The sequence below is a fragment of the Heterocephalus glaber genome, unplaced genomic scaffold, assembly GCF_053883595.1.
Source record: "Heterocephalus glaber isolate CG9 unplaced genomic scaffold, H.glaber_assembly_v1.0 deba00001111, whole genome shotgun sequence".
In the NCBI taxonomy this organism is placed as follows: Eukaryota; Metazoa; Chordata; class Mammalia; order Rodentia; family Bathyergidae; genus Heterocephalus; species Heterocephalus glaber.
The window spans coordinates 670,504-949,117 of NW_028258194.1; the positions used below are offsets into that span (position 1 = coordinate 670,504).

At 47.1% G+C, this 278,614-nt stretch overlaps 6 protein-coding genes, 3 long non-coding RNA genes and 2 pseudogenes across 28 annotated transcripts; 5 read left to right on the forward strand and 6 right to left on the reverse strand.

The window, feature by feature from the left end:
* Positions 1–1,306: 1,306 nt before the first annotated feature.
* On the forward strand, positions 1,307–30,474 carry Nipa2 (NIPA magnesium transporter 2). 2 transcript variants are annotated; one of them, XM_004872191.3, is made up of 7 exons: positions 1,307–1,490; positions 7,236–7,334; positions 20,713–20,947; positions 22,322–22,378; positions 25,656–25,746; positions 27,139–27,299; positions 29,408–30,474. In XM_004872191.3, the coding sequence occupies exons 3-7, from the start codon at positions 20,809–20,811 to the stop codon at positions 30,040–30,042; spliced, it is 1,083 nt and encodes a 360-aa protein (XP_004872248.1). In that variant the 5' UTR covers positions 1,307–1,490; positions 7,236–7,334; positions 20,713–20,808; the 3' UTR covers positions 30,043–30,474. The 2 variants fall into 2 exon arrangements, with proteins under 2 accessions (XP_004872248.1, XP_004872249.1); XM_004872192.3 differs by lacking the exon at positions 7,236–7,334.
* A 655-nt stretch (positions 30,475–31,129) lies between these two features.
* Positions 31,130–106,339, reverse strand: Cyfip1 (cytoplasmic FMR1 interacting protein 1). Of its 5 annotated transcripts, none has more exons than XM_021250149.2 (31): positions 106,230–106,339; positions 80,719–80,836; positions 80,543–80,632; positions 79,582–79,659; positions 79,404–79,505; positions 78,326–78,507; positions 76,483–76,579; positions 76,280–76,408; positions 74,110–74,214; positions 72,232–72,323; positions 71,113–71,230; positions 68,488–68,610; positions 67,127–67,252; positions 63,038–63,204; positions 61,093–61,240; positions 59,814–59,967; positions 57,831–57,987; positions 56,495–56,591; positions 55,385–55,461; positions 55,168–55,276; positions 53,697–53,816; positions 50,054–50,253; positions 44,978–45,065; positions 41,052–41,195; positions 39,925–40,015; positions 38,127–38,257; positions 37,375–37,447; positions 36,716–36,810; positions 35,839–36,077; positions 35,230–35,377; positions 32,780–33,479 (listed from the first exon to the last, which is right to left on the reverse strand). In XM_021250149.2, the coding sequence occupies exons 2-31, from the start codon at positions 80,833–80,835 to the stop codon at positions 33,315–33,317; spliced, it is 3,762 nt and encodes a 1,253-aa protein (XP_021105808.1). In that variant the 5' UTR covers position 80,836; positions 106,230–106,339; the 3' UTR covers positions 32,780–33,314. The 5 variants fall into 5 exon arrangements, with proteins under 5 accessions (XP_087066230.1, XP_087066229.1, XP_021105808.1 ...); XM_021250151.2 differs by lacking the exon at positions 59,814–59,967 and adding an exon at positions 60,251–60,398; XM_087210105.1 differs by having other exon boundaries at positions 80,719–80,863; positions 106,230–106,307.
* Positions 101,603–102,341, reverse strand: LOC101715467 (vesicle-associated membrane protein 4 pseudogene; annotated as a pseudogene).
* Positions 106,340–119,734: 13,395 nt separating the features above from the next.
* On the reverse strand, positions 119,735–148,488 carry Tubgcp5 (tubulin gamma complex component 5). 5 transcript variants are annotated; one of them, XM_087210107.1, is made up of 23 exons: positions 148,294–148,488; positions 147,492–147,545; positions 147,271–147,379; positions 145,668–145,764; positions 145,069–145,148; positions 144,504–144,639; positions 142,474–142,588; positions 141,845–141,934; positions 140,929–141,022; positions 140,016–140,262; positions 138,094–138,296; positions 136,379–136,494; positions 133,315–133,583; positions 132,034–132,229; positions 131,330–131,518; positions 129,664–129,846; positions 127,182–127,266; positions 126,960–127,080; positions 126,335–126,513; positions 125,558–125,683; positions 124,919–125,007; positions 121,442–121,542; positions 119,735–120,192 (listed from the first exon to the last, which is right to left on the reverse strand). In XM_087210107.1, the coding sequence occupies exons 1-23, from the start codon at positions 148,437–148,439 to the stop codon at positions 120,146–120,148; spliced, it is 3,072 nt and encodes a 1,023-aa protein (XP_087066233.1). In that variant the 5' UTR covers positions 148,440–148,488; the 3' UTR covers positions 119,735–120,145. The 5 variants fall into 5 exon arrangements, with proteins under 5 accessions (XP_087066233.1, XP_087066232.1, XP_087066236.1 ...); XM_087210106.1 differs by having other exon boundaries at positions 142,474–142,591; XM_087210110.1 differs by lacking the exon at positions 148,294–148,488 and adding an exon at positions 147,692–147,873 and having other exon boundaries at positions 142,474–142,591.
* A 24,779-nt stretch (positions 148,489–173,267) lies between these two features.
* On the reverse strand, positions 173,268–174,201 carry LOC101716399 (uncharacterized). The gene is made up of 2 exons (XR_002391584.2): positions 173,475–174,201; positions 173,268–173,382 (listed from the first exon to the last, which is right to left on the reverse strand). It is a non-coding gene; the product is annotated as an uncharacterized LOC101716399 (long non-coding RNA).
* Positions 174,202–174,477: 276 nt separating this feature from the next.
* Positions 174,478–228,519, forward strand: Nt5c3a (5'-nucleotidase, cytosolic IIIA). Of its 6 annotated transcripts, XM_087210114.1 has the most exons (11): positions 201,749–201,782; positions 202,715–202,939; positions 205,642–205,696; positions 216,494–216,592; positions 218,027–218,096; positions 221,810–221,856; positions 222,956–223,041; positions 224,465–224,554; positions 225,667–225,829; positions 227,076–227,276; positions 227,718–228,519. In XM_087210114.1, exons 3-11 carry the CDS (start codon positions 205,661–205,663, stop codon positions 227,817–227,819), a joined length of 894 nt encoding a protein of 297 aa, XP_087066240.1. In that variant the 5' UTR covers positions 201,749–201,782; positions 202,715–202,939; positions 205,642–205,660; the 3' UTR covers positions 227,820–228,519. The 6 variants fall into 6 exon arrangements, with proteins under 6 accessions (XP_004872256.1, XP_004872252.1, XP_087066241.1 ...); XM_004872199.4 differs by lacking the exons at positions 201,749–201,782; positions 202,715–202,939 and adding an exon at positions 174,478–174,651; XM_087210115.1 differs by lacking the exons at positions 201,749–201,782; positions 202,715–202,939 and adding an exon at positions 184,476–184,563.
* Positions 174,741–190,795, forward strand: LOC147828380 (aldehyde dehydrogenase family 3 member A2 pseudogene; annotated as a pseudogene). Its single transcript, XR_015450891.1, has 3 exons — positions 174,741–174,776; positions 177,383–184,563; positions 187,171–190,795. The product of XR_015450891.1 is annotated as an aldehyde dehydrogenase family 3 member A2 pseudogene (transcript).
* On the reverse strand, positions 207,848–209,681 carry LOC147828381 (uncharacterized). The gene is made up of 2 exons (XR_015450893.1): positions 208,961–209,681; positions 207,848–208,346 (listed from the first exon to the last, which is right to left on the reverse strand). It is a non-coding gene; the product is annotated as an uncharacterized LOC147828381 (long non-coding RNA).
* A 4,993-nt stretch (positions 228,520–233,512) lies between the features above and the next one.
* On the reverse strand, positions 233,513–261,000 carry Fkbp9 (FKBP prolyl isomerase 9). Of its 5 annotated transcripts, none has more exons than XM_087210113.1 (11): positions 260,427–261,000; positions 250,074–250,219; positions 249,547–249,736; positions 248,823–248,968; positions 245,830–246,019; positions 244,407–244,552; positions 238,399–238,585; positions 237,065–237,210; positions 236,603–236,732; positions 235,357–235,517; positions 233,513–233,995 (listed from the first exon to the last, which is right to left on the reverse strand). In XM_087210113.1, the coding sequence occupies exons 2-11, from the start codon at positions 250,159–250,161 to the stop codon at positions 233,934–233,936; spliced, it is 1,446 nt and encodes a 481-aa protein (XP_087066239.1). In that variant the 5' UTR covers positions 250,162–250,219; positions 260,427–261,000; the 3' UTR covers positions 233,513–233,933. The 5 variants fall into 5 exon arrangements, with proteins under 5 accessions (XP_087066239.1, XP_087066238.1, XP_021105812.1 ...); XM_087210112.1 differs by lacking the exon at positions 260,427–261,000 and adding an exon at positions 257,522–257,547; XM_021250153.2 differs by lacking the exon at positions 260,427–261,000 and adding an exon at positions 256,422–256,700.
* LOC110347151 (uncharacterized) lies at positions 254,908–257,642 on the forward strand. Its single transcript, XR_002391585.2, has 2 exons — positions 254,908–255,899; positions 257,300–257,642. It is a non-coding gene; the product is annotated as an uncharacterized LOC110347151 (long non-coding RNA).
* A 504-nt stretch (positions 261,001–261,504) lies between the features above and the next one.
* Positions 261,505–274,646, forward strand: Rp9 (RP9 pre-mRNA splicing factor). The gene is made up of 6 exons (XM_004872214.1): positions 261,505–261,653; positions 263,555–263,585; positions 264,996–265,125; positions 270,447–270,538; positions 273,196–273,257; positions 274,097–274,646. The coding sequence occupies exons 1-6, from the start codon at positions 261,505–261,507 to the stop codon at positions 274,293–274,295; spliced, it is 663 nt and encodes a 220-aa protein (XP_004872271.1). The 3' UTR covers positions 274,296–274,646.
* Positions 274,647–278,614: the final 3,968 nt, after the last annotated feature.

The following is a 278,614-nucleotide window of genomic DNA, read 5'->3' on the forward strand; positions in this document are numbered from 1 at the left end:
CTGCATAGTGACTTGTACTAAAACTATAGGGGCTGTATATATACTCTGAAACACAACCGGCAGGAGTCTGAACAGGGAAACCACATTTCCTGCCTACTTTCCTCTCTGTCCTGGGGTACTGGGGGTAGAACCCAGGGCCTTGTGGTAAAACAAGTGCTTTACCATTGCATTACATCTTTAGATCTTTACAAAAATTAAAAAAAAATATTTTGAGACTGGGCCTCATTAAATTGCCATGGTTGGACTCAAATTTGCAATTTTCTCTTTCTTTTTTTTGCAGTTCTGGGTTCCCAATTACCCCTCTCCCCGAATTTTAGGCAGGGTCTAAGTCGCACGTTGGGCAGGCAGTGTTCAAACTTGGGATCCTCCTGCCTCAGCCTTTCGGAACGATGCTAGGATTACAGGCCTGAGCTACCACTAGTGAATTTGCTATGCCCTAGCCACGGGCTCCCAAGTGCCGCTGAAATTACAGGAAGCTAGGATTACAGGTGCATGCCACCACGCCCAGGTACTTTGTTTCAGCAAGCATGGAGTTCAGGTTCGGGAGAGTGTCACCCTAGATGATTTGTTGTTTTGTGTCGAGTCACGTGGCCAATACCATATCCAAGAGACCTAACGAAGGCATCATTGATTTTCAGCAGACCTCACTCCTAGCGAACTGCTCTTCCCCACTTCTTATGAATAAGGTTGTCTTTCTTGGAGGAAACGGGGTGTGTGTGTGTCCCAGGGAATTTCTCCATCGCAGAAGGCGGCTAGGAGGGATAGCCTAACAATGGTTTCCATTCGCATCTCGTGAAAATAATTCTGCTATATTAAGAGTCGGGCTTTTACCAAATTACTGACTCGAGCACAATTTTGTTTTCAGTACTGGAGGTCGCACCCAGAGCTGACTCTACCACTGAGCTACACGCCTATTCCTTTAGAGACAGAGTCTCGCTAACTGCCCAGGCTGGTCGCTAGCGCTGTCTCAGCCTCCCCGGAAGCTGGGATCACAGGTGTGCGCTGGCCTGGCCGACCCACGGACTCCACCAAACCATGAACTTGCATCCAGGGCTTGGGTGTGCAGAGCCCCTGCATCTAGCCTACTCTCCTGGTTAAACCCATCCCATGCGGGCTCACAGGGCCAGCACCCCGAGGAATTCGCATTTTAAATAGGCACCAACTAAGACTTGATTCTGATCCTTCAGTGGGCAATTGGCAGGGAGCAACATACCGCGCGCCACTGCTCGCTTCAGTGCCCAGACCCCGCAGGAAAGAAACCGGAAGTAGGCGGGGCGCTCCGGGGCGGGGCCTGGCAGGCCGCACTGCGCGCGCGCGGCCTTGCGTCATCCGGCCGCGCCCGCTCCTCGCGTCCGGCCGGCCGGGCTGCGGCGGGCAGGGTTCGTCCGGCAGGCTGGTTTCGGCGCGCAATGGCGGTGCGCCCGGCCACATCCCCGAATGCTGGCATTTCCCGCGGGACAGCGAAGCAGGCGGGCGCGGCCTGCGTGGGGGTGAGGCCCGGCTCTTCCTTCCCGGTCGGGAGGGTCCCGGCGCGGCGGCGCGGGGGAGCGGGCGGAGGAGGTCGCGGAGGGCGGCGGGCGGCGTGCGACGCGCGGGCCGGGCGTGCTCGGTGGGTGCCTGGGACAGTTTCCTTTGCCCTGGGTACTTGCAAGGTGCTTTCAGTCGGCTGTAACGTTGTGAACGTGTCTGTTTTCTCTAACTTTTGTAAAATCACAGAGTTTTAGCTCCCTCTTCGTACGGTTGCGCAAAACTCAGTTTAGTTTAGTTTGTGCTTCTACTTTTTTTCCTAGAATGTTAATTCATTTAATATACGGACTACGCCTGAAGTTCTTCTCCAAGTTCATGTGCCCATTACCGCTTTCCCCCACTTCCCTCCATCTCATGTTCCCCTTGCCGTTTGAAGAAAGATCTCCTTGCTTCCTGTTACATATCTTTTATTTTGATCTTTATTTCTATTTTGGGTTTCTCATATAAGAGGAACCATGCGACATTTAAACTTGTGTGTCTGATTTATTTCATTTAACTTTTTTTTTTTTGGTACCGGGGGATCCTTCTGCTTGCAAGGCAGGCGGCGGAACCACTGAGCTAAATCCCCGGCCCAGATTTATTTCATTTCACATAATAGTCTCAAGGTGCATCCATTTACCAACAAATGACTTGTTTATCCTTTATCGCAGAGTAGTATTGCCTTGTATATAAATACCGCGCTTTCTTTATCATTCATCTGTTGGGTATGTAGGCTGTTTCCAGGATTTCGCAATTAAGAGTTTATACGTCTATAAACATGGGTATGCAAGTATCACAGTAATTTGATGCCTTTAACTCTTTGGGAAGTAGCTAGAAAGGGAATAGCTGGGTCAAATGGAATTTCTGTTTTGACTTTTTTGTGGAGTCTCCTTTGTACTAGGTTTACATTCTCACCAATATAGAACGCCCCGTCCCCCCAGCCTCTCTAGCATTTGTTATTGATTTCTTGATGGTGGCCTTTCTTTCTGGAGTAGGATGGTATCAGTATTGTTTTAATTTGCATTTCTCTGACAGCCAGCGATGATTAACCTTTTTTTCCATTTTTGGTCATCGGTGCTTCCTCTGAGAAGTACCTGTTCATTTCAGTTGCCCATTTTTTGATGGGGTCTTTTATTTTGGGGTGCCTTAATTCAGCTAGTGCCTTTTTCAGTAATAAGTGGAAGTATGAGAGAGTCGAGATCTTTCATCCTAGTAAGCTGTCTGTGGAAACACCGTGTTGTGCTGGATTGAGTAGGTTTGATGTTGCAAAGTAAAATGAGAATGGAGGCTAGTAACTGTAATCTGAAAAGTATTGCGTAACTTAGTCCTGTTGCCCACTTCTGTATTTTCTACTTTCCAGGCTGGAGGCACTCTGCCAGAGTTTAAAACTTTAAATGGGAATGGGAATAAAGGGTAGTTTTTACGAGGGAATGAGAATGCATAAATCATCTGTTTTTCAAGAGAGACCACATTAAATTTACATGTAAGTTAAAATTTTAATTTAATGTAAAGCTAGGGTTGGAGAATAGGTTATGTCATATTTATAAGTACAGGTTTTGAAGTAACTAGCCAAATCACAGGTTGAAAAAAATTAAACCTAATTTTAGATAGCAGTGAAAATCAAGCAGAGCTCTTAAGGTTTGTCGTTGTGTGCCTGTGCTTTTGCATGTGTGGGTGGCCGTGGGTGTGTGTGTATTGGTACTGGGGATTGAACCCAGGACCGTTGCACTGAGCTACATCCCAGTCCCTTTTTAACTTTTTTTTTTTTGGAGTCAAGGTTTTACTAAGTCTCTGAATTGCCCAGCTGAAACTTGCGATTCTCTTGCCTCAGCCTTCCAGAGTGCTGGGAATGCCAGGTGTAGTCTATCCACTCACTTTCTGTGTGGCCCTCTGCACCTGACCTTACCACTGGGAGATTTGTAAGTGGGAAAAATACCTTCTGGTTATTGTGTAGAGTAAAAATGATGTATGAAAATTATTGGAACTGAGATGGAAAGAAGGGACTTGAACTCAACAATCCAAGCAGGATTTTTTGTTAAACCTGAGATGGACGTCTTTATGAGAGCAGAACAGAAAAGATGTCTTTTACAAGGTAAAAGGCTTTTTGTTGTTGTTTTTTTGGTACCGGGGATCGAACTCAGGACCTTGTGCTAGTAAGGCAGGCAGGGGAACCACTGAGCTAAATCCCTGGCCCTACAAGGCTTTTTTTATAGTGTTTTTTTTTGGCGGGCTTTTGAGGATGTGTGTCAGAGAAACGGCAGGCTCCTGGCTTTCTGATGTGTTCTCTGTGACCTGCTGATGTGTCCTCTGGGACTGTTCTGGACCTAAGTAAATGAAACCTACGTTTCTCTAAGTTCGTGGGTGGGCTCACTCGAACTGGCTGTGTCCCTGTCTGGGCTCTATCAGGTACAGTGCCTAAGAAGATGCTCAGTAAGTGGTAGCCATTATTACTGGGGGGAAATAATAAAATTTCATTTTTTCCTGTTATATAGAAATGATTCATTCATATTTAAAACACCTGAATAAAAAAAAACACCTGACTTGATTACATTATTTTTCCATAGACGATATGATAAGTTTTCATTTGGGCTTATTTGATTGTCATGTGATACTGAACACAGACTTCTCTAGAGAATGAATGAAATGTGGTGATAGTGAGAAAATGGGAGATGTAAGTCAAAGGCTACAAAGTAGCAGGTATGTAGGATGAGTAAGTCTAGAGATCTAATGTATAACATGAGGGCTATAGTTGATAAAATTGTATTAGGGTTTTTTGTTAAGTAGATTTTAGATGTTCTTGTCATAAAGCACCAATGTGAGATGAGAGAGATATGTTAATTTGCTTCACTGTAGGAGCAATTCTTATTTTGTTATTTTTTGTTTGTTTGTATTTTAATTTTTTGGTGCTGAGGACCAAACCCATGACCTCACGCTTGCTAAGCAAGCACCCTACCACTGAGCTAAATCTCCAACCCTGTAGTAGCGATTCTGTCTGTATAAATATATCATAGCATAATATTGCAAACCTCAACATTCCAAAATAACATTTTTTTTAAAAAGTCCCTACTTGACAAACTGGGGGATAAAATTCTATGATGTATCTTTGTATTGTAGAACTAAGAGCATCACTCAGATGAGAACGTGCTCAGCCTTTTCTGCATATCTAATTATACTTGTTTTGTTTTGTTTTGTTTTTGGTACGAGGGGTTGAATGGGACCTTGTGCTTTCGAGGCCAGCACCAGAACCACTGAGCTAAATCCCCCGCCTGTTTATTTTGTTCTTTTTGGTACCAGGGATTGAATTTAGGACTTTGTGCTTGCAAGGCAAGCATCAGAACCACTGAGCTAAATCCCTGGCCCTAATTATGCTTGTTTTATGTGGATAAACTTGAAAGAAAATACAGACACTCCTCGGTTAACAACCTAGTTATTGGTTGTTAAATGAATTAATTGCTAAAGGAGGAATTGTATATCATATGTACATTACAGTATTCAGAACAAAGAAATGGTCAAAGGAAACTCCAGCTTGATGACTTATTTGCATAACTCTTACAAGTAGTACTGTGATGTATTACAACAACATATATTTTTATTATTATTTTTTGGTACCGGGCATCGAACTTGGGACCTTGCGCTTTCGAGGCAGGCAGCAGAACCACTGAGCCAAATCCCTGGCCCTGTGATGTATTACAACATAAAACTACAGTAGTGTACTTTATAGTACAATCAGCAAAAGTTACAGTACTGTGCAAACAAGGTGTACTGTGCCAAAAAGACATTGAGGCTCTATCAACAAGGTATACAGAACTGTACAGAAATAAAAGACTGCTGGTAAGACCAAGTGGTGGGTCAGCCCAAACAGTGCACCTCGGTGGTCCTAAGTCCGAATGGTCATAAAGTCTGAACGGCCATCAGACAGGTTGTTTATCGAGGAATACTTGTGTAAAGTTCTGTGATGGCAGTGGATGAAAAGTTATAACCTGGCAAAATAAATGGGTTATAGGGTCCGGGGATTTAGCTCAGTGGTTTCGCTGCCTGCTTTGCAAGTGCAAGGGCCGGAGTTTGATCCCTGGTACCAAAAATAAATAAATAAAATAAATAAATAAATGGGTTATGAATGTGTTGCATGTCTTTTGGATCTGTGTAGCCCCTAGGGCCCTTCAGGTGCCCTGATAGTCACTTTCTTACTCTGCTGCGGCGTTCTGTGTAACTGCTCACACAGGGTCAGCCACAGTGGCATCTCTTTTTCCTAGAAAAATGCAACCCTTGTACATCCTAGAGCCTTAGCACTTGTGTCTCTTGCTGCTTTGTTCTCTCATCTCTCTCAGGTCTTTGCTCAGCTTTACCTCCCCAGCAAGCCTCCTCCCTTAACTTCCCAGCATCCTTAACATTCATGCCTTATTTTTCAGCATGGCATCTGTCAGTGAAGTCCTCGAGGGCAGGGTTTTGCTGTCATTCACTGCTGTGCCCCTGTTCCCTAGAAGATGGCACACAGCACCTCTGTTGGTTGGGTAAATGAGATAGGTCAGCCATTTCATCGTAGGGAGCCGCATGAAAGGGGAGGAGCTGTGTGTGAAAAGGCCATAATGCAGGTTAGAAGACCAATGTCTTCTCGAGGTACAGGTTGAAGAGTGGGGAATGCAGAAAAGATGATGATGACTGTGGCTCAAGCAGGGCTTGCTTGCAGGGGGTGCCTTTGGAACTGGGCCCTTTACAATGAGAGAGGTAAAGAAACATGGAGGGGCGTGGAGGTAAGTTAGGGTGGCAGTGTGATGACCTTGGGAAGAGTACGATGTGTAGGAAATATGGTGTTGAGAAATGAGGTGAGAGGTTAAGTGTGGAGCAAACAGAAGGGACTTACGGGTTGCAAAGTTTGGGTTCCTTGCTGCAGACTGTGAGTAGTCATCCTAAAATTTTGTTTGTTTTTTGGTGCTAAGGGTTAAACCCAGGGCCTAGCCCATGCTAACCATGTACTGTCCTACTGAGCTACACTCCCAGCCCCTAAATTTTTAAGTGGAACAATGAAATTGTCAGAGGTGTGTTTTCTTTCTTTTTAAAAAAATGTATTATTGTTATTACTTTTGGTTTTTTGAGATAGGGTCTCAGTATGTAGTTGGGCTATCCTTGAACTCACTGTGTAGCCCAGTTTGACCGCAAACTCACAGTGATCCTCCTGTCTCAGCTTCGTAAGTGCTGGGATTACAGGTGTGCACCACCATGCTTGGCTTTTTTTTTTTTTTAATAGCCAGTGGTTTTATTGCAAGATAGGTTATTAGTGGTTTAATACATTAACACATTTAATATTCACACCAGTGCTATGAGGTAGATATTAGTACTTGTATTAAGGTTCTCAGAGATGTGGGTCACACCCTAGACTGGCAGCATCTTGTGTTCAAGCTGGACTAGGGTCAGGAGAAACCTGGAGGTGCAGGATCTGGTCACAGAGAGAAATGGGAGGCTGTGCTGTAAGCGAATCCACCTGGCACTGTTGGCGCTTGTGTTCACTTGGGCGATGGGGACATGTAGCCTTTGTTAGGGCAGGTGGGGCAGAAAAGGCCGCCAAACTCAAGGCCTGCTTTGAGCTGCGGGTGACTCTTGGTTCCGCCTCAGGGACTAGGAGGAGACTCCAGTGGGGGAGGAGAGCCCAGTCGTGGGTTCTGTGTCCTGTCACGACAGGACAAGTTTCATCTTGTCTCTGCTCCCGTTTTCTCATCATGGGCCCTTTCCAGGTATTCTTCTCAAGCCTTGTGAAAGTGAAATATCAAAAGTGCTGTGCTCCCTGAGTGCTGACCTCCCTGGAGTAGACAGCTGTTCAGACCAGGACTGAGGTGAGCTGTTTCAACTTAGAACCATCTTTCTTATTTTGTACAGTTCTGTACATCTTGTTTACAGAGCCTCAATGATTTGTACAGTGCACCTTGTTTATACAGTACTGTGATTTTTGCTGATTGTACTGAACAGTATAGTGCCACAGTTTTATGTTCTGTTATACATTACAGTACTGCATGTGAGAGTTATGCAGATAAAAGCAAAGTTGTCATAAGTTGGAATTTCCTCTGACCATTTCTTTGTTCTGAATCTTGTAATACAATTAATTGCTCAGTGTGACCAGTTCAGTTAACGACCTGGTTAAAGGAACGTAATGTGGTCCTTAAGGAATATCTGTATATGCACCAAGGCATGGTGGTGCATGCCTGCGATCCCAGCACCCTGGAAGATTAAGGCAGGATTGTAAATTGAACCCCAGCCTCGGCAACTTAATGACTTAGCGAGATCCACTTAAAAAATAAACTCCAGGGCTGGGTATTTAGCTCAGTGGTGCTGCTGCCTGCCTCACAAGTGCAAGTTTGATCCCTGGTACTGAAAAAAAAAAAAAAATTAACTCCAAGGATATTTCTCATGGCATCAGCTTGCCTTAGGAACAGCACAGGGAGGACTAGGAACGCTTCTCCAAAATCTGTGTGAGAGAACAGTTCTGGAAAGGTTTCTAGTAAAAAGCGAATCTCACGTACTTTTCTAACATAGTTTATCTTTTCTCTGTGTTTGGTGTTACCTTGACCTAGATGTGAAGAGTCTTGCTTCTGGGACTTGCTACCAATTTCTGTCCTGAGATCTCTTCAATTCTTCAACGCTGAAGGATGTGTTTTAAAACTTTAATGAAGGTTGGGTGTGGCAGCGCATGCCCGTACTCCCAGCAGTCTGGGAGGCTGAGGCAGGAGGGTCACAAGTTTGAACCCAGCCTGGGCAGCTGAGTGAGATCCTCTCCCAGTACAAATTTTAAAAAGGTTTGGGGATGTAGCTCAGTGCAAAGGCTTCAGTAGTTCAGTTGGTATAATTTTTTTTTTTTTTTTTTGTACCAGGGATCTAACTCAGGACCTTGGGCTTTCGAGGCAGGTGTCATAGTTGGTACAGTTTTTTAAAATTTGCTAACCTTGCTGTTGTGTTGTTCACTATTAGTCATTTTGCAATGCAAGTCTGAATGTAGGTTTTCCTTTTAGATGTCAGAATACTCCATTTTAAAACTTCTTTAAAACACTTGTTCTCCATGTTACAGAAGAATGTGAGTCAAGTTCATACATTTATATTCTCAGTCTTTAAAACTGTCTAAGATTTGAAGGGGTTATTTGAGAATTTCTTTTTTTGGGGTACCGGGGATTGAACTCGGGTCTTTGCGCTTGTGAGGCAGGCGGCAAAACCACTGAGCTAAATCCCTGCCCAGTTAGTTGAGAATTTCTAGTCCTCCTCTGTGGACTCCTTGAGGACAAGGAATGTTGCTTGTCTTAGAACTCCAATGCCTGGGACTCGATATAGCTGCTCAGTATGTTTATTATGCCAATGACAACATGCACATAGCAGTAACAGGAGTAATAATTACTCCTCAGGCCCTCTAAGAAGTAAGATGGGCAGGTTAGCAGTTGAACCTGTCACCTTTGATTTGGGAACTAAGGTGAAGTGAAGTTTAGCACATTTTCCCGTTCAGCTATCTTTGCCTTATGGATAACCCTTAAGAATAAAAAATATTTCTGTGCAGGCTCTCCCAGCTGTGATCGACCTCCACTTCCAGAGTGGAAGCAGAACATTACAGATCTCAGAATAGCAAAGCAGCACATTCTTTTCAGAGCACTCACACTGACGTCCTATTTTCAAACTGTAAATCCAAATGGATAATTCATTTTCTTAGTGGCTGAAGGCTGCCTTAGAATTTGAAGGCTTACAAATTTGGCGCTGTCTGCATGCCACCAGGCCCCACCCCCCACCCCCCTCCACAGTTCTTTGCATGGACAAACTCAACAAGTAATGCTTTTATTTTTACTAGTACATATTTGCTGTACATACGTACACTCCTTGTGGGGAATTGGAATGTACATAACACATCTTTTTACTTTCCTGCCCTCCCACCATAAGCTTGACTTATATATCAAATTTGCTTCCTTAAATGAGTGTCTTTGTTGAGGGGAAGCCACTGTGAAGAACTAAAGTAACTGTAAGGATCTAATGAGTTGTTTTTGAAGATAGAACAGTAACTGAGAATGAAATGTTAGGAGAGCAGACTCCGGTGTGCTGTGTGGTTGGGAATCTGGCACGGCCTGCTCTGGGGCCTGTCCTGAGTGTAGAGGCCCTGGGTCGGGAGGCAGAGAAGGCGTGGCGTACGGCTGTGCGACCCTGATGTGATGGGTCTCGGGGCGCTTGTTGGGAAGTGAGGTGGGAGAGAGGTGGCCTGGCCATCAGGATTCTCCACGCCACATACGTTGTACATGGTTGGCTCAACCAATCCGAAAAAGGGCTTCTCTCTACTTTGTGTGTTTGAAATTTTCTATAGTAATAGATTTAAAAAAGAGGAAAGGGAAAAATAGATTTTAAGCATTATGAAAGTAATTGTGGAAGAAATTCATATATAAAGTGTAAACTTAGGAAGGAACAATTTTCATTGAACTTGGGATAAATTGATGTTAGGATAAAATTAATAGAAATCCATTATGTGCATTTGTTGTTCTTGTTTTGGGTTTTTGTTGTTGGTTGATTGTGTTTTTGTTTTGTTTTTTGGGGGGGGTTGGTACTGGGGATTGAACTCGGGTCCTTGCGCTTGCACAGCAGGTGGCAAAACCACTGAGCTACATCCCCGGCCCTTTTGGGGGTTTTTTGAGGCAGGGTCTCCCTTTGCAGTTCATGCTGGCCCTGAACTCACTGTGCAGCCCAGGCTGGCCTCGAACTCTAGGTCATCCTGCCTCAGCCTCCCCAGTCCCGGGATTACAGGCACGCACCACCACGCCCACCTTGGTTGATTGTGTTTTAAGATAGGTCTCACCATGTAATTTAGGCTGGTCTTGAACTCAGCATCCCAGGCTGGCCTCGAACTCACAGGGACCCTCCTGCCTCAGCTTCCTGAGTGCTGGGATTGCGGGCGTGCGTCTCCACACCCAGCCTGTATGCACTGTTTTAGTCACCCCTTCCTCTGGTTGTCCTCAGCAGCACTGTGCACCACGTGCCTGCAGGGCTGTGCTCAGCATGGAGTGAAGTGGGGCCTTGGGCACACCGTGTGGTTCTGAGAGGCCTGATGTGGTGACTGACTCCTCGGGCTGTGCTGCAGCAAGCCGCTGTGTGAGGAGCAGGGCCCTGGTGCTGGGGCCCTCGTCAGCCTGCCCTGGTCCAGCCGGCGCCGGGCAGCAGGTGACACGCGTGTGACTCGCGCTCGGCGAGTTAATTGTGTGGGAAGTATCCGTGGGTGAGACGGCCATTCTGTAAGTAGAGACTGAGTTTGGATTTGTGAGGCTGTTGTTATACATCATACTGGGACTAGACTTATACGTAAAACTAGCATTTTTACAGATGGTAATATTTTATTTTGTGGAATTCAGAATGCAGTGGTTTTCTGTTTTTCAACACTTTTTTATTAGTCTTGTTTGTAGTACATGATTACATTTCTTTGGGGAGTTGGTACACGTGCATAGCATAACATATCTTAATTCTTTTTGTCGTCTGTTCCGTTCCCTCCTACTCTTGGTCCCCTTCCCATTTGGAAAAGAGTTCCCTGCTTCCTATTATCTTTTTTTTTTTCTGTAGTAGTCATTTCACTAGTACGCATATCCTTTTTTTAAGGTTTTACTTTGTTGGTTTGTTTGGTTTGGTACTGGGATTTGAACTCAGGGCCTTGCACTTGCCAGGCAGGTGCTGTGCTGGTGAGATACATTCCCAGCCCCTATTTGTCTTAAAAAAAAATTTTTTTTTTGTACCAGAGGTTGAACTTGGGACCTTCCCTGTTTGTCTTTTATTTGCTCTTTATTCATATTTTGGGCTTCTTATGTAAGAGAAACCATGCCATGTTTAACATGTTCCTCAGCTTGAACAGTCGGTGGTACAGGACATGTGTGCCTGTTCCATTGGGTGGCTTTTTATTGTTTTATTACACAACCAGTGGTTCGAGACACGTGGCCCTGAGACACACAAACGTCTTCATTTTGGTTGCCTGTTTTTTGATTGGGTCTTTTATTTTGGGGGGATCTAATTTCTTTGAGTTCTTTGTATATTCTAGATATTAGTCCTCTGTGGTAGTAGTTTTGCAAAAATAATTTCCCATTCTGTAGGTGTCCCTTCGTTCTGTTGGTTGTTTCTTTTGCTGTGCAGCATCTTTTTAGTTTGATATGATCCTATTTGTTGGTTTTCGATATTATTTTTCGTGCTGGTGGGGTTCTGTTCCGAAAGCCCTTGCCTATTCCTATGTCTTTAAGAGTTTCACCTATTTTGTCTTGCAGATTAACTGTTTTAACATCTAGATCTTTGATTCATTTTGACTTTAGTACTTGGTGAGAGACATGGATCCAGACTCAGTCTTGTGCACGTGGACATCTGGTTTTCCAAGATGAAGTAGTTGAATACATCAGGAGTTGTTTCTGCTTCCTTTGTTCTTTCACTGATCCACATTTCTATTTCTGTGCCAGTACCTTGCTGTTTTTATTGCTGTAGCTTTGTAATACAACTTCAGTCTGGGGTTGTGATGCCTTCTGCTTTACTTTTTTTTGGTACTGGGGGTCGAACTTGGGACCTTTTGCCTGCAAGGCAGGCAGCGGAACCACTGAGCTAAATCGGTGGCCCTTGCTTTACTGTTGTTATCCAGAAGTGCTTTTGTTACTAATGGGCAACACTGTTATTAGTATTTCATTATTTGGGATTGAACCCAGGGCCCTCACACTGAGCTCTGCATCCCCGGATTTTTTCATTTTGTATTTTGGGACAGGATCTTGCTAAACTGCTCAAACTTGTGACCCTTTGCCTCGGCCTCCCAAAGTGCTGGGATTGCAGATGTGTGTCACCATCCCGTCTGGGGGCTTTATGTTTTAGGGTCACTTGTGCATCATTCCATTCATCTGTGTTCACCTAGCAAACAATCTTAAGATGTGTTTTGAGGCTGCCAGATAACCAGGTGCACAGACTAAAGAGGAGGGGTCACGTGCAAGAGCCCTGGAGCTTCTGGTCTGACAGGGAGGCTGGTGCTGGCGCACACAGGTCGGCTGCTCATGTGGGGTGTGCTGGGAAAGTGGAGGCTCACTTTCTGTTTTTGTTGGCCGTCCCCAGCCATCATGCTCATACATTCTCCCGCTTCCTCTGTCCCTGCCTGTGTTTCCATCTCTTCACCTCCTATCGAGAATTCCTTCTCAGGGATGCTGGAGTTAAGTTGTGGCTTGAGATGACTCCCACCTGGGAACTAAGATGGCAACACCTTAGATGACTTAGTGTGCCCCCCTTTCCCCTTTCCCCTTTCCCCTTTTCTTCTTCCTCCCTCCTCCCCTCTCTTCCCCTTTCCATGTGCTCGTCATCCACTTTTATTATAATTTGTTTTTGGTACCGGGGATCGAACTCGGGTCCTTGCGCTTGCGCAGCAGATGGCGAAACCACTGAGCTAAATCCCCAGCCCGCTGTCACCTTGTTAAAATTTTTACTGGGGGCCAAACACAGGGCCTTATGCATGCTAGGCAATCTCTGTACCACTAAACTACATCCCTAGCCAGAAAACACTGTTGCTGTTTTATTTTTTACTTTCATAGGAAATATTTATTGTTGTTGTTTTTGGTGGGGGTGTTTTTGTTTTGTTTTTTTGGGTTTTATTGGCAGTACTGGGGATTAAACTCAGGACCTTGCACTTTCAAGGCAGACACAGCGCCACTGAGCTAAATCCCCAGCCCGTGTTGATTGTGCTTAGCACAATACTTGGCCCATTTAATATGCATTTAGTAAATGCTGCTTATGTGAACAGAGAGGAGAGTGGATAGGAAGTTGCATTGCTTTGGTTAAAGGCCAGAGTCTCGGAACTTGAAGACTGGAAAATCTGGGCTAGTTAATGAGGGTTCGTGAGGAGCCTGATGACTGCAGCTTAGTTTTGGGACTCTGGTTACTGTGGGACTGAAAAATGCTAAGGTGTAGCCCGGTGTGGTGGTACACTCGGGTAATTCCAGCAGTCTTGGGGACTAAGGGAGGAAGGCAAGCTTGAGCTCAGTCTGGCCAACTTAGCACTTTACTGAGACTCTGTCTCAAATGAAAGCTTTTTTTTTTTGGTACTGGGGATCGAACTTGTCAAATGAAAACTTTTTAAAACCCCTTTTTGTTAAATATAAATCTTTCTTGGCTTAATTCACTTGTCCACAGAGTTCATGAGTTGCCCCATTTGGGGGAAGAAATGCACAGTCTATGGTAAACTTCTGCTTCCTGTTAATGTCTTGTGGTGCCATGGTCCTTATGTTCACAGAAGTCCAGTGGCACCACACTGTGTCCTGACAGATGTTTGCACTGGAGTTGGCATCCTTTTCCCACAAAGTATGTGAAATCTGTTTTCTCTTGGTGTGTCTCCAAATAGGCTTACCAAATAAATTACCTTAGGCTGTGTCCATATATAGTTCTAGTTAGAAAATATATGCATGGGAAATGTTTGAATTTCTCTATATAGATTATTCAGTATAGGTACTTTTTTTTTTTGCATTAAATTCTTTTATTGGTACATTGTAGGTATACAACACAATTACATTTCTCATTGGGAATTGTACCTTTACATAATGCATCTTGGTTCTTATTTTTTCCCCATTCCTAGCCCTCCCTTCACGCCCTCCACCCTTCCCTATTTGCAAAGATTTTATTTCCATTTTTTCCATTTCTCATCATTTTTTCCTTTCCCTTCTTTCCTTTCCCCTGCCCCTCCCACTACCCCTATCCCTTTGGACCTTTTCTTCCTATTTTACATTATCGATTATTCATTCTAATCATTGGTACATTTTAGTTATACAATATAATGACATTCATCATTGGAAATTTGCACCTTTACATAGTCTCTCTTGGTTCTTATTTTTCACCCTTGCCCAGCCCTCCCTTCAACCCCTCCAGTCCTCCCTATTTACAAAGATTTTGTTCCTATTTTTCCATTTTCTCATATTAATCCCATTCCCTTCTATCCTTTCCCCTAGCCCTCCCACTTCCTTCCCCTTTGCCCCTTTTCTTCCTATTTCACATTACCTATTATACATTTAGTCCTTATTTACACTTTCAGTTTCTCACGCCAGAGAAACTATTCAGTATTTACACATGTGTGTCCTATACACTTAAGAGTATTGCCTCAATGTGCATCCACTTAGCTATAAATGTCTCTAATTTCTCATTTTTGATGGCTGAGTAGTACTCCATTTTATAAAAAAAACACATTTTCTTTATCCAGTCTCCAGTTGATGGGCATTTGGGCTGTTTCCAAGTTTTAGCTATTACAAACTGTGCTGCTTTGAACATGGGCACACATATATCACTGTGGTATGATTCTTTTAATTCTTTGGGGAAGATCCCCAGCAGTGGAATAGCAGGGTCAAATGGGACTTCCAGTCCTAGTTCTTTGAGGTATCTCCATACTGATTTCCACAGTGGTTGCATCAGTCTATACTCCCACCAGCAGTGGAGCAGGGTTCCTCTTTCCCCACAGCCCCGCCAGCATTGGTTATTGGTTGATTTCATAATAGCAGCCATTCTTTCTGGAGTGAAGTGGAATCTCAGCGATGTTTTCATTTGCATCTCTCGAATGACCAGTGACGTTGAGCATTTTTTCATGTATTTATTTGCTATTTCTACTTCTTTGTGTGAGAAATGTCTGTTCATTTCAGATGCCCATTTTTGGATTGTGTCTTTAAATTTGGGAGGTCTGATCTTTTTAAGTTCTTTATAGATTCGAGATAGTAGACCTTTGTCTGAGGAAGAGCAGGTGAAGATTTTTTCCCATATTGTGGATTGTCTCTTCACACTGCTGGTGGTTTCTCTTGCTGTGCAGAAGCTTTTTAATAAGAAGAGATCCCATTTGTTGATTGTTTGTGCTAGTTCACGGGCAACTGAGGTTTTGTTCATAAAATCTTTTCCTACACCGATGTCTTCAAGGGTTCTACCTAACCTCTGTTCCAACTGGTTCAGAGTTTCTATTTTAATATTTAGATCTTTAATCCATTTTGATTTTAGTTTAGTGCATGGTGAGAGATATAGGTCTAGTTTTAATCTTTGGCAAGTTGGAGCCAAATTTTTCCAGCACCATTTATTAAAGAGGCTGTCTTTCCTCCAGTAAGGGTGTTTGGCTCCTTTGTCGAAGATGAGATGGCTGAGTGTGTCTGGCATTGTTTCTGCATCTTCTAATCTGTTCCACTGGTCCTCAGGTCTGTTTCTTTGCCAGTACCATGCTGTTTTTATCACAGTAGCTTTGTAGTAGAGTTGCAGGTTGGGGATTGTGATACCCCCTGCCGTGTCTCTTGTTACCTAGAATTGCTTTTGCTATTCTGGGTCTCTTCTTGCTCCAAATGAATTTTTGGATTGTTTTCTCGAGGTCTATGAAGTATGCTGCTGGGATCTCAATTGGAATTGCATTAACTCTATATAGCAGTTTTGGAAGTATGGCCATTTTCACTATATTAATCCTTCCTACCCAGGACCAGGGGATGTCTGTCCATTTTCTGATAGCATCTTCAATCTCTCTTTTCAGAGTGCCATAGTTTTCAGAGAAGAGGTCTTTGATTTCTTTCGTTAGGATGATTCCTAGGTATTTCAGTTTTTTGGATGCTATTGTGAAAGGAATTACTTGCCCTATTTCTCTCTCAGTGAGTCTGTCATTGGTGTAGAGGAAAGCTATTGATTTTTGTGTGTTGACCTTGTAACCAGCTACTTGACTGAATTTGGTTATTAAGTCTAGAAGACTTTTGGTGGAGTTCTTGGGGTCTTCTATATAGAGTATCATGTCATCTGCAAATAATGACAGTTTGACTTCTTCATTTCCGATCTTTCTTCCTTTTATTTCTTTCTCTTGTCTAATTGTCGTGGCTAATGTTTCCAGAACTGTATTGAACAAGAGTGGTGATAGTGGACATCCTTGTCTTGTTCCTGATTTTCGTGTGAAGGATTTCAGTTTTTGACCATTTAGTATGATATTGGCTCTTGGTTTTTCATAGATGGCTTCTATCAGTTTGAGGTAGAGACCATCTATTCCAATTTTTTGTATGGTTTTTATCATAAATGCATGTTGGATTTTATCAAATGCTTTTTCTGTGTCTATGGAGATAATCATATGGTTTTTGTCCTTGGCTCTATTGATATAGTGTATTACATTGATTGATTTGTGTATATTGAACCATCCCTGCATGCCTGGGATGAAGCCCACTTGATCAGGGTGTATGATCTTCTTGATGAGCTTCTGCATTCTGTTTGCCAGTCTCTTATTAAGGATTTTTGCATCTATGTTCATTAGTGAGATTGGCCTATAGTTCTCTTTTTCAGTTGGGTCTTTCTCTGCTTTGGGGATCAAGGTGATGCTTGCTTCTAGGAATGAATTTGGGAGTATTGCTTCCCTTTCAATTTCATTGAAGAGTTTAAACAGTAGTGGCAGCAGTTCCTCTCTAAATGTCTTGTAGAATTCAGCAGTGAAGCCATCAGGGCCCAGGGTTTTCTTAGTTGATAAGTTTTTAATTACATTTTCAGTTTCATTGGTTGATATTGGGTTGTTTAGAATTTTTAGGTCTTCTCTGTTCAACTTTGGTAATTCATATGTATCTAGGAATCTCCATTTCTTCTGTGTTGTCCATCTTATTGGTGTATAGGTTCTTGAAGTAGGTATTGATGATCCTCTGTATTTCTGCTGGGTCTGTTGTCATTTCACCCTTTTCATTCCTAATTGCATGGATTTGGGCCTTTTCTTTCCTTTTTCTGACAAGGTTGGCTAAAGGTTTGTCAATTTTGTTGATTCTTTCAAAGAACCAACTCTTGGCCTCACTGATTTTCTTGTATCGTTCTCTTAGTCTCCATTGCATTGATTTCTCCTCTCATCTTTATAATTTCCTCCCTTGTATGAGCTTTGGGGTTGTCCTGCTTTTCTTTTTCTGGAAGCTTGAGGTTCAGCATCAGGTTGTTTAATTGGGATCGTTCTGTTTTCCTAATATACGTATTCATTGCTATGAATTTCCCTCGTAAGACAATTTTCATTGTGTCCCATAGATTCCGATATGTTGTATTGTCATTGTCATTTAATTGAAGGAACTGTCTGATTTCTTCTTTAATTTCCTCTGTGACCTATTGGTTATTCAGAAGTGTGTTGTTCAATTTCCACATGTTTATGAAATTTTTTGAGTTTCTTTTGCTATGGATCTCCAATTTCATTGCACTGTGGTCTGATAATATACAGGGGATAACTTCAATTCCTTTGCATTTACTTAAACATGTTCTATGTGTGAATATGTGGTCTATTTTGGAGAATGACCCATGTGCAGCTGAGAAGAATGTGTATTCTGATTTTGTGGGCTGGAAGACTCTGTAAACATCTGTTAAGTTCATTTGTTCAAAAGTTTGATTGAGTTCCAGTATTTCATTACTTATTTTTAGTCTAGTTGATCTATTTGTGACAGTGGGGTGCTGAGGTCCCCCACTACAATTGTATTAGTGCATATATGACTTTTCATGTCCATTAGTATTTGTTTTATATAGTTGGGTGCACTAGTGTTTGGTGCATAGATATTTATGATTGTCATCTCTTCCTCTTGGATTCTTCCCTTTACAAGGATGTAGTGTCCTTCTTCATCTCTCTTAGTCAGTGTTGGTTTGAAATCTACTTGATCTGCCAAGAGGATAGCTACTCCTGCTTTTTTTCGGGTTCCTGTCTCATGCAGTATTGTTTTCCACCCTTTAACTTTCAGTCTGTGAGTTTCCTTTTGAATTAAATGTGTTTCCTGTATGCAGCATATTGTTGGATTTTGCTTCTTGACCCATTCTGCCAGTCTATTTCTTTTGATTGGTGAATTGAGACCATTAACGTTGATGGTTATAACTGAAACGTATTGACTTGTCATTGCCATGACTTTTTCTTTTTGTTGGGTTCTCCCCCTTTACATTTAATTTCTTGTCATGCCAGATGGGTTCATTCTGCTTTGCTTCCTGGGGTTGTGATCCTCAATGTCTGTTCCTAGGATATTGTGTAAAATTCTTTGGAGTGCTGGTTTGGTATTCACGAAGTTCCTAAGGTGCTCTTTGTCATGAAAGTATCTTATTTCTCCATCCATTTTGAAAGATAGTTTGGCAGGGTACATCAATCTGGGTTGGAGGCTGTTTTCTTTTAGGGCTTGGAATATGTCACTCCAAGCTCTTCTTGCCTTGCTGGTTTGTGTTGAGAAGTCAAGAAGTCTGCTGTGATTCTGATGGGCTTTCCTTTGTATGTGATTTGTTTCTTTTCTCTGACTGCTTGGAGAACTTTGTTCTTCTGTTGTGTTTCTGGAATCTTAACAATTATATGCCTATGTGTAGATTTTTTTTGATCAAGGCTATTTGGAGTCCTATATGCCTCACTTATCTGTATGTCAAGCTCTTTTCCCCTGCTTGGGAAGTTTTCTGCCATTATTTCTGTGAAGAGGTTTTTTTATGTCATCTGCACTCTCTCCTGTTTCTTCATTGACTCAAATCAGTCTTATGTTATTCTTCTTTGGATCATCTAGCAGCTGCTGGATTGATTTCTCATGTTCCCTTATAATTTTGAAGCAATTTTTCTTTTCCTGGTCACTAATTGCAGTCTTCTGTATCTGAAATTCTGTCCTCACATTGGCTCATTCTGCTGTATAGACTTTCAGTGGAGTTTTTCATGTCCTGGAAATCTATTTGCATCTGTTTTATGGATTCCATTTGTTTCTTATGTTGGGATTCCATCATGTTCCTGAGCTCCTCTCTAGATATATTAATCATGTCTTGCACTAGGGGCACAATTTCTCCTGTTATCTGAGAAATTATTTCTGATTTCATTTTTTCCAGATCCCCTTTTGTTGCCAGTTCAGTGGGTCCAGGTGGTTGAGTATCAGAGTGTTCCATCTCATTTCCCTTTGGGGTTGCTGTAGGTGATCTGGAAGTCTAGTTTTGAGACTTATTTATGTGTTTTCTCATTTTGACTGTGGTGGGGGCTGTTAGCGCCTGCACGGATTACCTCCTCTGAGCTGGTTGAGGTGGGACGGGCCACAAGCAGCGGTAGGGATGGTGACCCAAAAGCGCTTTCCTGTGGGCTGGGAACAGCGGGAGGGATGGTGACCGGGAAGCCCTTTCCTCTGGACCAGGAGCAGTGAGATGACGGCTCAGAAGCCCCTACCTCTGGGCCGGAAACAGTGGGACTCAGTACCTTGGTCTGGTGGTCTGGTGTCCTCTCCGTCTTTGTAGTGTGGAATTAGGTGGCTGCCTGTCTGCAGTGGGGTGATTCGGTGTCTTCCGTGCGACTCAGGACCTCGGTAGGGCGTGCACAGACCTGCCTGTCTGCAGTGGGCTGATTCGGCGTGTTCTGTGCGACTCAGGACCTCGGTAGGGCATGGGCAGACCTGCCTGTCTGCAGCCGGGTGATTAGGCATCTTCCGCGTGACTCCCAGTATAGGTACTTTTGTGCAGTTGATAAATGTATAATAAGCTAGATTTGTATATTCTGCCTAATTGTTCTGTAGAAATTTTTTTATCACCAAAATTATTTTATTATTTATTTTTGACAGTACTGGAGTTTGAACCCAGGGCCTTTTGCCCTAGGCTACATCCCTAGCCTTCTTTTAATTAATTAATTAATTTAGAGACAGGCTGTCTTTCTGTGTACTTCAGGCTGACCTGGAACTTGCTGTGTGGCCCAGTGAGGCCTGGAATTGAAATCCTCCTGCCGTAGCCTCCTGAGTTTGGGATTACAGGCATGTGGCATCACACCTGGCTGGCAATGTTTTATTACTATGGACTGTCAGACAAGATTGGAAACATTTAAACAAAAAATACAGAACCATTGTCTATCATATGCAAGGCCCTGGTTTGATCCTCAGCACCACAGAACAAAAACAGCCATAAATACAGAATCAGAATTTATAAAATCAATTTAAACATGGTTTCAAATCACAAACCAATCTTTGCTACATAATTAGATTGGTGCTAACTTTAAATAATAAATGAAAGCTGGATGTGGTGGTGCATGCCTGTAATCCCAGCACTTGGGCTGAGGCAGGAGGATCCCCATGAGTACGAGGTGAGCCTGGACTAAATAGTGAGTTCAACACTGGCCTGAACTCCAATAGTGAGACCTGGTTTCAAAAAAAAATTGTCAGTAACAGTAATGGTAATTTTCTTTATGAAAAGAGAAATGAAGTAAAATTTTGTATTGCATCTAAGCTGTGATGATCACTCTGTAAAGATCTCATTTCATTTTGTGTTGTTTAGATTTGAAGACTACATCAACCTGTCTACAGTTACCAGCAGTTTCTATGTTCTGTGATCATCAATGTGATTCCCAGGAAATTCTACATAACAAACGAAATGAGCCCAGGGCGTGGAAAATATGACTTTTATATTGGTTTGGGGTTGGCTATGACCTCCAGCATTTTCATTGGAGGGAGTTTCATTCTGAAGAAGAAAGGCCTTCTGCGGCTTGCCAGGAAAGGCTCCATGAGAGCAGGTAGGTTGGACCCTCTGTGACCTGAAAGGATGCCGGTGTATGCTTACATTCTTGGGGTCTTTACTAAGAAAGTCCGCATCTTCACTTCTTGTGAGTATATTCCCACCTTGGAACTGTTGAAGTTGTCAGTGTTTATTTCCAGGTAATTTTGTAATGAGAAAAATAAAAAGATGTCAGGATTAAGCGCCCACTCCTGAGGTTATTATCAAAGTGGGAGCAAGTACCAATGCCAAGTTAGCATTCAGATGTTCCTTTAAATTTTCTTCTGTGCACAGGAAGATAGGGTTCCTGAGCAGAACCAGAATCTTACTGAAGGCTCGGCTGTTCTGTCCATAATAGTAGAACTTCTGGCTTTTACATTAGATGTTTCCCCTCATGATCTCAGTTGGCAAGAAGGAAAGAGAGTCCCTTCCTGACTTGAAAAATACCCAGGTCATTGTTCCCAGAAGTTGCTAACAAGTTGCAAATCCCTTGGGGATGGTCCTTGTGACTGATCCCCACTCTGTTACAGGGGAGTAGCCAGAGTCCCTCATTCTAGGCCTGATTGGACCTCATGAGTAGACCTACTTTGGCAGTAAATATGACTTTTTCTCTCCTATGGCATCTTTGTGGCCAAACCTGATTCAGCAGTGTTAAAACACAAGACAGCAGATGCTGTTGGGGTTTAATGGACAGAGGAGAAAGTGTTAGCATCTGTGTGTTTGCCAGTCCCTCATCCTTGGCCCTGAGTCCTTCCCTCTTATCCTTACAGCATATGCTGGTAAAGGATCGTGCACTTTGGTTTTTTCTCCGGACAGTGGCTCAGGTTTAGGTTGCTTTCTTACTCATTCATGAGGTGGGCCAAAGACAAAGCAGGATGAGCACCTGGCAGCCTTAAATGATGAGCAGTGAGTGGTCCTCAGTCTCGTAAGCCACAGTCTCTTCTTAAATGGGCTGTGCATAACCAGGTGGCTTGGTGGACTATTCATTTAAATTGTGCTGCTACTTTTTTTTTTTTTTTTTCCTGCTGGGGATCAAACTCAGGACCTTGTACTCGCAAGGCAGATGTGGTGCCACTGTGCTAAATCCCCAGCCCTCATTCTCTTTATTTATTGAGCCTAAGTTCATAAAATAAAAGAAGAAAATATGAGCTGAATATAAGGATTGATTTGGTTGTTTTACTCAAGAATGTAATTCGTCTTTAACACTCAGGGTCCTTACATCCCTTTTCTAAGGTAATTGTAAAAATAATACCAAAAAATTCTATTATGTAGTGATGCAGAAATCTTTATAGTCAACAAATGAAATATTTTAAGATCTGTCATTGCTAATAGTGGTTATAATTTACATGAGTCTGATAATATTCCAAGAAGTGAAGTATGTTTTCATTCACAGGTCAAGGTGGCCATGCATATCTTAAAGAATGGTTGTGGTGGGCTGGACTGCTGTCAAGTACGTATGGAGAACATTTCAAGAAAATGTTAAAGCTGTATGTTAAAGTATTTGTAGATAATACTGCAGCCTCATAATACTAGAAGATTTTAAAACTTTTGTTTTAATGAATAAAACTCAGAATATCTTTAAACCTGTAAAAGTAACTCAGCAGTTATTAAACTAGATGGCAGGACTTTTTGTTTTACTCATCTGATGAAAGCATGTTTGATATACTTGTGCTTTTTGGCGGAGGGGGTACCGGGGATTGAACTTGAGACCTTGTGCTTGCGAGGCAGGTGGTGGAACCACTGAGGTAAATCCCCGGCCCACTTGTGCATCTTTTTAAAATTCTGCTTAATTTAAGAAGTTAGTTTTGGGCCTGGGGTTATAGTTCAGTGGTAGTGTTTACCTAGCATGTGCAAGGCCTTACATTTGATTTCCTAGAACTACAAAAAAGGAAAAGAAGAAAAAGATAATTTTTAAAGTGAAGGCTTAATAGAAAAATACGATTTTAAATTCTTTCTGTATATTTGATAAGATTGTCTGCTATTTGGATGACTACTTTAAAAACACGTGAAAAAAATGTTTTGACACACTGGATATTGACTGATCAATAAATGCTTATTGATCACCTCTTGTATACAAGGCATTTTTCTAGGGCCTGGAGGTATTCCTAGTTAGTGGAAAAACCTCAAAATCCTACCCATGCGAAGCTTACATTATAGGTAGGAGGCAAACAGTAAACAAGTTACTGTGGGCCGGGGATGTAGCTCAGTGGCGCCACACCTGCCTCAAAAGCGCAAGGTCCCGAGTTCGATCCCTGGTACCAGACAACAACAACACCCCAAAACAAATGAACAGATAAATAAACAAGTTACTGTGTGCGTGTTGTGTGTGGTGATAAGGGCTAAGCTGAAGGTGTGAAGATTGGAAGGGAGACATACAGTGAAGGCTAGAATGAAACTGTAGACAGGAGGCTAGGACAAGCCCTATTGAAAACATAACGTGGTAAGTCCCTGACTTATGAACATTCAAGTTACTCGTGTTCAAGGGCTTTCAGTTACAAACAGTTGTATTTTAATGGGATTATCATGTAGTTCTTCATTATAAAGTTGTCATGTTTTTCATACTGCCTTATAGGGTAGATGATCCCGTTCAGAACTACAGAATTTATGATACGTGATATGTTGACCTTTATGTAAAATGCACAAGTCCAAAATGAGCAGAGATGCTTAAGCGGTAGTGAAAGACCTGCTCTGCTGGCTAAGGGTTAAAAAGCAACACTAACTAACTCTGTATGTTACTGTGCCAAGATAGATAAAGTAAAAAATAGAATGGAGGGTGATGAAATAGTCTCAGTCAGTATATGACAAAGGAGGTGTCATGGCATAGAAATACACTCTTCAGTGTTACTCTAATTACCCATGTGGAAAAGAAGAAAAATCAGTTTCTATTACACTGCACATGCAGTCAGCTTCAGGTGGTCCATAGGCATAAATGTGAAAGGCAGGACACTATAGAGAATTTAGAAGGTAAAAAATTTAGAAAAATATTTTAAAAATACTTTCAGAAAACACGAGTTACAGAGGGGAATATTTTAAGATTCGACATTGAAATTAAGAATTTATGATCCTGGGTCAGGGATTTAGCTCAGTGGCACTACGCCTGCTTCGAAATCACAAGGTCCTGAGTTCAATCCCCAGTACCACAAAAAAAAAAAAAAAAAATTATGATCCCAGGACATGGTGCGACACACCTGTGATCCCAGCACTCGGGAGGCTGAGGCAGGAGGATGGCCTTGAGTTTGAGGCCAGCCTGGACTACATCATGAGACCCCATCTCATAAACAAAACACCCCCCCCCAAAAAAGAATTTATGATCCCATCTGGGCATAGTGGTACATGCTTGGGAAGCTGAGGCAGAATTGAGTTCAAGGCCAGCCTGAGGAACGAACATAGAACTTGTCTGAAAAAGAAAAAGGATTTATCTCCTCAGCATTGTGAAAGAAAAGGAAGAATTTAAAAATCCCCCAAACCTTATCTTTTTTTTTGGTACTGGGGATCGAACTTCAAACCTTATCTTAATCACAAGAATTTATTAAAAGACAAATGCAGTTGAAAAAAAGTAATTGAAATGTGTTTAATGAACAAAAGGTCATACCGAAGACATAGAATTACCTTAATAAGAGAAAATGAACTACCCAGTAGACCTGTAGGTGGTAATCCCTCCCCTTGTGAGACGGTCTTGCTATTGAGGTAAAATTCCCACCTGCATCTCAGCAAGATGTATTGCTGTGGCCTGGGCTCTGCCTCCCTGCTGCTGTCCCTGGTTGTTCCTGTTGGGGCCACCCTGGTGTCAGTGGGGCTTGGGTACTCCTCTGTGTGGATGGCTTGCCCCAGAGAGGCGTGCAGTGTAAATGCCTCACTTCCCTTTGCCCTGCAGGTTTCCTCCCATACACACTTCGAAGAAGGGCGCCTCCTTATTCAGCATGCTGATCTAACTGGCTTTAGTTTTCTTAATGGCACTTTAAACTGTTTGACACATGTATTTGGCCTTTCCTCACTAAAATGTAAATTGAAGAATAGTGTCATTGTTTCTCTCCCTGTCATAGTTTCTTTTTTTTTTTTAGTACTGGGGATCAAACTTGGGTCCTTGCACTTGCGCAGCAGGCGACAAAACCACTGAGCCAAATCCCCGGCCCCACCTGTCATAGTTTCTAATCCTCACACTGTGTGAGTTGGGTTTTAAGAAAGAAGAGCCAGGGAAAGGGGAGCAGGGGAATAGGAAAGAGGAGGGGATCAGATCAAGATATCAGTTTTCCCTGTAGTCTCAGGACTCGGGGAGGCTGAGGCAGGAGGAGCGCCGTGAGTTCGAGGCCAGCCTGAACTACAAAGGGAGACCCTGCCTCAGAAGACCAAAAAAAAAAAAAAAAAGATATCAGTTCCCTAAAACAAATGTAATGATTATGTATCGCACACATTAACACATGTTAAAAATAAAAGGAAGAGCCAGTGAAAAAGACTTAAGCACCTTTGTATCAGGTTTGGCTTTATAGATTTGTGTGCATTGTGTAGGATATAAATTTTTTTATGGAAACATCAAGTAAGCATAAATTTTTTCAGTCACGATTATATATTTGTGTTGATTCTGATTGACTTTGATACTCAGTGCTGATAATGTACAGAACCATAACCCTTAATAACAGGAGAAAATATGGAGGCTGATGCATAGAGCTGCATAGATGCAGACATTTCCAAATTGAATGCCTCCTGAGAGTCTGTTGTGTGTCTCGCAGTGGGAGCTGGCGAGGTGGCCAACTTCGCTGCGTACGCCTTCGCCCCAGCCACGCTGGTGACCCCCCTGGGAGCTCTCAGCGTCCTCGTGAGGTAAGGGCGCGTTCCGCGTGCAGGAGCGGTAGTGTCTCAGTATGTAAAACACTCGTGTCATCTAATTAAATGAAGGGACGTGATTTATATTCCAGCAGCCTTCGGGACTTTTTCCCCCACTGTTAGTAGTTTGCCTCCAGCAAGTTATCCTCTGGACAGGCAGGCTGTTGATGAGCGGGGGAATGATTTTTGCTTTGGCTATGCACGATTCTGAATTTTGCAAACCCCAAGGTGTCCTTGTCTGTTGACCATCCCCAGTCCGTGTGCGCTTTGGCACGGCCTGGCTGGTGAGGGTTACATCGCCACACCTGCCACATGATGTCATTGGCAACCATGTTGGGTGCCACCAGCGGCTGGTGGCCCAGGACTGGCCTGCTTGTGTGGTGTCAGTAATTAAAACAGTCTGCCTATTTTGAAATCTGATTTGCAGTACTATTCTGAAAGTTGATTGACTGTATTTACATGTTCTTATCCCTTTTTTCAAGGAACTATATATAAAATAAGGTTATGGTCTTTATCCTTAACTTTTCTTATATCATTACTTTATATATTGGTTTATTCTGTGTTTTCTTTTTGGGTTTGGATAAAACTAGCTATGTTGGGCTGGGGATTTAGCTCAGTGGTTCTGCTGCCTGCCTCGCAAGCTCAAGGATCCAAGTTCAATCCCCGGTACCAAAAACAAAACAAAACAAAAAAAACCTAGCTATGTTATTAAAACAGGTATAATTGGGCTGGGGATTTAGCTCAGTGGTTTGGCCGCCTGCTGCACAAGCGCAAGGACCCGAGTTTGATCCCCAGTACTGGGGGGTGGGGGTGGGGGGACAGGTATAATTAAGATATGATAATTTAGGCAAATTAATAATTCAGTGCCCTCTCAACGTGTAGTTTCTTTTGTTCTTAACTCTGAGTTTGTAAATAACATAGGATGAGAGACCAATTACATATAGTTAAATTAAATGGACATGTAAGTGGACTGTATCAAATTAACCAGTAGGGAAAAGCTGAACAATTTTTTTTCTTTTGGTACCGGGGATCGAATTTGAGACCTTCTGCTTGCAAGGCAGGCGGCAGAACCACTGAGCTAAATCCCCAGCCCCTGGCTATAGATTTTTAATTAGGACATAAATTTTACAAACTAAAATCTTCTGTAGTACTCTAAACAGTAAGTTTCTTGGAAAGGAGAGATGGTAAGTATGCAGGCTTGCTATATGGTGAAGCGAGTGATTCCGCTTATAGTCAGATGTACATTTTTACTTAGGCCGAAAGCTCGAGTCTTCATAATCGCACAGTGCTTTAGTGTGATTCAGTAATTTAAGCTGTGAGTCTGCTGATATTTACAAATGGGGAAAGTAGCCGATTAAAGTTCTCAACCCCCTTTGCCTCCCATTTTAGTGCCATCCTTTCCTCATACTTCCTAAATGAAAGACTCAATCTTCATGGGAAGATTGGGTGTTTGCTAAGTATTCTAGGGTCTACCGTGATGGTCATCCATGCTCCAAAGGAGGAGGAGATAGAGACTTTGGATGAAATGTCACACAAGTTAGGTGATCCAGGTAAGAAAAAGAAAAGCTTTATTGGTTGGATTTCATTTTACTTTTTCTGTTTTTGTTTTTTAAGACAGGGTCTTGCTGTGTAATCCAGCCTGGCCTTGAGCTCACTGTGTAACCTAGGCTGGTCTTGAACGTGCAGTGATTTTCCTGCCTCTGCCTCCCAAGTGCTGGGATTACAGGTGTGCACCACCACACCAGCTGTACTTTTACTTTTTAATTTAGTTTTTACTTTATTTTTTGGTTTGTTTTTAAGAGACAGAGTCTTGCTGTGTAGTCTGTGCTGGCCTTGAATTCATGGCACTTCTCTTGCCTCAGCCTCCTGAGTGCTGGGATTGTAGGTGTGTGCTGGTTTTTACTATAATCAAAATCTTATGTGAATATTGAAACAAACTGTTCTACATAGGCTATTATGGAAAATAAAAAGTAGCTGTGGTTCTCTCTCCAGGCCCTTGCTGCTTTTGTTCTTTAAACTCTGTATTTCTAAATAACATGCACGTGTTGCTGCTGCTTCCTTGGATTTAGTCATTATCTACTGTATCTTATTGCATCTACTCAGGTTTGTGTACTTGTGTACATTTTTTTGTCATATAGTTTGTATTCTCATCTTTTTGTTTGTTTGGGTTTTTTGGGTACCAGGGATCAAACTCGGGTCCTTGCACTTGTGCAGCAGGCGGCGAAACCACTGAGCTTTTAAAATCCCCGGCCCTGTATTCTCGTCTTAACCATACCGTGATTTCTTTTCCTACTATAACTTCCATTGTATCTTCACTTTGTGTTGCTATTAAGAGATCAAATGCAGGGCCGGGGATTTCGCTCAGTGGCACTGTGTCTGCCTCATAAGCACAAGGTACTGAGTTCAGTCCTCGGTACCAGAAAAAAAATAAATAAATAAATGCAGTTGATTGTTTTGTTATATGTGACCCATGTTTTAACTGTGGAAGCATTTGGGGATGTTTTCGGTCACTGGTATCTAGAATTTCCTACTGACATGCCTACATGTGCGTCCTTTTGTTGTTGTACTGGGTACTTGGTCAGTATTTTTATATCTTTTTTTGGTACTGGGAATCAAACTTGGGTCCTTGTGCTTGCAAGGCAGGCAGCGGAACCACTGAGCTACATCTCCGGCCCTACTTGTTCAGTATTTTAAACCTGCAAATTGATATCTTAACTCTGGGGAACAGAGTTGAATTTTTATTTTGTTCTGTTTTTGCTTGTGGTACTGGGCACTAAGCCCAGGCCAGGGCCTTGCTAAGTCGCGAAGTTGCTCGTGCTGGGCTGGAACTTGCGATCCTCCTGCCTTGGCCTCCCGGACTGCTGGGATGGCAGGCAGCACCCCTGTGCTGTGCCCGGCCTTACTGTGTGCGGTGGGCCTCCTGAACGGGACTGTCTTTTCTTTTTTGGTGTGGGCCTTGTGTATGCTGGGCAAGTACTCTTACCACTGAGCCATTTCTCCAGCCCATTTATTTTCTTGCTTTGTTTTCCTCTCATTTTCTCCATTTTGCGTTTTGACTCTGCCTTTTGGGAGCTTTCCTTGGTTATCTCCCAGCCTTCCGTTTGTTTTGTTCAGTGATAGTGGAGATCAGAAACAGGGCCATGTCCTTGGCAAGTGCTTTGCCACTGAGCTATAGTCACAGCTCTTTTTACCTTCAGATTGGGCCTTGCTGAGTTGCCTTGATTGGCTCCAGCGGAGATCTTCCTTCCTCACCCTCCCCAGCATTTCTTTCCTTCTTTTTTTGAGATAGGGTTTCGCTGTGTAGGCAGTTCAGGCTGGTCTCGAACTATGTAGCCCAGGCTGGCCTCAAGCTCACAGCAGTCCTCTTGCCTCCAGCTCCCAGGGACTGTGATTATATGCTTGTGCCATGATTCCTATGGCAGGAGAAGATGCTTTTTCTTTTCTTTTCTTTTTTGGTATCGGGGATTGAACTCAGGTCCTTGCACTTGCGCAGCAGGTGGTGAAACACCTGAGCTAAACTCCCAGCCCTAAGATGCTTTTTCTTTTACGGGCATACTTTTTCTACTTCCTGTCTAGTTCATTATATTTTGTTGTTTGATCATCTGTTTAAGGAGAACATCTGACCAAATGTTTGATGCAGGCAACTCCTTTCCTCCAGGCTTTGTGGTCTTTGCGACACTTGTGGTCATCGTGTCCTTGATACTGATCTTCGTGGTGGGGCCTCGCCACGGGCAGACCAACATCCTGGTGTACATTACCATCTGTTCTGTGATTGGTGCGTTCTCAGTCTCCTGCGTGAAGGGCCTGGGCATCGCCATCAAGGAGCTGCTGGCGGGCAGGCCTGTGCTGCAGCTCCCACTGGCCTGGGTCCTGCTGCTGAGCCTGGTGGTCTGCGTGAGTATTCAGATCAACTACCTGAACCGGGCGCTGGACATATTCAACACGTCCATCGTGACGCCCATCTACTATGTGTTCTTCACGACCTCCGTTTTAACCTGCTCGGCTATTCTCTTTAAGGAGTGGCAGGGTATGCCTGTGGATGACGTCACTGGAACTCTGAGTGGCTTCTTCACAATCATTGTGGGGATATTTTTGTTGCATGCCTTTAAAGACGTCAGCTTTAGTCTAGCAAGTCTGCCCATATCTTTTCGAAAAGATGAAAAAGCAGTGAATGGCAGTCTCTCTAACATGTATGAAGTGCTGAATGATAATGAAGAAAGCTTACCTTGTGGAATTGAACAACACGCTGGTGAGAATGTCTCCCGGAGAAATGGAAGCCTGACAGCTTTTTAAGAAAGGTGTGATTAAAGGGTTAATCAGTAGCTCTGTTACAACACAGATTTTGAATATCAGAATGTGTCTGAAAAAGCATTATGTTCTCTAAAGACAATCTTTTTTAAGGTTTCACTAATTTTCACCAAGAAATTACTTTTCTTATATTTAAACAATGGTAGCTTACTAAAATGACCTTAGTACATGGCCAATTTCTATTAACATTGTATTATTGTAGAGGTATTTTACATTTTGATTCTTTCTCCAAAATCTAAATGCACTAATGGCAGTTTTAAGTCTATAAAATGCTTTATTTTTTCATTGGTGATGAAGGTCTGAAATGTACATTTGTCATCCCCATTCCATTGATCTCTGGCCACATAAGGCTTTTTGACTGTAAAAAAGAACAAAATTATCCCAATACATTATGATTGATTTACCTTACCTGTAAAATTGACTCCTGTTTGATGAATTATTTTAATTTTGAAGTATTAGCTTAAGGGAATTCTCAGTTTTTATTTATTTTTTTGAGACAGGGTCTCGCTCTACAGTTCAGGATGGCTTTGAACTCACTATGTGGCCCAGGCAGGCCTCAAACTAGTGGCAATCCTATCTCCTGGGCACTGGGATCACAGGCATGCATCACCACGCCTGGCTTAGGAATCCTCGATTTTAAAATGAAAGTCTTTTACAAAACAAAAGGTTAGAGGGCCAGGAATTTAGCTCAGTGGTTCCTCCACCTGCCCTGCAAACGCAAGGACCTGAAAGGCACAAGGGCCCTGAGTTTGATCTCTACCAGGTTAGGGAATCATGTGGAGGAAGCATTTCTCTGGCTGTGACTTGTTCCTGCGCATCTGGTTTCATGTTTCCTGTGTGCATCTGAGGCCTCCTTAGCAGCTCTCTAAACCAGTATGGTCTGCTCAGCAGTCTGGCCCCACCTTACTCTCAGGGTAAGTTTATTTTATTCCTTGATCAGGTGAATCCCATGGTGCCTAGAACCTTCATTGCCATTTTACATCAATTCTTGTCCTTTGGAGTATATTTTCATATGAATTACAGTGTCATTTAGACCTTTTAACAACTGGGAAATAAAATCAGGAGACTGGGGTGATTTCATAAATTTAACCGGTGTTATAATAAAGAGTTCAACAAATTTCTTTTAGACAGTCCGAATGCTAAAGTCTATAAAATATGGTCTCTGTGCCAGGTCCTTACTTAAGAGTTCATTGGGACATCATATATTTTGGACTTTTAGAAAATGTTCATGAAAACATGCTATGGGAAATTACAAACGTGTAACAAACCCTATCCCATCTTCAAAACCTATCTACTTATAGCTGCTGTTCATTGGCCTTTAAAATGTCCTGCCCCGGGTGGCAGCAAGAGCAGAGGCTTGGGCCTGTCACTGCCCCTGCTGCTCTCCCCCCAAGACTACAGTGGCTGGCCTGCCACTCGGTACTGGCCTCTGGGCGGGGGGCGGAGAGTGGACACGACACACTGGCCCAGATCTCATAAAATCTTTTTCCAGCTAGCATTGGTGCTCCAAGGAGTCTGTCAGACTTTCTCAGCCAGCACCCTGCAGTATAAGTTTTAAAAACTGATTTGGTGCTGAGGCTCAGTGTGCACCTTCCACGCGCCAGGTGAGCACACTGGCACTGAGTTCCACCCGGCCCTCTGTGCACTGCACACTGCAGGCGCACACTTCTCTGCTTAGGCTTAGGCACCATGTCTGCTCCGGCCTGTGTAGAAGACCAGGTTTCACTCCCTTGGGGATGGCAGTGCCCTCGCAGAGAATCCGTAACTGATGCTAACAGATTCTTTATTATCTACCATTTCACAGCACTAGGAATCCTGTACAGAACGACTTGCTACATTTTCATTAGTTAAAGAACTTTTGGCTGGGGATGTAGCTCGGTGGGGCTGTGCCTGCCTGGCAAGCACAAGGCCCCAGGTTTGCAAATAACTAACTTCTGCCCTGTACTGCATAGGGTAAGCAGGCGCCACTCCTCATCTGTAGCAGAACACTGGCCCCAGGGTTATTAGTTCCTGTCACCAGTCATCCTTAGGTTGCTTTTTATAAGTAATAGTTCTGTCTGTTAAAGGTCATGTAACTCGGGTTAGCAGTATGGCACAGCGGCTCGTTGCCCTGTTTTACGGTGCTTGGAGCTCCTGCACTTCAGTGTTCCCTAGCCCAGTAGTGCAGTTTCTTTCCTTTTTTTGAGACAGTCTCATGATGTCCTGGATGGCCTTGATCCTTCCATCTCAGCTTCCAGAGTAGCTGGGACTACACTATACCAACTGTACCTGGCTCAGTTCTTAGCCACTTTTATCCATTTCCATAATTCTGGTAAGTAGACCAAACTAGTCTTAGACTTGACATAGGGGCAATTCCAGCCACCTGCGACAGGTCACCTAGCAGTGGGGAGGGAGAGCCGGGGATGCCAGGACAGGACTCGCGGTCTCCTCCGTTCCTCGTGTGCAGTGCTTATTGTCCCAGGTCAGCCTTCCCACACTGCCAGCTTCCGGGTCAGAGGTGCTTAGCGTCTTTCACAGCCAACATGGAGCAGCCACACGCGTTTCTTCCATCTTGCTGATCTGCATGTAAGTCAGATGTTTGTGCTGGTGAGGCGGGTAGTGTTTCAAGGGTGTCATGGTCCTGTCCCTTGTCCACATCCTGGAGGTGGCCAGAAGCCGTTGGAACTAGGAGAGAGCACCTGCCCATGCCAGCTAGGACAGGCAGTAAATGAATGCACAGGAATAGATTTCATTAGTTTTATTTCTCTAAGCTGTACTCCTAGATTTCATATTTGGATTTAGTGGAAACTGAAGAATCGAGTTCACTATCTTTCAAAACACCAGCACAAAAAAAGGAGAATGACTTAGAAAAGATTGTTCATAAAAGAACACCAGAAAACTCCCTAAACTACAGCTAACTAGTCATGAAGTTTAATGGCAATTGGGGTAGGATTTGATACAATTAGCAATTACTAAGTTTATTAAGGGAAAAATGAATGAGCTCGGCAGTGTTACATTGCGTGGCCAGCTGCTGGGACACTCCAGCAAACCTGAAAGTGGTTCTGTAAGAGCATGATGGCGACTTCCTAATTACCAAAAGCATATACAATTTTAGTCTAGAAAAATAAGTCAATTTTATAAAATTAAGCTTTTAGATCAAAAGGTACCCCCCCCTTGAACAAGTGTAGAGGTACTGAAAAATAGTCCCTAAAAATCTCGCTAGGCACTTACAGCGAGAACTGCACTGGGAGCTGCCGTGTTGGCGGCCGCCCTGCACCTCAGCTGCTGGCCAGAGACTGGTGGATGGGTGGCTGGAAGCAGCGCACATGCTCCACCGGGGTGCTTTCCCCATCGCCCGACTTCAGGTACTTGTCCAGGATGGTGATGATCTCATCATTGAGGATCTGGAACTTGCGAATCCTCTCCACCATCTTCTTCAAAGGCTACAACAGTTGAGATCAAGCCATTTTATTATTAACCCTTGTAACGGGCACTTTTTTCTAACTCAATATTGGGATTGTCATATTTTCTCAGAAAAATTACAGCAAACTATACTGAAACACATACTATATTTTAAATGCCATTACTGCAACAATGAATATACTTTCAGTTTAAATGCATTTCTGTTGGTTTCATGCTGCCATGTGTAGCTCTGCAAAACTTCAGAAGTATATTGATTCAATATAAACATGTACTAAGAACCCACTGTATGGTAAAAGTTGGAACTATGAAGAGGAAGACGAGTTCTAGACTTCACCGACCTTCCTGTTATGATTGATCTGGACAGAGAATAACAACATTAAAACACAAACTTTTGGGCCGGGGATTTAGCTCAGTGGTTCCGCCGCCTGCCTAGAAAGCACAAGGTCCCAAGTTCAATCCCTAGTACCAAAAAAACCCAACAAAGTTGTACAGGCACTAGTGGTTGTACTCACAAAGGTGGTAAAGCAGGGCCTGGGGATTTAGCTCAGTGGCACCGTGCCTGCCTTGCAAGCGCAAGGTCTTGAGCTCGATCCCCAATACCAGAAAAAAAGGTGGTAAGGCAGAAAACAGCATCATTGGGGTGAGACAGCCTGGGCTGTGAGCAGACTGGAGCACCCCTGAAAGCACATGAAGCTAGCACCCTTTAATTAGGCTAATGTGGTCCCAGGTTGGCACCAGCCCCTGGGAATGAGCAGGAGCCAATGCAAATTTTAGGGAAATCAGATGAATTAAGTTCTTTTTATAGAATTAAAAGATTTATCAATTTCAACCAAGATTGGAAGAACTAAATTGAACTTGAGAAAAAGGAACATAGAACTTTTGGAGGTAGAAACTCAGCAGATCAGCTACAGCTCAAGTAAGTTACCTGAAAGACACATAAGAACTCAGCACTTGGCAGAGCCAAGAAAATGACGTGTGACTGCAGGAGCCCTTGGACACCCACACCTGTTCCTCTGCCTCACAAAACAGGCTTGGAACCTGTGCTGTGGTTATGGACCTGAAGACAAATGGAGCCTCCTGGTCAGCCAGCCAGACCCTATCCCATTACGTGAGCTAGAGGCAGAAAGGCCATGGCAACAGGGCATGCCGGAAGCTGAGATGGGCTGGCAGCCAGCAGATGGGGACCGTGTTCCTACAAGTACAAGGATCTGAAGTCAGCCACCTGCCTCGCAGAAAAAAAGGAGGTCCGACACCACACCAAATAGCTGTGTGAGGTGAGTGGAGGTCCGGGGACCATGCTGACCTGGGTGTGTTGAGATTAATGGTGACCTGCGCTGATGCTACGCTAGGAAGAGAGCTAACAGCAGGGTATGCAACAGTAAGGAGGGGTGACATGTCTACTCTCAGTCCCAGACAAAGAGAACAGAAGACAGGCTACAATATTTGAAAAGATCATTTCTAACTACAAGGAGCAATATTTTCTAGAATTCACCTGTAAGGAATTCCATAAAATGACAAAGGCAGTTAAAACAAATTTTGAGTTGTACAGAGAAGAGTGGATGCGTATACCAATAATCTGAAGGTGCAGATCCTGCGGATGAGAGAAGTCAGAGAAGGAAAATGGTAGTGTTTTGTTTTTTAAATCTGCCAAACTTTGTTGCATGCCACTTATATTTAGGTTCACTTTTGGAAAGAAAGTTTCAGTTGGTGAAACCTCATCCCAAAAAACTCAACAGAAAGGAGGCTTCTGGAAAGTCTTTGTCCACATACCACATTTTTGATAATCTCATCCTTTCCATCATGCTTCTGCACTTTGAGGAGGTGGTAGCAGAAATCCAGCACCGCAAAGCGCCGCTGCTGCCCAAGCAGCACAATGATCATGCAGCCGGCCCAGTGCAGCCCATCGCCAAAACACTGCCTAAGAGCAAGAGCAGAGCAGTCATTACCGAGAGACACGGAAACTAGGCCACAGGCACTCCAGGCCCTGCCCACTAGGCTGCCTGCATCTCACTGCTCAGTCACTGTCCACAGCCAGGAGCATGATCCTGAGCAGCTGGTGATTTCCGGGTTTCCATAAAGATAGTTTCTGAACTCTGGCATGCTGTTTCCTAACCTTTGCCAGACCCTCAAGGAGGAATGATGTTAAGGACCTGCCACCCAGAAATACACAGTCCGGTTTGTCTTCAGTTCCCATGTGTTCAGGGCCCATGGATGCTAGTCCTGGGTCCAGTCTCTGGCATCAAGAAAGAAGGCTCGCTTCAGTGGCACTGACGCAGCTCCGTGTATGTCTGATCCCTTTCCAGACCTCTCACTACTGCCTTCACCTCCCCCGCCAGCTCCCCACTGCCTCTGGAAGAGCACCACACAGAGCATACTTACTCTACCGTGAACTCATGTGTCCCCACGGGAATGCAGTAAACAAACTGCATGGCACTCCACAGCCTGTGGAACTCCACACACTCATCCACATGCATGACCCCATTGCTGGGCAGAGGCCCACGCCAGATGGGGTCATCCAGGAAGGTCCGGATCCGTGTCAAGATGACCTCGAACATAGACAGGCCACAGCAGAGGCGCTCTTTCGTCAGCAAGTCCCCTTCCCTTGCAATTGCAATTTGCTGCAGAAAGCACAACCACGAATGAATGGTATTGTTTATGAATGCCAAAATAATTAGCTGCTAGAAGAAGATGTTTGGAAGCAAGCAGCAACAAAACAAGCTTCAGTAATTTTATATATACATATTTATATATATGTTATTTACATATATATACATAAAATTACATATCCTGTGAGACTGACTGGTTCATAGTCAAGGGATATCGACAGCTGTGCTGAACTGCTAGTGACTTTGCCTCTGGGGCACATTTGGCAATGTGTGGAGACATTTTTGGTCTCCACAGTGTGGTTGGGTCTACTGGCATGTAACAGGCAGCAATTGGGGTACCACTAGACACCCTGCAGTGCACAGGATGCCCCAACAAAGAACCATCTGGCTCAAGATGGCAAGCATGCAGAGGTCGACTGACAGGGATGCAGTATAAGCAGGCACAGAATCAGACTGCCCCGAGGCCTCTGTCCACTTTCTTCTGTTGTAAAAGAAACCCTCTGAAAAAGCCTTTGCAAAGGGATGGACATTTATTGTGTGAGTCTGTACCGCTCATCTACAGTGTCCTGTGCATTCCCCAGAGGGCTGGGGACGGATGCCCATCTGACCCCTCACCACACTGCAGCTCTGGGTGGCCACACCCACTGTACCTGTGGGGTCCCCAGCCTCTCGATGAGTGGGACCAGATGCAGTGGGGCGTACTTGGCTTCCAGCCTCTTCATCTTGGCATCGAGCCTCTCCCCCTCTGCAGGGGAAAAATACTTTATTATATTTTCCTTCTTTGCAGGAAGAAATAGTCATAAAAGATTGTTAATGTGGATAAAGATTCTTTGGAAAGAAGTTCTGCAGTACTATCTCATTTGATATTTTAATTCAAACTGACAGATTTGCTTGTGGAATGTTTCCATTTAGGCTGTACTTTCAACTGGGACTGGTGTAATTCCCCCATGCAATAAACTGAAAAGAGCACAAACAACAAAGCCCAACAGAACTGATTTTGCTAAATATTCATTTTTTAAGCTTACTGAAAATTTCAAATATGAGCTGCAGCAGAAGAGTACAGTGAGGTTCTTAACCGCTCACCTGCTGGGACAACCATCAACTCACCTTCCACACTCCCCTGCCGTTCTGAAGCAGACCCTAGACATCATCTCCACATAGACGTTTCACTGTCGTTATCCATTTAACTACGTTACATCCACACATCCATCCACTTAGCCCCGCTGTGACGAGTGTCAAACACATACGCCCGCGCAAGCAGCACTGTGCAGTGGGCTGTCTGGACTCCAGGGCCGAGACCCAGGCTCACCTTTCACGTGGACTCGTGGCAGGATATTCTGGAAAGGGGCCGCATGCAGCAGGTCACATACTTCTTCTAAAGACTGCACGGAGAAAGGGAAGCCACATTACGAAGTGCTGAGAAACCCACTGCTGAAGACACTCTTGCCATTTAGTGAAAAATACCGAGTAGTCTGTCAACGGGCAGGGATGATGGCAGTGTGCTGTCGTGGGCAGGGTGGCACTTGGGGCCCCGGGTGAGCAGGTGACGAGGCCAAGGGGGAGTGTAAGGCCACTGCTGCAGTTTCCTTTTGCACTCACTATGTGGGAAACTCTAGGGGAACGGCAGGAAGGGGACGTCACGTCCCCTGGAGGCTGTTGACGCCCAGATATGTCTGCATCTGGCCTTGGACTCCCAGAGTGAGCACATCGTCTCTCACAGCAAGGACCCTAGCAGCCTGGCAGCCTTGCGGCTATGCTCTGAAGTGTGTTCCCAAGCACAGCTCTGCCCTGCCAAAGCCATCAAGGCCGAGAAGACAGATGCTTTAAGCAGCAACATAGCAACACTCTCACTGGGTAGGTGAGAAAAACCTTGAAACAATGCATATTACGTTTTTGTCTTTCAAATCCAAAGAACAAATTTCAAATAAGTAGCTGTGAAAAAAAGAACGGTGTTTTACAGCACTGCTCCTCGATGCCCCACAAAAACTTCCCCATCAAGATGCCTCCGGGGCCCTGGCGGGAGCCAGCCCAGCACGGCGGGGCAGTGGCCCAAGGACTCACCAGGCTCTGCTCGATCAGCAAACAGAAGAGCACTGCATTGCCCACCTCCCGCAGGTTCTGGAAGCACACAGTCTTCAGCTCCGCGTACTCCACGATGTCCTTCAGCTGGTGATGGAAGAATTCCAAGATGCCTGAGGGGCGGAAGCAGGTGGGGAGTCGGTGGAGGCTGGAGGGGCAGTACCCCAGCATCCTGGTTCCATGGCAGCTGTACATGGAGCGTCAACGGGAACGGCACAGCATCCAGTCTGCCGCTGACCGCATGGTCCTGTGCCCAGGCTTTGATGGGCACCCCTTTCCCTACCAACCCCGCCCCTTCAGAAGAGGCAATGATGACAGGAATTACCGCCACAATACAAGAGTACAGGAGAGAGCACGCCATCTCCTCCCCCAGAGGAGACAGGCGTCTGCCAGGTGCAGTACCCCTCACAAGGCACTGAAGCACGAACACTCATCTGCTCAAGGGTGGACTCCAAACTGCAGCTAACATCACCGTTGGGAAAGCTGCACTCTCCCTGGGTTCCAGAGCAAGGCCAGGGCTTTACTGAGATGCCTGGACAGTGGAACTCAGCACGCAACAATGCAGCCATGAAGACTGGAAAGAAATCAAGAGTCCTAATCTGATCTGTACATCCAGTGCGAACCCAGGCAGAAGGCACAGCCCGATTCTGAAATGCACATGGTAAGGCGGAAGACTCAGACCCCGATTACCCGGAGAGGAGGAAGTTGGACAGGAAACTCACTACAGTGAATCGCCTCATTCCCAGGTCAGGCCCTGAGGGCCACTCCACGAGGGCCTGCCAACCCAAGCGCCTGAGAAAGCCCCTTCCTCACCATGGCCTGGGCCCTGCTCCTGCTGCTTGGCACGTGCCAGTTGCCAGCAGCGCCACTGCCGGGTGATGACCCCTCACAGGCGGGGCAGCGTTTCCTGCGCTGTAGTGCACCCACATGGGTTCCTCTGCGGCATCCACAACTCCCATCTCCAGCTGTTTTAGGTTCCCAGCATTATTCATTTACTTTCTGACAAGCTGAGATCAGATTCTTCTACACAGGACTGGCCACAGGCACACTAATTTCTCTGCATGGTGGCAGAGTGGCCCCTCACTGCTCCCTCAGACAACAACAGCAGTTGTGAGCTGGGGCCGGTGCCCAGGCCTCCCACCGTCACGCACATGGAGGCTCAAGTCCCTCAGGACAAGGCGAGTGTCCACCTCTACGACACTCAGAGGACTGTCCTGCGAGAGACCAGACCCAGCCCTGACTGACAAAGCTTCCTCCCACTCGGTCTTATCGTGAAACAGTGCTTTCTGGAATCACTGAAGCCGCTTATCTAGATAGCCCAACAGCAGCAATTCGTGTGCGTGTTCACACAGCTGACGCATCTGCCTGAGAGCCTTCTGGCTGCAGGCCGAAGCCAGGGGGACATCTGTCTGACAGACAGGAGAAGGGGGCTGCCTCACAGGCTCAGGTCCCTACACCCCACCGGGCAGCAGGACCCAGTAGTCAGGCGCCCCATGCTCTTTGGCAGGGGTCTGTGGGAAGCAGTGTCCAGAGCCCTGACATCCTCGACGCCTAGCGCACAGCCTCCACCGGCAGCAGGGGCCTGTTGTGCCTTCGCGCCCACGTGCTTCTTGGTTGGAGAAGGGTGCATCTGCTGGGCGGTTACCTCCTCCCCAGGGAAGGCAAAGCAAGTTCTTCCCAATAATGTCCAGTGCAGGTCCTTCGCTGTGGCCTAAGGCCTGACCTCTCCTTCCCCTGTGCACACCGTTGTGCGCTCCGCAGCCCAAGCCCTCACACTCACCGGGAGAGCCGTACTCATGGCGGGGCAGGCGGCAGATCTTGGGCATCACCTCCATCAGCGTCTTCACGTACTGCAGGATCGTGCCCTGGAGCTGGGGAGACAGGCTGCATGGGCCACGGCCTCCATCCTCCTGGAGGCTGCAGCCAGCAGGTGCTGTGAAAACATTCTGTTAGCAGAATCCTGATAATGACCAGGCTACAGTGCTGCTCTGGCAGGGGAAGGAGACCCCACTGTGGAAAGGCCAGTGACCAAATTCACGCCATAAACCAGTGTCCCTCTGAGGCTCGGGGCCCTGAGGGGGGCAGGAAGCGGGCAGGAGTGCTGGGGGCCATGGTGCGCCTCCCCTGCTGATGGCTCTGCAGCCCCGGGACCACAGTCCTCAGGGCAGGCCGGTGCCTGGATCTTCTGATGGGTCTGTGGAGCTGCAGGGCTGCACTAGTCCCCTTCTGCTCGGCCATGGCACAGGAATCTCAGCCTCGTCCAGCCTGCACACACCGGGGAGCAGAACTTCCGCTGGGCCCTGGCAGGCCCCAGGATCGAGGCTGTGCAAGTGACCAAACTCATCTATGCTCTAATTAACTTTGACCTGACCTGTGCGGTTGTGGATTTATCAGCTTCTTAGAATTCTTTTAGCCTCTGTCTTCCTGTATGCGCACGGCCATCTCATTTCCTTGATAGATTCCTACTCAATTCAGATGGCCACACATTCAGTTTCAAGCTCTTTCTTGACTAGCGGTTGAATAGTGGGAGAGATGAAAATCTATACTCAGTGAAAAGAATAATACTCTCTCATAAGGAAGGTACTGTTTTGGTAATTTAAAACACCTTCTATGAATCAAGTTAAAATAACCTAGATTCATTTTCTTTTCTTTTTTTCCTTTTTTAAGGGACAGGGTCAGGCTGGCTCCAAACCCCTGGGCTCAGGGATTCCCCTGCCTCAGGTCAAGGTATGGTGGATCCACTTTCTTGAATTAGGAAAAATGGGGGAGAAATCGAAGTGTCAGAAGTGTTTAAAACTAAATGGAATCATTCATCTGTTGAAGATTCATAGTTCAGAGAAGAGCTTCTGGCGGTTCTGCCCTGGGAAATTCAGGCCATAGGAAGGAAGCTCCTTCAGGGAAACTCACCAGGCTCTTGACAACCTTCAGAAGCTCCTCCATGACCACGGCGATGCCCTGATAGCCGAGCAGCCGGCAGATGACTTGAAAGTGAGGTGGCCCCACGAAGTTCCGGTAGCTGCCATAGATGCTGGAGTAGGCCAGGTTCAGAGCCTGGAAGACAAGGTCAGAGTTTCACACAGAGCCTCCATGCACACATGCACACATGCACACAGGCACATGAAAGGCACTGGCAAGAGGCATGCAACACAACACCCTCCGCGAGAGAGAGCCACCGGCTTCTTTGTGAAATACGCTGCCCTTGCAAGCATGGAAGTCTCCAACCTGCTAGGAAGAGCAAACTTGCTGAAACAGATCCTGATGGGGCAATGGAACCCGGAGTAGAGCTGCATGCCCGGGGGCTGGGGAGAGCACCCCCCAGAGAAGGAGGCAGAGAAGGGTGATGCAAGCTTTTGGCGTGGGAGGGGACCACTGAGCTCTGCCACAGATGCAAGTACAGAGCACAGGGAGACACTGAAGTCAGCATTCAGGGTTGAGAATTTCCCTCTCCGTACTTCTTTAGCAACATCCCAAACGTTTTCATGTTATTTTGTATTTTCATTCAGTTGACTGAATTTTTAAATTCCCTTCAGACTGCCTCTTTGACCATGATTTAAGTAGAAGTGTGCTAATTTTCAAGTGTTTGGAGATTTTCTTTATCTTTCTTTTGTTAAGTGATTTCTAGTTTGAGTTCACCGTGGTTAGGCAACACACTGTATGATTTCAGTTCTGTTTTGCTAACGCCTCTTTTGTGGCCCAGGATATGGACCGTCTGGTGAATGTTCGTGGCCATCTGGAAACACTGTGTAGTTGCTGTGTCGGGGGTGCTGGCTGCATGTCAGTCAGACCCTCCTGGTAAATAACAGACAGTTCAGGTCTTCTCTCCTGGTGCTGACTCTGTTCCTGTCAGCTACTGAGAGGAGAGCCGAGTCCTCAGGTGGAAATGTTCGTTCATCCTCTTGTGTCTGTCAGGTTTTGTGTTCAGTGCAGAGAGTTTGATCCCCAGTACCAAAAAAAAAAAGAACTTAGAATTGCTGTGTTGTTGGTGGTTTGACTCTTTAATGTCCTTGGTAATAATATGAATTCTTACATAGTTTTTTCCATTCTTTCACTATTCACCTACCTGAATCATTAAATGAACTGAGTTTCTTGAACCATGTAGTTGAGTCATATTTTTAAATCCATTCTGCCATCCTCTGTCACTTAACTGTATTTAGATTCCATCTATCTGTCTGTCACAGTACTTCAGACTGACCTCAGAGTCTTCACACTGAGTTACATAACCAGCCCTTTTTTATTTTGAGTCAGGGTTTTACTAAGTCATTCACTCTGGTGTCACACTTGTGACCCCCCCTGCCTCAGCTTCCCAGAGTGCTGGGGTTACAGGTGTGCCACTACACTGGGCTTCGACTGTTTATTTCATACATTTATACATAGCACAATTATTGATATGCTAGGGCCTAAGCCTGTTTTCCTCTTTGTTTTCTCTCTGGCTCCCTGTCTTTTCTTCTGTTAGTACATGTTCAGTACTTAATGATCCAGTAAAGTCCCCAACTTACGAACGTCTGAGTTGCAAACTTTCACAGGTGTACTGTGTAAGAGTCACTTTGTCGGACATGAAGGAATTGAACTGATGAACATTCTCCCGGAACATAACTCATCCACAAGCCCAGAACGTCCTGTCCATGCACTGTGGGCAGCTGGTACATGTCCGCAGCACATCTTAGTTCCTCCACGTGCCCTTGCTCTCCCCGCCTGCTCCCTCCACCTCTGGTTTCATTCTTTCTGCCTTCCTGTGGGGTGACTGTCAGTTTCAGAACTCCCGGGGTAGAAGCACTCTGCACCTACGGCAGAAGCCCAAGTCGAGTCCTCCAGACTCCATCCAACGCATCCTCGTACCCCAAGGGACTCGGCTTGGTCCTTTTGCTCTAATAAAGCATAACTGGGCACAAGTGACTGAGTCCTGAGAGTCCTTCTAATACATGGCCAGATCTGTGGGAGTCACGGGGCCCAGAGCAGAGCCTGAGTGTAAGCTGCTCCTAAATGACGTCCACCAGCATCAGAGACCTGCGGTCTGCCACAGGGATGTACTCTTGTGCCAGCCCTGACACCCTTCTGACTCCAAACCGGACTGACCCTCCATCCTGTCCTCACAGCTCCACCTCTGAGCTCTAAATGTTGAGATTCGGGGTGAGATTTTTGTTGATAATGGGTTCAGTGCTTGAAAAACAAAACCACATGAAAATCACTGGTGAAATCTCGTGAGCACTCGTCTCAGGGAGAAGGTCCCCCAGCGCCGCCCTGGCTGGGCCTGCCTGTCAGACGCCCGCTCATCCGCACCGGTTCCTGGCTCCTGACCCCCACCCAGTGTATGGCTTCACCGTGGATGAGGCCAGCTGAAGGCAGGACGTGTGCCCGAGACGACACAGGGAAAGGAGGGCAAAGAGACAAACGCCACACTGAGAGCACCGAGGACTCTGAGGGGAGCACTTCGGGTATCCAGACTCAGCCCGGTAGCAGGGACCCTGGCCTTGCGGACAGCCCTGGGACGGGCTCCCTACTCCATGGCCAGTTAAATTCATGAGTGGTTGGGCTCTTTGGCTTCCAGTCCCCATCTGTGGGCGGGGGACAGTCTCACAGGCGTGACAAGTTCGCACCAGCAATGTAGCAGCGTGCCATGTGTTTGCACAGAGCAGGGAGAGACCGTGGAGTGTTTGTTTTTATTGTTTCCTTCCTGATCATAAGAGTGCTCTAAGTACAGCCACCCACAGATCGGCAGGACTGGTTCCAGGCCCCGAGGGGACCAGAATCTATAAACAGTGCAGTGTTTCCATGTTGCCTGCCCATGCCCTCCCATGGACTGGATCCTCCCTGGTGACTTGCAACTCTAGCACGTAACTTCGGGTATGTTGTTAGACTGTGTTGTTTAGGGAGTAATGACAGGCAGGAATGTCTGTATGTTCGGTCCAGATGGGTTTTTTCCTAACAATTTTTGGCCCCTGTTGGCTGAATCCACGAACACTAACCCTTAACGCACACCTGTGGGCATCCGTGTCCCCTCAGGCACAGAAGCAGGGCTCTGCCCCTCCCCAGGGAGGCTGCCGGCACCTCAGGAAGTCAGGGCCCTGCATGTGCCGCCCACAGCACCCTGGCCTTTGGGCACTGCTCCCAGGACTCTCGTGCATTTCTTAGCTTGATGTTTAAACCTTCCAGCCTCCCTGCAGGCTCGCGTATTTTAACGGCAGGAATGAGAGTGGACTCCAGGATCTACTACAGCCAGAGCTGCGCTCCCACCGTGAACCAGTTCCAGGTAATCATCATCTGAGTTGTCTCCCCCTCCTTCCCTTTCTCTCTTCGGTCTTTTCTTTTTGAGACCAGGCTCATTGTATGGCCCAGGCTGGCCTAAACTCCTGGGATGAAGCATCCTCCTGCCTCAGCTCCTCAGTAGCTGGGACTACAGGCACAAGTCACCATGCCCAGCTAGTTTCTATTTTAGATTACTGCCACCTTTCAGAAAACTGTTCATGAAGTGGAAGAAAAATATACCTTCTACATGGCACAATACTGACTTAAATTTCAAGCCAGCCCAATGGCACATGTATGTAATCCCAGCTACTGAGGAGGCAGAGGCAGGAGGACCACTTAAGATCAGGAGTTTGAGATCAGCATGGACGACACTGAGTTGCCCAAAATTTAAAAAATTAAATTTCAAAATATGTTTCAGGGGCTGGGGATTTAGCTCAATGGTTCTGCTGCCTGCCTCACAAACGCAAGGTCCTCAGTTTGATCCCTGGTACCCTCAAAAATATATATATATGTTTCATTATGAACTTAAAAATCATGATATAGAAGAATATTGAATATATACACAAAAAATCAAACACGAAAGAACCTACCTTGGATCCATGTAAATACTGGGGTTGTGCATTAGGTTGTTTATCTCTTTGGAATTCCTGGGAAAATGGCAATACTGTCCGAACAAACCTAAACAAGAAGAGAGAAGACTAACTTTAGTGTTGGCGCTTTAAATTCAGAATTTCCCTATCACCCACTGTTAAATCTTCCCCAGCTATCCGATATAATCATCAAACTGCCGTCAACCAAGAACCACGCATGGACTCCCCAGACTCTGAAACACGGAAACTGCACAGTTCAGGAGCCACAGCGAGAGCCCTGTGCCTCAACACACAGTCCCGGTCTCCCGCCAGCAGGAGGCCAAGCGAGCTGTGGGCACTGGGCCAGCTCGAGCCGAACAGTCCCACGATAGCTGGGAGCAACCGCTGCTCACTGCCCTGCTGGCTTCCACACCAGGGGGACAGCCCGACAGCCCTTCCTCTCCGACGGGACCAGGACATGCAGTGTTCTCATCACCGCTGTGGGCGGCAGGCAAGACGCAAACCACAGCATTATGACCAACTTTGTCCAGAACTTGCATCCTGATCACGGATCAAGGGCAGTTTAAATGGAATGATTACATTTTCAAGCAGAAACGGCAAAGTTGGCAAGCACTTTTTTTTTTTTTTTTGGTACCGGGGATTGAACTCCGGTCCTTGCGCTTGCACAACAGGCAACAAAACCACTGAGCTACATACCCGGCCCAGCAAGCACTTTTAGCTCAGAGGCTTTCTTTAAACATAAAGGCACGAAGGGCCGAGGATGTAGCTCAGTGGCACCGCGCCTGCCTCGAAAGTGCAAGGTCCTGAGTTCGATCCCCAGTACAAAAAAAAAAAAAAAAAGAGAAGAAATATAAAGGCAGGGAAGCCAGGTGTGCTGGTGCCAGGCTATGATCCTAGCACTTGGGAGGCTGAGGGAGGACTGTGAGTTCTACGCCACCCTGGGCAACTCGGTGCCTTACAGAAACCCTGCCAGGAGAGGAGAGGAGGGGACAGAGGGAGGAGGTTTGCACTTAGCACTTTAAATGTCATCCACCACAAGAGCCATGCGGAAATGACAGCTGGCAAGGACCGAGCGGGAAAAGTCCAAGATGAGCCTGGAACGTCTTGTGGTGCAGAAAGCAGGGCAGGGCTCACAGAGTGGAGCAGATGCCGAGGAGGACGTGGGAGCCATCTAAGGGCCCTGCTGCGCAGAGCGAGGCAGACGTGAATTACAGAACCTATGAAGGCGGTCCTGACCCTGAGCTGGAACCTGATCCTTACCGCCAATAAGCAGACAAAAGTGTAAACATGAACGGCAGATGCCGACAGGTATCTAGGGGGAATAAAGAGTTAGGGACTCGCTGCCATTCAAAATCAGACAGTGACAGGAAACAGGGAGATAGGTCTTTGCAAACGGGAAGAGGATCCGGAGATGGGAGAAGTGCAAATAAAGGGAAGGGGAGGTAAGAAGAATTAAATATGTTCATGTATCCACTCCCCACCAGATAATGGACTCATTATGTATTTCAAACATGGACTAAGAAAAAAATTACAAAAAAAAAAAGAGATCCAAGCATGGTGGTGTACACCTGTAATCCCAGCACACAGGAGGCTGAGGCAGGAGGATCACCATGAGTATGAGGTGAGCCTGGGCTACACAGTGAACTTAAGGCCAGTCTGGAATATACAGTGAGACCCTATCTCAAAAAACAAACTCACTGCTGTTCAATCACCAGTGACACTTGATTCAGGTAAGAATCACTCACAGATGCTAAAACCAGTCAGTCAGTTTCAACAAGCACACCTTCTTTATGGTCTCAGATTATTCCCTACAAATTACTTACAAAGCTCAAATGACAAATGGTACCTCAACAGTGAGCACACTAGAGCCAGCCCCTAGCCAGGGATCAGTATTGGGGCCTAACGCCTCCCCAGGGACACCCCTCCTGTGGCTGTCCACTAGCCAGAGCCTGGCTGACCCCCAAGCAAATCCCACTGTGCAGCTCTGCCACACGTCATCAGTGAGTCACAGGCCACCCCAGAGCCACAGGCACTGTGTGCTAATGGAAAGCAGAGGGTGCATGTGCCAAACAACAGCAAGGTTCTGTCTTGTCCCAAGAGGTTCTCAGAAAATTCACAGGCCTGGAGTCAATACACAGCTTAGAGCTATAAAATTCTGTTTTCCAAGGCCCTTTCCAGATAATGGAATTTTCTTCCTTTCTTCCCTTTCTTCCCTTCCTTCCCTTCCTTCTTTTCTTTTTCTTTCTTTCCAGGGATTGAACTCAGGACCTCGCACTTTCGAGGCAGGCGCAGTGCCACTGAGCTAAAACCCAGCCCCAGATAATGGAACTTTAAAGACCCTAGGGGAGGACTTGTAAAAAGTGTCAGCATGAATGTGGGTGAAAGCCACCCAGGTAAGCCAGAGCTCACCAGCAACAACCCAGGCCATCAGGAACCACAGCCGCTGCATGCTGACTGCCCAGCAGGACCAAGCCTGGCCACAGAGAGAGAGGACGCTGCTCCGGAGGCTCAGCACATGGGGACAACACTCAGACGCAGTGAGAGGTCACTGAGCCCCGGCAGCCCTTTGGGATGCTGTGATGGGTGTAGGTACAGACGTGAACGGAAGGGCTGAGGTCGGCTGCACCTCACCACAGGCTCAGGATGCCAAAGCAGGTGGCCACCCTCCAGGATGGCAGGGTGTGCCCCCACTGCTGAGCAGGGCTCTCAACCTGGGGCGCCTCTGCCACTGTCTAGAGATGGCCTCTGCACTGAGGGGGCCGAGGGCAGCAGTCCCGGCACTGGGCGGGCGGCAGGGACACTGCTCAGCACCTACGAAGCACAGCAGTCTTGCCACGCAGCTGCCTGCCCGTCTGTCTCCAGGCACGTCCAGGGTCACAGGGCCACCCCAGGACAGGGGCCTCACCTGCCCCCGTGGGAATGTGGAGGAGCCCACCAAGCGCCGCTGCTGATCAGGACATCAGTGGTGTCTCCGCCATGGGACACGGGAATATCCCAGCCTCTGGGGGAGCATGCTTGGGGACCATGGTGCCCTGGACACATCTCAGTCCCGTGTGGTGCCCAGGCAGCTGGACGTGGCTGGAGCCTGCTGCACGGGTCCCTCACACACGCAGTCAGAAGAGTCCCCAACCTCGAGACGCGCTGTCCCTCAGAGAGAGCGTCATGAGTGCAAGACAGGTGAGGAAAGGTCAGGACGCTGCGCTGAGGGCTGGGCGGTGTCCATTCTGCCACTGCACACGACAGCTCTGCCAAAGCCGCATGTGACAGCGGGGGACACCTGCAGAAGGAGACCTCCCTACAGAGGCCAGCTCTGCGCCCGGGAGAGGCCCCTGGCAGAAGGGGCTGCTGTCCTGGGAAGTGGCCACAGACTCGGAACAGCCACAGGGACAGCAGGAAGCACAGGGCCAAGGACAGGCCCTTTCTACGTCAGAACCAGGGACCAAAGCACCCCAGGGAGCAGCAAACGTTTTTCACCCAGAAGGCTCAGGAGCAACAGGAGCAGCAGACTGCTGCCTCCTCCCCCTCTGCCCTGGGGGACCACAGTGACAACCAAATGAAGGGCGACCTGAGAGCACTGGCCAGGGCACTGGAGTACCCTCAGAGCAGCAGAAGCAGTTCTGGACTGACCCTCACGTGACAGCAGCATGCCTGACAGCCTTCCTGTCGTGGCACACGTGCATCTGTGTGTCCAACTACACAGCCACCCTTGGCGTCCCTGCAGGTGCCAACTCCTGGGGCACTCAAGTTTCTTTCGTTAAATGATGTCATGCGTGCATAGAACCCAGGTAGGCACATCCTCCTGCAGACCGCAACTCCACCCGGGTGCTTTACAGTATCTCACACGTAAACGCAACATGTGGAGAACTGTACTTGCCCTTAGCAATGATGACAAGAACTGTCTGTGCACATTTGGTACAGATGTAATTTTTTTCAAATATCTTTGACCCATGACTGGTTGAATCTGTGGATACGGAAGGCGACCTGCATACTAAGAACTCTAGGAGAAAGACATTTTACCAGGGACACCTCTGGGGACTTAACTATGTATCTCTGATTTCTAATCTGACTATAATCATGCAGCATTATTTGAATAATACAAAGAATTTTCAACTAGTTCAGACTACATAACATCTTAGTACATTTCAGAAAAATAGGCGCCTTAAAGGAAAGTTAAGTAGGGACGAATCATCTCCACATCGGTTTCAGGGACTGTGCACAGCCAGGCCAGGCCCCAAAGCCTCCCGTGCTACGGAAGCTCATTGGCTCCTCAGCCTGCAGCTCCAGAGGACAGGCCTGTGCCCACTGCCTCTGCGCGGGACGGGCACCAGCCCTGGGGCTCTCAGGAGGGCTGTGTGGCAAAGGGCATTCAAAAGCTCACATACCACCCCAGACCCACTTCCCCATGTGAAGGCCAACAACCCCAGGGCGTGCACACGTACACGGGCAAACACAGGCAAACACGGCACTTCCACTCTGGGTGGGGTTCAGCCAGGAGGTGACCCTGTCCCCCGGGTGTTTCTACAGGAAAACCTGCTGTGGCTCACACATGGGCGTGCGCTGACAGCACTGAGCCCATCCTGGGGCACAGCGATGCACCCTTGGCCAGACAGCCCGCTCCATGGCACCCCAGTTGTGTCCCGCACTTGGGCCGCTGCTGCTGTCCACCATCCCGGCCCTCACTCTAGCCACTTCCTGTTTGACACAGCAGCAAAATGGCAGGGGGTGGGAGGCCGGCTAAGGGACCCCACCAACCTTTCCAGGCTGGAAACGCAAGCCCATTGTCCAGAAGTCAGTCCCAGGAGCCATTCCCAATGTGCACCCCACGGTGGAGTCAAAGCCACAGCCAAAGCCTGGGCCTGGCCCAGCCCCAGTGTCCACATGCAGAGCCAGGGCCACCGCCTGATGGTAGTCAGGGCTGCACTGGCAAGTGGGACGAATGGGGAGGGCGTGAGAAATACTGGGGAAGAAAGGGAGGCAGGGAGAAGGTGAGTGGAAGCCGGGTGAAGCAGCCCCAAGATGCCTGCCCAGGCTCTGGGTGCAGGGGTGCAGGTGCGTTGTGCAGCGCAGCACGCTCACCGGTTGGTGGAACCATTGTAGCAGTAGTTGGGCAGGAAGTCGTAGTTGAGCTCCCAGAAGACGTGGAGGGTGATTCTCCCATAGGGTGCCGACACGTTGTGGTTGGCTTCCCGAAACATGGCGTCGAAGCTGTCCAGCGTCAGGTACCTACTCAGCAGCTTGTGGGTCATACGGTTGATCTCCAAGAGGCCATCCAGCTCCTACGGGGTCACAGAGACGGTGTGAGAGGACCAGCACACAGCAAGGAGTGGCCAGTGGCCAAGAACACAGCAGGGCCCCCACAGCCCTGTCTGGAGGGTGCCCACAGGCTACGGCTACTACCTGCCCTCCGTGTGGTCACCTCCTACCCTCCAGGCGCGCCACAGAGCAGCATCCACAGGGCTGTGTCACCCCTCCTACCAGCACCACTTCATAACAGGCAAACCACTCCCTGTCCTCGTCCCACCCCGCCGCACGAGGGGGCTGGCACCGCACCTGCTCAGCTCAGGGGTCTGCCCTGAGTCACGTCGCAACAATGTGCCGGGAGCTGTTCAGAAGCACAGACCCGGCCTGGGTGTCGCTCAGCACCAGAGCACTTGCCGAGAATGCACAAGGCCCTGCTTCATTGCCCCCAAAAAGCACGGGCCGGGTGCCAGGGCCGACAGGCATGTGCACCATGGCCTCTGAACGCTCACGCTCACGTTTACAGCCGAGCGCACCACAGCTCACTTTCCAAGGTTTCAGCCACACGGTAATCACAGCCCAAAATAGTAAGTGGACATCCCAGAAATAAACGGTGCATGAGTTTCAAGCAACTTTTATTATAGAGCATTATTCTATTATTAATTGTTATTGCTCATCTTACTGTGCCTAATCAATAAATTATCATAGGTAAATAACACATCATTATAAATACTTTCTCCTAGTTCTCTTTCCTTTTCTATTGTAATTTTGAGTAAACTACGTATGTGGCTTGCATTACCTTTCTATTGTAATTGCTGGTCTGGGTCAAAGCTCGAACAGTAATTTTAATCAAAATCATACTTGGCTAATTATTAAAATACATGGTCCTGTTGCAAATTACACTTGTCAAGAGAAGGCTGGGCTCGGGACTTAGCTTCCTGGTGCCACTGCCTGCCTTGAAAGCACAAGGTCCTGAGTTCCATCCCTGGTACCAAAAAAAAGAGAGAGAGAAGGCTGTCGGGTTGAGTCTCAGCCTACTGAGTGGAACCTGAAGAGCACTTTCCCCTACACAGCCGCCTCGAGGCAGGCAGGTGCTGGTGCGTTCCTGTTCCTGACCAGGGCTCAGCTGTCCAAGGTCCCGAGCCACTGCCCTGGCGTTCTGGCGTGCTCATTCCCGGCTGCTGCGGCCTTATGCTTGGGAGGTCGATGTGGCTGGCCACAAAGTCTGTGATTCACACTGGGTTCCTTGAGTGCTGGCAAAGGTCTGAGGATAATTAGATTGCCCCTCCCTGATGCCTCTGCTCCGGCAAAGGATTTTTTCCTCTCCTTGAAGTCTAATACTTTACTGCAGCAGTTCTTGATGCTGGCCATGCGAGTCCGTTTGCCCAGGTGTGGGTTCAGGTGCGGGCACACTGTACGTAGATGAGGTCTAAGTGGAAAACCTGCGCTCACGACACCCAACCCCTCAAACCTCACGGTGCAGCCCAGCGGCCTGGAAGGCTCGGGTGCTCACAGCAGCCCACAGACAATGCAAAGCTGCTGCACCTCGCAGGGAGGGCGACCACCGCAGGAAACCTCTGCCCACTGCACTGCAGTGTGGGACAGAAAGGAGGCGTGAGCACATTTCTGCACCATCCTGAAGTCAGAAAACGGACGGCAAGTTAACTCACTCTAACTTGGGGACCGTCGTACTTTGAAGTGGTCTTCTATTTTATCAATGTTGTCTTGAAATAAAAGTTTTAATCTTTGTTCTGTTGAGATCCCTATGAAATGCACACTGGATCTTCATCATCTTCTACACCATTTCCTCTCAGATCCTTTTTCTTTGCCTTAGCAGTCTGACTTTTAAAAGTCTTCTTCTTGGGGCTGGGGATTTAGCTCAGTAGTTCTGGCGCCTCCTGCGCTAGCTCAAGGCCCCAAGTTTGATCCCCAGTACCAAAAAAAAAAAAATCTCTTCTTTCCTTCGTATCTCTAGAGTCATTATTCATTGTGTGCTTTCTGGTGCAATTTTCATTTCTGAAATGATTTGTTTTAAAATCTTTTATGAGTTCCATCATCTCTTTTCAAAACTTTGTCTCCACCTTATCTCTGGATTCTTAAAATTTTTGATTCGTGCTGTTCTTTCATAGCAACTACACTTCTTATCTTCAGTGCAGGGAATTGAACCTCACAAGCTCTTTGCCACTGAGCTACAAGCCTATCCCTTCTCCCTCTTTCATATTATTTTGAGACAAGATCTCGTGAAGGAGCACAGGCTGGCCTCAAACTTGCAGTCCTCCTGCCTCAGCTTCCCAAGTACCTGGGATCCCGAGTGTGACCACCAAGCCTGGCTGCAGCTGCCACTTTCTTAATCACTTTTAGCTCATTCTGAAAGATTAGGTTATGGCTTTCCTGAGTTTCCAGGCCACCGTCCAAACCCTCTTTGCTGGTCCACAGGGATGTCACTGTGCACTTCCATTCTCCCATCTTGTGGTACTGCACCATGACCCTTACCTGTGGCTGAACGGTTAAGTGAGAGGAGTTCATCTATGCTTCGAGGAAGAAGGTGGCCCCTGATATGGTCAATGTGATTTGTTCCCAGGAAGGCTGATGCTGAGGCTTCATTTTCACATGCAGTGGTACTGAGGCGGGGGCTCTTTAGAAGCATTTAGGGTCACGAAGGAGCCGTCCTTTCTTTAGATACATTTTATCAAGCTGGGCTCACTTCTGAACATTTGCATTGGACAGCTTGGATGTGAAGTGGTCCCCAAGGATCCTATGTCGAAGATGTGGTCCCCGTGCAGGGTGGGGTGCCGGGAAAGGGCCTGGGCAGGAGGGCTGCAGCTTCCTGAGTGGCTTCACCGCGGTCGCGCTTGTGGCTTGACGCATTGCCGGGGAGTGAAGGGGACGTGGGATAGGGCCTAGTAACAGGGAGTGGGAGTGGGTCAGGGGTGCGGGACCTGTTCTTGTCCCCGGCCCCTTCCTCCCCAGCTGTCTCTACTTCTGGCTGCCACAAGGTGATACTTTCCTCTGCCATGTCCTCGGCCAGGATGCCGTACCTCACCACGGCCCAGACACAACAAAGCCCAGCGGCCACAGGCGGAAGCCTCTGGGACCGGGAGCCGAAACAAACCTCTCCTCCAAACTGTTTTCTCAGGTATTTTGTTAGTGGTGAAAAGCTGACAAACGTCACGTATCTTTCTGTGATAATTATAATGAAGAGTTAAAAAACGTCGACTAGTTCATTATTACTAAGATATAAGCATGTTACTGAATTAAGTAGTGTGCTATCTTTCACCTTAGGTGCAACTCATTCGAGACTAGGATTATTTACTCTCTAAAGTCAGTCTAAGTTGCAAATCCTAAGAGAAGGTGCTAAAAAAGATACTCAAGATAGGGCAAGTTCAATTGGTGTCTGTTTTCTATTATCTGCACAAAAACTGGACCTACTATTAGTTCAATTTACCAATAAGATGAAAGTAAAATTACTTCAAGTACTTACAACTATTGATGTCAAGTCTTCACTTTCAAATCGTCCAATCGCCAGTTCCAGGGACTTATACATGGCTGCTGACACGCGCTGTGTGATCAGGCGGTTGAGGTCTATCGACCTGCCCAGGAGCTGGGGAAGCAGAGGGTGGGGACATCATGGAGAGCAATAAACGTGACGATCTTAGGAGCACAAAGCAAACATACAACCACCAAAATATTCCCCTAGCAACTGCTTCAAAAGATAGGACAAAATATAAACAAACAGGATTGTCCATTTATAGGAGGATGTTAGAAATATTTTATATGAAATTGTATACACAGGTGTCAAAACCAAACATCCTACTTTTCTGGAATTGAAATTCTGCAAGTCAAAGCCTTAAGAACGACTTCTGTAGAATCCTCTGCATTGAATTTAACCCCTGATCTCACAGGCAGAAACCCCAAGCCGCCAGAGCCCCCAGAAGGCCAGGCCTTCCAACTGTAACTTGTGTGACCTGTCTCGACCTGGCTCTTAGCACGAGGAGGCCCTAGGCATGTCTGCGCTTCATGGGTGTTATGCTCTAAGTGAGAGAAAACTCTCCCATCTCTTTCAGGTCCTAAGAATGCATGTAGCTCAATATCATTAAACAACATAAAAATACAGCAAAGCCCTTGTGAGAAATGTCCCAAAACGTCCACAGTGGTTCCCTGTCCATAGACAGTGGGATTAAGTGGAATTTTCCCTTCAGTTCTACATATTTTTCTATGTAAATAGAGTCACACATCACTTAAAAACAATGCACACTTAGCTGATTTTGCTGTTGTGCAACACCGAAGATACATGAGCTAGGATGGCTATGACACCACCGGGGACCCCCTCTCCTTTGCTTGTGATGTTGGGAATTGAACCCAGGGCCTCACAAATGCTAGCTAAGCAAACGCTCCACCACTGACCCACACCTGGGCTCAGGTGGGCCCTGTGGTAAAGACAGTCTGCAGTTGACCACAGTGCTGCTTTATGGTATACATTACCGTATGGTGTTTGTTTAGAAAACAACCCAAGCATGTCTGCCTTTAATTCTTCGATCTGGCCAGGAGGAGCTCATCCCTGACACTCTGGCTGCCAGTGTTTTTGCCCTTCATTCTGAGCTCCGGGTTTTGGGGTCCTGGAGAAAGCCCGACCCCTTCAGTATGCCTGCTTCCTGGAGCCCAGGCAGAGCCTGGACAGACAGCTGCAAGTCTGCCTCTGTATCTGAGTTATCCCATAGATACTGTCTTTAAAAGGTGAAGGTTTTCAGCAGGGTGCAGACGTGTATGCCCATCGTGAGGAGGCTGAGGCGGGAGGGTCACCGCAGCCAAGAGTTTGACACCCACCTGGACAACACTGCAAGGCTCCGGCTTATCAAAAAGCAAACAAAAAACTCTGGCTTCAGTCACCAGTACTGGAAAAAAAAGCCATAAGACAAACCCCGCATTGCCAGCACTGGCTGCAGCCAGCTCACCTGAATGTGCCTCTGCTTCAGCAGCGTCTCGTAGCGGTTGGACGGCGGCAGGTGGATGGTGGCTCCCTGGTTCTTGCATTCCGATCGTAACCGTTTATCAAGAAGCAAACTGGTACAGAGAGAAGACTGGATATTTTTCACACACTATGAACTTTAATGGAAACTTCAGACCAAATTACACAAGAGTTAGTATCGGAATCACAAAGCAGACACTCACCTTCCAGCCATAACCTTATAATATGCAAATATCTGGTCTGCAAGCTTATAAACAAACTGGTCAAAACACAGATTCACCTGAAGAGAAAGAAAGCACATGTAAGATTTCAATTCCCTAAAGCAATACCAAATAACACTCAAAAGGCAATTAATTGAGCCTCTTATTAGAAGAGAAAATACAATGAATTGTATTGTCAGACATTAGCACATTAAATAAACTGAAGTGTAGCCAGGAATGACACTGTCCACCATGAAAACTGTACTAGCACTGACCCCTGGCTGAGCGACCAGGGCACCCTGTCCTCACACATGCAGAGGGACATGAAGAAGTCTCCCTGCCAGCTGCTCTGAGGGGCTTTGGGTCCCCACTGGGGCGGCTGTCCGAGAGCATTGCCAGGCTTCCCTGGAGCAGGGCTGGGAGCACTAGGCCCAAGGTCACCCAGGAAAAGCCTCAGACCTGTACCTTTGCTTCAGAGGAGGCTAGCACCTTCCCCCGAAAGCATGCTGCAGCCCTGTGGGCCCAGCACCTGCAGCCTGGCTGGTGGAGCCACCTACTCACAAGAAATGTAGCCCTCAGCCACCCTGCACTAGTGGCGACCACTTCTCCTCCCTGAAGAAACTGCCCGTGGTCTCTGTGAGGAGGCAGAGGACGTCCCGACGCAGGAAGCAGTTTGTCTAGGCCGGGTGCCCTCGAATTTAAGCCAGAGAGCAAGACTGGCCTCCTGAGCGATGTGTCCCTGGGCCTGTAAGGCTCCTTGTGGGAATGTGTCCTCCAGAAATATCAGATGCAAGTAAAAAAGTACACGTTGTGAGTTCGGCAAAGTGCTATTTAAAATAACCAAGCACAAAAAAACTGAGGCAATGAAAGGGGGCTTGGCTGGAGGCGAAGAGCACACGTCTACCGGAGAGCCTCTGTGGGCAGGGGAGCTGCGCGTGCTGGGGAAGACACGCAGCCCACGTCGCGCCAACTGGGGCCGGGTGGAAGCAGCGTAGGGCAGGGCCTGCTCAGGGTCCGCACCGCCCACAGTGTTAAAGGCTTCATTCCCTAGCACTCAGAGAAAGGACTCTCAACGGGAGGAGATGCGGCGGGATGCAGCTGCCGAGCCCTCACCTCTGCCTCGATCTCATCGTAGAGAAACTGCTTGTTGAACCTGGTGAGCGCGTAGTGGGCGCTGTCGTTGTACAGGTCCAGGGAGTAGAGCACGTACCTGTGGAGGGGGCGCTGTCACTCGGAGCCCCTCGGCCCACCAGGCCTACCCAGGGCAGGGCACGCCCACCTCGACGCCCGCTCCCTGTCTGCAGCGGCATGGTGCATTTTACACAGCAGAAGTAAGTCTGGGGGATCTAGTCTGGCCTAGAATGCCCGAATTAACGACAGCGGAAGGGATGCTCCAGAACAGCTGGCGGGGCGGGTGTGCTCACTGAGGGTACATATTTCGCACACATCAGGCCCGGGATCTAATCCCCAGCACCGCAACAAAACAGAAAACCTACACAGCTGACAGAAACCCCTCACAGCCAGAAGAGGGGCCTTCTGACTGGTCTCACCACAGAGGATGAAAGGTGATGGATATGATGGCTGACCCTGATTCGATCACTGCCTAACATATACATGTGCTGAGACAGCCACAAACACGAACAACTATTATACACCCATTTTAAAAAGTGAACTTGAAAAAATGAGAAGTTACTTCTTTTTTGGTACTGGGGATCGAACTTAGGACCTCGTGCTTAAGAGGCAGGCGTGGCGCCACTGAGCTAAACCCCCAGCCCTGTTTTCTTATTTTAATGAACTATAGTTAAAAAGAAGATTGCGTGACAGTCTTTGTCGTACTGGGTCACGGCCAGGAGCCCACCCTCTCACTTATGTCTGGACCGGCAGCAGCCAGAGGCCACGGGAGAAGCCAGGGGAGCAGAGGGATGGCACCGCGGAGTGGAAGGCAAGCGTGCTGACCACACTCGGTTGCACCGGCATCCTCCGTGGGCTAACTTGTAAGGAACTGACCCACTGAGGGGTCCTCAGTTGTTCTCACAGCACCCGACGTCTGAACTTTGCTGCCCATGGAAGCCATCATTTAAAAGACAGATTCTACACCCCTGACTCAGAATCCTGACCCCCAAAACAAAGCTGATCCATAGATGCTTCTTTTCTCAATTTCTCTGCATCAGAGGCTGCGCCGCCCGAGGGACCAGGCCGAACGGGGTGTTGGATGGAGCACCTGCCTGATCCAGCCTCCAACCACAGCCTGCCCGGGTCGCCTGCCTGAGCGCCTGCTTTCAGTCGGAAGCCAAGAAACAGGTTCCCTGTGCTCATCCCTACAGTTCACTCCGGGGAGCGTGATTCCCAGTGAACGCTGAGAACAGTCCTGGCTCCTCCACCCCTGCGCCCACAGGCCTGAGGACCCGGGGTCACCACAGAGCCTGAGAGGCGGCCTCCCAACACGTACTCCATCATCGAGGCCTCCTTAGTCTCCAGGATGTGGTCGGTCAGGATCCAGGGCATGGACATCTCGATGGGAAACTGGATCCTCCTGCCCATGGTCAGTTCCAGGAAAAACTCCCGGAACCACAGCTGGGAAAGGTCACAGCACTGCTGCAGAGTTTCTTGAAGGATTCAAAGAACACCGTTTTATCTTCCATGTGTGGAAAAAGATTTAGCAGAGATGACACGAGAGGGCTGAGTGTGGGGTGCCAGCAGCTCCACACTCAGCCCAGACACACACAGCAGGGACATAAGCAGGAAGGACTACCGGGAGCCTCCCCGCACAGCCCAGCAGAGGTGCGGCGGCAGAGGCAGCAGCTGGCCCCGCGCACTCTGAGCAGGCAGCACCTCCTGCCACAGGGACCTGGCCAGCCTCGCTCGGGAGGATCAGGGAAGTGAAAACGGGACTACAGGTTGAGCATTCCTCATGTGAAAATCACAGTTCCAAAGCACGCCAAGACTTGAAGCCTCCTGCGCACCGACAGGATGCTGCGACTCGAGTATCACATGCCCGACCTCACAGGATGGTCGGCATCACAACGCAGGTGCTCCAGAAACCGGGTGCGCTGGACGACAGGCCCACACTCCAGGGAAGGCACCGTGAGGTGACTGCAGCTGCGCTTACACAAGCCAAGACCATTAGGACATCAACAGGTGACAATCTACGGGGGCACGGTCAGAATCACCTGTCACTGCCAGGTACGCTTAGGAGGCTGAGGCAGGAAGAACGCCACAAGTTCAAGGGCAGCCTGGGCTATACAGTGGGCTGAAGGCCAGCCTGAACTACACAGGGAGACCCTGTCTCAAAAAACAAAACAGAAAAGGAAACACTGACTGAAAGGCCATCACACGCCACACACAGCAGCCACCTCAGACCATGGTCACAGGTGCATGTAGAGCCCCTGAGGCTGTTCTGGAACACTCAGAAGCTAGGCTGTGGCGATGCTGCGGCAGCCAGTGGCTCATGTACAAGAAAAGCCACCGAGCTGCAAACTTTAAGTGGACTTAACACTGTAAAGTGTATCTCGGTAGAGCTGCAGAATGGATTTCCTTCTTACATTTGTATCCCATCCCAAGATCTTTCATTATGCTATGCAAATACTCCAAAACCCAAAGAAAAATATCTATAATGCAAAACATTTTTTCTCTAAGCATTTCAGATAAGGGATACTCAACCTGTACCTGCTTTTACTTAGGATAAAAAATAGTGTTCAAGCCAGGGATGCAGCTCAGTGGTGCCGTGCCTGCCTGGTAAGTGCGAGGACATGAGTTCAATCCCCGGGAAAAAATCAGCATTCAGGACTCAACGTTGCATGGACACTCAGGGGAGTTCTGATTAATGCAAAACTAGACAGATTAAAAAACAAATTTCTCCCCTTTCATGGGGCCAAGGGCAAATGCGTTTTATTCTGAGACCTTCAGGACCCCTGGGCCGAGTCAGAGAAGCCTCCTGCTCTGACAGAGAAGTGGGTGGGGATGGCTCAGAGGCCACAGGGGACCCCCAGAGCAGCCCCCCTCAACCCAAGCCAGACGGCTGGGCGTCACCAAGCAGGACCCGCCTGGCTCAGGCCACGCGCCTTTCCACATAGCTGCCCACAGGGCCACTTCTGCCGTTTGCCAAAGCCTGGCTCTCCGCCCAGGTGACAGGGTGCGCTTGCTGTGTTCCCGAAGCCCATGGGCTGGGAGACATTGTGTTGACACTGCTAGGCCAGCCCAGGCCCCACAGTCCTTGTCCTGGTGAAGGCCACATCCTCAGGGGCTGCGGCAGAGGCCAAGGACGGTGAGGACAGCAAGGGAGCCTCGGGACACCCAGCCACCACAACAGTTAGGACGTCACCGCCTGGTGCGAGGGACTGGGGCAGGGACGTGAGGCAGGCAGAAGCGTTCTGGATGGTGTTAGCAGTGTTAGAGCATGCCAGGCCGGACTCTGGTCAGCACTGTCTCTTACCACTGAAATTTATCAATTGAGTGTAGAAGAATGACTCTCGATGAAATTTTTCTATGTCCATTATGGTGGGCCCCTCAAGGCTACTTCTCAGGGTTTTCTTGGAACCACTTTTATCTGCAATGAGGGACTCTAGCATGGTTCTCACCATGTAAAGCTGCATTATCCAAGGAAACATTTGCAGAGGAGAAAATACACATGGTACATTAGTTATGCCAAACTCAGAAACCACAGGAGGAGGACTGCTCCGGGACCCCTGCGGGGGGCTAAGCCTCAGGCCCCACGGCCCAGCACAAGGCGGCCCTCGGCCGGTCCTAGGGTCTGGGGGGCCTGGGCGCTCATCTAAGTGGCCAAGCTGCTGCTGTTTGGGGGAAAGAACAACTTGCAGAGGAGCAGTTCACCTCCGTGCCATGAACAACAAGAAAAACAAAGTGTCTTACCACCAAAGGTTAAAAGAGGCGGATAGGTGTACGACTGCCTCAGAAACGCGTTTACCACATGCAAGAGCCTTTCCATGCCCAGAGACTTGAGCTGCCTCAGCAGCTCGGCAGAGCTCAAGGACTCGGCCATGGTGCGCACCAGGTAGAGCTAGACATGGACAGACAGGGAAGGAGAGGTAGGAAAAGCGTTAGTCACACTGCACATGCCTGGAAGGGGACGCGTGGACAGATGCACGGTGAGTCCAGGAGGGCGGACGCTCCTCACACGCCCCAGGGCCATCCCCCACGGAGGGCGGAGTGCCTTCTCCCCAGTGCCCAAGGTGCCCAGAGCCAGCCACGTGCTTTGCTGGTGACTTTTGAGAAGACGGAAAGAAGGGATTATAAAGCCTTCGTGGAGAGATGAGCAGGAAGCCTCAGGTCCCACAGAAAAGCAGAGAACACAGTACAGCAGGTATGAGGACCGAGAAGTACTTCAGAGTGGGCTGATACACGGACAGAGACCAGGAAGAGGAGCTAAGACCACGACACATGAAAGCAGTGTTTCGGCCTCTCCGCTTCATCTTAGGAAGGCTCATTTGTAGACTCACATAAAGTCACAATCACACATTTAAACACGCGTCCAGGAACAGTGAATATGCACACTTGGACATCCACTGCATGGGGGACGGAGTGGGAATGGGGTCACCCACGCCTGAGTCAAAGCCAGAGCAGACTTGGGGCTGTCACCATCCGGTCACGTGGCAGTCACGTGGGCAGCATGGCACGTGCCTGCGCTGGTGACTTCATGCCTAACGCCCCCCGCTCCCATGGACCTGGCCTTGCAAAGGGCAGGGGGTGAGGACCTGCGTGCTCGAGGGTCCCACGGCGCGGCGCGGCACTTTAATGTCGAAGCCACTCTTGGGGTCTTTCTCTCCCCGAAGAGCAGGGTCATTGAAGGGCTCGTGTCCAGTCTCCCAGTCACACACAGTCTTCCTGATGGCCTGCAGGACACTGAAGAGCACCGCCCAGTTACCACAGAGCCCTTCCACCCACCCAGCCGCCGCCTGGAGACAGCTCCTGGCAGGCAGCGAGCATGCCAGCAGCAATCACAGTACTTTGGAAACGTGGCTGCTCTCAGAAGACTTCACTTAGCTGCAGTTTGCTTCCGTTAGCCCTGAGGCAGTTCTCATTTCCAAAACAGTCTCCAGGCCGCCCCAAGTCATGAGGAGGGCAGAGAGACCTCAGTGCCCAGCCGGATGGATGGCAGGGCTTCTTCTTGAGGCTCGGAGCCCTGTGTTCCCAAGGGAAGGCCAAGCCCCCCACAGAATCAAGGAGCCCAGGCACGCCCAGACTGGCTGGGAACCACTCTGTCCCCAACAGGGTGGCACCGTGCGGAGACCCCTGGGTGGCGCCTGAGGGCCAGAGGTGCCTTGCTAGTCCTGTCACCTGAGGGAATCTCCCACTAAGACCCAAGGAGCTCTTAGGGCCCATGTTTCGCAGGCTCGAGGACTGGGGTCTGTTCTTTGTCCTCTATACCTGGTGTGCCCCAACAGATCCCCTCTGAAAGATCACCCCACCAAGGCCGGGCAGCCCCTCCGTGCATGCATCTGTGACTGTCCAGACCACACAGCTGCCTCGCCACGGGCACGACAGCAGCGATCCTCAACGGAGCCCGCAACCAATGGCAACCTAGGATCACAGTGCGGCTGAGCGTCCACATCTGAAATGTTCGGGGCCAGCGTGTTCTGGTTTTCAGCTTTTGGAGGTTTTGGAATATTTGCATATACATAGTTATCTTGGAATAGGTTTATGTCTGTACATGAAATTCATTTATGTTTCACATACACAGCGAGAAAGTAATATACAACACTTGAAATAATTTTGTGTGTTAAAATTGTATATAGCCGGGGATTTAGCTCAGTGGTTCCAGTGCCTGCCTTGCAAGCACAAGGTCCCGAGTTCAATCCCCAGTACCGAAAAAAAAGAAAGAAAGAAAAAAAAAAAATTGTATATAAATTTGCGGGATGGAATTTTCCATTGTGGCATCATGTCAGCCCTCAAAAAGTTTTGGATTTTGTAGCATTTCAGACATTAGGATTTGGGATTAGGATGCTAAACCTGTATAAAAGTTCATTAATGCTAATAATTTTACCCTGCTAGGTGTCAAATATGCAAACTATAAGGCTTAAATAAGTAAGTCACGTCCATATATCCACAAAGCTTCATTTTACAGGATGGCCTTGAAACACAGCCTCACATCAAGAGAAAAAAAAGATTTAGCTCAGTGGTTCCGCCTCCTGCCTCCCAAGCGTAAGGACCTGAGTTCGATCCCCGGTACCAAAAAAAAGAAGAAACAGAAGCTCAAGATCATGACTGAGTTTCTGCAGCATCCACGTTGGGGCTGGTTTTTGCTTTGCAGGGGCTGGCCTTAACGTTCCAATTCTCGGGCCTCAGCCCCCAAGGAGCTGGGATGATAAGCCTGCGTCCCTGCCCAGCTCTATGTCAGGTTTAGGGCAGGCGGGGAGAAAGAAAGCTGCGATTCTCAAGAGGATTCGAGGGAGAGGGGCGGCTCGAGTCTGCAGGTCAGGAGATCAGAAGCTGCCCTGCCCGCCCGCCCGCCCGCCCCAGCCTGAACTCTTCCATGCTGCCAAGTTGATTTAAGAGCAGCCGCCAGGTGCCTGGGCTCGGCACAGGTGTGCAGATGTAACCACCAGAGCAGGGCTCTCCTGCTGTCTGTACCCAGCACCCAGGGACCGACCGGGACAACCCGGACCAGCTGCGCGGGCGCAGGCGGGCGCAGTGGCTGACCTCTGGATGACGTTCTTCTTCTTCCTGATGGCCTGCCTCAGCGGCTCCCTGAGGGTCACCTGGGAGAAGTCCTGCAGGGCGGCGTAGACCGTGTGCCGGATGGCGTGGTTGAACACACTCTCCATCCTGCCCATCAGCACCTGCAGGCCTTTGATCATGGCGATCACCTGCGGGAGAGGGCTTTCAGTGGGGCAGGGGCGGGAGCTTTCAGTGCCTGGAGGCCATCTCTCAGTGCCTCAGCCCGTTCTCCCTGGCTTCCCCTTCCCACCTGGCACTGGCACCGGCACCGTTCTCTGAAGAGCAAGGGGCTCCATATTGTTCTAGGAGCACTTGAGGGCAGGACTGCTTTGACCCACACACACCCTCATCCACCGGGACACACCCTTCCCAGGACTCCAAAAGGAGAAAAAAAAGGAAAGAATTCTTCCAGCTCTCTGGGAGGCTGAGGCAGGAGGATCAAAGGGCAACCTACTTACTTACTGAGCCCCAGTCTCAAAATAGAAACGGGCTGGGATGTAGCTCAACGGGAAGGACCTGGGTTCAATCCCCAGTACACAACACAATCAACAAAAGGATCCAAGAGAGCAAATATCAGAGTAACTGGAAGACAAGAAGATATGGGAGTTTACACCCAAATCCCACTTGTTAAAACAAAAATGGTATGTTGGATTAACATGCGTGCAAAAGCCTGGAAGAAGATGCAGCGAACTGCTCAAAGTCCGTTCCACAAGGGATCTAGGCAGCCCGCTTCCCTAATACCACAGCTTGGTTTCCTTTTTCTTCCCCCTTTTTTTTTTCTGGCAGCACCAGGAATTGAACCGTTAGGTCTGCAGAATGAGGATCATTCCTCCTCCACCGCAGTGCTTCTATGAAGATAAACCACCTGTGCAGGGTCTCTCCTTTTGAGAAAGTTTTGGTTTGTTATTGGGCCTTAGGAGATCATAAATACGTCTACAGTGATACATGCACATCAGAAACCCTGGGCAAGGGCGTAGCTTTTTCTCTTTAGGAAACATTTCCAAACAAGTTGGTTCATTGGAATCTTCTAGTAATAACTGGGTTTTGTTGTTGTTGTTGTTTTTGTTTTTGGTACTGGGGATCGAATTCGGGACCTTACGCTTTCAAGGCAGGCGGCGGAACCACTGAGCTAAATCCCCGGCCCAATAACTGGTTTTTATACAAGCATGAACTCAAGATCCAAACAAGTCAAGCTTCTGCGATGCACTATACCTCCCAGCCTACAGTTTTGTTTTTTAATTTTGAAAAACGGTCTCACTAAGTTGCTAAATTGCCCGGGCTGGGCTTGATTGGTAACCCTCCTGCCTCAGCCACCCAGAGAGCTGGGATTACAGGCATCCACTACACACCTGGCTACAGTTAGGTTTTCTTTTTCTTTTTTTTTTTTTTTTGTACCAGGGAACAAACTGGAGACCTTGCACTTGCAGGGCAAGCAGCGGAACCATGGAGCTAAATCCCTGGCCCCTACAGTTAGGTTTTCAATGTGTTTACTTTGGAAACTGATGATTTTTTATTACTTATCTAATAAAAAAAGAAGAAAAAGGAAATTCCTGTTTAAAAAAAGCAAATGGGGAAAACCCACTTGAGTAACAATGAAAATACTCTATATTCAAATTTATGGAAAGCAAGAAATGACATGCTGAAGGTGAATTCAGAGCCTTAGATGCATAAATGAGAAAACAAAAAAGACTGAGAATTATCATTTGATATTCATCATGAATTTACAAAAACATCATCAAAATACATACCCTAAAAGTAGAAAGAAATATCTAAAAGAAAAAAAATTAGCAAAACAGACAGGTGTAATACTTGAGAGTGAATAACAAAGACAAAAGCTGCTAGGGCCGGGAATTTAGCTCAGTGGTTTCGCCGCCTGCTGCGCAAACGCAAGGACCCGAGTTCAATCCCCAGTACCAAAAAAAAAAAAGACAAAAGCTCCTAAATAAACACAGACAGGCAGGCAGGCAGACAAATGCCCAGCATGACTGACTTATCAAGAAAAAAGAAATAAGGCCGGGGATTTAGCTCAGTGGTTCTGCTGCCTGCCTGACAAGTGCAAGGTCCCGAGTTCGATCCCCAGTACAAAAAAAAAAAAAGAAAAAAAGAAAAAAAAAAAATCAATGTAAGAAAAAAGAAATAAGGCACGGATTGCCAGGTTTAGAATGAAAACAGCATCGCCACAGAGTTCACATATACTAGTGGATGCAAATACACTACCATAGCATAGCTGTAAGGCCACTGGTACAGAAGAGACCAGAAACAGCCTTACAGTTAGTTAGTGGTTCCCAGCAGAGTACCACAACAGCTCAATGGGGAAAGACAATCTTTTCAATAAACAGTACTAAGACAATTAGATGTCCACAGGCAAAGAGGCTCCTGTACTAAGGGTGAACTCAGGAGGTCCGAGGCCCCACAATCCCTGTGCTCCTAGGAAATGCCCATCTGTAGGCCTGGCCCCTGGCTTGTGACAAGGAACCAAGCTCTGAGCCGTGAAAATGTTCTGTCTGATAAGAGCATTCCTTATGTGCCTAAACCTACGGCAGTGGTGGGAACCTTCTAGAGCTTTCAATGATACCAACGGCCCGCTGAGGCCCATGTGCCACAGGTTTGCCACTGCTGACCTGGGGCCACTGCTGGCCGGGCTGATCCGACAGCTCCTGCTAGCAGTGTGGTTAGTGGAGACTGCTTGTTTGTTTTCTTTATTGGTACCGGGGATCGAACTCGGGACCTTGCGCTTGCGAGGCAGGCAGCAGAACCACTGAGCCACATCCCCGGCCCCTAAGACTGCTTGTTTCAGTGCTTGGGGCCTGAGTGTGAGTAGCTGCTGCTGGCCACCAGGGGATCCCCGACTCGAGGGCTCAGCGGGGCTTCTTTGCTTGGCAGCACCACCCACACTGTCATGCACCACTGCTGGGGGACAGAGGATACTCCAGTTGTACAAGCAGTAACACTAAGAATCAACGAATGGGATTACATCAAATTAAAAACCTTCTGGGCTGGGGATTTAGCTCAGTGGTTCTGCCACCTGCCTCGAAAGGGTAAGGACCCAAGTTTGATCCCCGGTACCAAAAAAAAAAAAAAAAACCTTCTGCACATCAAAGGAAACAACCAAGAGTGAAGAGACAGCCTACAGGATGGGAAGAAAGATTTTGCTAGCTATTCCTTGGACAGAGGACTGATATCTAGAATACAGAAAGAACTCAAACAAATCAAACACCCCAAACCAATCAAAAAATGGGCAAGTGCGATGAACAGACACTTCTCAGAAAAAAAAAATACAAATGGCCAATAAGTACATGAAAAAATGTTCAACATCACTGGCCATCAGAGAAATGCAAATTAAAATAACACTGAGATTCCATCTTTACTCTAGGAAGAACAGCTATCACCAAAAAATCGGATAACAACAAACGTTAGAGAAGCTGCAGAGAAAAAGGAACCCTTCTACATTATTGGTGGGAATATGAACTAATACAATCACTATGGAAATCAGTATAAAGATTCCAAAAAAACCTAAAAGTAGAAATTCCACTTGACCCAGCTAGTCCCCTTCTGGGAATCTTCCTGAAAGAGTTAAAAGATGTATTACAGTGATCCATGCATACTCATACTTACACCAGCACAATTTATAACAGCCAAATCTTAGAAGCAGCCTATATGTTCATCAACAGATGAAGAAAATGTGCCATTTATACACAATGGAGTACTACTCTGCCATAAAGAAAAAATAATAATGAAAAGATGGAAACGGTCCAAATGTTCATCCCTCTGATGGATAAATAAATGTAGTATGTCCAGAAACGGAATGCAGTATTATGCAGCAGCAAAAGGGACACAATACCCAATGCCTGTCTGAGCCCTGAAAACATTGCACTGTGTGAAAGAGGGAGATCACCAAGGCCCACGCACTGCATGGCCCATCTACATGAAGGGCCCAGAAGAGGCAAATCGATGGTCAGGAAGTGGACTGGGCAGAGCCGCAGGCTGTCCATGCTTTTCCTTTGCTTTTGGAAAGAAAAACAGAGCGAGGCCAGCGTCAGGTGTGCCCGAGGAAGCTGCCAAGGCACTCACCTCCACCAGGGCGAACTTCTCCTCACTGGTGTAGTTGTAGCGGGTGGCACGCTCATACTCCTCCGCGTTGTCAGGGCAGTCCTTGTTCGAGTACTTGTCGGTTGGGTGCACAAGCTTCCAGGAGTACTGGGTGGACAGAGAGGAGAAACGTCCCCACCGAGCAACAGGCCAGGCCCTGACAGGCTGGCCTCCTCGTATGTGCTACCGCCTGAAAGTGGACAGGAGCACAGGTCCACCTCCAGAAGGGCAGAACACTCTGCCATCTAACTGCAGGTGTAAGAAAAGCACCAGGTACAAGGCCTGGATATCGCATGCTGGATATTGAAGACTCTAGGCATCTCATCACCATTAACAAAAAGAATCTGCCTCTCAAACGCTCCTGTGATCTTCCCATTGGGTAATTTTTATCTGACCGAAAGGGAAAAACTTGTATGACACACAGCTATTCTGATCCTTAGATGGACCAGACACAATCTCACTAACATTAAAAGATACTGAGAGAGGGCCAAGGATTTAGCTCAGTGGCACCGTGCCTGCCTCGCAAGTACAAGGTCCTGATTTTGATCCCCGGTACTGGAGGAAAAGAAAAGATACTGAGAGGTGGAGCTGTTGTTTTTAAAATGGGAATTAGAAAATAAATAAAAATGAGAATTAAAGACCATCACAATGGCATAAATTTAGTTCTAGCAATGATTTTTTTTTTAGAAAACATTCATTGGTACGTCTTAGGGATACATAGTAACATGCACCGTAGGAAATTTGTATGAGCACATGAGATATCTTGCTGCTGTTTTTCTCCATTCCCTCCCCTCCCCTAGGTACAAAACCTTTGTTTCCATTTTCTCCTTCGATTTTCTTTTTTCCTTGTCCCTTCTTTCCTTTCTTCCTCCCCCTCCCTTGTTCCCCTTCTATCAGTGTTTTAAAAGAAGCAGACTTTTATGTATATCTCTGGAGTAAAAGGTAGTAAGGCACCTCAGCAACAGCAATATGGATGCACAATCTTTGTTTTGTTTTGTTTTGTTTTTGAGCTGCTACAGTTTAGGCTGGCCTTGAAGCCAGCAGTGATCTGCCTGCCCCAGCCTCCTGAGTGCTGGGTTTACAGGCATGCGCCACCATGCCCGGCTGGATGCATAATCTTATTTCTTGGGCCACAGATAAAAAATTGAATGATCCATTCTGGACCTAATGAGCTACATTAACACACACACATACACACACAATATATATATATATATATATATATATATATATATATATATATATATATATATCCCTAAGCCACGTTCTTGATGTGTATCCACCAGGGGTGGCTGTGCGTGAGGTTGCCTGAATTCCTGCACACAGCCAGAGCCCGCACCTACCACTTCCATCACGTGCGCGCTCCACTGGGACAGCAGCTGCAGGCCCTGCAGCGCCAGGTCGAACAGCTTCCTGTACTCCACGTCTGTCTTCTGAGCGTCCTGGCGCCCTGAGCCTGTCACCACCTGGGGACACAGGCAGGCCATCAGGAGGAAAGCCACGGACACGTTCACCCTTCCACCAGCAGACTTGGCTAGGGATCCAGCCAGCCACACGTGGGAGGAACACAACATGGGCAAACGATCTGGGTGGATGCTTCTGGAACAACGTGTAACTGACCCATGAGTGCCTGAAAAGAAAAGAGTCACAGGCAAACAGATCCACAACAGGACAGACGCCACTCAGGCCCGCCAGGACAGGTGAGAGCGAAAGGCAAGAGGAATGAACGCAGACAGTGACAAGTGTTGAAGATGTGGAGAAATCAGAGCTGTCACGCACTGCTGATCAGAATCAGTCACTCTGAAAACACCCTGGCAGTTCCTCAAAAAGAGACAGAGAGCTACGATCCTGACTCAGCAGTTCCTTCCCTGAACAGCCACCCAGAGGAACGAAAGGTGATTTTACTCGAAGCTCACACAGTGACGCCCACAGTAGCATGACCTAACCCAAGTGCACACCTGCTGTTCATCGGTGTGAAGCAAACTGCGGTTCAGCCCCTCAGCCACAAAGAGAAACACAGAAACTGATACGGGCTTTAAAAGCTAAAGAAACCTTGAGAACAGTATCGGAAGTCCAAGGAACCTGGCCAAAGGACCACCACTCATTTAGGGTCCTGTTTATGGGCGGCACCAGATCGGGCGAAGCCACCGACCCAGGGACACAGAGCAGACTGCCAGGTGGGCGCAAGGCGGGGCCGCTGCTCGTGGGGGTGACGGAAGTGTCCCGTGGGCGGCGGAGAAGTTGTTCAGCCCAGGGAATAAACACAGCAAAAACCCTTTTGAGGTAGGATTTCAACAGGTGAATTATACTGAATTATACCTGTTAAAAAATACCCCAAACAAGGGGTTCAAAGGTAGATTATTTTCCTTATTAAAATCATCTTAAAAAGAATTAAGATGTGTTATGAACATGTACCAACTCTCCACAAGGAATGCAATGATTATGTACTGCAAGCATGGACTAATGAAAATTAAAATTTAATTTAAAAAATTATGACCAAGGACCGGGATTTAGCTCAGTGGTGCCAGCGCCTGCCTTACAAGTGTAAAGTCCTGAGTTCGATCCCCACTACCAAAAAAAAAAATGACCATGAGTAAATAAAATCAGTCAGGAAGGCACACTGTAAAGTGGACTTACTGGAGGAGCATAACCCTGTGGTTTAAGACTTTCCCATCAGTGCAGCTTACAATCACACCCATCGGTCACGGGCGGGTGGGGATGGAGCCGTCCTGGTTCTGCTCGGGTCTGCACCAGAGTCAGCACAGGCCCGGCACGGGGTCTTTCCCGCCATTCTGTGTGCAGGAGGACGCATGCTTGGCCTGTGGGGCAGGGGCGCTCCTGTCTGTACAGCAGGCCTGGTGCCAGGGCTTTCTCCACTGGTGTTAATGGGCCTCTCACGCACCTACAGAGCCAAGTGGTTCCGAAAACCTGACGGAGACCCTGGCTGCTCCCGGCTGTCCCCACACACACAGCCGCCCTGCACCCCGCCTTCGCTGCCTGGCCTGAGGCGAGAGGAGCGACACCTGCTGCTCCCTCCTTGAGGCTGGCACTGCCCTCCTGGCCACCGCACCTGTCAGGGAGCCCGCCGAGCAGGTGAGACAGCGTGAGAGCCCGACGGTCCTGGCAAATCCGGCTGTGCAGGAAACGGATGACAAAGGCCTCCCCGCAGAGAACGCCCCTCCTCCCAGGAGCCACTCCAGGCCACCTCCTGGTCACAGGGACACACCCCCCTGAGGATGTTCCTTGCCGCCACCCCCCAAGCTCCTGCCACCTCCGGCTTCGGGACTTTCTTTCCTTCAAGACATGAAAGGGTTCACAGGTCAAAGTACCCTTTCTTGCCAGGCCTGGGGGTATACGCCTGTAATCTCAGCACTCAGGAGGCTGAGGCAGGAAGATCACTGTGAGTTTGAGGCCAGCCTGGACTGCATAGTGAGTCTCAAAAAAAAAAAAAAAAAACTCGACCAGGGATTTAGCTCAGTGGTTCTGCCGCCTGCCTCAAAAGCGCAAGATCCCAAGTTTGATCCCCAGTACAAAAAAAAAAAGAAAGAGAAACATGACCACATTTAAAAAACAGAAAAGTGCCTTTCTTTCCGCAGTGTCCTCCTTTTCCACCCCTAGCTACTTAAAACCATAGTAATGACCAGGAAATGCCACCTAATGGTTTTTTTCCTTCTTTGCTTAAAGAACTCTTTTTATATTTTTCTCGGTGATGCCAGGGACTGAACCCAGGGCCTTGTACATGCCAGACAAGCGCTCTACCACAGAGCTGCACCCCAAGGGTGTGGGTGCTTTTCCCCAAGAAAAGCTACATCTTGTGCAGCTGAACAGATACCAACAGTGCTAACTTCCCTGCCTCTCCCATTATAGCAGATGCTTTTTAGATTCAGCCCTCAATTATGCTTTCAAAACAACTGAAGTTAGCATTTAGGTGCACAAGGGTGCTGGAGGCTCAGGTGCACGGCTCTCACCTCGCTGTTGCTGTAGCGCGCCAGCTCCGAGATGAAGCGCATGTGGTCCTCTCGGATCTGGATCATCTGCTCACAGATGTTGTACTGCGGGCTGCTGCTGGAGGACGTGCAGGTCCACCTGGGTGGGAGAGGAACCCCGCCTCACAAAGCAGCACCGGCACAGCGCGGAGTGTCAAGACAGGGCAGTTGAGTGTGGCACACGGCACTGGGGCCGCACAAACGGATCACGTGTTTTTCAAGGTTTTGTTGAAGTAAAACAGAAGATTCTTCGACAGGGACCACCTGTAGCCCGTAATGCCGAAAGAATTTACTGAGTACTGTACCTCAGTTCACCAACCTAAAGCTTTCCACCATTCTGTCGCTGAATCTGTTTCATGAGTGTGGAAAGCATTAAGTTCATGAACCAGAATTGGGGAAATTGAGGAATGGTGACCGGATGTTAGCTGCAGGTGTAAACAACAGGAACGCGTACTATTGTGTGTTTCCAACCACATGTAACAGTGAGCTACAGACCTCTGACGGTGCGGGCCACCAGCTCTCCATATGGAGGCAGAGGATAAGTGTTTTGGGGTCTGTGGGCCATCCTGTCTCGTCACATGGTCACTGCCACCACCATCTTGTTTTTAAAGATATCCTTTAAAGTGTGAAGCCCACTCTGAGCTCTGCAGGTCTTGGGAACCACATCTGGGCTGGCTCAGGCCTTAGGTTACAGTTCCGTAACTCTGCTGTCAGAACAAATGTCACTCACTGCCTCTGTCACTGACACAAGCGCCCCACCCCTCGGTCCACAGAGTTATTTGTCTTCTCAACCATGGTTCCAGTCAAACCTTCTGGGAGGGTGAAAATGTTCTCAATATGTGCTGTCCAGTACAGCAGCCTCTGATTATATGAACATTTGAGATGTGACTGCTCTACTAAGAAAATTAAAACTCAAATTGTATTTTTTTAGTGCATTTAAATATAAATTGCCACATGTAGCGAGGGCTACCATAGTGGACATTCTGTTTCAGACTGGCAGGAATCTCAGAAGTGTGATCTCCAGATAGACCAGCAGGGCTCTAAAGCTGCCCGGTAAGGACACTGCAGAAACCTCTTCCCAGGCAGGTTCCCTCTTCCTACCGAGACTTATTTTCCTCGTAGTGGGCACTGGTCTTGATGTATCGTGCCAGTTCTATTTGCATGTCCCCAAAGAGCGGAACCACCTGCAGCTGCTGTATTCAAAGAACAACAAAAAACAGAGTCATTATTTATGTTCAAGCATCAAATACACAAGTACAAAGAAAATGACTAATGCTACTAAGTATCTTGGGCCAAGTGCTACCTTTGCAAATCATTTAGTACCAAAAAAAACTCTGAAAAGAACAAAATACAATTTAAGAACCAACATACATACAAACTATTTAGGGCTGGGGATTTAGCTCAGTGGTTCTGGCACCTGACTTGCAAGTGCAAGGTCCCGAGTTCGATCTCTGGTACCAAAACAAACAAACATACAAGCTATTAAAATGTGAGAATTAACCTATCTTGCTACATTCAGGGGCTCTAAAAAAATGGTTGCAACTTCTGTGTACTAGCAACAAATACAGTGGTACCTTGGTTCAGGAACTAAATTCTTTCCATGATTCTGGTCACAAACCGAATTGGACAAGAACCAAATCAAAGTTCTCCATAAGGTCAACATTGAGGGATGGGGATTTAGCTCAGTGGCACCGGGCCTGCCTCACAAGGGCAAGGTCCTGAGTTCAATCCCCAGTACCAAAAGAAAAAAGAATCTAAACATTGAATTTGATTTGGTTCTCATTCAATTTCGTTTGCAACCAGAATTGTGGAAAGAATTAAGTTTGTGAACCAAGGCACCATGGTAACCATAAAACGAAAACTTACAGAGAAACAATTTGCAATAGCACCAAAAAATAAAAGTACGCATGAATAAAGCTAACAAAGATGTGCAAGAGTTCAAAACAAAAATATCAGCCTGAAAATTCTAGAGCAAGTTCTCACCAAATGGAACAATACACGTTCCTGTGTTAGGTGGCTCGGTATTTTACATTATTTTCATTTATTTTCTTTTCTTAGGGTGATGGGAATTGAACCCAGGGTGACAACGTTTCCAATACTGCACTGCAGACGTGAAATTTACTGAGAGGATTTCTTCAATGTTCTCACTACAAAAATATGATAAACAAGGATGTAGCTCGGTAGTAGAGCACTTTCCTAGTATGTAAACCCCTAGGTTCACCCCCAGAACCACAAAAAAACAGTGAAACAGTGAGCCATACAGGGAAGCACACATGTATTTTACATGCTTCTGACAAAGAACGTATATCCAGAATACGCAAATAACTAAAAATCAGCAGGGAGGAAAGAGTGAAAGTCATGAAGTGGCACCTCACATAGGAACACAGAAAGGCTAATAACACGAAAAGCAACAGGGAAATGTCAATCAGCCACCAGGAAATGCTCGATAACTCAGCCAGCTCCCTCAAATCAGGACAGCCCGTGGGAAGGCCGCTGGGCCACTGCCACTAACATTGAAAACAAAGGTACCGAGGACCCAACTTATCTCCTGCGTCCATCAGAAGAGCACCACAACACAGCAGCAAGGCCTGCACTAGGCAAAAGCCACCAAACAAGCGATGCCCACCCAAAATGGAGTGGGTAAGTCACACAGAATCGTAAAATGCAAATCGACGCAACTACACTACAGCCCGGCTCCTGCATGGATGTGGTATCAAACCGTTTGGGTCCAAGTAGCCAGATCCAAAAGAGTACAAACAGCACAATTCCATTTCCATGAAGTTCAGCCCAGGCAAGAGCACACTGAGGGGCGGGAAAGAGAGCCAGTAGCCACTGGCAGATGGTAGGCTGAGCTCCAGGGTCCCTCTCACTCCGGCATTTCCTGATGGGCATCACGACCACCCAGGGGTTCTCCATGAAGCTTCAAGCTGCACACATCAATAAAAGCACTGATCTTAAAAAAGGAAAAAAGTGACCTACCTTGAAGTACTTGTCAATTTTGGATAAGTTGATTCTCTTCTTGGCATCTAGTTTATAGATGTTACTCACACTCCCGTCCATCAGGTAGAGACCAAATCCCATGACCTGGAAGCCACAAGGTGGTGCGTGAACATTCACCCTGACTGTTTCCCTCCCATGTAGATGCGCACCGCCAGTGTGAACCTGAAACCACAGGGCACGCCTCTCCCCCGGCACTTCTGACAGCTCCTAGGCAGGAAAGAGCTGCCCTTTCCGATGAAGTCATTCTTTTATGTATCCCAGCTCCTCTCGATGTTTCAGCCTCCTGTCAAGGCCCAAACACCAACACCAACTCGTGCTGAGCAGATTACAATACTCGACACGGACAGCTCCAACTGGGACTCAGGAGAGGGCCCCCAATCCTGCCATCAGTCCTAGCCTTTTAGGGTTCTCTCTACACCTACTAACATCAGGCGCCAGGACAAATAAAGCACCGTCCCTAGAGTTCCATTAACGAGGAGAGGCAACCACACATTGGTGTAGAGCATTCAACAACCAGCGTGGCAACACGAGTCAGCAGGTATCCAGTGCACAGTGGAAGGTGTGCATATTAAATTGTACATTTTTTTTTTAAAGTTTTGTTCTAACTTCATATCCCATCTCTCCAGACCGATCTGCAAAACAGCATCATAACAGTATCGAAATAGTATCACAAAGCTGTATTTTAAGGCTGCTTGTCAGAGCCAGTGCTAGCCTGGCCTGAGCGTGGGGCCACTGCACTGTGCAGTGTGGAGCCACACCTGACTGGTAAGTTTCAGCACAGGCACACACATCTCCACTGCTCCTATGGGGTTTTGGCTGGGGCCCCTGCACCCCACAGTGCAGATACAACTTTTCCACCACCACTGGGCACCCCATTTACAGGGCCACACTGGCCCTCAGCACCTCACAGCACCCTCCTGCAGGGTGGAGGCCTGAGGCCAGGTGGCAGGACACCCATCAAAGGGTCTCCTATGCTACTTGGGCTGCTCTTCGAGAGGTGGGTAGTGGGGCAAAGGGACAGGGGAGCTGCTGGCTCATCTGTCTGCTGAGAAACACAGTTGGAATACTGACTCGAAGCAGAATGTTGATAAAGAATGGGATGTGCTGGGGGTTTAGCTCAGTGGTTCTGCTGCCTGCCTCACAAGTGCAAGGACCCGAGTTCGATCCCTGGTACCAAAAAAAAAAATGGGGTGTGTTATGGTTATATCTAGCTGTCTCTCTGGAGCCTCAAGTGCTCAGAGGTGGGGCTTTGGGAGGTGACTGGATCAAGGGGGCATGACGCGATCAGTGGCTCAGTCCACAGATGAGTTTGCAGCGGAAGGTGCTGCTGGGAGGGGCCTGCTGGGAAGGGGGTGTGGCCTGAAGAGTTGGTCTCCCCCTTGTCGCCCACTCCACTTTGTTTCCCCACCTCCACATGACCGGCTTCTTCTCCATGCGGCCCCTGCCATGCTGTCCTGCTCAGGGCAAGCTGACCACGGACTGTAACATGAGCCAAAATGAACTCTCCTTTAAGTTGCAGGAGGTCAGGTGTTGTCCCTCAGCAACAACAAAAGTGAGGGCAGGCTGGGGATTTAGCTCAGTGGTTTCGCCACCTGCTGTAACCTAATACACGGTGGTCCTCCCTTATCACTGGGTCCTGCATCCTTGGATTTAACCATCCACAGACTGAACTGAAAATACCCCAAAAAGGTTTGCATCCCGAGTGAGTATGTACAGAATTTTCTGGTCATCGTTCCCTAGGCAATACAATGTAACCATTTACATAGCGTGATGATGTATTAGCATTCTAAATAAGCTAGACATGATTTAAAGCACACAGGAGGATGTGTACACCTCCCAGGCAAATATTCCGCCACTCGCCCCGAGGGGCTGGCGCAAGTGTGGGGTCGGAGCCCATGGGGCACCAGTCTTCCAAGGAAACTGAGGGCAGCTGTGTTCAGTTCCCAGCAATCTTATCTGTAAGCAGCAGAGCCTTACACGGCCTCTGCTAAAAGCTGCTCGATGCCGAGAAAGCCCAGACCAAGGCCCTCCCGGCCACCAGCACCTTGTGCCGGGGCACCCGCGGGTGTCTGCGGGCAAGGCCAGCGCAACCGTGAGCCCCGGGGACAGACCGCACAGCAGTGTGTGTCCTCCCACCTCCCGCACGTACTTTGAGCAGCATGTGCTTCTCGCTGGGCGTCAGGTACATCCTGTTCTCGTAGCAGTCCACGCACAGGTTCACGATGTCTGCCAAGAGCTCCTCGTAGCCAGAAATGACCTCGAGCTGCTGCTGCAGGGACTGCGAGACAGAGCGAGAGCCGTGTGCCACGCCGCCCGGCCCAGCGTGGCCTCGAGCCCGGGATCACACCTCACCTGCGTGATCTTGTTGTGGTTGGCCAGGAACATGGACAGGTTCTGCGACTCCTGGATGGACTGAGGATCTGCCATTTTACGTAGGAACTGAGCGGCCCTGAGAAGTAAAAGAAGTTAATGCCAAAGGCACCAACATGCCAATTTAAAAAAGAATTCCGAAGGCACAGGGATCTCCGCCGTTACGCATCTGTGGGAAAGCGGCTTGCAGAGGCCCTGGCTCAGGTGAGTCCTGCTCCACCCGGCCGCTCACTGCCTCTGCCCTTGCTGGGCCCCGCTCCACTGCCTCTCCCCTGCACCTGCTGATGCTCGTCCCACCCACGGCACAGGCGCCTGGACCCCCACAAGCCCTTCGAGGGAGACAGGTAGGCAGCACTGCGAGGCTGTCTGCTGAGGTCGCTGTGGCCACCAGGCCTCACACAAGGAGCCCCATCCTGGCCGCCATGCTGCCACCACTGCAGCCCCGCACGGCATGTGGAGCAGGCCGCAGAGGGAGCTGCAGCCACCCTGGCAGGAGCATGGGTCTGTGAGGCCTGTGGAGCAGGGCAGAGGGGGTGGGCTGTCTGTGCGTCCAGCCTACCCCTCAGAAAGGCAACAGGACCTGCCCATGTGTCTGCACCACCTAAAACTCCTGGGGTTTCGTTAAAGAAAAGTTTCCACTACAAAGACTGGTGACACCCCTCAAATTCATTTCCTCCCCTTCTTCCTTACAAACAAGTCTGAAACTTCTGTGAGGCAGCAATGTGCCTTACCTCCCTGTGGTTAGCTGTGGCCAGGTAAGCTAGGGCTAAGCCATGAGACAGGATCCCAAAAGCTGTAAGGCACTTGAAAGTTTACTCTCGGTGGAGTACAGCCCTTCTTTTCTCCTTCCTTCCTGCTCACTGGAATGCGCAAATGACAGCTGGAGCTCAGGCAGTCATTTTGGACCACGAGACAACACATGAAGATGGCAGAGTGGGACAACAGAAGCCATGGGTTTGCACACTGTGAGCTCGCTACTCAGCAGGGGACCCTAACGCCGGACTTTCCAGAGAGAGAGAAAAACTATGACCCTGTTTAAGCTGCTCCTTTTGTGGGTTTGAAAATTGATGCGCAGTGAAGCCGAGTATGAGTCAACATCCCTTGCCTGGCTAACAGAGTCCTCGCTGGGGTCCGGGGAGTGCAGGCCGAGGAAGCCGTGGAGGCCCCTCGTGACACAGACAGCTGTGGCAGCATCTGCCCCCAGAGGAGCTGTGCTGGCCACTCCGGCTGCAGCGGAGCCAGGGCTGTGCACACACGCACTGCTGAGAGTGGCTCGGGGCAGTGGGGCAGGAGAGGGGGTGAGAAGAGCAGCTGGAGGGGCCGGGCCCAGACAGCTCCGGGCTCCAGGGGTGCCAGGCCGCACCACGCCTCCCCTGCAGCCTTCCTCAGACCGTTACAGCCAGAGGCTCCCGCTGAAGGGAAGCAGTGCGGGGCACAAGGGTCACTGGCACCCAACAGCCGCTTCTGCTCAGTCCTGGGGGTCGGCAGGGCCCGGCGCTGCCCCACCTCCCCCCGATCCCGCCCAGGTGGCCCGGGCAGAGAGTGAGGCACGCGGACGGGGTCCTAGGCCACCTCCCCACCTCAGCCTGGGGCTCGTCCCTGCTCAGCGTGGCAACAGACAGCAGGCGCGTCTCCCGGGGGCACCCAGGGCACTGAGCCCCCGGAGGCCCCAGACACCTGAGGCCGACCACAGTGCCGCCGCTGGGAGCCTACAAAAACCACCAGACGCAGCTTCACACTGCCCTCGAACCCCACACCCGGGCACAGGCTTCCTCGGCCCAGATCGGATGGACCCAGCTGCGCGGAGTGCCTGGGGCCCGCCCACCTCTTGTACGCAGAGTGGTCATTCTTCACGCTGCACTTCATGTTCTTCAGCTCATCCAACACGGCGAACATGTTGATGAACTTGCCCAGCGTGATCAGGTAGGCTTCCGACACGAAGTCCTTCCTCCGCTCGGCGTGGCACAGGCGCCTCACCTCCCCACAGAAGCGCTCGATGGCGTTTCTCTGGGAGCGAAGCAAGGCAGAAGAGGCCAGTTTGGGGATGTCAACACTGCGCCTGGCTGCAGGCCCAGTCCTGTGCTCTGATGCTCACTGCCACAACACTCACCTGCAGCGGCTCTACGACCGCCTGTCTGAGAAGCAACCCCTGCCTGTACTCCTCGTGTGCCCAGAGGAAAGGACTTCCTGCTGGTATTCCAGTGCCCTAGGTACTCAGCCAAATGCTGTACTGAACCGTGCCTGAGTGCAGAGGTGGTGGACCTACAGCACGGGTGTTATTTGTTTTTCTTCTAAGACAAAAACTGTTCGTGTATGAGCTGTTTTTCTAGACGACGCTCTGGGCATTCAGGGTTAATCGCCGTGCTGGCACTCTGCAATAAGTAAGGGGCTGGGGCTGCCTTTTGGGCACTCGTCTCTAAAAGGATCGCCATCCCTAAGCTATAGTACCGATGCTGTGACTCAGAGGTGAGAAACTGGAGGGGATTTCTCCTCTTGGCAGTTTTTTATATCGAACAAAATTCATCTCTTAGTCACTTCCGTCGTCTTCCTTTACTAAAGGAAAACTGAAATTAAAACATCTTTTGCATTTCCAAAGGACTTCGTTAAAGAGCCAAAGGGCCCCAGGAGGACAAGGCCAGGCAGGGACCCCCAGAAACAGACAGTCGGGTGAGGCTGAGAGAAAAACACACCCAGAAAACCAGACAAACTCAAAGTGCAAACCGGCAGAAAGCTGGAGCTCAGTACTTCGCACTGCCAGAAAGCAGGCTTCCACAAGAGAAGCGAGTTCTCTGGAGGGAGAAGGGAGGTGGCAGCAACGGCCGATCCCGTTTCTGAGACTGCTGTGGTTGCTTCCACTGACACACACTCAACACGAAACCCCTGAGGTCTGCCTGCTGTTCTACCTGAAAGTACATGAAGTTCATCAGCTTTGTGACCTCAGGCTCCAGAACCTCCACAGTCTTCTCATAAATTTCCACTCTGTTGGGCTGCTCGTTACATTTCACCTGGGACAAAGAAGGGAGTGTGAAGGACAGGCTGCGGTCCAGCCCAAGGCCGGGGGAGGCGGGGCCGGGCGGGCACCTGCGGGATGGCTCGAGAACAGCTCCTCCAGGTGTACAGCATGACGGCGTACTCCTGGCCCTCCTCCAGCATCTCATTCTGCAAAGCACAGGGCAGTCAGAGGCCGGGCAAAGCACCACGGCCGAAACGTGGGCAAGTGCCCTGGACTATCCTGACACCTCCACACCGAGACAGCTGGCTGCTGAGACGCTGCCACAAACACCACTCGGCCTCTGGGGCCAGACAGCCACGGGGCCTGAGGCCAAGGCGCCCTGAGCAGCTGCCATGCAGGTGTGCGGCTCGGGCAGTCCAGGGACAGTAACCAGGACCTGGGCCTGCCACTGCTTTGAGAACTTCGCTCGCGTCCTGTTCTTTCCTTCATACTGTTTCCTTCCCAAAAAATGGTTTTAAAAAATCACACAGATGTTCTTTAAAATGTCACCTGCCTCTGGCAGTGTTTCTACACTGCTCTAAAAGAATCACAGCCTTTAACGCTGTAACTTCACATCTACTAGAAAGATGTTAATTACACAAAAGGAGAAACTAAGTGAAAGTGCAAGAACAGTCAACTGTAGACATTAACAAAATGGGCCACACTGCCACTACAGATTACTTTCTCTGGCTCACTTTCGTGACATGTGGCGATGTTGGCAAATTCATTAAAGTATGTAATTATGCCAACACTGCAACTCTCTTGGAAACCTACTCCCCTATGAGAATGCCACAGTGTGTGCAGGGGGCAGAGAGTGAGCCTACTGGGAGAGGCACCTCTCAGAACTCTGGCCTGTTTTCTCTGGGCCAAAAATATAGCACCAAATTTCAGAAAAAGCAAATATTCCTTCTATAGTAAGAAACCAATGACACAGGGAGCATGCCATTCGTTTTCTCCCTTTTCTGCTCTACACAACAGGATAATACCCAAAGCGGCGCCTGCATTCCTCTGTGCCCACCCCAGAGAGCACCAAGGCCCAGGCAGCGTTACCATGCTGGAGTGGACGGTCGCCTGTTCAATATAGCGTGCAATGCCCGTGACAAACGCATTTCTGTCTTCAAAGTTAGTGTTGAAGTTTGGCTGCATGGAAGAGAAATGCCAACACAGTGAGGTCTGAGCCACCAGCCGTGTGCTCCACCGCTGCTGCTGCCCCCCGGGGAACCCACCTGGTACAGCAGCGAGGATGGTGGAGGCTCGATACAGGGCTGCTGGTCGGGCAGGGGCAGCTCCTCCAGGAGGTCCACATTGGACAGCGCGTCCTCCAGCGTCACCTGGGCCGCCATCCTGGGCCAGGACAGGACACAAAGCCACCTGTTAGGTGAGGAAGCCCAGCAGGTTTTCTGAGGTGCGCCCCCACTCCTTCTCCCAAGGGCCCTGGGTGTCACTGATGCAATCACGGGCAGTCCTTGGGGCCAGATTAAAACCAGGACATACGGAAGTTAATCAGGGCACAGGTCCAGACTAGGTAACTCTGAGTAAACTAAGCCCCGAGTGAGTTAGCATACCAAAATGGACTAGGAGGCCTAAAGAAAAGCAAGAGGCAAAGAACAGGTCCCTAACAAAATGAGAGACCTTGAAGGAAGTAAAATGCAACTGAAGCAGTGCGCCCTCAGGACAGCCAAGGCCTGCCTGAGACGCAGGAGCATCCTGCCCCAGTCACACACCAAGAACTACAGACTCCCAAGTCTGAACTTCCAGAGTCTGGCTTACAGAATGCCCTTCTCCAACTAGCACAGAGCACTTCTTTTATTCTTGCTAATAAACAGAATTTGGCCCTGCTACTTGCTGTTTTGTCGGCTTCAACCTTCCTTGCCCCAAAACAAGGACCCAAAAGCTCTTAGAGGGATCAGTTATGAGGTGCCTCTCCAGGAGCCGGCGGGCCAGGCAGCGTCACAGTGCAGGAACACGGGCACTGCCTGTGCCGTCCGTCCGCTCCCTCGCTCACACCCCACCGCTCACAGCTGCTGTGCCCAGGGCTCCCGAGGGTCTGACAACGCCAGCCAGGCCCAAGGAGGGGCAGCACCTCCCCAGTGCCCGGAGATTCCAGGGAAAAGATGAGGGCTCGGCCCAGCTGACAGGCAGCCCTCAGGGAAGGCCTCACACACCGAGAGCAGAGCACTGTGTGGCCCAGTGGGTGCAGTCAGCCCTCCGCCCCTCCCACTGAGCCTGCTCTGACCCAGCTCGGGACTGGAGGAGCAGGCCGGCCGCAGATGGGGCGCTGGGGACAGCCTCAACCTGACTGCGCTAGGCAGGAGCCGGGGAAGGAGAGCAGCGAGGGGGCTGAGGGACACTGAAAGTAGAACCTCAAGTCAGACAGTGGCGGGCCTGGTCAGTGCACAGTGGCCACTGGCTAGAGATCTAGGAGGGAAGCCCCAAGGACCCGGAAAGCCCCAAGGGCTGTGTGAAGGGAACTTCCAGCCCGCCCCACACCATGTGATCCAATCCCCTTCACACCAGACCACACCCAGGCCTGGATGGCCGGGGTGGCACAGGGGGCAGATCCACCCGGCACTAACACTGACCATCGTGCAGAAGGCGGACTGCATCTGCCAGGTCCTCTGCCTGTTAGAACAGAAACACCAACGTTCCCTCTATCACCTAGCACAGGTCCCTGATGTCCAGCTGCAATCCTAACTGCTCGGCACACGATGATCCAGGAATATCGCAGATCCTCCAGGAAAAGACAACCCAGGAGCCCAAGGCCAATACAACACAGACACTGCAATTATCTACACAACCTAAAGGCAACACCATGAAACACCCTATAAATAAATAACTGTAACCCTCCCAGGCAGATGAAAAGGCTGGAAGTCAGCCACAGACAAACAAAAAACCAAGAAGACCCAAATGGAAATTTTAGAGCTAAAGATACAACAGAGAGGGCGGGGGATTTAGCTCAGTGGCACTGAGCCTGTCTCACAAGTGCAAGGTCCTGAGTTCGATCCCCATACCAAAAAAAAAAAAAAGATACAACAGAGAAAATCTAAAAACACCTCACCCGAGGTCAAGAGGAGAGCAGAGATTCAGTGAACTTGAAGCCAAAGCAACCCAAACTACCTCATCTGAACCCCAGAGAGAAAAAAGGGCAGAAACAAAAATAAAAAGAGCTTTAGGGACCTTTGGGACAAGAGAACAGGTCTAATGTCTGTGCAAGGCTGAAGAAGAGCAGAGGCAATTCCTGAAAACTCCAAACTGTGGAGACGTCCGTTTACACATACAAGAAACTCTCCTGATCCCAAGTAAAATAAACCCAAGGGAAAACAGTTGGAATAACTGGGCTTCTCCTCAGAAACCAGGCAGCCAGGCGTGGAACCCACACAGGGCACTGAGCTGCACCCCATCCCCGCCGGGACCGGCCCTGAACACGAGAGAAGGACCAGCTCGGTGGAAGCGACGGAGGCAGCACAGGCCAGAGGCCGAGGGCAGCTCTGGAACTCCGGAAGTGAAGCCAAGACCCGGGGAAGTGGCCAGGACTTCTCCTACGATCCTTTAGGGACACGCTCGGTAGAGGGATGCAAAGGTACAACACCAGCGCACAAAACAACTCCCGAGCGACACCCAGCTCCATACAAATACGGCCCTAAATATTTATACAGAAGTAAACTATATAAACCTAAGTCGGTGAGCACAAAGTGGGAGGCAAACCTGTATGGCGGTAAGATTTCTACATTCTACTAGAACTAGTGAAACTGTGCTTCTCACCAGACTGTGAAAAGCTAATAAGCATATTTTGTAATCCTCAGAGCAGCTACTAAAGCAAAGCTGTATGAAGCAAAATAGAAAGAAAGTTAAAATGTAATACCATGAAATGTTCAAATAACCTGGAAGAAGGTGGGAAGGGGCTGGAGAGCAGCTGGGGCAGAGCACACACTCGGCATGCAGGAACACAGACCTAAATCCAAACACGTCAACAAGATTAATTGGATAATCTAAAAACACCAATTAGGGCCAGGGATTTAGCTCAGTGGTTCCGGCACCTGCCTCACAAGCAAGGTCCTGAGTTCAATCCCCGGTATCAAAAAAAGGAAAAAAAAAACCCAAACAAACAAACAAAAACCAACTCTCCGGCGGGGATTTAGCTCAGTGGTGCTGCCTCCTGCCTCGAAAGCTCAAGGTCCTGAGTTCAATCCCCAGTGCCAAAAAATAAAAATAAAAACCAACTCTCCCAGGCATGACGGTACATACCCAAGTCCCAGCTACTCTGGGAGCTGAGACAGGAGGATTGGAGATTCAAGGCTCGCCTGTGCACCTTAGCAAGACCCTGTCTCAAAATAAAATATAAAAAGGGTTGAGGCGTATAGCTCAGCGGTACAAACCCTATAAGTTCAATCTTCAGCTACTACATATACACAAATAATAAAATTAAATTTAAATTTTACAAATGTCTTAGTGTTTAAATCCCAACCCATATATGGTGGAGATTCACCTCAAATAGAAGTAGGCAGACTGGAAGTGAAGGCGAAATGGTCACTAAGCCGGCAAGCACTAGGCAAAGGGACCCAGATGGCCGTCAGCACCCGCAGCGTTCAGGGCAGGGGACTATCCGGATGAAGGGGACCCAGGGAATGACGGGGCGGGCGGGGGCCCCAAGACGAGAACCCTGAATGCCAGCGACACGACGTAGGACAGACGCAGACACAATCCAAAGGAGAACCAGGCGCGTCCGCAGCCGCAGCTGGAGAAGCAAGCAGCTCCTCACGGTCACCGCGCGCAGAGCGGGACGTTTCCGCAGCACCCTAACAGCCCTCAGTTCGCATGCTTCCAACTTTAAACTGGGGCGCAGCAGAGACTAAGGGGGGAACCTGGCCGTTTCCCTTTCCAGCGTCACAAATGCCGGTCCCACGAGTCAAGAAAGCAGCACAGGACGGCTGGGCACAGAGCAGACGCCCGGCCCGATCGCTGTCCCGCAGCACTGGCCCGGGAGGCCCCGGTGCCCACGCGGCCGCCCGGCCACGGAAGGGGCCCCGGGAGCAGGCAAAGGGACCGGCCAGGCCCCACCATGCGCCTGCAGCTCAGCTGGAAGATCCACTCTCGCCCCCACCGAGACAGCGGAGAACCGCCAGGCCACAGCCCAGCAGCCCCCCGTCCCTCTGCCCGCCCCGCCCAGGAGAGGCCTGCGACCTCCCTGGAGGAGGAGAAAGGACCCTAGCAGGGAGAACTGCCAACTTACAGGCTGGGATTCATGGGACTGACACATTGTGTCACTCCCAAGGAAAACCCCAAATGCTCAACTTACTCCAAACCACGGTTGATGGATTTCCTTCTCTATATAAGAACAGAAGTCCTGGCAGGCGTGCTGGCTGGCGCATGCCTGTAATCCCAGCGCTCAGGATGCTGGGGCAGGAGGGTCGCTGTGAGTTTGTGGCCAGGCTGGGCTAGATTGTAAGTTTAAGGCCAGCCTGAAGTATATACCAAGATGCTGTCTCAAAAAACAAAAAATAAATAAAATAAAAATTTTAAAAATAAAGAATAGCAATATTGATATGGTCATTCAAACCATGGAATGCTACTCAGCCTTTAAAAGGAAGAAAATTCTGGCACACGCTGCAGCATGAGTCAGCCTCGAGGGCCTTATGATGCTAAGTGAACTAAGCCAGGCATAAAAAGGCAAATCCTGTATTTTCCTTTTCTTTGGTTTCTTTTGGAAACAAGGTCTTTCTATGTTGCTCAGGCCAGCCTAAAACTCCTAGGTTCAGGCGCTCTCCTGCCACAACCTCCCAGCAGCTGGGACTGTGTGGGCGTGCCATCGGCCAAAAGGGCAAATCCACGCGTGCCCCTTCTGAGGGTCCCGAGATGTCAAGCTCACAGGCCTGCGTGCAGGCTGGGGCGCTGCAAGCTGTGTTTAATGCGGTTTCCCTTTGGAAGACGAAGAGGGCTCTGGACAGGGCAGCGGGATGGTCGCCCAACAGTGCGAATGTACTGAGTGCCTCGGACCTGAACATCCAAAACTGGTTGAAAAGGTGAGCTGCAGCATTACACCACAATTCCAAGATGGCAGGCAAGAAGCAGCAGTCTTTACTGCAGGTAAACCCAGCACCGATCAGAGCTCGCGGACATGCAGACTCAGACTGCAGCAGGGACCTGCTCAGGGGTGCTGGCTTGGCCTGGCCTGGCCCCAGCCCCCAGGCATCCCACACAGGCCTGGTCCCCAGCCTGGCGCCATGGGGAGGTGGGGCACAGCAGAGGAAGCGACACCACCCGGACAGGGTATGGGGCCTGGGCCGCTTCCTGCCCCTGCCTCCAGGCTGCCCCATCACGCACTGCCCACCATGGCCTGCTGCCTCACACAGGTCCACAGGCCACGAGCCAAGTGGCCACAACGCCTCTGAGGCCCTGAGTCAGAACCAAGCTTCCCTCCTGATAAGGCGATTAACTCAGGGAATCTGTTACAGTCACGGCACCTAACACAAAGGGCTCAGCAAGCCACGCCTCTGCTACTCTGTCTTCTAAGCAGCTTGGACTTGAAATCCTGAGTAAATCAGATACTTAACCCTTTGGTCTCATCACAGTTTCACAAAATCTGACATGTTTACCAAGGTAAGTTAAGGTCTTAATTAAATAAATGACTGCTTGGGCCGGGGATATGGCTTAGTGGTGCCGCACCTGCCTGGCAAGCGCAAGGTCGAGTTCAATCCCTGGTACCGAAAAAACAAACCAACAAATTAATTAATAAATAAATCCCTGTTTGTGCAAACAGAAGTAAAGCAGTCATGTGTCCCACAGTCACATGTGGGTTGGCAGTGGGGAGCCCGAGAGATGATGACAGCGGAGATGACAGCGGAGCTGGCGCGTTCCTGTTCCCTGGTGGCACCACAGCCATGGTGACGGCACCACAGCCATGGTGATAGCACCATGGCCGTCTCCCACGCGCTTGTGTGACACTGGTCCAGAAAAGCCCACTGTGCTGCCAGCTGTGTAAAAGTACGGTGCACACAACTATGTACAGCACAGAATACTTGAAAAGAGAACTGATACTGGCATATGTATTTGATACACTGTTGCAATCCTTACTTTGAAATATACTTCTACTTACAAAACAAAAGTCTGCCGTGACAGACTGCCTCTATGCCATGGCCGCAGGCAGCTGTGCATCCATCCCTCGCGCACATCCAGAGGCCACGCTAACCTCTCCCATCTAGGCCTGCGTAAGCAACACCACCTCTCTGACACTGGTCTCAGAATCTGCTCCTGTCCGTAAGCAACGCACAGCTGTACTGGCACACCGGGTACAGGCCTGTTCATAAATACCGGCCTTCAGGGGCTGGAGCCAGGCAGAGGGGAAAGAACAGGCCTCGGAGGCCAGGATCTTTACAACGGCAGCAGCCAGCTGGCGCACGGCTTCCAGGCACAGGGCACCTGCTCTGAGGAAGCCCAGGGACCCACAGGCGGGAAGGGAAGACAGGTGAGACAGTGGGGAGCCAGGGGTGCTGGCCCAGCACAGACACACAGCAGGGGCCAGAGGAGTGGGCTTCAGGCTACATCTAAGAACGCTGAGCCAGGGCCAGGTGGAACGAGAGCAGTAGCCTTTGTATCTGTTAAGATGGAAACTGCCAGGGCAGCTCAACACCGAGACTGCAAAATGCGGTGAAGCCACACTCCGGAAAAGGCAGAACTGAAGGCACTGCTGCCTGGCGCGGCGCCTATTCCTCTGCGTGCACGGCCGGCCTGTACGTTGGAGGCTAAGCCAACATGGTCCTCTCCAAAGGAGTGCTTCCTCAGAAAGAGGGTCCCGTCATTTCCAAACTACTCATCCAAAGTCTGAACGTGGAAACAGTTCACCTAGCTGTATAACCAGGCAAGGACAAATACACAATGTTTCTGCTAACATGTGAAGGGGTGGGTTGATTTTCTTCCTCCTCTACATGCAAATAACAGCACTTCTCAGAAAAGCACTAACTTCCAGTTTTTTTGTGCAATCTGTTCACACATTAAAAAAAAAAAAAAAAAATCCTGTCTGGAAGAAAAGCATACTTTTTGACTCATGCCTTTCTCCCCATAGTTTAGATGGCCAAGCGTGGGAAGGAGCCAGATGAAGCAGGGCACACAGCTGCCTAATGGGGACAGCTGCCGTGACCAGCTGGGCAAAGGCTTATGATTGAAAACCAAATCATTCTCCAGCCCAGCGCTATGCTGAATAAATCCTTTCTCATGCACAAAAATTTCAAATTTCGTTTTCAGAAACAGCAACTCAAACTAAGCTAGCCTGAACGTCACGATACCGAAGCACTGAAGCTTGAAACGCAGTGTGCTGAGGACTTGGGGTCTGCGTCTGCCGCCACCCAACATGGCCTCACCCTCGGCCTGCAGCCCCTGCAGCTAGAAGCAGGGTCTCCCGAGGGGCGGCCTCTGCCTCCTGAGCCCTCCCAGGCTCCTGCCAAGGGCACCCCTCACTGACCCAGACCCCACTGGCCGAGCACCCGCTCCTGCCATCCTTCTTTTCTATGCTCGGATCACATCACTCTCCTGCGTCAGTGCTCGGTGGCTCACTGCCTATGGCCACGTTTTCCAAACCTTGTTCCATGGAACCCTGGGGTGCCTCGCAATGCCAAGCAAATGCAGCTCTGCCTTTACCTACTTATATATTGCGACTGCTTCCAAGGGTTTGCATGAAAAAAGTGTTCTGATAGTAAATAAATAATAAATAACACTACAAGGCAGGGAAGGGGTCTAGTTTGTACAGAATAAGGCCACTCCCTCATGTGACAGTGCAGCACTGTCCTCAGTAGGACTCTCCCTCACTGGGGACTCCATGGTGCCTGCAGTTCCCACTGCCCCAAGGGGGCCCCTCAGGAAAATGAAAATGCTAACAAAGCCCGGCCCTGGGCTGAACCTGCCACAGAGCCTGGCTGTGTCCTGGCCTGACAGAGCCTGGCTGGGCGGGGTCCTCCCTGGGGGGCTCCGTGTTCTTCTCCACAGTACAGGATTCAGACAGCCGCATGGTGTGATGTATCTTCTTAGTGATGGATTTCCAGGCACGGAGACCTGGCGCACTTTCAAAGACAGAGAGAAGACAATGGCATTCCCAGCTCAGTCCACTCTGCTGCGGCGGGGGCTGGTGTCAGGGGACAGACACTCAGGGAGGAGGTGGACCAACCTCCAGACAGTGTAGGGGCTCCCCAGTCACAGACGGGCTGACTCTGGAGGGCCGGGAGGTCACTGGCTGCCTCTGTGTGGCCACAGGCTCCCTAGCATGCATGGGCTCCATGCTCTGCAGCCACGACTCAAGGCTGTGGGCAGGTCAGCCTGAGCAGCCCCCTCTGAACGCAGTGAGGCAGCTGCTGCATGCAGGAGGCCAAGGAGATGGCCACGCATCAGGCACCAGCTCAGTGAGGTTCTTTTTTTTAAAAAACAGAAAACTACATGGGGCCACAGATTTAGCTCAGTAGTTCCACCACCTGCCTTGAAAGTGCAAGGTCCTGAGTTTGATCCCCAGTACCAAAAAACCCCCCAAAAAACCAGAAAACTACAGCCCAGTCTTTTTAATGAGCATAGGTACAAAAATCCTCATTAAGATTCTAGCAAATAGAATGCAACAAATCATGGAAAAGATCATACATTATGACCAAACAGGCCTCATCCTAGTGAAGAAATAATGGTTCGATGTATGCAAATCAGTCACTGTAATACATTCCATTGACAGATCCAAGGACAGAGACCACATAATTGGCTCAATAGACACAGAAAAATACTTCGACAAAATTCAGCATCCATTTATGACAACAACCCTGAAAAAACTAGGTAATGAAGAACTTTATCTCAATCTGATAAAAGCCCAATGGCAAAGTTACTGCCAGCATCACATGAAATGCAGAAAAGCTCAAAGTGTTCCTTCTGGAATCAGGAACCAGACGAGGGTGTCCAATATGGCACTACAACATTAGCCAGAGCAATCAGACGAGAAAACACAATAAAAGGGCTATGTATAGGAAAGAACAAAGTCAGTGGGGTTCTTAGCCAGCTCCAGTGCTGCTGCCTGGAGGGGAGAGAGCGGCCTGCCCACCCTGCTGTGACACCGAATGCCCCTGCAGCGAGCACTGAGGAACAGGTCCCCAGGCAACTGGGTTCTCCCTGGGTTCTCCTAGAACAGAGAAGTGGCAGGATGCCAGCCAGGCGGCACACACCACCCTCTGCGCCCTTCTTCCTGTCCTTCTCCTTACCCAGGAAGTGCCTACCTCCCACCCAGCAGCCCTGCTGCAATTCTTCCCCTGACCTAACCTCTGTCCTCTCTCAGCGGCTCCAAGGAACTCCACCACCCGCAGGCCTGGGCGGCTTCTACCCAGGGCCATCTGGGCTGCCAGTGGCTTCCTGAGGTCAAGTCCACATCAGCCACTCTGCTCACCCCACACCACCCCTCGGTCTCCAGCAGACATCCTGCCATCGGGTTTAAGAACATCGGCATCAACCCAATATCCTCCCTCACACTCACTGAGCTCCACATGCGAGGCGGCCTCGGAAACGCTGGGGCCTCACAGGAGACTCCCACAGAAGCCCAGCCTTTGTGCACGGGCCACGCCTCACCCCCACTCCAGGCATGAGCCGAAAGGCAGGACGAAGAGAAGGCATTTTTCTAGAGAACCAGAATTCCGATCTGGCGGCACAAGAGCTGTACTCAGGCCACTGAGCCTGCACAGCCGGGACAAAAGTAGAGAGCAGTTCTTCCACCAAGGCCAGGAGAATCTTCTGCAGCCTAAGGACTGGGAGCCCCTCTGGGTGTGGCCCACACTCCACAAAAGCCTACCCTTAGCGCCCACAGGCAGAAAAGCTCAGCACGAGTGTGTTCTGGGCTCTCTCCGGGCAGCACATCCCGGACGGTTTAGTCACAAGATGCTTGCAAGCTGCAGGTGGGTTCGGCCAGGTCCCTCCCACACAAGCCAGGTACTTCCTTCAGAACCCAGGCGCTGTTTCCATGCTTAAGTTTAATAAATGAAACAGCATCCACAGAATGGGAGAAAAGTCACAAACTATGCACCTGACAAGGTGTGATTATCCAAAAAGTATGAGGGACTCAAACAACTCAATAGTAGAAAAGCAAACAATCCAATTTAACAATGGGTAAAGGGCTTATTTCTCAAAAGAAGACATACAAATGGCCAATGGTAATGAAACAATGATTACTACCACCAGTCATCAGGGGAACACAAAGTAAAACTGCAAGGAGACTCGCAGGATCCCTCTGGGAATGACTATTATCTAACAGGAAAAACACACTGGCAAGGATGTGGAGAAAGGGAACTTCCATGCTGTGGGAGGGAAATAAACTGGTACAGTCATTAAGGAAAACAGTATGGAGGTGCCTCAAAACTAAAAATGGAACTACCACATGCTCCAGCAATTCTGGTAGAGGGTACAAATATAAATATCCAAACAAAATATCAAAGAGCACATCAAAGAGGCATCTAAACAATAATGTGCACTGTAGCAGTTCTTTCCATTTGCGTTTCTTTTATGACATTAAACACGCTCCTATCCAGTAACCAGCTTTTCTTCTGTGACTTGCCAGTTGGAGCTGTCCTCTGGAACCTGTTTGTTTGTTTGCTTGCTTCTTACCATTTCACAGGGCATCCGCATTACTAACGGTACTAGAGATATCGAAATGTTGGAAGAGTCGCTGAGAAACCTTTTCCAGGCCAAGTGACTTGCCTTTTCATTTCACCTTTTTCTTTGAAACAGTTTTAACTTTGCATTTTCGGGTGTTAGGGATTGAACCCAGGGCCTCCGAGGCAAGGTTTTAACTTTTTACGTACTGAACATCAGCCTTTCCCTCTGGAATTTCCGCTTTCGCTTCTAAATTTACCAAGCAGGGAGAACTCTGCCAGCCCAGGCCCAGGGGAGGAAGTGGTTTCTAATCATAGTCCCTGTCTCAGCAAAAGCCAAAGTACTGCCCATGTGAGAAACAGCATTAGGGTAACTCCAGAGAATTAATTTAGAAGCGCTACTGAGATCCATTCAAAGCTGAATGAACTGGTAGAATTTTCTTTTTTTTGGCAGTGTTGGGGAGGAACCCAGGGCCTCACCCATGCTAAGTACTTTTTCTACCAAGAATGTGTTTTGCTAGACCTCAGATACATAATAATTTTTAGGAGTCTGGTGTGCTCTCAAATTACTGTAATTGGTTACCTTTAGTAACATCAGACATACGAAGGCCTGTCTGCAGCAAAAGCTGGATACTGCTTGTAATCCAGTGAGCCCAACCTGTCCTCCACCGTGTCCTTCCCTGCCTTCTCTCGAGTAAGTTGCATTTCATCAATACATACTGTTTTCTTGTTTGTTTGTTCCTGAGCTCAAGCAATCCTCCTGCCTCAGCTTCCTGAGTAGCAGGAACCACACGCGTACATTACCATGCATGGCTGCTTACATATTCTTAAAAGGCACTTTAGAAATTAAGGCTTTAGGGCCGGGGATTTAGCTCAGTGGTTCTGCCGCTTGCCTTGCAAGCACAAGGACCGGAGTTTGATCCCCGGTACCAAAAAAAAAAAAAGGAAAAGAAATTAAGGCTTTATAAAGGAATACCAGGCGACGTAGAGTCATTCAACCTGCTTTTTTTCCACAGTCACAGGGCATCCAGAAATGACGCCTGCCAGGTGAATAGCACTCCACTGAACTGAGGAACCAGTCTACATGGTCGGGCTTCTACTGATCCACAAAGGCTTTCGACAGAGACCTGGCGGCTGTGCTGTGAAACCACTCCTGCACACCAATACATGCACAATACCTCGATCCCAGTGCTCCGCACACTTTTCTATAAAGGACCAGAAGGTAGTAACTGTCCAGTAGGTGTACAGGTTAACTATCCTTCATCCAAAATGCTTGGGACCAGAAGTGTTTTGGATTTTAGATATTTTCTTCCTTCTTTCTTTCTTGTTTTGTTTTTGAGGCTGGCCTTGAACTCACAGCCATCCTGCTGCCCCAACCTCTTGAGGGCTGGGGTTACAGGCGCACAACACCATGCCAGTTTTGGGTATTTCCTTTGATTTTGGAATATGTACCAATACATAATGAGAGATCTTGTGGATCAGACCCAAATCTAAACACAAATTTCAGTATGTTTCGTATTCTCCTTATACACATAGCCTGAAGGTAACTTTATACGATATTTCTAGTGTGCCTGTGTTGTTTTGGGGTGTGTGTATGTTACTGGACATTGAACTCAGGGCCTCCACACTGAGCTACATCACCAGCCCTTTTTAATTATTTATTTCTTCTTAAATTTTGAGACAGGGTCTCACCAACTCACTAAGTCGCCCAGGCTGGGCTTGGACTTGCAATCCTCCTGCCTCAGCCTCCTAGAGGAGTGCTAGGATTACAGGTATGCACCACCGCACCCATGTGTGCTGTGTTTTAAATGCAACCCTTCACATATGGTCAGGTATGAAATGTTTTGTTTGTAGTATCACATTGGCAGCCAAATGTTTTAGATTTTGAACCATTCTGTATTTTAGACTTTCAGGCTAGGCTTGTCAACCTGTGTGAGAGAATATCTTTATTCTTAGAAAACATCCACAGATGTGGCTGGGGAGTAAAAAGCCTCAAATCAACGGAGAAAAGATTTTTCTGTGTGTTCTTTGTAATACTGGGCTAGGGATCAAACCCAGTGCCTCATACATACAAGGCGAGCACTTAACCACTGAGCCACATCCATAGCCCTGTGCTGTTTATTTTTGCAATGATTTGTAAAATTGAAATTATTTTAAATTACTACAAATGGAACATTTCCCTGAAAAGCTTTGGTGACCATAAAGGAAAAAGAATAAAGCGTTCAAAACAGACTCTAATACCTCCTTGCCCTGAGCTGTGGAGTGGCCACACCTCACTGCTGGGCCCATCTGCACGCACTGCAGGTGAAAGGCCCCTTTCCAACCACAGCACCCACCTGGGGCTCCCTCGGGTCCCGGGGTCTCTCCGCTCGCTCTCCCTGGGAAGGGGTCCAGCAGTTCTCCCGAGGCACTGCACATGGGAACTGTGTGGGTCACAACTCCCCCAGCCTGTGTGCCAGGCCTGCCAGCACCAGTACCCAGGGCAGATCCCTGCTCCTGGTGGGGGCCTGGCACCATGGGCTCTGAGGTCAGCTGGCTCCAGAGGTGAGGACACCACCTCCTGGCCACATCCCCATGCTGCTAGCACTCAGCTGGCCTGTGGGAGGAGCAATCGTCTGGAGGGCAAATTATTAAAATACAAAATAAAAATTCCCCCCTACGATGGCTATGTGGCCACCTGGGAAGGCCAGGGTTCCTGGCCACGCATGGTCATGATACAGTTGGAAGGGGGCAACCTGCTGAACAGCACAAACACACACCAGGCTCAAAACCGCAACACAGGCAGAAAGGAACACCTCATCTCCCTCAGACCATCCTCTGAGGGGGCTTTAATGCACAGACATTGTACAAAGGCCAGTCTTTTCCTTGGAATGATACGGAGCCCTCCTATTAGAAAACCTGAAACCAAGCCAGAGCTGCTGTGATTAGGCCCTCACTTGTGGCCACCGGTTGTCCAGATAAGATATAAGAGAACAAACAGCACAATGGCAATATAAATCCTATTACATGACTATTTACATTAAATGTAAATGGACAAGACATTCATATAAAAAGGCAGAGATTCACAGAATGGATTAAAAAAGCACTGATCAACTATAAAATCAGCTGTATTCTGTCTAGAGACGTCCATTTTATTTTATTTTTTTCCAGTACCAGGGATCGAACTCAGGTCCTTGCGCTGGCGAGGCAGGCAGCGGAAACACTGAGCTAAATCCCCGGCCCTAGAGATGTCTATTTTAAATTTAAAGACACAAATGGGATGAAGCCAAAGAATGGAAAAAGATGCACCATGCAAAGAAACTCCAAGAGAGCAGCAGTGGTTATTAATAGCAGACAAATGCTAGATGCAACAGACTTGGAGAGAAAGTGGTACTGTCCAAATGGGGCTAGTCTTTCACAGAGTTGACCAATGAAATTACTAACAAAGAACGGCAAAAAGGATGCATATTGGGTGGGGGATGTAGCTCAGTGGTTCTGCCGCCTGCCTCGCAAGCTCCAGGTCCTGAGCTCGATCCCCGGATCCGAAAAAAAGAGTGCTTATTGGAAGAATAAGAGCAGAGAAAGCTCTCATTGCTCAGAAGAAGCCCAAAAAAGGGTTGCTGGAGTGGGCTCTTTGTCCAGGGGCCAGGTCTCTAAGGTGGGCTTAGCCTATAGGGTTTGGATATGGACTGTCTATGCTCTCTTTTGGCCTGCATTCTTTGGCTCTCAGGAGTCCTGCTGATAATTAAGAAAAACCAAATAAAAGAGAGAAGAGAGTCAGTTACAATGGTCCTTCTCATAGTTGCTTTTACTTTCCTGAGCTTAGCACTCTATACGGTTTGAGTTAACTCTTGACCCTGCGCATGTGTTATTTTTCCTCCTAAGGCTGACCAGCCCAACCCCATCCTAGGCCTTGTCCCTCAACAGCTGCCTGTTTATAAGCTAAGTAGCTAAGCCCCCTCTTACAGCAAGAGGGTAATTCAAAACTAACCTGAAGATGGTGAAATACAAACAGGAAGCAGATCAGAGCCGCTCTGGAATCAAGACAGTTGAAACAGCTACTCAGAACGAAACCTCCAGGAATCAAGAAAGAGCCACCAGGAAAGCTAAAAATCATAGAGAAACAGAAGACAATGTAGAGAAAAGAACACAGCAATCCGGAATCCCAAGCCCAGCTCCCAGGGGGAAAGGAACCCAACACACAAGCAAAGTAAGCCGAGGAGGGCCTGGCACCCCCAGTGATAAAAAAGAGACCAGTAGTGCCTCCCCAGGAAAAGCCCGTGGCTACCGTGAACTGCAGATCCAAAGACGGGTTGTACTTTGCACAGCAGGCTACCTAGAGAAGACATCAACTACAGCAGCAGCAGTTGTGTCTTGGACAGGGGCAACCAGGAGCCACTCTGAGGGGCTTATTACCTGAGACAACTCCTCTGAGGGTCAGAAGTCAGCGTTCCTGGGGCCATCCTACCGCAAGACTGGGCGGGGGACAGTCACGAGAGACACACCACAGAGAGGAGAGGCCAACTGCCCACCCCTGAGATGGCTAAGCAGCCCGGGGGGCACAGCGGTCAGCAGCACTGCCTCTGGGCTGAGGAGCCAGAGGAGCCTGTCACACCGAGGTTGGTTTTCTTAGGGGGCTGAGCCTGAACACAGCAGGACTGAGGAGCCCAGCAGATGGCTTGGCTCCTCGGGCTACTGTTTTTTAGCACGGAACTGGTCTGTTTGCTTGCCACCTGCCAGGGTGACCAGGGACCACGTCTGCCTGGGCATCTGAGCTCCTGGGTGCACTGACAGGTCTCCGGAGCCTCAGGGATCTGAGCAGCCCACCAGCTGCAGAGGTTGGGACAGCAGGGCTGGGAGCACCTGAGGTCACAAACAAACCCTAAAAGCCTGCAGATGAACACAGCTCAGGGGCAGACAACACACCACTGTCTGTTTCTGCCCGGAGGGAAGAGCAGAGCAAGGGAAGCTTTCAACAGCGAGTGACTGTTCAATAGGGAAGGAACACGAGCCCGGGTTGTGCCGGGTGCTGGGATTACAAACCTGAGCCACAGTGCCTGGGTCACCACCCCCATTTCTATTACTACTTTATTATTATTACTTTTAACCTTTATTAATTTTTAGGCTCAGTTCACCCCATATTATTATTCCTGCTTGCTGCTCTACTGTTACTGGTGGTATAGTTGTTGCTTTTAATTAGTTTTATTGTATGTCAGTATCTGGTTGGTCTCTGAGTGGGCCAAGTCCTCCAAAGAAGGCTGGACTCTAAAAAGACCCTCACGTCAAAGTGAAGAAGCCCGGGGACATAGCTCAGCAGCACTGCGCCTGCCTGGCAAGTGCGAGGTCCTGAGTTCGATCCCCAGTATCAGAAAAAGAAAGGAGAAGAGCCATCCATCCCAAAAGATGCACAAATGTTCACACAGAAACAGAAGGGTGAAAAAAACAAGCCCAGGGCTGGGAATGTAGCTCAGAGGCACACACCTGCCTCACAAGGACAAGGTCCCGAGTTCGATCCCCATGCCAAAAAAATGATGACTATAAACAACAAAGCTATCACTCAAAATTAAAGGAGAAATAAAGACCTTCCAAATAAGTATAAGCTAAAGAAATTCATTACCACTAAGCCAGCATTGCAGAAGACACTTAAAGGAATCTTATATACAAATGAGAAACAGGTAAATTATTGAGAATTAGAAAAGAATCAAATATTAGAAAAACAGAGCCGGGCGTGGTGGTGCATGCCTGTAATCCCAACACGTGGGAAGCTGAGGTAGCAAGACTGCCATGAGTTCAAGGCCAGCCTGGGCTACATAGTGAGTTCAAGGCCAGCCTGAACCGCATAGCGAGACTTTGTCTCAAAAAAACAAAAGCAGGGGCCAGGGATGTAGCTCAGTGGTGCCACCACCAGCTTTGCAAGTGCAAGGTCCAGAGCTCCATCCCCGGAACCAAAAAACAAAAAACAAAATACAGAAAAATCAGAAATCTCAAATAACCTAATGATGGGCCAGGGATTTAACTCAGTGGCACCACGCCTGCCTCGCAAGCACAAGGTCCTCAGTTCAATCCCTGGTACCTAAATAAATAAAAATAACATAATGATGCAACTTGAGGTCTTAGAAAAAATAAGGACAAAACAAACCTAAAAAAGGAAAGAAATAATAAATGTTAGAGCTGAAATTAATGAAATACACAGGATAATGAATAATACACAAGATCAATGAAACAAAGACTTGCTTCTTTGAAAAGATTTCAGAGGATTAATAAGCCCTGAGCCAAGTAACCAAGACAAAAGACCCAAATCAGTACAACTAGAAAGGAAAAAGAGGATGTTTCAACAGACACCACTGAAGCCCAGCGGGCACCAGGGGCTGCTTAGAAAACCCAGTCCAATATTTGGAGACTCAGAAGGAAATGGATACATTTCTAGACACACATAACCTACCAACACTGAACCAAGAGAGTGTAGAAAACCTAAACAAATCAATAACAGAGATAGAAGCAGTAACAAAAAGTCTCCCAAAAAAGAAAAGCCCAGCACCAGGTAGGTTCGCTGCTGAATTTTACCAGACTTTTAAAGAACTAACACCAATGCTGCTCAAACTACTCCATGAAAAAGAAAAGGAAGAAACACTTTCAAATTCATTCTGCAAGACCAACATCATCCTGATAGCCAGCCCAGACAAAGACACAACAGAAAAAGAAAACTATAGACCAATGTCCTTGACGAACACAGATGAGAAAATACTTAATAAAATACAAACCAAATTCAAGAACACATTAAAAAGATCATACTACACTATCAAGTTGGTTTTGTCCCAGGAGTACAAGCATGGTCTAACATGTGCAAATCAATACACCACATAAGTAGAATTAAGGATAAACTCAAATGCATCTCAGTTGATACAGAAAAACCCTTGAAAAACATCCATATCCCTTCACGATAAAAGCCCTGAAGAAACTGGGTACTGAAGGATCATACTGAATACAGTAAAGGCCATATATGACAAACCCGCAGTCACATCACTCTGAATGGGGAAAAACTGAAAGCATTTCCTCTGAAATCAGGAATGAGGCAAGGATATCTCCTCTCACCACTTGTATTTAAATAGTACTTAAAATTTTAGGTAGAGCAATTAGGCAAGCGAAAGAAAAAGAGATGCGAATAGGAAAGGAAAAGTTAAATTATCCTTATTTGTAGATAATATGACCCTACACTTAGAAGATCCTAAAAACGCCACCAAAAAAGATTTTTAGAGCTGATAAAACAATTTAGAAAAGTAACAAGATAGAAGATCAACATTATAAATCAATAGCTTTTCTATACCCCAGTGAACTAGCTGAAAAAGAAATCAGGAAAACATTTCCCTTCACAATAGCTTAAAATATAAAATACCTAGGGATGAATCTAATGAGGATGAATCCAGAGGTAAAAGACAGCTACAATGAAAATGTAACACTGAAGAAAGAAATGGAGAGCCAGGGATTTAGCTCAGTGGTTCTGCTGCCTGCCTCGAAAGTGCAAGGTCCTGAGTTCAATCCCCGATACCAGAAAGGAAGAAAGAAAGAAAGAAAGAAAGAAAGAAAGAAAGAAAGAAATGGAAGACACTAGAGGACAGAAAGATATCCCCTGATTATGGATCAACAGAATTCATAGTTAATTAAAATGGTCATAATACCAAAAGTGGTCTGCCTATGCAATAAAATTCACATCAAAATAAGAAACACAGAACTAGAAAAAATTTAAACTTCATACAGAAACACAAAAAAACCAGAATAGCCAAAGCAATTCTAAGCAAAAAGAGCAAGGCTAAAGGCATCAAAATAGTTGATATCAAATTATACTACAAACCATACTAACAAAAACAGCACAGCACTGGCACAAAAATAGACACACAGACCAATGGAGTAAAATAAAAGACAGAGAAATAACCCACACAACTGGTCATCTGATTCGTGACAAAGGAGCCAAAAATTTATATATACCAGAGAAAAGATGGCCTCTTTAACGAATGGTGCTGGGAAAACGGAATGTGTATATGAAGAAAACTGAAACTAGATCCCTATCTGTCACACAGTGCAAAGATCAACTGAAGAAGGATAAAGACCTAAGTATAAGACCTAAAACTTTTCTCCACTGCTGGTGGGAGTGCAGACTGGTGCAACCACTGTGGAAATCAGTGTAGAGATTTCTCACAGAACTAAAACTAGAGGTTCCATTTGACCCAGCTATCCCCCTGCTGGGTATCTTCCCGAAAGAATTAAATGCATCTTACCATAGCGATATATGTGCACCCATGTTTATAGCAGCAGAGTTTGTAATAGCTAAAGCTTGGAAACAGCCCAAGTGCCCATCAACTGACTAGTGAATAAAGAAGATGTGGTTTTTTAATACAATGGAGTAATACTCTGCCACAAAGAAGGATGAGCTTGAGACATTTATAGCCGAAGGGATGGACCTTGAGACCATACTCTTAAGTGAAATCAATCAGACACTCGTTTAAATACCTCATTGTTTCTCTGGTGTGAGAAACCGAAAGTGGAAATAAGGACTGAGATGTATAATGGATGTCGGGAAATGGGAAGAAAATATTCAAATGGGAAGTGGAACAAGGGAGGAGGGAGGGGAAAAGGAAGGAAAGGACAAGAATAAAGTGAAAATAGAAGGAGAAAATGGAAACAAAGCTTTTGTACATGGTGGGGGGATAAAACAAAATAAAATTTATTTTATAAACAACAAGAGGGAGGCTGGGGATTTAGCTCAGGGGCACCACACCTGCCTTGCGAGGGAGCGCAAGGTCCTGAGTTGTCCCAGGTACAAAAACAAAACAAAACAAAAAAACACAACAGCAACAAAAACAAAAAAACAAACAAAAAAGACCTAAAACTTTGAAACTGCTAAAAGAAAGCACAGGAGAAACACTTGAAGCTACACGTACCGACAAAGTTTCCTGAATAGGAATTTCAATGCGACAGGAAATAATAGCAAGAATCTACAAATGATAATACATCAAATAAGGGGGCCGGGGATTTAGCTCAGTGGTTCCAGCGCCTGCCTCATAAGCACAAGGTCCCGAGTTCGATCCCCATTACCAAAAAAAAAAAAAAAAAAAACATCAAATTGAAAAGTTTCTGTAATAACAAGGGAAACAACTAACAGAGTAAAGAGAAGGCTTACAGAGTAGGAAAACTCTTTGCAAGCTACTCTTTTTTTTTTTGGTACTGGGGTACTAGGGATTGAACTCAGGACCCTGTGCCTGCGAGACAGGTGGCAGAACCACTGAGCTAAATCCCCGCCCTGTAAGCTACTCTTTTGACAGAGGATTGATATCTAGAATATACAAGAACTGAAAAAAAATTAACACTGAAGATCAAAATAGCCAATCAAGAAATGGGCCAATGAAAAATAAGAACCAAGATACATCAGGTAAAGGTACAAGATCCCAATGATGAATGTGACTGTGCTGTATACCTAAAATGTACCAATAAACTTAATCTAAATAAATAAATAAATGGGCAAATGAATGGAACAGACAGAAGTACAAATGGCCATTAAGTATATGAAAAAATGTTCAAAGTCTTTAGCTACTAAAGACATGCAGTAACACTTTTAGAAATTAAAAAGATTTGCGTGTGAGTCTTCATGGCACCCTTACTCAGAAGAGGCTAAAGTAAAAACAAGCAATGGTTCACAAGCTGGTGAATGGACCAAAAAAAAAAAAAGGAAAGGAAAGTGTTCTCTCCCTACCAGAGAGCACAGTTTAGCAATAAAAAGGAATGAACTATTGACACACACTAACAGCTTCAAGGCACTTTGAAGGAAAGCAGCCATACATGGAGACCGATAGTGTAATACTTGCATTTTTGTTAAATGTCCAGAAAAGGCAGCTTACAAGAGACAGTAAACTGGAGGTCACGTGGTTAAGGGTGAGGAATGGGGATGAGCAGTAAACAGTCAAAGGGGTCTTCCTGGGTCATAAATCTGATCTACAACAGATTATAATATGCAAGCTCTACAACTTGGAAACCTACTTAAAATTCACTGTACATTTGAAGTAGGTGAATTTCACAAATGGGTAGTCATTCCTCAATAGTGGTCTAAAGTTTTTTTTTCCCTTGTACAGTCAAAAATAGGTTTATTGGAATGTTTTTAGTTAAAATCGAAGGCAGAAACATTTAGTTTTTGTTACACCCATAAACATGTGGAAACTGCTTACAGAGCAAATGTATTACAAAAAGAATGACATCCTTGCAAACACTGGTGAAATGGTTATGGATCTCCTTTAACATAATGAATGATTTGGTTCTCTACATAGGCTTTCGGACCCTGAGCCTGACCCCCATCTTGAGGCAATGATGCAAGACCTTATGGCACTAAAATATTAGTATGAAATACTGTCATTCAGTGTTTGACTACATACACAAATAATGAACTGGCAAGTATCTAGTTTCAAATTAGATCCTTGGAATACAGCAAAATAGTGATCTTTGCTTTATACAATTAGTACATTTTGTTGGAAGGGAAGAAGATAATTGGACATTCTCAATGGTCCAATTTGAAGTGATACTTGCTTCTTAGTTTCTTGAAAAAAGTTTTGAAAGTTATATACATAGGTTTCATTTAAATTACACAGCAATCTTTTATTATTATTTTCCCAGATCTTCTTTAATGAGGTGCTCCGTCATCAGATCAAGTATGATATTTCACAACTATAAGAATTATGATCACTAGCAAAAGGAAAACAGCAACCAAAGCCATGATGGCTTTTATTTTGCATCCGAGCCACCACATTTGCCTCTGAAGCTGTTTGGATCTGTTGCTAAAAGCAGGTGCATTATCCGATAAGCTTTCCGATTTGTCCTGTAGTTCATCTGGTCTCTCCCCTCGTTCAATTACCTTTGTAATATTTTCTTGCATGACATCAATAACTTCATCCACCTGATTCTGAACGTGCTTAATTTTATCATTTCAAGGTCCAAATCTTGGTCCATTTGGACCCCTTAGAAAAAAGTCCTCTGCTTCATCTGAATCATCTCCCAAAAGATTTCTCCTTTCACTTCTCACAGAACCAGTGACGTCATCATCATTTAGGTGGTGCTTGAACTTGGGAGGCATACTTTTTACTCCTGCAGTACTTCTCTAGTTCCCAGTAAAATATTCACCCCCTGAGGCTTCCGGGAGCTCCCAGCAGCTCTCTCGGGCAGCCTGTGGCGGGCAGGCAGCCGCGCGGAAAGGAGCGAGGAGCTGCAGGAAGACCGGCGAACGGACAGCAGGGGCACAGTCGGTCTAAAGTTTTTGTTTTAAAATCATACTGGGCCTGGGGGTTTAGCTCAGTGCCACCGCACCTGCCTCGAAAGTGCAAGGTACTGAGTTCAATCCCTGGTACCAAAATAAATAAATAAAGTAAAATCATACTGGGATTTTTTTTAATGGAATTGTTAAAAGTAGAGATCAATTTAAAGAGAACAGAGGAGGATCACTGAGTTCACTACCAGCTTAGTGACTACTTAGACTACTTACAGCTTAGGGTTACTTAGTGAGTTCAAGGCCAGCCTGGACCACATAGCAAAACCCTGTCTCAGAAAACAAAAAAACCCACAAACAACAAAAACAAGGGCCCAGGATTTAGCTCAGTGGTTCCACCGCCTGCCCCGAAAGCTCAAGGTCCTGAGTTCCATCCCCAGTACCAAAAAAACAAAGCAAAGAATCATCTTTGATTACTTTCATCATTTTGTATCTTTGGACATAACAAATCTTATATATGTGTTTGATTCAATTTATGCCTATTGACTTAAGCTATGGAAATGATTTCTAAATTTCATTTCCTAACTGTGCATTGCTGCTATAAAAATAAAATCAATTTGTCTGCTGGTGTCAGATCTTGAGTCATCACTACTGTCTTTTTAGTTCTAGTATTTTTTTCACAGATTCCGTGGATTTTTCTATGCAGATAATCATGTCTGCCATTAGGGAGTTTTATTCTCTTTTCCTAGCCGGCATGCCTCTTATTTCTTTGTTGTACTGGCTAAAGTAAGGCATTTACACCATTCCCACGTAATCAATTCACCTTTCCTGTGGCCTCTAAGGGCTGGCTAGATTTTGGTAGCAAAAACAAGCGTAACTGGGCAGGCTGCAGTTGAAGCATCATACTAAAAAGTGTTTCTCAAACACAAAAGCTTTAGAAAGCTGCACAGCGCGCGTCCCTTACGCCCTGGTGCTTTTCCAGTATCACGATCTTCACAGCAATCCAACGAGCTGTGCGTTACCGTTAGCGCAGAAGAAAGGGACTGCGGGAGGCGCGCGCGGGCTGGCCTCCTCCCTGGCCAGCTCACCTGGGCCAGGCGGGCGAGAGGCCACGGCCCACAGCCGGGACGCCGGGACGGGAAGGGGCCCAGGGCCCTGCGCAGGCCCTTGGCTCGTCCGCAGCTGCGGTCGGCCGGCCGCGGTGGAAGCTTCCTCCTCTGCCACGCACCTCGCGTCAGCTTCTTCACCCACGAAGCGGGAGTGAGAGCTGCAGCTTCTCGGGGTGTGAGAAAGCGCGCCGAGGGCCCAGAAGAGCAGGAAGCCCAGGCCAGCACCTCTTCCCGTCCTGTTTGTGGCTCGCGGCCGCCAGGCCAGAGGCCCCGGGAGCCCCTCACCACCGGCTTTTTCTTTTCTTTGGTGGTGAGGGTCAAACGCAGGGCCTGTACCGCTGAGCAACCTCAGACCCACAATCTGCTTCTTTATAGGAAAAGTGATCCTGATTTGTGAGCGCAGCCCGCGTCACAAGAAGTACTAGAGAAAAGTTAACTATTATGTAAATCCCAATTCGCCTTCAGAATGACAGATTTCAGCTGTGCACAAAGATGCACGGGCACAGACTAGCGTAATGAGAAACAATAAAAAATGTGACCTATAGGGCCAGGGATTTAGCTCAGTGGTTTCACCGCCTGCTGCGCAAGCACAAGGACCCGAGTTCAATCCCCGGTACAAAAAACCCAAAACAAACAAACAAACAAAATGTGAGCTAACAGGAGTCTGAGGGAGTGAACACCCACCCTGCGGAACAGTCGCGGCCGGCCGTGAGGACTCACTCGCCTCGGTCTCCCGACCGCGCGGCCGGGAACGCCTGGCTCCCACTCACTCACACTCCGATTCCGCAGGTGTGCGAACCGCCCCGCGACAGACACAGCTCTTGGAACCTGCCTTGCTGCGAAGCGACACACGCCTGTCCTACACCTTCTTAAAAAGAAAGGGAAAAATCTGTCATACACACCAACAAGTAAATTCTCCAAGGTCCTTAACTGAAAATCATGTGAAAACGTAGGATAGTATCTGCTCTGTAATTTCACAGATACAAAAAACACAACCGCACAAACAGAGCAGCCTAAGTAGCAAGGGAACATCGCTTCCGGTACACTGAGTTCTGTACAGCTTACATTTTTAACCAGCTGGCGTTTGTAAATTTTCTCATCACTTGAAAAATACTTTTTTAGTGTCTCTTCTAGATTGTATTCGAGAGCCACACCCCCCCATACCCTTATACCCTTACTCCTTAGGACCCAAACAGCGTCGGACCGGATCTCAGAGGCCGCAAATGACCTGGGAAGATCTAACAGCAGCAATGAACAGACCCGAGGCTGCCAGGGGCTGAGGATAAAGGCTCCGTTGCAAGGGACACCAGGGAGGAATTTGGGAGGTGACAGAACTCTTCTGTGTCTTGACTGTAGTGGCAATTGCACAACTGTGTGCATCTGTTAAACTCGCTGTACACCAAAGCATGAATTTAATTATACATCAATTTAAAATTAAACACACATTCAGCCCAGTGCGGTGGCACATACCTGTAATCCTAGCACTCTAGGAGGCTGAGGCGGGAGGATGGCAAATTCAAGTTCGGCTTGGGCAGTTTAGCAACCTAGTGAGAGCCTGTCTCCAAATAAAAATAAAAGAATAGGGCTGGGAATATAGCTCTGCACAAAAGCCCCGGGTGCAATCCCCAGCGCGAAAACAAAAACAGACAAAACAACCGCTCAGAAACCTTAAAGGATGTGTTTTCTCTGAGGGACTCAGCAGCTCACGGATATGTGTCCTGACTCGGGAAGTGTGTCCTCCCCAGTTTCAGCACTTGCCTGTCACAGTGAGGATGACCTCAGGAAAGACGGGACAGCGAACCCCACAGAATGGGCACAAACTTCCCGAATTCTTACAATCTCATCCTCGTGGACCCTATATATCCAAAACAGGACGGCTCTCCCGGGCCTGCCCAGAGCTTTTCCTGGAAACCACTCGCTGCCTGCAGGGACGGCGGGCACCAGAGCACCTGTGCAGGGCTCGGCCTGGCCCGGACTCCACAGCAGCCTCGAGGCGTCCAGCACAGCACCCCGAGCGCCCGAAATCTCTGCTTGTTTCAATCACGGATCACCCTAAGAACTGCGAAGACACCCGGAGAGCGCTGGGCTCCAGACGCAGAAATCTGAGTCCCCTCCGCCAGGGGAACACACGCCGAGGTCCCCGCGGCCGCCGCGGGTCCGTTTCATGCGCAATCGGGTGGACTGGGAGCCGCTCTCGGCCCACAGCGCCCTGACACCGGCCGGACACCCCGACCCACGCGCACTGCCCCAGAGCTCACGCGATCCGGGCCGAAACGCGACTCGGTGTGGCCCAGAGCGCGCGGTCCACGCACGATCGCGCCGGCCTCTCGCGGCCCGGCTCGCTCCCCGGGCTCTGAGAGGTTCCGTTCGGCCACAGAGCCCGCCTTTCTTCTCCCGTCCCCAGGAAGGGTCTCGCCGCCGGCCGGTCCCCGCTCCACTCCCCGGGCGCCCCGGGATCTCCCTCGCCGTCCCGCTGCGTTCCTCCCCGGGATCCGGAAGGGATCGACTCGGCCACGATCTCCTTCCCTTACCCGGACGGCACCGAGAAGACAGCGCGGGGCTCGGACCTCCCAACAATAACGCGGACTCCACGCGCTCGGCTCTGCCCGGGCCGGGCCGGGCCGGGCCGGAATCCGGGCCGCTGGACTCGGGCCGGGCCGGGCCGGGCCGCGGGGAGGGAGGGGCGGAGGCCGGGATCTGGGGCTCGGGAACGTGGCTCGGGCCCGGGGCCGCGGGCTTCGAGAGGCCGCGCTGCCCCTGGCCCGGGACCCCCCGCCCCCTCCACGCGGGGGCGGCGCGGCGAGGCCGCTCACCTGCGCAACGCGGGTCCTCGGGCCTCGGTGACTCACCGGGCGGGCCGGAACGCGCCAGCCGGCCTCCGCCCCTTCCTCCCGGCGGCACCCGGCCGGCCCCTTCCTCCCGGCGCCCCTCCCTCCGCGCCCGTCCCTCCCCCCGGCGCCCCGAGCTCGGGCCTGGCCACCGGCTGCGCGGGGCCAGGTGCGCGGGGCCCAGGTGAGCCCGGGACCCTCGCGGCCCGCCGCTGGTCCCGAGAGCCGCCGCGGAGAGGAAACGCTGGGAGCCAGCTGGGCCGCCGGGGAGACCGCCCCGCACTCCTGGGCTGCCCTGTCCTCGGGGGAGGCCGAAGCGGCGCTGCGCAGCCACGCGGGCCACACCCGCCACTGGGCTCTGCGAGACAAAGGGCCACAGCGAGGAGCTGGCGATGGCCGCCCGTCAGGTGCCCGAGGCTACTTCCCCGAGCTCTCCGGGTCTTCGGGTCTTCGCACTTCTGCACCGCAGGCCTCCGCCTCAGTCCACAGAGTGCTGAAGTTTTCACACTGCAGGCGGGGTGTTAAAAACAGCTGATAATTTTAAATTTGATTGAAATTGATCATTTAAAATACTGTAAGCTGGGGATTTAGCTCAGTGGTTTCGCCGCCTGCTGCGCAAGCGTAAGGACCCGAGTTCGATCCCCGGTAACAAAAAAAAAAACAAAAAACAACAACAAAAAAAGATAACACATAAAATACTGTAATTCCTAGAGCAATTAAAAACGAAGTGTAGGGCCGGGATTTAGCTCAGTGGTTCCGCAGCCTGCCTCGGAAGCCCAAGGACCCAAGTTCGATCCCCGGTACCAAAAAACAAACAAAAAACCAAGTGTAGGGCCGGGGATTTGGCTCAGTGGTTTCGCCGCCTGCTGCGCAAGTGCAAGGACCCGAGTTCTATCCCCGGTACAAAAAAAAAAACAACCCAAAACAAAGATTAGGTAAAATTGCAAGAGAGGAAGAGAGAAGACTAAAATACACTCAATCCAAAAGAAAGGCGCAAAAAGGGTACCGCACAAATGGAAACAAAGCTTTAGATTTAAATCAAACTACATTAGTAATCACCTTAAGTGCAGTTCCTAAAACAATGTGAGCCGCAGAAATTGTCACACTGGGTAAATACAAGCTGTGTTAGCCGGGTGGTGGCGCACACCTGTGATCTCAGCCTTCGGGAGGCTGAGGCAGGAGGATCACCCTGATGTCGAGGCCAGCCTGCACTACATAATGAGTTCAAGACTCTGTCTCAAAAAACCAAACAAAAATCAAAACCAAAACAAGCTGTACGGTCCATGCGCCTGTCTAGCACTCCAGAGCCTGAGGCAGAAGGGTCTCAAGTTCAAGGCCAGTCTGGGATAGTAATGAGATCTTCACTCAAAAAACCAATAAAGCAAGCAAACAAAATGCACTATCATGTACACGGTAATTAGAAGACAGTTGGAATGCCTAAATTAATATGAAAGTAGACTTAGAGTCAAGGAGCGCCACCAAAAAAGGAACATTTGATCATCTCTCTCTCTTTTTTTTTTTTTTGGTACCAGGGAATGAACTCAGGACCTTGTGCTTGCAAGGCAGGCACCAGAACCACTGAGCTAAATCCCTGGCCCTGATCATATCTCTTATGTGTTATTCTTCTTTGCATTATCTAGCAGCTGTTGAATTGATTTTTTTTGTGGCCCCTTGATATTTGTAAGAAATCTTTTTTTTTCATGATCGCTAACTCCAATCCTGTCTTCTAGATCTGATATTCTGTCCTCACATTGGCTTATTCTGCTATGTATACTTTCAGTGACATTTTTAATCTCCTGAATATCTGTTTAAATCTATTTCATGGATTCCATTCTTTCCTATGCTGTGCATTCATGGTTTCCATCATTTTCCTAAGTTCCTCTATGTTTTTGTCTGTATCCACTCTAGAGTTGCTAACCATGGCCTTCATTATGGTCACCATCTCTGTAGTTATCTGACAAGTTATTTCTGATTTGATTTTTTCTAGCGCTTCATTCATCTGCTCTGTTACTTTGATTGTTACCACTTCAGAGAGTTCAGGTGGGTGGCTTTCAAATTGTTCCACCTCAATCCGCCGAGTTTGCCTTTGGCTAGCTGAAAGTCTGGGGTTGCATCCTGCTTCTGTGTCTTCTCATTTTCTATTTTTGTTTTAAGTTTAGTTTCTAGGTTGATGCTTGCAAATTGCTTATGGCAGGTAGCTTTATTGCCAGTATTGAGAACCCTTAGGAAACGTCTACTTCTCAGAGATGTCTTCCAGTTGTAGCTTTTGGGCTTTGAGTCTGTTGCAAGATTCCACGTCTTCAATTTATCAGGAATAAGAAGTTACTACCTATTTGGCCTGGCCCCTGGTTCTTTGACACAAGCCTATAGTATTGTTTGTGACCTTCAGGCAATCTCAGTCTTCACATACAAGGAAGAACAACTGATTAGCACAATTATGTCACCTTGGCTAAAGTAATAAAATCAGCAGTAACAACAGCATCAAATACAGCCTAGAAAATGGCAAACTGTGATAACTATTAAGTTGCTACCTTTAACCATATGAACTAGATTTGTGGTTATATAACAGAATCTAAAACAAATGAGAAAAAAAATAAAACAAATGAGAAAATCATATACAGTAAATATGCTCTCAATATGGTGATTTTACCCTCAGGGAAGAAAATTTAAAAGCAATTAGGAGAAAAAATAGAGAAATAGAAGAAGAGGAAGAGCTTAGAAGCAAGGCTGGAGGGCAAAGGAAGATTATGCAAACTTTGGGAAACTGGTGAAGAAGACAGGAGGGAGAGAGGTGAAAAAATAAGAACAGAACACCAAAACTGGAAACAATGTTCACACTCATAAACAAGAACAAACAACAGAAAGTAAAGAAGAAAAAAAGTGCACTTTAAGGTGTATCTCTGCTGTCACTGGTAGACAAAGTGGGCAGGCAGAGCCCAGATCTATACTGATTAATCCCAGCAAGGCAGCCATAGATTTATGGTGGGGTAGTAGATAATCCTATTAAGCTTCCACCTTTAGTTCCACTGAAGTTCAGGCTGGATTCTGGCTGTGAGGCTGGAACCCACTTTGTTCAGCCTGCAACACACTCTGTGCCTCCTGTCAGCTGAACAACTTGACATCCTGCCAACTTGAACTTGGTTCCACCTTGCCGTGAGACTGGGAACCACTAAATGGAGCCAGCCTGCAGCTGCTCTGAGTTCTGAGCTCACTTGACCCCTCTCTAAGATGGCAACCGGCCAATCACCCTTACCTGGGGGACGTCAGAACCCAAATAATTCAGCAGCCACTGCAGTCCGCTATGTCCACTGCTACATTCCACTAGTGCTTTTCTCTGTAGAAGCCTGTGGGGTCACCAGTAGTCACCATGTGTCTGCAGGTTCAAGCAGTGAGCCAGGGCTCAGGGAGAAAGCACCACTTGCTACCTCCTTGTGTGTTGAGGTCTGTCTCTTCACTTCCTGTGGGCTTCAATTCTCGATTTGGATCCTTGCTGAGTCCCTGGGACCCACTTCTCTCCTTCTCTTCCTCACCTTTTAAAGACAATTTAAATTTCTACCTTTAAAAAGTTAGAGGCCCGGGGATTTAGCTCAGTGGTTCTGGTGCCTGCCACGCAAGCACAAGGTCCCCAGTTCAATCCCTGGTACCAAAAAAAAAAAATTTACACAAAAAGTTAGAGAAAAAAAAGTTAGAAAAATAACAGCAAACTAAATCCAAACAAAGTAGAAATGAAGAAATAGTAAAAATAAGAACAGATAAAAAATTTAAGAGAACAGAAATCAATGAAATAGGGCCGGGGATTTAGCTCAGTGGTTTCGTCACCTGCTGCACAACCACAAGGACCCAAGTTCGATCCCTGGTACCCCCCCCCCAAAAAAAGAAAAAGAAATCAATGTAATAAAAACAGATGATTAATCTAGAAAATCCCCAAAAACTAGTTTTAAAAAAATAATAAATTGTTACATGCAAGCAAATGTGATTTTAGGAAAAATTACCAACATCAGAAATAGAGGGAAACCAATAATTTCTTAAAAGAAAATAAAGGTTATTAAAGGGATTATAGGAAAAAAATTTATGCCAATAAATGTAATTTTTTAGAGTATATAGATAAATTTCTTCAAAAACATCACTTTCAGGGGCGGGGGATTTAGCTCAGTGGGTTCGCCAGCTTGCTCCATAAGCGCAAGGACCCACGTTCGATCCCCGGTACCAAAAAAAAACACACAAAAAAATCACTTTCCAAAACCAACAAGAAAAAAATAGAAGAGGGTGGGAGTATAGCTCAATAGTAGTTTGTGCCTCGCATGCTCGATACCCAGAAAAGTATAGAAAATCTAAATAGTTCCATGTTTGCTAAAGAAAAAAATGACTCTGTAATTAAAAATATTTCCACAAAGAAAAGCCCCAAACCTATGTAGCTTCACTGGTGAATTCTAGCAAGCATTTAAAAAAGAAAAGTAATTTTACAAAGCCACACTAATTAAAAGAGTGGTTTTGGCACGAGGATATACAAAGAAATGAATAGAACAGAATAGTGAGAAAAAAATCCATACTATATGGCCAACTGCTCTGCAATAAAGACATGAAAGGAATTTTGTGTTAAAAGCAGATTTTTTTTTTTTGGTACTGGGGATCGAACTCAGGTCCTTGCACTTGCACAGCAGGCAGCAAAACCACTGAGCTAAATCCCCAGCCCAAAAGCAGATTTTTAAAAATGAGGCTGCAGTAACTACACAGCTATGTGGATAAACTGGACCTCACCCCCACAAACACACCAGACACAAACATTTACTCAACATGGACATAGACTTAAAATTGAAAGCTAAAGACACAAAGATTGTAGAAAAAAAATAAGAGAATAATTTCACAACCTTGGAGAAGAGTAGACAAAGAATTCTTAGAACAGAAAAGGAGTTAGAACCTTTAGGAAAAAATAATAAATTGACTTGATTCAAAACTTAAAACTGGGCCAGGGATTTAGCTCAGTGGCACCACACCTGCCTCATAAGCGCAAGGTCCTGAGTTCAATCCCCAGTACAAAAAAACTTAAAAGTTCCCTCACCCAGAGTTAAGCCAGCACACAGGAGACTGGAGGAGGAGAGCGGTGAGTTCGAGGCCAGCCTGGGATACATGGTGAGACCCTGTCTGAAGGAACAAAAACAGTGAGAATGGACTGGGGATGTAGCTCAGTGGTTTCGCCGCCTGCTGTGCAAGCGTAAGGACCCGAGTTTGATCCCCGGTACCAAAAAACAAACAAAAAAAAACCAATAAGAGTGACAAGCCACGGCACAGACAGGACTGCAGAACAAAGAGCTAGCAAGGAAGTTGGATCCAGAATATGTAAAGAAGCCAACATGGGCCGGGGATTTAGCTCAGTGGCGCCGTCCCTCCCTCTCAAGTACAAGGTCCTGAGTACCCCAAAAAAGAACCCGACAAATGATAAGTGACAACTATAGGGGACGCTGTGAGATGCATCAAAGCTGGGGCATCTGAGGGCATCTGAGGGCACCTGAGGACAAGCCTGTTTAGCACAAGCCCATGATGAGGCTTTGTTATATAGTAGTGAATCAACCTAGACAACCATGCATGTGCCACACAGCCTGCAAGTCACCTGGAATACTTTGTCTTACTCTGTTTTAGTAAGCTGATAAAACCTACTGTAAGTGCTGTGGTGGAAAATAAGCTTGGGTTCCTGCTTGTTTGTAATGTCTGCTCCACAGGTGGTCTCTTCTTTGGAAACCTCGCCTGACCAGGCCTCCCTTCAGCCCACCGACCCTGACAACAGCTCAGTCAGGGCACGGGCGAAAGACCGACCACATCAGAAAGAAACCACTTTGGCAGTCCCTCTCCCTCTCCCTGTCCCTCTCCCTCTCCCTGTCCCTCTCCCTCTCCCTCTCTCCCCCACTATTTTTTTTCTTTTTTTTTTTTTTTTTTTTGGTACCGGGGTTTGAACTCAGGACCTTGGGCTTCTGAGCCTGCCCTCCCATTTAAAGGAGCAGAGGTTTATTTGGGCTCACAGTCTGTGGAAGTTTCAGACCACAGTTGGCTGGTCCCAAGGCAGGGCTGCCTGGCAGAGGGTATCAGCTTAGGGCTTGGCAAGCAGGAAGCAGAGCTTTAAGTCTCTTTCAAAACTAAGTACATATGGGGCCGGGGATTTAGCTCAGTGGTTCCGCCGCCTGCCTTGCAAGCACAAGGACCTGAGTTTGACCCCTGGTACAAAAAAAAAAAAAAATTACACATGTATCCTAAAACACAATAATTCTGTTCCTAGGTATTTACCCTCTAGCTGGGTGTGGTGGTGCATGCCTGTAATCCCAGTACTGAGGAGGCTGAGGCAGGAGGATCACTGTGAGTTCCAGGTGAGCCTGGGGTACACAGTGAGTTCAAGAGCAGCCTGTACTACATAGTGAGACCCTGTCTCAAAAAAACAAAAAGAAAGAAAGAAAGAAAGAAAGCCAATCTCTGCATAAAGACTTATACACAAATATTCTTTTTTTTTTTTTTCTGCTACCGGGGATCGAACTCAGGACCTTGGGCTTTCAAGGCAGGCAGTAGAACCACTGAGCTAAATCCCTGGCCCCTACAAATATTCTTTTTTTTCCACAAATATTCTTATTAGTGTCTTCATAATAGCAAAAATACTGGAAACAACACAAAATGCACATGTAAGAGAATGGATACGCAAATAGTGTTCAGACAATGGTATATTACTCAGCAATACAAAAAGAAACAGAAACCACAGTAAGATATCACCTCACACCCTGGCTGCTATCAAAGAACCACAAAAGTGGTGTTGCCAAGGATGTGGACCAATTGGAATTTTTATACATTATTGGTGACCCTATGAATGATTCCACTTCTATGGAAAAATATAATGCCTTTAAAAATGAAAACTAGTGGGCCAGGGATGCAGCTCAGTGGCACCGCAGCTGCCTTGTAAGCGCAGAGTCCTGAGTTCCATCCCTGGTACCAGAATAAAATAAAAATGAAAACTAGAATTGCCTCACAACCCAGCCATTCTACTTCTGTTTGCATGCTCAGAACTGAAGCCGGTCTTGAAGAGAGCCATTTTACACAGTCATTTGTGACGGTTGAAGCGTGGAAGCAAACCAAGTATCCATAGACAGATGAACAAAGAGAGCTGGTATACGGGCAGGAACACCAGAGTTAGAGGCCTCCGGGCACAGGCCGGGTGCGCTCCTAGGCCTTAACTTAGGACCTGTCACGCACTGAAAGCACAGCGCATGCTCATCCCTGCCCTGCCCTAAGAGCTTACCAAACCCGGCCCAGGAGGCCCCCACCACACTGTCCAAGAACACTCCAGATGGGAAAGGGGGACGTGGACCACCACTGGAGCGAGGACAACTCTTGGGCCCTTAACTGTTGTTCATTCAAACACAGCTGTGGTCGCTCCTGAGGCAGTCAGCACTCCAGCTGCCTTTGCTAACATGGGGATTCCCTTCCCACGGATGCCCAGCAGGTGACTAAGGCAAGAGCGAGCGTGGCACCCCCCTTGCTTTTGCCTGTCTCTCCTTTATCACCTTGGAGCTCTGGCTCAGACCCCTGCTTGGCCCTGCACATGGGAAGAGGGCATTAACCATTCAGGGAGTGTTTGCCTAAACTGGCAATACAAGGTTTATCGGTCCTAACTTTGCCTAGCCTGTCTTGTCCTCCTTCAAGACAGGGTTCAGTCAGCTACCAGTTCAACCCCTAGAAAGCACCTGAAAGTCCGCAGTCACTCCCTAAATAGTACGCACTCTGGACCCAACAGAGGCTCCACTCCGCTCAGGCTGCTCTCCTCACAGGAGCGGTCGCCCATGGGAACCAAACCGCCCAGCAAGCCATGAGGATTTCTCCAGAGCTGCGAAACCAGGACTGAGACAACCGTCAGCCGCACTTGTGCTGTCTCCTTTTTGAGGGGCCCAGGCTGATCTTTGTCAGAGCTGTCCCCCCTCAGTGCCTAATGCTGCAATCCCTTCCTTATTTTCTTACTTCCCTTTGTGAAGGCCCAGCCTGATCTCCATCGGAACAGTGTCCCCTTTAGTTTTTCTTCTCGAGCTGAAGTCCCTTCCTATTTTTTCTTACTTTCCAATTAAAGCCCTTGCCTATAAATTTGTGCTGTTGCCTCAGTTTTAGTTTCTAGTCTCACTGAAGCAAGTCAGTGATGATCCTTCAAAAAGGAAGAAAATTATGACACGTGCTGCACGGAGGGACCTTGAGACCATTACGCTGAGATGAGTCACTCACAAAAAAGAAACAAACGCACTGTGAGATACCGGAGTAGTCAGGTTCACAGACCGAGTGTAGAGTGGTGGTTGCTGTGGGCTTGCAAAGGAGGAGTGGAGAGTTGTTTAATGGGTGCAGAGCTTCAGTGTTGTAAGATGAAAAGCATGGGGCAGGTACCCTCCAGATGGGTATGGAGGGGCCCCAGGAGGGCCCACTTTCCTAGACAAGCTCAAGATCCACCTTATGGCTACTTTGCTGCAATACTTGGAGAGGGGCATGGAGACACCGATGGAGGGGAGAGACTTCTGACCAGTCAGGGATTGCAAGAGGGCACAAGCCTCTCCCCTGGACCTGGAGGTTGCCAACTGTGACCTCCGTGCAGGATGGAGATGCGTCTGAGGAGCTCTGGGCTGTGTGGAATGGCTGGGAGATGGGGTTTTATCAGTTTTGACACTGACAAGCACAGAACATGGATCCGCAAGAGCTGCAGGAGGCCCTGACACAATGGGTTTCAGGCTGCATCCCCAAACAGTGAATGCAACAGCAGAATGGCAGGGGACCGTGGGGGACACGCGTGAGGACCATATCGCTGCTGCCTGGAAGAGCTTTTGGAGCTGGGATTCTTCCCAAGGGCTGCAAATCACTCTTGTGATGACTGCATTCAGCATGTCCTGACTGGTAGCCAAGGGGAAGTGGGAGGAACATCCCATCCCATCCGGAGTTCATGTCTGCCTGCTCTGTCTTTAGTAACCTGGATAAACTCACGCTGGTGCTTTGCCCAGAAGCTGGGGTGGAGGTTTATTTACACACAAGTGAGTTTTTAGTTTTGATAATGAATTGTTTGGAACTTTAATAATATAAGAGCAGGGCCGGGGATTTAGCTCAGTGGTTCTGGCTCCTGCCTTGCAAGCACAAGGTCCTGAATTTGATCCCTGGTACCAAAATAATAATAATAATAATAATAATAATAATAATAATAATAATAATAATAATAATACAAGAGCAAGTCTATTATACCATTTAGAACTCCTGTCAGTCATGCCTTATTTTTCTGCTAAACCTCTTTTATATACATTTGTACAGAATGTTTAAGGTACATTATATGCTTTTCTTCATGAGCCATGAAGAACTTTTATTTAAACCACAGCTGTTTACTCTCCTAGAGGAACATGGTTGAGAGTATGTGGATTGTTCTTGTGTAAATGGCGTAGGCCCATTTGGATGTAAAAAACAAACAAACATGGTCATCCTTGGCAGGTTTGATATTAGTAGAAAATTTAATACAGGCTTTCCACACACACCTGTTTTGGTGCCCTTATGAGTGGAGAAGGAACATTCAGCGATTGTTTTCTGCCACTTTAGTTTGTGGCAAATACTGTCTCAAAGTCCCTCTTTGGCATCACACCTTCAAACCTTTGTTAACTATACTTAAACATCTTACATATTATAAGCTTAACTGTATAAAAAGAAAACTGATAGAAAAAGACTAAGGGAATATATGAAAATACTGTGTTTGTTTTTAACTATGGGATTCCAAATGACTAATTTTGTTTACACATTTTAGCACTTTCTGAATTTTGTATCTGTATGCTCCCATTGTAAAATAAGAAGATACATTAATTTTTTTTTTTGGTACCAGAGATCGAATTCAGGACCTTGCACTTGTGAGGCAGGTGGCGGAACCACTGAGCTAAATCCCCAGCCTGACTAATTTTTAAAATATTGATACATTCACTTTTTTGGTGGGGGTTACTGTGGATCGAACTCAGGACCTTGCACTCAGGGAGGCGGCAGAACCACTGAGCTAAATCCCAGCCCTGATACATTCACTTTGACATGGCACGTGTTCATGCTTTCAATAATATGCAGCAAAAAGATTGGAATGGGTGTGTGCTAAAGTGTTGACCTGTCCATTGCTGGAAGGCAGGAGCATAGCTTGGTTTTCTTCCTACCAGTTTTCCAATTATTCTCTAAGGAGCGGATGTCTTACTTTCTTGTCACTGAGACACAATACCCAACACCCACAACTCTAAGGAGAAGAGGTTTATTTTGGTTTAGTCTGTAGAGGTTTCAGTTCATAGCCAGCTGGCATGCCAGGGGGGTTGGGTGTGGCAGAGGAGAAACAGCTCATAGCATGGCTGCAGGGAGAGGGATGAAGGAGGGCAGGAGGGAGAGGGACCCTTCAAGGCCACGCCCCAGTGACCACCCCTCCACCAGGCTCCATCTCCCAACAGCACATGTAAACTCACCAGTGGGGTAATCCGATGATAAGTATCATGTACTTGTGATGCAGTCACCTCCCAAAAGGCCTACCCTGAGTGAATGAGGCTTTGGAGGGCATGTAGACATAAGCCATAACAGCAGTTATTACCTATAATAGGAAAAAGGTAGGTTTTGGGGGGTGTTTTTGAGATAGGGCCTCACTGTGTAGTTCAGCTGGCCTTAAAATTCACTGCGTAGCTCAGAGTGTTCTCAAACTTGGGTGATCCTCCTGCCTGAGCCTTCTGAATGCTGGGATTACAGGCATGCACTATCATGCCTGGCTTAGAAGTAACTTAAAAAAATTTTTTTTAAATGTGGGCTTTTAGTAAGACCTAGATCCAATGCTGCCTGCACGTCTTACTTTGCAGTCTGGTCTTTTTAGGTAACCTCAAATCTGCTTCCCTATCTTTGAGAAGGAAGTAGTACTTACTTTTCATTGCAGTTCAAGATATGAAAAAGTATGATGGCATAACAAGCACCAACCGTGTTTGTTTCTTAAATTTAAAAATGGCCTGGTTTTTTTTTTTTGCAAGAGTTTATTAAATAAAAAATGGTAAGTATTTTCTCCTTGCAAAAGAAATGAAAAGTATTCTTGAGACTGGTTGGACAACAGTGTGAATGTACCTATGGCTATTGCTTGTAGACTTAAAATGTTGAGATGGTGATTTTTTGTGTATTTTACCACAATTAAAAATAAGAATTTGAGCCAGGCTTGGTGTGCACTTATAATCCCAGGTACAGTGCACAGGAATCTGAAGCAGGGTGGAGGGTCAAGGGTTTGAGGTGAGCCTGGGCACTTTAGTGAAACCCCATCTCAAAATAAATAAACATTTAAAAAATAAAAGTAAAAAATGTGAATATTACAAAACAAAATTTTGAAACATAAGACAACTAATACAGTTAGCATTGCAAAATGGATGAACCTCAAAATCATTACACATTTTTCCAAACATAAAAGAACGTGCTGGGTGTGGCAGAATACACCTGTGGTCTCAGCACTCTGGGAAAGCGCGGCAGGGGGGTCACAAATTTGAGCCCAGCCTGGGTGACTTAGTGACTTCATGAGACCCTGACTCAAAAGTAAAAGTGAAAAAGGGCAGGGATGTAGCTCAGTGTGAACACATTGGGGTTAATTCCCAGTAGCACAAAACACCCCTCAGCCCCACAGCCTGTACGGCTCTACTCGTGTGAAGTTCTGTGTGCAACAACACTGACCCATGGCGAAGGAAGTCAGGAAGCGCTGGCCTGGGAGAGGGAGGAGGAGAAAAGGGAGATGGGAAGGTTTCTGGAGACTTAGAGGCATTCTGTCTTTATCAGGCTGATATTTACATAGGCATGTTATAGCAGTCAGGGCTCAGCCAGGAAAGCAAAACGAATAGATTTATGGTGAGAGTTACTACAAGAAATTGGCCTATGAACTGGAGGGCTGGCGGCAGGCAGTTCTGGGATTTGCGGGACAGGCTGTATTATGGCCGAGCTCTTTCACACAGGTTAACACGGTGCCCTTAGGTTTCTATCAGGGGCACAGTTAGCACAAACAGTCCCTCAGCTAAGCTGATGAAGCTCCCACAGATTTTCAAGTTGAATCCCTGTGTCTAGTTACTTTTCTCTCATTGCCGACACCCAAGGTTTGAGAGGGAAAGGATTATTTAGCTCAGTTCATAGGGGTTTCAGTTCATAATCGGCTGGCTCCAAGGCAGGATGGCTTCACAAAGAAACAGTTCATGGTGGTCAGAAGGTAGCAAAGCAACAAGAGACCTCGACAGCATCTCCCTGCCCTTTTATCTTATCCAGACTACTTGGGGCAGGCAGCACTCATACCCTTAGTCCTAGTGCCCTTCCTTGAGCCAACCACTGCGTGAGTCAATCCCAGCATCACACCCTCTAGATCCAGCCACCTCTGAAAGAGCCCCTATGACTGCATGAAGCTTTGGGGGGGCGGTATCTAGACAGCTGCAACACCCTGGGACCTGTGAATTTTACTCTGATGGTCTGAATGTGTATACCCTCCCACCCCCACATCCAGGTGCCAGAATGGAATCACCAGGGTGACAGTACTAGGAAGCCTGGGCTTTTGGGAAGTGCTAAGGCCACAGGGGGGAGCACTCATGAGTGGGATCAGTGCCTTATTAAAAAGAAAGAAACCCACAGAGCTGCTTTGCCCCTTGTTTCCTGTGAGATACAGTGGTCATCCATGAACCAGGAAGCAGCAGACACTGAACCTGCTGATGTCTTGATCTTCGGTTTACCAGCCTCCAACCCTGTAAGAAATAAATGTATGTTGTTTACCAGCCAACTGGTTTATGGTGTTTTATCGTACCAGCTTGAACAGGCTAAGACTATAATCGTATTTGGAAAAATACCAACCTTTGCCGACATAATTAAGCCTTGAGATGGGACCATCCCTGATTACCTAAGTAGGCCCTAATCAGAAAGGTGTCCTCATAAGACAGCAAGTACAGTGATACAGACATAAGCAGGCCCACAAGGCACAGAAAGCAGTGGCCACGAAAGACTGGAGTGGCAAGAATGGAATCTCCTGCAGAACTTCTGCTGGAAACACCACCCTGCTGACACCTTGATTTTTGGCCTTCTGGCTGCCAGAATTTTGAGAGAATAAATTTCTATTGTTTCAGAACACCGTTTATGGTAATGTGTTGAAGCGGCCTATGGAAACTAATACAGTGGCTTAAAATGACACAAGTGTATTACAGTTCTGTATTCCACAAGCCCAACTCGAACCTCACTGGGTAGGTAACACTGCCCTATCGGCAGGACTGCTCTAGGAAAGCCTGTTTCTTGGCCTTTCCCAGCTTCTGGAGGCTGCTGACATCTTCAACTCCTACCCCCAATTGGATGTGGTGGTGCATGCCTGTAATCCCAGCACTCGGGAGCTGTACCAGGACTGCAGAGTTCGAGGCCAGCCTGGGCTACACAGAAAGTTCGAGACCAGCCTGAACCGCATGGAGACCCTGTCTCAAAAAGCAAAGGCAAAAGAAAAAAAACAAAGTATTGACTTACTTTTAATATCAATAATTACATTTTCTAAAGATACATAATTTTTATTTAAGGGTACAATATCATAAATCTACAGCTTATAGCAGGAAATATAAGAGTAAATAGCCTATGTATACCTTACATTATTTACACAATCTTATTTACACAACTCTATATACTTTCCAGAAAAAACACAGACTATTTGTCTGTTAACAACAGTTTTAAAAATGAACCAAAATAGGGCTGGGTATTTAGCTCAGTGATTCCTCCGCTTGCTTTGCAAGCACAAGGTCCCGAGTTCGATCCCTGGTCCAAAAAAAAAAAAATGAACCCAAAATAAAGATTCTCCTTTTCAGCTGCATATGCTAGAAATGTTCGTGTGTGAAGATGAAGTTTCAGGTATGGTACAGTGCAGACATTTAATTCTGTTCCATGCCAGCCATGAGTGACAGTGCCAGAGATTCCACTGTGGGGAGAGAAAAAAATAAAGTTTAAAAAATAGGTTTAAGGGTATTAAAGTGCGTGCATACGGCTGTAATAAATTCAAAACTGCAAAGCAAACACATGCCTTATGTCTAATTAACTACAGGTGTTTTTTTTATTTATTTTTTTGGTACCGGGGATTGAACTCGGGTCCTTGAGCTTGTGCAGCAGGCAGCGAAACCACTGAGCTACATCCCCGGCCCAACTACAGGTATTTTAAACGTATAATAAAGATGACCGTATGCAATTGCTAAATATAAACAGAAAAGGCATGATTTGTTTCTAGTTCTGACAGTTTTAATTTTGAAAATAAAAATTTTAGCTATTTTACTGGATGGGACACATTTGCCCCACACAGCATGAAATCTGGATCCAGGCCTGGAGACCCACGGTCAGGGAGAAGGGGCCGGGAGGGGGCGGGGCTCCGCTGGCACCGCCTCAGCCAGTGCACACAGGTAGGACGCACCACTGTCTCCTGCGAGGCGGGAATGCGGTGCATTTAAACCACTGACCACAGTAAGCGTCCAGAGATGGGGCAGAGTAGCCAAACACACTGGGGAGAGAGGTCACTTAGTTCTCTTTCCACAGACCAGCAGCGCCCTCTTCTCAGGGCTCATCTGGGAGCTGTTCCACACTGCTCTGACCAGCCAGGAACGCACTACCTTGTGATAAGAAGCAGCTTTGGAGTTTTAAAGTTGGCTTAAAAATCCGATCTTTCGGGGCCGGGATTTAGCTCAGTGGTTCCACTGCCTGCCTCGCAAGAGCAAGGTCCCGAGTATGATCCCCAGTACCAAAAAAAAAGCCTATCTTTTGGAGAGAAACAGTTACATAGGCTACACACAGCAGTGACAAATCAATCTCCAGCTGTTCTCTTTTAGGTTTAGGAAGCCACTGGTATAACACATGGTACCATAGAAAGCAAGATCTTGGGGCCGGGGATTTAGCTCAGTGGTTTCGCTGCCTGCTGCGCAAGTGCAAGGACCTGAGTTCGATCCCGGTACCCCCCCCCCAATGTAAGATTTTTAGTTCTACAGTCCTAGTGATTTATATTTTATAATCACTCACCTCCCTGTAATTCTGAGAAAACAAAGAATAGCACAACTGCTAAGAGACTTTTCAGTTTTGGAAATGGTGAGAAATTTAATTTTTTCATGTGATCAATAAGACAATGACACAACGACTTAGCTACAGGAAAATGAACATGTAGCAACCCTGCAACCTGACATACTCACAATGGGGAAAAGATCCTCTGCAGACAGCTTTGTTTAAAATGGTTACAAGAAACATATGGCAATTCTTAAAATCAGACTCCATTTTCTCTATAGATTCCATTCTAGGAAAGAAAGCAAATTTCAAATTACATAAGTGCACACGGTCTAACAGGTTAGCTACAAGATATCTCTGAAGTAATTCCAAATATGTTTTATAATTATTTAAAATCCTAAATCTGAAAATTATAAAGCAAATACATAAAACATCCTGCTTTACTTTAAGATAAAAGGTCCATAAGATACAAAACTATGCTTTTTTCAGATAGTATTTACTTCTGGAACTATTCCTTTTTTTCCCTTTATACAATTCTGCATTTTTATTTATTTTTGGTTTTTTGAGACAGGGTCTCACGTTGTAGTTCAGACCGGCCCTGAACTCACTATGTAGCCCAGGCTGGCCTCAAACTGGAGGCAATCATCCTGCTTCAGCCTCCTGAATGGTGGGATTATGGGTGTGAGCCACTATGCCCAGCTGTATTTTTAGTTTTTACAAGCATATATTCTCTGAAATAAAGAACTTTACATTTACATTAAGAATATACAATCCTGACCGGGGATTTAGCTCAGTAGTTCCGCCGCCTGGCTCGAAAGCACAAAGTCCCGAGTTTGATCCCCAGTACCTCCCCCAATAAAAAAAATAAATAAACAAGAAGTATTATATAAGAACATAAAATCTGGACTGAGGATGTAGCTCAGTGGCACTGCGCCTGCCTGGCAAGCATAAGGTCCTGAGTTCAATCCCTCCTGGTACCAGAAAAATAAATAAATAAATAATATTTAAAAAAGAATATAAAATCCTTAAATTTGCAACTACAAAAAAGTTTTTATCGTCTGTGTGTATGTGGCACTAAGAAGTGAACCCAGGGGCTGGGGATTTAGCTCAGTGGTTTCACTGCCTGCTGCGCAAGTGCAAGGACCCGAGTTCGATCCCCGGTACCAAAAAAAAAAAAAAAGAACTGAACCCAGGAGCACTCTACATTCCTAGCCCTTTAAACATTTTTTTTTTTTTGGTACTGGGGATTGAACTCGGGTCCTTGCGCTTGCACAGCATGTGGCGAAGCCACTGAGCTAAATCCCCAGCCCCCCTTTAAACATTTTAAAAATTTTTGGATAAGGTCTCATTAAGTTGCCCAGGATGGCCTCAAATGTGCAATCTTCCTGCCTCAGCCTCCCAAGTAGTTTGGATTAGCAGTGTGTGTTTTTATTTTTTATTTTTTGGTGGCACTGAGGATTGAACTCAGGGCCTCTACACTGAGCTAAAACCCCAGCCCTTTCATTATTTATTTTGATCATGTCACAGGATTCAAGATAGAACTCTAAACCCAAAGTGACAGAACTGCTCAGAAAGGAGTCCAGGTCAGTGGGTGTGATAGTTAACACACACACACACACACACACACACACACACACACACCCTGTACCAGGGATCAAACTCAGGACCTTGTACTTGCAAGGGAGGCATGGTGCAACTGAGCTATGTCCCTGGCCCTTATTATTCATTTGAGACAAGGTCTTGCTAAGTTCTTAGCCTGGGCTTGAACTTACAATCCTGCTGCCACAGGGCTGGCTGGGGAATAAATTTTAAGATGGAAATATCCAACATACACAAGAGGGAACTACACAGGGACGTCCATGTACCCACATCACCTTCGGCAGGCATTGTCCTGCGTGTACCTCTCAGCCTAACAGTGCTCAAGAAAAGCTAGACATCAAAGCATTTCAGTCGTAAATATTTCACAAATGTATGCTTTACATAAAGTATTTCTTTCAAAATATAGCCACAACACCACTGCTTAGAAATATTTATCAATCAATAGGTTCTCAGCAAATTTCACACTGTTTCTTTTTCACTTTCCTGCTTTAAGACCGGAACCAGTTGACTTTTATCAGCTATGATGGTGGAGAAGCCTTTTCAAGTCCCCCTCATCCCTACTTTTCCCTCATACATTTGTTTCGTTTTGTTTTTTGGTACTGGGGATCGAACTCCAGTCCTTGTGCTTGCATGGCAGGCTGCGGAACCACTGAGCTAAATCCCCAGCCCCTTCCCTCATAAGTTTGTTGAGGAAACTGAAAGAGTTCAAGCTTAGCAAATCACACACAGCAGTGTTTTTCCTCCCCTCCACAGTGATATGAAAAGAGGAAGTATGTTTACACACTTTGACAGGGCTGCAGTAATAAAGCAGGACTTCAGTTTTCATCCCTGCAATCATGAATTTGATCTACCTTAGTTTCTTCCTTCTCAGGTTAAGGTTCTGAACGACACTAGCATGACAGTGAACCTCACCTCTTCACCAACACGAACTTAGGTACGTGTTGTCACCAAAAACCCAGTCAGCCAGACGTGCACTTTTATTTTGGGGAAATAACAGCAGAATTATAATTGCATGAGTTTTATAAATAAGACTGGGACTAAATATTGGACAATACATTGAAGCTCCTAGTAGAAGACAGTGGGTCTGGGCATGTAGCTCAGTGGTACAGCGTGTGCCTAGGACAAATGAGGCCCTGGGTCTGACCCCAGCACCAAAAAGAAAAACAAAACAGAACAAAGACAGTAGAGGCTGGTCCTGCCTCGTGGGGAGGAAGAGCTCCCGGGTCCTTGACTGTTCAATGCCCATGGGGCACCTGCCCTTCTGTGAGGCACATGTGAGTAACACTGAAAGTACAGCACACAGTGCCTTTCAGAGCTCACACAAAATACAACTCTGGACTATCATCTGGCAAGATGTCCAGAATTCACTGGTTTTTATTTTGGTATTCTGTAACAGGGTCATAGTGAGTTGCTAAGGTGCCCAGGCTGGGCTTAAATGTGTAATTCTCCTGCCTCAGCCTCCCTCAGGGACAGAATTCACCTTGAAGTGGTCTGGAAGTTTGTGTGAGGGAGCTGGGGGAGGACATGACACAGAACTGGTCATCACAGGAAACTATTGAAGCAGTGAAGGGCATACATACTTGTTACTCTGCTCTCCCCACTTCTATATATATTTCCAGATGTCTGTAATAAAAATTTAAGAAAATAAAAATATAATCTAATCTTCCCCTAACTAAAAGACTTTGGATTTTTCTTACTGTTCTACCTCTCTTAAAAGAACAGTAAAATTCCCTATGATGAATATGATCAATATGTATGACAAATATGTACTAATAAAAAAATAAAATTAAGAAAAAGGACTGCACAATTCTTGGTCCTGCCTAATTTAGGTGAAAAATCTGATTTTTCTCTTATTTGTGGTATGGAGAGGCAAACCCAGGGCCTGCGCGTGGCAGGCAAGTGCTGTACCACTGAGCTACACTCCTATCTCCCAAATTCAAATTTTAAATTCTTATTATATTGGGAAGTGATGTGTCGGCAGGAAGTCAGAAGACTTCCTGGAGGAAGGTGGTCCAAGGGGACACTGAAATGGTCAGCACACCAATGATCGCCAGGTGAATACTCACTGCCAAGCCGCCAGGCCCGCCTGCCAGCCTTCCGCAAACATGAGGGCCAGGTTCAGCACCTTCATGATGGCTTCCTTGACAAAGCTGACCTGCAAAGCAAAGTTGTGGATGGAACATGGGCTCTGTAACTGTTTGGACATGGACACCAAGCCTTTCACCTAATTTAATGATATCACACAGAAAAAGCTCAACAGGCAGTGACTGGCTTCCAAGTGTAAGGACGGACACTGGGCTCTAAATCAAGGCCACTTGGGATGGGGCCCTGCACGGACCATGCAGGGCCTGCAGGACCAGCAGCGTAACTGCCAACCGGATGTGACCATCTAGGGTCTCCAGTTTGAAATGGCTCTAACTGTCCAATTCCATGCATTCACATTCAGCTGTACATGCTATTAACCTACAGTGCAGACAAACTTTCTAACTGAATCCAAGTGTACAGAGAGTGCCAAGTGCGGCAGGCAACACAGTTGTCATGTCTTTCCTAGACGTCATTTCTAGTAGTCGGCACATTCCTAACTTCAGACTCAGTCCTTCCTGAGAAGACTCTGTGGGGCAGAATCTTAGTAACACAGGGCAGAGACACTGCCACACAACCGGCTTCCCCTGCCCCGCTGGAGACACGGGTGACATCGCGTGTACCTTTTCTCTCAGCAGACAGCGGTCATGGATGGTCGACAAGTACCTATAGTGAATTTTAATCAACTGATCCAAATCCTTGGCTTCCTCCACTTGATGCTGAAACTCCAGCCCAGTACTGTGGAGAATCTTGGAAGAAAAAGACAAAAAGCTTAAAAAATACTCATTTTCTTCGAGGGCTTGTGTGGTGCACTCACAACTTCCTACAGCCTGTCCCGTCCCTCTCCAGTTCTTCCTGCAATAAGCATGCCCTCCTTGACAGGCGACTGGATGTTGTGTTTCGGTCCTGAGGTGGTCACAGGGCCAGTCCTTGGGATGGGCATTTGCACACCAAGTGAATGCCCAGCTGCAGACGAGCAGGCTTTTTGGCAAGAAGGGACAAGTTCATCAAATTGCATAAAAAGTGCAGAGTTAAAACAATTATCAGGTTAACTTGTTGTAAAGACAACTCTCCCTTTAACAATACAAATAATTTCAGTGAATTTAGGGTTAGGGGACTGCTATCTAGGGTTAGGGTTTTGGGGCTTCTATCTATGAAATATATACACATATATATATATCACATATACATATATTTTTTTAAAGTTTTTTGAGATAGGGTCGCTATGTTGTTCAGGCTGTCCTTGAACTCACTGTGTAGCCCAGGGTGGCCTCAAACTCACAGCGATTGTCCTGCCTCAGCCTCCTGAGTGTGGTGATTACAGCTGTGCACCACCACACTGGGCTGTAAATGCATTCTGAGTCATCTTCCACACACAGGTATCTAACAGTGCCACCAACCCTCGTCATGATGTAGTTGTGTAAACTGTTCACAAAATGCATGAGCTTCACTCTGAGGAGGAACATGCGATGGAGCTGCTGTCTCACTGGCGCCCTCTGGGGTCCAAACCGAGCAGCTGTGTCTTGTTCACACAAAGGGCCTTTCCTAGGCTCTGCTTTCTCAGCCACATTAGGCAGTTCTACAAAAGAGTGAAAGAACAGCATGGGTGCAGAGTGCACCGGCTCAACCCACCGCTCCAGGGCACCGAGGGAAGTGTTGGGCCAGCTGGAGTGCCCACAGGGAGCCCCCGACAGCCCCAGAAGGAAGGGGGCTCAGACAAAGGCACCCCGGGTCACATTGTCCTCCTGTCACCAGACACATCAGGGTCCCAGGAGCTTCTCATTAAGCTTTTTTGCATAAGCTGAGAAGAACAACTGCTTGGGCTGAATTTGGGGTAAGTTTCTGTATTTCAGGCTGACTCTACAGACAGCTTCCCCTGGTTCACTCAGAGATCTGAGGTCTGTACAACTGCTCTGGTAAACACACACTTGGCATTTGTTTGGGGATAAAAATGACCAAAATCACCAAGCTCTTTTTTCAGGGTCAAAATTAGAATATAATTTATCCATTGAAAAGAAATCTTACCACCAAATAGTAAAACATCCAGACTATATTTTGCCCATTTGATTTGCAAAAGGAGAAGGAACACCTGGTTATAAATTTTTTGACATTCCAAACTTATAACAATGTCCACAGGCCATGGGACCTATGAAAACAAAAACAAAATTAGAAGAGAAAGTCATCGATTACTTGCATGTCTTAGTTTGAACAGCAAAAAGCACTGGCAAAAGGAACAGTACAACCTACCTTGTAGCTCAGGGTCAGGCCATCCAAGATATGAACAGGTAGTTTCTTCTTAGCCATGTCAACATTTTCAAAAAATATAGATAAACTAAATGAAAAAATTTCAGTTTTAGTTTATGACAGTACTATGCTCACATAAGATGCACTCTTTAAAAAAATTCGCATTTTAAATTTACAAAAATAAACTGTATTTCATAAAATGCAAATATGCTAATAAATGTTTTATAGCATATATTCCAGAACAGGATTTCGGTTAAGAAATAAGGAAGAACAGGAAAGAAGGGAGCCAACAACAGGAAAATAACATGACAGGGATAAGTTAATGCATAACTATTATAACCATCAGCATAAATGGTCTCAATTCACCAATCAAAAGAAACAGACTGGCAGAATGGGTCAAGAGGCAAGACCCAACAATATGCTGCATACAAGAAACATGTTAAACTCAAAAAGAAATTCAGAGACTGGAAGTCAAAGGATGGAAAACAATACTCCATGTGACAGGAACCCAGAAAAAAGCAGGGGTAGCTATCCTAGTTGCAGAAATAAGAGGGCTGGGTATGGTGCCATATGCCTGTAATCCCAGTATTTGGGAGGCTGAGGCAGGAGGATCCCTGAGAGTTCGAGGCTGCCTGGGGTACATGTTGAGTTCAAGGCCAGCCTCAACTACAGAGCGAGACCCTGTTGCAAAAAAACAAAGCACACATATATATACACACACAAGAGGAAATAAGTGGGGCAGTTTTTAAATAATGGGGTTAAATCAAAGAAATGGTAATGTGTTAATCAGAAAAAAGGTAAAGTTGGGGAATCGGCTGGGACCTTAATTTTGGTAACATCTAGGCAGAAGCTAGAGCCCTTTGTGCAGGTTCAAGACAGGGAGGACAGAAGGGCGGCTCCTAAGCGGGCTGGGCTGGCAGGCTGGGCTGGCCTGCAGTGAACACAGCCCCTTCCACACCCAGATCAAGGGGACGGCGCGTTCCTGCCAGGGTGCTGTGCACCACTTTGTCATACATTCTGGAGACAGGCCAGGGCACAACTCCCACAAGAAAGGCAGCAATCACGCGGAATATGGAGATGTCCGAGCGCAAGGCGTAAGAGCTCTTAGCTCCTGCATTTTCACAACAGCCCTGCTGTGCCACTGGGAAATGATGTCACTGTCCATGGTTACCGAGCTGCCAGAAGATGGTACTTGCAACTGGGTGTGGCGAACACACCTGTGATCCTGGCTACTTGGTAGTCTGAGGCAGGATCACCAATTGGGGCCTGCCTGGGCAACTCAGTGGGACTGTCTCAAGGTAAGTATTTTTTTTTTGGTACCGGGGATAGAACTTGGGTCCTTGCGCTTGCGCAGCAGGTGGGAAAACCACTGAGCTAAATCCCCCGCCCTCTCAAGTTAAGTACTAAGAGGGCTGGGGCTGGGGTTGTGCACAGCTCAGTGGCAGAGCCCTCACCCAGCATGCAGAACATACCTGCAGGTGATACCTGGACACACACTACAGAGGAGTGAAAGTGGAGTTTACCTGAGACTACAATTAAGGGCGGTGTGTGGTCATGAATTAGCTGACTGCTCCATGGCACAGGCACTGGTCAACACTGTTTTACCTCTTCACAGTCTGTCACTGCAGCATTCACCAGAGCCTGTGGGCACCTACTGTGCTCTCTGCCAGGGGCTCTGCTGAGCAGGGGAGAGCCGACCTGTCCTCCCTCCAGACTGCAGCCCAGTGTGGAGCCACAGCCTCATCCTGGCTGAGTAGACTCAGGGACAGCGCACCAGGGGCAGGGCTGAGGGGCCCCGCGCGGGGAAGCCAGGTGCATTTCCCACCCCGAAGTGAAGTATGGTAGGAGAGAACATGGCAAGTGTGCCACATGCCAAGACACGAGGTGGGGAAATGGAGTCAGAAAAAAGTGGCCTTCCTTGTGAGACAAGGTTTGGCCTAGATAGGAGAAGCCCAACAGGGGCTGCCCGAGGGTGGAGGGTGCTCTGTGAGGGCGAGTCGCCTGTGGTGAGGGACTGTGAGCCAGTTGAGAGCTGGGGACAGCCTTGGGGAGGCAGAGCAGAGCTGGCCAGAAGGGGTGGACTGCAGGCAGGAGAGGAGGCCATCGGACACCCAGTGGACAGCACCGTCTAGCTGTCTTCTTCCACCCTGGGGGCAAGTCGCTTCGCTATCTGCTGCCTCCATTTACTCTCTCTCTCTCTCTCTCCTTCCCTCCCTCCCTTCCTCTTTTTGTTTTGAGGCAGACATGGGTCTTGTTCTATTGCCAGGTTGGCCTCAAATTCCTGGGCTCAAGCAATGCTCCTGCCTCAGCTTCTCAAGTAGGAGGGAGGGTGGTTATGCATGCCACCATTTGTCTAATTTGTAAAGTAACTGTAAAACTGACGGGGCTAATGAGATTATAAAATAAACATCAAAACTCACGGAGGATGTGCTAGCACATGATTTACTTAAATCACCTAAAATAAAAGGTGCCTCCCATACTTTACCGTGAACTGTCTTCAGGATAGCGCTGTCCTACGGCTTCTTGGAGTTGGACGTTAAGAAAAGACACATTCTGCCAGGCTTCCTTTTCTCTTATTTTATCAAAAATTGATGTGTAGAAGTCATACATGGTGTCTCCGCCTTCCATTAAGAAAAACTTCCTCATGGCCTGCAAGTACTCTACCAACCTGCGTGGAGAGAGGGAAGTGGCAGAACGCCTTGGCCCCCAAAGGCAGGAGTCTGGGTTGACGCGTCTGGTGCATCACCATCTCCAGCGAGGCAGGCTTACAGCCTACATTTATGAGGGTTAGAGACAGTAACACCTCTTAAAGGCTTTTCTTCCTCAGTAATAAAAAGTGTGTTTTCCTTTAATAACCTAAAAGAAATGTTATGTTCCTATAATATTATAGAAAACTGGCCAAAGTCACAGGAACAAATCAAACAAAACTTGACCTATATTTCACCATCTGCAGGGAATTTCCACTGATGACATTTGGGAATATTTAGTCCTAGTCTTTTTCGCTAAGCAATTAAAAAATTTTTAGTTTCTACTGTATTATATACATTACGTTTTAAGCTCTACGGACAGTTTACACAATTTAAAACTGAATCAACTTAATTTCTCTAAATGTTATGAAATTCATACATGGATACAGATATGCCATACTTTAAAGAACTTGTCATCTATTACCAAGTAATTTTATGTTTGTCATTCTGATAGCAAACTTTGTGATGGATATTCTTACACAAGTTTTTATTTTTTTTCTGTATTTTTTTAAAGATGGTCTTAGAGTGCCATCGCCTGCCTCACAAGCACAAGGTCCTGAGTTCAATCCCCGGTACCAAAAAAAAAAAAAAAAAAAGATGGTCTTAGAAATAAAGAATTGGGGGCCAGGGATTTAGCTCAGTGGTTCTGCCGCCTGCTGCGCAAGAGCAAGGACCCGAGTTCGATCCCCGGTACCAAAAAAAAAAAAAAAAGAAAAAAGGAATTAGACTTCACAGCAGTTAAGAAAATACTGGTGGTTAATTATGCCTCTTAAAAGAAGTGTCAGAGTTTAGATCTAAAATGCCCCCAAGTCTGCAGTGCTTGCAAGGGGTCTGCATCATGGTGCGGTGCTCGCGACCCATCCACTGATGAGTCCAGCACTGACTGAGCCATCAGGAGGCGGGGCTGGCCAGAGGCGATCACTGCGGGTGACCTGGAAGGGTGCGCTCCTGTCCGGGCCCCTCCCTTCACTCGGCTTCCCGGCTACCACATCATGGGGAGCTCTCCTGTGCCGTGCCCTCTGCCATGCCAGTTCTGCTCGGAGCCAGCTGACCATGGACTGAAACCATGAGCCAAACAAGCCTCTCCTCCTTACAGGTGTAGGTGTCAGGTATTTTGTCCCAGCAGTGGAAAAGGGGCTAATTTTTTAGGGACTAAAAAATTAACTTAAAATACAAACTTTAGTTTGAGGCCAGCCTGGACTACATAGTAAGACCCTGTCTAATTAAAAAAAAAAACACCCCCTCCAAGAGATACATGTTTTTAAGGAATTTTTTGTAAGGAACCAGGTTCTATCCCCAGCACCCAAAAAAAAAAGAAAAAGAAAAAAACACAAAAGACCAACCAACTGTTCTTAAAGTGCAATTACTTACAGATTACCCCTAAAACAAAATTGCTCCTTTTACCTGTAATCTCTTTTGAGGGTCCGCATGAGGTTTCCACAGCAGTCTAGATACTGCTTATCAATATGCGGATAGAGGCAAGACCTCAGTGTTAGCTCGAAAGTCTGGCACGTCACAGACTCTGATGATCTGTCCATACAAATGTCACCTCCAGCAAACTTCTCATGAAAGTCACTCTGCTCCAAATACAACCTTCAAGACAAAAAGGTGAGGCGTCTATGTTGTGAACTGTGGTCAACAGAATTCTCTTAAATCAGATGCCCAAGTCCCAACCTTCCTTCCCAGAAGGAATTCTTTCAGAGTTGCTGCTTTTAGGGTCCTTCTACTAGGCTGCAACAGCAAATGCCAGCATCAGACAACATGGCACCACAGGGACATCAGTGCCCTAAGCCCAAGATGTATCTCATGTCAGCTCATGGCCAGGCTTCTGCAAGCATAGTCTGGGGGACCCACAGCACTCCCAGGAGCCTGAGGGCCAGAGACAAACTCAAAGGGCAGTCTGTACACATCTGCATACAGAGGAGGCCAAACTGTACATCTGCTAGGTGAACACAGTGTCTTCTTGTACTCTGGTCCTTAGAAGGGACAGGCCACAAGATTTCTGTTCTTAAGGCTGGAAAGCCCTACCTGGCAAAAATAAACAAGTTACTAAATACTGCATAGATGTTGCCACTTCAACCACTGAAAATCTTGCAGGTGTGTATCACCTCGCAAAGTTAATGGCCAGCAGTGGATCATGAATGTCATCCAGCTCAAGATGCCTTTCCGCAATGGACTGCATCTTAATCAGGTTCTCTTTGGTTGCCTGTTCAGTGAGGGCCTCCGGAGCAGCGTCTTCTCCACAGCGAAGACGTGACTGGACAGACTCCAGAAAGAGTGTGTACAAGCTTTTCCTCTCTGCATCTGAAACATACAGAAATATGTAAGGAAAGATGTTCCCATAAGTAATAGTAACAAATACTGAGTAATTTAATCTGAACAGAGCTTGGTATTTTTTTGTTTGGTATAGAAAGACAGTCTGTTTCTTTTACCTTTACAGTACAGCAAAACTAAAAATTTTGCATTTTCTGTTAAGAAAAGTTCACAATTCAATATCACAACAAAGATGCTAATTTTATTTGGAATGGAGTTATACCTAAAGCAGGACACCTGAAGGTTAAGTTACTACTACAATGTATAAAACCATAAGACATGTAGGAGTCAAATTTCACTGGACAAAACATAGTCAACACTGGCCTGGAATGCTCATTAGAGTTTATTTTGTTTAGATTTTTTGAAACAGGGTCTCACTATGTAGTTCAGGTCGGCCTTGAATTCACTATATAGCTCAGGCTGGCCTCAAACTCACAATGATCCTCCTGTCTCAGCCCCCCAAGTGCTGAGACTACAAGCGTGTGCCACCATGCCCAGCTCATTATAGTTTATTTTCCAGTCAAAAAGGAAATATTCAGGGGATTTAGCTCAGTGGTTTCGCCGCTTGCTGTGCAAGCGCAAGGACCTGAGTTCGATCCCTGGTACCCTCCAAAAAAACAAACAAAAAGGAAATATTCCACAAAGTAAAGTATTATTCAAAGTAGATACAATGTAAAATAATATAACACTGAGGTGATTTACAAGCCAAAGAAATAAGGTCACATCTGTGCCTTTATCAATCAATTAAATTGCATCAAAACAGAGCAAAACTTTCATCAAGATTTTCTTGTAACCTGCACTTGAGTTTGATGTGTTCACCAGCAAATCCCTGGGTGCTGCACTTCATTAGGGAATGGCAGCACAGGTAGCAGAAGCTTCCCGTCAGCACCTTTCCACACACACACACCCACACACCCACACGCACGCACACGCGGCCAGTCATTTCCAGTTAGCAGCGAGATCGCCCCGCCCATCCATGCAAGGTGCTAATGTGTATGAAAACAAAGGCTCCAGGACTGTGGAAGGACAGGTGACGAAGTCTCGGGATGAGGGAGCAAGCAGGCAGGGCTGGCTACCTCGGGCGGCGCCCCGGCTGGAGGTGCTCTCCGCACAGCGCAGGTTCTTCAGCAGCTGCATGGACTTGCCAGCCATGATGATCTGCTTCAGCACTGGCTTGAGGAAGGACACCATGGTGTGCTGCCTGCTGGAGGGGCCCTGCTCACTGCCTGAGCTCGCGCTGGTGTTGTCGCTCATCTTCTCTTCGTTTTCTGTTTTTTCTGATACGCTATATAACGTGTAAGTTGCATACCAGAAGTCTCGGTGATTTACTGGAACATTTTTATTCCTGTGGAGATTCAGAACTTTTTTTCTTTCTATTTTATGAAAAAGTAAAACATATTTTCATACAGCGGTACCTCAGCTGATGAATTTAGTTTGCTTTACGATTTTGGGGAAGAGGGCCGCAGCACCTCGTGTGGGGCTCATAAACAGAAGCAAAATGTTGTTGAACACCTTTGTTTGCAAACAGAAGCGCTCACGAACCAAGGTATTACTGCAATAAGAGATAACAATAGTCTTCACACTGTGTATCATTATCTTCAAAGCACAGGAATTACTCTGTACAAGACAAACCAAAAATATTCTTACAAAATAACACAGTAACACAAACTTTCTTTTCAAGGAACTAAGATAAGCTTTTAGTATAAAACAAATTAGTGGGCTGGGGATTTAGCTCAGTGGTTCTGGTGCCTGCCTTGCAAGCGCAAGGGCTTGAGTTTGATCCCCGGTACCAAAAAAAAAAATTACCATACATACTGAATTTTTTTGGTACTGGGGATCGAACTCAGGACCTTGCGATTGCAAGGCAGGCAGTAGACCCACTGAGCTAAATCCCCAGCCCCTGAATTTTTGTGTGTGTGTGTGTGTGTGTTTTTTGAGACAGGGTCTTGTTATATGGTTCAGGCTTGCCTTGAACTTACTATGTATTCCAGGCTGGCCTCAAATTCATGGTGAGCCTCCTGTCTCAGCCTCCCGAGCACTATGATTACAGGCATGAGTCACCACACCTGGCCTTAAAATTTTTTTTTTTGGTATCGGGGATCGAACTCAGGACCTTGCACTTTTGAGGCAGGCACTGGAACCACTGAGCTAAATCCCCGGCCCTCCTTCCTCTTTATCTCTTTTCTATTTTGCTCTTAATTTGTGTGTGTGTATATACTGTGTTTTTGTTGTTGTTTTTTGGTACTGGGTTGCAAGGCAGGTGGCAGAACCACTGAGCTAAATCCCCAGCCCTGTATTGTGTTTATCATACAAGAGAAACCATGCAACATTTGAGCTTGTGGGTTTGACTTATTTCACTTAATATTATGTTCTCAAGCTGCATCCATTTATCTACAAATGCCTCAAGTTTATCTTTCTTTATGGCAGTATAGTACTCCATTGCATATAAGTACATTTTCTTACCCATTGATCTGTTGATGGACATATACACCATTTCCAAGATCTAGCTATTATAAATTGTGCTGCTATAAACATGGATATGTGTGTATCCTTGTAATACAATTTTCAGAAAAATTTTAAACTTTAGCTTATCTTCATTAAAACAGCAGTGTACCTTATCCTCACTTAGGAATGTTGTGCACATAATCCAAAAACCTATAAAATCAGCTGTGTGTAAAATGAAGTGATTGTCAGGCAACACAGGGCATTTTGTACTGAGCTCCATTTATTTTTTTGCTGTTGTTCTCTTTTTTTTTTGGTACTGGGGATCAAACTTGGAACCCTGCACTTTCGAGGCAGGTGGCGGAACCACTGAGCTAAATCCCCAGCCCCTATACTGAGCTCCATTTAACAGAGAGCAGTAGATAAACTCTTTTGAGTACCACAGGCAATACTTATGTGGAAATGGGTTTCCTAAACTAAACAAAATAGGACTCATTTGACCCTCTCTAGAAATAGAATGGAGGTTTTCCCATTTCACTGTCTACTGTGAACTCGATTTCCAGACTTCCCTACCTTCCTCCTTTTGGTCCTGGAGACTGAATACAGGCCTTGCATGTGCTAAGCATGAGCTCTGTCCCCGAGCACTCATGGCTCCCTTCCTGGCCTGCTTTCAACAAGGAAACCACGGTGTGCAGCACCTTAGCACAGTCAGAACACTCTACACTTCTAAAAGTTCTCACCCGAGAGTGGTGAGACAGGACCTAGTGACAGAAGTAAGATTTAGCTGAGCTAGGTGTGGCAGTGCACACCTGTGATCCCAGCTCTCTGGAGGTTGAGGCAGGAGGGTCACAAGTTTGAGGCCAACATGGGCAACTTAGTGAAACCCTGTCTCAAAATTTAAAAAACATCTAGGAGTGGTGGCCCATGCCTATGATCCCAGCCCTTGGGAGGCTGAGGCAGTACTGCAGTGAGATCAGGACCAGCTGAGGCTAGCTGCATAGGTAGCTCAAAGCCAGCATGAACTGCATAGTAAGTCTTTGTTGCAAAAAAAGCCAAAAACAAAAACTAAAAGACCAAAAAAACCACACCATACCAGCCCCTAAACAACAAAAAACAAAACAAAAAAAGGGGGTGCTAGGGATGTTGGTTAATGGTAGAGAGCTCGCTTTTAAGTGCTTGCAAGCCTTTGGGGGGAAAAATATCTGTGCTCCAAAAAGCTATGAGCTGATAAAACTGAACATGTTTCCCCCAGTACTAGGAGCAGAACCCAGGATTACATCTCCAGGCCTTTTAAAACTTTTATTATTTATTTGTCTTTAAATTTTCAGACAGGGCCTTGCTAAGTCACTAAGTTGCCAGGCGGGGCTCAAACTTGTGACCCTGCTGCCTCAGCCCCTCCGAGAGCTGGGATCACAGGTGTGACCACCACGCCTGGCTCACACATTCTCTTTTTTTTTTTTTTTTTAGTACTGGGGATTTGAACTCGGGTCCTTGCACTTGCCATGCAAGCAACGGAACCACTGAGCTAAATCCCTGGGCCTCACACATTCTTTTGACTGGTACCTGACCTTCTCTCTAAACCATCAAAGGAGCACACTGCCATTCAAGCTACACTGCCTCAGTGGCACAGTGGGACGAGGATCTAACAAAACATTCAGTGAAGCCAGCACCTTTCGCCCTGCCCCATGCACAGTGCACCTCTGTATGATGAACTCCTTGGCACTGTCCCACAGGTGCCCATGCACGATCCACTCGTCCACAGTCTGCAGATAGGGCCGCACCGTCTCCACCCAGAGAGAGAACAGGAGGGACACCTGGGGACAGAGCATGGTCAGTGTTCAGGGCAGTGCTCAGAGCTCTTGCCACTGGTCTGAGGCAAGGTCTAAGGATTTCCCAAATGCCTTTAAAAGGTAATTGGATTTCCATTTTTTAAAAAACAAATTAAAATTCCTAAAACATACAGTATAAAATCCTCATGAAAAATTTACATATGGGATGATTATATTGTTTGCCACTCATACTAGGACCCTCCTGAAAGTGAAAATTCCACAATGACAGCAGGTACAACCTGGGTGTGGTTGCACTGTTCTCACAGAACCACAGGGAAAAATGTTCATTAAGAATGAGAGGTAAGGGGCCAGGGATTAAGCCCAGTGGTGCCACCACCTGCCTTGAAAATGCAAGGTCCTGAGTTCAATCCCCTGTAAAAAAAAAAAAAGAAAAAATGAGAGGCAGGGCCAGGGATTTAGCTCAGTGGTTCCACAGCCTGCCTCGCAAGTGAAAGGTTCCAAGTTTGATCCTTGGTACCAAAAAAAGGAACAAACAAAAAAAAAAAGAATGAGAGGCATGGTGGCACACGCCTGGGCTAAAATAGCACGACCCTGTCTCAAAACGAGAGAGAAAGAGAAAGAGAGAGAGAGAGAGAGAGAGAGAGAGAGAGAGACAGAGAGAGAGAGAGACAGAGAGGGGCAGACAGACAGAGAATGAATGAGGAAGTGATCCATTCAGTAGGGGGAAAACCGCATAGTTGAAAGATGCCAATCTGTGTTACACTTAACTGTAATACTAAAATGAGAGAAAACAAAGTTTCACCAACTAAAGGAAACACACCAAAACTAGGCAACAGTCTCTAGTAGAGTTGTACTTTAAAAACTGGTAAGAGGGCCGGGGATTTAGCTCAGTGGTTTTGCACCCTGCTGTGCAAGCGCAAGGACCCGAGTTCAATCCTCAATACCAAAAAAATAAATAAAATAAAAACTGGTAAGAAAATTTAACATAAAATTTACCATCTGAACCATTTTAAAGGTATGTTCGATGGTACTGAATATATCCACATTGTGAAACTGGGCCCCAGAACTTTTCCATGATCTAACCCTGAAACTCTACACCCATTAACCAACTCCCAGTGCCCCACCCTAGCAGTCAGCGACTACTTCAGATACAGTTTGGTTCACAAACTTAATTCATTCTATGATTCTGGGGAAGCTGGCCAGGTTCATGCTCATGCAGGGAAGATGGCCTCAGTCGTATTTGTCTCTCGATGTGGAGTTCGGGAACGGTAGCAAAATTCTGCCAAATGCTTCTGTCTATGAACTGAGTTATTCGAAAACAGAAGCATTCGGAGCCAAGGTATTACTGTGTACCCTATCATAGGCTTGTGGGTTTTTAAAGTAAAATAGGGTTACTACAAATACCCACATAAAAGTCAGCTAGGTACACTTCACAGCCTTCTGGGTATCTTGGCAATCAGAGATAAAAAGCCAGTTTCCCGCATCCTCGACTTTGGAAGCTAACTTTAAATCTCAGGACAACTGCCTGACACTGCAGGACTTGGGCATCACGTAACAAACACCTGTGGCAAGCTGACCTCCACTCCTGTGCCGTGCACACCAGACCAGGCAGGTCCTACGTACTGTTTGCTCGGAGGCTTCTCCAACATTGTCATATTCAAGAATGGCCTTGTACAGGGTGTTGAGCAGGTGAGACGCCCGGACGACATTCCGAGTGTCAGGTGGAACCTCTGCGACTCCAGTACTGAACACTTTGTGCAAAACGCTGAGCTGAGCCAATCGAGGTGACAACTGGTCCATCAGTACTGCAAGCGTTACTGTGGCATCTGCAAGCATCAATGCATCCAACTCAGCAGCAAAGAAAAACACCTGTGGCCAAATGTGGTATACAAGCTGACAATGCTGAGCCACTTTTTCGGCTCATGAAGAGGCATGGCAAAATGCAGGCAGTGGTTCAATTTCACACTGCACAGAGTTCATTTGCCCAAGGAAGAAAGAACCTTGCAAGCTGAGGAGAAAAAGATAACTCAGCAGAAAAGTAATATGAAAGAACTGACATTTCACCAAAAATGAGACACAAATGATTCTTAAATATGCAGAAAGACACTCAACCGCGCTCGTAATAAAAGAATGCATTTTAAAACTACACCAGGTAAAACAAGGCCCCACCTCCACGGGCCCCAGTGGCTCAAGTGAGCCCCTGTGCGGTGGCGGCCCAGCCCCTCATCCTGGACCGGAAGTGGTTTATGGATCTACTCGCGATAAAAAGGCTCAGCTCTCGAAGACGCTAAGTCCCTGGCCAAAGCAAGGAAGACGGATGAAGTCCATGTGGGTCTGCAGTCAGTCTCCAGTGTGGGTCCCGCACGGCACTCATGCCAGGTTTCACCACTGCGGGACGCAGGGTGATAGAAACACAGGACCTCCTGTGCTCTTCTTTGCAGTACTTGAAAGTAAAAGTGGGGTAAAAAACACACCAGGTGGGGGCCGGGGATTTAGCTCAGTGGTTCTGGCACCTGCCTTGCAAACACCAAGTCCCAAGTTCGATCCCTGGTACCAAAAAAAACCCCACCAAAACACACCAGTTGACCATTTTATCCTTGTCATGTTGGTGATGAAAGTTTGCTACACCATTGGCAAGCACATGAAGAAACAAGTATTCATACACACTGCTTGCTTGCAAGAGTACAAATTAATCAATCTGCACCTTGCTGAAAAGCAATGTAGCAAAATCCAGCAAAATCACATACGCCATCACATACTCTGTGACCTGCTGAGCAATTCCATCAGAAAGAATCTGCGCTTTATGTAACGGGCTGGATGTGCACGGTGACTGAAATGTGTGAGTAGATACCACTTCAGGTAAAGAATGGGAACAATGGAAGAAGGAAGTGACTAGCTACAGACATCCAATGAAACACTCTGCAGAAAGGAGAGGCTTTTGTGCACTTGTGTGGCAGAATCCTCAGAATTTAAATGAGAGGACAATGTGAAGAGAGGAGTGCAGTAACCTCCAACAAGTGCATCTGTCCCTGTGCTGCCTGCATGTGTCCACATGACTTCTGAGGATGCACAACAAGCCAAGCACCTGGCTGGGCCTGGGGAGTGGAGCTGACTCGCCAGGGTCCTGGGGCAGGAGGAGGAATTTTCACTGAGCATCCTGTGGTACTTTTTAAATTTATTTGTTTGAGACAGGGTCTTGCCATGTAGTTCAGCCTGACCTTGAACTCGAACTCATGACAATCCTGTTGCAGCCTCCCGTCTGCGGGGATTACAGGCATGCACCACCATGCCCAGCTTTTTGAGACATGAATAACTTACAAACATATTATTTTTTTTTTTGGTACCAAGGATCGAACTCAGGACCTTGTGCTTGCCAGGGAGATGTGACGCCACTGAGCTACATCCCCAGCCCTTACAAATATAAATTTAAAATAACTTTTAAAAAATGAATGCATCCATGAGAATTACTTATTTGCCATGTAATTTTCAAACCTTGCATCAAAATATGAGTTGTGTGTCTTGTGAATGAAAGAGCATTTAAATACCGTTATTGATGATACACGTCTCGATTTCTGTAAGTTCTTTTTTAAAGCTGATGAAATATTTGTACAGGGCCCACATGAAAGCCTGGTAGGTTCTGAAGGGGGCCTCAGCTGACTTCTTAGGAGTGGAGCTGTTTCCGGGTATCAGGCTTTCGGAGCTGTGTCCCATGACCTCATCGATGAACTCCTGGAGCCGGAACACAACCTGGCCATAGGCCGCTATTTGTTCCAGCACGGATCGTAAGCAGATCTGCGACAGAAGCAAACCACAGTTACGGAAAGTCAGCCTTATGTAAACATCCACATGCCATTGTTTCTGAGTACACTAACCTATGTTTAACAGCAGACAATATAAAAATATTTAGTTTTACATCCAAAGGGAAAGTAAGCATTACTTTTTATGTAATATAGAATTGTAGCTGGGCCCGGGATTTAGCTCAGTGGTTTTGCCGCCTGCTGCACAAGCGCAAGGACCAGAGTTCGATCCCCAGCACCAAAAAACAAAACAAAAAAAAATTGTGGCTTCTAGTTTTTAAAAACATATAAATTATAGGTAAAAAAATGACAGTACATAGCTTTCCCAATGCAGGATAAAAGAAAAAAAAAAGCAGAGAATGCAAATTAAAGTTAAACATGTCACAAACAATATTAAAGAACTAAGTACTGTAAAGACGCACAACTTAATTTTGCTTTTTGGGTCTTAAATATATTTAGAAATTAATTTTTATACTGTAAAATGTTCTAAAGTTGTATTGCTACATTTATACAAATTCTAGTATTTAATTTTTAAATTACAGCCAGGGATATAGCTCAGCGGCACAGCGCCTGCCTAGCAAGCACAACGTCCTGAGTTCTATCCCTGGTACAAAAAAATAAATAAAATAATTTTTAAATTACAATAATACAAATAACTTACATGTGTCAAATGAGTTACTATAATATTGTTTCTCACAGTCACCTTCCCATCTATCAACTGAAATATAAAGAGTTTTTTTACCCCTGAAAGTAACCTGAAATGATAAAAAAAAGAGATGAGTGTACATTAAATCTAGAAAAAAAATTTACTACAGTATGCCTAAGAAGTTTTTATTAAAGATTCAGAACTGGGGACCAAAAGGTCACATGGCAAGAAAATGGAAGGTATTATTTTGGTACCGGGGATCAAACTCGGGACCTTGCACTTGGCAAAGCAGGCGGCAGAACCACTGAGCTAAATCCCCGGCTCTGGAAGATATTAATCATTTTATCCGGTTATCTTCAGACTCAAGATATTTCAGCACCATCTTAGAGAGAAGTCCCAAGCAAGCTGTCAAAGCACCTGCCCCATATGCTCAATGACCCAGGAAGACCGTCTGTCCCAGCCTGCAGAATGCCCACCCACACTTTAGGACGAGAGCAGCGGCACCCGGGCCACAGGGTCCATTTTGTTGGCCTTGGGCCTTGGCATGGTAATTCTCACTGATGAACTCTGTCTAAGAAAAACAGCCAGCATCAAACCTTGCTGTGAACTCGGATATTAAAAAACTAATGGTGGGGCCAGGGATGCAGCTCAGTGGCACCTCACCTGACTCACAAGCGCAGGGTCCTGAGTTCGATCCCAGGTACCAAAAAAACGTGATGGTGTAATTCAATAAAAACATAAACTAAATTACTTAAGATGGAAAAGTAAATATATAAAAAATCTCCCAATCTCCAGTCAAATCTGAAGTCTGAACTTCATCTCTACCAGCTATTCTATTTGCATGTGGAAAACCCTTGAACACTTTATAAAAGTAGTTTTGCTTCTCACTCATAAAGTCTTGCAAACTATTAATTAGATTAACGGGTCTCACCACAGAGTTTCCCGAATAACCTGGGTCTCAGTGACCACGACCCTGTCGTCCGGAATGTACAATGGATCACTGCTGTATAGGTGTTGGTCCCTGTGAGACAGCAAACAGCCAAGGTCAGCAGGAAAGGTGACCATGAACACAGGTGATCCTGTGCTAACCTAAGTAGCCATCAGCAAACAGACAACAAATGCCTCAACTATCATGCCTTAACAAGTGGCCTCCACGTTCATTTTCCACACATGCATTGAAATTTCCTCAGTTTTCCAAGCAATTCCAATTGTAATGTCTATTGCTGATTTAGGCAAAAGTTTAAAACTATGTAACATTTTTTTTTAAACAGTGCATTGTAATAACTTCACTAAAACAGAAATTAAACAGTGGCCTAATATATTACCAATCCATTCATTCACATTGAAAATAACAATAAAAAATAAAAGCAGAATAAAATCAAATAATAATTTCATGATTTGAGTAGTTAAAAATCGTTCATTTATAATTGTTTAAAAACAACAATACCAAACAAGTTTAAATTTCAGGAAGTACTTGATTTAAATCACAAATCAAAGCCAAATATTTAAACGTCAAAGTCTCTTCCATCGTTACATTAAATGAAAAGTTTGGCTTCTCACCAGACAGCAGCTAGGTTGGAGTGCAAATGCAAACTATGTGGACTCCTGGAGGTCCTGGATGTCCAGTACAAACGCACCACATGCTGTTCCAGCCAGCTTCGGCTGTCAGGCTCATCTGCTGGGAGGAAACGTAATGAGTATGAGGTATGACAGCTAGCAAAAAGATACAATATCTGGACTTCTATCTTCATTCAAATGTACACCTGAAAATGGCTCTTTAATAGCTACTTCACATACTTAGAGTCACACTTAAGAGTCACTCATCTAAAGGCATAAACAGTTACTCACTTAAAAGGCATATATAAAGACATACACACTATTTAATTAAATGTCACTGGCTAGAAACAATTACTCAATTAAGTAAAAAACAACTGCTCAATTTTAAAATGACTTTTTTTTTCATTACCGGGGATTGAACTCAGGACCTTGTGCTTGCAAGGCAGGCGGGTGCCACTGGGCTAAATCCCTGGTCCCTAAAATGACTTTTTCAATAAACAATACAAATGGTACATCTAAACAGTTCAAAAACTATTAGAGAAACCAAAATAGTAACCAAAGACCTTCCTAACCACCCTCCCACCCAAAACCTTTCCAAGGATTAGATAATCTGTATTTTATACACATTGCTCCAGAAATGAGGAAAAGGAAAATCTAACATTTTATGAGGCTACCAATCTGTGTTGGTGAAATCAGATAAAGTGATAAGTAATTAATCAAGAATAAAGATGAGGGCTGGGGGATTTACCTCAGTGGTTTCAACGCCTGCTGCGCAAGCGCAAGGACCCAAGTTCGATCCCTGGTACCAAAAAAAAAAAAAAAAAAGAATAAAGATGAAAAATCCTACATTAAAAAGTAGCCAATGGTGGGGGGGTAAAAAAAAATTAAGACATGTTAGGTACTAAATGAAAGTAATCACTATGTACAATAAACATGTACTAATGAAAAAAGCTTACCCAATCTAACAATGTACTAAAAACAGAACGATCAAAGAAGTTTAGCTCAGAAATTGAAAGATGATTGACTATCAGAGCATTTATTAATGTAGTTAATAGGATAAAAGAAAAATTACAGGGCTGGGGATTTAGCTCAGTGGTTCTGGCACCTGCCTCACAAGCACAAGGTCCCAAGTTTGATCCCTGGCACAAATGAACAAACAAGGAAAGAAAGAAAGATAAATAGATTAGATAGATAGATAAGATAGATAGATAGATAGATAGATAGACAGATAGACAGACAGACAGATAGATAGATTACAAGGTTACCTCTCAGGAAAAGAATACCATTTGATAAAGTTCAACACTGATTTACAATTAAAGAGTTCTAGGGGCCGGGGATTTAGCTCAGTGCTTTCGCCGCCTGCTGCGCAAGCGCAAGGACCTGAGTTCGATCCCCAGTACCAAAAAAAGAAAAAAAGACCTCTAGAAAAAAAGGAATATAAGAAAATTGTCTTAATTTGATAAAGGCCTTCTACTCAAAACTGGTAACAAGTAACTATCCCAATTAGTGGAGGGGGCTCAGGCGCAGCCCTCTTGGGATGAGACCAGTCCAGGGGCCTTCACACCACTGCTGCTTACCCTATTCATTCCTGACAATAAAAACCAACACATGTAGAAATTACCAGATGATACTTGAGGGCCCCCTTTAGACTTTTTTTGGAGACAGGGTCTTGTTAGGTTACTAAACTGCATGGGCTGGGCTGAAACTTGTGACCCTTCTGCCTCAGCCTCCCAGACGCTGGAATTATGGACGTGTGCACCACTGTGCCTGACTGCTTGAGCTCTTCAAAAAGAAAATTTCCAAAATCTAGTAAAAGATAAAGAGAAGTAGAGGAAGTGTAGATTTTATTATAATAAGGATATCAATGGCCCTCAAGTTAAATCTGTAAGTTCACTGAAATCCCAATCAAAATTCCAGCTCTATTAAGGAATTTACCATACTGCTCTCCTAAACAATGGAATGGGTCTCAGGGCCTGCCCTTCTTTTAGGGAGCTCCTGGGAGAAAACGCAACATCTGACTACACCCCACAGACCTTTCCAGCTGACATGCAGACCCAGTTTTCTGTTCTGATCTTGTTCTTCTAGTGGGGTCCTGTCCACCTGGATCCCGGAGTCCTCTCTGCTTAGGGGCTGCTGGGTGTCTTCATCTTCACTGTCTTCAGACCAATTCTGATTTACAAAGGAAACACAGTTTGGCCTTAGAGAATATAATAATCAGAGCTGTTAAGGTTTAAAAACTAAAGACAGTTTAAGAAGAAAAGCAAAAACTTGAGGCAACATGCACAGAAAAGCAAATACTAAATGAAACTTTTCCTTAAATCTCTTGAAAGTACCTATGACAGGAATGAAATGATTTTGGGTCCTAAAATTCCCAAGACCATTGCTGTTTAAGGGGTACATGTGCTGACGTGATTCAACTTCCTAGTATGAATGAGCCAGTGCACAGTCTTAATAAGTCTTCCATAGTGAACTATTCTAGCTTAGGAAAGAGCATTCCTGTTTTAGGTAGAATACTCTAGGGCAGAAGGGCCTATTGAAATAATCTACAGCATCCAGGCACGTATTTATATTTTCAATAACAAAACCAGCCCCACTCACCGGTGTGTCTATATTTGGACCAAGGTCAATTTCTTCACCTTCCATCAAGTATTTTCCCCAGTCAAAATCATCTTCTTTTTCTAAAATATAACAGAAGAACCTCATTAGCTTTATCATAAATATCTGGGGAAAAAAACCCCCAAAACTACCGGAAAAAAAGTCTACACAAAACTTAAAATAAAATAAACTCAGGGAAACAAAGCTTCAAAAATATTGAAACACTTGATAAACTGATACTCTAAAAATGTTGCATTTTAACTCACTCTGAAAAGCAATTTTTCTCTTTATGTAATGAAGGCTGTTTAACATGTGGATGATGGGGCCAGAACTCATGTCTCACTGCCGGGCTGCTCTAAACCACTGGTACATGTGTGAGACTGTCCCATCAGGCAGCATGGCACAGTCATGCTTGTACCACAGGTACAAGCTGGCAGAAACATTAACTTGCAAGGTGAGAACTCATATTTTAAGTGAAATTTTACAATGGCATTCAAAACAACAGAAATACTTACATTTCACAGATTTTTACTTTTAATTAAATCTCAACATCAGTAATTCAGTCATAAAACAATTTCTCATATGCTAAACTGGTAACGTACCCACTTCTTTATCTCTTGCTGTTTCCTCATAACTGCTGTTTGAAGGAGAATCAGAAAGACACAGAAGGAGTGACAGAATAGAATAATGTGCATCTGTCTTTAAAACAAAAAAAATGAAGAATATAAATCACTGAGGTTGTAAGTACTTTCTAAACTAGATTAAGTAGTGAAAGATAACTTCATGACAGGTATGTCCCCATTTGTTTCCTGGCCTAAGACAAAATGAGTTTCACCTACATAAATCCTAACCTCTGAAACTTTTTCATAGTTCAAGTGTTTACCCATAAGCAACCTCAAAGTCACCTGAGGTTTGAGCTCTATATTTCCAACAAGATACCTAACTGGATGACAATTTTTATTCCCAAAACAACTGTAACATTTAGATATCATTACTTAAAAATGGATCATTTTCCGGTGGCAGTATGCATCATGAAGCTTAACATGCCCAATGGTTTAACGCAGATATACCATATTTTACTTAACCAGTTTCTATTAATAGTATTTAATTTTTTTCCAATCTTTTGCTATCACAAACATATGTTGGGCTGGGAATTTAGCTCAGTGGTTTCTACCGCCTGCTGCGCAACCGCAAGGACCCGAGTTCGATACCCAGTACCAAAAAAAAGAAAAACAAAAACAAAAAAACAAACATATGTTGCATCATAATTATTTGACAGTTTCTCTATTTGATAGAATCCTAATACAGTAGGTTCTCGAGTTACAACCAGCCTGACATACAAACAACATGAGTTACAAATGGAATTTTAGTTTAACTTAAAACCAGTCTTGAGTTTTGACTCGAATGCCGGCCACTCGTGCTTCCAGATGGTCTCAGATACAGATTTAACGCTTACAGAGTTCTGGAAGGAACATTACAACACCCTTTACTGTGTGGGGTTAACTAAAAAATTCCTAGGCCAATGTCTCTCTGAAGACACTGAGATCTGCCTGTGGAGAGAGACTCTGAAGGCTGTGTAGAGGAGCCTGAGACTTCAATTGGCCAACTTGAGTTACAACCAGCCCTCGAGAATGAAATGAGTTCATAAGTCAAGGGTCCATTGTAAGTGAAATACTGAGCCAAATAATATTTGCATTTAGAATTCTAGTAATGCCAAAATAATTTCTATAAAAATTATATAAATTTAAATTCAGTACAAATACTGCATATATACAGTTGAAAAGTGAAAAGTGTTATTTCAGTATTAGTGTGCATTTATTTTACAGAAAGATAGGGATTTTTTTTTTGGCGGCACCAGGGATTGAACTTAGGACCTTGCCCTTGCCAGGCAGGCACAGTGCCACTGAGCTACACCTCAGCCCCAAGATAGGGATTTTTTTAATAAACCTAAGTTCTTTGACTACTAGAAACCAATTCATGCCATTCCCAAGAATTTTCAAGTCTCAATACTTTTTTTTTTGGTACCAGGGATGGAACTCGGGACCTTTGATGGCAATACGTAAGTCAATTTCCAGGAGATTCTGCACTAGCCAGTGGACAATACTAAAATAGGATGAATATTTAAATACTAACAGAGGCAAGCTGACAATAATCAGATTGGAAATCATGAAATATACAAAGAAGATTGCAAAATTGAAGGCATACCTTTATGTCCTCTAGGCTGGGCAGTGAAGCATTTAGAAATTCCTCAGTTAATCTCTTCCAACTGGCAGCTTTGTTGAGATCAGAATGAATGATGAATTTTTCATAAATTCTAAAATGCAAAAAAAAAAATCAGTTGATAGTTAGAAAGCTATGCTAATAAAAAGATCTTTAAGAAAATATACTTATTTCTGATTGCGCACATACTTACAGAACTGACTTACCCTTCTATTGTCTTTTCTATTTTGTGGCTATTGACATCCAAGAAACGGTGAAATCTAATAAAGATAAAATTCAATTCTGTCACATAGCTTTGCAGACTTGTCTCACACCTCTCCACATCCCCCACAACCGTGTACTTTGCTATCCCTTTCCAGAGTGCACCTCTCTCACTACCTCTATCATCAGGCAGGCAGTGAGTTACCATGTCTCAGAGACTGCTGCAGCATCCTTTTCTCAGGATGCAAGGGCACCTCTCAACCCTGTCCTCTGGCTCCTGTGTCTTCCCCTCAGTCCCCGTGTCTATGCCCAGCATGGCATATTCCACATCAGGGTGCCTAGTGTTTGTAATGTCAGGAACAAGTCCAGTGAGGCTTACAGACCCCTTTTGTGAGTAATGTTTATACATGCAGAAAATAAAATACAAAGAAAACCCAGCAAAAACAGCAAGAAGCTGAAGCTTATTGGGAGTTTGTTAAATAGTTCCTGGCTAAAGAGTTTTTATTGGCCTGAATTTCTGGTAGGCCCTTGCAGCCTTTGACAGCACGAATCTTTAGGAATTGGTTACGGGAGAAGCTGTGTCTGCGACTGTACCGCGCAGGTCCCGCGCTAGGTCACTGACGTCCCCGCTGACGGCAGTCAGGAAAGTGACGGCGTGGGGATGAGCGTCGCGGGGAAAGGACACGGGGCGGGGACCCCGGGCCCACGCCCTTTGCTCTGACAGCGCCCTAGCCCCGTCGTTCCACGCGCTTCGGCGCGCAGAGGACGCGACGCGGCCTCCCCGCGGTCCCCGCCGCCCCGTCGCACCTGAAGTTGGACCAGGCGAAGTTCAGGGCCAGCTGGAAGTTGGGCTCGGCCTCGTCCTGCAGGCCTGTGACCTGCCGGATGAGCGCGCGCAAGTCCCGCTCCCGCTGGCTCTCAGGCCGGCCCACCGGCCGCCCAGACGAAGCCATATCTGGGATTCGCGCCGGGTCTCGGAACCCGCGGCCGCGATCGCGAGAGTTCGCGCCTAGCCCCCGAGCCTGAGATTGCACAGTTCTCGCGAGCGTTCTCGTGTTAGCGGCGGTTTTCCGGAGCGTTTTATTGGTCATCACCGAGAATACGCGCTTTGTAGGGGTCAGTTGGTGAACTTGCAGGTCCTGGGGGAGAGTGGCGGCAAGTGCCTGTCATCCCAGCACCCTGGAGGCTGAGGATCGCAAATTCGAGCCCAGTCCAGGCACTTCTTCAATTTAGCGAGCCCCTTCCTAAAGTAATAAGGGGCTGGAGATGCAGCTGATAGGAAGGCCCAGGGTTCAGTCCCCCCAGGGCCAAAAAAAGTCCTCAGAGAGCTAGTCGTTGATATTGTTAATCAGGTTCATAAAGGTCTGTGGGCAGCCTTGGTCGATAGTTTAAGTTCTGATGATTTTGAGAGCGACCAGATAGCTCTCCAGTTCACTTGCAGTGACATGGTGGGGTGTCCATCCTCTCGAAGCCTCAGTTTCTCCTGCAGATGATCACTGCTGACCTGCAGCGCTGTCCACCCACGAACACCGCACTGTACGGCCCACATCACAGGTGTTAGCAAAGAACGTGGTTTAGCATACGAAGTCTCGGTTTCATAAATCTTGTTCGTAATTAAAACTCTACCACTAAGCTAGTTCATGAACTGTTGCTCACAACCAACCTTTCCAAAACCGATTCCATACACCTTTAACTTTTAAATTTTATTTTCGAGATATACTAGGTTTTCATTGTGATTACTGTAGTAATTATAGATTGGACAAATCCCATAAGAAGGAGGAAATCCTAGCAGTAGAAATGATTCTGCAGAAAAGAATTCATACTGTCTCCCTGGGCCACCTCCATTGTCAACTATGATTTGTGTGCTTGTAAATTCAATCTGTATGTGCCATAGTTTTCTTTGCACCTCAAATCCATAACCTAATTGCTGACTATCTTTAAAAATAAACAAAACCAATGTGTGGATATGTATGCATTTTTCAAAGAGGGCATTTTTAAGCGCAAGAAGAATTAATGTCATAAAATGACAATTTTCAAATTAATCAATGCAGCTGTACTCAGTTTGCAAAAACAGTCCACAGAGGATCTGGCTTCTTGCTATTCCTTGACTTCAAGTCCTACTGTTTTCTTCCCCAAGTACTCAGAGAGACTATGCAGGCAGAAGGAAACATCAGAATAAAGATCAGTGTCAGTAGGACAAGCTGTGTCCTGAGTTCTTGCACTTGAGAGGCCACCTGTCCAAACTCTAGACGGGAGGCCACAGGAGAACCCCCAGGATCCTGCACCTGAATGCAGGATATGAATATGGTGCTGGAAGGGTTAGGGGAGGGGAGGGTAGAATAGGTTAGGGTAGGTGCTTTCCTTGTTGCTGTAATCCTTTTTTTTTTTTTCATATTGTTAACTACATTTTTTATTAGTACAAGCTTGTAGTAAATGTTTACATTCTTTGTATGGAGTTAATACATGTACATAACACATCTTTTTTTTTTTTTTGGTACTGGGGATTGAACTCAGGTCATTGCACTTGTGCAGCAGGTGGCAAAACCACTGAGCTAAATCCCCGGCCCCTACATAACACATCTTAATTCCTTTTTCCTCCCCTTTCCCTCCCCTCCCGCTCTCCTGCCTCCACTCTTGATCCCCTTCCTATTCAAGAAAGACTATCTCTCTCCTTCCTATTATCATCTCTTTTATTTTGCTCTTTACTTATAATTTGGGTATTTCCCCTACAGAAAATTGGAATAGATGGTCTTTATCTCAATCTGATAAAAGCCATCTATGACAAGCCAACAGCCAACATCATATTAAATGGGCAAATACTGAAAGCTTTCACTCTAAACTCAAGAACAAGACAAGGATGTCCACTGTCACCACTCCTGTTCAATATAGTTCTGGAAACACTAGCTAAAGCAATTAGACAACAGAAAGAAATAAAATGAATAAGGATAGGAAAGGAAGAAGTTAAAATATCATTATTTGCTGATGATACTCTACATAGAAGACCCCCAAAACTCCACCAAAAGACTTTAAGATTTGATAACCAAATTTAGTGGCGTAGCTGGATACAATGTCAACACTCAGTAGTCAATAGCCTTCCTGTACAGGAATTACAGACTCAAAGAGAGAGAAATTAGAGAAACAATCTCTTTCACAATAGCATCTAAAAAAATGAAATACCCAGGAATCAATCTAATCAAGGAAGTTAAAGACCTCTACATTGAAAACTACAGTACTCTGAAAAGGAGATTGAAGAGGATATCAGAAAATGGAAAGATATTCCTTATGTTGGATAGGAAGAACTAATATAGTGAAAAACGGCCATATTTCCAAAATTGTTATACAGATTCAAAGCAATCCCAATTAAAATCCCAACAGCATATCTCACAGTGACAGAGCCCGCCATCACTTGTCAAACAGCACCTGAATGGGGGAGTGAGGATGAAGAAAAAGAAAGACACAGAGATAGAGTCGGGAGGGCTCCCAGAGAGATTGAGAGCCCAAGTTTATTTTTTCTGGATCTTTTATACACTGAACAGACTGTGGCTATTTTTAGTCCTGGCCTTGATACAGAAATGCCCACTTCTCTTTTCTTTGGAATTTCCCCATTCTCTAGAATTTCCCTGTTCTTTTAGTTCTTTATATCTCTGGGTAAAAGAACATTCATCATGGCACAGGACAATCTTTAAAGATAAGCATTTGGCTTGGCAGGGACAGAGTATTCCCAGAGCTGATATTTTGTCCTTTACGGTGGAGGGCAAAATTAAAATGGAATCTTAATAGCTAACACCGCCTTCCACATCACAGAATTAGAAAAAACAATCCTAAAACTCATTTGGAATCAGAAGAGACCTAGAATAGCAAAGGCAATTCTGGGCAACAAAGGAAAAACCGGGGTTATCACAGTACTTGACTTTAAATTATACTACAAAGCTATGGTGATAAAGACAGCATAGTACTGGCAAAAGAACAGACCTGAGGATCAATACAACAGACTAGTGGATGCAGAAACAACACCAGACATACTCAACAACCTTATTTTTGACAAAGGAGCCAAACACCTTCCCTGGAAGAAAGATAGCCTCTTTGATGAATGGTGCTGGAAAAACTGGCTTTCCACATGAGGAAGATTGAAACTAGACCCATATCTTTCACCATGCACTAACCTAAAATCAAAATGGATCAAAGATATAAATATTAAAGCAGAAACACTAAATCTGCTGGAAGAGAGAAAGGGTAGAACACTTGAGGATATAGGAGTAGGCAAAGACTTCATGAATAAAACCCAGACTGCATGGGAAATAGTATAAAGAATCAACAACTGGGATCTCATCTTATTAAAAAGCTTTTGCATAGTGAGAGAAACCACCAATACAGTGAAAAGACAACCCACAGAGTTGGAAAAAAATTTTTTTACCAGCTATTTGGATAAAGGAATATTACCTAGAATATATAAAGGACTAAAAAAATAAGACCCCTCAAATTTAAAGGCCCAATGCAAAAATGGGTGTCTGAAATAAAAAGACACTTCTCAGATGAAGAATTAGAAATGGCAAAGAAATATATGAAAAAGTGTTCAATGTCACTGGTCACTCGTGAAATGCAAATTAAAACAATGCAGAGATTCCACCTCACTCCATAAAAATGGTTGCTACCAAGAAATCAACCAATAACAAATGTTGGAGGGGCTATGGGGAAAAGGAACCCTTCTCCACTGCTGCTGGGAGTGTAGACTGGTGCAACCACTGTGGAAATCAGTGTAGAGATTTCTCAAAGAACTTAAACTAGAGGTTCCATTTGACTCAGATATACTTCTTCTTGGTATCTTCCCAAAAGAATCAAAAGCATCACACCATAGCAGTATATGCACACCCATGTTTATAGCAGCACAGTTTGTAATAGCTAAATCTTTGAAACAGCCCAAATGCCCATCAACTGATGAGTGGATAAAGATGATATTTTTTTAATACCATGGAGTACTAATCTTCCATAAAGAGGGATGAGCTTCAGACATTTATAGCTGAATGTCTTGAGACCATACTCCTAAGTGAAATAAATCGGACACACATATTTAAATACTGCATTGTTTCTCTGGTGTGAGTAACTAAAAGTGGAAATAAGGATGGAAATGTTTAATGGATGTTGGGAAATAGGAAGAAAGTGTTCAAATGGGAAGGGGAACAAGGGAGGAGGAGGAAGAAAGGAAGGGACAAGAAAAAAAAGTGAAAATAGAAGGAAAAAATGGAAACAAAACTTTGGTACATAGGGAGGGGAGGGGGCTTGAGCGGGGGAAAAGGATACAATAAAATTTATTTTAAAAAATAATACTTTGGGTTTTTCATAACAGAAACTATGTGATATTTAAGCATGTGTGTCTGATTTATTTCATTTATGTAGGTTCTTAAATAACCATACATTGATGAAAGTTCATCCCACCCTCATTCTCTTATTGCCTTTAGTATTTACATTACTGAGGATTACTCATATATTTTGTCAATATGCTGTTAGACTGACCTTTTCTCTTATATTTGTAGTAAGGAAATGATTAGTGACTCAAGCAAACACTATGTACTGCAAATGTACTAATAAAAAAATCCTATCTACTTTCTTTGAGCTTTTTTTTTTTTTTTGCAGTGCTTTTTTTTTAAACCCAGAGCCTCATCCATGTTTAGGCAAGTGCTCCACAACTGAGCTACATCCTTAACCCTTTTTAAACTTTGAGACAGTGTCTAGTTAGGTTGCTCAAGAAAGCCTCAAATTTGTGAACCTCCTGTCCCAGCTTCTTGAGTAGCTGGAATTATACAAGTACACCACCATAGTCAGCTAACTTCCTTTTTTTGGTACCAGGGATCGAACTCGGGACCTTGCGCTTGCAAGGCAGGGACTGGAACCTCAGCTAACTTCTTGAAAGACAAATAATACATGTTACTACTTAGAGGCTGAATTGCATCACCATCATCCTAATTCATATATTGAAGTCCTAAGCCCATTGACTCCAGAAAGGGTAATGGAGGGCCAGGGATTATCTCAGTGGTTCCACTGCCTGCCTCACAAGTGCAAGGTCCCGGTTCGATCCCCAGTGCCAAAAAAAAAAAGAGGGGGTAATGGACTGAATGGTGTGTGCAGATACTCGGCCCAGGGTGTGATAGCCTGTACTTTGAAAATGCTCTTTACCCATTTTAAAGCCACTCTGTTCTATATGCACCTTGTGAGCCATTACACCGATATGCTGAAAAGGAGACTGTGACATTAGCAACCAAACTGTTGACCTGATGGAAGCCAATAGCTTCAAAGAATTTATACAAACCTCACCCAAGCTGTTGTTGCCTGCATTTCACCAATGATCTTTATCTAGTTCAAAGTCACTATCTATTCACTCAGCCAATGCCATTACAGATCTGAAAGGAAAATCCATCTAGAGCAATGCAGCTGTTGACATAGAGCAGATAGAACAGCACTAAGGAGTATGTTTAGATAGGGCCCATGCTGTGGTAGTCTGCATTTCACAAATGCTCTTTCTTATTTTACAGCCATTCTCTTCTACAGTATTGGCAACCAATAGGCCATTAAAAGATAGGTTGAGCAACTCTGTCAGTGCTTGGCCTCTTCATGCTGTTGCTGGCTTGGGCTTTGTCCTCCGCCCAGCTGCCCAGGCTGAGCGGGGCTGAACGTGGCAGCGTTAAGCCTGGATCATCTAAAAACTGAGTACCAAAGAAGATTTTGCCGGCCTTCCAGGGCACCTGACATTAATACTAACCAAAACCAGAACATGCTGGAAATCTTACAAAACTGTTTTGAAGAAAAAAGTCTCATTGATGACATTATTACAAATTCTACAAAATCAGTGCTTTATTCAACAACCAAAATGAAAAACAGTTGTACTGAGTCACCAAGCAAAGATGTAAATAAAAAGAAAACTGAGTTAAGTATTGTTTTAATGAATGAAGCTATATACAATGTACTTAACCTGCTTAGCATGACACTGGGTCCAGTGGACCCATCCCTTAATTTTCTACTATAAATTTGTACTTTAGTATAATATTAGCTGGCTGTGCATCTCAGTACCTTTCCCCGAGGGATACAGAAAGCAATCTATGTGTTTACCCACTTGGTATGATGAATGGCAAGGTGTATGCACATGTGCAAAAGTGGCAAAACAAGATTTTTACCCACATTATGCCCTGACTGGTTTTGCACATGTTCACTCAAGCATCACAGAGAGTCCAAATAGACCCATATTACTCCAGAATTTGTTAAAAAAAAAAAAAAAAAGATATGTTGAAAGGAGAATCTGATTGCAGCAACTCAACTGTTGACCAAGATCAAGTGTAATGGGTAATGTATACATACATGGCCAAGTCTGTAGTAGTCTGCGTTTCACAAATTTTTTTTACCTGTTTCTCAACGACTGTCTTGTTGGTCAGCCTATGGACCATTACACACTTAGACTGCAAAGGAGAATCTGACTCTAGCAACAGAATCATTGACCTAAATCAGATGTATAAGTCTAAAGGAGTATATGTAGTATTGACCTAGGCTGTGCTTGTCTGCATTTCTTTGATGCTCTTTATGCATTTCACATATCTTCTATGAGTACCTAATGGGTGTATTTTGGCTGAAAAGAAGAATTTGAATCCAGCACTAAATTGTTGACAAAGTTATGGTGGATCTCAGTTTTATTTGAGGAATTTTCTACATCTGGCTTATCATTTTAGACAAAGTATAGTCACTCTCCCTGGTAATCAGTGGAAGATTCTCACATGGCAAAAAAAATTTAAAAAGTCAGACTTTTTCCAAAGCATCCTCAAATTATGAAAAATACAAAAGGCTTAGCAGCTATTAATATATTATTCACATACATTCTCTATACGGACATAATTTCAGGTTGACTGATGTCCTATATTGTAAATATTTCAGTAAGATATTAGATGTATAATGTATTCCAAAAAGACAAAGAGGAGAAAAAGTTAAAGTTACTGAGGCAACAGTTTAAATAAGGGATAGCTGGGCCAGGGATTTAGCTCAGTGGTTTTGCCACCTGCTGCACAAGAGCAAGGACCTGAGTTCGATCCCGGTATCAATCAATCAATCAATCAATCAATAAATAAGGGATATCTAAGAAATAGATACTTGAAGTGATAGCGATGCATTGGTAATTTGAGGTAGGAGCAGGTGTATGGACATCAAGGTGCAAATGAATTAGGTATTAGCGCCCTGGATGGCTGAAGAAGTCTTTCAAAATGCCTTTGTGGTTCTGAGAGGTCGTGTCACAGATGACTTGGATATCTGTTGGAGTCATCTAAAATTGAAGACAAGAGGAATGGAAATATTTATTTGGGGGAGAACTTGATTTCTTTGAGGCATTCTTCTTTTCAGGCATACAATATATACCAAAAGAGATTAGACTTCAGGAAAGTAATCTCACTTGAATTTTTAGATATTGCCACTATAGAGACAAAAATAGAAGAAATTGAAGCAATTAAATAAAAAGATGAGAGTTCCAGTACAAAGACAAAGGAGAGAAAAAGGGCTAGGACTGAGTGTTCAGCAGTTCTAATAGAATCAGTTGAGGAAGACCTTTAAAAGACATTGGGAAGCCGGGGATTTAGCTCAGTGGTTCCAGTGCCTGCCTTGCAAGCACAAGGTCCTGAGTTTGATTCCCAGTACCAAAACAAGAAAAAAAAAAAAGCCATTGGGAAGTAGTGACTAGTTTAATTTAAAAATCGTCAGGATTCTGAGATATTATAGGTGCTGGAAAGGCAATAATCCAAAAAGATGGCCATGGGTCAATTTTTACTCTTTTTTTCCTTTCAAATCATTTTTCTTTTCTTTTCTGGATGAGAATACATCTACATATGATTTTCTAGAAATGACATGCTTGATTGACAACCATGTTTTGTTGTTTAGTCCTCGGCCCTATGCCCCAAAATACAGAAAGGAGTCAAAAAAGGGGAGGGGAGGGGACAAGACGTCTGTACCCCTCACAGTGCAGTACTTCCTGTAAGTCACACTATCAAAATCACAAAGGATAATACTTTTACTTTATTCTTTTCCAAAATTTTTAAATATTCTAATTTCTTTACATTCCCATCTAAATTTTGATGTCAGATTCCCTGTGACCATAAAATATACCCCTAGTGTTTTTATTGGAACTGTATTAAATCTATAAATCAAATTGGGAAGGACTGACAGTTTTTATATGAACATAGTATACCTCTACATTTAGGTCTCTTTTGATTTCCTTCAGTACTATTTAGATTTCAGCATACAGATCAAGTGTACATGTATGTTATATTTATACCTAAGTATCTGTTCCTTTGGAACTACTGTAAATAGTACTTATTATTCCATGTTCCTGTTGTACCTTGCTAGATAGTGGTTTTTCAGTATCCACAAGGGAAAGGTTCCAGGAAACTCCACAAATACCAAAATCCACAGATACTCAAGTTCCTTTAAAAATAAAAATGTATTTGTATACAACCTATACACATCCTGTTGTATATTTTATTTATTTATTTATTTGGTACTGGGGATCGAACTCGGGTCCTTGCACTTGCCCAGCAGGTGGCAAAACCACTGAGCTAAATCCTCAGCCCTCTTATATATTTTAAATTATCTCCATATTAGTTATAATACCTAAGACAATGTAAACGCTATATAAATAATTGTTACATTGTATTCCCTAGAGAATATGACAACAAAGGGCTTAGTTCAGCCACAATTTCTTTCACATACTTTTAATCCATGGTTGGTTGAATCTGCAGACAATGAACCTGAAGAAATGAAGGGCCAAATGTATAGAGAATTAAGACTGGGATCGGGGTGGGGATGGGTGGCCATCTCATATCCTGTGACCTTGCTAAACTCTAGGTTTTTGAAGATTCTTTGGGACAATCATGTTGTCTGTCAATGGGAACAGTTTTATTTCTTCTTTCCCAGTCTCCTCCTCTTTTATTTCCTTTTGTTGCCATGTTAATGCTGACCAGGAGTTTCTAGTAAACTACTGAACTGCAGCGAGGTTAAGAGTAGACATTCTTGCTTTGTTCTTGTTCATGGAAGAAAACTTTCATTCCTTCACCATTTAGTATGATGTTAGCGGTAGTTTGTTTGGATTATGATTTTCCTTTTAGGAACAGTGGAATTTAATTTGCTCTTTCTTTGAGGATTTCTGCAATCTGTTCATGAGGTAAATTGGTCCATAGTTTTCCTTTGCCCTTCCTTTATGGTTCACTGTTCATCAGGTTTTACATAATCAGGTTAATTCTGGCCTCCTAAAGAAAGGTGGAAGTGTTTCACCACCTTCTGAGTTCTGATCCCCTGAGCTGACTGCTCCCCGGGTCGTCGGTCTGGTTTCCCCACTGTTGACAGGTGGGAGAGCCCCGCACTGAAGTCCAGCAGGTCGCTCAGCTCCTTGTCGGCCATGCGCTGTTGTTGGGGCTTCATCTTCGGCCCCTCCTCACAGGTCCAGCCTCCGGCAAAAGTTCCCTCGGACCGCCTTCCTCCAGGCAGGCTTCGATGCCCGCGCAGAACTTGTGGGTCTCCTCAGGCGGACATTTTTTTCTCTCCAATTTTTACTTCTGTTCTAAGCAAGTTGAAGATAGAAACAGTGAATTTGTTTGTGGGAGATAACTGATCTTATCAGCATTTATTAATATGGAGATGAGCCTTCTTAATAGGAATGGGGAGGGCCGGGGATTTGGCTCAGTAGTTTCGCTGCCAGCTGCACAAGCGCAAAGACCCGAGTTCGATCCCCGGTACCAAAAAAAAACAAAAAAAAACCGGAATGGGGACCCCCTTGTGCTCCCTGAAAGCCAAATTGACTATGATGCCAGGAAAGGACAGCTGTGCCTTCAGGGTCATTTTGAAGGGAAAGGATGCAATGGCCCTGGAGCTTTAGTATAATTATTTTTTTTTACTTATTATTTATTTATTTTTTGTACTGGGGATTGAACTCAGGACCTTGAGTTTACGAGGCAGGCGGTGGAACCACAGAACTAAATCCCTGGCCCCCTTCTTATTTATGGTTTGCAATATTAGATTTTACTCTGGGCCTCACTCATGGTAGGCAAGTGCTCTATCAATGAACTACATCCTTGGTTCAAATACTTCAACTTTAAAGTTCAAAGGAGATTTCTTTCCAAATTAAGAAGTAAAGGGCCAGGGGTTTAGGTCAGCCAACTGCGCCTGCCTCACAAGTGTAAGGTCCCGAGTTTGATCCCTGGTACAAAAAAAGAAATATAATCAGTGTATAGAAATGGTATTCTGGGCCGGGGATTTAGCTCAGTGGTTTTGCTGCATGCTGCACAAGCGCAAAGATCCGAGTTCGATCCCCAGTACCAAAAAAAAAAAAAAAAAAAAGAATGAGCAACTAGAAATGGTATTCTTTTTTTTTTCCCTTTGGTACCAGGGATCGTACTCGGGTCTTTGCACTTGCGCAGCAGGTGGCGAAACCACTGAGCTAAATCCCCGGCCCTAGAAACGGTATTCTTAAAAACAAGTTAGTGAAATGTAGCAGGCGATTCAGAAGTTAGTTCACTAAAAATTACTAAAAATAATTTAGAATGTAAAGCAGACGACAAGTTAAAAGTGAATAACATAGTAAAACTCAGTACAAACAAACTGGAATGATTGCAGATATAATAGGAAAAATACCAAATATAATTCAAACTGAAAAGGTGATCACTGTAGGCGATGGTAACTATAACTTTTAGAAAGAAGAGTCCATTGTCATTAAAATAAATCTGATATTGTAGTGTAGTATCTAATGAAAAAATGATGCCGATTTCTCTCAGCCCCTCTATGTGATTTAAAGCATTTTTTTTGTAGCAGGGATCGAACTTGGGTCCTTGGGCTTACCGGGCAGGCAGTGGAACCACTGAGCTAAGGGCCAGGGATTTAGCTCAGCGTTGCCACGGGCTGCCTCAGGGAGTTTGATCACTGGTACGAAACAAACAAACAAACAAAAAAACTCAAAAACCAAGGGACCATGAAAAATCACTTCAACAGCTGCTAGATGATTCAAAGAAGAATAACATAAGATTGATCGGAGTCAATGACAAAGCAGGAGATAGCATAAATGACATAAAAAACCTGTTCACAGAAGAAATGGCAGAAAACTTCCCAAGCATGGAAAAAGAATTTGAAATACAGGTAAGTGAGGCATATATAGTATTCCAGTTAGCCATGATAAAGAAAAAAACACTACAGGAAGGCATATAATAGTCAAGATTCCAGAAATTCAACACAAGAAAAGAATATTAAAAGCTGTTAGAGAAAAGAAACAAATCACCTACAAAGAAAAGCCCATTAGAATCACAGCAGACTTATCAACACAAACCTTCACATCAAGGAATACTTGCTGTGAAGTATTTCAAGCCCCCCTCAAAAAAACCCTCCAGCCCAGATTGATGTACCCTGCAAAAATATCTTTCAAAATTGATGGAGAAATAAGATACTTCCATGACAAAGAACATCTGAAGAAATTCATGACCACCAAACCAGTACTCCAAATGTTCTGAAGGACATTCTAGAAGGAGATAATGAGGACTACAACTCAATAATCCACAAAAGAATGAATCCACTAGGCAAGGCAAGTAATTAAATGGGGTTGGGGGTGGGGAGAAACCAACAGGAAAATAACTTGACAAGGGTAAATCAATACATATCAGTTATAACTATCAGCATAAATGGTCTCAATTCACCAATCAAAAGAAACAGACTGGCAGAATGGATCAGGAAACAAAATCCAACAATATGTTGTATACAAGAAATACATTTTTTTCTTTTGTGCAGTATCAGGGATCAAACTTAGGACCTTGCACTCGTGAGGCAGGGCTGGCACCACTGAGCTAAATCCCCAGCCCAAGAAACACATTTATTGAAAGAAATTCATAGACTGAAAGTCAAAGAATGGAAAAAAATATTCCACATTGACAGGAACCTGGCAAAAAGCATGGGTAGCTATTCTATTTGCAGAAAAAATGGATTTGAGGCCAAGACTGATTAAAAGAGACAAAGAAGGTCACTACATCCTTGTAAAGGGGAAAATCCAAGAAGAAGAGAAAACAATCAGAGTATATATGCACTAAATACCAGCACACTCAACTATATAAAACAAATATTAACAGACATGAAAAATCAAATAAGCACTACAATTGTAATGAGGGACCTCACTACTCCACTGTCACAATTACACAGATCAACTAGACAAAAAAATCAATAAAGAAATATCAGAACTGAACCAAACTTTTGAACAAATGGACTTAGATATCTACAGAGTATTCCACCCCATAATATCAGAATACATATTCTTGGGCTGGGGCTTTAGCTCAGTGGTTCCTCCGCCTGCCTGGCAAGTGCAAGGTCCCAAGTTTGATCGCTAGTATCAAAAAAAAAAAGAATACACACTCTTCTCAGCTGCACATGGGAGTTCTCCAAAATAGACTACATACTAGTGGACAGAACTTGCTTAAGTAAATGCAAAGGAATAGAAATTATCTCATGCACATTGTCAGACCATAGTGCAGTGAAATTGGAAATCAATGGCAAAAGAAACCACAGGGCTGGGGATTTAGCTCAGTGGCGCCGCACCCGCCCTGAAAGTGCAAGGTCCTGAGTTTGATCTCCGGTAACAAAAAAAAAAAAAAAAGAAAAGGAAAGAAACCACAAAAACTTCATAAATGCATGAAAATTAAACAACCTCCTCCTAAACAACCAATGAGTCACAGATGGAATTAAAGACGAAATTAGGCAGTTTCTCCAATTAAACAATAATGCCAGTGAAATATACTGGAACTTGTAGGACCCAATGAAACCAGTCCTATGAGGGAAATTTATAGCAGTGAATTCCCATGTCAGAAAAACAGAGCCAGGGCCGGGGATTTAGCTCAGTGGTTGTGCCGCCTGCTGTGCAAGCGTAAGGACCCGAGTTTGATCCCCAGTACCAAAAAAAAAAAAAAGAAAAAGAAAAAGAAAAAAGAAAAACAGACCCAGCTCAAATAAACATCCTAATGTTGGGCCAGGGATTTAGCTCAGTGGCAGCGTGCCTGCCTCACAAGTGCAAGGTCCTGGGTTCGATCCCCAGTATCAAAAGAAAAACCCTAATGTTGAACCACAAGCTTCTAAAAAAAGAAGAGCAAGTCAAGCCCAAAGCTCATATAAGTGAGGAAAATATAAAGATCATAGCAAAAATTAATGTAATGGAGACTAAGAAAACAGTACAAAGAATCAAAGAATAGAAGAGTTGGTTCTCTTTGAAAGATTAAATAAAATCGACAAACCCTTAGCCAACCTCACCAGCAAAGGAAAGAAAAGGCTCAAGTCCATGCAATTAAGAATGAAAAGGGAGGGCCGGGGATTTAGGTCAGTGGTTCTGGTGCCTGCCTCGAAAGCGCAAGGTGCCAAGATCAATCCCCAGTACCAGAAGCTCAGCTGGTCCCAGCACCCAGAAGGAAGCTCCCTGCCTCCATCCCAGGCTCCAGGGCAGTGAAGCTCAGCCGGTCCCAGCACTCGGAAGGAAGCTCCCCACCTCCATCCCAGGCTCCTGGGGCAGAGAGGGTGAGCCGGTCCCAGCACCCGGAAGGAAGCTCCTCCGCTGCCATCCCAAGCTCCTAGGGCAAAGAAGGTGAGCCGCGTGGGCGCCAGAAGCACCCCCTCCCATGGAAATGAGAAGACACATAAACAAGCCTCAAAAACAGACTTCTGGATCACCTACAGCAACCCCAAAGGGAAATGAGATGGAACACTCTGATACTCAACCACCTGGGCTCTCTGAACTGGCAACAAAAGAGGATCTGGAAAAAATGAAATCAGAAATAATTTCTCAGATAACAGCAAAGATTTTGCTCATGGGGCAAGACATGATTAATAAATCTAGAGAGGACACAGATTGAAAAAATAGAGGATGTGAGGAATATGATGGAATCCCAACATAGGAAACAAATGGAATCCATAAAACAGATACAAACAGATTTCCAAGAGATTAAAAACTTCATCGAAAGTCTGCACAGCAGAAGGAACCAATGTGAGGATAGAATTTCAGATATAGAAGATAAGATTCCAATTAGTGACCAGGAAAAGAAAAATTGCTTTAAAATTGTAAAGGAACACGAGAAATCAATCCAAGCTGCTAGACGATGCAAAGAAGAATAACATAAGACTGACTGGAGTCAATGAAGAAAGAGGAGAGAGTGCAGATGACATAAAAAAACTCTTCACAGAAGTGATGGCAGAAAACTTCCCAAGGAGGGGAAAAGAACTTGACATACAGATAAGTAAGGCATATAGGACTCCAGCTAGCCTTAATCAAAAAAAATCTACACATAGGCATATAATAGTTAGGATTCCAGAAATCCAACAGAAGAATAAAATTCTACAAGCAGTGAGAGAAAAGAAACAAATCACATACAAAGGAAAGCCCATCAGAATCACAGCAAACTTCTCAATGCAAACCCTCAAGTCAAGAAGAGCTTGGAGTGATGTATTTCAAGCCCTAAAGGAAAACAGCCTCCAACCCAGATTGATGTACCCTGCAAAACTATTTTTCATAATTGATGGAGAAATAAGATACTTTGATGATGAAGAGCACCTCAGGAACTTCATGAATACCAAACTGTCACTCCAAATAATTTTAGACAATACTCTAGGAAAAGACAATGAGGATCACAACCCCAGGAAACCCAGCAGAATGAATCCATTGGGTGTGACAAATTAAACGCAAAGGGGCAGAATCCAACAAAAAGAAAAAGTCATGACAAGGCTTTTAAAACTTTTAACTTCATCTCCCTAATGAGTGTATAATTCAATCTTATTATTGTACTGATTAGTATTTTTCTGATTCTAGAGTTGCACACCATTCCTTGTGCTATACTGGCTATTTATCATCTTCTTATGTCTACTTTTTAATTGGGTTGTCTATTAATGAGCTCTAAGAATTCTTTATATATTCTGGTCATAGGTTATATGCATTGTAAATATGGTCTGTTTAAAGACTACTTTTCATTTTAATGATGTCATTTAAAGTTCTAAATTTTGATAGAATCTCATTTATCAATTTTTTTCTTTTATACATCATGTTTTTTGTATCCTAGGTAGTTCTTGCCTACCTTGAATTCGTAAATATTTTCCCTTATAATTTCTTCTTAAAGTTTTATACTTTTAGGCTTTCTTATTTAGGTTCATAGATCCTTTCAAGTTATTTTTATGTATGGAAAAAAAGGGTTGAGATTAATTTTTTATATACGGATACCAGGTGTCCTAGTGCCCTTTGCTGAAGACACTATCTCTTCCTCGGCTCTTGAATCGAGTTTATATTCTATAAAATGCTAATGTTAAATAATCTTTCAAAACTCAGTGGACCACATATGTGTGGTTTTATTTCTAGATTCTGTTTTATTCAAATGATCTATATGTCTTTTCTTACACCAATACTGCCTTGATTACTGTACCTTTAGAAGAAGTCTTAAAATTGGGTGCTAAATGTCTTCCAACACTGTTTTTGTTTTCGTTTTTGGCTTTTCTGGGTCCTTTGTACTCCTACATAACTTTTAAATTTCAATATCCAGTTCTTCATTTATAGCAAGTATACACAGACCTGAATTTTTATATATAGTTTGTGTTTTCTAATCCTGCTAAATTTAAGTACAAGTTCTAGGGGCTCCTAGAGATTTCTTAGTATTTTCTCTGTAGATGATCATTTCATCTACATATAAAGATTTTGCTTCTGCCATGCCAATCCTATCCTAGTTGTGTCATTTTATTGCCAGACTATTTTGGTGGGGACTAGGTTTCAAAGTTTAATGGACAGATAAAGAGTAAGCATATCTGCCCTTGTTCCCCACCTTAAGGAGAAAGCATTGTATCTTCTCCATTCATACAAGGCGTTCTCGCTGGAAATATGGAGTACATGTCTTTAATTTGTTGAGAAGTTTCTGTTCTACTTCTAGTCTCCTGATAGCTTTTACCATGAACAGCTGTAGAATTTGGTCCAATACTTTTTCTCCAACTAGTGACAGGATCATATGGCTTTTTCCTTTCCTCTGTTAAAATGATGACTTTTGGGGTGGATCTTCCAATGTTGAACCCACACTGCCATCCCTATAACAAAACCACTTTCTATATCCTGCCAGATCTGACTCCTAATAGTTTGTTTTGTTAAACAAATTTCTATGTTCATACTTTTTTCTTCTATTATCTTTATCCAGTTTTAGGATTAGCACAATGTTGAGTTCCTAAAATGAGGGGAGAAGTGTTCCTTCTTTTTTCTGCTTTAATTGTTTGATATAATTTATCAGTTAAAATGTTTATGAGCCTGCTATTGTCATATAGGTAGGTTTTCAAGCTAGGAATATACTTTCTTTAATAGGTGCTATTCAAATTTTATATTTCCTCCAGAGTTAGTTTCATTAATTTGTCTTCTAAGTTACTTCTTAGAAGTTGTCAAATTTATTTCAAAAAAGATTTTTGTAATATGGTTTCTATATCCTTTTAAATTCTGTAAAATCTGTGGTAATGTTTCCTAGATCTTAATATTGTAATTTAAAAAATGTATAACTGGTATTGTGTAACAGGAAGAAAAGGTCTAAAAGAGCAGGGGAATTGGGAGGGGTAGGGGAAGGGAAAAAAGGGAAAGGAAAAAATATGAGAAGAGGGAAAAAAATGGAAACAAGGTCTTTGCAAATAGGGAAGGGTGGAGGGGTGAAGGGAGAGCAAGGGAAAGGGAAAAAAAATAAGAACCAAGAGACTTATATAATGGTACAAGATCCCAATGATGAATGTAACTGTATTTTATACTTAAAACGTACCAATAAAGTTAATGGGGAAAAAAATACCAAAAAAAAAAAAAAAAAAAAAGGGAGAGAATTAAAAAAAAAAAACATCCTCAGTACCAAGAAAAAAAAAAAAGGAAAGGGTAAAATCACAACAGATCCTGCAGAAATCCAGAGGCTCATTAATACCTAATTTGAGAACTTTTATTCTAATAAGATGGAAGACACAGAAGAAATGCACAGATTCTTAGATACATCTGAATTACCAAAGCTGAATTAAGAAGATATACAAATTCTCATTAAACCAATATCATTCATTGAAATTGAAGATGTAATTAAAAACCTACAACCAAAAGGGCCGGTTATTTAGCTCAGTGGTTTCGCCACCTGCTGCGCAAGCACAAGGACCCCAGTTCGATCCCCGGTACCAAAAACAAAAAACAAAAAAACCCTACCACCAAAGAAGAGCTCTGATGGATTCACTGCTGAATTCTACAAGAAATGTAGAGAGGACCTAATGCCGCTACTTCTCAAACTCTTTAATGAAATTGAAAGGGAAGCAATACTCCCAATTCATTCCTAGAAGCAAACATTACCCTGATAACAAAACCAGAGAAGGATCCAACCAAAGAGGAGAGCTACAGGCCTGCCTCCCTAATGAACATAGATGCAAAAATCTTTAATAAAGGGCTGGGGATTTAGCTCAGTGGTTCTGCCACTTGGCTCATAAGCGCAAGGTTCTGAGTTTGATCCCCGGTACAAAAGACAAATCTTTAATAAAACAAACAGAATGCAGCAAATCATCAAGAAGATTACATACCATGACCAAGTAGGATTCATCCCAGGGATTCAGGGATGGTTCGACATATGCAAATTAATAAATATAATATGTTACATTAACAGAGTCAGGGACAAAAATCATACGATCATTTCAATAGATGCAGAAAAAGCATTTGTCAAAGCGCAACAGCCATTCATGATAACCCTACAGAAAAAACTGGGATAGATGGTCTTTATCTCAATCTGATAAAAGCCATCTATGACAAGCCAACAGCCAACATCATATTAAATGGACAAATACTGAAAGCTTTCACTCTAAAATCAAGAACAAGATAAGGATGTCCACTGTCACCACTCTTGTTCAATATAGTTCTGGAAACACTAGCTAAAGCAATTAGACAAGAGAAATAAATAAAAGGAATAAGGACAAGAAAGAAAGAAGTTATTTGCGGATGAGATGATACTCTATGTAGAAGACACCAAAAACACTGCCAAAAGACTTCTAGATTTAACAACCAAACTCAGTAGCATATCTGGGTACAACATCAACACTCAAAAAACAATAGCATTTCTGTACACAAATAAAAAACTCACTGAGAGAGAGATTATGTAAATCACACCTTTTACAAGCATAAATACTTAGGAATCAATCTAACAAAGGAAGTAAAAAACCTCTGTATTGAAAACTACACTAGTCTCAAAAAGGAGATCAAAGAGGACATCAGAAAATTGAAAGATATCCTTTGTTCTTGGGTAGGAAGAACCAATATAGTGAAAATGGCATATTTCCAAAATTATTATATGATTTAATGCAATCCCAATCAAAATACCAATAGCATATTTCACAGAATTAGAGAAAACAATCCTAAAATTCATTTGGAACCTGATGAGACCTAGAACAGCAAAAGCGATTCTGGGCAAAAAAGGGATGGCAGGGGGCATCACAATCCCTGACTTGAAAATATACTACAAAGCTACTGTGATAAAAACAATATGATTGTGGCAAAACCCACCAGACCTGGGGATCAATGGAAGAAACTAGAAGATGCAGAAATAACTCTAAACACCCTCAGCCACCTTATTTTTGTCAAAGGAGCCAAACATCTTCACTGGAGGAAGGACAGCTTCTTTAATATAAGGTGGTGGAAAAACTGGCTTTCCACTTGCCAAAAACTAAAACTAGACCCATATCTCTCACCATGCACTAAACTAAAACTGAAATGGATCAAAGATCTAAATATTAAAACATTAACACTAAACCTCCTGGAAGACATTCATGTGAACAAAGAATTTATGAACAAATCCCCTTTTGCACAGGAAATTAGCCATGAAGTAGAAGGCAACAACCGTGCTCTGCTCTGGGTCTCAACTGCCTGGGTATGCATCCCACTGCACCTGGGCAACTGGCTGGTCAGTGAAGGACCCTAGTTAGCAAGGCTGACTCCATACTGCCGCTGAAGGACCCACCTGCCTGCCCTTTAGATGAACTCAAAAGGAGGAAGCTTAGGGGCGGTGGATTTAGCTCAGTGGTTTCGCTGCCTGCTATGCAAGCACAAGGACCCGAGTTCGATCCCCTGTACCAAAAAAAAAAAAAGAGGAAGCTTAGAAACCTCCTCCACTTAGAGAGTCTCTTAGAAACAACAATTAATCAACTATTGTTTTATAAATGTTCTAACGACAGGACATTCTGCTTCTGTACCTTTTGCTTGCTTTACTAGTTCTATCCCACAGGGGGGCCTAGAAACTGCTGGCCTCAAAGGTGTATAAAATATGTTAATCTCCCCCAGTCGGGGCTCGAGTCTGATGCTTTGCTCTCCTGTGTGGATTTAGTATCGGTCTCTGGTTGGTTCTTTCTCACTGGGTGCAACAGTCAGGAAGTTGCTCTGCCTCTTTGTACCTCCCTTTCCTTGACTGATATTTGTGTGTGGGTGGGTGGTACCGGGATTGAAACTGAGGCTTCCACATTGAGCTGCATGTCCATCCCTTTTCATTTTTATCTTTTTTTTTTGAGATAGGGTCTCAATATGTACTGACCTCATACTCATGATCATCCTCCCTCAGCTTCCTGAGTCCTGGGATTACAGGCATGCTCTTTTCAAACACAGAGATACCCAAACGGGTATCAGTGCAGAGGAGGAATATTAGTTGATAACAAAGGTAAGAATAAATGCACTATCATTAAGGGAAATCTCATTTATATTAACCCCTGAAAAAGGCTCAGGAGGCGCTGGGGTGAGTAGCTCAGGGGTAGGGAAGATGCCTAGCATGCTCCATGCATCCCCCTCCTCAAAAAAAGTAGAAGACAGTGGTGTCTTCCCTGGTAACCTCAGAGATCTGGGAGGACCAAGCCACTCCTGCTTCTCAAACCTGAAGCCTGAGACCTGAGGGTCATTTCTCAGGGAGGAGATGATGGCTAGAGCCAATCATCAGCCACTGAATGGGCCTCAGCAAAGGGTGATACATTTTAAGATCTTTTTCTTTGGAGAACCCTGGCCACTGGCATTGTAAAAACTCCAAATTTGTATATTTGGTCTTGTCTGGGGGTCCTGGCACAGAGCCCCTAGCACCCTTGGATGTCACATAAGAGACTGTCTTGGGGAAACCACAATCTGGCCTGGGAGGAATAGGGAAGGGCGCTGCTCATCAAAGACCACCGGGGCCCACCAGAAATTCAGGACAATAAAAACCCTTTAGCTTAGAACTATTTAATAAACACTCAATAAGTTTAGCTCCTTGCTGTTTTTGTGCCTTTTCAAAATAACCAACATTCAAGACCCCCTCCTAGTCCTTCAATGTGTAAATGGTTAAACAGCCTGAAAGTGAGGCTTGAATCCACACTCTTGCAAGAGTGCTGCCTGAATACACAGACAGGCACACCAGAGTTAAAAAACTGCTCTTATTCCTAACTCACAAGAGTCCCTCCCCATCCACCATGGCGCAGGATCAGGGGTTCACAGTCTGTCCTGAGCTACTGATCCCGGCCCACACCTGTTACTTCCTCCCCCACCCTTTCCTGTTCTGCCCCTTTCTCTCTCTACATTTCTTTTTGTAGTTATTTATGGACTTTTGGCTTCTCAGGAATGTAATCAAGAACACTTGTTTAGCTATTATCTTGTACCCCAGTACCTTGTCTCTGGTGTGAGTCTTTTTACAGCATTTTAATCTCTGTCTGGGGCCGGGGATTTAGCTCAGTGGCGCGGCTGCCTGCCTCACAAGCAAAAGGACCCGAGTTCGATCCCCGGTACCAAAAAAAAAAAAAGAATCTCTGTCTGTTATTTGACCCAGTTAAGTCTGTGAATAAAGGCTTAAAAGAGTGGTTAATGAAATATGGACCAATTAAAAATATTTGTATCGCTTACAATATTTAAGAAACCAAACAGTATTTTAGCTTTCCTCACCCATCTTAAAGGTCACAGCCGACACTCTGACAATATGGACATTTAACAAGAGAAAAATGTGATGTTTTCTTAATAAAATTTTTATCGGGGGGCATAGGGACATAAAAACAAGATGGGTCACATACCAACTCCCTATGATGAATGTGATCACTATATACTACAAATATGGACTAATAAAAATAAAAATGTATGCTGGTTTAGGTGTGCACATCTATGATCCCAGCACTTGGAAGTCTGAAGCAGCAGGGTTGCTGTGTCTTCGAGGCCAGTCTAGGCTCCACAACAAGACTATCTCAAAAAATAAATGGGAAAAAAAAATTTAACAATTTTACCAGAGGGGCTGGAGATGTAGCTTGGTGGTAGAGCATTTGCCTAGCGTACTTGTGGCCCAGGGTTCAAATCCCAGCACAGATAAAAATTTTCTACCCCAATGTGGTGGCTGCAACCCCAGCACTCTTGGAGGCTGAGGTGAGAAGTGTCATGCATGACCTGAGTGAGACCCACTCAACAAACACACTTCCTCAACAACCAACCAGAAACCACTAAAGGGCCACGCTGCCCTCAGCAAACAGAACAGATGACCATAAAGGAAATTTAGACAGGGGCCGGGGATTTAGCTCAGTGGTTCCGAAGCCTGCCACACAAGAGCAAGGTCCTGAGTTCGATCCCCAGTCCCCTCCACAAAAAAAGGAAATTTAGGACAGGACATGCAATCTCCCCGGCACTGAAAAGTCCAATGTTATCTACACACCTACACTGACTGTCCTGGGAAACTTGTTCCCAAACATTCCACCCCAGATTCCTTAGGGTTACAAGCCCTTTTCCCAAGCCCTACAAAAACTTAACTTCTTCTCCAGCCAAGTGCTGACATCCTTCTCCATCTCAGCCTGTCTGCACCCAACAGAATGAACCAGCTCACACAAAGCCTGGGTCCAGGTCATTTCTCATACGCCATTTGTAACAGGAAGGTCACAAGTTCAAGCCTAGCCTAGGAAACTCAGTGACTTAGTGAGATTCTGTCTCAAAATAAAAATAGCTGGAATGCAAAGGCCCTGAGTTCAATCCCCCATATTGGAAAATGTATTTATCTGACATCAGAACCTTCTAAAATGAAGACCCAAAGACTCAAAAAATGGTATTTTGTTGTTGTTGTTGTTGCTGGGCATCAAACCTAGGGCCTTGAACATCGATGTAAGTGCTCTCTCAGCTACCCTCTCAGCCCCAAACTACCTGCTTTTATGCTAAGGGTGGCTAAAGAACAGACAGCCATGTACAAATGCGACTGGACAAAAAGGTTAGGTCTAACAGGGTTTTGTTTTTTGAGACTGAGTCTACTATGTAACCCAGGCTAGCTTCAAACTCACAATCTCCCTGCCTCTGCTTCTCAAGTGCAAGGATTGAGGAAAGAGGTAGCTAAGGAAATGGCCAGAGAAAAGAGGGCCAGCCTTGTAGCCTGCTTTCTGGGAATAGATCCATCTCTGAATTAAACACTAGTCCAGGACCAGGATCCCCAGTTCTAACTACGATGGGAGAAAGTAAGCAGGTATCTTAGTTTATGCACGTAAGTCTCCAGCCATATGCCTAGTGTTCTTCTGCAACCCTTGACCAACCCCAACTAATTACTGTCATTACTAGGTTGTGTGACAAATGGCGGAGAGGGATGAGACCACCCAAGCAGGCTAGTGGAAGGCAACGGGGCACAGACTTTACTCACCTGGGTGCAGGTGGACCGAGGGCATCAATTAGCTGTCAGTGCCGAACAAAGAAAAGCAGGGCGCTTAATAGGGCGTTGGAAGAGGGGTCTGGCATGTGTGTCATATACAGGGGTCGGAGCAAATATTTATGGTTGGATGAAGCAGTCAAGGCAGATTATGGATGTTATCAGGTGACTTGGCTCTGGGAAGATGTTGAGCTTTGTGGTCTTATCTCTATGTTGAAAACAACCTGTTCTGTGCTCTGTGTTCTGTCTGCTCCGAGACAGCACAACCTGTATCGGGCAGATACAGCATCATCTGCATTGGCTGCCTGCTCTGCTGAGTGCTGAGGTTTTTATAACTCGTCATATTGTAGCTTGGAATTAAAGACCATACTAATTAACCATTTCATGGCCAGATCAAGCCTGACAGGCTGAACACCCCCTCCCCTGTGGGTATCCAATGCCTTTTCAATTTCCTTCAAAGTACTGAAAAAAAAAATAGAGAATGCCAAGTGTGGTGGTGCACACCTATAATCCCAGCATCAGGGAGGCTGAGGCAGGAGGATCACCATGAGTTCGAGGCCAGCCTGGGCTACACAGTGAGTTCAAGGCCAGCCTGATCTATATAGCAAGTGCCTATGTCAAAACAAACCAAAACACCGAAGTATTCAAAGTGTACCAAACTGCCATCCTTTGGGGTATTGTTTTGAACTCTTACATCACTATGGGCAGGGATGGGAATGCTCCCCTACTTCCTGAGTCTAAGTGAATCTATGAAATTAGCATGGCAGGCCAACTGACAGGAGAGAAGTGATTTAAATTTATTATATGTATGGGGCCTCACAGGAGAAAATTGTAAATACCACAATCTGTGAGAGAAGGGAATGTCACATCCTCTTTACAGGGCAAGGGATCCTGGCAGCTGCAGACACCACTGGCTTTGGGAAAAGATGAGTGATCTCTAAGATCTTCCAAGACACTGGCCTGGGATGGGTAGCCTGCTGGGTGTGAGGTCCTTCCGCACTCCCTGCCTGGGCACAAGTCCATCTCCTCCTTCTGCCATGGAATGGGCTGATACAGTCCAGGCTCATGTATATGACGAAGAAAGAACTGTATGCCCAGTAGCAAGTGGGCGAGCAGTGAGATTTTCTGAAGATCATAGGACGCTGTGCTCAGGGCCAGCCTGTGCTGACAAAAGATAAGGCACAGACGGAAAAAGGTGCTGGGGTGCAGAAAAGTAAAAGCACTGCACATTTGTCATAGCACAGAAAAGCAACAGCACAGATACATCACACTTTCATAATTGACATCTTTTTTTTTCTGGTACTGGGGATAGAACTCGGCCCACACTTTCATAATTTAAAGGACATGCACACACCTCAGCCCAGGTGCCTGCCCCTGAATCTCTAGGTGTGATTGTCAGAAATGATTGGGCCAGGGATTTAGCTCAGTGGTTTCGCTGCCTGCTACGCCAGCGCAAGGACCTGAGTTCGATTCCTGGTACCTAAAAAAAAAGAAATCATCAACAGGGTGCTTAGTCATCTTAGGGGCTCTCAACACCCATGCTTGTCCCAGGATTCACTCTGGTTTTAATTAATGCATGACATGTAGTACATATTTATGAACCCTAATGAGGTGGGAGTAGGGTGAAGGTGACTAAAGGTCAGGCTAGGAGATCCAACACTTACGTGGTCTTGCCTAGAGCATCAGAGATCTCTTGGGATTTTGTTATCTTATTTTCCACTTCTTTTAGGCCAAATGGAAGAAGGAATGCCTGTAAAATACTGTTTAAAATTAAATGGATGGGAGTGACTCCCTGGGCTCCATTGTTTCTAATTGCACTAACCCCAGGGAGGGGGGTCTACAATGTTCCCTCAGGAGGGTCTGTCTTCAGGCACATGAGTTCCCCAAAGCCTGTCCTCAGCCCCCTGTTCTACAAGTGCCCTTGGTTCAAAGTTATCAGCACACCAAAAAATACACATTGTGGGGGACTGGCATTTCCTGAACCCCTTCATATATAATGGGTTTTCAGAGAAAGCTTTTTCTTCCATTTGCTATTTTTCAAATGGATTCAGCTCAAGTAATAATACAGCCAAGTGTCTTTGTTACTTTCTCATCACTGAGACAGACTAGCTGACACCACAGTTTAAAGGAGGAAATGTTTATTTTAGCTCATAGTTTGTAGAGGTTTCAGTCCATAGTCAGCTGGCTCCAGGGCAGGCTGGCTTGGCAGAGGGAACTGGCAGTGGTAAAACAGCTCCTGGCATGGCAGGCAGGCAGGCAGCAGAATGAGATCAAGGGAGGAGGAAGGGAAGATGCACCCTTCCAAGCCATGGGCCTTCCGTGACTCACCTCAACCAAGCTTCGCTTCCCAACGTCACATTCAGCTACAAACTCCTCAGTGGATTAGTCCATTGATGAATATCATCCCCCCACGATCCAATCACTTTCCAAAAGCCTCACTTATGAGTGCATGAGGCAATCTGAGCAACAAGAGAAATAGTACTGATTCATATGAGAGGAAGACCGCTGTGGCGGCACACGCCTATGATCCCAGCAACCTGAGAGGCGAAGGCAGGAAGACTGGAAGTTCGAGCCCAGTCCTGGCAATTTAGCAAGACTCTGTGTAAAAATAAAAAATAAAATAAGGACTGGGTAAGGTCCTGGGTGCAAAGGTCCTGGGTCCAATCCTCAGCGCTAAAAGCAAACAAAAATAAGTAAATCCCTTTTTGACACTTGATCTGTTCATTAAAAGAAGTTTTTATACAGCTAAAGAGGTTCACATCCGCGAGGCATGTCGCCCAGGGCTGCGGCCCCAGCGAGCCTAGAGGCTGAGGAGGGCTGCCTGGCACTTGCAGACCAGCGCGATTGAGGCGCTCCGCCGCGGGGGCCTGCTGGGAGTTGCAGTCCAGCGCGACTGAGGGGCTCCCCCGCGGGGCCTGCTGGGAATTGCAGTCCAGCGCAGCTGAGGCGCCGAAGGCAGAAACGATTTCGAATAGGCCAAGGGTGGAAACCAACTGCTGCTGGACCAGGGCTCGTTTGAACCGCTGCCTCCTTGCCTTTAGCAGAGAGAGCTAATGAGTACCTTCCCTCTCCGGTCCCAGCAGCACTGCCTCAGGCCCCGGTTCTACGACAGTTTCGCTCCGTTCCTGGGCTCCTGCACGTGCATCTCGGCACTGCCTGCGGGGCTTTCCGGAGCTCGGGGGCGGAGCTTCTTGGGGGCGAGACGTACGTGAGCGGCGTGGGGGCGGGGCCTGTGCGGAGGGCCGTTCCAGTAGGGCGCTCTTGGGCGATCCACGTGACCACGCTCGGGGGCGGGGCCTGCGTGCGGGGGCGGGCACGGCGCGGGAGGCTCTGTTTCGGTTTCCGGCCGCGGCGCACGAGGCCGCCCATGGACCGCGCGGCGGTGGTGCGGGTGGGCGCGGCGGCGAGCGCCGGCTTGTGCGCCCTGCTGGCGGGGGCGGTGCTGGCGCAGCACCTCCTCAGCCTGCGCCGGAGGACGGGCCGCAAGACCAAGATCATCGAGATGGTGAGCGCGGCGGCGACTCGCGCGTGGGCCTGCGGCCGCCGTGGGTCGCGGGCTCCTCCGTCGCAGAGCTTGGAGAAGCGCCCGCGCTGATGTTTCCGACAGTGTCTCCCCGCGCGCTGGCGCAGGCTCGTCATCCCAGCCCCGGAGGCTGAGGCGGGAGGGTCGCCGTGAGTTCGAGGCCAGCCTGGGCTACATAGCGAGCCCCGTCTCAAAAACCAAAACCAGACCCCCCCCCCCAAACCTGCCTCAAAGATGTGCTAGAAGTACATTATAAGTAACGTTCGGCAGCTGGGTTTGTTTAGCTCTGTAATTACCTGGAGCTGACCTAGGCAGGACCAGTCCGCCTGCTTTCCTGAGGCGCACTGTCCTGGGTCCGCCCAGACCGGGTGCTGGGCAAGCGGGCACCTGGGCGAACACCTGGGCAAACACCTGGGTAAACACCTGGGTGCCTGTGCTGCCTAGGTAACGTCGGCCCAGGTTGCGCAGGCGCGCTCCGCTGCTGGAGGTGTGGGCAGGTGGAGGCCCGCCGCACCGGGATGAATGCGGGAGCGTCTTTGCTTTATTAAGTTCAACAGCTCCCACAGATCTCATTCTAGTAAGATTCCTAGATTTTGAGCTAATGTGCTCTTGGGTTATGTAACTTATTTTCTCTGCCTCTGTATTCTTAGCAGTTTTGGGGGCGGGGCGGGTACCGGGAACAGAACTCGGGTCCTTGCACTTTCGAGGCAGGCGGCGGAACCACTGAGCTAAATCCCTGGCCCCTTAGCACATGTTTTTGTCTCTGAAGTTGCCTTTTGTTCACGATACTGTCTTGTTTTTTTTTTTTTTTTTTTTTAGTGTCTTGTTTAAAACAACGATTTTCTTTTGCCCCACACTCAGAATTTATAATATATATGTGAAAAAAATTACCTTATCTTCCTGTATATACTTATGTTGTGGATTGGTCTTTCAAAATTCTAAGGAACGGTTCGCCCTCTTTGAAAAATAATGGACCAAAAAAAAAAAAAAATGAAGGAACATCAGGAATGCTAACTTCACTTACTGTCCTGTAGACACCAGTATGCTTTTACGTAGACAGTACAGTATTTTAATGGGTGTGACCTGCAAGTAACTTTACAGTGAAAATTGGTTTTAACTCTTGTGATTTTCATAGGTTGCTTCTTCAGATGGGAAAAGTATTTCACTGTGAGACCCAAAATGTAGGTTCCAGCCCTGGTTCTTTCCCTTTAGAACACTCATGTTTTAGGGGTCTGCGCCTGCCATTGCCCACCTTCATCCATTAGGTCTTCTACACTCCCAAATGAGACATTATCTTGCAGGAGTTTCTGTGAGTCTGGGTCAGTGGCTAGGAGGCTGTACCTGGTCAGTGGAAATGTCCTGTAGGGCAGAGACCTAAGGACAAGGCATCAGGGTGGAGATAGGTAGAGGTCAGTGCAGGTGGCTGCTGCTTTCCTTCCAAAGTACTGTAGTCATCATTTTGAGTCTTCCCTGAGGCCACGGAGCAGCCTCCCCCAACCTGTTAGCCGAGGTGGAGCTGGGCAGATTCTCTTTCTAGCACCCAAACTGTCTTTAAGTTGCTAACTAATCTGGCATAGTCAAGCACTTTATCTTAATTTTGGGGGATACTTGGAATTGAACCCAGGGCCTTGTGCAGGCTAGACAAGCACTGCCACTGAGTTGTGTCCCCAGCCTTTTCTTTTCTCTTTTGGCTCAGGCTCTCACTAAGCTGCTGGACTGACCTTGAACTCTCTGCCTCCTGCCTCAGCCTCCCAGTTCACTGGGATTTCTGGCATGTGCTGCTATGCATAGACAAACTTTTATTTTTAAGTAAACTTTTATTTTAGAACAATTTAGATGTAGAGAAATACTGATTAGGTAAGGATAGTTTTCCTATGTCCCCTATGCAGTTGCCTCTATGGTTGACATCATACATTGCTATGGTTCAGTTGTTACAGTTGATGAGCAGTGCTGATACTTTCTTCAGTGTCTGTGCTTCATTCAGATTTCCAGTGCCCCCTTCACATGTGCTCCGCCACTGAGATACACCCTTCTTCTGCCTCCTCCTGACTGTGCCAGTTTCAGATGTTCCTTAATGTTCCTCACTATTTTGAGTAGTTGTGGTCAGGTATTATTCAGAGTGTCCCTCAGTTGGATTTTTGTCTGCATTTTTCTTACGATTAGCTGAGTTTGTAGTTTTTGTAGTTTTTTAAGTTACTTCCCCTTCGATCCCCGGTACCAAAAAAAAATAAAGTTACTTCCCCTCTCTCACTGTGTTCTTTGGAAGTCACTGTGAAATGTCCACCCCCACCCCCACCCCCCGCCAATCTCATATTAGGGATTGAACCCAGGGCCTTTGACCTAAGCTATATCTCTGTTTCACAAAGCTTAATTTTAGTGTCTTGGTAAGTTGCCTAGGCTGGTCTCAACCTCCCATCCTCCAGTCTCAGCCACCCATGCTGGCATTAGAGGCATGCACCATCAGACCTGGCTGAATTGTCCACCTGTGGTGTCACATGCCTGTAATCTCAGCACTTGGGAGGCCGAAGCAGGAGGATGGTGAGTTCCAGGCTCACCTGGGCTACATGAAGACACCCTGTTTAAAAAAAAAAAGCAGGTCTCTGTGCGTGTTGGGACTTTGTCGCTGGTGAGGCTGTGAGGAGTCAGTGAGGAGAGGAGTCGGTGGTGGAACCTGTGGCCAGGGTCAGCTGTGGCTTCCAACCGAAATTAAGAGGCAAGCGAGAGGAGGGACAGGTCCTCCTGCTTCAGTTTCCTTCCAGCCTGCAACGCAGCTGTGCTGCAGCGCCCTGGGACCTCGCCTTTCTCCTCTGGACTAGCCACGGAGCACAAAGTCCAGCAGCTCGGGCAGGTATACTGGTCCAGCCAGTCACAGCCCCTGCAGTTCTGGCTGCAGCATCTGACCCCTGTGACGCTTGAAGTGGGAGGGAAAAGTCCATGTTATGTTCATAAAGATTGTGACCTAGACGTTGCTTGCAGACAAATAACCTGGGGAAAGTTGATGAATTGTGGTCAAACATGCACCATTCCTGACTATATTCTCTGTGATGCCTTCCTCCAGAATCAGATTGTGCAGAAGATTAAGGAAACTGAAGGAATTAATGGAGAAAATATAAAAGAATCTCCTATTTATGAAAGGATCATCAATCGTCATCTCTTTAAGAGGATAGAAAGCTTGCTTGAAGGACAAAAGATAGCTTTTGGTGGGGAGACTGATGAGACTACATGGTATCTAGCCCCAGTGATACTTACTGATGTTGATCCTAAATCCAAGGTGATGCAAGAAGAAATTTTTGGACCAATTCTTCCAATAGTGTCTGTCTGTGAAAAATGCAGATGAAGCCTTAAACCTCATAATGAATGTGAAAGGGCCCTGGCTTTCTATTTTCTCATAGCAATAAGCTCATCAAACTGAGGATTGATGAGAAATCCGGTGGTGGTGTCACAGTCCCTGATGCCCTCATGCAGTTTACACCCAATTCACTGGCCTTTGTGAGGGAGAAGGTGCCAACAGACTCAGATATCCTCCCGTCAGCCATGCAAAGGTAAATTTGGCAAAGTTCTTGCAGCTTAAACAGTTCAACAAAGGAAAATTTGGGCTCCTGTTGCTCACTTTTCTGTGTACAGTGGCAGCGGTGTTCTTCAAGGCTGGATACTACTGAACAATGATCTTCTTAACCTCTTAGTTGCCTCTACTGAATTATTTCTGTACTCAATGGTTAATGAACCAGTAATTTTTTTTTTTTTGGTACCGGCGATCAAACTCAGGCCCTTGTGCTTGGGAGGCAGGCGGCAAAACCACTGAGCTAAATCCCCGGCCCATGAGACCCTGTCTTAATGGGAAAAAAAGGGGGAGGAGGCTAGGACGTAAGGGGTGCCCCTCACCCATTGAGACTTGAAGAGTTGACCTCCAGAAGCTGGCCCTCTGGTCAGACTTGGTCTCCATCCTTCCTCATCCTCTGTTACCTGAAAGGTTTTTTGCTTGTGGCAGTCTGTGTGCCTGTTCAGAAATACTTTTTGTGACTTGTATCACTCAGAGCATTTGTAAGTTATAAGGCTTCCTTGAAGATATCTCTTATTCATATGGTGGTGTTTTGTTTTTTGTTTTTTTTGGTACCGGGGATCGAACTCATGTCCTTGCGCTTGCGCAGCAGTCGGGGAAACCACTGAGCTAAATCCCCGGCCCCATATGGTGTTGAAGTGACAATTCTCCATGTTATATGACCTAACTTGAATTTTTAAAGTGCTTTAATAAAAGTAATTACAAAAATACTTAGCTCTCAGGGCCTTAAGGTTGCAAATTAGTAAGTCTTCAAGGACAAACCTTTTAAAGAATCTCATTTCTATAGCACAATGCAAGTCCATTTTACTCTTTAGCTTTAGAAAGACCACTTTTTGAATAAGTTCAGCTTAGTGGGGAAGTCATTTCCTGTCATAGAAAAAGAGGCCTTGGATGTCAGGACTTCGGGGCTGAAGAGCCTCATGGGTCACAGAGCTGGTGGCTCCTGAGGAGAAATGTGGAGAATAACCGGAAGTCAGTCGGCCAGACTGAAAGGGAAGGAGAGTGGAGAGAGGGTCTCCTGAGCAGGTGAGAAGTTACTCTCACCAAAGCCTTACATGCCCAAGACCTGAGCTGCCGCAGCCAGGGGAAAGTGCTAGAGGAGGCCTGTGGAATGTGGCATCCTCTGCTGGCCAGTGCTGCCCTGGGCCACGAGCTTCCCCTGCTCAGAACTGGCAAGAGACTCGGGCCTTACTCAGTGAGAGAATGTCATTCACTTTATTGAACGTATAATCAACTGTTGAGTAATTTGTTCTATCAAGGCTCCTTGAAGTATGTTGTGTCTACAACAGTATGAGGAGTCAAGAATTAATCACTGGCCTGGTTTAGGAATAAATCCCTTAAACTGTGGTTCTAACAGAATAATCAATCATAGAATTTCTTAGAATTTATATTTGGAATTTACATTTACTATCTTAAATTGTACATTATAATTTCTAGTTAAGCTAAATTACTGATTTGTCTACTAACATATTCTCCTCCAAAATAAGTACATTATATTTTATTAAAAAACAAACTTGTGGGCCGGGGATTTAGCTCAGTGGTTCCGGCGCCTGCCTTGAAAGCACGAGGTCCTGAGTTCCATCCCCGGTACCAAAAAAACCCCACAAAAACCAAACTTGTGGGAAGCTCTATTGCACATGGCTCAGAATGTGATGCAGACATGGTTCCCCAGATTTCTGCACAGCAGTGCTGTCTGTTCTCTGTTCCTTACTGTGCAGTCATTATCCTGTCCGTACAGGCCTATAGGTGCTGGTTTGTGTGATGGGTCAGAGTAAAGGGCTGTTTTATTGTGTTGAACGTCCTTTCAGCTTGGGCCTTGTGCGCTCTGTCCCTTGACTCTTAGGTCCTTGCCCACCTCCATCAAGTCAGTAAGCTTTTTCCAGGTGAAATGAAAGGTTGGATGTCGAGTAGATGATTCTGCAAGAATGGAAAAAGTTAACTTTTACTAGGGATTGAATAAAGGCCTTTGCACTGAGCTACATCCCCAGTCCTTTTTTATTTTGAAACAGGAATTCCCTAAGTTGCTAAGTTGCCCAGTCGGGGGGAGAACTTGAGACCTTTCTGCCTCAGCCTCCCAAATACTGGGACTGCAGGCATGCACCCTCACTCCTGGCCCTAAATTAGTTTTGTTGGCACACAGTTGTGTTTGTGCATTTATATATTGTCTAGAGCTGTTTTCATGTAACATTCATATTGAGTGGCTGTAGCTGAGAGTGGATCCCTTTCTGCTCCTTCTCAGCACATTACAAATCCCAGTGACTTGCTGTAACTTGACAGCACTTCAGGTATCACCTGCATCACCCATCTGTGAAAAACCTGTTCAAAGATGAGCTATGTAAGAATCTTAGTACAGATCAGCATTGCAAATACACATTTACGATAGATCTTGATGATAGGGACTGGTCACTTTGAAGGCAAGTTAAGCAAAATGTAATTTTTAAAACTTCAGTTATGTGTCCTTGTCCCCTCTTCTCACCCCTCCCTCTCAGACCTAGGGCCTCATACGTACTAGGCAAATGCTCTACCACTGAGCTACATCCTTAGCTTTTCAAAAGTTTCTTTTGAGACAGTTCCACAAGTTGCCCCACGTGAGCTTCCTGAGTGACTGAGACTGCAGGCATGTGCCACTGTTCCCAGATTATAGTTGGATTTTGTTTGTTTTGATTTGGAGGGAAGATCCCTGTTCCCAGGCAGGTTGTGAACTCTTGGGCTCCTGTGGTCCTCCCACAGCTCCCAAGGCAGCCGGAACACCGGTGTGCACTACCACTCCCAGTGGTTCTCCTGGGGTTTCCCCAGTAAAGCTGTGCACATTTGTTTTTCTTTTGTTAAATAAATACCTCTCTATCCTCTTGGCCCACAAACTTTAGAATATTCATTGAGGGACCATTTATAGAAAGTTCCCTGACCCTGGGCTAGTGGGTAAATTCCTGCCAAAATTTTATGATCTGTTTGGGGAAAGCTGAACATACTGTACAGAAAAGCAAATACTTTGTATGCATAACCATACTATAGAGTGTGATTACTTCTCTTTTAACAGCTTCTTGTTATCAAATATATATGGTTAAAGTTAAATCATAAATAGAAATGTCATGGAGAAAGACTCACTGGAGATTCAGAGCTTCACAAGTTATCAATACTTCAGTTTGTCCTGATTTCAGGACCGGATTTTCTGCTTTCAGGGTGTAAAAAATTTAGTCATCACCATCATCTCAGATAACATTCATGTTAATGGAATAGTCTCTCTTTTCTGCAGGATTGGGGTTTGAATCCAGGGCTTTTGCACTGACTGAGCTACATCCCTACCCCTTTTTACATTTTTCATTTTGGTACTAAATTGCCCTGCAGGGTCTTGAACTTGCATTCTCCTGCCTCACGTGCTGGGATTACAGGTGTGCACCACTACACTCATCTCCTGAAGCAGTCTCTTACCAGAATACTGCATAGTTCACATGAGTAGATCAGGGCCAGGGATTTAGCTCGGTGGTTCTGCTGCCTGACTCGCAAGCGCAAGGACCCAAGTTTGATCCCCGGTACCAAAAAAAAAAAAAAAAAAGAAAAGAAAATGTACCACATGAGTAGATCTTCCTTTTATACCCAGGCATTTTGCTGACGTGATTCCCTGGTGTGTCTGGGTTCCCGTCACTATCTCGAAGGCCAGTGCAAGTGCTGCTCTGAGTTACCCAGTCGGAGCAGAGGAGGCGAGGATGGGAGCTAGCCAAGGTATGCAGCCACGTACACATTTTTCGGTCTCCTGTTCTAGCTTTACAATTCATTTAGAGTTTGCACTCTTAACCTAGGATTACAGAACTACCGTTTTTATTTTTGCGGTGTCTGGAACTGATCCTAGTACCTTGCACACAGTAGGCAAGCACTCCTCCAGTGAGCTGCACCTGCAGTCCCTGTTTTAGTATTTTTTAAAACCAGTGGGTACAGTGTCGCACGCCTGTAATCCCTGCATTCTGGAGGCTGAGATGGGGGATCACCAGGAGTTTGATGCCAGCCTGGGCTACATAGTAAAACCTTATCTCAAAAAAAAAAGGCCACGGGCTGGGGATTTAGCTCAGTGGTTCTGCCACCTGCCTCATAAGCCTGAGGTCCTGAGTTCGATCCCCGGTACCAAAAGAAAAAACAAACCAAAAAACTCAAAAAGCATATTTTTTTAACACTGTGGTTTTCTAAAACTGGGATAAGATCAGTTTTCTAAGCAGGTGCTCAGTACTTGTCCCTTACTTAGGGACCTAGTTACCTCTGTCAGAGCACTGCATGCCTGAGTCACCTGAAAGAATGAGAACTTTGGTTTTGAGCAGATCTGGTCTCACTCACATCCTGGCTTTTCTACTTAATGATTATTGTTATCTTGAACAAATTTCTAACCTTGCCAAGTCTTGAACAAATTATCTTTAAAATTGTTTTTTTGGTACCAGGGATTGAACTCGGGTCCTTACACTTGCGAGGCAGACAGTGGAACCACTGAGCTAAATCCCCGACCTTTTTTTTTTTTAAGCTGGGTCTTGGTCAATAGTTCTGGCTGGCCTGGAACTTGGAGTGTCACCCAGGCTAGTCTCAAATTCACAATCCTTTTGCTTCAGCCTCTGGCATGCTGAGATTTCAGGCATGTGGAATTAGAATTTTTAAAAAGTTCCTCAATCTTTCTAAGCCTCAGCTTATTATTATTATTATTATTTTTGGTACTGGGGATCAAACTTGGGTCCTTGTGCTTACTGAGCTAAATCCCCAGCCTCAGCTTATTTTCTGTGAATTGTCTGTGAAGAGGAAAGTACTAGTATCTGGCTTTAGTTGTGGGTATGAAATGATTTAATGAACGTGAGATACTCGGCCACATCTGGCCTGTAGTCACTGCTTGATAAACAGTAGACGTAATTGTTACCGTAAAGTATAGTCTGTGTGTTCCTTCTCCCTCCCCTGCTCCTCTTATTTGCCCTTTTGGAGGCAGTGGGGAGTCATAAAATGTGTTTTGTGTTTTGGTTGTTGCTGTTGTTTTGGTGCTGACATCAAAGGTTTCAACAGAATAGTTAAATAGCCAACACTGAGCTGGTGCAGATAATGCGGATGTGGGGGAGTGAAGGGGAGGGCCTGGAATGAAGGGCATCAGTCGTGTTGGCAGCACCCTTGTGAACTAGGCCCCTGAGCAGGAAGATGGAGTCAGGGCTCAGGAGACAGAAAGCCTCCAAGGTGACTCAGCAGGACTTGATGGCAGCATGAACTCTGCAGTCACAAGCCTGGCATTGATCTAGATTCTCCAGTCACAACTGTGTAACCCTGGGCAAGGTACCTGGTTCTCTGACTTCCGTTTCCTCATCTGCTAATTGGGAGATAATAATAGCACTACTTACTGCATAGATTAGCTGCAGAGGTTAAGTGAGCTCACTAGGTGCTTGGGAAACTGCTGTCTTTGAGAGTTTAGTATTAATAATCGTTGAAGAGATTAATTATAGGGAAGAATGACTTTAAGGTTCCCAGGTAAACATTGATTCTGGCTGTGTTATTAACTAAGGTAGTAAAGGGGAAATCCCAGTACTTGGGAGACTGAAGCAGGAGGAGCGTGAGTTGAAGGCCAGCCCGGACTAGGTAGATAGCAAGACCCTGTCAAAAAAAAACAAAACAGGCTGGCCTCACATTCACAATCCTCCTGCTTCAGCCTTCCAAGTGCTGGAATTGTAGGTGTGCGCCACTATATCCAGCTTTCTAATTCTATTTTATTACCAGATTTCTTATTTTTCTATAATAGGAAACTGTCCAAAAAAAGTTGAGGTGGTTTGGTATTATTTATTTCTTCTTATATTCTTGGGGGGTTTTTGGTACTGGGGATCGAACTCGGGACCTTGCGCTTGCAAGGCAGGCGCCAGAACCACTGAGCTAAATCCCCGGCCCTCTTCTTATATTCTTTATTAAATTCTCCAAAGCAGGAATATTTATCCAATGAAGTAAAATGTAGGTACAGAACCAGAACAAATGTGTAGGTTTTGCGGGGGGCGGTTTTGGTACCTGGGATCAAACTCAGGTCTTTGCACTTTCGAGGCAGGTGGAGGAACCATTGAGCTAAATCCCTGCCCCTCATATGTGTCGTCTTAACGTGGGCCCCTAACCAGGCCTAAAGAATAACAAGAGTAAGAAATTATTTGGACAGTGGGTGAGGGAAGTGTCAGGACTGCCTGCCCCAGGAAAGTTGTCCTTTACTGTCACTCTTTAAACGGCTGGTGCTGTGGCTTTTGAAACTCCAGTAGGTTTCCTTCTGAGAGACAGAAACTTCTACCAAAACTTCCAGTGAGAAGATCAGATGTTCTTGGGTGCCGAACCAAGTGACAAGCCTCCTGGTGAGTCTATATTTAGAAAAGGGAGGAGAAACAAGATGTAAATACTGCTTCAGTGGAGCAACATTATCACATAGACTTTAAATCTCCCTGTTTCAGCTTTTGCAAGATAAATATCAGGGCTCAGATTTGGGACCTGTTAGGACCTGTTTAGAATTTGTGATTGTTCTTGTGAAGCGTTTCCCAGCCCATCTTTGTCATTGCCTCATGATTTCTCATAACCTCAGGATTATACCGTGTCTATCCTTTACTGTTCAGTGTGCTCTCTGGGTCTGGGTGGATGTGGTTCTTTCTTGTTCCCTGTTTTTGCAGGGTTCAGGTTTTGTACGTGTTAGGTAAGCACTGTGCCACTGAGGTACGTCCCCACCCTTTTTATTTGGAGGCAGACTCTTGGTAAGTTGCCCAGGCTGGCCTTGAACTTGAGACCCTTTTGCCTCAGCCTCTCTAGTGGCTGGGGTTACAGGTGTGTGCCAACACATCTGGCTGGGCTTGGTTCTTTTTTTTTTTTTTTTTTTTTAATTATTATTAGTTCTCTTGACTAAGAGAGACAGAAACCCTAAAATCATGGCTTCAATAAACAACACAAATTTTCTTTCTTTTTGGGTTGGGCTTTGAGACATTACGTGGGGGTGGGGGGGTGCCCCTTACTGTGCCATCCAGGCTAACCTTGCTCTTCCTATGTAGCCCAGGCTAACCTTGAACTCCTAGTCCTTTGCTTCAGCCTTCTAAGTCCTGGAACTACAGGCATATGCCACCATGGCCAGCTTTTCTTGTTTTACTTATTTACTTTTAGGGTTTTTTGGGGGAGAGCAAGACAGGGTCTCACTTTGTAGTGCAGGCTGCCCTTGAACTCACTTTGAAGCCCAAGCTGGCCTTGAACTCGCAATGCTCCTCCTGCCTCGGCCTCCTGAGTTCTGGGATCACAGGTGTGTACCACCATGCCTGGGTAGATTATGTATTTTTTGAACCCAGGCCATTGCACATGCTAAGCATGCCGGCCTAAAATTTCCTTGGTGTTTTTCATCATGAGAGGATGTTGCACTCCTGGCTAATATGACCATGTTCCAGGCGGCAGGGAAGAGAATACCCATTTCAAACAAGCAGAATTTTCTGCTTACATGTCATTGGAGAGAATGTGTTGTTAGCAGTTAGTATGGGTCCTTGCTTCAGTGATGATGGGGATTAGTACTGAGACATTACAAATTTACTAGCAGAAGTTGTTGTTGTTGTTTTTTTTTTTGGTACTGGGGATTGAATTCAGGTCCTTGCGCTTACGAGGTAGGTGGCAGAACCACTGAGCTAAATCCTCGGCCCAACTAGCAGAAGTTTTAATTGGAAACTAACTTCCTCCCTCCCTCCCTCCCTCCCTTCCTTCCTTCTCAGTACTGGGCATTGAACCCATGGCTGTTTGTTCTTTTACACAGAGCTACATCTCCAGCTACCCTTGGCTTTGTGGTGGACAGTCTTGCTAAGTACCCAGGCTGGGCTCAAACTTGAGATCCTCCTGCTTCAGCCTCCCAGAGTGCTGGGGTTGCAGGAGCACACCACTACACCACACTTTAAAATTTGCTGTAGAAAATAAACAAAGCTAATTACCTTATAGGCAGACCCAGCAAGACACTGAGAAATTGGCTCCTCCACAGACACACCTGGCAAAAGATACTTTCTACTTTTATGGGTCCAAAGGAATGTCATTAGTTATTCGTGGATTTTTTTCCCCCAAAGGACCAGAGGCCCCTGGATAGTGTGGAGCTTGGTTACTGGGCAGGCTGTTGGCCTAAAATGTGCTGAGAAATGTTTTCTGCCTCCCTCTGGGAGGAGATTTTATTAGGGAAGTGCATCTAGGGCGGTGGAGGGTTGGTTTTCCTTCTGATCTGGTGTCTGCTTGTCTGGCCCAATCTTCTTATCTGAGGACCACAGCGGCAGCTTGGTCAGCTGACAGCCTGACTTTTACTTACCATATCCCAGAGTTGTGCTGCCTGATTGTTCTCCCTGAGGCTGCTGCTTCAAGGTCTTACCATTAATTACCCTCTGTGTCAGTACATCCAACCTAGTGTACCCTGCTTATCAAAAACTGCTGGGGGGAAAAATAATAATTTTTTAAAAACCTCAAAAAAAACTATTGCCCCCCCCCCCCCCGGTGATTTAGCTCAGTGGTTCTGCTGCCTGCCTTGCAAGCCCAAGGACCCAAGTTTGATCCCTGGTACCAAAAAAAAAAAAACTACTGGGAATGTTTAGATTTTTAAAAATCTGTCACAGTAAAAGACACATTGCCATTAATCCCCTGCAGAATTCTTCCTCGTTTCCAGCACACCCCTTCTTTCTTGCTAATGCAGTTCAGGCTGGCCTGGAACTCACTGAGTAACCCAGGCTGGCTGGCCATGAACTCACAGTGATCCTCCTGTCTCAGCCTCCCCAGTGCTAGGATTACAGACATGTGCCACCAGGCCCAACTCTTGGCAATTTTTGACGCAGTTCTTGAGTGTCTTTATGAGGTGTGATCAAAAATTACAATGAATGCTGCTGCGAACAGAAAGGCAGCTCATAAAAGCATGGCGCTGTGTCCTTGTCCACCTCATTGACTGTGCAACTTCTGGCTCTTCCCCACAGTCACAATGACCATGAAAGTCAACATTTTGAATTTGTTCAGGACATCAGGGTGACCAGGACAGCACAACTAAAGACCCTCAGGAAAGAGGACTCCAAAGCTGCTTCAAAAAGTGGCAAGAATGATGGGCTAAGTGTGTTTGAAGTGAGGGGTGGATTTTGAGGTGGGGTTAATGGCAGTATGCCTTGTGCTGTGATAAAATTTTAAAATTGAAACATGGCATAGCTGAGGGTGCTGGGTGGTGATATGTCTGGGCATAGAGCGCTTGCTGATCGTGTAAAAGGCCCTGGATTCGATTTCGAGTACTGGGGGAGGGGGATGATAATAGCTTTTGAAGTTCAAATGAATAGCACATGGTGTGATTCATACTGTAACAATCATGATTCTTCCAGTTCGAATAAAATACATTGTAAGATAAAAATACATTAAACTCTTTCCTTTCGTTTTTATTTTTCGATGTTTTGTTTTTGAGGTGAGGTAACACTCTGTAGTCAGACTGACTTCAAACTGCTGTATAGGCTGGTGTCAGTCCTCCTGCATCAGCCTCCTGTATGCCAGGGTTAGGGTGTAACCATGTCCCATGTCTGACTATGTTAATCTCTCTCTCTCTCTCTCTCTCTCTCTCTCTCTCTCTCTCTCTCTCTCTCTCGGCCATAATTATAGAGGAGCTTGCATTTTTTTTTTTTTTTTTTTGAGACAGGGTCTCACTGTGTAGCCCAGGCTGGCTTTGAATTTACAATGATCCTCCTATGCACCACCACACCCAGCTCTACATTAAACTCTTAACATTGATGAAAAATTCATCCAGGATGAATCCCCATATAAGCAAACTATAGATGTTTTTGCCACAGGCTGTGTGACTTTCTCTCAAGTCTGTTTTCACGGTTTTCACATTTCCTGTGTGTTATCCTCATGCTCCAAGTTAACCACATTTTCCACTTTAATGAAAATTTAATTTCTCGTCTGATTACCTAGAAGTAGCTACCTCCTAATACAATTATAGCTTTAGGATTTCTCTTTTTCTTTTGCTGTGAAACCACTTTTCAACTGGCCCTAACATCTGAAGCTGACAGAACTGTGCTGTCAGAGACCCTCCCACCCCAGGTCCCTCTGCTTTCTGCGTTTGGCTCCAAACCCCCGCCTGCAGGCAGGGTGGGCAGGTTTCCCTCAGCACCACCATCCACAGTAACCTGCAGCAGTTAGAGAAGGACAACATCTTCCTGGGAAACACAGGGCCCTGTGTTGTTTTACACCAAAGAGTTCCAAAGCAGCATGTGTGGGAACTTGGAGGGAGGTCGGTTATCTAGCCCTGCCCTTCACAGATAATGACACAGCGTGGGTGGGCCTGGAGTCTAGATGTCCTCATGATTCTTACCTGCTACAGTTTGAGCACCTTTGGAGTAAATAAATCCTTCAGCTGCTCCATGTCAAGAAACTTCTGCAAACTTGCTCATAGTTAAAATGAGGGTTGCCAGACTGTTGCTTTCCAAAGAGAAAGAAGTGATGAGGATATAGAAAAATGGTTGAATTGTGATGTGTTTGAATAGTGAAATATGCAGCTGTTTGAACAAGCCGGGTGGGGTGGTGCACACCTGTAAACCCGGTAAACCCGGTACTTGGGAGGCTAGGCAGGAAGATCACAAGTTCAAAGCAAGCCTGGGCTGCATAGTAAGAGACTGTTGCAAACAAAAGACAAAGGGCCAGGGGTGTAGCTCAGTGGTGCTGTGCCTGCCCGGTAAGTACACGGTCCTGAGTTTGATCCCTTGTACTGGAAAGAAAATAAATTAATTAAAAACAAAAGACAAAAACCAACAGAAAAGGTAATCTGTATGTGTTAACATTGGAGTGTTTGAGACAGGATCTCTCTCTGTAGTCTAGGCTGCCTCAAATGCATGGTGATCCTCCTGCCTCAGCCTTCCAAGTGCCCTGTTACAGGCGTGGACCACCACACCCAGCTAGCATTAACATTTTTATTTTTTTATTTTATTTTTTTAGCATTAACATTTTTTTATTTTTGGTACTGGGGATTGAACTTGGGACCTTGCTCTTGTGAGCCACTGAGTTCAATCCCTGGCCCAGCATTAACATTTTTATTTTATTTTATTTTACTTTTTTGGGTACTGGGGATCGAACTTGGGTCCTTGCGCTTGTGCAGCAGGCGGCGAAACCACTGAGCGAAATCCCCAGCCTTAGGATTAACATTTTTAAAAGCTCAGGAGACAGTGGGACAATTGCTCCCAGGGGAAGTGGCAGGGCACAAGTGTATGTGTTTGTTGTTGGAGCTTTGGGCAAAGCTACTTAGAAGCTGTGTATAGTTGTCACAGTTTTTGCGATGTTTTGGATTATCTTTTTTTTTTTTCTTTTTTTTGGTACCAGGGATTGAACTTGGGACCTTATGCTTTCAAGGCAGGCAGCAGAACCACTGAGCTAAATCCCCGGCCCCCTGTGATTTTTTTTTTATCTTTAGTCCACTTGTTGAAATGTAATGTCATAGACGTTACCCGGGGCTGGGGATTTAGCTCAGTGGTTTCACCACCTGCTGCGAAAGTGCAAGGACCCGAGTTCGATCCCCAGTACCAAAAAAAAAAAAAGTTACCTGTCATTTTCTTCTCTCGTGAAACATCAGTCAAGGAAATTTAAGCCATTTTATTTTTTGGTCAGTAGGTGGCAGGCTTCTCTGTCCAGCACAGTGCTACTTGTCAACATGTTCTTTCCTGTGTTGTGTGCTATTTTTGTTTGCTTATTTGTTTGTTTCTTTGTTTGTTTGTGACAGGATCCTACTAAATCACTCAGTTGCTCAGGCTGGGCTCAAACTTGTAATATTCCTGCCTCAGCCTCCCAGAGTGCTGGGATTATAGGTGTGCACCACCAAGCCTGGCTTATTGTGTATGGTCACGTTAACTCTGAGACTTGCTTAAACCATTAAACTATAAAATGTGAAAATATAACCAAGGATGCCCACCTTCAGTCACGACAGACTTAATGCCACCTGTTAGGTTTTTTCATGTTTATCCCTCATTCTCAAGGTGCCAGTGGGTTACAGAACTGCTACAGTTGATGAGAAGGTTGGTTCCTTTGTTGGGCAAGTTCCTTCTTGTACGTAGTTGGAGGGAGATGGTGGCACTGCAAGATCCCTCCGGTCCTTGTGTCTCCTTCACCATCTGCCCCATCACAGCTGACTCGTTTAGCTCACCTCAATTTTCTTGTCACTTGGGATTTAGGTGGGGGACAGGATTAAGAGGACCATGATCTAACCCAGGCATGGTGGCACATGCCTGTGGTCGCAGACTTGCAGGCCTGAGGCAGCAGGATTGAGCCCACAGGTTGGAAAACAGCCTGAGCCAGCACAACGAAATGTCCCCTCCTAAAAACAAAACAGAACAAAACAGTTCCACGAGCAAAAATGTCATTGTGGGCTTATGCAGTCTTGCCTAAGAACAAGGATTGGTGTGTCCATCCAGAGCTCTCTCAAACTGTCAGTTCCAAGGGAGCGTGTCCTAGTTGGTCTGCTGAAGGGAGACCGACAAGCTGAGGGCCGGGGCATCACAGCAGATGGAAATGTTGCAAAGTAAAAACTTACTGGTGTCACTAAACTGAGTGCAAAGGAGACCTCACTGGGACCCGAAGGAGAAAGGAAGCAGAAAGGGATCCCCCTTGGCTGAGTGTGAAGGTGTCTACTCAGTGATCCAGTACGTTCTGCGGATTTATGTAGTTACAGTGTTCTGTTAACCTGTTCAGGAGCTAGCTAGTAAGTAGCAGGTCAGCTTTTAGCCTGATATTTCTGGCTCCCTTTGAAGCTTTTGAGTAAAGTTCTGAGTAAAATTACTCAGGGTAATTTTTAGTATGGTTGTAAATGTTTTACTGATTTTTTTTTTTTCTTTTTTGAAAGAGTGAATCCTGAGGATTGAATGTAGGCCCTTATACCTGTTGGGCAAGTTCTTTACCACTGAGCTATTTCCCCAGCCCTGGTATTTAAAATTTTTATCTCTTTCCGAGATAGATACTTTATTTTGTACACAGCTATGCTATGCTTGTGTGTGGGGGGGGGGGAGGTGCATATATATATATATATATATGTATATACATATACATATACATATATATACACACATACACATACTGGCCCTCTACACCCCTGGATTCTGCATCCTTGGAGTCAACTGTGGATTGAAAAAAAAAATTGCCTTTTACTGAACATGTAGATTCTTTTTATTGTCGTTATGCCCTAAGCAGTGCAGTGGAACAGCTGTTTACATAGGATCTATATTGTACTAGGTATTATAAGTAGTTGGGGATGGTAGCATACGCCTGTAATCCCAGCACTTTGGAGGGTGAGGCAGGAAAATCACAAGTTCAATGCCAGCCTGAACTACAGCAGGGAGAACCTGTTTCAAAAAAACAATTAAAAAGGTATTACTGAGTAGTTTCTCTGATGTGAAAAACAAAAAGTGTAAACAAGGATCAAAATGTATAACTGATATTGTGGAATAGGAAGAAAAGGTCTAAAGGAGCAGGGGAAGTGCGAGGGGAAGGGGAAAGGAAAGAAGGAAAAAGAAAAACTATGAGAAAAGGGAAAAATGGAAACAAAGCCTTTGTAAATAGGGAAGGGAGGAGGGGGTGAAGGGAGGGCAGGGGAGTGGGGAAAAATAAGAACCAAGATACATCATGTAAAGGTACAAGATCCCAATGATGAATATAATTGTGTTGTATACCTAAAATGTACCAATAAACTTAATGAAATTTTTTTTTAAGAAAAAGAGGTAGTATAAGTAATCGAGGTGATTTAAGGGAGGATGTACATATTTTGTATGTCAGCACTGTGCCATTTTATATAAGGGTCCTAAGCACCCTCAGATTTGGTGTTTGTGAGGACTGTGTGTGTGAGGCTTTGTCATATATTCCTAATTGTGTTAGATAGGGAAATCAAATGCTGCAGGAGTGTTGTTCTGTGTTCTGAGTGTTCTCCTAAGTGTTGTGGTTTGTTTAATGATGATATTATAATGTCTTCTTGATCACATGATGTAACCTGTGGTTCCAACACTAGGCAGTCTTGTTAGGGAATGAGGTTGTTTAGCAGCTGTTAAATCCTTGGTTTAAATCTCACTTTACCACATTATAATGATTTATCCTGTGAGACACCCTCACCCCCAGTGTAGGGCCTTCACATTCCCAGCCCATTCCCCTTTCTTTTAAAATTTTGAGATTGGGTCTCACTGCATTGCCAAATAACCCAGGCTGGACTTGAACTTGCCAACAACCCTCCTGCCTCAGCCTCCCAGAGTGTTGGGATTATAGGTATGTACTACCACACCCAGCTAAAATACTTAGATTTCTAAGGGCCCAATTACCAGTTACCTAGAATGGAAATAATTCACCTAGTCTTCTGCCCCTTGTCTCCTTAAAGGCATTAAGAATGTGTTCTACCAGATGTGGTGGTACATGCATGTAATCCCCGTACTTGGGAGGCTGAGGCAGGAGGATCACCAAGAGTTCAAGACCAGCCTGGGGTACGTAGAGAATTCAAGTCCAGCCTGAACTACACAGTGAGATCCTGCCTCAAAAAAAAATAGGGGCTGGGAATTTAGCTCAGTGGGTCCGCCGCCTGCCTCGCAGGCATAGGGTCCCGAGTTCAATTCCCTGGTACCAAAGAAACCAAACTTCTGTCTAGGTGCGGTGGTGCACACCTGTAATCTCAGCTATCGGGCAGGCTGAGGCAGGAGGACCGCAAGTTCAAGGGCAGCCTGGAAATATGACTGGCATGCCAAATTTTGAGCAGCAGTATTTTCTCTGAGCACCTAACACTCTAGGAAACAGAGCCTGGTCTCTGCATGCCAGCTGTGGTCACTGGATGTAGTTAAAAATGACCTCCTCGGAGGCTTGATGCATATAATCATTTCATCTTTAGTTACTGAGGTTTAATTTCAATAAAATTGTGTGAGAAACACTGGTCATTACCAAGCATTAGGCTCCATGTGTTTGGCTCATGTTGGAAACCCTCTGATAACTCAGAATATGCACAGATCAGAGAATCAGCTCCGGTGGTCTGCCCATGGATTTCCAGTCATGACTCAGCCTGAGGGGAGCCTTTATTATTAGGGTAACATTTACAATTGGAGGCCAGTTGTGGCAGTGCACACCTATAATCCCAGCTACTTGGAAGGCTGAGGCAGAAGGGTCATGAGTTTGAGATCACCCTGGGCAATCGAGTGAGATCTTGCTTCAACATAAAAACTGTAGGGGGTCCGGGGTGTGTACATTGTGTGGCCCGACTCCGCCCCGTCCTGGGGACAGTGCAGTTGTTCAGTATGAAACCTGACCATAAAGGCTGTCCGATGAGCTCGTGCCTCAGTGTTAGCTATACTACATGTCATTACAACTTTTCTCAGCTCAAAGTGTGTGCTTGGGGCTGCAGATGCTGCTCATTGACAGAGTGCTTGCCTCACGGGTACCCTGGGTTTGATCCTCAGCGCCACAAGAACATGAAGCAAGCATTTTGGCTCACTACGTTGCGTTCATTTAGCTGTTTATTTACATGTACTGTATTTCAAATGTTGCCAAGACTGGCCTCAGTCTCCTAGACTAAGCAATCTTCCTGCCTCAGCCTCCTGAGTAGCTGGGACTACAGGAATGCTGCACCAGGTCCACTGCCCCAGCTGGTCTGTGTTATGTTTATTAATATTCATGGAATTGTGGGAGAGTTTTGTAGCCCAGGCTGGCCTCAAACTCAGGTCAGCCTTCTGTTGGGATTACAGGCCTGTGCCACCATGCCTAGCTTCATGGAAATTTTGAAAAAGCTATGTTTTGTGGCTTCTTCTGTTTATAAACTGTTGAAACTCACCCAGGATTCCTCAGTGGTTTCACATAATGTGCTACTGGTTACTGGGTTTTTTTCAATTTTATGCTTGCAGTACATAACAGTGATTTGCTCTGTGTAGTTGCTGATGTTTAGTTTATAAACTTGAATCCCAGGATAATTCTTACTGCGTTCTTACTCTGATAGCATGTCGGATTTACTTCTCAGTTTACTTTATGGTGTGGGGAGAGTCCAGGCCTTGTGTGTGCTGAACACAGGCTGCCCACATCATGCATGCCCACCAGTCCTTATGAACGTTCTCTGGCACAGCAAGAAGGGAAGCTAGCACATTCTGCCTTTGTACTTTGCTTTAGGGGACCAGATTGGTGGGTGGGCCGATGATAAAATAAAAACTTCAGGGCGTAACCTTTGGCCGTTTCATTTAGTCTAACCTAGAGACAGTAGCAGACCAAACTAGTTGTGTTTCTTCACAGCAGATGGAGGACGGACTATGTGACATGGCAGAGGCCAAAATGAGAGCCAGTTTTGCATCCTGTTGCATTCTAAGCAGAGATCCAGGTGTAATAAAATGGGAGCAACAGTGTCAGTGCTGAGCATCCTGAAGTGCCCAACGAACGGGTACTGGAAGGGAGAACTAGATAAGGTGCCTTGGTTTGCCTTACGCCTTCTTTCCTTGAAGCTGTCTTATCTCCTGGAACTCAGTGTCGTTTCCTCTAAAAGTTTTAAACTACAGAATTTAAAGCTTTTATTTTTTATTTTTATTTTTTGGTACTGGGGACTGAACTTGCGCTTGAGAGGCAGGCGCCTGAACCACTGAGCTAAATCCCGGGCCCTAAAGCTTTTAAACGAAGAAAGTAAAAAGGATTTAGACCGCGCCTAAAGAGCTTCATTTGAGTTTCTGGAATTAAGTTACTCAGTCTGCTTTTTTTTTTTTTGGTACCGGGGATTGAACTCGGGTCCTTGCACTTGCACAGCAGGTGGCGAAACCACTGAGCTAAATACCTGGCCCACTCAGTCTGCTTTTGCAAAGCTTTAAAGAGGGAACCATAGGTTTTCCCCAGTTTGTGGATACGGTTGTAAATTCATAAATGCAGCTGTCAGCTTCACTAGCAGTCACGTGCTAAAGTATGTTTTTGCAGTGACTTTATTTTTTTATTAGTAAATGTTTGCCATACATAATGATCATACTCATCATGGGGAATTTGGACCTGTATATAATGTCTCAGTTCTCCTTTTCTTCTCATCCCCCTCTCCTCCTTTTAACCCTCTTCCATTTTTTTCTTTCCCTTCTGTCTTTTTAAAAATTCTTTTTCTCTTTCTTTCCCCTCCTCCTCCCTTGTTCCCCTTATTAGAACAAGTTCTTCCTACTTCCCTGTATCCTCCATTTTGCTATTTATTTACCCTTTAGGTTTTTCACCTAAGAGAAACAATTCCATATTTAAACTTGTGTGTCCCATCTGTTTCACTTAACATTATGGTCTTAAGATGTATCCATTTACCTAAAAATATCTCGTTTATCCTTCTTTATGGCAGAGTGGTACTTCATTGTATATAAAAAACCACATCTTTATCCATTTATCTCTTGATAGGTGTATAGGCTATTTCCAAGATTTAGCTGTTATAAGTGATGCTGTTACAAACATGAGTAGGCATATATCACTGTGGTATGATGCTTTCTAACTCTTTCAGGAAGATACTCAACCTAGAAAGGGAACAGCTGGGTCAAATGGAACATCTAGTTTTAGTTTTTTGTGGAACCTCCATACTGCTCTCTCTATAGTGGTTGTACCAGTTTACATTCCCACCAACAATGAGAAGGGTTCCTTTTCCCCACAGCCTCATCAGCATTTGGTTGATTCACCAGCATTATTGGTTGATTTCTTGTTTTTTTTTTTTTGCAGTACCAGGGATCAAACTCAGGACCTTGTGCTTACAAGGCAGGTGTGGTGCCACTTAGCTAAATCCCCGGCCCACATTATTGGTTGATTTCTTGATGATAGCTGTTCTTTCTGGGGTGAGATGGAATCTCAGTGTTGTCTTAATTTGCATTTCTCAAATGACATTTTTTTTATATATATTTATTTGCTGTTTCTACTTTTTCCTCTGAGAAGTGTCTGTTTTATTTATTTATTTATTTATTTATTGGTACCAGGGATTGAACTCGGGACCTTGTGCTTGCAAAGCATGCGGTGGAACCACTGAGCTAAATCCCCGGCCCTAAAGAAATTTCTTTTTTTTTTTTTTGGTACTGGGGATCAAACTGGGGTCCTTGCGCTTGCGCAGCAGGCAGCGAAACCACTGAGCTAAATCCCCGGCCCTTGTCTGTTCATTTTAGATGCCCATTTTTGGATTGGGTCTTTAAATTTGGGAGGGGTCTGATTTTTTTTTGAGTTCTTTATATATTTTCTTGTTTGGTACCGGGGATCGAACTCAGTAACCTTGCGCTTGCGAGGCAGGCGGTGAAATCCCTGGCCCTTTATTTTTATTTTGAAGCAGAGTCTGGGCTCAAACTTGCGATCTCCTGTCTCAGCTTCCTAGAGTGCTGGGATGACAGGTGTGAACTGCCACTCTGTTTTCGCCAGTCTTTTAAAAATGTTTTTATTGCTAAGTTTGTAGTACATAGTGGTTACATTCATGGTGGGGGGTATCTGTACATGACATATCTTAATTCTTTTTAAAAAAATTCTCCTTCCCTCCCTCCCTTGCTAGTCATTTTTCAAAAAATAATTTATTAGTTTCTTTTTTTTTTTTTTTTTGGTACCAGGGATTGAACTCGGGACCTTCAGCTTTCAAGGCAGGCAGGGGAACCACTGAGCTAAATCCCCAGCCCTTTGTTTCTGTTTCTGCTCCTTGTTTATACATTTAAGGCCAGGTTCATGTAAACACAGTGGTACCTCAGTTCTCTCCATGATCCTAGTTGCATACCAAACTGGATGAGAACCAAATCAGATTTCCCAGTAAGGTCAACATTGAACTTGTGGTTCTTGGCCAACCCGATTTGCAACCAGAATCATGGAAAGAATCAAGTTTGTGACCCGAGGCACTGCTGCTTTGTATACCTTACTTCAGTTCTCTTTCATTCATTTAGTATTGAAATCAACTCACTGCTGTTTCCCTTCAGGGAAGTGTGAAGTTGAATCTGTGGCTGAGGTGTTGGGCGTTTCAGCAGTCTTCTTTCTGTTCACACAAGTTCTGCAGGGGTTGTATGGACAGTGCTGTGTCTCACCTCCCACTGAATCACCTTCCTTCTAGGGCTTCGTTTTATTGTTTGGCAAAACTCTCTAGGGTGTTGAGTTTAGAGTTTTTAAAAACATTCTTTGCTGGAATGATAATTGGATTGTGGTAACCCAATTAGGAGTGAGTATTTAATTAGACTGAATTATTGAGAAATAATTATACTCACCACAGGTTTCATGTGGGAGTATGGTATGATTTCTTTTGTATTCAGCTATTAGTCACTGCAATCTTTATTCCCTTTACTGCCCTATTCCAATATTAAAGACATACTAATAAAGTCATTAAGGTTTAAATTGATAGATTTCGTTTCCTGATAAACTCCCATTTGGAATTTCTGATAAACTTTTTTCGCTTGTTTTGTTTTGTGTTGTGTTGTGTTTTGGGTTGTTTTGAGACAGAGTCTTATTGTATAGCCCAGCCTGGCCTGGAATTCCCCATCCTTTAGGCTCTGCCTCTCTAGTAGTTGAGATTACAAGTGTGTACGATCATTCTGGGCCATGTTTGAGAAGTGTGTGTGTGTGTGTGTGTGTATGTGTGTGTGTGTGTGTTACTGGAGACTGAACCAGGACCTTTGCATTGAGCTACATCCTCAATCATTTTCTATTTGAGAGTCTTACTCAAGTCCCTCAGTTCCCCAGGCTGAGCTGGAGCATGGGATCCTCCCGCCTCAGACTCCCAGAGTGCTGGGATTACAGTTGTGTGCCACTGCTCCTGGCTTTTTCAGAGAAACTTTTTAATGGCAAAATCTCGTGTATAATTTTCAGCATTTGAGGTAGATTGCATAATTGACAGTCTCTAAAAAGCTGTATGTAGCTGGTTATTCAGAGGTACAAATGGATATCCCTTTCTCCACTGATAAAGATAACCATCCAGTTTTTTTAAAAAAAATACATCCAGTTGCAGAGTCAGTCTTCCAGTTTTGAGTGCTGTATAAGAAATTTCTCTACTATCTGGGATATGAATTTCAGATCTAGAGCTTCCCCTTAGGTGTGACAGGAGTGATTTCTATTTGTATGGCAGTGAGTAAAGAAACTTCCAGGGTGACAAGGATCAGGGGTTGTACAGAGAGGAGAAAGTCCATCCTGCTCTAAAGGACCTGTTTTTATGATTTCTGGCTTCTTTCTCTCTGTAGAATCCCTCACCTTGCTTGTTGTCTTAACAGGTATCTTACTGCCTTGAGGCAGCATGATACGGTGAAAGAACTATTTAAAATGTGTTATAAAATAAAATGTGTTACAGCTTTTGTGTATATTTACCTAATAATGTCATTTAACGTCTGTATTTCAGATCCCTTATGTGTAAAAGGGGGATATGTATTGTTTTCTTTTAAGCTTATGTTGGTTATATTAGAATGTCAGTAAAGGGGCCGCTGGGCACTTCAGTGCTCTGACCGACATGAGAAGGGCCTGGTAAATGTCAAATGCTTGATCAAAGTGGATCCCTCAGAGGCCCCACGCCCACAGCATGCACTCGGGGACCAGGAGGATTGGAGGAAGGACGCTTCTCTGTCTTTGTTCTTGCCATGGGACTAGCAGGACCTGGAGTGCCAGCAGGGCTGCAGCCACCACCCTAGACACTGGTGGGTGCCGTCAGGACACAGCAGCCTGCCTCGGGACACGTGGGGTGCCCCTGCCGGCCTCCTTCCCTGCCACCGTCCTCTGCTGTCAGATGTGCCGCTGGACTGTAGAGCGAGCTGGCAGGATCGTTGCTGTCTTGATATCGGAAACACTGTTTCCGACACCTCCATTCATGTGGGATCGACTGGCTTTTTAACTTTTCTGATTATGGACAGATTAGTGCTACTGCTCTTAACGTTTTTAACACACTGTCTTCTTTCCCAAGGAAATCGTTTATTTTATAAAACTGTCTCTTCAGTCCTGTCACAGACACTATTGTATGGAGCCCGCCTTCGTGTTCTCCATGAAGGTTTCTCCTCCTCAGGTGGATTCTCGGTGTAGGTGCCTGGCAGCTCGGTGGGCACGGGACGACAGACCTGTCAGTGATTGTCAGCTCCAGTCTCACCAGTGAGTGCTGGCTGGCAATTCACAGGCACAGTGGGGTCAATTTCTGCCACTTAGCAGCTAGAAACCTTCATTTACTCACCTGTAAAATGCAGATAGTAATGGCACAGCCTTCCAGGGATGATAAAATACATGAGACAAGGAATGTCAAAGGCTTAGAATTGCATAAATTGAAATTGTTTATAGTAATAATCATTTTAAAGTAATAATAGTAAAAATAGTAAGTAATTTTTATAGTAATCATTTTAAAAATCATTTTAAATCATTTAAAATAATCATTTTATATTTTATGTGTACTATCACGGTTTACCTCTTGTTCTGCAGTGTATTTTACAGAGTTAGGAATTAAACCTGGGGCCTTGTGCGTGCTAGACGAACTCTACCACTGGACTCCATGCCCAGCCCCCGCTCTCCTGAATTAATGAGTATTTAAGTATGAACATTTAGGTTGTTTGCAGTATCCAGTACTATAAAACAGTATAAATCCTTGCAATTAAATCTGTATGTGCTGCCTTATTTCCATAGAATAAATTGCTAGACACAAAATTGGTATGTCAAAGGGTTTCCAAAGAGCACTTCAAGAAGGCTGTCTAGTATAAATCCAACATCCTTTGTTGTTGACGGGATTTAGGACAGGCCAGTACTTTCATAAGTAATACAGAAATATTTCCAAAATGGAGCACTTTTGCTGCTGTGAGCCCCTGTTGCTAATTAGATAAGAGGTTTTCCTCTTAGGGGAATATTTTATTACAAATCTTTCATCTTACTAAGATAGTGCAAAAAGTTTCCACATTCAGTAATTGCCAAATTCAGGAAACTCTAGATCATTTTTAAAAGCCAGGCATGGTGGCACATCCGTGCAGTCCCAGCTTCTTGGGAGGCTGAGGCGGGAGGATCACTGGAACCCCGGAGTTAGAGGCTACCTGGGGCAACATAGAAAGACTCTATCTCCTACTCCCTAAAAACAGCTTAAAATTGTGTTGTTCTTAATGGAGAATGCTGCTTCCCAGTTTGATTACTAAAACACTGGCTGGGTTCAGTTTCTTAGTAGAGCTGATGTAAAGGTTTATTTACATAAGCATGGCTTAGCCCTATTCGCAGTGAGTGATAAAGCTTCCTGGAGCCCATGGACTGACTTATCTCTCAGGTCTTGGCCTTCTGTGATTGCTATCTTCCTACTCTGCTTGCAAGCCAGGCTGGTTCCCTTTTTTTTAAAAAAAGACATTTCAAAAAAGGAACTTCTTTCTAATTATTTTTGTTTGTTTGTTTGATGAAATGGGGGTCTTGTTCTCTTGCCCAGGATAACCCCAAAATGGGCTCAGCCTCCTGAGCAGCTGAGGATACAGGTACCTGCCACTGCACCCAGTTTTTCCTGTTTTTAAAATTAAAGATTAGCAGGCCGAGGATTTAGCTCAGTGGTTCTCCCTCCTGCCTCGCAAGCACAAGGTCCTAAGTTCGATCCCCAGTACCAAAAAACTCCCCCAAAACAAACTAAATAAAGATTAGCTTAGTTTTGGTGGGGTTTTTTGCTTTTTGCATTTGGTGGTGACAGTACTGGGAATGATTGGTCTCAGGAGTGCTCTACTCCTGAGCCATGTTCCAGCCATTTTTATTATTTATTCAGACTCCAGGTCCTGCTAAGTTGCCCAGGCAGGTCTGGAATTCGCAGTCTGTCTGCCTCAGCCACATGAGTAGTGGGGATTAAAGGTCTGCCCAGCGGGCCCTGCTGGTTTTCATATTTTATGGTATGGTCTTACTGAAGTTCACAAAACATAGGGAAGTATAAAGAAGACCTAAAAATCTCTTAAATCCCACTGCACCATTAAATACACATTATTAACATTCTGTTGACCATATTTCCATGCATCAGGTCTTGTTCATGGGGCTTAAATGAGCTAATCTTTATTTTTAGTTCTAGGTAGACTACACATAATTTCAAAGGTACCTTTTAACTCGGAGTATACAGTATGGGGCATCGAGTACATTGACACTGTGGTCCTGCGGTCCCCACCACCCTCCACCTTCCGAACTTCTCTGTCTTCCAAAAGTGAAGCTGTGCCCTAGTGAGCCACAGCTCTGCATAGTGTTGCCCTCTCCATCCCCCAGTGGGTCACCCATCTCCAGCAACAGCACCCAAACTGGTCTGTTGCTCTCTGCATTGAAATTCCGCCTTCATACAGAAAAGTGTGCCTGTCGGAAACACCTGCTAAACTCCAGCACCATAGGCAGCAGTGTCTGGTATTAGTGTAGGGCTCCGCCTCCCTCTGCCCACTTAATTGCCTGTGTTCTGATGCAGGGCTCACCTTCTCGTGAGAGCCGGTGGTGTCTTCTCACTCGATGTGCTGTAGGCTGGTGACTGGCTCACAGCCAGTAGGGCTGTCCCTGGAGCACAGTGACGCATGTGCGGTGGTGCCTCGAAGGGCTGTTTGCATAGGGCTTAGCCAGGGCTTCTGGACCCGCCCCTGCACCTTGGGCTATATTAGTACTTCTCAAACAGGAAGAATTTTCTTTTGCTGGCATAGCCTGTCCAGCTCGCAGCAGGGTAAGTGTGCTTTTCCTGTATTTATGATTCTTGCTGGATTCTTATCTTGCTAAAGGTTGGGGCATTGTAAAATACAAATTAGAAAATAAAAGTAGAGTGATTCAGTGTAGTGCATAACTTCTTTGTAGTTTGCAAAGATACGAGTGTGTAAAAGATTCAAGGGTCTTAGGCTTAACAATTACATTTTACATATTGTAATTTTAAGGGTTTCTTGTTTAATATGTAGATGTTAGCCAAAAGCAAAATAACCCCAGAAGTTTCTTTCCAAGCTGGGGAAAACACTCTTAAGTTCTGATTTTGTTCAGTTGCTGTGTGATTCAGTTTTACTGAAAGCCCCACACTTTGTGTCACTAGGAAAAGAAATAATCTATGAGGGCTGGCAATAAAAATTGTTATTTTGTACCTATGAGTCTTACCCTGGATATTACAGATTGGGATTATACTATTATATTTTATGAATTGATAAAAGTTGAATTGTTGAGATAACAACTGGTATATTGAAAAGTAAGATTCAAACATGCAGGGTTTGGGATAAAGTTCCCTGGCAGAGTACTTGCCCAATATGCCAAGGCCCTGGATTCAAGACCCAGCACTCCCCCTCCCCCCATATGTGAGCAATACCCTGAAGAATCAAATGTTTTCACAGTGAAAGCCTAGATCATTATTACTGTATTAGATTTAAATGTATTTTTTTCTTGTTGTTGTTGTTTGTTTGTTTAATTATTTTGGTACCAGCGTTGAACTCTGGTCCTTGCACTCGCGCAGCAGGCAGTGAAACCACTGAGCTAAATCCCCAGCCCTGTATTTTTTCTTTAAATCACACAAATTAGATTGTGCAGCAGACTGTTTCTTTTCAAGCAGTTATTTGGATTTATTGATGGAATTTTTTTTTCCGGTGCTCGGGATTGAACTCAGGACCTTGTGGTTGCCAGGCAGGTGCGGCACTGCTGAGCTACACCCCTGGCCCTTATTTGGTTTTATTGAGAGCTTGTGTCCAAGTCCTACAGTGCTGGATGTTGCTGGCCACCTTGCTGTTGTTGGAGGACAAAGTCAAGGACAGAGGAACTGTGAGCCTCGAGCGTCACCAGTGCACGTTCGTTAATGTCTGCATACCTTAGTGTACTCATCTCTGTAGAGCTGCCAGGCTGATGGAGTTGGTGAGCTCAGGAGGGTAGGGTAGGGTAGGGGATGTACTCCAAGCTCTGAAGTGTCCTTAAAAGTCGGACTGAATTGTTTTATCATTGGAGAAAAGTGGTATAAATTGCCAGTTGCTAAATAACCAGCCTTTTCTTTTTAATAACTGGCCTTTGAAATTTACTTTTTCCTCTCCTTCTATATCCTCCCCCCACCACTGTTCAGTTTCATTTTTTTATGTCAGTATCAAGGTAGTTTCACTTTCCAGTTTTTGTATTTTTTCATGGCTGAATTAAAAATATGTTTAGGGAAAATTATTTAAATATTCCCAGGAAAATTATTATAACCCTACAGAGAAAAATGAATTTATAGTTTGGTTTTCCTTGTGCCAGTGACACTTGAAAGTGACATTTTAAAACCCAAGCCTAAGACAAATAGTATTGGTAGCTGGAAAAGTGCCATAAAAGGGATTTATTGTGTGTTTAGTACCATTGCTGATACCCTTTCCATATTATTATTAGATAAGCCTTTTCTTATATAAGTAATAGTTTACCACTCAAAATTTCACTACCTCTCAGTGTTTCCATGTGGTTTTTTTTTTTTGGTACTAGGGATCGAACTCAGGTCCTTGCGCTTGTGAAGCAGGCGACAGAACCACTGAGCTAAATCCCTGGCCCTGTTGCCATGTTTTTACAGGTATCAAAATCAAAACAGTCACAACTTTTAAAGCTCTAGTAACAGATTTCATCTTCCCTTTCCCATAAGACAGTCAAATAGCACTTTAAAAATATTCAGTCTGGGAGCCGGGGATTTAGCTCAGTGGTTTCGCTGCCTGCTGCGCAAGCACAAGGACCTGAGTTTAATCCCTGGTACCAAAAAAATATATATTCAGTCTGCATTTAGATATTTTAAGACTTGTTATAAAGTGAGTACATTTTTATGTAAACATACCAGTATTCACTAATCAGTTTATAAACTCTTATCTCAGAATGACATACCACAACTGTAAATTTCACTTAAGTTTATGCTGTTTCAGTGAGGTGTGCTTACCTTGTGCTCCGTGTGTATCCTTCTTCTACACACTCCTTGTAATGAACTCTGCTACTGTAGGGACCTTAACCACTACTGAAAGCACACAAAACAAGTATTTCTAGTTTTCACACTTTTCCATTTTCCATTTAGAGTCCAGACTTTCTTGAAGAGAGTTCATAATTTAATAGTATTCCTTTTCTATTTTTGAACATGTCTTCCACACCTGGTGCATTTTTTCCAACAACTCTTCTCTTGGAGCATCTGCAACAGATGACTGGCACAGCCAGAGCTTTGTATATACCAGGTATAGGTTTACAGGCCTGCTGGTTAAAAATACCCTGCCCTCTTTTTCAGTGTCTTTCTTTGGATGGTGCCAGGACGCAGACATTACACTTTTGTATTGGTACCAATCCGAAGTGATTTCTGTAGGATTGCAGTCATCATTTCATGTGCGATTATGTTTGAACGAGAATAAATTCTGGTGAGGTTGCCAGTGAGTATTGGGAAGAATGAAAGCTCTTCAGCTGACATTTGCATAGTATCCATCAATTGTTAAAAGCAAGCCTTTTTATCAATTTTTTTAGTCAGTACTGGAGATTGAACCCAGAGCCTGTCAAATGCCAGGCAAGCACTGCAGCACTGAGCTACACCCTCAGCTGTTTTTATTTCGAGACAGGGTCTTGCTAAGTTGCCCGGGCTGGCCTGACACTTGCAATCCTCCTGCTTCAGCTTCCTGAGTAGCTAGGATTATAGGTGTGTACCACCATGTCCAGGCCATTATCAAGTTTCTGATCAGTTTTTTGTTGTTGTTGTTTTTTTTCAAATTTGTCTGTCTGGTGTTTGTTTTTTGCTTTCAGACAAGATCTTGCTAAATTGTCCAGGCTGATCTTAAACTTACAATTCTGCCTCAGCAGCCCAAGTGCTGGCGTTGCAGATGTGAGACACCACATCTTTTGTTTAAGTAATTATTTCAAATAAATCATTTTTCCTTAAACTAAAAATGAATGCTCCAGAAAGAGCCACAGGTGGGGGTAGAGGCCAGGAAGGAATTGTGCTGTCTGGCTGTGTATAAGAAAAATATGTTGTATTTCCAGGTTTTAAAACATGTTTAATTCTTCCCTGCTTGAATTCTGTTACCTTTAGGCTTTTAAAGTGTTTCCCAAATTGTGTGGTAGTTTTGTAGAATTTTTCACATTCTTTTTCAGGCTAATAAAATCCTCTTATCTAGTGCCTTTTGAGAAATCTAGACCCTTTTATAGATACTAAGTATCAAAGAAAAGCTATAAGCATTTAATAATTGTGCTTTGTTTACTTTAACTCTTTATTTAGATCTTCTTGTACCTTATAAATTCTTTTTTTTTTTGGTACCAGGGATCGAACTCGGGTCCTTGTGCTTGTGCAGCAGGTGGCGAAACCACTGAGCTAAATCCCCGGCCCTGTACCTTATAAATTCTTATAGAAGGGCTTCAAGCTCTTCATGTGATACTTTCAGTCCAGAACTTTGCTACATAGGGTAAATCCTTTGCTGAGCTTCTTAGGAAAGAAAAGATAGCTCCAATACCTTAGTATTTAAATCATACCAAAAGTATTGTCTTAGTAAGTCATTAACATACATAAATAGAGCCTGAATTTTATGTATGTCACATGTGCCTTTTTTCTCTCTTTTGCTGTGATACCACCTGGGAAAATCCAGAAGATTGGATAACCAAGAAATGACTAATCAAGAGTCTGCTGTACATATGAAAATGGTGGGTATTTTATTATTTCCAGTTCCGTTTATTAAAGGTGAAACTTCACCAATTTTTCCTTTCTAACCAGATAAGTATGGGACTGAAGCTTTAAACATATCTTTCTTCACAGTGCTTGAGATACAGTAGAAACTCAAATGCTTGTGTCCCTCCCCCTGCTAGTACTGGGGACTGAATCCAGAGGTACTGTACCCTGGAGCTATATCCCCTGCCTGCCCTTTTTATTTTTCATTTTGAGACAAGGTCTCGCTGAATTGCTCAAGTGGGACTTGAAATTTTGACCCTTATGCCTGAGCCTGATGAGTGCTGGGATTATATGTGTGGGTCATGGTGTCAGGCGGAATGCTTCTAAATTCAGTTTCAATCTTTGAAAAATTAGGGGTGCTATGTTTGGGATTGAATTCAGGACCTCGTGCATGGTAGGCAAGTGCTCTACCACTGAACTTCATTCCCAGCCTGCTTTTTTTTCCTTTCACTTAAGACAAGGTCTTACTAAGTTGTCTAGGTTACCCTCAAAATTGCATCCTCCTGCCTCAGCCCCCAAGTAGCTGGGATGGCAGGCATGCACTGCTGTGTGTGCTCTGTGGGATGTTTTCACTTGAGGTGGAGAACATGTTGGAGCTGCTGCTCAATGTACAAACCGTGTATCATTTTTATGCTCAAGCTTCTTTGCTCAGTCACAGCGCAAGCCATACCGAGAAGCATGTTTTCTCTTAGGGCTCTAATTTAAAATGGCAGGCACTGACATCTTTAAAACACTCTCGCAGAATAGCGTTCATTGTGCGACAGACAGCAGGCTGGGCGGGGGCGCACAGGCACTGAGGTCGGAGCTGGTCTCAGCCTCAGCTCATCGTTTCATGGCTGTGAGGCCGTCGGCCGAGCACAGTGACCTCAGCAGAGACATAGTGTGACGCCCTTGTCTCTGTTCTTGCCCAGATACAGTGAGGAAGGGGTAGAGTTCTCGCAGCACTCACTGAACGGTAATTTTCTAGATAGGCTAACACTTAGTAGCATGTTTATTCATGTATGTGGGGAAAAAGTTACATCAGTTTTCCATAGTCCCCAAATCCTTCTTTTTCTTTATTTAACTGACACCTAAAAATTGTACATACTAAGGGGGTCCGTGTGCTGTTTTGATACATACATACATTTGTGTGATGTTTAGATCACCTCAGACATTTACTGTTTTTATGGTAAAAAGCTTCAGGGTCCTTTCTGACAGCGTATGAGGTTTGCAGACCTGACTGTCACCTGTGGTGACCTCTCTGGGCGCTACTGTCCAGAACTTTTGCTCCTGTCCAGTTGGAACCAGCACCGGGATCACCCTGGAGCCCTGTTTGAAGAGGACTGCTCTGTGATATCTTGTTTACTTTTTTGAGCTTCAGTTCCTTTTTAAAATTTTACTCTTTCCAGCTTTTTTTCTGCCTGTAAATTACAACATGACTTAGCAAGTAGATAGCTTTGTCACACTTAATAAATCTCAGTTTACCTTTCCTCAGCCATGTATGATTGAAGGCAGAAGTTGACTCAGCAGGGACTAAGTCTTCAGTCAGTTAGTTGTTAGGCCGAAGCATATGGAGATTGTTTTCTTTTTCCCTTTCTGTGTCCAGCATCACTATTGCCAGGCTTTTGTGGTTCAGCCTAAAAACAGAGACTTGATCTTTGCATCTGTTGCATGATTGGCATTTGATTCATTGGGATTGAACATATGTTTACCTACAGAATTAAATCAAGTTAGAATTTATTTTCTTCTTGGAATTGATTTGGGGGCGGGGGTACCAGGGATCAAACTCGGGACCTTACACTTGCGAGGCAGGCGGCGGCACCACTGAGCTAAATGGTTTGAATTGATTTTTTTAAAACAAAATGAGGGGCCGGGGATTTAGCTCAGTGGTGCCGCCGCCTGCCTCGCAAGGGCAAGCTCAAGGTCCCAAGTTCGATCCCTGGTACCAAAAAAAAAATGAATATGGGTGATGTAGGAATTTCCCTCCATTAAAAAAATGTAATTTCTATCTATTTTCTATCTAATTTCTTTCTGTCATGTATTGTTCCTGGGGCCCTCCAAGTTGTGTCTCTTCTAGAAGCAATTACAGTATATTCAGCCCACAGTTACTCAGACTGCTGAAGGAAAACAAGCCAAAAGAGCATGTGTGTTTTTTGTTTCTTTGTTTTACTATCATTTGCATTAACTTATACAATTTTTACTTTGGATTTTTTTCCTTCAAAAAATGTTGATAGACCTTTTCAGAACTTAGACTGTTAATTCCTCTTGTGAGCTGGCTCCAAATCTCCCTTTAGATCTGTCGCAAAGCCTCTTTTTCTGGGTGCAGTTCAGTTCCGAACAGAATTCGACTGCACACCTAGCTTCCTCTCCAACCCGAGCAGGTCCAAATCCTGCTTCGCTTCCGCAGTTCCTCCTTTGGCCTTGCCGTAGCTGCTCCTCTTGTGCTCTGCTTTTCTCACCTTTCACCTGGACTCTGGGCAGTGTGTTAGGTGCTCAGGTTCCTACGACGCAGTCTGTGTCAGAGAACGTGCCCCTTGCGTGAAAGATGCATGTCTCACGGACTCTTCTGCTTACACTTACTGACTGTACCTGGGGGTGGATGGATGAATTTGACCTTCTCTTCCTTCAGGTAGAGATAGGCCAATCCTGTGGTAGGCAGAAAAGATGGTTATCATTAAAAATGGGAACAAGGGCTGTACTCCAGTACTCTGGAGGGGGAGGCAGGATTACAGGGTCAAGGCCAGCCTGGCTACATTGTGACTTTAGGGCCAGCTTAAACCACACAGCAAGACTCTCTCTAAAAACAAACAGCAAAATGAAATGGTAAGCCACAGCCTTTCAAATACATTACAGTCATCTGTTTGTGTAGGTGAATGAAATGTACTAGACTGGATAGATGACTGTTCACCTATGCTGCTTTTATTTTTTTTCTTTTTCCTCTGAAATGGGCCCTTTCTACATAGACAGGCTGGCCTGGAACTCACAGCAGTCCTCCTGCCTCAGCTTCCCAGATCCCAGGTGTACCCCACCACACCCGGCTAAACCTATGCTTCATGTGTACATAGTTACATAAATATTATAGTGCTTACTCCTTTGTGCCAGTGTAGTATTGAGATCTAATACCAGTACGAAATGTGAACAATGGAAATAAGTAATATTTCCTTGAGCCATCTCTGAGATTCTTGGGTTATTTAAGCTAACTTTTATGTAGGCCATTGCCAGAAAAATAGAGGATAATATTAAGGTTGTTAAAAACTTACTTAGATATGGGCCGGGGATTTAGCTCAATGGTGCCGTCGCCCCCCTCTTGAGTGCAAGGTCCTGAGTTTGATCCCTGGTACCAAAAAACGATAAAAAACTTAGATAAACATATATAAAAGTACAAGTGATATTTTTCTCTAGTTAAAATACAAATTGTCAGCACATGCCCCAGGCAGGACAGCTGGCTCTGTCTGGGGAGTTAGCCCTGGGCTTGGTTGCCATGTGCTGCAGAGACTCCACAGTAAAAGTAACCATGTTTGCCAACGAAAGAATGTGGCTCCCCACATTTCCTTACCCTACACTCTAGGGCCAGACCACTCTCTGCATGGACCGGACCATCCTCCCAAACCCATGGTACTTCCCCACCCCTCAACCTTAGGCTCCAAGGTGGCCAGGGGTGGATCAGAGGCTGTATCGGCCCCTACGTAGTCCTGACGTGGGGAGGAGTGGGGTGAGGCAGAGGGAACAGCTCCACCACTTGCGCTGGGCATAGATGAACACAGTGGATTGCAGTTGAGTCGTGTGGCCGTCTTGATTTGGATCTGTAACTGCACTTTGCCTGGTGCTGTGTGCAAGGTCTAAAATCTTGCTGCTAGTACCTAGAAACATACAAGGCTACCCAGCCAAATCTGAATGGAAAGTAGCTAGAGCCATGGAAGTACAGTGTGAATTAAAGGAAAAAAAAGTATTGAATTAAAAAAATAAATAAAATAAAATACAAATTGTACCATCTGTCCATAGTGAACTTTTTAACCCTTAGTTGATTTTGTGTTTTATTCTTAATTTAAGAATTAACAATTAAAAAAAGAATTAACAATGCATTTTTATAAATAGTATGCATTTGTTGTTAAATTCCTTTTTAAATCAACATTTAACATTTTAAGGCCAAGGATATGTAGCTCATTGGCGCCACACCTGCCTTGTAAGTGCAAGATCCTGAGTTCAATCCCAGGTACTAGGAACAACAATGATAAAAATTTAAGATTTTAAAATCATTCTTTATAAACACAAACTTTGAAGTTGTTATCATTTTATTCCAGGAATTAGGATAATAGGATAATGTCTAGGACATTATTATTGGATTTATGATATCAAGAAGAGCTCAGAAATTTTATAACTGTATGATGGAGATACTAATTTTTGTCTTGTCCTAATGTATCCATGATACGATGACAAAAAATCTAACACTGGGCCGGGGATTTAGCTCAGTGGTTTTGCCACCTGCCGCGCAAGTGCAAGGACCCGAGTTCAGTCGATCCCCGGTACCAAAAAAAAATCTAACTGCTGTTGGATTGTGAGTAAAATACTAATATTTTGAAATCAGCTTGTTCAGAAGTCTTTGCCTTATCACAGATGATGAACATTTGTGGGGCTTATTTATTTTTCATAACATTGTATCATCAAATTGGAAAGTTTTCAGACAGTTCAAAATAACTTGCTCTTCTGACTTGAAGTGCTTTTGGGCTTGTTTAATGTCCTTTTATGTGCCACCAGAGCAGGCCTATGTCCGTCCAGGAGGAGTATGGAGAGTGAGACCAGGGAAAGCACGGGATGCAATCCAACATGCCCCTTCAGCGCACTCTGATGTCGAGATGCTCTTCCACATCCCCATGCTGCAGGCTCGGGTGCTGTTTCTTGGGCTGCAGGCTAGAGTATTTCAGTAAGTGCTGGTGCTGCAGGTTCTGAGAGGTACATCAGTGTAGGAGCATGTCTGTGCTGAGTGGAGGAGAGCAGTCTGCCCCTAATCATCCATCCTCCCTCCTCCCACCGCTGTTTCCCACCCCATTGCGCCTCTGTCCGAAGTCACCGTCCTTTACCCCCCCCCCCCCCCAGGCTTTGGGTCCTCACCCTTCTCTGTCTGGAGCCAGGAGTCATGTGTGTCCTGACAGACACCTTGATCTGAGCGCCTCCCAGCCATGGCTCTGCCTTGCCTGTGGTAATGTAGAATAAACCAGTCTTACAGTGGTTGGTCTGGCAGAAATCAGCCTTGCTGGGCATGGTGCACAAGCCTGTAATGCCAGCACTCGGAAGCCTGAGGCCAGGAGGATTGACAAGAGTTCAAGGCCAGCCTGGGCTACAAAGCCAGACTGTCTCAAAAAAAAAAGCCTGGAATTTTTTTTTTTTTGGTCCCGGGGCTCAAACTCAGGACTTCGCCCTTGCCAGGCAGCCATGGTGGCGCTGAGCTACATCCCCAGCCCGAGCCTGAAATTTTTAATAGCAAGTTATTCTGAGTTGCCTGAAAACTTCTTAATTTGATTATAATACAGTGCTAACAATTTCTGTGACTTGTGATAAAAAGACCAAGCCGTCTTACGGGAAAGCCATCAGGTAGTGTTGGGGAGGAGCAGGCGCTGGGCGACATTGGGGCTGGAGCTCCCGGCCTCCTTGGGCAGGGCGCACTGGTGTAGACCCTCGCGGGAAGCGGCAGTGTTGTGCTGGAAACGCGTCTGCTAACGCAGACCCTTTGGGTGTCCGCAGTTCGGGCTGAGGGAAGAGCAGGCTGCAGTCAGGAGACTCGCTTGCCTCGTGTGCCCTGGCTCAGGCCGCAGTACTGCAGGCGGTGGGCGGTAGATACCTAGATAACCTTCGGTAGTTCACAGGCCCCTGAGTCAGGGCCACCCACCTCGGGTGATCCTGTCCCCGAGCTGTGGGTCTACAGCACCAGGGTGTGGTCTGTCGGCCTCTCATTCCCGCAGAGATCTCACAGTGCACGCTGCTCTTCTGTGCACTCTTACCCTCTCCCGGGCTTCGGAACACTCCGTCTTCACTGCCTTTTCTAGTCTTAGCCCTGTGTAGGAGCAGTGTGGGGTCTGACAGAATTCCCTGGTCCCGTTTACTGCAAAGACAAGTCTAGAGGATTTTTATGTCCAGCACACATGACATATGTTAATATTGGCACTGTCAGCCCAAAATAAAAGGACATAAATCCATCAAGATCCTGCGATACAAGGAGTCGGGAACCCTGACTGCTGGCCACTCGGGCCTCCCCCGTGCTGTGTCCTGGGGAGGGGGCGTGGTGCTCCTCCGGTCCACTGCCTGTGTCAGTCCCGCTGCTCGAGGCGGGGCGGAAACAGCAGCTCTTACACCAGGCTGTGGAGCAGCTCAGAGTTACAGCCTAATTCCAGGCCAGCCAGTACTTTCTGGTAGTTGTCTGAACTTGAAATAAGTTGTAAAATTTATGGCAAGAGCAGTTAATAAATAATTTAGGGGCTGGGGATTTAGCTCAGTGGTTCTGCCACCTGTCTCAAAAGTGCGAGGAGCCGAGTTCGATCCCCAGTACCAAAAATAAATAAATAAATAATTTAGGATTAGGACAATACAAAGCAAAAATTTAAAAATAATCTTTACTTCACTTATCACACCTAAGGCACTCTGCACACAAAGGCATGTTCCATACATCCATGTCACACTGACAGCACATATGTTTGGTTTTCTGCCCTTTTTGTAGGACATACTTGACATCTCGCTGGTCTTGCTGTTTTGTCAGGAGGTTCTTATTATATTATACACTGTGCGGTTTACAAGAACATAAAATATCAACAAAATAAAGTATTCTTTTTTTTTTGTACCGGGGATCAAACTCGGGACTTTGCTCTTTCAAGGCAGGCGGTGGAACCACTGAGCTAAATCCCTGGGCCTTAAATTCTTAGTATGTATTGCACATTTAGAATAAACATCAACATTTTCACATCAGCTGTGTATTTGGTTACAAAACCTAGAAGATAACATCAGAAATAAATTTCTATATGAACTACAATGAAAACCCCAGTTGAACTCTACAACAGAAATAATCTCTGCTTCAACTGTCACACCCAAGGCAGTCTCCACACATGACAGCTGCATGTTCCATGCACACATCTGGCTCACACTGACAACACATGTGCTTATTTTCCTTTCCGGGTGGCAGGCCGTTCTTGGCACCTCTCTTGTCTTCCTGTTTTGTCAGGAGCTTCCTACGATATTGTACAACATGCACTTAGCAGGAAAATAAGATATCAGTAAAATGTCAACTATGTAATGAGCACTTAGAACAGACATCAGCATTTTCACATCAGCTGTTCACTTGCTTAAAAAACCTAAAAGATGACATCAGAAATAAAAACCTATGTGAACTACAATGTAAATACTTACACAAGTTAAACACAGAAATAATCTCGGCTTCAACTGTCACACCCAAGGCAGTCTCCACACATGACAGCTGCATGTTCCACACAAGTATTGCTTACACCGATAGTGCATATGTTTTGTTTTCCTGTCCTTTTTTGTAGGGCACAGATGTTTAGGATACAGTAAAACATAACCATTGGCCAACGCTCTGGGTTTCGAGTGACTTCATAGTTGCTGCGTAACTCATCAACAACATCTACTCTGCCTTCGGTTTTGTTGTAGACGGTTTCCATCTCAGGCTTCCATGATGTTGACGTTTCCCTAGGAATATTTCCATCATGGTGCAGTGTTGACTTCAGCAGTATCAGTTGGTTTTACTTTGCCATATGTGAGGTCAATGTTACATCTTTCTGAAATTCAAAGATTGTACTATACAATTCTCTGTTTTAAAACTGTATCGTTCCATTTGGAGTTTCTGCTTTGTTCCTGTGTGTGGTTCCTATGCTGGTCAACTTGTGCTCTGTTAGCAAATGTAGCATTGATTGGAAACTGGTAAACCAGTTGTCCGATGTCACATTCCGATTAGTCTGGAGATGGGAGCAACAAGTCTGTTCACAACATCATTTGGTTTATCAATATACGAATAAGGACCTGGTGGCTGAGTTCCAGGATAAATTTCTAAACTGAAAGCATGATAAGTCTTCGCATTCACAAGAGTATAAATTTTTATGCCATATTTTGAAGCAATTTTTTTTGCATATACTACCTGAAGCTACAGTGACCACGAAAGGCTGCAAGATGTTCATCAATGGTCTTGTATTCAGAAGGTGTGTAAAATTGTTTGACAATTACTCACAAATCTCTCAGGAGCAGGTAGCAGCCAGATTATCAGTTCTTTTTCTGTCTTAGAGGTAATTTTGTCATCAAGCCTCAGGCAGTTTTGTTTTGTTTTGGGTTTTTTTTGATACCAGGAATCGAACTCAGGACCTTGCTCTTGCGAGGCAGGCGCCAGAACCACTGAGCTAAATCCCCGGCCCAAGCCTCAGGCGGTTTTGAAGGAAACCAAATCTCCCCATTGTCTCTGTTCTACAAACCTCAGGCTCACACAGTGCATTGTTTCTGCTTTCCTTTGGGTACCTGAGAAAGCCCTAAGTATAGCAGACCTATGACTGCTTTCAGTTCAGCTAGTGAGGTGTCATCATAAATAGATTTCTGAGTACAGCCATTGGTGCCTACAGAACGGTATTTCACAACATCTTGTAGCATTTCAACTGTTACAGTTTCCAACGTTGAATGGTAGTGCTTGCATTCTGCCCAATAGGTTCAGCCGGGTCAAGATCCTAGTGGTGTATTCAGACATAGTTCTAACACTGGATCATTCCATTTGGTTGCGTGACCATTTGGACCATTTTAACCAGTCAAATATGCTCTCAACATTGCTGTTTTCTTCGTCATCTGAATCAAGGAGGTCTGCATTCCCTGTGTCTGTATCAGTTGATTCTTGCTCCATTTCACTGTGACAGGAACCTTGGCTCACATGGCCAACGTCAGAGTCATCATCATCTTCATCCTCCATGCATGAGTAAGCTGGTGACTCACTGTCAACCTTTAAAACTTGCAAATCTGGTATTCCGTGTGCCATTGTATGGAATTGGGCTACTTAAGCTCGTGTGGGCCGCAGGGTGTCTCCACTGCGGGCTGGCCTTGGCGGTGGTGACCAGCAGGGGCAGACAAAGCACAGGTGAGCGGGCTGTGAGGAGTGACAGCAGCAGTGGGGATGCACCCGGCCTCCCCAGCTCCAAGGTTTATTTTTTTCTTTTCTTTTCCCCTCAGTATTGGAGATTAAACTCAGGACCTTCCATTTGCTAGGCAGGCGCAGCACGACGGAACTACATCCCTGGCCCATCACATACTTTATTTTTATTTATTTATTTATTATTTTATTTTATTTTTTGGTACCAGAGATCGAACTCGGGTCCTTGCACTTTCAAGACAGGCAGCAGAACTACTGAGCTAAATCCCCAGCCCACATACTTTATTTTTTAAGTTACATTAATTAAAATTTTTAGGAGATCAGGGTTTTGCTATGCTGCCTAGGTTTCCTTTAAACTCTTGGTCCTAAGTGTATTTCCTGCCTCAGCCTTCCCAGGAGCTGGGACTACACATATAGCCCACCATGCCCAGCTACAAACTAACTGAATCTTAGCCCCGGCCCCTGCCAGTGCTGGAATGGAACCCAGGACCTTCACACTGAGCTACATCCCAGCCCATTTTTTATTTATTTTGAGGCAGTCTCAGTTGCTAAATTGCCCAGGCTGCGTTTGAAGTTTCCACCCTCCTGCCTCAGCCTGCAAGAGTTCTGGGATTACAGGTGTGTGCCGCCAAGGCCAACTGACTGAATTGTAAGCAAAAGGGTTCTTAGAATAACTCTTATCACAGAGTTCACATATTCTTTCTTCACTTCTAGGGTTCTGTTTTGTTTAATGGATTTTGTTAAATACTCTCTGTGTGTATGTGTGTGAGTTAGCATTGAACCCAGTGCCTTCATTCTGAGCTATGTCCCCAGGCCACTTTGTGAGACTGGGTCTCACTAAGTTCCCCAGTCTGGGCTTAAACTTAGGAATCCTGCCTCAGCCTTCCAGAGTGCAAGATTACAGATACATGCCACCATGCCCAGTTTAAATGCATTTTTATAAGTATATAGGTAATTGCCCCCCCCATATCCAAAATTGAACTCATGACCGTACGCTTGCCAGGCAGGTCTGGTGCCACTGAGCTACATCCCTGGCCTATATATGTAATTTTTTTTTTTTTTGGTACTGGGGATCGAACTTGGGTCCTTGTGCTTGCGAGTCAGGCAGCAGAACCACTGAACTACATCCCCGGCCCTATATGTAATATTTTTAAAAGCCAGGTGCAGGCCCAGGGATGTAGTTCACTGGCACCGCGCCTGCCTTGCAAGGGCAAGGTCTCAAGTTCTATCCCCAGTACCAAAAAAATAATAAAAGCCAGGTGCAAAAATATGTAATGAAAATGAAATAAAACAATATTTATGGAGCTAATAGGAAACGTGAAAATATTTACTAGTTGATCTTCAAATAGCAAAACTAGGCAAGTTTTATTTTCCATTTATTTTCCCTAATTTCAATGCCAAGAGTAAATTATTGGTCTGCTTAGAAAAAATATAATAAATGAACCACAATTGGTGTCCTGTTTTTCTTGCACTTCTGGGACTCCACCCAGAGCCTCACTAATCTGAAGTGAGCACCTTTGCCTTGGAGCTGTCCCTTTGTACCTCTGTCCACTAGATAGACATACCGGTGAGCGCTCACCACATTCATATGCTCAGGCAGGGGCGCTTCTGCTGGGTATCCAAGGAGCCTGGGGAAGGAGGAATTCAAAGTCATTTCTTTCTTGCCTTTTAGATGCCAGAATTCCAGAGAAGTTCGGTTCGCATCAAGAACCCCACAAGAGTAGAAGAAATTATCTGTGGTCTTATCAAAGGAGGAGCTGCCAAACTTCAGGTGACTAATTATCAAGAAGCAATCATTAGGAAGGTTTTATTCTCAATGGTCCAGCAGACCTCTCCTCTCCTATTGAGATAATCTGTGTAAAGCAAAGTTAAATAGGGTTTTGCCTGTAAAAAATGTAAAATCTAAAAATATATACATATACTTAGAGTTGGCTTAAAAAGCAGTATTGCTCTTTTTGGAAATGCAAACGCAAATTAGTAACTTTGAGATGAACTTAGACTTCTTTTTTTGTTGTTTTGTTTTGGGCACTGAAGGTTGACTCCAGGTCCTTGTGTGCGCTGAGGAAGCCCTCTACTACTGAGCCCCCAACTTTTCTTTATTATTTTATTAACTAATGTCATGCACAAGTGTTTAACCATTTTAAGAATAACAGTTAAAAGTGTATAATTTTAAGTCTTCCATATTTTAATTAAGTCATTGTTAAAATAACCTTATTAGGAGATACTTAAATTTTCTTTTTTTTGTGGTACCAGGGATCGAACTCAGGCCCTCGCTCCTATGCAGCAGGCGGCGAAACCACTGAGCTAAATCCCCGGCCCAAGTTTTCTAATTCTCTCTTTTAAAGAATATTTTAGGGCTGGGGATTTAGCTTAGTGGTTCCGGTGCCTGGCTCACAAGTGCAAGGTCCTGAGTTTGATCCCCAGTACCCAAAAAAAAAAAAAAAAATTTTAAATGTAAATTAAACTGATACTGTAAATACTGAATAGAAACAGATTAGTTCTGTTTTTACCTAGATGTGATGGTGCAGTCTGGGAGGCAGAGGCTGGGGGTCACAAGTCTGAGCCTAGCCTGGACAGTTTAGTGCCAAAGTGAGGCCTTGTCTCAAAATGGCTGGCCGGCTGGCTGGACAGACGGACGGATGGACGGATGGACAGGCAGGCAGGCAGGCAGGCAGGCAGGCTGGGCATGTACCTCATTGTGAAGGGCCTGGTTTGAATCTGCATTACTGCAAAAAATTACAGTATTTTTCTAAAAAAATAATACTTAACTCAGTCTCTCTTTTTTTTTTTTTAACTCAGTCTCTTAAGTTTTAACAGCTAGTAGACTATTTCTTTGTGTTCGTAGGTATTGTCCTTAGTGAGCAAGTTAAATCTAGCATGTAACTTGTCAGTAACTAAGAACTTCATGCATTTTATTTCTTCTAGTGCATTTTTGTACATTGAGTTGGCCAAAATTCTTGCAGTGTTTTATCTCTAGAGAGAAGAATAACCAAATCACCAACAATTGAAAATTCCTATACTGATGTACAGATTTATTTGGTGACAAAGCTGGGCAGTTAAGAGAGCACCTGTAGTCAGTCATTCCCCAGACTGGGTGGACAGCAGCAGAGAGCTCAGGGTGAAGATGGTGTCCTGCAGCAGGGTGCATGTGGGAGACGCCTGCAGGTGGTGGTGGTGGATAACGCCCTTCTCCCTTTTCTTACAGATAATAACAGACTTTGATATGACACTAAGCAGATTTTCCTACAAAGGGAAAAGATGCCCCACATGTCACAGTAAGTATGATACTCTTAAAAAAAAACTTGAATGATAAATATTTTAAGATCCATTTTGCCTGCATTATCTGTGAGATAATGGGGAGTTTAAAACTCCTTTTGAATATTAGAAGTGGGGAGAACCTGCTTTTTCTTAATATATTTTGAGGATTGTTTTCCTTATGTTATATAAATGGCTATTTTCATGTATAGTTTTGATAAAAAGGGCATAGAGACTTCAGAATATTTCACACTAAATGTAGTCTGCTCATTGTTCAAGAATTATTTAAATTAGTTTTCTATTTTTGGTTTTTTTGAGACAGGATCTCACTTTGTAGTCCAGGCTGGCCTTGAACTCACTGTTACAGCCCAGGTTGGCCTTGAACTTGTGGCAGTCCTCCTGTGTCAGGCTCCCGAATGCTGGGATTATAGATGTGTGCCACCATGTCCTGCTTTAAATTGGTTGCTTTTTTTTTTTTGGTAGTGAGGATCGAACCTCGGGTCCTTGTGCTTGCGCAGCAGGCAGCAAAACCACTGAGCTAAATCCCAAGCCCTGCTTTTTTTTTTTAATTGGTTTTAAACTTTGTGTTAATGTAGAAAAATAGCATTTGCCAAATACTCTTGGCAGAGAATTTAGCTCAGTGGTACAGCTCATGCGTAACATGCACAAGGCCCTATGTTCAGTCCCCAGGTCAAAAACACACAAGTGCACACATACACACACACACACTTTTCTAGGAGTTTTAGTTATAATTTATTAAAAAGTAAACTATTAAGGGGCCAGGGATTTAGCTCAGTTGTGCCGCTGCCTGCCTCACAAGTACAAGGCCCTGAGTTCAGTCCCCAGTACCAAAAAAAAAAAAGAAAAAGTAAGCTATTAAATAAATCACAAGTTAAATTGTGTTGCTAAATTTTCTCGTGGTACTAGGGAATCAAACCCAAGGGCAGTTTGCCACTAAGCTGCATCCCCATGGCTTTTTACTTTACTTTTCTTTTTTTTGGTATAATTTGTACTCTTACAATCTGCTAGAGTTGGAAATACAGCTCAGTGGTAGAGTGCTTGCCTACTGTGCTTCAGGCACTGGGTTTGATCTGTAACACCACACACAAAAAAACTAAAACTAAGAAACACGCATAGCACCCCCAAAACTGCTACTCCCTACCCCAGTAATTCCTCTTTGAAGAGTTACAAAAGCTTGGAAGCAACCTAAAATGCTTTGCACTGTAGCAGCAGTATAAATTCTGTCCTGCCCACAGGGCAGCGACTCTAACCATTATGAATGGGTGGTAGGGCCGGGGATGTAGCTCAGTGGTTTCACTGCCTGGCTTGAAAGCACAAGGACCCAAGTTTGATCCCTGGTACCAAAAAAAGAATGGATGATAGTTAGGGAATTTGTGTTTCATTTTGTTTATGGTTCTAGGAATCAATTCAGGGCCTTATGTGTGCTAGGCAAGAATCCCACCACTGAGCCCAGCCCGTAGAGGGTTTTTAATTCACGAAAAACATGAACCACAATGTGAAATAAAAAAGAATTCAAAATTATAGATTGGGTTTGATTCCCTTTCTAATTGATAATATATAATATTTTAAGACCAGAAGGAAATCCACCTAAAATATTAATAATTTATTTTTGAACAGTAAAATTATGATTTTTTTTCTCTTTTATAATAGACTGATTTCTGTATTTTCACATTGTTTATTGTCTTATTAAGAGAAAGTATAGCCGGGGATTTAGCTCAGTGGTTCCGCCGCCTGCCTCACAAGCACAAGGTCCCGAGTTTGATCCCTGGTACCAAAAAAAAAAATCATGGTCACTCTTTCACCCATGTAGGATGAACACCAGTGACTGACATTCTAAACAGGTATCAGTCACCTGGGTGGGGGGCCCAGGTCTTAACCCAGCCTCTCCAGGAAATATCCCTGACCCCCACCCCTACTGAAAATCCTTGTACGCCTCCTAGTGACTCGCTCCCCCATTTGACCCCCATTTAATCAATATCACCTGGGTGACTGTACTTGTAATCCTATCGGTTGGTCATGGTTTTGTCCCCTCATGCCCACCTTGTAAATTTCCATGGGTCTTTAGTTTTGTCCCACTTTGTACCCGCCTCACCACATGGCTTTGCTGTATAAAACATCTTTGAACCGTGGGGCTCATGGGCAACCCACTTTCCAGTCCCCCTTCTGTCTCTCTTAGGCAGAAGCTTTCTTTCTCTCAGTAGATTTTTCCTACTCTTAAAAAAAAAAAAAAGGTATAGAGTGGCGTACACCTTTACTCACAGCACTCTGGGAGGCTGAGTCAGGAAAATCCCGAGTTTGAGCCCAGCCTAGGCAACTGAGTGACTTAGTTTGACCATATCTCAAAATGAAAAATAATTTTACAAATTTTAAAGAGTTGGTAATGTCGCTCTATGTGAAGGTACTGGGTTCAATCCTCAGTAATTCATTTTTTAAAAAGAAGAAAGAAGAAAAGGTATAGAACCAGGCATGATGACACATGGCTGCAATCTCAGCACTCAGGAGGCTGAGCCCGGAGGATCATCATGAGTTCAAGCCCAGCCTGAGCAACTTAGCTGACTCAGTGCGACCCTGTCTTCTAATACAAAGAAAAACCCTGGTGTGGTGGCACATGCATATAATCCCAGCACTCAGGAGGCTGAGCCTGGAGGATCATCATGAGTTCAAGGCCAGCCTGGACTACAGAGCAGGCCCTGTCTCAAAATAATAAAAACAACAGTTAAGTAAAAACAGAATTAAAAGGACTGGGGAATGTAGCTCAGTGCAGAGGCCCTGGATTCAATCGCTAATACGACCACCCCCATAGTATTTTTCACTTTTATTAAAGGCAGAAAAAGAAACAGGCTTTGCAGAGCGAGTTTGGGCCAAGTGAAAATAAGAAAAAAAGTCTACTCTGGAGCGTGCGGGTGGGCCTCTGTGAGAGCGCAGTAGCACCAAACGCCAGGCCCAGCCGTCCCTTCCGCCCACGCCAGGCTGGGGTCGGCTCTCGGCTGTACCCCCAGACCTGCTGAGTTCTCTTGGGAAGTTTTGCACAGCCGTGTGTCCCGGGGCTGCGTAGTGAGCCCGCCAGCCTCCTCCTCGGCCAGCTTTGCCCATGCCCTCGTCTCCTGCCTTAGGACCTTCCTTGCTTTCATTTAGTTAAAAAGGTGAGCCGGGGACTGTTTGAAGACCCTCAGCAGTCAGGGCCAGTGGCGCCTGTGAGGGTCGCAAGGCTCTGATGGGAGCTGTTCCCTTCCACAGCAGTGGTGCAGGACTTGTGACATTGAGACCAAAAGTTTTGGAGGTTTTTAAACTGTTTTTGGTTTTGTTTTGTTTTTGCTTTTTTGTTTTTTTTTGAGACAGGGCTCGCTATGTAGTACAGACTGGCCTTGAACTCACTGCACACCCCAGACTGCTCTCCAGCTTGCAGAGACCCTCCTGCCTCAGCCTCCTGAGTGCTGGGATCACGGGCATGTGCCACCACACCCGGCTTGAGATTAGGAGTGTTAATAACTGTGCTGCTTGACTTGGCGTTTAAAGTGAAAAGTATACAGGCCAGGGATTTAGCTCAGTGGTGCCGCCACCTGCCTTGCAAGCGCAAGTCCTGAGTTCGATCCCCAGTACCAAAAATAAATAAATAAATAAATAAATAAAATGAAAAGTATTCAGTTATTCCTGGCAGTGGTGGCATTGATGAGAGTATTTTCTTTTAATGCCTGTTTTGCTTTCTCACTAGATGTCATTGATAATTGTAAGCTGGTTACAGATGAATGTCGAAAAAAGGTAAGCCTCACCAGGAATGCAGAGTTAGTCTGTTGCCTGAAAATCACATCAGGTTTGTTCACACAAACAAAAAGTGTTTTATTTTGTTTTGTTTTGTGGTACTGGGGATTGAGCCCAGGTCTTCATGTGTCTAGGCAGGTGCCCTACCACTGAGCCACACCTTCAGTCCTGTTTTATTTTGAGACAGGGTCTCAGTGAGCTGCTCAGATTGGCTAAGCTTATTCTACTCCTGCTTCAGCCTCCCAAATAGCTGGCATGCGTTGCTATCCATCTTCCCCAGATTTTTGAGAAAAATTAACAGTGACTTTCAAACCAACTGTCTTAGTTACTTTCTTGTTGCTGGACAAAATGCCCAACACTGCAAGTTAAAGGAGGAGAGGTTTATTTTGGCTTGTGGTGTATAGGGTTTTGGTCTGTAGTGGGGCTGGTCCAAGGTGGGGCAGAGGAGGCCTGCTCATGGCATGGCATGGCGGGGAAGCGGAAGCGAAGCCAAGCGAGCATCAGGGAGGAGTGATGCGCACACACACCCTCCCCGCCCAGCTCCCCACCCGCCTCGGCCCACCAGGCTGCCCTCCCAACGCCGCACCCAGCTGTGAACCCGTGTGGCTCACTGTGAGCGCGTGAGGCTTTAGAGGCATGTCTAGACAGAAACCATGACACCAGCAAACCTTAGATTTTTTAAACTTGTGAGTAATTACCAAGATGTTGTAGTGTATTCAACTAACTGAAAAATTAGAACAAAAGTGCTTTGGTTTTACAGTTTTTGTTTCCTTAAATTGACCAGGAAATTGCTTTAGTACTTTGCATGAGTGTCTATTCTGAGTGTTGAACCTAATCGGATCTGCACTGTGAATCAGTTTTAACACTGCTCATGTGAGAACTGAAGCTTTATAGTGACCATCTGATGAGTAGTTAGGTAGATTTCATAGGAATATGTCATTGTATGCAAACTAACCCCAAAACGTTCTCTTCAGGGGTCCATCAGCCCAGTTTATTCTCCACCTGTGGAAAACAGCTATTTACACTGTTCTGCTTTCTATAAAACAAAGCAGAGTGGTCACAAGACTAACCTGCATAATGCAGTCCTGTTTCTCTCTAGTTACTGCAGCTGAAGGAGCAGTATTACGCTATCGAGGTGGACCCTGTGCTTACTGTGGAGGAGAAGTACCCTCACATGGTAGAATGGTAAGTGTGAGGGCTGAAAACCCCATATAGCTGTTACAGTTCAAACGGACCAGCCAGGCATGCTAGCACATGCCTGTGATCCCAGCACCTGGGAGGCTGAGGCAGGAGGATCTCTGTGAGCTCACGAGCAGCCTGGGGTGCATAGTGAGGTCCTGTCTCAGAACCAAACACAAACCTTGCCTTCGTAAGTGTGTGGATAAGATGTGGCTTACTGTGCCAGAGACAAAAAAAAATAAGGTTCTAATTGACTGACTCAGTCTGGCCCCACTGCTGACACAGCTGCGGGTGAATAGAGTGTGGGTGTGGGCTCAGGGCGTGCCGCCACAGCACCTCACCTGGGGGCCACTTCCAGGAGCACGGAATGATGTCAGGCAAAGGCTGTAGCCTGGGGAGAGCACTTGCCTGGCACGCTCTAGGTCCTGTTTGGGTTTTTTTTGGTACCGGGGATCGAACTCGGGTCCTTGCGCTTGCGAAGCAGGCGGTGCTGAAACCACTGAGCTAAATCCCCAGCCCTCTAGGTCCTGTTTGTACAAAAAAGGTGCCTAATTTGAGAAGAAGCAACTGATGCTTTAAAATCTGAGACCAAAAGTATTTGTCTCACTGTCCTGTTACCTAACAGGATACAGTTCATCTGTGTTTATGATACTAAATTTGAAAAGGGACTTTCTGTACCCAGAAGCAGAACTGGAGCAGAACTGGAGCCGGGCGTGGTGGCACACACCTGTGATCCCAGCATTGCAGAGTTTTAGGCAGGGGAATTGCTACAAGTTCAAGGGTAGCCTGAACTATGTAGGGAGACCCTGTCTCAAAAGAACCCTCCCAAAAAAGCAGATTTGATAGGAGTAAAATGGTTTCTACATAATGAAAGAAAGGACTGTCTAGGAGTTAGAGTTGTCTGGCAATGGAGTAAGCTGCCCTTGGAGAATGAGCTCACTGACTGACAGGAAGCTGACAGACTGAGAGGAAGGTCGACTGGGAGTGTGGAGCCGTGGATTAGACTCTGCGTAAGAGTCACGTCCTAGGGGCCCTCAGGTAGAGTGCTGTAATTGTAGGAGTTCTCACACGAGCACAAAGCAGGCTGCTCTACACAGAACTGGCCATGCCAAGTGATGCTCGCTAGGCATCACCATCATACTTTCCATGAAGATTTCAGCTGCAATTTAGTGACACCCTATCTCAAAATCAAAAGGGCTAAGGATGCTGCTCAGTGCAAAGACCCTGGGTTTAATCCTCAGTACTGCCAAAAAAATAAAAAGCACATCACATTTTGAGACACATTTGGGATATACATTAATTAGTGATTAATTTAAGCCTCAAAGATTTAAATCTAAATGCGAGGAACACAAGTCATTTTCTCTACTAGATGCTTTGTAATAAAGATAATTGTCTTAATTCATTTTTCCTTCTTTGGTCAAAACTGCAGGTATACAAAGTCACACGGTTTGCTTGTTGAGCAAGGTATACCAAAAGCTAAACTCAAGGAAATTGTGGCAGAATCTGATGTTATGCTCAAGTAAGTTTCTTGAGGATTTTTTATTACTGTCAACAGAATTGAACTATTGTTAAAAATGCACTCAACTGTATGTTTTTACGAAAAAGAGCTATAACATTCCATTATGTATGTGCTACCTGTTATAAAAGGGATACTGGTGAAATATGACATGTTAGATTCAGTGTAGATGACAAGGCCCTTAGAATTAAGTGCTAATTTGTATTTCCTTTCTCTAAATTGAAAAATTCCAGACAAACTTACAGATTTATGCAATCAAGACCATTTTGAAATTCTTTAGTAAAATACTTTCAAAAGAACTATTAAGGGGGCTGGGGATTTAGCTCAGTGGTTCCACTGCTTGCCTCGAAAGTGCAAGGTCCTGAGTTCGATCCCCAGTACCAAAAAAATAAAAAAGAACTAACTATGAAAGGAAAGGAATGTTTACAAATCAAATTGCAAAGAATATAAATTTATATATTTATAAATTTATATGAGTACTGAATTCTCAGACTTCCTTGAAAACTTTCTGGGAAAGGTACCTAATTAAAATATTTATAATGCATGAATTATAATGTATCAGAAGCTTTATTTTCAATACTGTTTACCACATCATAAAATTATGAACTTGTTAGGCAAATGCAATGGTGCTAATCTTACAGTACATGTTCCACCATTAAGCTACACACTAGCCACCCCTGATGTTGGATGCTGCTATATTTTATGGTAATTACTTCTAAGAAGGGAAGTATAAAGTTGTCACAAAGAGTGAACTAATGAGTATTCTGTTCACATACAGTGACAGCCTGGTTTAACCTTTAGTTAAAGGAGGGAAAGAAGATTTTAAAATCTTGGGAAGGGGAGTAGCTGCCAGAAGCGAAAGAGTACATTGAGGTCCTGCTGCTGTGCTCTCCTGTAGTAGACAGCAGACAGCTGCACTCAGGAGGGGTCTCCAGCTCAGCAGAAGAGGGCTGATCGCTTGCTTTGAAAAACTTGTTCTGGTAGCTGGTAACTGCCCTCCTGGGGAGCATTTTGAAATGAGGATGTGCATGAGCCATAGGGTTAGGTAGAAATATTTTGCTATTCAGCTTCTAAACCTTGCCATTTAGCCATTAGTTTGCCTCTCTATCTTGCAGGGAAGGGTACGAGAATTTCTTTGATAAGCTCCAACAGCACAGTATCCCTGTGTTTATATTTTCGGCGGGTATCGGTGATGTTCTAGAGGAAGTTATTCGTCAAGCTGGAGTCTATCATCCAAATGTTAAAGTTGTGTCCAATTTCATGGATTTTGATGAAAATGTAAGAATATCAAGTCATTCCTCAATTCTTTTTTGTTTTTTGTTTTTTATCGTAGTGCAGGGATTGAATCCCAGGCCTTCCGGCCTTTTTTAGTTTCTGGGATAGTGTCTTACTGTTGCCCAGGCTAACTCTGAACTTGCGATCCTGCTGCCTCAGTCTCCCGAGTATCTGGAATTGCAGGCACGTGCCACCACTCGGCTCTCACTTACTTCTAAAATCTGAAAATATCTTCATCGTGTAAATTTGTTTATTTATTGTTTGCCATATATTCATTAAAGTAGGCCAAGGTGATGGGCCTGTCCTCATCATCTCTCGTGTTACTACATCCGTAGTATTTTAAAGTAACATGCCCTTCTTAAACTTTGGTACACAAGTTGTAGACTAATATTAAAATTTGGGGCCGGGGATTTAGCTCAGTGGTTCTGGCGCCTGCCTCACAAACACAAGGTCCCGAGTTCGATCTCTGGTACCAAAAAAAAACATTGTAAAACTTCTCTTAATGTCATTTAATGCAGCAGTTGTGAAGATCCAACATTCATAGGTGGAAAACCGGCTTTCTATGAACAGTTCTCCTAGTTATGACAGCATGTTAGCATGGGGTGGGGATTTAGCTCTGAAGTCCTAGCACCTGGGAGGCTGGGGCAGGAGGATGGAGAGTTCAAGGCCGCCCGGAGCTAGAGACCATGTCTCCACAACAAGAAGGTGATATATTGTAAAATTCATAAAATGAAACACTCTGGTGAAGAACAAAATGAAAAATAAAAGCTGTATTCTCAGTTCATTGTGTACTTCCATTTAAAGTGGTCACTAGAAAGTAAGTTACTTCTGGAGCCCTTCCTGCCTACTATGAATGTGATCGATTTAAGTGCTTTGTAAATTTTTTTGGGGGGAGACAGGGTCTCGCTGTGTAATACAGGCTGTTCTTGATCTCACTATGTACCTCAGGCTGGCCTTGAACTCATGATGATCCTCCTGCTTCAGCCTCCCAAGTGCTGGGACTACAGGCATGTGTCACCACACCCAGCTGTAAATTTCTTATGATAAAATAATAGTGGCAAGGGCCGGGGATTTAGCTCAGTGGTTTCACCACCTGCTGTGCAAGCGCAAGGACCCAAGTTCGATCCCCGGTACCAAAAAAAAAACCAAAACAAATAGTAGTGGCACCCAGTAAGAACTGTAGAATATGAAAGTGTAACAAATAGTGCTTGTAAGACCTCTTATTTTAGAACATTTCTATTTTTCACAGGGGATGCTCAAAGGATTTAAGGGAGAACTAATTCATGTATTCAACAAACACGACGGTGCCCTGAAGAACACAGACTATTTCAGCCAGCTAAAAGACAACAGCAACATAATTCTGCTGGGAGACTCCCAAGGGGACTTGCGAATGGCAGATGGGGTGGCCAATGTTGAGCACATTCTGAAAATTGGCTATCTAAATGATAGGGTAAGTATATAGAACTAAATTTCCTTTTAAGAAAAAATGAGGCAGAAACTTTCTAGGCAGTGGTTCCAGCAGGCACGAGTCCTTCACCCTGTACTGGCCAATGATTCGAGGCACTGAGCGGCCCAGGTGTGTGCAGCACACGGGGCTGGAGGCAGACCTTGTGCAGGTGGTGCTGGCTGCCACTCCCTGAGCCTGGGGCCCTGCCAGTCCTGGCACAGGACAGGATCGCCCTGGGCTGGAGAGAGTGCTTGGGAGGAGAGCGCCCTGTGGGTACGGGGGTTCCTGTCCTGGCCGGAATGCGCTCCTTTCAGGAGTTTGAGGACACTGACTGGACTCCACTTTTCCCAGCAGACCTAATAGAACAGTGGCCTGGGATTAATACTGAAATCGCCCGCTCCTTCTCCCTGCATGTTCATTTTCTTTCTGTTCTTCGTTCATTAGGTAGACGAGCTATTGGAAAAGTACATGGACGCTTACGATATTGTCTTAGTAAAAGACGAGTCACTGGAGGTGGCCAACTCCATTCTGCAGAAGGTTCTGTAGCAGGTGTGTGTGGAAGGGCCTGGCTCCTGGGCCGCTCGGCTCCTTCCTGGCGAAGACTTATTTATGTGGTTCTTGGCGTTGACGTCTCCTGCACGCAGTGAAGTGTTGTCCGACGCAGAGCAGCCATCAACTGGAAACCCCTCTCCCACCATTCAGTACACTCCTCGTCATGTTTTTTTTTTTTTTTGTACCGGGGATCGAACTCGGGTCCTTGCGCCTGCAAGCCAGGCGGCAGAACCACTGAGCTAAATCCCCAGCCCTCGTCATGTTTTTTAATCACTTAAAAAAAGAAGCTTTACAGCCAGAATTAGAAGTTAACTTTCGGGCCAGGGATTTAGCTCAGTGTTTCTGCCACCTGCCTTGCAACCACAAGGACCCGAGTTCGATCCCTGGTACCAAAAAAAAAAAAAGAAGTTAACTTCCTACTTTTCCAAGGTGAATTTTGTAGTTATCATGCATTTTTTGAGGTTTTTTTTACAACAGGAACATTTGTAGAAGTTTAAAGTGTTTTATGAAATGGTGAAATAATGTGCATGATTTTAAGGATTGCCGCATTTGTAATTTGGGTGGATTATGCCAGTGTTCTCACCATCTCCCAAACTGTATGACACGTGGTGATTCCGCCTGGGAAAATCAAGACTGGGCGTCCACACCCGCGATGTCAGAGCACTGATAATAAACATGAGATGAACCTTTTAAAGTCTGCTGTCAGCACGTACTTAGGCTGGGCATGGCACACGCCTGTAATCGTAGCGCTCGGGAGGCTGAGGCAGGAGGCTTGAGAGCGCCAGGCCAGGCTGGGGTGCACAGGGCGACTCTGTCTCAACACCCCACCCCCACAAAAAGACTGCAGCAAATATTGACTGGGTACCTGCAGTGTTTGTTCCTCCCCCCAACCCCGTGTGGATTCTAACGTTCTTGTCGTAGTGGCTGTGTAGATTACACTCTGTAAATCTGCCCTCTACACACCAAGGCCTGTGGAAATCTTTTCCCCAGTTGGAAACGGGAGGGAGAGAGTGCTGTGCCCCAGAGTCCCGCAAAGGAGCTGTAGCGGGTCTCCCGGGGCCGCGGGGCCGTGCACAGGAGAGCGGCCCCCAGACTCCCACCGGGGAGACACCTGTGCCTGCCCGACCCCGCTCACCCCAGCTCAGACTCTGCAGACCCGCAGCTCCTCAGCAGCTGGAGCAGAAGGCCCAGGAGGGGCAGGGCTCCTGCTGTGGGCGGGGCCTCTGGCCCAGGGGTGTGGCAAAGGTGAGGCCACGCACTATGGATGCCTGTGCTTAGCTCTGCCGGCTCTGCCGCTCCTTCCTCTTCCAATACATGAGACAAAATACTCCAGAGGGTGCACGCCACACTAATAGCATTCAGTGGCGGCAGAAGGATCGCCAGGAACTTGAGGCCAGCTTAAGACTACATAGTTAGGGCCAGCCTGAACCTCGTGAGACCTTGTCTCAAAAAAGCACAAGCCAAAGATAGAATGGCTTTGAGCTGTGATCACCAAGTACACTGGCACTTTGATCCAGCTCTGAAAGCCCGCTGTGTCTTCAGCTGCGCCGTTGCGGCTGCCTTGATGTCCTGAATTGACTCAAAGCGATGCTGTTTCGTGGTCATTTGACTTTGGGGAAAAGCAGGAAATTGCAGAGTGTCAGATCCGGTGGGTAAGGTGGACGAGGACACGCCGCCGAGTTTTTACCAGCCTGCCTTGCTGTTGGAGGGCACTCAGCAGCAGCATTCACATTTTTGATGCTATCTTGTAAAGACTCAGGAAAGACTTCCAGAACTGCTTCAGAAAGTGGCCAGAGCCATGGTGTAAGTATTTGAACCAAAGCGGAAAATTGAGGGAGTTTTGTGGTCTTTTACTGTGATAAATTTAAAAATTTTAAACACTCACCATATATTTTGATCACCCCTATATTTCCAAAATCAGACTCAAAACTAAACTCAAAACTGAACTCAAAACTGAATTGGCAGGACCAAGAGTCTACAAGTTTGAGACCAGCCAGGGAGCAGAGATAGATACCCCAACGCAAGACAAAAAACAAACGGGCAGAGCTGTGGCTCAGTGTTAGAGCACAGGCTTAGCACGAGCAAGGCCCCGGGTCCGAGCCCAGTATCACGTGCACACTGTACCAATGCAGAACACAGCGTGGCGCGAAGTATCAGCCAGGCTGATCTCTGTCAGCACCGGTTAGTCACGGCTCTTTGCCGGGGGGACGCACTGCGCAGTGCTGCGGGCCCTCAGGGCTCAGCCCCTAGTGGAGCGCCGCCTCCTGTGACTAGCCTGCGACCCTGTCACTGCCGCTGGGCGCTGGGCGTGAGAAGTGTGAGTGCAGGTGTCGGTTCACTGCAGCCACCGAGAAAAGGGCGGGGGAGTCCCACGGGTTTGGGTGGTCACCCACCGGTGTAGCGGGTGCCCCAGGATGAGCTGGGATTGAGTCTTCGGGATGGGCCAGGCAGCACCGAAGCCAGGACAGAGCATCGTGTGGGTTGCCCGGTGCGCCCGTCTGTGAGGTCTGCACATGCTCTCCAACTGTCTGCAGAACAGCGACTGTCACTGTAGTTACTCCCACAAGGCTGAGCTGCAGCCCGCTGGCGTCGCGGTCAGTGTGACAGATCGGTTAAGCCCCAGTGCACTGCTATTGTACAGCAGCTACCACGTTTGCCAAAGCGCCCAGCATTAGCTAGTGGTTCGCTTTTACAGTTAGTGCTGGGGATTGAACCCCCGGCCTCGTCCGTGTGAGCTAAGTGCTCCAGAACTGGGCTGCATCCCCAGTCCTTTTCTGGTTTTTGAGACAGGGCCTCACTGTAGGCTGGCCTCAGACTCGTGGTCCTCCTGCTTTAGCCTCCTGAGGGCTGGGGTTACAGGACTGTGCCATCACACCTGCCTGGCTGTAAATTTTGCTTTTTGAGGTAAAGCAGTTTTGAGTGCTACAACAATTTTTTTTTTTTGGTACCGGGGATCAAACTTGGGTCCTTGCGTTTGCGCAGCAGGTGGCGAAACCACTGAGTGAAATTCCTCGCCCTCAACAATTTCAATTTTTTAAAAATTTGGGGAGAACACTATCATCGGTGATCCCAGCTCATTCCAGAGCGGTTTCATAAGAAGTTTGCGTACCGTGGTGAACCTCATGGACACCAAGATGGAGAGAACTGAGGTCTCTTAGCCAGCCTGCAAGGCAGAGGGTTCTCCCTTCGGCACACTTTAAGGAGAAGCAGCAAAGATGAACGTGATCTGGAATGACTAATCCTGCAACTTCTCCATGGTTACCCTGCAACTCAACCATCGTGCCACCTTTCACGGTCACCCTGGAGTTTCAGCACAAGTTTAGCAGATCAAAAGTGCTCAAGGTGTGAGGGACACAAGCTTTGAAAGTGACATCTGCCCAGCGCTGCGCGTGTTGCCACACCTGTGACTGCAGCTACCTGGGAGCCCGAGGCAGGAAGATGGAGTATTGGAGGCCAGCGGGGATTACACAGCAAGACCTTGTTGCAAAAAACCCCAACCAACCAAACGCAACAGTCGCACTTGGAGCCAGGCTTCTGCCTCAGCCTTGCTGCCCTCATCTGGACCGTGGAGTAGATAGGCAGCACGGAATGAGGAGCTCTCACTGGCTCTGGAGAAGAGAGCAGTAACAGAGGATGCACTTCCTGCCCTCGTGTAGCCTCTGTCCCGAGTGGAAGAGATGGGAGAAAAGAAGAGGAGATAACATGACTGTGCCAGGAAGGAAAGACCAGCGATAGTGGACATCGGTCCCTAAGCAGAAACCTGCAGGGTAGGGAGCAAGGGCGAGTGCGTGGCGGACAAGCACTCTGGGGAGGCCGCGTGCGGTGAGCAGGGCCTCGGGGTCACAGCCCACTGGGTGCTCTGGCCTCCCTCGGGCACCATGACCACTACCTGTGGGGGACCGACCAGCACGCCTACTGGGGGCCACACAACCACCAAGCTAGCAACTGTGGGGAGGCCTGGGAGCAGCTGCTGCCATGCAGCATTCGCAGGCTGGGAGAGGAGCAGTGGGTCTCGCTGGAGAGGCAGGAATGTGGCATCCAGACACCCAGAGCACGCAATGCCCGGAGAACTACAAGAGACGACATCAAACAGACTGGAGCACAAGGGAGAAACTGCAGCACAAACTACAAATTTGGTGTTGTCTGCTGTGTCTTAGTCAGCTTCCCATTACTCCAGCGAACACCCGAGACACCAAGTTGCACAGGGAGAGACTTCATTTTGGCTCTTCGTAGAGGGCCTGGTCCGCCTTCTGGCCAGGAAGACACAAGGTTGGGCACTTGTGACAGCAAGCCACTCACCTCCTGGCCAGTGAGTGGAAGAGAACCAGGCCTGCCTCAGGGCGCGTCCCATGCCAGTGCCAGTGACTCGGGCCCTGTAGGCCCTGCCTCTTGCAGCATTCCCACTCCCTCCCAGCAGTCCAGCCTAGCAATAATGAGGGCCATGCAGAATTGAGCCTTAATGACCCAAGTGACATCGGCAGCTGGCCACAAATAACCAAGATCAGTCTGCTGTTAAAAGCCTCCAGGTTCCTAAGAGAACCAAGGAAACGGGATGCGAAAGAAGCATTTTGTTCCTGGAAACCTCAGATATGTAGTTGTGCATGAGGCAGAGAGCCCCACTCAGCTGCATGGTCCTGCATTCAGGCCAACTAATGGTGTCTTTTTAAGTAAAATATTTTGAAAAATGCCAATTGCTGAATAACCAGAGATCCAAACCCACTGATGTTAACAGAACAGTGCACGCTGCTTGCATCTGCAGCTGGCCCAGCACATGGCATCACGCGGATGCCAGCACTGCCCATCCTATGCTCGGCATCCAGGACCAAGGTTCGGACTGTACCAGGCAGAATCTGGGTGTCAGCAGCTGCTCCATCTCAAGCAGCAGCAATGAAATCAGATACACGATGAGGTGAAAGAAGAGGCCCACAGCGTCCACCCTGAATTTGACCAGAATTTACATGTCCAGTCTCACAAGGCCAGTAGCGCCTGGACCGCAGCTGCTGCTCAGCCAGGCCCACTGAGCCTCAGGAGGACGGACGAGCACAGTGCCCTCCATTCTGAGTTCCAAGGCCACCCTCTCCCTTCCCCAAAGAAACTTCTGGTTCTGCAAACTGGCACCCTGCGCTGTGCAAAGCAGCCCACAGATGTTCAGCTGGGGCTGGATGAGATGGAGGTGCAGAGGCAGCGCGTGGCTCTGACCTGTGAAGGCCATGCACACAGTGCGCGGGTCAGCTGCACGCCCGGGTGAGTCAGCCTCGAGGGGCAGGCTCACTGACCCGCTGTGCACAGCAGGAGCGGTCACAGGAGCCCAAGCAGCAGAGGGGGGTGACAGGCCCGGAGCTCCAACACCCTGAGTCTCTGGGCTTGCCCGAGCCCCTGCTGCGGAGCAGGACCACAGTCCACCTGCCAGCTGCCGGCAGCTCCCACCCAGGCTCACTGGCCCTTCTCAGCCTGGTGTTGGAGAAGCCGGGAGCCCCTTTCCTCTGAGCCTTCTCCCTCCTGGCTGTGCTGCCACCCAGTTCTGGGGGCTGCATCCCTGCAGGGTTCTGCCCGGAGCTCCAACGCTGCCCCAGCAGCACCAGCGCGGAGGGCCCCGAGGGCTGGATGGGCGGGCAGAGCCGACTCGCCTCCGGGGTCCTGCGGGGCCTTTCTTTCCTGACCACGGCAGAACAAATTTAAGACACTGATAGTGAAAAACCTTTTAATCTCTTTAGGTCGGTGCTGGCCACTTTTTCTCCTGCTCTTCCAAGATGACATTATTTCCCGTTAATTACAAGGCTCCCTGGCGGGGCAGCCTCCCCAGTCCTCCGGGCCAGGCCGAGGCGCTGCCCAGGTTCGGTCCCGCCCCACCCCACGCGTGCGCCGTGGGATCCGATCCGCTCGCCCCGCTGGCCGCTCGCTCCCGGAGACCCTGGAGCCCTCGCTGCACTCTGCGCGACAGGTGACGGGTGTCGCTTGCCCCCTCCCTGGCACAGGCTGGCTCGGGCTGTGCACTAGAGCTCATCGTGCTCGGCCTCCTGGTCTTTGAGCTTGAACTCCGCAGCTGTGACCGCCCCGTCCCCGTTCCGGTCCTGGTTGGTGAACATATTCTTCACGATCATCTCGGCGTCAAATCCGGGAGCCAGCTTCCCTTTGCCGCTGGCCACCTGGGCGTGGATGTACTCTGAGAACTGGGGAAGGGGGCGGGGCAGAGGTGAGTGGCAGCAGCGGCCCTCAGAGCTGGGGAAGCGGGCCAGGGGGACAGGGCCCGGAAACAGCCCGACTCGGGGGGACACCAGCAGACCAGGGGATGCGGGCCGAGGGTGCAGGGGCCCTGGCAGTCCCTGCCCCGCGTCCTGGCCCCCGAGTCCCTCACGGTGGGCCGGCCTGAACACATGGCACCCGCCGCGCCCAGCTGCACTGGGCAGGGACAGACAAGTGCAAGCGCAGTTAGGGAGCGACAGCGGCGGCAGCAGGAAGCGCAGTGCACCAGGAGGAACTCAGACGCTGGGGGCGGGGGCGCAGCCCTCCATCCAGACCTCGGGAGGCTCCCAGGGCAGCGGGTTCGCCCGGCAAAGGGCCAGGGCCGAGCGCTGGCCGGGCAGAGGGGCTGGCGGCGGGGCCTGGGGGGAAGCAGCAGCCGAGGCCACACGGCCCTGAGGAAACAGCCACTCTGCAGTCGGCAGGACGGGCGGCCAGGACGCCAGGGCCAGAGGTCCTGATGGGACCACGAAGCGCCAGTGGCCAGGGACAGCCACAGCACCGAGGGAGGGAGGAGAGCGGAAAACAGAGCAGGTGGAGGCCGCAGGGGAAGACACCGGGAAGCCAGGTTCCGGGTCCCCGGGCTCCCTGGGCCCGGCCGACTCGGGGCGAAGGGGCGACTGTCACCTGGGCTAGGCCAGCTGCAGTGAGAGTGACAAAAGCCTGTCAGATGGAAGGGGCTCCACAAAGAATGAAGTGCTGCTGAAAGTGAGAACAGAATGGAACGCTGAGAACGCTGGCCACACCCACTGGCCCACGGACACGGGAGGAGACCTGGAGCCCGGGTCGGAGGCCGGCCTGGGCGCCACAGCGAGACCCTGCCTCGAACAGAAGAGAACGGCAGGCTCGCAACCAGAGGCAGGGAGGACTGGCAAGTCTTCTGAGGTCGTTTGTGTTCTGCATCCTGGGGATTGGACCCAGGGCCTCTGCACGGAGCTGGACCCTCAGTCTCTTTTTATCTATCTACTTATTTATTCATTTTTGAGACCAGGCTTCACTAAGTCACAGAACTGCTCGGGCTGGGCTGGAACTTGCAATCCCCGGGCTCCAGCCTCTCAGAGCACTAGGGTCAGAGGCGTGCACCACCACACCCAGCGTTGTTTGAGGTTTGTGAGTAAAGGGAGCAAAAGAGAAAGGCGCGGGGAGCAGGGGGAGGAGGAGAGCGTGAGCCTGCTCCGGCCGGGCCTCGCCTCACAGCCACCAGAAGGGTCCCAGGCACCCAGCACCGCCCGGCCTCAGCACAGCATGGCCCGTGGCCCCGGCCCACCTGGGTCGGACCAAGAGCCCTCACCTCCTCCAGGAGGACGGCCCCGTCGCCGTCCTTGTCGATCTCCTCGAAGAGGCTGGGGGACACCTCGCCGGTCCACACGAACATGTAGCCCTCGGGCAGCCCGGCCACCAGCTCCAGCAGCTCGATGTCGAACACCAGCACGGCGCTGCCCGGCACCTCCCCTGCTGCGGGAGAGGACGGCATCAGCAGGCAGCAGGCAGCAGGCAGCAGGCAGGCTCCTCCTGGGGGGCGCAGGCCGCCTGGCCGCGCTGGGCACCGAGCGCCCGGCACTTGTGACGTCTGCTCACAACAGTTCAAACACACAGGTCAAATGAAGACAGGCAGTCGGCACCGTGCACGCCTCGGACCCCAGCACTCGGGAGACTGAGGCAGGAGGACCACTAGTCTGATACAGACCCATGCAACTTATCAGGACTCTGTCTCAGAAAGTTAAAAAATGTTTAGCTCAGTAAAGTGCAAAGCTCAGTGCTTCTGTCCTAAATTCAGTCCCCAGTGTGGCCAAAAATAATAGTAATAATAATCATATAAAAATATAGGAATAGGGGTCGGGGATTTAGCTCAGTGGTCCCGCCACCTGCCTTGCAAGTGCTAGGTCCCGAGTTCGATCCCTGGTACCAAAAATAAAAAAAAAAAATATATATATATATATATAAAATAGGGCTGGGGATTTAGCTCAGTGGTTCCACCACCTGCCTCGAAAGCGCAAGGTCTTGAGTTCAATCCCGGTACCAAAAAAAAAAAAAAAAGGAATAAAATAAACTAGACCCATGAACACTACACATAGAATCAGTATTGTTCCACGGAACTTTCATTTCAATTTTATATTTAAAACTAAGTGTCTAAGGGGCCGGGTATTTAGCTCAGTGGCACAGCGCCTGCCTTGCAAGCACAAGGTCTTGAGTTTGAACCCTGGTACCAAAGGAAAAAAAAAAACGAAATGTCTACACGTTTATGTGTAAGTGAAAAAAGTCTGAAAGCCACTAGTTGAGTCTACAGTGGTAGAACTTTTGAATAAATCTAGCAGCAGAACTTGAAGAATAACAAGTTGGTGGAGGTACCCCACACCTGTAATTCCAGCACCTGAGAGGCTGAGGCAGGAGGACCCCAAATTCAAACCACTTAGGAAGACTGACTCAAAATAAAAAGGGCTGGGGATGTAGCTCAGTGTGAAGAGCCTGGGTTCAATCCCCAGTATTGGGGGGGGGGGAACAAAGAGAAAAAGAAAGATCAACCCAATTGCGCTCACAAGCCAGCACTTCGCAGGTCCAGGCAGCAGCAGGGTGAGGGCGCTGCAGATGGGTCGGGGCAGACCGCAAGGTGACCCGCGGCCACTGCACCGTGCAGCAGCCAGTTCTTCCAGGACACGAGAGCAATCTCTGCCAAAAGGGGGCTTTCCTAGCTGGGCTGGAGGCAGGGCAGGGAGCCCAGCTCCTTCCAAATCTGCTTTCTCTAAAGGGCAGCACGGGGTCTTCAACCAAAAGCTGAAAACCACACAGAGAATCGGGACGGCAGAGCCCCCAAAACCAGGCCTGGTGGTGCACACCTATAATCCCAGCATTCCGGGAGGCTGGGGCAGGAAAGTGGCAAGTTGGAGCCCAGCCCAGCCGAGTTCGTGACTAGCCAGACCCTCCCTCCAGGTAGAAAATAAACAAGCAGCAGAAAAAGGGCACGCCACGCCACGCCACGCCACGCCACGCCACGCCCTTACCCACGCCGGCCTCCCCGTAGCCCAGGTGGGGCGGGATGACCACCGTGCGCCGCTCGCCTACGCACATCTCTCGGAGCCCCATGTCCACGCCCAGCACGACCTGTCCGAAGCCCAGCACCACGTTGTGCGTCTTGCCCAAATTCCACCTGAAAGGGAAGCGGGGCGGCGCGGCGTCAGGGCCCAGGGCGCTGGGGCGTCCGAGGAGGGGACCGGTGTCCGGGCCGTCACGGGAGGGGCAAGCGCGCCAGCCCCCGGTCTCCCGGCGAGCAGAGCTCCGGGCCCTGGCGTGTGTCCTGCGGGACCCTGGGCCTGCGTCACTAGCCAGGGTCCCCCCTCCCTCCCTCCGTCCCTCCAGGAGGGACAGACTGGCGGCTGCAGCTCTGACCCAGGCCCCTCGCCGCCAGCGTCTGCCCGGGACCGGTCTCCGCGCAGCCCTCCCGGGGCCCCTCTGCCCCTGCTCCAGACCGGAGGGCAGGCAGTGGACGCCCGGCCCTGCCCGAAAAGGACAGGAACACTCGCGGCAGACTGCAGTATCCGGAGAGGGGCGACCTGTCAGGCTCGGTGGCGCTGGAGCCACAGACCCACGGATTTCACTGGTGCTGAACTGTGCGTTTTTCGTATTTTAACACTGTGATTAGGCTGTGTTATGATGCTCGTTATTTTTTGACAGCACCTTTACTTTCAGTTTTTGAGCACGGTCTTGCTAAGTTGCTCGGGTTGGGGTAGAAGTTGCGACCCTCCTGCCTCAGCCTCCCAGAGTTCCAGGACCACAGGTGGGTGCCACCACACCTAGCCAGGCCGCATTTCATTGGTGATGATCCTGGTTCACACCCTGGATTCTCTGAGACCTATTCTCAGATTCAGCTCAATTCACTTCTACAAAATGCTCCTCTGGGCCAAGGGCGAGGAAGACACTGAGTTTCCTGAACGTGTTCCGAGCAGCCAGAGACGGAAACCAGGGTGACAGAGGAAAGGCAGGTGGCACATGAAGAGCTAAGAGAACAGCAAAGCAGGGGCCTGCTCTTCCCAAAAAATGAGGAGCGGTTTTGAGAAAAGGGACGACAGTGAAGCCGGGGAGATGTCGGCTAGAAGGAGGAGAGTGCAGTGCACGGCCTGCCCCTCTCCGGGGCAGACCTGGGAAGCGTGAGAAGGGCCTCGGCAGAGGAGGAGCCCGCGTGAGAGGCAGGCCGGGGCCCCTGCAGGAGGCTCTGGGCCTGGCTGTGTCCGAGCGTCAGTGCTCAGGCAGCGTCCAAGGCCGAGCCAGTCCGGCAGGTGGGGAGGTGCAGGCACAGCGAGGGTCACTGAGTGAAGGAAGAGAAGCTGCCGGGCCTTACGTGGAGGCCAGCAGGGTCCCGTCCAGCAGCGACGCGTTGTAGTGGTACTTGAGGAAGTCACCCTTCTGGCTCCGCACCGAGCAGTCGGGCGGCCGGTAGTGCGAGGTGATGTTGACCGAGTCCGAGGGGTTGTGGAAGTCGACCACCTGCACGTCGAACACCAGCACGGCCGAGCCTGGGATGTTCCCTGGGGACAGAGCCGGAGGAAACCGAGGGCACTGGGCAGCCCTGAGCGCCATCCCACCACCCCCGCCTCTGGGCGAACGTGCACAGCTCACAGAAGTGTTTGTGGGGGCGCACACCTGTGATCCCTGCAGCTGGGAGGCTGAGGCAGGAAGATCACTGTGAGTCCAAGGCCAGCCCTAAGGAAAAGTGTTTTTCACACACACCCCAGCCGTGAAGAACCCTTAGGGCCAGGCGGCACCACAGCCCCAGAGCCGGCAGGCTCTCTGTGGGCTCAGTGACTGCTGAGCGAACCCCGAGCACCTCGGCTGGTCACCACCAGGTCACCTCAGTGTCAGCTTTGTGTGCGTGCACGCGCGCGTGTGTGACCATGGGGCTTGAAGCCTCAGCTCACACGTGCCAAGCAAGCATTCCACCACTGAGTGACAGTCCAGCCCCTTCTAGCTTTCATTTGGGGTCAAAGTCTTACTACATTGCCAGGCTGGCCTCAGACTTGTGACTCTCCTGCCTCAGCCTCCTGAGTGGCTGGGATTATAAACTTGTGCCACCACGCCTGTCTAAGAGTTTTTAAGGAAGTGTTTCCCGAACAAAAGACGTACAGGACTGTCCTTAGCCCTGTGCATAGAAGGAAACCAGCGCGCACTCAGCTTGTTCAAGGTGTGTGCCAACAGACACAATTTGAACCTGGACAGAAAAGCAACCCCCGTCCCAAGCCTTTTCTGAGTCTGACTCTTGGCTGGTGTCCCTCTCCCCTGCCCTCCCCCCATCTCTCTCTCTCTCTCTCTCTCTCTCTCTCTCTCTCTCACACACACACACACACACACACACACACACAGCACTCTCACAATGAATTCCTAAAAGTACCAGATCTGAAGTGCTTCATACACGTAAATCTACCCCTTTTTTGGTACTGGAGTTGAACCCTGACCTTCACACTGAGCTACATCCCCGCCTGCCTTCACTTCTTGAGACAGGGTCTTGTTAAGTCATTTAGTTGCCCCCACTGGGATCAAACCTCGGTCCTCCTGCCTCAGGCTCCCAGGATGCTGGGTTACAGGCCTGCACCACCACACCCGGGGACTCGATTCTGGTGCTTGCCCAGGCTCAGGGTAATGCTGGAGAGCCAAGCTGTGCTTCCAGGAGGGCCGTCCACCCCACAGGGCTCTTTCCAGGGGACCGGGGAGCTGCAGACTGCACGGCACGGGCTGCTGGGGCCACTGACAGGGCTTCCAGGTGGGGCGCAGGGGGACCCGGGAGAGGACCACAGGAGGGCAACGATGCAAGGCAGCCAGGACAGCACCTACAGACCCTCAGGAAGGGGGCTCCAGGGCTGCCTGAGAGAGGAGCCAGGGTGCCGGGACTGATGTGTCCCACGAGAGGACGGAGGGTTTGGAGGGCATTCGTGTCAATGCGTCTTTTATTCCAGTACATTTTATTTTTAAAAAATTTATTTTACTTATTTATTTTTTTCGGTACCGGAGATCGAACTCGGAACGTTGAGCTTGCAAGGCGGGTGGCGGAACCACTGAGCTAAATCCCTGGCCCTACAGTACGTTTAAAAAATTTAAATATTCACAGTCTTTTTCGATCATACCTAGTAAAAGAAAAAGACCATGTCATCATCTGAAACAGGCGAGCAAACAAGCAAAGCCCGGGCTCGGGCAAACCGGCCACCTCCTGTGGCCTGACAGCGGCCTCACCCCAAGCGGGCCATTACCCGGGCCGAAGCTGTTGCCCATGTTCACGCAACGTGGGCCAAGCACAGGCGGGGACGGGCAGTGCTGCTGCTCCTGGAGCCGTCGGCTTCCTGCGAGACTGCCCGGCCGTCAAGTCCGCCCCTCGCCACCCTCCCGGTGACACAGGCGGCCAGAGACCAAGGACAGGGTGGGGAGCTGCAGGGAGGCCAGCGTGTGCAACCCGCAGGACGGTGCCACCTCGGGCATCAGGGCTGCGGGCTGCCCTCTGGGGACACGGCTGAGGACAGAAGCCTCCAGAAACTTGCAGAGGCAGAAAAAGGCAGCTTCCCTCACCCTCTGTGGAGGAGCTGGCGTGACGTGAGGACAGGCAGACCGGCTGAGCGCGGAGCCCCTCGTCCCTGGGCCTCTGCTCCCTGACTGGTCCAGGGGCCACCAGGAGAACATGTGTGTCCTGAAGCGGGGCTTCGTGGGTCCAATGCAGCCCTCACAAAGAGCCCACAGGCGCTGCTCAGGAGGGGACAAGCTGGTCCCACAGGAAGCCAGGCTCCAGGGCACTCCCGAGCCCCAGGGCCTCCTGGGGCTGCCTGTGGTTTGCTCTTCAAGGCTCTGTCTCATGCTTGGTGGAAACCCAAAAGGAAAAGCACCATTTCAGCAAATGGTTTTCATCAGTGCATTCTTTCCAGATAAGGAAAGATCAGTCCTGGGTCCTACAGAAACCAGCAGACTCATAAAGTGCTGACCTGCTTCTGCCCCCAACACTGAGGACAGCGAGGAAGCAGGCCGCTGGGTGCAACCTCAGCTGATCTTGTGAGACCAAAGCGACTCCATTTTGCCAAAATCCCCCATTCCCCTAGTCTCTCACAAATTAATGGTTAAAATGTGCTTGCTCTGGGACAAAAGACACAATCTGTAACGAAGCAAAGTTCCTGAGTTAATTACTCAGCCATCTGTTTGCCCAGGAAATGAAATGTTCTGGGCCCACTATCCATAGAACAATCTGTAGATCTGCTGACCATCGGCACGTGACAGTCGGCCACTAACCTTTGTCCCTCTTTTCCCCCGTAAAATCTACATGTAGCCACCCCTCAACCCCCGATGGGCCTAGCCAATCAGAAATGCACACTTCTTGCTTGCTAACTGTCAACCAATCATGTAACTGCTAAGTGAAAAATCTCCAAACCTTGCTGTAACCTCTATAAAACCCCCGCTGATTTGAAATTCGGGGCTCTCAATCTCGACCCACTGCGTCGGTGACGGTTGGGAGCCCCTGCTCGAGCTTGAATAAACGACCCTCGTGTGCTTGCATCAGAAATGGCTTCCTGGTGGTCTTTGGGACTATGTGATCTGGGCACAACAATCTGTCGTGGCTTAAATCAGAAACTTAAGTCAGGGAGGAAAAGTGCTTCTCCTCAGTATACCCTTTCCCACCAGCCTGGTTACCCCTGAATCCTGCAGGGAAAATCCCCAAGAGTGGTCCAGTACCCATCAGGAGAAATGGAGTACAGCCAGCGAGACCTGCACAAATTCCACCAGCAAAAAGAATACAAAAGCAAAGTAAATACTGCATCCACCATTCCTAAGGAAGTCAACAAAAAATGGCATATGAAGTGGTGGCACAGCCCTGTAATTCCAGACCTGAGGAGGCTGAGGCACGAGGAGTCCCAGAGGGACAGGAGAAGGGGAGACAAGCAAAATAAAGATATGCCAGGACCAGGAACTTAATAACCTCAATGAATGTAAACACGGCACGGCATAGACGAGAGCTACGATTCCTATCAACAAGGATGAGAAGGGGGAAAGGAGATTTAGAGGCGGAAGAGAGGCAAGAGGGAAGGGGACTGAAGAGGAAAACACACTGTAACATGTACTTGTACCCACTCCCAAGAGGCCTGTGACCTGCACGTGCTGCAAACACGTACTAAAAAAGAAAAAGGAAAAAGGCTGGCTTGGGTACTAGCATCCATAGAGTGAGTTCCTGGCCAGCCTAGACTATGGAGCAAGACCCTGTCTTAAGGGGAAAGAAGGAGCCAAAATATGACAAGAAAGAAAACAGAGTTGAAATGCAAGGCAGCCATTGAAAATATCAGTTGCATCGTACTAAATGGACAAAAGCTGAAAGCTTTCACTCTAAAATCCAGAACAAGACAAGGATGTCCCCTGTCACCAGTCCTAGTCAATATAGTTCTGGAAACACTAGCTAAAGCAATTAGACAAGACAAAGAAATAAAAGGAATAAGAATACAAAAGGAGGAGGTTAAAATATCATTATTTGCGGATGACATGATACTCTGCATAGAAGACCCCAAAACTCCACCAAAAGACTCCTAGATTTAATAACCAAATTCAGGGCCGGGGATTTAGCTCAGTGGTTTCGGCGCCAGCCTTGCAAGTGCAAGGTCCCGAGTTCGATCCCTGGTACCAAAAAAAAAAAGAAAGAAAGAAAGAACCAAATTGATTAACATAGCTGGATACAAAGTCAACACTAAAAAATCAATAGCTTTCCTATACACAAATAACAAACTCAGTGAGAGAAATTTGGGAAACAACACCTTTCACAATAGCATCCAAAAAAATGAAATACCCAAGAATCACTCTAACGAAGGAGGTAAAAGACTTACATTGAAAACTACAGTATTCCAGGGCTGGGGATTTAGCTCAGCGGCACAGCTCCTGCCTTGCAAGTGCAAGGTCCTGAGTTCGATCCCCCGTACAAAAAAACAAAAACACTACAGCACTCTGAAAAAGAAGATTGAAGAGGACATCAGAAAATGGAAAGATAACCCTTGCTCTTGGGTAGGAAGAACCAATATAGTGAAAATGGCCATACTTCCGAAAATGTTACACAGATTTAATGCAAACCCAAAGTCCCAACAGCATGTCTCACAGAATTAGACAAAGCAATCCTAAATCATTTGGAACCAGAAGAGACCTGGAATAGCAAAGGCAACTCTTGTCAACAAAGGCAAAGGAATCACAATCCCTGACTTGAAATTGTACACAGAGCTACCATGATAAAAACAGCATGGCACTAGCAAAATCAAAACAAAACCCAGACCTAAGGATCAATGGAACAGACTGGAAGATGCAGAAGTCTCCTGTGATTTCAGCATCCAGAATAAATACTGTTGTTGTGCCCAGGAGACTGGCCCCCAGAGAGGCCAGGTCTGAACCCCTAGAACCTGTGGCTGGTCATCTTGTTTAGAGGGGCTTTGCAACTGCCAGCAAGTTAGGGGTCTTGGAGTGGGGATGATGGGATCCTGGGTTGATGGAGGCAGGGAGGCCCGTCCAGGCTGGGCGTCAGAGGGGCCACCACCAGGAAGGCAGGCTTCCAAGACCCCCTTTTGCCAGTACCGGGGATTGGACCCAGGGACACTCTGCCCCTGAGGACATCCCCTGCCACCTGCTTTTTTTCTGAGACAGTGTCTCATTACATTTCCCAGGCTGGCCTTGAACTTGGGATGCTCCTGCCTTGGCAGTAGTAGCCTGGTTACAGGTGTGTATCACTATACCCAGCTATTTACACTACAACTTTTCAAGGAGGTCTGCTGATAAAAATGTTCTAAAACAGGATTGTGGGAACAGATGTTCTAGAAGTCACCAGACTGTATACTCACAGGGGTGAATCTCACGGCACCCAAAACAAAAGCCAGAAAGACAGCTTAGCACTTACTTTCAAACAGCTCACCCGAAAGAGTAAATAAGTACACATATGGAGAGATGAAACATAGCAAAATGTTGAAAACTGGTCAGCTTTTGACTCTGAGGTAGGTTCAAAATTGTTCAAAAGGAGTCAGGTGTGTTTCTCTCCATAACCCCAGTTACTCGGGAGGCTGAGTCAGGAGGATCACAAGTTTGAGCCCAGGCTAGGCAGCTTAACAAGACTCAAGAAACTTCAAGACTTAAGGAAAAGCAGGGAGGAGACTATAGCTCAGTGGTTGGGCGCCTGCCGAGCATGTGCAGGGTCCTGGGTTCAAACCTCAGTACTGCAAAGGTATCTGTCTTCAAAAGGAAATGAAAGTGGGAGGGGGACAAGGAGCAAACAGCAGAGCAGCTCTGACACTGAGGCCCCTGGGCCTTGGGGCTCGGGCCGCGCCCGCTGCCTCCCGGGAGTGCAGGACGAACACTCACCTCTGCCCTCCTCCCCGTAGCCCAGGTGTGGGGGTACCACGATCCGCCGCCTCTCCCCGATGCACATGCCCAGCAGCCCCTGGTCCATGCCGGGGATCACGTAGCCCTGCCCCACGTAGGTGTCGAAGGTGCGGTTCCGCCGGTAGCTGGGACAGGAGAAGAAGGCAAAGGAGCGGTGAGGACAGCAGCAGCAACACAACCAGGACGGTGCTGGCCTCCTGCTGCAGAGGAGGCCTCTGGGGCACAGAGCTCTGCAGAGCCGGGCTTAAGCTCCGGGCTTCTGCGTGCGGGGCACAGGTTCTGTGCTGTGCTGTGCCGCGCCTCCAGCCCTGGAGACAAACACCCGCACTGACAGCCAGAGAAGCAGCAAGAGCAGCGGAGCCTGCAGTGCCGGCACAGTGGGACGGGCCAAGGGTCAGACGCAGCGGCGGGAGGCCCCGGGGAAGGCAGGGCCCACAGGGCAGGTACACTGCTCACTAGCTGTCCTCACTGTTTCCATTACACAAGCGCGTATTATCTTTGAAAATAAAAATAAAAACGCTAATATAGTGTACATTAGAGGTAGAAAATAAAACCATTAAAGGACTTGAAAATATAGGCAAACATATATAGACTCCAGGGAGGGACGGAGTTTGTACCAAGTCACCTGAGACAGAAACTGTAAGAAAAGGACAATAGCCAACGATGTCAATATAAAACCGAGAATAAGGGCCGGGATGGAGCTCAGTGGCACCGAGCCTGCCTGGCAAGTGCAAAGTCCTGAGTTCGATTCCTGGTAGCAGAAAAAAGCAAGGGAACAAAGCCGGGTGTGGGTACACTCTAACCCCAGCTACTCGGGAGGCTGAGTGAGGACGGCACGTTTGAGGTCAGCCTGGGAGCTTCGTGAGCTCTCATCTCAAAACAGAAAAAGGGGGCCGGGGATGGAGCTCAGTGGTTTCGCCACCTGCTGCGCAAGCACAAGGACCCGGTTTGATCCCTGATACCGAAAAAAAGAATGCATTACTGAAATAAAATACTGTAATATCACAGAAAAAAACTGTTCTGCGAGGCTTTGGGATGGCTAAGTAAACCGGAAGTCGGACACCTGGAGAGGCAGGCAGCTGCCACAGTTTGTTTACAGGAAGCCGAAGAGGTTTCCGGACACTCAAGCCACAACTGGCACGCGTGCCCGTCACCGACACCCGGGCCAGCTGCACAAACAAGAGACCTGAGGCGCAGGTCACAGGAAGGAGGCTCTGCACCCCGAGGGCGCGGTCACCCATCCCCCACAGCCGCCAGACACCTGCAGCAGGGAACAGCGGAAGCTCCGGGAGCCAGGGCCAGGCCCCGAGGCCAGGGCAGCCCGCGCACTGCCAGCAGCCACTCCCACGTGCGTGTGCGTGCAGCCTCCGCAGGGTTAGGTCGGCCCAGCGTGGCCGCTCACCTGGAGTCGAAGGGGCTGCCGTCCAGCAGCGTGCCGTTGTAGTGGTACCGCATGAAGTCCCCGCTCCGGCTCCTGCGCTCACAGCCCTCCGGCACCACCTGGTTCTCCACGGAGATGCTGTCCTTGGGGTTATGCAGGTCCAGCAGCAGGACATCGAACACCAGGGACGCCTGCCCGGGAATGTCTTTCCCTGGGGTGGAGTGGGGGAGCGGGCTCCATCAGGACCCGGACGAGGGACGGCCGAGCCCCGTGCTGCGCCCGAGCTGGCCAATCCCCTGCATGAGGATCTCACACCTCTCGGGCAGCCCCGACTGCTTACCACGGCGTCCACCCAGGGGTTTGTGGGCACCGCAGGAGCCCCACTGACTCAGGCCACGCAGCCATCGGCCAGCCAGGCCCATTCCAGCACCAGAAATCGAAGGCTCTGGGTGCGGGGTTCTGAAACCACCCGCAAGCCAAGCACGCTCCTCTGTGGTTTCTGCCGGTGCACCAGTCCCAGTCCCAGACCTCTAATGGCGCCAATTCCAAAGCTCTGGCCCGGTCCGTACACTTGGTGAAAACCTGCCGCCAGGTACATGTGGTGGGGCACACCTTGCAATCCCGGCACTCGGGGAGGCCGAGGCAGGAACATCACCAGCTTCAGATTAGCTGGGGCAACTTAGCAACTGAGTGAGACCCTGCCTCAAAACGACACACACAGGGCCAGGGATTTAGCTCAGTGGTCCTGGCACCTGCCTCAAAAGCGCAAGGTCCTGAGTTTGATCCCTGGTACCAAAAAAACAAAAACCCCATACATACACACATACATATTTTAAAAGGGTTGAGAATGTAGTTCAGTATAAAGACCCTGGGTTCAATCCTGAGCACTAAAAAGAGAGAGAGACAGCAAGAGAGAGAGAGAAACAGAGACAAAGAAACTTATAATCAATGTTTTAAAGAGCAAAAATACAAAATTAAATTCAATCCTTTAAGTGCATCCAAAATAAGGTATAAATAAAATGAAAGTTAAAAAATAAATAAAATAAAATGAAAGTTAACTAAGATAAAGGGAAAATGGCAGCCACAGTCCAAACACGAATAGTGTTCAAACCACTCCTTCCCCCTTCTGCACACTCTGCCTCCACTGTGGGAGCGCTGAGCACAATCCACCTTCCACGCCAACAGCTGCCCGTCCAGGGATCCAAGCAACTGCTGATGGAAAATACTCAAGAAAAAAATTATGTATGAGCTGGGTGTGGTGGTGCTCGCCTGTAATCCCAGCACCGAGGGAGGCTGAGGCAGGAGAATTACAAGTTCAAGTTCCACCTGGACAACTTAGGAAGATCCTGTCTCAAAGTTAAAAAAGAAAAGAGGGCTGGGGATGTAGCTCAGTGGTGGAATACCCTTGATTTTGATCCCTGGGACAGAAAAACAATACATCTCTACTGAACATATACAGACTCTTTCTCTTGGTTTTTTTTTTTTTTTTTTTTTGGTCCCAGGGATCGAACTTGGGACCTTTCACTTTCAAGGCAGGTGGCAGCACCACTGAGCTAAATCCCTGGCCCTCTTTCTCTTGCGATTATTCTGTAAAACAATACAGCACTGGAGCCACTTATTTAGCATGGACTGGTGTGAGGTGTTACAGGCCATCTCACGTGCACGGAAGGAGGTATGGAGGTTGCACGCAAGCACCCCTGCGGTTTCGTGCGGGATTCTGGAACCCATGAGGGGTCCTGAAGCTGACTCCGACAAGGCACCGAGACAGAGCTGGGCCCGCACTACCCTAACGAATGCATTTATAGCGTCAGCCCTCAGAAGCCAATGTCGTAAGTAAGACGCACCACAGAAGTGAAATGTGGCACTCCCGGTATCGCATGGCTGTACCTCTCCCTCAGTCTGAACCCTTGGACCAGCGAAGGCGAACTTTCTAGAGCTTTCAATAGTAACCAACAGCCAGCTGCGGCAGTGTGCTACAGGCTCACCACCACTGCCTTAGGCTGCGTGCCGTTCACAGGGGCAGCGGCAAGACGCTGGAGCCCAAGGCGAGGGGCACGGCAGGCCTGTGGCCTGTGGGAGGTGGTGCTTCTGCAGAAGGGTCCTCCCCACGACGTCAGAGGGAATGAGCTCCTCCTGAGAAGACCACCATCCACTGCGCTGGTCAGATGGGCGAACAGGAGGCTGAGCCACAAGCCACGCAACAAGGAAAGTCCTCGAAGTGACCCTAACGTGTACTAGCTGTACAATATTGTACAGCTTGACTGAGACACAATTCGAGTCCCACACAACTCACTGCTGACACTGTACGTGGGCCGGGGGTGCAGTCCATGGTAAAGCCCTTGTTCAGCATGTGTGAAGCCTCGGTTCAGACCCCAGTGTGCAGTGCACGCGCACATGCACGCACACATGACAGGGTGGTTGCGGCAGTGGTTTTCAAACTTTATTTTTCTTTTAATAGGGCACTCCACTGACTCACCTTCTTTCTGTTTTGGTACTGGGAACTGAACTCAGGACCTTGTGCTTGCGAGGCAGGCGCAGCGCCACTGAGCTCATCCCCGGCTCTCAACTCACCTTCCTTTTACGACACTGTGTGCCTCTCGGTCATGTAAGACAGGAAAAGGGGGTGAACAGGGAGATGCTGACTCCATGCACTCCGTCCAATCCTCTCCTGCTCCGTGGGCCGTAAGAGCAGGACACAGCCTGCACAACATTCAGTTTCCTCTTCTCCTCTTCCCTTTTCTTCCTCTCCTTTTCTTCCCCAGCACTGGGGATCGAACCCTCAAACTGAGCTCCCCTCAGCCCTTTTTCATTTTTGAGACAGGGTCTCACCAAGCTGCCCAGGCTGGGCTCCGACTTGTGAGCCTCCTGCCTCAGCCTCCCAGGGTGCTGGGGTGACCGGTGCGCACCCCCACTCCACACTGGGCTGCCTGGTGGGCTTCCTGTGGTCACATCGAATTAACCTCTGTAAAGAGACGGGCTCGGGACAAAAGGGTCCCGGGGAGGGCAGGACTCACCATCGCCAGCTTCGCCATAGGCCAGGAAAGGAGGGATGGTGATGACGCGCCTCTCTCCCACACACATGCCCAGCAGCCCTGCATCCATGCCCGGGATCAGCCAGCCGATCCCCACGTACGTGTCATAGGTCTTCATGCGATTGTGACTGAGGACCAACCAGAAGGGGAGGAGTCCACACCCGTGTTTCCTTCCAACCCATCCCTCGGGAAGGACTGTGTCTCCCAAATCTTTGCTGAACGAGCCCACACCCAGCCCCAGGGACAGGCAGGTCTGGGCCTGCGCTCCCCACACAGAGAATTCCTCATGGCCAAGGAGAAACACAAAGCTGATACTTATACCACAGTGAGGGAAAAGGCCCAGCTATTCCACTAGCCACACATACAATGCTTCCAGGAAATCTCCAGTGTACCCTAAGCTCCCGGGCTGCATTTCCCCCTTGTCCTTCCACAGGAAACCCTAAGAATGAAGCAACACTCACTCGAGCCTTCGAGTCAGGACAAGACCTCAAAATGCTGGTTAGCAAGACAAGCACTGCTTTCAGACTTCCCTCACGAGTATTAAACGTTGCTCCAGGACATGGCCCGTGAGGCACTCAAGTTTTCCAAAGCATTTGCTACTGGTTAAAGGTGGGAAGCACCCTTTCCTGGTGTCTTCACAGCACAAAAAACAGGCTTGCCAAGGAAGCCAAGGCACCCTGCAGACCCGGCTGCCAGCGGGACCCACCTGGAGTCGAAGAGTGTGCCGTCCAGGAAGGTGCCATTGCAGTGGTACCGCACGAAGTCAGACACCTGGACGGTCCGAGGGCAACTGGCCGGCTTGAAGTACGTGTGAATCTGCACCTGGTCCTCAGGGCTCCACAGGTCCACCAGAAGCACATCGAAATGGAGCACAGAGTCTGGGGGGATCATGCCGGCTAGAAATGAAAAAGAATTCACACTGAGAAAGTGCTGCCTTCCGAGCCAGATAAATAAATACCCAGGACGCTTCCCACGCAAATGGAAGCCAAAAGGGCTTCAGTGGCCATGCAATTCCAGTGCCCCTTCCCCTGCCTTTGACGACATTAAAAGAGAAGGAAACCAGCTCTCCTCTCACTAACGCTCGGACTGACTGCGCCTCCTCTCACGTCTCTGAGACACCGAGGACGAGATCCCGGCTGTGCCCACTGCCGTCCGTCCCTCTCCTCCAGACCTCTGCTGGCCTGCACACATCTGGCTGCTCTGCAGATTCTGGCAGTGCAAGTGGAAACTCACCGACTCCCTCGCTTCCGTAGGCCAGTTTCGGGGGGATCGTGACGAAGCGCCTCTCGTTGACGCACATCCCGACCAGGGCCTGGTCCATGCCCGAGATCAGCTGCCCTTTGCCCACAAATGCGTTGAAAGTGGAGTCTCTGTCATAGCTGAAGATGCGAGCAAGAGAGGAAAGCCTAAGTGGCCCTGTCCTCCGCAGGGGCGGGCCGGAGACCACACCCGAGGGAGGGTGCATTGGGGAGGCCGCCGGGCAGGAGGGGGGGGCAGGGTCTCCAGGCCCCCGTGAGCACAGCTAGCAAATCTGGCTCCGTAAGCACTGCTCTACTCGCTACGGAAGTAAAGTAAGACAAAATGAAGTTCAGTTTGTTTCATGAAACAGCCATGGATTCTTCCGTTTTCTATGTGATTGGTACCTAAAGGCAACATCATAGATATTATGGCCCAAGTTCACCCCCCACAGGAGTCAGTGCAGGTCAGGAGCCCCAGGTAACCCAGCAACCCCCTCGTCCGTTTCTACACACAGACACATACGAACAGCTCCAGAGGCAGCTGCGAACACATCACCAGTGGGTCTGCGGGTGCAGCAGCTTGCGCCTGATTTCTCTCTCATTCTCACTAATCGCACGCTCCTCCTCCACTCCTCCTGGGCGCGGTGCGGCCACTCCCGGCCGTTCTAACAGCCTTCCTGCCCACGAGGCCACGCAGAAAGCGGACAGGACCCCAGGTCCGGGCCCAGCCAGCAGACACGAGCACAGGGCACAGGTGCGACACCTGGGCCAGCGCCCAACTGCGCTCGGCTTCACCACGCTGCGCCACGCAGCACCACAGCCCCGCGGGGCTAAAGCGGCAGAACGCAGGCTGCAAGGCTGGCGAGGGCAGGACGCGGGCAGACAGCACCTGTGCGTACACAGGAAGTGGCGGCAGCATCCCGGTCACCCCACCCCTCCGCCACCGTCATCAGTGGTGCTGCAGGCGAACCCAGGGCCTCAGCTCGGGGCGACATTCCCAGCGCTTCCTGTTTCGTTTGTTTGGGTTTTTTGTTTTGAGACAGTGTCTTGCTAAGTCACTAAGCTGCCCCAGCTGGGCTCCAACGTTGGATCCTCCTGCCTCAGCCTCCCAGAGTGCTTAGACTACAGGCATGCACCATCATGCCCAGCTAGGAAGTTACTTTAAAAATATACACTTCAGGGGGCCGGGGATTTAGCTCAGTGGTCCCTCCACCTGCTTCACAAGTGCAAGGTCCTGAGTTCGATTCCCGATACCAAAAAATAAATAAATAAATAAATAAATAAATAAATAAATAAAAATAATACAAATATATACACTCTTCAGAGGTTCGGCACTTCTCTTCATCTACAGAACCCGACGACAGCTCTCAAATTTAATAAAGTTTTCAATGGTAATTGCTTCTTACAGAACATTTATTACGTGTTAGGCCTGGAGCAACGTGAGCTCTTCACATACACCATCTGGCGTAATCCTCCTGCAGCCTGCGACGTGGACAGGGGTTAGCATTTCCCAAGCGCACAGCCACATGGGAAAAAGCCAGAACCTCGGACTGCCAAACACTACGCTCTTGGCTCGAGGCCCCCAAGTGGTGTGTAAAGATCATCGCTCCCACACAGCATGAATTTCTCATTGGACGACTGCCTGGAAGGTGTTAAAAACAAAAAAACCCTTTCTGTAAGAAGATGTACGCATTTATACGCTAAGTGTCCAGCCTTATCCACTGCTTAAAACTCCCACCATCTGGAAAATGAAGTTGCTCTTAGAAATTTATGCTGATCAGGGCAGCTGGCGCCGGTTCACGGGCAGCACCAAGCCCAGAGCCGGTCGTGAAAACTGTATTTGCAAAGCCCGGACTAAGCACCTACCCAGCCTGTCCCGACAGCTCGTCTATACTTTTTACGGCCGTCCCAGCCCGGGTCCTGGATGAAACACAGGCCACACGCGACCTGGGCAGTTCCAGGAAAGTGAGAAGGGGCCGAGGGTGGCCAAGCTCACAGTCGGCGGTGAGACCCAGAGCCCTGGAGGTCAGCAAGAGGGCACTGACCCACCTCCGCCCGTCTGTTCAGGGGAGCCCTGGAACTCCTGGTCAGGGGAAGTGGGCAAGAACAGGAAATTTAAGGGATCCCACAGAAATAAGTACCGCCGTCCACAGGTGAAAGCATATGCACACAGTCCCAAGGCGCCCCTAAAAAAGCTGACAGAACTGATGGACGAATCTGGCAGGAGACAAAGCCAACACACACACAGATGAGTCCCATCTCTGTGCTGACGCTGAATGGGCCGAACAGGAAATTAAGAAAACAGTCCTACGTACAATAACGTCAACAGGTTTACTCAGGAATAAGCTTGCCCAAGTAGCCAGAGGACTCACACCCTGAGCCCTAAAGGGAAGGAGCTGGGTGCGAGGTGTGCGGACGCCCAGTGCGGTGCCGCTGGGGTGGGCTAGGGGCGCTGTTAGCGCCAGCGGAGCAGAGCTGGGGCCTTGGTGAGGCTCCGCGCAGAGAGTCTGCAGGTGGGAAGCAAGGAGAGCAAGCACCTCACCTCCCCCGGCCTCCCACCTGCCCACACCGGCGCCGCCGTGGCTCATCCAGCACAGCAGACAAGCGTCCTCTCTGGAGCCCTGCAGCCAGCACGAGGCGGGGACAGGAAGGCCACGGAACCGCCTGGTGCGGGGACAGGAAGGCCATGGAACCGCCCGGCACGGCCCGCACCCGCACCTCCTCTACCGCAGACCCTTCTCACACCGCTGGCCCGCTCCTGCCCACCCCACAGCACCCTCCAGGGATGCTCTCCAGAGTCAGCCCCCCAGAGCTGCGCGTGGGGGCGCACACCTGACATCTCGGCACCTTGGGGGGCTGAGGCAGGAGGATCACACATTCGAACCCAGACTGGGCAACTTAGCGAGATCCCATCTTGAAATAAGAAGCAAAAAAGAGCCGGGGAGGTGGCTTGGCACAAAGGTCCTCAGTTCGAGGCTCAGGACCCTCCCCCAACACACGAAGTCCACGCAAGCAGCACTCGGTCAGGAAGCCCACGCAAAACCTGGCCCATGCAACCCACCAAGCTGTCAGCTGCCCCCCGGAGCACACGAGTCACACATGACAGCCAACCCCGTGGCTCTGCCTCTGAAAGCAGACTGCCTCTGCAGCAAGAAAGGACTTTTAGAAGAGCAAATGGCACAAGTCAGGGATAGTGGCGAGGCCTGTAATCCCAACTCTTGGGAGGCTGAGGCAGGAGGACTGCAAATTCAAGGCCAGCCTGGGCTACATCGTGGAGCCTGTCTCAAAAACACAAAAAACAAAGAGAAAAAAACGTCCAAGTGAGCCCACTTCCTCCGGAAAGCCCCCAAAGCCTGCTCCACCCCCACCTGGAAAGGCCAGTTCCGGGAGACTGGGAGGGAGCGGCGGTGCAGAGCTGGCCAACACGGGCCCAGTGTGCGGCAGGGACGTGGCCAGGGCCACAGGGTGGCCCTCGGGGTGAGCGTGGAGAGTGACTCTGTGGGCCCCGCCCTTTGAGCTTTACAGAACTATCCAGCCATGGCTGTTGCTGTGTTGATGTTTTGAGGGTCTCACTACGTAGCTTAGACTGGCTTTACACTCACAGCAATCCTCCTGCCTCAGCCTCCTGTGTGCTGGGATTACAGGTGTGCACCACCACACTTGGCTTCTAACCAGCTCTGAAAAGTCTGCACATATATTTCTACTTATTCATTTAGGTGCTAGGGGTTGACCCCAGGACCGCATGGATATGCCCCCCCGGCGCACAAACGTTCCCTAGGGCGTCCCTCAGAACTGGCAGAGGCGACTGAGCCTATGCCGTGGATGCACTGCACGCCCACTCACTCACCTACCCCAGAGCTGGCGGAGGGTCACAGCTTTCCGCCCCCTCCCGAATGCCCCGGGGCTTGGGAGCTTCTGGTCCTCGGCTGGGCTCGGCCAGCGCCCCTGTCTCCCTAAGACTGGGAGCTCCCGCACGGCAGGCTTCTGTCTGCGTCATTCACTGCTGCAGCCCAGCCGGCGCCGAGAAGTCAGCCACCACATGTTTGTTGAATGAAGGAATGAACATAAATGAAGTTGGCCTCTGCTAATGAGTCTATGATTTTTTTTTCTTGAGACAAGGTCTTGCTAAACTGCCCAGGCTGGTCTCAAACTTGCAACCCTCCTGCCTCAGCCTCCCAAGTAGCTGGGCTTACACAGACATACCCCACACCCTGCTAATCTAAGATTCTGTGCGAGCCAGGCTTCCCCAGGTATAGTCCTCGGCCCAGCACCACCAACTGGGAACTTTGCACAAGTTCGAATTCTTAGGCCTCATCCAGAGCTACTGCATCAAAAGTCGGGTATGCCAAGCGTTGCAGGCAGCTCTGACAGGCGCGGGGTGGGCACCAGGGCATAGCATCCCCGACGCCACTAGCCCTCGTGGCAAAGGCAGGAGGCGGGCAGCCAACCACTCCCTGACCCCCACACATGCTAACCCACCCACCCTGGGCTCAGCTGATGATGACGCTGACGCTGCCCGGGTGGCAACACCAGGACAGGCTGGACGTCGCCCCAGGTGACCAGAGCAGCGTTCCTCGGTGACGCTGAGCGGGGGGCGGGGGGGCACAGAGACCAAAGCCAGAGCGATCAGGCGGGTAAGCAGTCTCTGCCCGGGGCCAGGCAGAGCGCGGGACGGAGGCTCCAGGAGAGAAGCCCCGTGTGGCCCAGGGTGGCTTCGGCTCCGGGCAGCGCCCCGAGCTGAGCAGCCGAAGCCCAAGCCCCTCCACTGGTCCTCACTGGGTCTCTCTCTGCTCAGGATGCAAAGGGTGTGCGAGCGGCGTGTACGCCCCTCCGCGCAGGGCCTCCCCCCGCAGGCTCTCGGCAGGGACCCGCTGGCTCCTGGGACACAGTCCGCCGTCAGCTCACAGTCACTGTGCCCCCACCGTGGAGCGCTGTGTCCACTAAAGCTTGCTGACAAGCCCTGGAGAGCAGGCAGCTCGCCGGCTCCCGCCCGCCCGTGCCTGCGCCCCACTCGCCTCTCCTCCTCCCCGAAACGCCTTCCTCAGGCCCGGCCCTGCGCCCAGGTCTCCTGGCCACCGCCCGCGTCTGGCACGAAGTCCAGGCCGAAGGCTGGAGCCTTAAACTGTCCGGCCTGGCCGTGCACGCGGCCGGCCGGGAACCTGCAGGTGTGAGCCTCACTGCCGCGCCTGACTGCCACCCTCCTCGCTGTGTGAGACTCAGCGGGCCCCTGGAGACCAGTGAATGCGGGCGAGGGCCGCTGAGGCCTGCAGGAGCCGGGGGTCTGCGCGGCCCCTGCCCTTGCTGCCTCCATCCCAAGGTGCCGCAGCCCCGGCCCGGGGAGGGGACCCCGCGCCACTGTCCGCCGGCGCCCGGTGGGCAGGGCCAGGGTACCGCAGGAATCGCTCACCACAGCCGCAAACCCTTCCAGGCAGGCCTCCCTTGGGGGCCAGGCTAGGCCAGAGCGACAGTCCGCCTCAGGGGCAGAAGGACGCCTCTGTGCGCTAGCCAAAGGAACAGGCGGATGGTAGGGAGAGGTGATAGACGCAGTCGGCCAGCAGACCACCTACACCTGCCGGACGGCCAAGCGCGCGGGGCGGGCAGGGGCTGCGAGGACAACCCTGGAGGGAATGGAGAGCACTGCGGCGCTTCCCCACGAACCGTCAGCCCACTCCGGGACACAGCCGCAGGGGCGGCCCACACACTCCGGAAACGGGCATCACAACGTCCCTCAGCACGGAGGCCGAGGCGCCACCCGGTGAACGACGCGGAACGCGGGAGCCACGCGCGACAGCACCAGGTCTGCAAGCACGCCGCTCGCTCGGTGAGAAGCGCCAGACCCGGGCCCACGGGCTGCAGACCCAACGCCGCGAAAGGCGCGGGCGGCGGATGCGGGCGCGGGCAGAGACTTCCCCAGGCCCGGGGCGAGGGCCTGCGCGGCGGCTGGGTTAGCCCGGTCTCTGCCCGGCCGCTCCGCGGGGGACTGCGCAGGGCTGGTGTCTCAGAGCAAGGCGGTGCTCTGAGAGGCTGCAGCAGAGGCGGGGTGGGAAACCCGGGCGGTGCAGCTCGGCGGGCGCGGCCTACCTCGCCTGCAAGGCCCCGCTGCCCAGCTCCGCTCTCGCTTGCTCCCCCGGCCGTGCGGAACGTGCAGGAAGAGCCCGGCGCTGCCAGCGCCCAGCGGGCCCCGCGCCGCTCGCCAGGCCAGGGTTCCGGGCCAGGCAAGGTTCTGGGGCGCCAGTCCTCGGCGTCTCGTCGCGGGGGGCTCGGGCCGCGGGCACCCGCAGCCACTCGCGCTCCCGCGGCCGCTCCCCGCCTGCACACGCGCCTCGCCCGGGCCGGGCCGTACCTGGCGTCGAAGCGGCGGCCGTCGCGCAGGCTGCCCACGTAGTGGTAGCGCACGAAGTCGCCGGGGCGCACGGCGCGCGGGCACTCGGTGGGCACGGAGCGCCGCTCGATGTGGAGCTCGGACTCGGGGTCCAGGCCCAGCCCCGCCACGGGCGCCGCCTGCCCGGTCACCCAGAGCAGCAACAGGGCCAGAGCTGGCGGCGGGCGGCGCAGGGCCGGGAGCGCCATCGGCCTGGGGCTCGCTGGGGACGTGGACTCCACGCGCCCGGGCGGGGCGGGGCGGGGCGGGGCGTCGTCCGCCCCTCTTCTCTCCTCTCCTCCGCCAGGCCTCGGAATCATTTCCCGCCCCGGGACTCTGTTGGAAGCAGCGCGCGGTTCCGCGGGGCCGAAAATTAGAGCTGTTTTCCTTGTGGTCGAGTTGGAGTTGCAGCCCCCCCCCCCCCCCCGTGGAGTGCGCAGGGCGTGGGTGAACCCGGGGCCGCAGTTGGCTGCAGAGTTTAGTAAAGCGTAGGAATGATAAAAGTAAGCCCCCAAGGCTCATTTAACTCGTTTTGGAAACAACCATAATCCAGATACCAAAACGTAGCAAAGACCGCGAAAGAAAGAGGGAGATAGAGAAAACCGGGCACCAACCAATTTATAAACACAAAAGCAAAAATACTAAATAAAGCATGAACAAATTGAAGTCAATGTATTGAAGGAAAAATGCGGTCCATTACTTGGGCGTTGGGTGCCTTCTGTAAGTTAAAGTTTCAGTGTCCTAAGATGAAGATAACACTTGATAATTACAAGACTGTTGTAGATATTATTATTTTAGATTCCAGGGATTTAACGAGAAACTACAGGTAACAACCAAGAAATATTCATTGTTTCTATTAGAGCTCATTCTGGTGAAGAGATTATTGTGAGGTGTGCTGACTACAGCCCGGAGAACAGGAAGGAAAGAGATGAGAAGCTGATGTAAACTCACAGCTTCAAGCTAAAACAACAAAGGAAAAGAAAAAGCGGCCCCACGACCCCTCCTGCACCCTGAAGATCAGCCACAATGCATTCTGCGTTTAGAACAACCAAAAAGCAGCAAGAACTTCTCTGTGGCCAGACCTGATGCCCATGCTTGAAATCCCAGCTGCTGCAGTCGCTGAAGCAGGAGGATTTCTTGAGCCCAGGAGTTTGTGGCTAGCCTGAGAGATGTAGAGACTCCACCTCAAAAGATAGAAAAGAAGGGCCGGGATTTCACTCAGTGGCACTGAACCCTAACCCTAAGTCCAAGGTCCTGAGTTCGATCCCCAGTACCAAAAAAAAAAAGAAAAGGGGGCTGGGGTGTATCTCAGTGGTAGAGTGCTTGCTGGAATGTGTGTGGGCCTGGGTTCAATCTCCGGGAAAGGGGGGGATGGAGAAAAAGGAAGGAAAGAAGGGAGGGAGGGGGGAGGGAGGGGGGAGGGAGGGGAAGGGAAGAAGGAATGAAAGAAAGGTGGGTGGGAAGATCATAAGAAAGGGAGGGGGAACAAGGAAGAATGCACGTATTTACAGCTATGTTGATTTTTGCCAAAGGAGGCGAGACCATACCTTGGATGAAGGACAGTCTCTTTAATAGAACACCATTAAAAACTGGACATGCATATCCAGAAGAAACTAGACCTTTATCTTTCATCATATACAAAAAAATCAACTATGGCCAAGGATGGAGCTCAGTGGAGCCCTGCCTGGCTGGCAAGCACAAGGTCCTGAGTTCGATCCCCCGCACTGGAAAAAAATAATCAACTAGAAACTGGACTAAAAACATAAATGTAAGATATGAACCTGGTGGAAGAAAACAAACCCTTTAGGACCATTGGTCTGGGCAAAGATTGTTTGTCAAGGACAGGGCCCCCATCACTGGAAACAAAGCAGAAATTGTCAAATGGATTCCATCAAACTGAAAAGGAAGGGAACCACAACTAAGGCACCAAACTGCAGAGTGAGAGCCAACTTCTAGACCAGCCGTCATACATGCAAACTGTTTCATCGACACGGGATCAATTTCTACAACATACAAGGAACTCAATCCAACAGCAAAGAAACCAACCAACCAACCAAAAAAACAACCAATCCGATTCTAATCTGGCCATGATTCTTTAATATACAGTAGGGTATCATCTCCCCCCCCCCTTATTTTTTTGGGGGGATCGGAGCTCGAACTTGGGTCTTTGGGCTTGCGGGGCAGGCAGTGGAACCACTGAGCTAAATCCCCAGCCTTCTTCTTTCTCTTTTACTCACTATTTTCCTGTCCTTGTCTCCCCAGTGGGGGAAAGATCATCAGTGCAATAACAGCTCGTAAAAATACAGCTTAAGAACAAAAGAATATGAAAGGGGACCAATACAAGGAGAAGAAACCCTGGTCTTGCTTCCAGTTGGGAATTGCTAACCTGCCCCACCATCACTGGGCTGGCAATAAAGCCTTAAAAACCTGGAGCCAGGCATGGCAGTGCACACCTGTAATTCCAGCAATCAGGAGGCTGAGGCAGGAAGATCACCTCAAATTTGAGGCTAGTGTGGGGTACATGATGAGTTCAAGGCCAGTCCAAACCACATAACAAGACCCTGTTTCAAAAACCCAACAAAAGAAAAATAAATCTGGGGCTAGGGGTGTAGCTCAGTGACAGAGTCTGTGCTTCGCATAGGCGAAGGCCTGGGTCTGAGCCCCAGAACCACAAAGAATGAACTGCACCTTAAAAGGGGCTGAAGAATAAAAGAGACTGAGGGGATCATGGGCAGGGGGTACCCCGGGAGGGAGTGCAGAGTGCTTCCAGCTCTGGGCCTGGGTGGGGTGCATGTGCACTCCTGGACAGAGGGTTGCCATTTGCCTCTGTACCTGACCCGAGCTCTGAAGCCGTAGGCGTAAGGGGTGATGGCTAAAAACAGTATTTCTGAATTATAACCGCCAGGGAAAGAATTCCTGCGTGATTCATTGGTTAGGAGATGGGAAATTACTGTGTGGCCTCCATCACAATCAGAAAACTGGACTGGATTTGCGGTGGCCCTCTGTTGCCGTGCTGGGCCCGAGCCCCTGGGCCGCTCCGCCATACCACCGAGAGGAGAGGGGAAAACAGGCTGTACTGCAGGTTGGCGACGCCAGCTGGGCTGTTCAACCACTCACCGCCTGCAGGCGCCACACTGCCCCCCTGACCCACAGGTGGGCGAGCTGCTTAGAAAGCAGGACCGGCCTCCACCAGAGGGACGCTCAGGCCACACAGAGCCCAGGCCTGTGCAGGAAGGCTGCCTGTCCCTACCAGACCACAGAAACGCCGAGGGCCACTCTGTTGGAACCCAGGGACTTTGGCAGTCTCAGGACACAAAGCCAGCCCTAATAAATTCAGTTCTCTTTCTATGCTCTCACAATGATGAATGTGAAAAAGAAATTACCAAAGTACGTCCATTCATAATAGTTATCAAAAAGAATAAAATACTAAGGAATACAGTAGTTGTAACCAAGGAGGCAGGAGATTTGTATATGGAAAGAAACTAAGGAAGACCAAATGGAAACACAACTCATGCTCATAGATTGGAAGGCTTAATATTGGTGAGATATCAGTTCTACCAAAAACTATCTATGGATTTAGTGCAATCCCTATCAAAATACCAATGAAGCTTTATGGAGAAATTGTAAAACCCACCCTAAAATGCATATGGGAATTCAAGAGACCCCAAATAGCCTGACAGATCTTGACAAAGAACAAAAGCTAGAAGCATCACACTTTCTGATTGAAAAACTTATTATAAGACTACAGTTTTCAAAACAGTGTGGCATTGACAGACATGTCGACAGATGGAACAGTACAGAGGGCCCAAAGTAAGCCCTTGTACATGTGGCCAAATTATTATTATTATTTTTGGTACCGGGGATCGAATTCAGGTCCTTGCACTTGCACAGCAGGCGGCAAAACCACTGAGCTAAATCTCTGGCCCAGGCCAAATTATTTTTGACAAGGGGGCCAAGACAAGTCCAAGGTCTTTGCAGGCAACTTACTGGTTCAGGAAATTTGCCACAAAGGCTGGTTCGCTTGCCAGTTCCTCTCAGAGGGAAGCTTGGTTCCCAAGTTCTTCCAAGGATTCCAAGTGTAACTTTACCAGTCTCTTCATGGCTTTTGTGTCCACTTGGAGTTTCCATCCTAAATTTGAGGACGCTCCTTATATGGTTTAGGTATTAACCACAGTGAATACCACATCTGAGGCAATTATGTTATCTTCACTTCCTTGGTGTATTATTTCATTAAATCAAAGTTAAACAGCTATCAGAACTCTGCAATCAGATACATTTTCAACACGCGTCGTGACACTTCTGGATCCCGCCTCAGAGCTATAATAGTTCCGCGTCACTGGGCAGCCCACTTTACTCTTCCCACTATAAAATCAGGGTACCATCAGCAGATATTTTATTTTTTATTATTTAATTATTCTGGTCCCGGAGATCGAGCCCAGGGCCCGGCGCTGGCTAGGCAAGCTGTCTGCCACAGTCACATCCCCAGCCCCCCAGTCATGGCTTTTAAATGTAAAATCAGGGATCAGGGGTGTAGCTCAGTGGCACAGCGCCTGCCTGCCAGGCATCCCAGCCCTGGGAGAGAACGATGCAGTCAATTCCCAAACCTTGGTCCACGCAGTCGACACTGCGGGTTAGCTCTGAATCCCGTGCTCAGGAGAACCGGGCTCCCACAGGTATTCCGAAGCGGAAGCCTCCTACCCGTCCGCCCAGAGCAGCGGGGCGCTTGGGGTCGCCACGTGACCCGCCGGATCCGAGGCCGCGGCCCAGAGGCGGGCGTGGCCCGGCAGGTGAGCGACTCTGCCCAGGCGCGCGCCCCGCCCCGCCCCCCACGTCCGCCATGCGTCGGGCCCGGAAAGCCCCGCGGGCCCCGCCGGGCCGCCAGCCAGGACCCCTCTCCCCGCGCCGGGCCCCGCCCTTCCCGGCCCGGAAGCTCCCTCAGGCCGCGCCTCTCCCGGCCCGCCCCGCCCCGCCCCCGGGTCCTTCCGCCCCGCCCCCTTCCGCCTTCCGCCGGGGTGCGCGAGGCGCGGAGGCGGTGCTGTTCGGGCCGCGGCGGGCGCGGGCCGCGATGTCGTCAGGCTCGGGGCCCGGCGGCGCGGGCTCGGGGGCGGCGCGGCGGCCGCGGGAGCCAGAGCACGAGCTGCGGCGGCGCCGGGAGCAGAAGCGGCGGCGGCGGGACGCGGAGCAGCTGCGCGAGCTGCGGCACCTGGAGCACTTGTGAGCGCGGCGGCCCGCGGGAGCCCGGGGGCGGGGGGCGGGGCTGAGGGCACCGCGCCCGCTCCTCTCCGGGGCGCCGCGCTCCTCCGGCCTCCCGACCCCGGCGCCAGGGCCGCTGCGCCCTTCCCGAGCACGTCCTGCGTCGTGCCCGGTTCTCTTGCGAAGCGCCGCGGTTCCGAGGTGCTTGCTCCGGACAGCCCTGTGCCGGCCGGGGCGGGGAGGTGCGGGGCTCCCGCAGGAGTGTTTGGGGTGCTGCGTTCGAGCACCAGCAAGCCAGAGGAGGAAATGAGTCATCGCCGAAGCTCTGGTTAAAACTGCAGACCCGGGCCCTGTCACTTGGCGCGCACCGGGGGCCCTCGCCACTGCTGGTCGGGCCTCTGCTTTCCTTGGGATGCTTTGCGCACCGTGCGCGGATGTGCCCCTTAGTGTCTCCCAGCCGGGGTGGGGTGCTGTCAAAACTCAGGACCCAGGACCCCCACTTTGGGTGCGACCAGTGGAACCCAGGGCCTGAGTGCTCTACCCCTGAGTCGCGTCCTTAGCGGCCTCTTTCTCTGTCAAACCAAGTAAATGAGCCGTGTTTGTGGTAGGGAAAATCTAGGGAAAGCTGGGCCCAGAATGGTACCTTTAACCAAATCGATAGCCAGGCTCTGTGAAGTATCCTGTTGTCTTCTCTTCCCGCCAGTGGCAAACACGTTACTCCAATAGTTATTCTTGGATTCCACGCTGGGCCTGGGACCTCCGCAGCTCTTACCTGGCCCGCGCTCTGGCACAGCGCTTTACTCCTTGTGGTTATTAATTCAGAAAGTGCATTGTTGGCCTGTGCTGGTGGTTGCTACCCAGGGAAAGAAGTGTTAAAAACTCGAGACAGATTAAATTTAGCAGCCTCTCTGGGCTGTCTCAGCAGAGTGGCAGAAAGGAGCACAGGGTTGAGTTGCAGGGTCCAGTTCCCAGGCCCTGGGAGTCCTGCGGTGCTTCTGGAACTCACTGGCCTGTGAACGGGGCACCTTGTGTCATCATGGAAGGTGTCTCAGTCACTCTTGGGTCCCAGAGACAAACACCTGACACAAAACTGGAGAGAAGAGGTTTATCTTGGCTCACAGCTAGTCTGTGGTTGGCTGGCTCCAGGGCAGAAATGGCATAGCACAGGCCTAGGAAGAGAAGCTGCTCAGGAGGAGCTGGGTACGAGAACACACCCTTAGTCATCACCAGCACAGTCAGCCTGCACTCCCCGTGGACAGATCCAGTGATTGTCATCACCCTCCAGGAGACTCACCCTGAACACATGAGCCTTGGGGACATTATGGAGCCCAGAATGGCAGAGGGCATGGAGGAGGTCCAAGCAGGAGCAGGCCCCGTCCTGGGACACCTGCCCCGGCCTCTCCTCTGGCTCCCCCAGCTTCGGTGCAACAGGGCACCCCTTCCCTGGAGCCTGGCCTCTGTGGAGTCTTGGACAGGAGGCTGGGTGGATCCTCACACAGAGCTCTGGGGTGTCCTGGAGCTGGATTCCTGCCTTACCTCCCTGCACTCGTTGCTTTTCCTTCTCCTGGGTTAAAGTCACTGTGCTGGGACTGTACCTGACTTTTTTTGGGGGGGGTACTAGGGATGGAACTCAGGACCTTATGCTTGCAAGGCAGGCATGGCGCCACTGAGCTAAATCTCCGGCCCGAGTGCCTGACTCAGTGAATTTAAATTCTAGATCTCTGCAGGCCGTGAGAGAACATCCCATCAGTTTGTTTACATGGGATGGGAGTGCTCAGCCGGTGTTATTAACAGATGCTAAAGCAGTCTTAAGTTATAAGAATATCCTTTTTATTCCACCCTAGCAGTTACCCTTCATGCTTTGAACTGTACTATGTTCCTACCAACACAGCTGACAGTTTTGGTTTGTGTTTGTTTTCCAGTTATGAGAAGCCACCTCCTGGGCTGATCAAGGTTAGTGTGAAGCCGGGACCCTTGGCTGTTCCCTATGCGCTGCAGACATAGTGACTTGCTCTGAGATGGGTGCATGGGTTGTGGACCTGCTGTTCCGCCTGTGGCCGCCAGAGAGGCCCTGGGGAGGGCTGGCCCATGCTGGGCCTCGGTGCCCATCATGTGGGCCTACAGTGCTGAGCACCACATCTCCTTTCTTTGTCTGCCACCACACTGAGGTCTCGAGGGTCCCCTGCCCAGAGAGTGGCCTCTGAGGGGCCTGGATCCCATGGCAGCCTCTGGGCAGTGACCCTTGCTGTTGCCATTCCAGAGGCTGCTGATGGGAGGATCAGTGGTCACAGGAAAGCTAAAAATTCTGCCTCATCTGGTAGGTAGGTACCTTTCAATAATAAAAGATTCTAGGGCTGGAGATTTAGCTCAGTGGTTACGCCGCCTGCCTCGAAAGCACAAGGTCCCGAGTTCGAGCCCTCATACCCCAAAAAAAAATTCTAGCTGGGGATTTAGCTCATTGGATTTAGCACCTGCCTCGAAAGTGCAAGGTCCTGAGTTCGATTCCTAGTACTGAAAAAAAATTATAAAAATCATCTTTTAGTACAAATTTATTTATTTAGTTATTTTGAGAGAGGATCTTGCTATGTAGTTCAGGTTGGCCTTGAATTTACTATGTAGGAACACCTGGCCTCAATCGAACAGCAATCCTCCTGCCTCAGCGTCCTGAGTGTAGAGATTACAGGTGTGCGCCACCATACCCAGCTAGCTCTTCTAGTATAAATTTAATCGTCATAGGAACTTTTAAAAAATCAGAAAGTGGGGGGAAACACCTGAACGGTAAGTGCAGTTACTCAGTGATGACTGCGTGAAGGTGACCTTCAAGGCACAGTGAGCTAGTGAAACATAAGTTGCCGGCTCCATTGTTCCAGAAAACCTGTGTGTGGTAGTTCTTACATCACACAGATTTGATCTTTGACCTTAGATCTTCGAGTCTTTTTTTTTTTTCTTGTACCAGGAATCAAACTCGGGACCTCCCGCTTGCCAGCCAGGTGATGTGCCGCTGAGCTACATCCCCATCCCTCGCAGTCCTTTTTTACTTTTTATTTTTGAGACAGGGTCTCACTAAGTTGCTAAGTTGGCCAGGCTGGCCTCAAACTTGCAATCCTCCTGCCTCAGTCTCCCAAAGTGCTGAGATGACAGGTGTGCACCGTGCCCGGCCCTGGAGTCTCATGTGCATGAGAACGTGGAGCTCATAGATCCCTCCTGTGAGGACAGACATGTGCTTCACCAGTAACTGCTCTACTAGTAGCTGTGTTTCGGATGTCGCCCTCTCCTGCCTCTCTCTGTTCTTGGTGTGACAGGGTGAGTGCAGGGTGAGTGAAGCTGGGCACCGCGTTGCTGACACGCTCTCCCTCCCTGCAGGAAGATGAGAGCAAGCCAGAAGACTGTATCCCAGATGTGCCGGGCAACGAACATGCCCGGGAGTTCCTGGCTCACGCGCCCACGAAAGGACTCTGGATGCCACTGGGGAAGGAGGTCAAAGTGATGCAGTGTGAGTGCAGCAGGGCCCCGGGTGCCGTTAAAGAGCAGCTGCGTGCACACCTTGCAGACACGTTTGCTCCTTTCTGAGATCTCCGCGCACGTCTGTGTCACAGCCGAGGCCTGGTGTCCATGGCTAGAGGAGGAGGTCCTGTCCACTCAGACTCCCGGCTCCTGTGCCCATTCAGGGTCCGCCCTTGCAGTCCTCGACCGGGCTGCCCAGGGTACCCCCTCAGGGTGCCCTGTGAGGAGGACACACCCGTGGTGAGAATGCCATGGGTACAGGAGGCCAGGTCCCTGAGCCTGGCCTTCTAGGTCCCCTGTCAGAGGTGTAAGTGCTGCTTTCCTCCTGTCACCAGGCCCCTCAGGAGCCTGCTCACAGACCAGAGCCTCTCCCTGGGTAACATGGGGTCCTGTGCACACACAGGGTCCTGTGTAGCCGCCTGGGGCCGGTTCAGGAGGCAGTTGGAGTGGACAGTGTGCGACAGGTGTCGCAGACGCTTATGAGACAGCCCCTGGCAAAGGCAGGCTGTCCCAGCTGCTGCTGTGGGATTCCTCCCCTTGATACCAAGAAAGTGGGAAAGTACCAAACCCTGCATGTGGCGTGTCCCAGGCTGACTTGGAGCGCTTTTTCTCATGAGATTGTCTAAAACAAGAAATGTCAGCGGGGCACATGGTGGTTCTGTGTGTGCTAAATCTGTCCGTAGCAGGATTAAGCCTGATTCCAGAAATTCATTGTGAAAGTTTCAAAAACATAAGCAAGAGCCAGAAAGCTAAATTTGAAAAAGAAGCTTTTTAGCCAGGCATGGTGGCACACGAATTTGGGAGGCTGAGGCAGGAGGATCAGAACTTAAAGTCTTGCTTAGGCAATGTAGTAAAACCCTGTCTCAAAATTAAAAAAAAAAAAAATAGTCGGAGACATAGTTCAGTGAGAAGGTCTTGAGTTTAGTTCCCAGTACCAAAAAAAACCTTTTATCCTTTGAGTTTTTGTTTTAGGTTTAGACTTGGTCTCCTTTTTTTTCTTTTCTCTGTCTCTCTCCATGTCTCTCACCCTTCCTCCTTCCGTCTTTCTTTTGTTGTACTGGAGATTGAACCCATACACTTGGAATCCTCCTGCCTTAGCTCCCCAGGTAGCCAAGGTTACAAGGGTCTCTGCATTAGTCACCCTCCTGTCCCTGAGACAGAATACTGTTGCTGTGTGCGACGTAAAGATGTATTTGGGGTCACAGTTCTGGTGGGTCCGGCCCATAGTTGGCCGGCTCTTGCTAGAAGCCACGTGGTAGCAGGGCTGGCAGAGGACAGCTGGTCACCCTGTGTAACGAGGAAGCAGGGCACAAGGAGCAGGGAGCAAGGGCCGGGAATGCAGCCTTCTGGTCCCTGCCTGGGATCCCACTCCCTGCTCCCCGCCTCCTCACTGCACCCTGGGCTGTGAGCTCCTTGCTGGGTGAACCCTCTGAGGAATGCGGCGCCCGCCACACAGTCCCTCGCCTTGGGAAAGCCACCTCTGAGCACGTGTGGCCCAGGGACACTGTGGACGTGCACTGCGACACCCAGGCCAGCCAGGCAGTTTCCGGCCGTTGTGCAGTGAAGATGAGAGTGCCACTCTTGCTCGTGACACATGCTCCCTTAGCGTGTCTCGTTTTTCCCGTTGTTATACCCTAGTCTTTGGTGTTTCCTGTGTTATATTCAGAGGTAAGTCCGAGAAAACAGTACTTTTCCTTCCATCCGGCGTAGTATCCCCAATCCCAAAATAATGGTTGTCTTCTTTTTTGTTATATAGTATTTTTGAGTTTTGTTTTGTTTTTCATGTATTGGTTTGGTTTTTTTGGGTACCGGGGATCGAACTCAGGTCCTTGCGCTTGCGCAGCAGGCAGTGAAACCACTGAGCTAAATCCTCGCCCCCCCCCATGTATTGGTTTTTAATTCAACGTCAAATTGTTCCCAGCCTCGAATCTTAAGACCTTCGATTCTGACACTTGAGGAGTTCTGTCAGTTTCATCCCCTGGCTTGCTGTCCAGGGACCTGTCCTTAGGACCCACTACAGCGTGAATTTCCGGTCTCAGATTTGTATCCTGAAGCCCTCATCTCTAACGTGCTGATATCTGAAAATGGGTCATTGGGGCTGGGTGAGGTCACAAGAACGAGGCCGTCATGATGTGACTGGTGGCCTTTAAAAAAGAGAGTCACTGGGGTCAAGGATTTCCCTCAGTGGTTTCACCGCCTGTTGCGCAAGCGCAAGGACCCGAGTTTGATCCCTGGTACCAAAAAAATAAATAAATAAAATAAAACTTTAAAAAGTCACTAGAAAGACTGTCCCCCTTGTTATCAGTCAGCCCCAACCTCTCCCCAAGCCAGGAAGAAACCCATGCCTCGCCCATGCCACTGCTGCCTTGCTGGCCCTCTGATCTCAGAAGCCTGACCTCAGAACTGGGAATGGTATCCAGCACAGTAAGCCTGGTGGTGGCTTCTGGAGGGCAGCCTGAGGGATGGAGGCACCGTCTTCCTGCAGTTCCACCAGCTGTGTCCTTGGATCTTGGCCCCTCCTCCTGGTCCGTGCATTCTCCTGGTGAATGCGTCCTCTGGCAGTTTCCTTTGTAGTGGCCTTTAGGCTGGGCGAGGTGGTGCACACCTGGAATCCCAGCTGTTTGGGTAGCAGAGGCAGGAGGACTGAGTTTTTGCAGTCCTGGGAATCTAATCCAAGCATGCACCACCGTGCCACCCCCCCAGCCCTTTTATGTTTTATTTTGAGGATGAGGTCTTACAAAATTGCCCAAACTGACTTCAAGCTTGGAATCCTCCTGCCTCAGCCTCCCTAGTAGCTGGAATAATAGGTGTGTACCACCATGCCCTGCTCTGGTATATTTTTATTTATTTATTTTTTTGGTACCAGGGATCTAACTCGGGACCTTATACTTGCGAGGTGGGCTCTGATATATTTTTTAATGAATCCTCATCATTTTTATGGAATCCATGGAAGGAGATGAAAGCAGATGGGTGCCTACCATCACCTAGAGATCTATAATTTTGTTCTTTTAAAAAATTTGACCTGTAATCCCAGTGATCTGGGAAGGCTGGTAAATTTAAGCCAAGCCTGCTTGGGCAACATGGGAAGTTAGCAAGACCCTGTCTCAAAAAATACAAAAGGAGCTAGGGATGCAGCTCGGTGTGAAGGCCCTGCCTTCAGTCCCCAGTAGTGTTTTGTGTTGAGATGTAGTTAATTGCATTTCACGTGCGATTTCACATTTCTCTTTTCCAGTGCTGGGGATTGAACCCAGGGCCTGTCATGTGCTAAGCAAGTGTCCTCCTGCTGAGCTGCATCCCAGCCCTCACGGTTCATTCTTATCAGAAGTTAATGAGGCTTAAGCTGTGGCTCCCTGACTCGTTCCTTTCAAGTAGTGTGTTCACGTGGTCACATGTGTGGAGTTCCAAGTTGGGATAGCTTTGTTTGTGGATCCTAGACAGCCTTTCCTGCTCCTTCCTCCTGCCACATGATAGAGGCCTGATTGAACCCAGGTCCCTCCCAGATGGGAACACACACGCGCAAGCGCGCTTGCATTGAGTTCAGGAACTCGGGCATTAACTAGAAAACTGATTCTGAAACTCCGATGCATCTACAAACCACCAGTATTTATCTTTTGTGGTCCTGGGGATCAAGCCCAGGACCTTGTCCGGCCAGTACAATTTTTTTTATTGTTTTATTTTTCACGGTGCTGGGGAATCAAACCCCGGGCCACACACACAGGCAAGCATGCAACCACTCAGCCCCCAGTACATCTTTTATTTTTTATTTATTTATTTTTTACATCTTTTAAAATTCAGTTATTTATTGGTATTCCTGTGGGCCGTGGGAGTGTATGATTACATCTGGCGCCATCACTGCTGTGGGCCTTGCTAGACATTGTAGCAGGCGGCTTCCCTTAGACATCTGCACCCAGTGTTACAGCTCCTCACACCCACTCCACTTTACCACAGAGACGGACGCTGGTTTATAGGACTGTGTCCTTCCTCACACTTCTTCTTTTCAATAATTCCTGCATCTGCCCACCAGTAAAAAGGGAAAATTCTCCCTTTTTTGCACTACTGGGGATTGAACCCAGGGCTTTACATGTTAGGCCAGCACTTCACCACTCAGCTCTATCCCCGGCCATTTTTAATTTTATTTTGAGACGGAGTTCCTTTAAGTTGCCCAGGCTGGTCTTCAACTTGTGCTCCTCCTGCCTGAGTAGCTGGGATTATAGGCATGTGCTGCCCTGCCGAGCTGTTTCTCAGCACAGTGCAAGTTTTCTGTAGTTGCCAATACAAACCACATTCGCTGATCTGACCTGCAGCCTCTCCTGCTTCCTGAGGGTGATCAGTACCCAAGCACAAGCTCTCACCTGGCTCACTGTTCTGATTTGCTCCATGTCCAGATGGGACTGGGAGGATGGACACAGGTGGGAAGGCTTCGTTCCTTGTCCCTTTCCCCGGAGCTTGACGCCATATCATTGGTGTCCCTTGGAGACATCATTTCTCCATGTGGCCTTGACGTGTTTACATCTCCCTCATGCTCCCTGGTCGGGGCCAGCCTTGTTACCCTGATCATAAGCCTCTGCAGGCAGACAGTTTCCCTATTCTGCAGGTAAACTTAACACTGGTATTCTGGTGGCTTTAACATTGTAAGAGAACTGGTAGTTTTCTTTACTTGAAAGTGAGGGATTTGTACAGTCGTTGATTCAACCTAAGAAAGAAGAAGCTACTTGTTCTTGTTCCCAGATTTATAAATGAGAATCAGTCCCTTGATGAGTGGAAAAGATTTACTCTCAAAAATACAGTGAGACAGGGCTGGGGATTTAGCTCAGTGGTTCTGCCACCTGCCTCGCAAGCTCAAGGTCCCAAGTTCAATCCCGAGTACCCAAAAAAAAAAAAAAATTGAGACAGGTCCAGAGATTTAGCTCAGCAGCATAGCGCCTGCCTGGCAAGCTCGAGGTCCTGAGTTCGATCCTTGGTAAAAAATACAGTGAGACATACAAAAACAAATTGAACATGGGCCAGAGATGTAGCTCAGTGGCACCGTGCCTGCCTGCCAAGCACAAGATCCTGAGTTTGATAGATTTCCAGTACCAGGAAAAACAAAAAAAATTGACCTTTTGCAATACTTTTGCGCTGACGCTTCATCCATACGGGATGATGGAATAGTCCTCAAACTTCAGTAGTCAGGGATGCTTAGGGAACCAGTCCACTGGTTGCATTTGGTTATATAGTTGCTGTCTAATGAAGAAAAATGTTAATCTACTGAAGTGGCCTCTCAGGTGAAACTTATTTTATAGAAGTGTTTCTTTTTTTCTTTGTTTTTAGGTTGGCGTTGCAAACGGTATGGTCACCGAACAGGTGACAAAGAATGCCCTTTCTTTATCAAAGGCAACCAAAAGCTAGAACAGTTCAGAGTGGTGAGTAAACCCAAAGTATCAGTTTACACTTCTCAGAGATGGTGAGCAGGCACCCTACAAGTACTCTCCCTGATCCCAAAGACTCTTGGCCAGGGCTGGGGATGTAGCTCAGCAGCACAGCGCCTGCCTAGCAAGCGAAAGGTCCTGAGTTCAACACCTAGGATTGGGGGGAAAAAAATCAGCATTGGGCCGGGGATTTAGCTCAGTGGTTCTACCACCTGCCTCAAAAGCACAAGGTCCTCAGTTTGATCTCTGGTACCAAAAAGAAATCAGCATTTGCTGAAGATTCTTGTGTGATGTTAACTTCCCCTCTGTGACCCTTGTGTGACAGCTCTAACAGGAAATGGCAAATTGAACTTTTGGCGAAACCACTGAGCTAAATCCCCAGCCCCAGTGATTCTTTTTCTAAAGCAGTCATTGTGATCTATTCGACCTCCATTTGTTAATAAGTCATGTTTCATAATTAAAGTCAGGGGTTTTGTTTCTCAAAGACTAGCGTCTCCCAGTGTTACAGGAGTGTGCGTGTTTCCCGTTGAGATGACAGCAGGCCAGACAAAGTCCCCTCCCAGAGGACATGGTAAGGGTCACCACTCAGTGACCGCTTATGCCTTGTGGACTGGGCTTCTTGGTGACTGTACCGGCCTTTCAGCATATGTCACAACGAGTCTATAGACTTCAAACTTTTAAGACTTTTCAAGTTTTGTGTTTTCATTTTAATCTGAAAAAAAATTCTGGACCTAGCAGAAAGAAGGCGAAATGTTAGTTTTTACAGATAGTATTAAATATATATTGTTGATAAATCTCAAAAACTTGAACATATTCTTTTTTTTTTTTTTTTTTGGTACTGGGGTTCGAACTCGGGTCCTTGCACTTGCGAGGCACGCAGTGGAACCACTGAGCTATATCCCCAGCCCAACATATTCATTTTTTTTTTTGGTTCCGGGGATCAAACTCTGGACCTTGTGCTTGTGAGGCCAGCACCAGAACCACTGAGCTGAATCCTGGTCCTACATACTCGTTTTTTAAGCTGGTGATCCAACTACTAAAAATTTGCCATGTGGATATAAAGCCATATATACAAAACTCTTAGAGGCCTAACGTTAACAGTTAACGATTATATATTGATGGGCCAGGAGTTCACTCAGTGGTGCTGCTGCATGCCTCACAAGCGCAAGGTCCCAAGTTCAATCCCTGGTTCCAAAAAAAACCAAACAAACCAAGTATATATTGATAGGATTAAGAAAAGATAAAGTAATATGAGAAACAACCTTTTAGCATAACATACTGTAATTTACAAAGTTTTTAGACATTAGGAATTATGTTTTAGAAGAATGTATAATGTTATGGGAAAATGTTCATGCAGGAAAAAAATGGTGCATATATGATTTTTTTTGGTACTGGGGATTGAACTCGGGTCCTTGTGCTTGCGCAGCAGGTGGCGAAACTACTGAGCTAAATCCCTGGCCCCCTATAATAAGATTTATATTTTTCATAAAGTATGAACGATGACCAGGGGAAATATACTAAGTGGGTTTTTAGTTTGTTTTTGTTTTTTGGGTTTTTTTGGTTTTTGTGGTACCGGGATCGAACTTGGGACCTTGCGCTTTCGAGGCAGGTGCTGGAACCACTGAGCTAAATCCCTGGCCCTGTTTTTTGGTTTTTTTGAGACAAGGTCTCACTATGCAGTTCAGGCTGGCCTTGAGCTCACTATATAGCCCATGATCATGGTGATCCTCCTGCCTCAGCCTCCTGAGTGCTTGGATTACAGGCATGCACCACCATGCCCTACCATATTCTAAATGTTAATAATAATTATCCCTTGGTGGAAAAATGCTAATTTAAAAATTTTTTAGGGCTGGGGATTTAGCTCAGTGGTTCCGCTGCTGCCCCACAAGCACAAGAACCCAAGTTCGATTTTAGTAATGCCTAAAATTCCTACAAGAAACATGTACTTTTTAAAATGGTACTTGAGATAATTTGCTTGCCATTTCCCCTACATGAAAAGCCACTTTAAGTCACCTAAATGATATAAGAACACATTTGTCTTATTAAAGAAAATAGGAACCTCACAGTAGGATTTTCACCACCAAGTCCACTCCACCTCCCTCACCAGAATGGGCTCAGGTAGTGCAGTGTGTGTATTTTCATACTTATTTGGATATGTAACATGTACGTATGGATGAATCAGTCTTCTGTATCATATTGCAAATCATTTGCTTCACTTGATATTATCTCTTGGTCCTTTCTCCACATGGACCAGAGAGAATGTCCTCAATAATTCTCAACTTGACTGCTGTCTTACTCCAGGGCCATGCCACTGTTTTATGCAGTTATTTCCTCATGAAGAATAGTTAATTATGCCTTGTATTTGTCTAGCTGGAAAATTCCTTTTGTAGCCTTAATGAGTTGATGGGACTCTTAAAAAATTAGTAGAACATGTTAAACAGAAAGTTAGATCAAGCAATAAAAAAGACCCATTTGTTTTGGTGACATGTATTTCTTTTTTTTTTGGTACTGGGGATCAAACTTGGGTCCTTGGGCTTGCGAGGGAGGTGGCAGAACCACTGAGCTAAATCCCCGACCCTGTGACATGCATTTCTTACTTAACTAGCAGTCCATGAAGCCTAACCAAAGCATGCCCTTGTCTGACCCTAAAGGCACATGAAGATCCCATGTACGACATCATTCGAGAGAATAAAAGGCATGAGAAGGACGTGAGGTGAGGTGCTGAAGGTGTTAAAACCTGCTTAGTCTTAGACTACAGGATTCGGAACCACCACTTGAATGTAAGGGAATGGTTTGGAACCACGACTGGAGCTGTCAGTGCTGGGTCAGGTGGGGCCCATGGTTGAGCAGGCCAGTGTGGGGATGGGTACTGGGGCAGGGATGGGCAGCCAGTGTCCTCCCACTGGCTCGGGTCCGGGGTGTGTGGCCAGGCATGCTTGTGCCCCTGGAGTTCACACTGGGCACCACCATTTGGCATCTTCTTGCAGTGTACAGTGTACTCTTTCAGGTGAATTAGTTTATCTTCTCCAGTATCACTGAGGATCTGAACTTTTTTGTGGGGGTGATAGGGCCTCATGTGCTAGGCAAGTTCTCTGCCACTGAACCACATCCCCAGCCCTGATGTTTTTGAGACAAGGTCAGCTATGTTGCCCAGGTTGTCTGGAACTCATGGGTTCAAGTGTTCCTCCTGCCTCAGCTCCTTCCCAGGAGCTGGAGTTATAGGAATTTTCTGTTAAAATTTATTCTTCAGTGTGATTAAGTGGATGTAATGAATGAGGGCTTGTTTTCAGATGGTTGCTCGGAATTGCAGCTCTTTAGCAAGGAGATGACCCTGAGACTGGGCGGTGCAGGCCTCAGTCTGTGCTTCTGTTAGAAGTCACAGTTGCAGGGGCTCTTGAGAACATGCAGAAATATTAGGACAGCGAGAACAAGTGTTGTGTTGAGTGAGGTCATTACCACACCCACTCAGTGCTTATTTTAAGTCATTTAGTTATTTGAGAAAACTGTCTTGAGCTAAAACTCAGAGTCCTCTGCCCGATCTTGCACGCTTAGGATCCAGCAGCTGAAACAGCTTCTGGCCGACTCCACCTCAGAGGAGGACGGGAGCAGCTCCGGGTCCTCAGAGAGCAGAGAGAAACACAAGAAGAAGAAGAAGAAGGAGAAGCACAAGAAAAAGAAGAAGGAAAAGAAAAAGAAGAAAAAGCGGAAGCAGAAGTCTTCCAAGTCAAGTGAGAGTTCAGACTCAGAATGAGCTGGACGCCATGTTGAGCACCTCAAGAGCCCAGCACTGAGGGCTGGACAGAGGGGACACATGGAGAGCAGCTGTGCCAGCGGACATCGGGTCTGTGGGGATGCTCACCGCCTCCCAAAGGACACTGTGCGGTTTCCCAGTGCCAGGCCTCACTGGCGTCCAATGGGACTTCCTTGAGTGTCCCAGAAACCTGTGACCTCTTTGCAGCCTCTGTGGGCAGCAGGACCAGGGGCTCTAGGTGGCATTGTGGACCTGGCCTGCACCCTCCTGGTGGGTGGCTCAGTCCCATGGCTTCAGGCTTGGCCGTCTGTGTTGTTGAGGATAATAAAAGCTTGTGATTTATTTTTCAAATGTAATTATTTATTTATGAAGAATCCAGGCACGTGGTCCAGTTGTAAAAGCTGAGGACAGTTTGGTCGTGAAAACTCACACTCCTTCCTTTTACCGAGCTCCTTCCCCAAGGGCTACCAGTGTATGATCACATCTTTCTGACGCATCTCTTGTCACAGACAGGGAGAGCTTTTTACACAGCTGCTTAATGGGCCCACATGACCTTTCTAAGACAGCAGTGTGAAGCAGCTGTCCTCACATGGAGCTCACACGGGGCCCTGCTGCTGTGTGCCCTGACACGATTCATTGGTCTGGGGACAGAGGTGACTGTGGCAGCAACGAAGCTTCACGTGGCTACACTGCTCAGAACTCTATAAGGAACAGGGAGTGGGGAGGGGACCAGAAACCCTGCAGTGAGTCCTGGTCTCTTGTGAGCCATGACAGCACAGGTGAATTAAAGAATGAAGACAGGAAATGAGACTTAGGAAGAAGCTGTGTCTTGGGCCTGGTCAATGCTGCTCTGGGCAGCAAAGACAAAAGCACCTGAGCTCACCATTATTTATTGGGTTTAAAAGGAGTAACAGATGACTCAGAGGGTGGCGATAATCCTAAACTGACAAGGATCTTATAATCAGAGGAAGCATCAGATGGCTTGAGGGTAGCGGTAATCCTGTGACCATGAGGATCTCACGGTGATGGGGATCTTGTTGATTAGGAAGGTAAAATGAGCAAAGACATTCTCATAACAGTGGGTGGGATGAGGTAAACTGATAAGGAATTTGTCCCTCCCCAGGTGAAACCTTTCTCTTACTTGGTTCTCAAGGAACCAGGATGTCTTAGCTGGTGCAGTCTTGCCCTTCAGTATCACAGCATCACGGGATGTTGAGGACTCAGCGATGACCAGAGGCAAAATGGAGTTATGTTTCAGCATGGCATAGCTGGCCTGTGGGCAGGAAGACTAGGCCTAATCATGATTTAATGTGAAATGATTTTTCCCTAAAATCACGTAGAATGGCTCCTGACAGACCTCACTGCTGGAGCCTCAGGATCCTTAGTCCCTAACTCAAGGGATTTAAGGACATGTCCCTCCTGTTGCCAGAGTGGCCACAGGCACAGACAAGGTGGTGCCTGTGGAGAGAGCAGAGGGTCTGTCCTTGCTGAGCCACAATGCGGCTGGATCTTGCTCAACAGCAGTGTGTCTCAGGGTCCCAGAAACACTGCCTCTTCTTCCTTCCTCTTCCTTTTGCAGGGGAGCCAGCCCAGGCCTGAATGGACCCTTCCCTCTCACCTGCCAGTGCTGCTGGTCTAGCTCTTGGAAAGGACCTCAGGGACACACAGTCCGCTGTGGAATATTGAGGACTTGTTTTGCTTTATTTTATTTCATTTTGCTTTCCTGGGGATTGAATCCAGGGCCTGCCACAGACAAAGCAAATGCTCTACCACTGTGACACACCTCCAATCCCTTAGGACTTGGTGCTTCTGCAAACCAAAAGGCCAGGTGGGTCACTATGCCTTCCGTTCTTCCATTCATCGATATCCTTCAGGCTGCTGGGTAAAGCTCACATAGGGCTAGAACTCAGTGTACTTTACGAGCATGCCCAAGCCTCTGAGTTCCATCCCCAGCAACACACACACACACACACACACACACACACACACACTCAGCCATGTAGAATGATGCCCCCACACATCCATTACCACACTCAACCAAGGCCTGAGTCCACAAAGCCAACTCATAAACCAGAGCGTGGCTCCTTGCCTGTTCTGGCCTCCTTCATGCTCACATCCCAGGAACTGCATTTCCACTGCTGTCCAGAAGGCAGCATCAATGCAGACCTACCGTTGCCAACCTGTCCTGGGCCTGTGGTATGCACAATGCAGCACGGCCCCAGGCGCTGTCCCCTGCATCTCCAGGACTGGCACTGGGGTGGATTTCACTGCTGTGATTAATGACAAGACAGGGTGATCAGTGCTCCAGACAAACCACAAGAACCCCCTAAAGCCCAAGTTTTCTCTGGCTGGTAACCAAAGAGGATGTCAGTTTCCCAGCCTGTGAAAGGCTCCAAGTACCTCTGCTGGCTTTGAAGGTGAAGGCGAAGGGCCACGTGGTGAGGACTCCAGGCCCTGGTGAGCAAGTGGGTACCTCAGTCCTACAGCCACAGGAGCTGGGCTGTTCAAGCTCATGACGAGGCTGAGGGTGCAGGTTCTTCCCTGGGGCCTCTGGGCAGGAGCCCAGCCCTCTGGCAGCTCCACGGTGGCGCCTAGCCCGGCTAAGCATCAGGGCTGTGACGTCACCACTTGCACTGAATTAGGTTTCCCTCTTCCCTCAGGCCTGTTTCTCTCTGTCAGGGAAAGGGTTAAAAGTGGTGAGAGCGGAATGCAGGTGTGTGCTGAAATGACCTTGGCTGCTGCCCTTCTGCAGAGATCCTGGCCATCTCCCCTGGGAAGGAAATGTTACGCATACAGCCTTGAGGGTGCTGTGAGAGTCCTTGGTTTTAGTCAGCCCCAAGACACTGCCCTTAGACATGCAGGCCAGCTGGCACCAAGGCACTTTTGTCTGAACGCAGTGCTTGGGAACCAGAGGCAGGAGGGCACAAGTTCAAGGCTAGCCTGAACTCTGTCTCAAAATAAATTTTTTTTGGTACTAGGACTCGAACTCAGGTCCTTGCACTTGTGCACCAGGCGGCAAAACCACTGAGCTAAATCCCAGGCCCAAAATAAAATTTTTAAAGAAATAAAAGGGCTTAGGATAGCTCGAGGTAGGTCGGGGGCTTGGTTAGCATGTCTGAGGCTCCTGGTTCACTTTCCAGCGTGAAAGTAGCAAAGGGGAAGGAGGAAGAGATGGAAGAAAAAGACAGCAAAATCTAAGACCTTAATACTAGCTTGAGGAAAAAGGCATTTGTGGAAAAGTAAAATATATGAGGAGACTGAAGGAAAATAAGCTGTGTTTTAACATGGTCTGTACAGAACCCACCCAGCCTGGATTCCCATCTTTTGGGGGGGGAGGGGGACCAAGGATCAAACTCGGGACCTTGTGCTTACAAGGCAGGCAGCGGAACCATGGAGCTAAATCCCCAGCCCGACTCCCCATCTTTGAAGACAATAGTTTTTTCCCTCTGGTAAGGAGGGCATCTTTCACATGACAACTATATCTGCTGTTTCAGGGAGACAAGGAGAGGTCAGAAAAGATCAGAATGCCCTTCTTGTGCCTGCTGGTTTGCAAGTGCCTTTAGCTTAAAATAATCCTTATGCTGGGGTAGGGATGTAGCTCAGTGGCACCATGTCTGTCTGGCAAGCACGAGGTTCTGAGTTCGATCCCTGGTACAAAAAAAAAATCCTTATGCCAAAGCGGCAGACTTAGGGGCGGCATATATACATATGGCATATATACACCTTTCATATACATAAAATTTCCATTTTTAAGTGTACAGTTTAGTGGCATTAAGTGCATTCACACTGTTGTGCAACCACCAGTACCTCCATCTTTGGAACATTTCTTCTCCCCAAACAAACTGTATCCATGAAAGGATTAACTCACCATTTCTGGCAACCACCGACCTACTTTCTGCCTCTCAGACCAACTACTCTGGTACGTTGTGGAAGTGGAACTGTACCATGGTGGTGGTTCTATGTCCAGCTTGTTCCACTCAGCATAAAGTCTTCCAACATATTGTGCGTGTTGTAGCATGTCTCATAATTTCTTTCTTTTGAAACTCCGAATAACATTCCTCTGTGTTGCAATAACATTCTAATGTATATACCACTTTGGTCATGGATGGACATTGGTTTCCACCTCTTGGGTATTGCGAATAATTCTGCTATGGATGCTGCCATCAAACATTTGTTTAGATCCCTACTTTCTGTTCGGGGTATATACCTAAGAGTAGAATTGCTGGATCACATGGCAATTCTGGGGTGTGTTGTGGTTCTGGGGATCAAGCCCAGGACCTTGCACATGATAGCAAATCCTCTACCACTGAGAAGAAACC

Excerpts from the sequence above, each read along its gene's own strand:
- Nipa2 (XM_004872191.3), top strand. The coding sequence starts at position 20,809 with ATGAGCCCAGGGCGTGGAAAATATGACTTTTATATTGGTTTGGGGTTG. Across the intron at positions 25,747-27,138 it reads GCTCTCAGCGTCCTCGTGAG|TGCCATCCTTTCCTCATACT; the intron begins GTAAGGGCGCGT and ends CTCCCATTTTAG. Across the intron at positions 27,300-29,407 it reads ACACAAGTTAGGTGATCCAG|GCTTTGTGGTCTTTGCGACA; the intron begins GTAAGAAAAAGA and ends CCTTTCCTCCAG.
- Cyfip1 (XM_021250149.2), bottom strand. The coding sequence starts at position 80,835 with ATGGCGGCCCAGGTGACGCTGGAGGACGCGCTGTCCAATGTGGACCTC. Across the intron at positions 76,580-78,325 it reads GACCACTCTGCGTACAAGAG|GGCCGCTCAGTTCCTACGTA; the intron begins GTGGGCGGGCCC and ends TTTACTTCTCAG. Across the intron at positions 63,205-67,126 it reads AGAAGTTCGCCCTGGTGGAG|GTGATCGCCATGATCAAAGG; the intron begins GTGAGTGCCTTG and ends CCTCTCCCGCAG.
- Tubgcp5 (XM_087210106.1), bottom strand. The coding sequence starts at position 148,439 with ATGGCTTCGTCTGGGCGGCCGGTGGGCCGGCCTGAGAGCCAGCGGGAG. Across the intron at positions 127,081-127,181 it reads GCCTGACCCTGAGCTACAAG|GTCCCATGGCCTGTGGACAT; the intron begins GTAGGTTGTACT and ends TTGTTTTCATAG. Across the intron at positions 125,008-125,557 it reads GCTGTCTGCTGAGAGAAAAG|GTCAGCTTTGTCAAGGAAGC; the intron begins GTACACGCGATG and ends TTTGCTTTGCAG.
- Nt5c3a (XM_004872195.3), top strand. The coding sequence starts at position 174,514 with ATGGACCGCGCGGCGGTGGTGCGGGTGGGCGCGGCGGCGAGCGCCGGC. Across the intron at positions 216,593-218,026 it reads GAGGAGCTGCCAAACTTCAG|ATAATAACAGACTTTGATAT; the intron begins GTGACTAATTAT and ends CTTTTCTTACAG. Across the intron at positions 223,042-224,464 it reads TACCCTCACATGGTAGAATG|GTATACAAAGTCACACGGTT; the intron begins GTAAGTGTGAGG and ends TCAAAACTGCAG.
- Fkbp9 (XM_021250153.2), bottom strand. The coding sequence starts at position 256,648 with ATGGCGCTCCCGGCCCTGCGCCGCCCGCCGCCAGCTCTGGCCCTGTTG. Across the intron at positions 238,586-244,406 it reads CTACGGGGAGGAGGGCAGAG|GGAACATCCCAGGCTCGGCC; the intron begins GTGAGTGTTCGT and ends CTCTGTCCCCAG. Across the intron at positions 233,996-235,356 it reads GGGCCGTCCTCCTGGAGGAG|TTCTCAGAGTACATCCACGC; the intron begins GTGAGGGCTCTT and ends CCCCTTCCCCAG.
- Rp9 (XM_004872214.1), top strand. The coding sequence starts at position 261,505 with ATGTCGTCAGGCTCGGGGCCCGGCGGCGCGGGCTCGGGGGCGGCGCGG. Across the intron at positions 261,654-263,554 it reads CTGCGGCACCTGGAGCACTT|TTATGAGAAGCCACCTCCTG; the intron begins GTGAGCGCGGCG and ends TTTGTTTTCCAG. Across the intron at positions 273,258-274,096 it reads AGGCATGAGAAGGACGTGAG|GATCCAGCAGCTGAAACAGC; the intron begins GTGAGGTGCTGA and ends TTGCACGCTTAG.